The 252,916-nt window shown below is 48.4% G+C and overlaps 2 protein-coding genes and 2 non-coding genes across 7 annotated transcripts; all 4 read right to left on the bottom strand.

Annotated features, from left to right (window-relative positions):
* Window positions 1–478: 478 nt before the first annotated feature.
* ATG16L1 (autophagy related 16 like 1) lies at window positions 479–43,450 on the bottom strand. Of its 4 annotated transcripts, XM_043462017.1 has the most exons (19): window positions 43,164–43,450; window positions 39,135–39,228; window positions 32,937–33,042; window positions 32,168–32,241; window positions 31,060–31,311; window positions 27,866–27,931; window positions 25,208–25,294; window positions 24,490–24,546; window positions 24,216–24,263; window positions 23,487–23,589; window positions 20,764–20,869; window positions 14,683–14,753; window positions 13,977–14,048; window positions 6,240–6,360; window positions 5,886–5,991; window positions 3,843–3,992; window positions 3,698–3,745; window positions 2,824–2,925; window positions 479–2,031 (listed from the first exon to the last, which is right to left on the bottom strand). In XM_043462017.1, exons 1-19 carry the CDS (start codon window positions 43,276–43,278, stop codon window positions 1,938–1,940), a joined length of 1,872 nt encoding a protein of 623 aa, XP_043317952.1. In that variant the 5' UTR covers window positions 43,279–43,450; the 3' UTR covers window positions 479–1,937. The 4 variants fall into 4 exon arrangements, with proteins under 4 accessions (XP_043317952.1, XP_043317953.1, XP_043317954.1 ...); XM_043462018.1 differs by lacking the exon at window positions 24,216–24,263; XM_043462019.1 differs by lacking the exons at window positions 24,216–24,263; window positions 24,490–24,546.
* On the bottom strand, window positions 7,929–8,190 carry LOC122437524. The gene has a single exon (XR_006268336.1).
* LOC122437523 lies at window positions 22,247–22,522 on the bottom strand. The gene has a single exon (XR_006268335.1).
* A 32,299-nt stretch (window positions 43,451–75,749) lies between the features above and the next one.
* Window positions 75,750–224,584, bottom strand: INPP5D (inositol polyphosphate-5-phosphatase D). Its single transcript, XM_043462016.1, has 27 exons — window positions 224,212–224,584; window positions 205,839–205,902; window positions 168,591–168,741; window positions 166,088–166,262; window positions 162,047–162,187; window positions 139,023–139,110; window positions 132,973–133,053; window positions 132,743–132,814; window positions 131,208–131,331; window positions 119,640–119,746; window positions 117,621–117,723; window positions 115,101–115,297; window positions 114,574–114,691; window positions 109,326–109,422; window positions 108,666–108,804; window positions 106,722–106,830; window positions 106,461–106,549; window positions 100,037–100,118; window positions 97,381–97,470; window positions 95,046–95,159; window positions 93,650–93,732; window positions 90,462–90,549; window positions 86,179–86,328; window positions 83,783–83,879; window positions 82,920–83,186; window positions 78,247–78,847; window positions 75,750–76,960 (listed from the first exon to the last, which is right to left on the bottom strand). Exons 1-27 carry the CDS (start codon window positions 224,343–224,345, stop codon window positions 76,958–76,960), a joined length of 3,564 nt encoding a protein of 1,187 aa, XP_043317951.1. The 5' UTR covers window positions 224,346–224,584; the 3' UTR covers window positions 75,750–76,957.
* Window positions 224,585–252,916: the final 28,332 nt, after the last annotated feature.

Genomic DNA, 252,916 nt, shown 5'->3' with positions numbered 1-252,916 from the left:
GATGGGCTGGACAGAGGTCCTCAGGAGCAGGGGGGATACTCCAGGGTGACCCTAATTTGTTACGGCACAAGGCTGCTTCTAGATATCTTGAGCTGCTCTGAATAAATCACTCCTCAGTGAGGAAATTTATGCCCCTTCAGCACAGAAGAGGCCTGGAGGCTGAGAGACTCATACAGTTCACGACCTAGTCTACGAACAGCGTCTCTAGTGCGGGGACCCGGGCTCCTGCGGCCACAACGCGGAGCACACCACACAGCTACCAAAATCCCCAAGAGAGCCTTCTCTAGATTCAGTTAAGATCTTGTGAAACTGGAACACTGACGTTTATAGACAGCAGTAACAATGAACCATGAGGAAAGGCACTGGGAAAGTGTTAAACCATTATTTACAAACGAATGAGTACCAGGAAAATAAATGAAAGAAATAGCTTTTGCCCTTAGGATGAAGAGGAATAAAATAACCACCAAGAGGCATGGAGTTTTGAAAAGTATATAACAGATTTCTTCTTTTATTTACAATCAAGTTCTGTTGGGCAACATAATTAAATAAATAAAAGATGTGCCCTGGCCTGTGAACTTCAACTCCTCTCAACGCAAGTCCTCTGGACAGCAAATGAGGGAGGCGAGGGCCGGGGAAATGGGGCGTGTGAACCCTCCGCTCCTCGCCCTGCCCTAGCACTCGCCCCCAACAAGTGTCTGGAGAACGAGTATGGAAGGAAAAAAATAAAGTGCAAATGAGTAACTGATAAAAATTAATGGTGTTTCAGCCGCTCAAGAAACTAAAATTTTATAAACAAGTAAGATGGTAAAGATACATGTGTTTGTTTTCTAAAAAAAAAGAAAAAAAAACTGCACAGGCCAGTTTTTCCCTGGCCTAGTCACATGTCCTGAAATCTAAAGATGGCATTCCCATGCTTCCTGGAACGGGCTTCCTGCAATAAAGCACCGAGGGGGTATTGCACGTAGGCCTGGCAAAGGGGCGTGACCCGGAACCGCTGGCTCGGGGATAATACACCCGAGGCTCCCGATCCCACCCACCAGCCACCCTCACCCCCGTGTGGCGGGAAGAAGGTGGCGGGCTGACGGCTGGGAAGTTCCAGGTGATTCGGGAAATCAGTCTTCGCTGATTGACAGCACACCCGCTTTTCTGGAAAAAGTGTTTTGCACTTCCTCTCCTACCCCTACCCCCATTTTTTTTTTTTTTTTTAATGAAACAGATTTATTTCTTAGTCAAGAAATAGATATGTAGAACTGTTGGCAGCAGGGGTGGGGAGAGGCAGTTTTGAAGAACAGTTGCTTTCCAAGAACACTTCGGGAGAGCTAGGGAAATTCCAACAGTGATCAGATGAGACCAGAGTAAGAGCCCCTAATACAGACACAGAGCAGCAAGGAGGACCCCAGGCCCGCGTCTCCTCAGAGACCAGGGCAGCCCCCATGGGCTACCTGAGGGCAGGGGGTCCTGTTCAGGTTTCTGTTGATCCTGATTAAAGCAGGTCCCCTGGGAAAACGACCCAAGGGGACAGGACATGCGTCAGGCCAGGCCCGACCCTGGAGGACGGGAGGAAGCACAGGGGAGAACCAACGCCCTGGCGTGGGGGCGCCTTTGGCACTGCCGCCCAGGGGAGAGCACGGGCGCCCGCGCGCCCTCACTGAGGTACGCGAGGCGGGTGCCGGTAGTGTTGTTCTCGCCCCTCGATCAGGGCAGGACCCGAGCCCCTGGCTGAGGGCCGCAGCGTCAGTGTTTGCAGTGTTAGCTCTTCCAGGCTGGCAGGGGCCTCAGCCGCGACCCTCGGGGACCCTGCTCGCAGGCAGGCCCCGGCTCGCCTCGCGCTCTTCTCGGGAGGTCAAAGCCACACCCAACACGGCCCCTGCCAGGACAGAGCCGTGGGGCCGCCTGCTCCTCCAGCTCCAGCTCTGCTCTCTCCCGACGAGGGGCTGTCAGTACTCCGACCACAGCACGGCCTTACTTCCTTTGTCCACAGTGACCACGTGGGAGCCGGCGGGGGACCAGGCCACCGCGTTGATGGACGAGCTTCAAAGGGAGAGGTGGGGACACGGGTGAGACCTCAGTGAGCTGAGCGCCAGGCTCCCTCGCCATCAGGGGGTCAGTCAGGCCTGTCCCAGCACCCGGTTTACTCGCCAGTGTGGCCCCCCACGCGCAGACAGGCGCTCGCAGAGCAAAAGAACTTGGAGGAAGCCTGCCGTGATTCTAGGGGGCAGTTTAGGAAGGAAGGGAGCCGGGCCTCATCACGTTTGCCCTCAGGGAGTAGCTCTGAGTGAGTTAAGAACGACACTGCAGCCAGGAGCGCCGCAGGGCGCCCGGCTGGGGAGCAGGAGACGCGCCACCCTGAGCGGCAGCCCCGGCCAGGCCTGCCTTCTCAGCAGCAGCTGAGCTTGCGGGGACAGGACGAAGCTGAGAAAAAAGGGCGCTTGGGGCAAAGTATGTGAAAACCAGTGGTCACAAGCAGTCACTTTCCTGAGGAAAGGGACTAGAAGGGAGATGGGGCCGCAGAGGAGGAGGGCAGTGAAGGGGCAGGAGGACGCGGGGGTGCGCACACGATGAAGAGGCAGAACACAGGGCTCCAAGCCTTTCTCCAGTGGCCGCCCTAACTGGAACGTCCTGGAACATAAAGGAGCAGGAGCCGGCGGTCTGCGGTCCGCTGAGAACGGCCCCAGCTTCTCTCCACTGACCTTGCCCGCGGCAGAGAGCCCGAGTGGACATGGCCCTCATGGGGTCGACCTTGGGTCCAAGCCCGGGAGAGCACCAGGCCCTGGGAGCACCACGCTCAGAGCACCAGGCACCTCAGAGGGGCCACCGTCTTACCTGTGATACTTTGAGAGGACCTTCTCCACTTTCCCGGACAGCACGTTCCAGATGTACAGCGAGCCCTCGGCTGCACCCGCTGCCACGTAACTGCCGTCAGGGCTGGAGGACACACAGAGAAACGGCGTTCGTCACCCACTCTCAAGGCAGCGTCCTCACGGACCTCTCCCCAGGAAGTCAGGTTTGGTCTTCGCTTATGAGTCAAACTCATGACCACTCCTGGGTACCCAGAAACCCCAGGACGCTATTCACAGCCGTTTTGGCTGAAAGCTGCTAGACCGTTATCTGGCCTCACCAGCTGATGAGAGACGGTGCCAGCGCAGCACCGTTCCTTCCTGGGGGCACACGTCCCCAGTCTTCTCAAGCACACAGGGAGGCCAAAGGCAACCCCAAGTGGTGAAGGGCTCCCATCAGCTGGTGAACTGCCCGGTCACACGGTTCAGCGAAAGCAGAAAAGGAAGGACATGAGGACTGTGGAGGACCTTCTCCACAGTGTTGGCCCTGACCGTGGCAGTGTGTCTGTGAGAACGGAAAGGGAGGGAGCCCATTCCATTCCGCTGTGCTCCAGGAAACTCCCCACGCTGCCCGAAAAGCTCTCAGGGCTCTACTGTAACGAGCAGACAGAGGTGAACAAACCCGTTTATCACTGAAGCTTCCAGGAGGGCACACATTCTCAGTCACGGAAGGGACACTTTAGAAAGAGGGAGAGACAGCAACATCCAGGACTGAATGTGCAGGTACGCTCTGGTACCTGCTCGCGTGGAGACACTGTACAGATTCAGCTCATTTCCCAGTGGGAGGAGGCCCCTGCTCTACCCTGAGATGAGCCGTGTTGGGGCGGGCGGGCTGGGGCGGGCGGCGCCCCCCAACTGACCTGAACACAGCTCTCGTCCAGTCGGAGCCACACTTGAAGCCTGGCGCACTGAAACAGACAAGGCACCGTTACCCTGGAGTCCATGCCACTCAGGGTGTGAGCGCAGGCAGGCCTCTGGAAACCCAACCAGAGTGTCTTCAGTTACCTGAATGTCTGCCTGACAGCATTTATTCGTAGGTCAATAATTTTCAGCAGGTCATCTCGAGAGCAGCTGAGGAGTTCAGTTCTCTCTGGGTTTAAGTCCAGGGCAGTGATCTTTCCCAAGAGCTCCATCTCTCGGACGATACTCTCTGATCTACGAAAAAGATGGAAAATCTGAGAAAATGTAACAGAAAGGTCAGAACTTCCCCATTCCAAGCATGGTGGCATGCCATGGAGCGGGAAGGGTAGTCAATTCAACAAGAACGCAGTAGTCTTCAAGGACAGCAGAAGTGCTCCCAACCCCACACAAACCACCTCAGCCTCGGCTTTTATTATTTTGCCATCAACAGATTCTATTAAGTAGCTGTGAGTATCAGAACTCTGAAACTGGTAAGAATTAATTTCCTTGCTCATTTCTGAAATACAGTAATTGCCAATCAGAGCTTCTGATCAGTATGAACTAAGCAGGGCTACTGTTTAATTTGTTTTACTTCAATTTTATCATTTCAGCTTATCCAAAGAGATGTAAATTTGCTTTAGTGGGTCTGGGCTGCCTTCTACGGACAAGTGTGGACTCTCCTGGGAATCCTGCCATACAAAGTTCAGCTCCCAGGCCCTCCAACCCATCCTGGCGACTCTAGACGTGGAGCCCGGACACCCTGGCCACCTCTTCTTCCTTTTTTTCTCCCAGTTCTCCTCTGGGCCGCAGTCCACGCCAGGTCTGTGAGTAGCAATCCTCCACTGGGCCCTGCTGGTGATATAGCCAAAGGAGCTGCAAACCCTCCTGTGGTCATTCTGTTGTAAACTTTTGATGAAAAGATTTCCTATCCCAAACCATAATGAAGGCAGAGAGTTTACTTTATTGTTGCCACTCCACCTCCTGGGACTCAGGGCCTTCATCTGTTAAATTAGGGGATGGACCAGGAGCCTTCTAACATCCAGCTTAGCTCTATAATTCCGTACTTCAGTTCAACTGTCAGCCAACCAGTACACCTGAAACTAATCACAGTCACCCACGTCTAACCAACCCAACCTCACCCCGACTAGATGCCTCCCCTTTTACCCCCCACACCTGGCCCATCACCGAGACCCTGGCTCTCTTTCCATTTCCAGACACTCAGCCCTCCTGACGGCTCCCTGAGGGCTGCCCTCCTGCCACTCCACACACCAGCTCTGATGAATCCACTCTCATGTCTTCAAAGTCCTCCTGTGAGGATGTCTCAATTTTTCTCCCATCCAACTTCTCAGAAATTCTGTTTTCCCAAATACTCTATTAGAAGCTGCCAATCAATGCTCTTTTCTGAACATGTTCACAGCATCCTCTCCCTAAATCTGTCATTTATTCTCCATCTTGCTTTACTTCTTTCTCCCCTTCCTCACCCTCCACATCTAACCTGTAATGAGCGCCGTCCAAACTCTCCCAGGAACCGACTCCAGCTCCACATCGCCCTCTACTGCCCTGAGTTCAGCTCCTCAAGGCTTCAGTGACTTCCCTGCTCCTCACACACCCTCTAAAACGGCCGATGTAATCTACCCGACTCTCGTGAAGGAATCTCTTGCTAAACACCTGACAGCTTATGAGATCAAGTCACTCATCAATGGCGTGCAGAGCCTGCGGCAATCCGATCCCACCCACCCCGCTATCTGCTCTCGCCTGACCCCTGCCAGCTGCCCTCTGGGGCTCTTCTCTAGGCTCATCTTGAGAGACAGTCTTTAACATCCTTGGACAGCGGTGCCTAGCCCTACTTCAGCACACCCTGCAGACTGGTATGTCGGTCTCCCCAGTTACGCTTGAATCTACCTGACAACCTAGTTGTTCCACTGTTTACCTGGCAGAAAGTACAGTGACCAGTGAGGACACAGGGCATGCTCAGAGGTGACAACTCTGACATTCTACTTCAGGGTGAAGAATATCCAACCGGGAAGATAATGTCGGCTGCAGCCCATTTCTGCCATTTCCAGGCAGCAGCACAACCCACACACAAGACACCATCACAGTTCTAGCGCCCTCTCATCCGCCTCCCCACCAAGCTTGTGGGTGTTTTACCGGATGTCCCAGAAACGAATCTTCTTGTCAAAATGCCCACTCATCACACACTGCTCTGTGCAGACAATGTCATTGCAGCTGGATCCCGCAAATACCGTCTTTATGCCTAGAAGAACACCGAACACAAGCAGTCAGGCAGAGGCCCCTCCGTGCTGTGCACCCTTGCTTAAGGCGTCGGAACTGTTTATTTAAATGAAGCTTCAAACTTGAAAAACAGCCCCTACACGATCGCCACCCGACTTGAGACCACACTTGAAAAAGTGTTATCACACTAAATGCAGGCTTTAACGCAGAAACAAACAGCTCCACTGTTAGTTATCAAATCTTTCAGACACAGAGACTGAATTTCCTCACAGACTTTGCTGCGTAGATCCCAGAGTTTGAGGGTCCGGTCGTGACTTCCAGAAACGATACGTGCGTTGTCCAGCAGGAACTTGGCAGACAGCACTTTGCCACTGTGTCCCGTGAGCGTGTGCTAGGAGACAGAACATGGCCAGGGTGAGCCTCCGGGCGCGACGCTGGGAGTCAGGGGCCAACTGCCCGGGAGCCAGCGCCTCCAAACACCCTGAGGTCCAGTCAGGGGAACTCAGAGACGGAAGGATGAGCGGCTAGGGAAACACCCAGAAAGCCTGTCTCTGGGTACTGCCCACCGGTGAGGTATCAAGATGAAGAGAATAATCTCCCATCATAAATTTAAAAAAAAAAGGCTATAGAAAAATAAAAAATCCAACACCACTAGAACAAAGTTCACATGACCACATCCTCAGAATAAAGGAAGAGCAGGCAGAGGATCCAAACAGACATTTTTCCAAAAAAACAGATACAGATGGCCAATAGATACATGAGAAATGTAAACTGGTGTAGCCATTAAGAAAACTGTATGAAAAGCCCTCCAAAAATTAAAAAAAAACTGAAACCCCGTATGATCCACCAATTCTATTTCTGGGTAATTTTTCCAAAGAAAACAAAACCACTAATTTGAAAAGATATATGCACCCCTATTTTCACTGTAGCATTAATCACAACAGTTAAGATACGGAAGCAAGCTAAGTGCCCGATGGTAGACAAATGGATAAAGACATGGTAAATATATACAATGGAGTATCAAGTCATAAAAAAAGAATGAAATTTTGCCATCTGTGACAACATGGAGGAACCTAGATGATATGCTAAGTGAAATGAGTCAGACAGAGACGAGTATCACACAATTTTACTTATATGTGGGATCTAAAAACCAAATTTAACACCATACAAGACAGAAACAGACTCAGATATAGAGAACATACTGATGGTTGTGGGGGGAGTGGGGGGTATGAGAGAAAAGATGAGCAAGATTAAGAAGTACAAACTCCCAGTTACAAAAGGATTCACAGGGATGGGATTTGCAGCCACAGAGTACACTTAATAATACTGCAATGACTTCGCTGACAGATGATAGCTGGATGTATGGTGATGATCATTTGGCAATGTATAGGAATAATGAACCACTATTTTGTGCATCTGGGACTAACAGTGTGGTAGGTCAATATGAAAAAAAAAAGGACGCATAAAAACAGTATAATGAAGTACTCAGTAAAGGCTCTACCAAAGACAGCATACAGAACGAAAACAAAAATAGGATATCTGCATTTAGTCTTATTAGCCAACGAAATGGAAAAGAACAAGGCATACACTAATGGCATCTATTTAATATTATTAGATTTATGCTGCCTCTTTAATCTTGTGTGTTACAGAAAAATAACGTTTGTCTTCTCCCAAGCGTAAAAAAAAAAACACATGTAGAAACTTCCTGAATCTGCGTCCTCTACTGAGGCTAATTACACAACTTAAAAAGGGGGGAGGGGATGAGCACCTGCTTGGAATTAGAGCTATTACAGATACCTGTCTGCACTGTTCTTGCCATTTTCTGGAAGTCGGAATTATAAAAAGTCAGTTTCCTATTTAAAGCAGACCAGGCAGGATCACTGGAGGCATAATTTATAAAAGGAAACATCAGGACTCTTTAAATAAACAATTAAGACTTCCAGGCGTTTTTCAATCAGAGGTCTCAGCTTGAAACGTCAGACCACAGCCAGAGTCCAGCATTCCCAACAATCACATCTTTTTGTGACCAGCTGTCGGATGCCAGCCATGGCGTCTCCCCGGGTGGCCAAGGAACGTAGCACTGGGTTGTAACAGAGGGTCGCTGCCCTCTGCCCATCACTGCACTACTGGAGCCCAAGGGGAGAGCCGGCTGGGGGTGGCAGGGGTGCCAGGAAAGGATTTGGGGAGTCAGCCAAGTCTCTCCTATTTCTCAACATGGATCAACATATTTATGTGTGGAAATCTCAGAGGCTCAGAGGGCATTCAGGTATTCACCAGTGTTTTTTATAATTTTTTTTTAAAGGGGCTTTTTTTTGGGTGGTTGTTGTTTCGAGGCTTGTGGGATGATGGATTTTAGTTCCCCAACCAGGAACTGAACCTGGGCCCTTGGCAATGAAAAGTGTGGCACAGTAACCACTGGTTCGCCAGGGAATACCATCCTCACCACCCCAAAAAGCAGCTTCTAAAAGACCCTAATATATTTACTATAACTGCTACCTTCCTGGGTTTCACTCCAAACCCCTGAGCTGAGATCTCAAAGTTGAGTTATCATTTTAGAAACCAATCTTCCCTCTCTGCCCAGTAGAACAACTCCACATTATCACAGGAACAGAAAGCTCAGGGCCGCATGCACTTCCCCTCTTAGAAAGGGAAGTCTGCCCAGACTCCAAGACTCCTTCCTCTCACGTTTAAACCTCTCTGAAGCTGGACCAGCATCCTACAATCATGGCCAGCCAGGTGGCAGCCGTGCCAAGGCTGTGTGACAACCCCCTAGCAAAAAAGCTTATGTTAAATACAGTATATTTAACCTGTTCTACTGAAAAATGCTCAGTAGAAGTCATCTAATCTGCACAAACCCTGGGGAGAGACCAAAAGCTCGTGCAGGTACTTCTCATGCTATGTAAGCTATCAGTAGAAAACTATTTCACCAAAAAATTAAAATCGCGTTATCACACACACCAGGAGGGAAAAACACTGCTCGTTAAGTGGACAATGCCAATGCACTCATTGTGCTGACCCTAACTGCATGTTAATATGGAAATATCCCTGCATATTTATCCACTACATTTTTATTTCTTTCTGTACACATTTTTCCCCCAGTTGGAGTATAACTGTTTTACAATGTTGTGTTAGTTTTGTAACCCACTGCATTCAAAACTGCATAGCCTGGGCATCCACTTTTAATTTCATGGCACAAGCAATTTTCCATGTGACAGCTGAAAATACAGTTTGGGGGTCTCGCTGTTTGGCCAGAATACCCTGGGTCTCTAAGTCTGTAAAAGACTAATCTCTTCCTCATGCTGCTTAGAAGGGTGACCCATGCACATGGCACACAGTTGACCCTCTAGAGTTTCTGTAATGTAATTAATATAGGCAAACAGTCCATAATAGGTAAACAGGCTTCAAGTAATAAGATTATAATCTAATTGAAACTTCCTTGGCCAGCAGATACCTAGATTCCTTTAAAAGTTTCACAATCAGAAATGATACTGCAATGAATATCTATGAGTATAAGGCTTCCTTGTGACTTATTTCCTAGCTCTTCACATGTGTTACTTCTAAAAACTCTGGATTTCTGCTTATCTTCTTCTTGTCCAATTGGACAAAACCTGAATGAAGCTAGCTAGTTCCATCTCCATGCTCTCAATGGTATTGAATTTAGCTCCTGCAAGGAGATCCAACCAGTCCATCCTAAAGGAAATCAGTCCTGAATATTCATTGGAAGGACTGATGTTGAAGTTGAAACTCCTGATGCGAAGAGCTGACTCATTTGAAAAGACCTTGATGCTGGGAAAGACTGAAGGCAGGAGGAGAAGGAAACGACAGAGGATGAGGTGGTTGGGTGGCATCACTGACTCAATGGACATGAGTCTGAGTAAACTCCGGTAGTGGTGATGGACAGGGAAGCCTGGCCTGCTGAAGTCTTCACTCATCTTTTGAGGGTTTTTTTTCTGGCTTTCCTGGTGGCTCAGATGGTAAAGTGTTTGCCTGTAATGCGGGAGACCCAGGTTCGATCCCTAGGTCGGGAAGATCCCCTGGAGTAGCAAATGGCAACCCACTCCAGTGTTCTTGCCTGGAGAACTCCCGTGGACAGAGGAGCCTGGTGGGCCACAGTCCACGGGGTTGCAAAGAGTTGCACACAACTGAGTGACCCCACTGTAAGATTGTTTAGGCAGAGTTGAAAACACCCCACCTTGAAAGGCGTCTTCTGGAACGGACCCCTTTCAGCACCAGGCTGTTTCTAGGACACCTTTCCCGAAAGAATTTTAAAGCAAGCACTTGACCAGCCGCTCTGGCCTTCTGGTCTCACCCGACACTGCCCCCTCAGCATACGAGCTGAGAAGACACTGACCAGGGCTTGCATCTCGTGTTTCAGAACACAGATGCCCATTCAAGCCTACTAACACCCTCTGCAAAATACAGCAGCCAGAGCCTCCTGGACAGGGAGCCTACTCACTTCCTGGGCCCTGGTAAGGGTTTCATGTGGTTTCTGTGGGTATGTGAACCTGCTAAAAAGGCCTTCTGACCTCCTTCACACATTTACCAAGTGAGAGGGCACGGCTGTGAGCCCTGGTCCAGCACAGGAGGCTACAAGCCCTGGCACCAGCCCCCAGCTCGTCAGCACCCAGCTTGGGGCTCCAGCAGCTCCTCCAGCGAGACTCGCCCACCTCTGCAAACCAGCTCACTCTACCTCCAGGTCTCCTCCTAATTTCAGACCCAAAAGCTGACACCTATCTGTTCAGAACTCTTCTACCAGGTACAAATACCATCCGGCACCCAACTCCTTGTTTCACTCATCTAAGGGCCTAAAACGTAAGGAAGGCTGTATGTCCCTTTGCACTCTTTTGACAGTTTTGCTATATCTCAGGTGAAAATGATTCAGGCCAACAGAACACAGGAAACAGCACAGGCCTCAGTCCCAAGTCCCATCTTTTCATCTGTTCACTGGTGACCCCAGGCAACTCTGCGGGCTTAGCGAAGCCTCGGTTTTCCCATCTACCCACCTCCCCTGGATTCCTGAGAATTAAAAGCAGTAACGTATTAACATAATACAGCTAGTGGATGCAATGAAATTCTAGCAGAATTATTTAAATCCCTAAAGGATGATGCCATCAAGATTTTGCACTCATTATGTCAAATCTTGAAGACCCAGCAGTGGCCACAGGCCTGGAGAAGGTCAATCCTCAACCCAATTCCCAAGAAGGGTAGTACCAAAGAATGTGCTAACCATTGGACAACTGCACTCACCTCCCATGCTAGTAAGGTCATACTTAAAATCTTGCATGCTAGGCTTCAGCCAGATGTCCAAGCTAGGTTCAGAAAAGGAACAGGAACTACAGATCACACCGTCAACATTTGCTAAATTATACAGAAAGCAAGGAAATTTCAGAAAAACATCTATCTGTTTCATTGACTACACTAAAGCCTTTGACTATGTAGATCATGACAAACTATAGACAGCTCTTAAGAGGGATGGGAATACCAGACCATCTTACCTGTCTCCTGAGAAACCCGTATGTGGGTCAAGAAGCAACCGTTAGAACCCTGTATGGAACAACTGATTGGTTCAAGATCGAGAAAGGAGTAGGACAGGGCTGTCTGCTGTCACCCTGTTTGTTTAACCTATACGCTGAGCACATCATGAGAAATGCTGGGCTGGGTGAGTTACAAGCCGGAATCAAGGCACGTGGGAAAAACATCAAACTCAGATATGCAGATGACAGCACTCTAATGGCAGAAAGCAAAGGAACTAAAGAGCCTCTTGATCAGGGTGAAGGAGGAAAGTGAAATATTAAAAAAACTAAGATCATCGCATCCAGTCCCATTACTGCATGACAAACAGAAGGGGAAAAGGTAGTGACAGATTGCCTCTTCTCAGGCTCCAAAATCACTGAGGACTGTGACTGCAGCCATGAAATCAGAAGACTGCCTCTTGGCAGGAAAGCAATGACAAACCTAGACAGTGCGCTGAAAAGCAGAGATACTACTCTGTCGATAAAGGTCTGTATAGTCAAGGCTATGGTCTTCCCAGTGGTCACGTACAGTTTTGACAGCTGGACCCTAAAGAAGGCAGAACACCAGAGAATTGATGCCTCCAAACTGTGGTGCTAGAGGAGACTCCTGAGAGTCCCTTGGACAGCAAGGAGATCAAACCAGTCAATCTTAAGGGAGATCAACCCTGATTCACTGGAAGGACTGATGCTGAAGCTGAAGCTCCAGTATTTTGGTCATCTGATGCGAACAGATGACTCACTGGAAAAGGCTCTGATGCTGGGAAAGACTGAGGGCAGAAGGAGAAGAGGGCATCAGAGGATGAGATGGCTGGACAGCATCACCGACCAAATGAACATGAACTTGGGAAAACTCTGGGAGATGGTGAGGGACAGGGAGGCCTGGAGTGCTACAGTCCATGGGGTTGCAAAGAGTTGGACACGACTGGGCGACTGAACAACAACAACAACAATATACGTAACACACTCGACTACTGGGTCTGTTTTAAGGTCTGCAAGAGTAATCCAACCCCACCACAAATTTCCACCGAGTGAGTGATGGTTACCTAGAGAAGGCATGCCCAGGACGGACTGTGATGCTACCAGAACAGGCTAGACCACCTTTCCCAGCTGAGGATGCGGGACCATCAGGCCCCGACTGGAAACTCATCCGAGCATGTGCACAGATGTGAACCGGGACTTGAGAGGCGTCCAGCCCTGCCCACAAGCATCCAGCAGTCCCCCTCCCTGTTCCTCCAAGAACACGAAACAGGCCCTTCAGCTGTCATTAGATAGCCGTCTCTGTCGTCCTCACGTCTCATGCTTTGCACGTGGATGGTCTTTCGGCTGAGAATCAGGAACTGCAACCCTTTGTGTGCGAGCTAGCGCCTGTGCTGTGCCGTGTTTTAGTTGCTCGGTCATGTCTGATCCGTGCGACCCCATGGACTGCAGCCCGCCAGGCTCCTCTGTCCATGCGGATTCTCCAGGCAAGAATACTGGAGTGGATTGCCGTGCCCTCCTCCAGGGGATCTTCCCAGCTAGCACCTAACACTGGCTATCTTCCATACAGTTCCTTGAAGGAAATGGAAAGCCCGGTGGTGAGTGAGCGGTGGGTTTCTAGCCATTCTTCTGGCTCCGTCCCTGCACCACAGCCTCAGGCCATTGGAAATGACCTCCTAGACCACTGTATTGCAGCCCCCCAATTCCCTGTAGATTATCTCTAGGAAGTTCATCTTCACATCATACATTCTGCTTGTCATGTGAGTTGACGCACAGGTTTGTATCAAGTGTTTTCTGGGGGTAAAATGCCTATCAATGTCAAGTAAATCCTCCACCTCATCTTTCAGTAGCCTTCATTTAATAAGCTCATGCGAAGGCTGCTTCAAGCTTAAGGAGAAAAACGTGTCTTTAAATTAATCTATATCTTCTAACTAGAACAAAAGTGATATAACCATCAAATTTCTGTCTTTGTATAGAATCCAAGAGACTTCTTGGCGAGTGTGGGTTTAGACTGCAGATTTCTTCAACATCTGAACCCACGGTTCTTACTTTCCTGTACACCTGTCTCCTGGCTTTGTGTGAGGTGTTTTATCTGTATCATAACTGCACCCACAAGAACTTCTCCATAGCCTACTTTCCAGCTCTACTTTGAGAGGTGATTAAGTCTTGGGGTCCTTAAGAAACACAGCTTACACGCTGGTGCTAAAATAGCTGAAGTTAAGCTAAGACTGACCTACCTAAAAACCTTAGCTCTTATGAACGGGAGTATCCGAAGTCTTTCATGGAAATGTGATGGTTTCCTACGGCGAATATTTCAGAGCTGGATATTGGACAAAGAACGTGAAGTGGAAACATCAATTTTCCTAAGGAGGAAAGGGCAGGGGGAATCAAGTCTGATCTGCAGGACAACACACAATTCTCCTAACACATCACCCTGCCATTTCCTACATGTTGTGACTGATACCCAACCACAGGAGTCTGTAGGTTGTACTGACTTTCCTTCTTAACTGGGTCTTACCCGTAACCGGTAGTCATCCACGGTCCAGATGCGGCTTGCAAAATCATTTGAGGCTGCTAAGAGGTAAGATCCCTACAGGAAAGCAGGGGAGAAGGAAAAACAGATAACTTCAGTTCACATGATACAAATTTCCTCATATCAAACCCAAGAAGGTTTAGATGACAAAAACCATATACCTGATCTGAATACCGTTAAAACCAGAATTCTGTTAACTTATCAATCCCTGTTAACTTCAGACCTCTCTCCTGAGCCTGCTCAACCTTGCCTGAAGGCTGTAGATATTACACCTCCAACTCAAAATGGAACTCATCCCCCTGTGCTCACTTCCACCCCACTTTGGTAAGTGCAAGTACTAATTCTCTACACCCGCCCAAGTCCACGAGCCCAGAGGCGCCAACTCCCCAGCCTCACCTCCCAGCTGTCCCCCAGCTGTAGACCCTCTCCTTTCCACCTACATTGACTCAGCCCAAACTAGAGCCTTTATCAAGTCTGGCGAGATGCTGACTAACTGGGTTCCCACAGACCCATCTTCAACCTACTCACGATCAGCACTGACTTCTTACCCTATTGGCATCCTTTTCTAACATTAAGATAGAAAACAGCAGAGAAACCAGGTAGGTTATTTTTAAATTTCAAGAACCAGAGGTCGAAAACGGTTTCTAAATACCTCTCAACTCACCCATCTCCGTGGATATCAGGTACTTACAGCACTATCAAATTCAATGCTTGTAACGCCTGCATTACTGCCGGACAGGGAGCCCCTGAGCTCACATCTGTCTGCATAAAAACAAAGATGCCAACATAGCAATTAAAATGAGGCACTTGGAACACAATGGAAGCTAATTACATGGTCAAAAACAACTTCCCCGCATCTTTACAGAATCAAGTAGTAGGACAAACAGCATAATGAGACCAAAATTTTCAGCTGACCAGTTCGCAAAGCGATGAATGCACTAGAGGGTGCAGAGCCCAGCATTTTCCAGTTGGCTCCTACACTGCTCTTTTTAAGAAATTTAGTGTCATCAACTCCCTTTACAAAAGTGCAGGAATTTAAAAACATGTCAATTGACCTACAGTTTATTTAGTTATTTGACTTACACAAACACATCTTCGTCAACTTAACTATCACTTTCATAGAAACTGACCGTTAAAATTTCAGAACCCAAGTACGAAAAGAAAGTTTTACTTATAGTTATGTAAACTGGCTAGTCATTAGATTTCCAGTAAAGCTATTCTGGAGTTCCTGGGATTTATTTGTTCACTCTACCTATGTGAACCTAAGGTTCTGGTGAACCAGTCGCCTGCCAGCGCTCCCCTGAAGCCCACCTCACCCCCAGGCTCTCACCGACAGGCCCGGCCACTCACCCCTGGACTCTGCTTGCAGACTCTGGCCACCCTGAGGGCAACTTTTATTTTACAGATAAAAGGACAAATCTCAATGATGCTGTGATTAAATTCCTTTTTTAAAGGGTATCTTAAGGATAACCTAGATAGACAAGCTAGGGAAATAGTTAGGGAACCATTCAAATCAAATTCATAAGACAGGAGCACAGAACAGTATACATTTCAACGGAGAGCCTTTTCTTTCAGGACTTCTGAATGCTAATAAAAATGACATAAATATGGATTTGGAGCTGTCAAATACATTTATGGCCAGGACTATTAAGCTGGTGAGCAAATCCCTGAATTAATTTGCAAAATACAGCACATTTAATGCCTTTTCCTGGATCCTAGCTTTCAAAAGATTTTCAAGAGTCTAAAAAAGGTCGACACCTACTAATTAAGGACTTTATTTAGATTAGATCTTTATACAGACAAAAATACTATAGCAAATTCTAAAAAAAATCTCTGTGCTAAGTCACTTCAGTCGTGTCCGACTCTGTGCGACCCCATCCCTGGGATTCTCCAGGCAAGAACACTGGAGTGGGTTGCCATTTCCTTCTCTCTGTGGCTCATGCCTAAAACATTACTCTGTCTGGCAGGTGACAAAGTGCCAAAACCTCAGCAATGATCACTGAGCGCCAGTTTGCACAGGAGACGGAGCCCAAAAGACCAAAGATCCTCCTGTTTCATGAAAGGCCTTTTGGACTTGGTCTCTTCCAAGATTCAGTAAATATTAGCCAAGGCGGGGGGCGGAAATTATACACCAAGTAAGCCATCTGTGGAGGAAAAGTCCTATAATTAGTTAGAACATGACTGATATTTGTTCCTGAAAACTATTAAAAAAAATGCTGCCAGATGTTCTATGTTATTTCTGTAGATTTAGTAGAAATTTTTCATTTTACTAACACAGTTTATGCTCTGGCACAAATAATGTCAGTATTAATTCTGATTAGTGTTCACTTCCTCTTTGACAGCAAAAAGCTAATACTTCTACTAGTGGCTGGATCTCTAACTTTCTCACAGGTATTTTTACTGACCAAGGAGTAAAAGGAAAGTATTTCTAGAGCTATTTGTATTTATTTGCAAGGTATAATCAAAATAGACTATCTGTGTAGATATTTTTTTAAGTCGCCAAATCTCTGTTCTTATCATTTTATGATTAAGTTTCAGCAATTCACCCAAGCTCAGGCCCTAGCTCACCACTTTGTCCACATAAATCACCCACATAGATCAAGAAGCGTCTGTGAGTTTTCGTCTCTCAAACAGGGGTGATACCCACCTGTCTAACAGCACAGGGCTACGGTGAGGCTCAGAGGAGATAAAACAGACAAAGGCATGACAGCGCTACCTCTTGTTGGACAGTGAGCACACATGTGCTCCCACTAAGGAAAGCTGACAAAGGGGTTCCTACAGAATCCTTCAGCCTGTCCTTTGACCTTGTCTTGTTAAAAGTACATGTATATTTAACCAAGTATCAAAATGTGGAAAGTGGGCTATGCCTAAGCTCAGACATCTGGGAGAGGGTTTCACTAACTCCCCTTTCTTGTTTCAATGCCATCCCATTTTGAGTACTCCGAGGTCACTCCTAAAACAAAACGTAATCAAAGAGACTCAGTCTTGATCTTGGAAGAACAAGCCCCCCAGGTAGGAAGGTCTCCAATTTGCTACTGCGGAAGAGTAGAGGGCAATTACCAATAGCTCCAGAAAGAATGAAATGGCTGGGCCAAAGTGGAAATGACGCTCAGTCTTGGATGGGTCTGGTGGTGAAAGTAAAGTCCGATATTCTAAAGAACATTATTGTATAGGAACCTGGAATGTCAGGTCAATGAGTCAAGGTGAATTGGACATGGTCAAGCAGGAGATAGCAAGAGTAAACATCAACATTCTTATGAATCAGTGAAGTAAAAAGGACGGGAATGGGTGAATTTAATTCAGATGACCATTATATCTACTACTGTGGGCAAGAATCTCTTAGAAGAAATGCAATAGCCTGACATTCAACAAGAGTCCGAAATGCAGTACTTGAGTGCAATCTCAAAATTGACAGAATGAACTCAGCTCATTTCCAAGACAAACCATTCAGTATCACAGTAATCCAAGTCTATCTCCCATCGTAATGCCAAAGAACCTGAAGTTGAACAGTTCTACAAAGACCTCCAAGATCTTCTACAACTAACACCAAAAAGAGATGTTCTTTTCATCATAGGGGACTAGAATGCAAAAGAAGGAAGTCAAGAGGATACCTGGAGTAACAGGCAAGATGGCCTTGGAGTAAAAAATGAAGCAGGTCAAAGGCTAATAGAGTTTTGCCAAGAGAACGCACTGGTCATAGCAAACACCCTCTTCCAACAACACAAGAGAAGACTCTACACATGGACATCACCAGATGGTCAACACTGAAATCAGATTGATTATATTCTTTGCAGCCAAAGATAGAGAATCTCTATAAAGTCAACAAAGCAAGACCTGGAACTGACTGTCGCTCAGATCATGAACTCCTCATTGCAAAACTCAGGCTTAAATTGAAGAAAGTAGGGAAAACCACTAGGTCATTCGGATATGACCTAAATCAAATTTCTCATGAATTTACAGTGGAGGTGATGAATAGATTCAAGGCATTAGGTCTGGTAGACAGAGTGCCTGAAGAACTATGGACGGAGGTTTCTAACACTCTACAGGAGGCAGTAACCAAAATCACCTCAAAGAAAAAGAAACGCAAGAAGGCACAGTGGTTGTCTGAGGAGGCCTTACAAATAGCTGAGAAAAGAGAAGCAAAAGGCAAAGGAGAAAAGGAAAGATATACCCAAATGAATGCAAAGTTCCAGAGAATAGCAAGGAGACACAAGGCCTTCTTAAGTGAACACTGCAAAGAAATAAAGGAAAACCACAGAATGAGAAAGACTAGAGATCTCTTCAAGAAAACTGGAGACATCAAGAGAACATTTCGTGTGAGGATGGGCACGATAAAGGACAGAAACAGTAAGGACCTAACAGAAGCAGAAGAGATTAAGCAGAGGTGCCAAGAATACAAAAACGGTCTTAATGACCAAGCCACGATGGTGTGGTCATCACCTAGAGCCAGACGCCCTGGAGTGTGAAGTCAAGTGGGCCTTGGCAAGCACCACTACAAACAAAGCTAGTGGGGGTGATGGAATTCCAGCTGAGCTGTTTCAAATCCTGAAAGACGATGCTACTAAAGTGCTGCACTTACTATGTCAGGAAATGTGCAAAACTCAGCAGTGGCCACAGGATTGGAAAAGGCCAGTTTTCATTCCAATCCCAAAGAGGGACAATGCCAAAGACTGTTCAAACTACCAGACATGTTAGCAAGGTAATGCTCAAAATTCTTCAAACTAGGTTGTAGCAGTATGTGAACCAAGAATTTCCAGATGTGCAAGCTGGATTTAGAAAAGGCAGAGGAACCAGAGATCAAATTGACAACATTCACTGGATCCTAGAGAAAGCAAAGGAATTCCAGGAAAACATCTACTTCTGCTTCATTGACTATGTGAAATTCTTTGTGAGGATCACAAAAAATTGTGGAAAATTCTAAAGAGATGGGAATACCAGACCACTAAAGACCTCTAAAGAGATAGGAATACTTACCTGCCTCCTGAAAAATCTTTATGCAGGCTAAGAAGCAATAGTTAGAACCAGACATTGAACAACTAACTGGTTCAAAACTGGGAAAGGAGTAATACAAGGCTGTATATTGTCACTTTTCTTATTTAACTTCTATGCAGAGTAAGTACATCATGCAAAATGCCAGGCCGGATGAATCATAAGCTGAAATCAAGATTGCAGAGAGAAATATAAACCACCACAGATATGCAGATGACACCACTCTAATGGCAGAAGGTGAAGAGGAACAAGAGCCTCTTGATGAGGTGAAAAAGAGTGAAAAACCTGGCTTAAAAATCAACATTCAGAAAACTAAGATCATGGCTTCTAGTTCCATCACTTCATGGCAAACAGAAGGGGGAAAAAGTGGAAACAGTGACAGATTTTATTTTTTTGGGTTCCAAAATCACTGTGGATGGAGACTGCAGTGAAGAAATTAAAAGACACTTGCTCCTTGGAAGGAAAACTATGACAAACTTAGATAGTACATTAAAAAGCAGAGACATCACTTTGCTGACAAAGGTCTGTCTGCTCTAAACTATGGTTTTTCCAGTAGTCATGTAGGATGTGACAGCTGGACCAGAAAGAAGGCTGAGCACTGAAGAATTGATGCTTTCGAATTGTGGTGTTGGAAGAGACTCCTCAGAGTCCCTTGGACTGCAAGGAGACCAAACCAGTCCATCCTAAAGGAAATTAACCCTGAATACTCACTGGGAGGACTGATGCTGAAGCTTCAATACTTTGGCCACTTGATGCAAAGAGCCTGCTCATTTGGAAAAGTCCCTGATGAAGGCTGGAGAAGGAAATGGCAACCCACTCCAGTTTTCTCTACTGGAGAATCCATGGACAGAGGAGCCTGGCAGACTACAGTCCATGGGGTCGCAAGAGTTGGACACAACTTAGTGACTAAACCACCACCACTGATGGAGGCAAAAGGAGAAAGGACGGCAGAGGATGTGATGGTTGGATGGCATCACCGACTCCAACTCAGACGTGAATTTGAGCAAAATCTGGGAGACAGTGAAGAACAGAGGAGCCTGGTGCAAAGAGTGCACCAATCCATGGGGTCGCAAAGAGTTGGACATGACTTAGCCACTGAAAAACAACAAGATGATACACCCTCCTTTTAAACTAATTAATGGTTGTGCTGCGTCTTCGCTGCAGTGCTCGGGCTGTCTCCAGCTGTGGAGCATGGGCTCGAGGGTGGGCAGGCCCAAGCAGTTGCAATCCACAGGCTTAGTTGCTCCTCGGCCTGTGGGATCTTCCTGGACCAAGGATCGAACCTATGTCACCTGCACTGGCCAGATCTTTAACCACTGGACAACGAGGGAAGTCCCATACTCGTCTCTTTAGTCTCAAGCTTAGATACAATGTCATTTTTTCCCCCAGGTGATGGCCATTGGCATAATTAAATACACAGCTTGATGTGTAATTTTATTACTAATTTTTATGTGCAATTTTACTAGTCCATGACTAAGACTTTTTTATTTCAAATCTAAAACCTGCCCTATCTTAGAAGATGCTCTGACTGGCATACACTTGAGAAAACACGAACGCTAAAGTATCTGGAATTTAGTAGCATTCTCTCGCCACTACTTGGAAACCCAGAGCACACACAGACGCGGCTGTGTCAGCTGTAAAGGGTAACTGGGAGTTAACAATGCTTTGGTCAGATGATTCCTTACACAAAATACCGCACATTTCAAGAAGATGAACAATTCAGACTGCCAACCAGACGTCACCAGCACGCTTCTTTCTGTGTCTCACTCTGGAGAGACCTTACCTCCAAACACTTCCCAGAGCTTCACCCTGCGATCCATGCCTCCCGTGGCCAGGAGCCGGGAGCCCGGGCTGAACTGCACGGCATTGACCTCCCCGTCGTGCGCGTCCTGCAAAACAGACGCCAGCTTCAACCTGGGGTAACCGCCACTCCCAAGAAGGGGGCCAAGACAGATCAACGCTCTGGACGCTTAACCAGACGTTAAACACTGCTCAAAAAGTCATAAATGTGGGTTCCTGGCCCACAGTCTCCAAGGATTCTATTGTCATTAAATTCTTATTTTTTTTTCCTATTTATTAAAATACTGTGCAATATTCTTAAAAAACATTCAAAACCTGTAGAGACTAACTGCCTAAAGTTTGTCTTTGAGTTAATTTTGTTTCTTCTAAGAATAATGTAATGTCAATCTATACTATGATCTTCACAGCTTAAAAGTAAATCTGTGGTTAACTGCCTCTCTTCTGGTCCAGACTGCATTAAAACACATATTAAACTATGTATCAAATTAGTGAAAAAAAATCCTTTTTTTAAAAAAGGCTTTCATTTTGATTGTCCAAGGGAGGGTGCACCTAACATGGAGAGTCCTAACAAGAGCAGCTGCCGGTCCTACCACGAGTCAGCGTTGGAGAGGATCCAGGAGTTCGTCCTGGAGAAAACACGGCACTAATATTCACTGTTACAGCAGCCGGACCTCCGCCAGGTTTCTTAACTTTCTGAAGCCTCAGTTTGCCCATCTATAAAAATAAGGACTTCTGCAAGCCCTATAGGCTTGGATCGCGTCTGACCAAGACGAAGCCTTCAATAAAAGTAACAGGTGTTATTTTGGGAGAACTTAATTCTTCACAGAGAAATGTCTTGAGACTGGCATCCACACTGGACACATCTGAAAAGACGGCATCTGTGTTCAAGCTGAGAAGGGAAACCAGACAGGAAGCTCCCCAGCCTAGAATGGGGTGAGAGAATAGTGGACGTCACTATCATCTCCTCTCTGAAAAGACCATGGATTTCAAAATATCCATGAGTAAAATCATTATGAGATCTACTTTAAATTGCTCCAGCTAAAAGTTTGTGTATGTGTGTGGTCGTAAGACTGGCTAATGTGGCTAACTGAAGCTGCCCAACAGCAGTTTTTAATCCCTATTTCTGCTTACATTTGAAGATTTTCATAATAAAAAGGCTGGGGGAGGTGAAGGCTGCAACACATGGATTATAAATATTAAATCACTAAAAAGGTCACTCACTTGCCTAAAAAGGTCACTTTAGGAATACAAAATCTCATCTTTGCCTTTGCTTGGGACTGAAAAAGGTACCTCAACTGCTGAGAAAGTGACTCATAAAGCTGACTGGACTATAAATAGCACTTATGATTGCTTTGCCTTCTCGCCATCCTCTCGAGTCCCAGTGCCGAAAAGCCATCTGACAGGCGGTCCAACTTTCCACCTCCATACGATTCGTTTTCTTTCCAGTGCTCCCTTTCCACCCTGGAGGTCTCAGATTGAAAACTTGAGATCATGCACCATCACACCCATGGCTGCCGCTCATCAAGCTCCAGCGTGGCTGGTTTTGTTGGATACTGGTCAGCTGTGCACTGTCGACTCTTCAGAAGCACGCACTGACAGAATCCCATGCTATCAGCTGCTCCATTAGCCCACACACATGACTCAAATGTGATGGGAGGGGAAAATGGGCTGCTGGGAGCTGAGGGCAGGGCGGGGACTGTGACCTTATGTGCAATCAGACCTTTTACCAATCATCACTGACCTCCGAGGGGCCCGGCCCGTTAAAGAATCACAGTTAGGAGCACAGTGGGAAGGGGCTGGAACGGTTCCCCATCCACCTCCTCCTCCAGAGCAGGACTCTCTTTACAATGACCAAGGTGGCCACTCAGCCAGTTCACTGTACAGAAGTAACTATTAAAAGTTTCCCTTTATGCCTGAAACTGAAAGCTCCTGCCACGTAAACTCCACCCCATTCTAACAGCAAGTCTTTCTCTCCCCAAAGCTGGCTCTCCCTGTGCAATCAAAGCATCAGCCCAACTAACTGGGCTCTGCTCTCCTCCCCAGCCCCCGGCCCCCTCTGGTAGCCCTGAGCCAGGGACTCTGTTTCCCTGGGCGGGTCTCATGCCTGCTCAATCACACCAGCAGGGACCTGGATCAACCTTTAGTTCTAGGACCCAGCTTCTCACACCAGTGTTGGCTGTGACATCACAGCAGCTTCTGCCCAGGCCTGTCTCCTGCTTCCAACCAGGTGTTCCTGATGGTTAGAAGTCACAGGGACGTGGGCATAATTAACGAAGCCAAGAGCTGCCCAATCGACCTTCCAGAACAGATCGCTGACTAAAAACTCTTAACTGGAGCCAAGCAGTGATGCCAAATGCGAGAGTTATTCTCTCGCGTTTCACTATCCCGAGTCAGTGTCCTCCTGTCTCACCCCTCCTGTCCTTTCTCTCACCCAGGCCTATATCTCAGAGGGCGGCTGGAAACCAACTCTGTTCTCTGAAGACGAGCAAAACTAATGGATTTTGCTTTATTTTACCCAAGCAATCTTGCTTTGCTTATCAAAATATAATCAACCCTTTCTATCAGAGAGCCAACAGGTGTAAAAGCTCCACGTAAATGAAACCGGAATGGAAAGCTTAGCTGCAGCAGGAGAAAGGATCCCTCAATGGTCAGGCTCTGTTTCCGCGAGAAGCTTGGTGAGGCTTGGGGATGATAAACCACACTTACAAAGACAGACACTGCAGTCGTCGGCACCCTCACTTCTTTACTAGCACCGGGATGAGGATCCACGTTATCCTGGGGAACTGGAAAGGAAGAGACAGAGCGCCTCCTAAGAAGTAACATAAAGGACAGTGTTAGGACTATATGGACTCACGGTCCGCCCGCCTCTCAGCAGGGACTCAAAGACGCCGCTTATCAGTAGCTTCTTTTCCCTTCGAAACCCTCCAAACCACAGAACGAGCCCCCCGAACTGGAAGCCCCCTGACACAGTGACAACTGGAAAGACAGCACTTACCTTCGCTCTCCTTCTCGCTAACTCACAGACCCCGAAACAACACTGAAAAGCAAGCCTGAACAACCCTGGCCCCATCAAATAAACGCTAGACACGTCCTCAACTTAGCGTGACCACGAGCTCCAGGGGGCTCGTGGGTATTTTCACAAAACCATTTCAGGATGATTCCTAAGCCTGGTTACCATCATCCTCGGGGTACACTTGTGGTCAGGGCGGAGCTGAACACATGCCAAAAGGAAGCGCGGCCAGAGCTTGAGTTAACTGTACAAAGAGCTCAGCCTATCTGCCCCGCTCTGAGGGCGGACGGCGTGCCTGGGCACATGCAAAGCGTCCTGGTTATTGGCACACGGACACGTGATGACTGGGGCAGTGAAGCGGTGATGAACGTGGTTATCAACGACCCACACTCGCATGCTGGGCTAGGAGAGGATAACGTTTTCACCTGGCAGCATCGGAAGAGTGATGTCCCAAAAGGGGAGACTCGGACAGACTAAAGGGTAAGGCCAGAGGTCAGCACGCAGCGGGATTGAGAGAGAGGAAGTTGAGGGAAAAAAGGAAGAAGCTAAATGAAAAGCTGAAATTAAGGCATCTGCATATACTCTGCACTGAGATTCTGGTGCACGTTTAAAAAACACTAACAAATCATGTACATGTACTTAGGTATATTTATACACATATATATACACACAAGGAAAGGTGAAGGTTTTCTAACCTACCCAAAGATATTAGTGATAGAATCCAGAAGGCCTCCAGCAGGCTGCGAGAGTCGCTTACTAAAGAGGAGGGGAGGATAGGTTTAGCCTTAGAAACATTCTGCCCAAACAATCAATCAAAAACAGTCCACAAAAATAAGTTCCTGGGAGTAATGTTTCCCACCGAGCTCCCAAACCCCAGCAGAGAACCCCTCCCAGGACTGAACCACCAGAAAACAGAGGGAGGGCAGGAGGGAACACCCAGCCTCGAAACCTCAAAAGGAGTAAGATTCCCGAGCCTTAAATTAACTTCCCTGGAAATGATGCTTTGGCCAATAAATCGTCTAACTGACCTAACAACTTTTAGTAGGGTTAAGGACAAACCCCATTCTTTTGGTCCTGCTTTGGCAAATTAAAAAAAAAAAATCCTGGAGCCCTGGTAAGAATTAAACAGTATGCTCTAAACAATCACCCAGCCTAACAAGGTCCCTCCTTCAGGAAGCCGCTATACTTCTTTCTGCTTCTCCTCACGGCTGGAGGCACCACTGAGGGAGGGCTCCCTCCTAGTTACGGAGGGGCGAACACAGAAAGATGGGGCCGCTCTGAAGCCCACGCCCCCCACGGTTGAGTGAGGGGGCTGCACGCTCCAGCCGGGGCCCCCGAACTGCTCTCTGGTCCTGCCCACGGCGGCTGCCAGGGTGCCCCCCGAGCGCTCCACTCCTGGCACAACCCGTCTACCTACGTGGCCGCTCTGCTGATGGCTCGCACGGGAGAGGTCTCCTCAGGGTGCTCAGAGGTTTCATCCATGAGGACTTCAATGTCATCATCCCTGGAAAGAAGGGCGAGAGGCCGAGTCTTTGCTTCTGCTGAACAGAAGCTCTGTGATGAGCCTGCTCTGCTAAGGCCAACAGGCAACACCACTTCCTAATCACACACGGCCCAGGAGACTTGGTTGGGACAGAGCCAGTTTCAGCTTCTCTCGAGAAAAAGGAGCTTCCATCAGAGCAACATGAAAAGAAACAATCTAAGTCAGATCCAGAACTCCAGCTGAAAATAACCTGAGAAGGGAGCTCTGGATCTCTTCAGGTCTAAACACAGCTCCCACTTGAAAAGCACTGAAATAGTGGCTTATTAAGTCCATAACCACATAACCAGGAGCAGGGAAGATTTTCCTCATCAGAAGTCTCCTGCACACCAACCACCAGACTGCAGCACTCAGCAAGAAACAGTTCCCAGGAGGCGGGCTGAGCAACACATGGAGGACAGCTAGGGGCAGCTACGGTATACAAGAATACGCCAGGACAAGGGGACGGTCCAAGGCAATAAGAAGATGGACTGCTAAAAGGGCAATGAGATCAACGGGCACATAAACAACCCGGGTCTAAGTATTACTTTAAGAATAAAAGACAGGAAAGCAGAATCTAAACACATTTCATCTTTGACTCTGGCTGTTCAATGCTTATGTTTAAGTACTTGGTGTTTCTGACATTTGGTGAGTTCATCACATTACATGTGAAATAAGTCACAAGAATGTGTTCCTGGGGCTTCCCTGTTGGGCCAGTGGCTAAAACTCTGTGCTCCCAACATAGGGGGCCTGGGTTTGATCTCCGGTCAGGGAACTTTATCCCACGTGCCACAATTAAGAGTTTACATGCCTCAACTAAAGATCCCACAGGTCACAAGAAAGGACAAAGATCTTGCATGCTGCAACTTGACACGACCAAATAAATATTAAAAAAAAAAAAAAAAGTGCTTCTCTGCTGTTTATCCCATCAGATGCAAAGCCCCTCTGGAATTCCCCTTCCTCTCCATTTTCCTGGTTGGAGGAAAGGCAAGTAATTAGTTTGGTCTTAACAACCTCCTACCAAGTTGCAATCTTCATGGAGAAGTAAACTGATAAAAACTAATAACCCGAGACTTTATTACCAAATGTTTGGATTCACAGGAACTTGGAAGAGATTCTCCCATGATTAATTCTCTGGATTATGTAAATATAATCTATACTTCAGAACCTGTTACCAAGCAAGTCAAACCAAGTTCAAGTAAATTTATTTTCCTTGGCTACTGATTCCAGGATCCCGTGTAACTGACCCCCTTGGCCAAGGCTTAGAGGAGAACAATGGTGGGGCCTGAAGACAAGAACAGGCTGGGCTTTCTTCTCCTCTCGCTGGTGGTTTGGGAAGAGTCATCTCTGTTCACACAAGGGTAACACAGAACAGCAGAGATGGCAAGAGTGATAAACATGAGCTAAGCCTACGTAAATGGTTTGTTTAAGACAGAACTGTACAGTTACAGGTACTTGAAATTGCACAAAGACCTAGAACCATGAGAAAATACCAGCATCTGGTAACTTATCAAAACCCTTCAAAGATGAAAGCATTCTTTGACCCGGAAACTCTACTTTTAGGGAAGCACAGGAGAGTAAGAACAGGACTTTACAGTCAGACACGCTGAGGTTTCCAGCCTGCCCCTGCCACTTGCTGTGTGTTTGGGGCAGGACGCTTTACCTTTCTACACCTACTCACCTGTTCACATTGGCCAATAGCAGGCAGACAAATGATGCTTTCATCAGATGTTACTTTTAAGGAGAACCAAATCTCATTTCTAGATCAACTATTTATCTACTTTGCAGCTCTGGGCAAAAATACCTGACATTCACTTTCCCCATGTGGGAAGACAGAAGATACATACACATGCTACATCTAAAGCAAAGGCTTGGTATGAGATTTGTTATCTTATAAATCAAGACCTTTGGCCAATGACTCCTAGATGAAATGAAACCACTCCCCTTCATTTATAAGGAAGCAACCAACATTTTCAAAGAGAGGATCATAACTTATAATATTATATTTCACAATTTATTTCAATGGGGGGGAACAAATTCTGAACCAGAGCAAAAGGAATTTAGTCACTAAAATACCCACCACTCTCAAAACAAAGCCTCAAATCTCAGGGAAGACCCTCCACCTGACTCCAGATTAGGGAAAACTCCATCTTGATTCATTTCCTTGTGTTCCAGGAGATCCCAGTTTTTACTCAGGCTTCAAAGGTTTGCCCAAACTCCACATGAAGTCACAAACCAAGCAGAGAGCAGGAGACACAACCCGAGCCCAGCATCACAGTGCAACGGCTCCAACTAGAGGCAGAAAATGGGTCAGGGTGTCAACAGGAAGACAGCAAGGCTGTCGCTGGTTAAGGGTGAAGGAAGTCAGAACTCAGCCTTCCTGGAAGCCAACAACTTCCTGGAAAGTAACGAGTGTTTTTTATTTTCTCTCCTAAGTCTTTTACTTTTCTTCCTACAATCTATAAAATGGTTTTACAAAAACAAAACATTACAAAGCTATTCCAGAGCAAACCAAACGACTAAGAGCACAGGTTTAACGGGCAGCTCTCTACTCACTGCTCAACGGGCAGCGGCTCCTTCGCTGCTTCTGCGAGCTCCTTCTGCAGCCGGGCTTGCCGCCTCCTATTAAAAAAAAAAAAAAGCCCACTATTTATGCCTACTTAAAGCAAACAAGGGGTCTTGGCTCGTAAAAAACTACTAGCTCTAATAATATATTTTAAGCGCATATTTTAAGTGCACTGAATATTCAAATAACTATTGCCCTGGGCAAACATACCCAGAGGCCCAAACCCACACTTGTACCATCAGAAAGGACCCCATTATAATGGATTTCAGAACAAAGCCCTAGGAGGTATTATGTTATTAGAGAAAGCAATGAACCAGCAGAGAAGCCTGTCCACAGAACCCAGGGCCTCTCAGGACAGAAACGTTCCCCAGGTTTATCCAGGGTTAGTCATGATGGAGACTTAGTTTTCTGCAGTAAACAGTCTCACACTAACAGATCAAGAGCACAGATAATCATAAAAATGTATGTATTCCTGGCACGGTTTTATTATGTTACAGGTTTTAACTCATTAAACACTTATAACAAGCTTCGAGGGTGAATACTACAAGTCCATTTTACAAACGCGGAAACCGAGGTACAGTGAGATTCTTCAGCTGTCAAAATGCATGCAGCTTCAATTTACTAGGGCTGAACACCCAAGTCTCGGCTGTGGCGGAAGTTTCACATGGTCTGCAGTTGCTTCCACTCTCTCCCCGCTCTCAGAACCATTTTTGGCTTTCCTTCCCAAGTCCTAAATTCAGGGGCTTCTTAACCTTTAAGCCTTGGCCTCCCTCTCTTTTCCATGGCGATTTCACTTGTATCTGTGGTTTTGCCTTTGAGGTGGAGGGACCCCCCCCCAACCTACAACTCCAGCCCTGCTCCTGAGCTCAGGTCAAGAATTCTGGAAATTTTTTTTCTAAAATGCTTCTACCATAGGGAACTTTCAAAAAGGGCAGGTCCTGCAGGTGACACAGCAGAATTTGCAACAGGACAAGGCTGTAGCTTAAAAAAAATGCTTCACACTCTTAATCCCATACCTGACCTGGAAGATGAAAAGTCGGTTTTAGTTTACAGAATAAGTGACAAACAACACAAATTAACAGATTTTCTGTAGGTGGAATTAAGAGGTGACCTCTAAACCATCTCTGAGGGAAGAGCAGAGTCTCGGGGTGGGGTGTGTAACGCTCCCCTATAGGAGAGGCAGTTGCCTGGTAGGGGCGGCTAAGGCACACAACTTGAGGCACAGGGAGAAGAAAACGGCCGCAGCCCAGCTTTCATCAGAAAGGCCGACAGGAAACCTTCTCTGAGAGCTGACGGCTTCCCCAGAGCGTCCCACACATCGGCCACTGTGCCGGCCTGCGGGGACACACCCAGATGAGCAAGGGAGGCAGCACAGGAGCAGCTATTTCAAAACAGCGCTCCCCTGCGACTCAGGTAAACGGAAGCTGCCAGAAGAGGAAGGATACCTAATCTGGGAAACTGGTAGGAAGGGGGGCGGGGGGAGGCTTCTGACAAGGAGGAACTAGCTGAGTCACGTGATGAAAAGGACGCCCAGGCCCCACACATGCACTCAGAGGGTAATTCGTGCAAGGGCACATTCCCAGGAAAACATAGCATGGGACGCAACCGGGGCAGGTGTGCCACGTGCCTCACGCCCCACTGTCACCACAGAGTCTGGGTTGTTCTCGTCCATGTGACATTCCAGCACTCTCCCTCCACGTAACGGCACGCCGGCTTCTCCTTCAGGCAGCTTCTCACCCTCAGCGGATCGACTTCCAGGGAACCCCCCATGTCCTCACCACTCCCCAGCTGCCTAAGAGCTCCACATACAAGCCACACAGGGAAGCCCAAGAACGCTGGAGTGGGTAGCCTCTCCCTTCTCCAGCAGATCTTCCCAACCCAGGAATCACACGGGGTCTCCTGCATTGCAGGCGGATTCTTCACCAGCTGAGCTACCAGGGAAGCCCTTATAAGCCACACAATTTAACTTAAACGTGAGACAGAAAGAAAATGAAAATGATAGTTCACTTTTTCTTAATATTAACTTCAGTATGTCTGTTTTTAAATGACTTCATAAAATCCCACTGTATGAAAATATCAGTTTCTTTTCCTCCCAAGGTAGATACCGCTTCTGACTTTTCACTTCTGTGAATAACGGACAATCATGGAATTGTATTTGTGAGCCAGTCTCATGACTCACTTATGATGAATTTCAACAAGAGGAACACTTCTCAGGCGCCCGCCATCTCCAGAGCCCTCCAGGGGGTTGAAGAAACAGCCCCCCTCCCCCATCAGAAATGTCCCACCTTCCTTCCTACCAACAACCCTTTTAACCAAATTCACTGAGCCCGTCCACTTCTTTTACAATCTATGCTTTACATCCATCTGTCTGAATGCTCATCTGTTTCTTAATAGACTCTGTACTAAGGACATGCATTTTATAGCTGCATACCCTCATTGGTTGTTTTACAGTGTTCTTCAATGTTAAGAAACCTATGATTTTTATACAGTCCATTTTTTATTACCATTACCTTTCATGTTTATAAAGTCTTCCCATACTCCTATTTAGGAACTTATCACAAAACAACAGAGTAACATTTTTTCCTTCTACCTTTTGCTTTCTGTTTTCACACAGATTTCAAAATCTTTCTGCATACAGTATTTGGTAGGACTAGGGCTCATCGTTATTAACGTTCTTTCCTATTCCATGTATTCATTCTTTTAGATTTTAACTACGATAATCTTTTCAAATTCTAAACTACTGACGTGGGGATTTAAAATCAAATGTTCTAAATCTTTTAGACTCTTATTACTAGTGACGTTGGCCCACAGTCATTCTGTACACTGGCAAGATCAGAATTTTTAGTTGGGGCAATTTTATAAAAGGAGGGGAAGGATTTTAATCTTTTTCTAATTCCGGTTTAATTTATAAGGTTCAAGAATTAGCTTTTCTTCTTGAAACATGGAAAGAATTCACTGGCAAATACAGAAATGGGCCAAAGCCCCTCAGGGAGGTAATGCTCTGCTCAGCTATAAAAGTGTTCTCATAAATCCACGTCTCTTTTTTACCCACTACTGCCCCTTCTCCTTCTGGCAGTGTTTCCTGATGCCCCCTCCCCGTGGTTAGAGCTGCCAGGTGTGTCCTGCTTTTCTAGCTTCTACTGCACCAACGATGAGACTCACTGACTGCGGGGTCACCTCCCACCTTGAGTCCTTTTCATTCTCCGCGTTTAGGCGGTTGGCCTCCTGGGCTTTCTCGGCCATCCACCGCGTGACCAGCTCCTGGTTCTCCTCGGAAGTCTTCCGCAGCTTCTCCTCTAGGGCGGTGAAGGTGATCTGCAGGGCGTCGTACTCATCCTTCAGGGTCTGGTTGGCTCTTTCAAGGTCCTGAAGCTTAGTGCGCAGCTCCTGGCACTCGGCCTCCAAGTCAGAGATGGTCTGCAGGTATTCTGCAATTCTGAAAGAACGAGGAGAGCTGCGTGAGCCTGGGCCCTGCAGTGACCGCAGCCACCAGCGCGGGCACCTCACCTGGCCAAGCCCAGCCCCGGGGGTTTAGGGGCAATCCCGTTAGCAGAGGCAACACCTCGGGCAAAGTTCACCAGACTGAGTGAACAGTTCAGGTTCAGAGAAGCAGGGTGGGAAGGAAGAGGGAAATTCTGATGCTGAACTGAGCGTGGTGATGGCAGCTCAGCAGGAGGCCAGGGATCCGTGCATTCCATCCCCTCCTCGCTGAGACTAAGCAAGCTCCCCACCTTTCACTCTAAGGATCCGTGCATTCCATCCCCTCCTCGCTGAGACTAAGCAAGCTCCCCACCTTTCACTCTAAGCCTCCGAGAGCCCTCGCGGCAGACTCGGAGAACAGGCCCAGAGGGAACCCAGGCTCCCCTCCAGCTCAAAGGTCCCAGATCTGGAGGCTCTGTTTATCGGGTCTGGCAGGCTTCTCCCAGATGAAGAATAACCTGCTCATAGCGCACCCCTGTTCCCGTGCCCACACAGGAGATGCCGCTCCCACCGGTGGCGGTGGCTGTGGGGAGAACTCGGGCTGCCTCGTGTTCGCTTCCCAGAGCCAAGCTTACTTCTCAGGGGGTGTGTCTCAGGGGAGCATGTGTGTGCTGGGATCCCAGAGGCCTGAGGGCACTGTCCTTGCCTTTCACATTCTCAGAGGGTAGAAAAGGACCCCGTGCTATGCTTGCACAGAAATGAAACTGGTGCCGAGTCCAGCGTGGGGGCTACTGGCCCCACACACAAGAGGACAGTACAACAGGAAGTGTGACCCCACGCCCGGTCCTGAAGGAGGCCTGGTCTCTACTCACTTGGCTTCGTTCATCTGCATTTCCTTGTCCTTCTGCTGCATTTGGTTATTCAGGTCAATCACCAACTGGGCTAACTTCGGGGGTAAAGAACACGTTCATCATTAACAAGAGAGTTTAGGACCTCAGTTGGAAATTAGTAAGAGTGACTTATTTGAAAGAAAAAAAAATAGGTGCCTGTGGGGTTGGGCCACGGCAGGAAGAAGAAACGAGCTGTGTGGAAGAGAGAAGGGCCGACAGGGAAGCTCGCAAGCTCAGCGTGTGCCTCCCGTGCTGCAGGCAGCCTGGGGCAGACCTGTGATGTTCTAGGTTGACTACTGGGCTCCTGCTGAGAGCGTCTGTCTACCCCCCACCCCGGCGACCTTTCCAGATTCTTTAGCTGATGAAACCATCAACTCAGCTGAAGACCTTTATAACCTGCCATTAGACCACCATCCAGGGTAAACAGAGCCCAGAAGGTGCTTCGTCCCAATGAATTTTTCTGAAACTGCAGGGTTCACACTTCATGATGGTTATCAGTAAACTTTCAGTTGACTGAGGAGTAGGGTTCTTTCTACGTTTTCTCCACTTGTACCTTTCATGCCTCCTGGAAGTTATCTCGAGGGTTGCTGATGTTGGGGGGGGCGGTGTCTCACCTTTCCTGTTGCTTCATTCCCACAGAGAGAGCTGGCGATGCTGTATGTAGCCCGAATGGCTGCAAATGCCAGTGGAAGTATCTGCCCCCCGCCGCCCCCACCCTCAGGGAGAGATGAGAAAGGCTATCTTTCTTTACCTCCCCACGTTTCTTGTGCAATTCAGTCAGTTCTTCTTGGTGTTTAATTCTCAGCTGGGCCATTTCTTGCAGCTGACTATCATTCCATGAACCATCATGTCCAGGACTAAATGCCCCAACCAGGCAGATGAAGAGAACATGCAAAAAAGAGGGAAAAAGAAAAAATCAGACCCTAGACCCCTTCAATCAGACACTGGAACAGTAACTTTGGAATCTGAAGCCTGCAGATGACAGCACAGCCAATAAAGCAGTTCAGGTCTCCAGGCCAGCGGAGTCACGAGTCACTACAAACCTGAAGCAGAGAGGAGGGGCCGTGAGACACGGATAAAACCAACCAGTCACAACCCAACCGCCAGCCGGGCCAGGAATAAAGGATGGCTTCCGGAATGAAGTTCAGGTGAACGGGGAGGAGACAACGCAGTTCCCTCAGTCGACAAGTATCTGAGAGCCAGCTCTGAGCTGGGGCTGCTCTGGGAGTGGGCAGAAGGCAGGGACACTGCTCTGCCCGCGTGACGCTGCAATCGGCCGAGAGCACAGACCACAAGCGAGAGGATGGACGGAGGCTGGTGGTCAGATGTGCTGTGAAGAAAAACTTAGCAGTGTAAATAAAGAAGGGAACAGAACGATAGGGCTCCTGTTCCATGTGGAGTAACCAAAGGCAGCCCGAGAGGTGACGCAAGACTGGAGACACGACAGAAGTGAAGAACTAGCCGTGTGGGCCTGGGGACAGGGCTGTGTGAGCGGAGGGAACAGCAAGTGTCACAGAGGCTGGAGGCGGGCAACTCGAGGCAGGGGTGCAGGGGGTCAGGGAGGAGCAGGGAGGTCATGCAGTCTCCCAGAACCCTGAGGACTGTGGCTTTTCCTCTGCGTGATCGGAAGCCACTGAGGGTGTTGAGCAGAGGAATGACTTACGTGTCAAAGGATCGCTATAGCTGCTGGGTGCAGAGCGGGCTGCAGGGGGGCAAGGGCAGAACAGGGAGATTGGTTAGCAAGTTATTTTACAGTCTGGACTCGAGGAAGTGCAGATCAGGACAGGACAGGGCAGGGGATGTGGTGAGACGTGGTCAGATCCGAGCTAGGTCCACTGCGGAGAGAGACTGCAGGACTTGCCTCTGAACTGGCCGTGGGGAACGACAGAAAGACAGGAGTCGGGGATGACTTCAAGGCTTTTGGCCTGAGTGGCTGATCAAAGGCAGACATTACCACCTCAGGAGAAAGGGCTGTGGGAGAAGGCGGAGGCAGGGGGCGGCTGAAGAACAAGGTCACCTCGGACATCCATGGGGGTACGCCGAGTGGGAAAAGGCACATTTATTAGAGCCTGACTTCAAGTAAAGAAGTCCAAGCTGGAGGCTGACACAGAGACACTGTCAGCAGACAAACGCATCTGAAGCCGTGGACTAAGTTCAGGCCACCTTGAGAGCCAATGGAGTTTGGGAAAGTCTGCAGATGTGTGCACACTACCTCAGAACCCGCAGTAGGTGACCAGACTGTGGATGGGTGACTCAGGAGACCGGTCTCAGCTGGAGCTCCAGATGTAAACCATCAGACCATAGTGAGCAGCTGAAACCACCATCCGGGGGAAAGACGGCTGGCAAACTAGGGTATCACCACCTGAAGGGAGGATGGGGGAACCATCTCCTCCCAATGACTAGTAAGAGATAAAGAGGGAAAGGGGAGCAGAGTGATGCTCCCTCCGTCTCTAAAAGCATTTTTATCACAGGTGCTAAGACACCCTAATGCTGCGTTCTCTGAGGCAACACAGTGCTTCCTCAATCTTGGCCCAAGAGGTCGAAGTCTGGAGACTAGAAAGTGACCCATGCCTTATAAGAAACCACCCTAAGCGAGGCAATAAAAGCAACAGGCTTACTAAAAAAAAAAAAAGCAACAGGCTTGGGTAACTGACTCTGTATGAGAATTAGGAAGATAAGAAATAACTGCTATCAGATTCTCATTTTAATGTGAAGCAAAGTGAAATATGCAAAACATCAAACTAGTCCCTTCTTCCAAGCTGGCATTGTAGAGAAAAGATCCCTGAGACAAAGGCAAGGACCCAGGGCGCTCATTTCTCTGCTCACAGCCTTTTCATTGCTTCCAATTTTACTCACCAAAGAAGCCAAACTTCTTATAAAAGCCCAGTGCTCCACTAGACAGAGAAAAGGATCATCCAGACAGCAGGTTTTAAGAGATTCTTGGGCCTCATCCCAGATGGACTCATCAGGTCTAACAAAAGGGCCGATAATCTGCGTTGATAGTCTACGTCTCTAATGCTCTCGGGACCTTCGGGTGGCTCACAAGGGCTGAGCAGCCACCAAGGCAGGGGGTCCTCAATGTCAGAGGTCGTCAGAATCACCTAAAAGGCTTCTTCATACAAGACGACTGGGCCCTACCCCGAGAGCTTCTGAAACAGGAGGTCTGGGGTGAGGCCCAACATTCCGCATTTCTAACAGATTTCTAAGGCTGCCGTCCAGGGAGCATACTTAGAAAACGGTTGGAGTCAACTATTTCCCAGGAAAGAGTTTAATCTCTTCTGTTAGCAAAGGGATTAAAACACTGAAGAGGGGAGCCAGAAAATCGATGAGAGAAAGCTGTTTAAGCAAAGTGCATTTTAGAATTAACTAGAATGGGATGGGCAGGGCAGGACTTAAGGACAGCTGGGAAAACAGAGAAAGCAGCCAATCAGACCCCATCTCCTGGGAACACGCGCATCCCGCCAAACCTCTTTGAGTTGGTTTCCCCACGCGGCTCAGGTCCTTGAGAACAAGGACTCTGGCTTGTTCATCTTCGTATCCCAGCGCCTGGCCCACAATGGTGTCTCAGTGAACGAGACCCCTGCCACAGTCCGGGAACGGAAGCACAGGTAGGCAATGAAGGGGAAGGCACACAAGTGCAAACCAAGGGACAGACGCAGAGGATGCTGTGGGCAAAGAATCAACTGGCCGGGTGACTGCAGAGGGGAAGGGTTGGACACTGAAGGAGAAAGGGAACCGCAGCTGACTTGTGGAAAATAAGGATAGGAATGAGGCAGTCAGGAGGAGGCCTGGTTAGGAACACAAGTTTACAGGAAAGCAAGGACCTCCATTTACATTACCACCCCAGTGCTGTGCTTAATCGCTCGGTCGTGTCCGACTCTGTGTGACCCCAGGGACTGTAGCCCGCCAGGCTCCTCTGTCCATGGGATTTCCCAGACAAGAATACTGGAGTGGGTAGCCTATCTCTTCTCCAGGGGAACAACCTGACCCAGGAATAGAACCGGGGTCTCCTGCATTGCAGGCAGATTCTTTACCAGCTGAGCTATCCGGGAAGCCCAACCACCCCAGTGATACTCAGTTAAAAGAATGTTGTATATTTATTTATAGTACCTTTCCAAGCAAATGAGTTTGGCTGATAGATAAAGGATGGAGGACTTTAGTCACCAAGAGTCTTATTGTTGTTTAGTCGCTCAGTCGTGTCCGACTCTTTTCGATCCCATGGACTGAAGCACAGCAGGGTTCCCTATTGTTCACTATCTCCGGGACCTTGTTCAAACTCATGTTCATTGAGTCAATGATGCCACCCAACCATCTCATCCTCTGCCACCCTCTTCTCCTGCCTTCAATTTTCCCCAGCATCAGGGTCTTTTCCAATGAGTCGGCTCTTTGCATCAAGTACTGGAGCCTGAATATTCATTTGAAGGCCTGACACTGAAGCTCCACTACCTTGGAAACGAAGAGTCTAACCAAATAGAAATAAAATGTTCCAGGATTTCAGCTGACTGAATTTAGGTGAAAAACGGTCACATGGCTTCTCTACACCTAAGCTGACCAGAACACAGCAACTACTATTTTAAACACTGAGGAGGCTTCCCAGGGCCACAGCTTAGGCACGCTCTCCTGAATTGTGCTTAGACAGAAATGCAGCCGAGGCTGGGCCATCTGTCCCTCTGTCCACTCCAGTCTGTCTGGAGACCATCTCGCCAATGAGGAAACATGGACGGCAGGTACTGAGCAGATATGGAGACAGGAATAAATGAAATAAGCTACATCAAGCATTTCTGTTTTTCTTCTAAAACCCCAAATTACCATCAACTTTGCTTTTACAATGGGGAAAATGTAATTGACATACCAAAAAACATGTAGATTTTAGAGCAAGAATGGGTATGGTTACCATGTAAGTTGTATGCATGCATGGTCATGTCTGACCCTTTGCAACCCTTTGGACTGTAGCCCGCCAAGCTACTCTGTGCATGGGATTTTTTAGGCAAGAAGTGGGTGCCATTTCTTCCTCCAGGGGATCTTCCCAACCCAGGGATTGAACCTGTGTCTCCTACACTGCAGCCGGATTCTTCACCCACTGAGCTATTGAGCAAACATGGTGAACAAATGGAAAAGGAAGACAGTAATGAGAGGGTAACAGGCAGGAAGGCCAGGGGTCTCCAAACGGAAGAAATAGGCTGCAAGTGCCAGACATTTTTATCTCTCTTAAGCGGCAGGAAGAAACAAACTAGAGATATTTTTCTTCTTCTCTATACAAATTTAAAAGGAGGTTTCTCTTAAAATGCTGTGTTGCCATGACACCTGGTTTCACCTGAAGCTAACTATTCTCAAACCTTGAGTTAACCAATACATTTTTTCTTATGGAAATGTTTGTCTTAAGCTATGTTAATGTCAACCCACTCCAGTACTCTTGCCTGGGAAACCCATGGACAGAGGAGCCTGGTAGGCTACAGTCCATGGGGTCGCTAAGAGTCGGGTAGGACTGAGCGACTTCACTTTCAGTTTTCACTGTCATGCACTGGAGAAGGAAATGGCAACCCACTCCAGTGTTCTTGCCTGGAGAGTCCCAGGGATGGGAGCCTGGTGGGCTACCATTTTTGGGGTCACACAGAGTCGGACACAACTGACGTGACTTAGCAGCAGCAGCATGTTAATGTACCCCAGACTCTGTCTTCAAGTTGGTTCCGCCAAATGGCTCAACCTACTTGACAAACCAGTATGTTATCCTCAGATATTGTTCCCCTAATCTATGTAAATGAAACTATTTGCATGGTAATCTGCCCTTCTGCAAGATTCAAAGTCAATTGTTTTATGGCCTGGGATGAATTATCTGGCGCCATTCTAAATTTTAAGACATTCCTTCCTTTTCATTAACAGACTGCGAGTGACTATATAGCATACAGCTAAAGACTAGCAGGGGGGCACTCTTTCTGCCCCCTTCTGATGCCTATGTCAGAAGCTTTCTCTATCTCCTTTATACTTTAATAAAACTTTATTACACAAAAGCTCTGAGCGATCCAGCCTCGTCTCTGGCCCTGGATTGAATTCGTCTCCTCCGGAGGCCAAGAATCCTGGCATCTTATTGTTCAGCAACAACCTTTCAGTAAGACTCTAGAATGATTCCATTTAAGCTGCTTAGGACCCTCAGAAAGAGACAGTGAAGGACCCAAGTAAACATACCAAACTCCCAGCATGAACATACACTCACAGGTTTAATGAAGCAATACCTACCCTTCCTATTAAAATGCAGGTTTTCCCCTAGTCTTTCTTTAAAAAAAAAAAGAAAGCTTTTTGAAACTCACTGGTGTGACCACATACTAAAATATGCTGCAACACACTGAACTAAAAAAGATTAAACAGACCTGTACTGCTTATGTTTACAGGCCTTTGAATCCTGTACCAGCAAGATCTATGTAAATCTGTTCAAGAGTGCTTATACCTTATTATTTAGAAAAAGTGAGGCTTTGTAGGCTAGAGAAGCTGGCCTGGCCACTCGTCTGAAGCAGTTTCTCAAGCTCACATCATACTGATGATGAGCCTTCTAGTGGGGAAGTACCTACATGCCTTCAAAAAAAAAGATTTTAGCTATGTGGCTTCAGAAGCTTTGATTTGAAAGGAACTGACAAAACCTAAAAACTGTAAACTGAAAGTTGCTCTGACTCTTTGTGACCCCATGGACTATACAGTTCATGGAATTCTCCAGGCCAGAATACTGGAGTGGGTAGCCTTTCCCTTCTCCAGGGAATCTTTCCAACCCAGGGATCGAACCCTGGTCTCCTGCATTGCAGGCGGATTCTTTACCAGCTGAGCCACAAGGGAGGCCCAAACAAAACTGGAGCACAAACACAGTACTTGGTTTGCTTCAAAAGTGGAGAAGTGACAATTGAACTGAGACAAATTTCAATTAAAAGGGGGACATAAATAACAGAGGATAGTTTCCAAATACCTTATCTCATGTCTGTTTGGTACGTCATGCTTTTCGGCTTGTAGCTTATGGGCCAGCACTGAATGAAGATCTGACTTTTCCAGCAACTTGTTATCTATCAAAGAAAAAAAAGGTTAATATAACCTATGTACACTTAATTACTACTTAATGTCTCATAAAGATCTGGACCAAAAAAAATAATCAGAAGATGATGGGGCTGGTTTCACTTTTATGAGGTATCAAAGTACTAGGTATACTGCACTTTGTCACCAACTGTAGCAGCTGTCCAAACTCCAAGAACATACACTCCTTAGATGCTTCCTGGCCTAAGCATAGGCAGCCAGACAAAGGAATCTGAAAACTCCCCCCAAAAACATCCCCTCTCCATTCTTTCTACTCCCACAGCTTCCTACCTGGGGAAGAAGAAACAAACAATATACCAAAACACAATGGAAAAATGAAGTGCTATGCACCACTAAGTAAAAGAGGAAAACTGCCTTAAATTCAGATCAGAGCACTAGGGATACAAATACAAACCAGAGTCCCTGACCACAAGGAGTAAAACATACATGGGTGGGGAGGGGTGGAGGTCAAGTATAAAAAGGAAGAGAAAAAGTGAGCTTTTATTCATTTTCTCAGATGGTTTCACATGTGAAGAAGACAGACAATCCAGGCAAAAGGTTTAGAGCTGCCTAGTAAGTGGCTAGAAATAAAAGTCACTCCAACACATGAGAGGGCAGGATGGGAAAATTCAGACCTCTTCTTACTGGCAATGGTGAAACAACAGACTTTAAAAGCAAGCAGTCACTGGAAGGACTGATGCTGATGCTCCAATCCTTTGGCCACGTGATGCGAAGAGCCAACTCACTGGAAAAGACCCCGATGCTGGCAAAGATTGACGGCAAAAGGAGAAGGGAGCGGCAGAGGATGAGATGGTTGGATAGCATCACCGACTCAATGGATATGAACTTGAGCAAACTCCAGGAGATACTGAAGGACAGGGAAGTCTGGTGTGCTGTAGTCTGTGGGTTGCAAAGAGTCGGACATGACTTAGCGACTCAACAAGTGACATTAACAGATAGTAATGAGTAAGAAGTCAAAGGTTATCCTGAGGTTCCCTGCCTGACCAACTAGGTACAAGATCCTACCATGCTGAAGAATACAGGCACAGAGAGTTCAAAAAAGAGAGTTCTAGAACCATAATAAATGTGACGGGAACACAATAAGGAAGTCAAAAGTCAAGTCAGGGCTAGAAATGACAGGCACCCAGGGGGCCAGTGAGATCAGAAGTGGAACGGGTGCACGGAGCAGAAGAAGAAAAGTGGCCCTGGGAAACTTACAGAAAACCCACATCTGATGTGGGCCTTCACTAACCCCACACGTCTGAGATGACAGCTGCTTCATGACAAAAACGCGACAGGGTTTACGCCAGTGACCATTCCTGTTAGAAGGGCTAGTCTTTCCTCTTAGAGTGGAGCCCCATTTTTTTCATCTCTGAAGATGGAAAGCCTGAGCAGAAACAGAAACACTGTCTTCATCTATATTAATTTAATAAACTAGCTCAGAAGAGGAAAGGGATTCCAACCTTGAATGTTCACCTGTGTCAAAGGGTCTTGATAAAGATCTTCAAAAATGTTACAGATGGATGCCTGGTGATAGTGGGTCTTTCAAAGGACAGGAGGTATTCAAGAGGGATCCTTCCTAAAAGCTCCTCTCACTCAAGAGAAGGATGGAGAGGGAGGGGAGCCGCCTGCAGTCCCCAGGGCCTCTTCTCATCTTCCTCTTCAGGCCCAGAGGCAGGACTGACAGCAAACTCTGTCCCCCTCTTTGAGAAGCAGGGCAATGAAGAGTGGGACCGTTTCATAGTCAAACCAGAGGTGATCTCCCAAACATCAACCCCTGCCTAAACTGGAGATCTGCACAGGCCAGGGTAGCCACGTCCTATTGCTCCTCACCCCGTCTCCTCTCCAACTGCTCCCCCGCCCCGGGCTTGTACTCCTCACTAGGCTGTTTGAAGACATGTTCCCTCTAAAGACAGGACCGACCTGTCTTTCTGACTAGCCTTTGACATCCTCCACTCCCTTCAAGATGTCCATTTTCAAAGTGCAGAAAAACATTCAATTGTGTCAATGCGATGACAAGCAAGCACCTTCCATTCATAGACAATTACGGAGATGGCATTTAAAGCACTTGCCCAGCACTGTATTTATGAAGCAGGCAAGGCAAGCTTCACCCCGATTTTATAGATGCAGGTAAGTGAGGCTGGTAAGGGGACTGTGGTCAGACGGCCAACTCGATGTGACAGCTTTTAAAGAATAAGCATGTGATGAAATACCTACTCACCTGAATTTATGTAACCCATGAGGAGTCATGTTTGAATAAGGAGTCTCCTGTGCTTCCGGCTTTCTGAAATAGCACCAGGCTGCCAGTCTCTTAAGAGTGTAAAGAATTAGTGCAACAGTGGCACACCCATCATCTCCCTTTTCTTCCATTTTAGTTAAGAGGATGAGCTCAGCTAGGACCATTTCTTGGGGAACCCAGTGAGAAAAGCAAAAATGCAAAAAAGTTAGGAGCCATCAAGTCTGGGTCCAAATCTAGACCCTATCTACTCTGCTGTGCTTCCCGGAGAAATTACCTAACCTCTCTTGGTCTCAGATTCCTCATTTGTATAAAGGGCAACAGGACCTGTTTCAGGAATTTTCAGAAAGAAAGTGAAACAATACATGCCAAATACTGCAGCACAAAAGCTTGTCTATACATCAGATTTACTTGGGGAGCACCAAGAAATACTGACCCCCATGTCCCACTGCATTCCTGTGGTGTAGTTGGTCTGGGGTATGGCGTGGACTTTGTAATTTTTGAAAAGATCCCCATCTAATTCTAACCTGCAGTACGTGTAGGAACCACAAATTTAGCATGATCAGAATTCAATGAAGAGTATTAACTACTATTACATTGAATCTCATAATCAACAGAATTTGAGACCTAAAGGCATACTTCAAGGGGCAGACCTGGAACCAGAGGTTCCAACAGTGCCGGTTTCTTCCCCCAAATGTGTCATCAGTTAGGGTAAAATGGGGGGCGAGGTAAGGAAATGCTCATTAGAAGGCATCTAAGGGCACAAATCCAACCAGTCCATCCTAAAGGAAATCAGTCTTGAATAGTCATTGGAAGGACTGATGCTGAAGCTGAAACTCCAATACTCTGGCCACCTGATGCGAAGAACTGACTCACTGGAAAAGACCCTGATGCTGGGAAAGATTGAAAGCGGGAGAAAAAGGGGACGACAGAGGATGAGATGGTCGGATGGCACCACCGACTCGATGGACATGAGTTTGAGCAAGCTCCGGGAGATGGGGATGGACAGGGAAGCCTGGCCTGCTGCAATCCATGGGGTTACAAAGAGTCGGATGTGACTGAGCGACTGAACTGAACTGAAGGGCACAAACATTTTTGTACTCAAATTGCTGCAGCGGCGGTGGGTGTGGCCCACTTCTTTCATATCCAAGTTTTCAGTAACAGTAAAGCCTACGATGTCCCGACTAAAAAGTGAGTTAAGACTCAAGATGTGTCACAAAGAACACGAAGGCGGAGTGTAAGGACAGGTCTTGAGAAATGCAAGGCAAACATTTCGTGATACTCAGAGCACTACGCTAATGCCGCGAGTTAATGCTTCAAGTCAGTGCCCATTGCAGTAACACGATGCCCAAAACAGCCCGTTTCTGGAAGCTACCTATTTAATTACACAAGCATTGGGTACGGAGCAGCTGGGATTTACACATACAAACGTGTACGGCGCCTGCCCATGAAGAAAATCCAAGGCTTGCAGAGAAACCCTCCACAGTCACACTCAAGGATAAACGGAAAAGAGGAAAAGATACAAAAAGGCATGGGGCTGCGCCAGGCGTTGGGAACCCGGGGCGGCAGTGAGACGCGCGAGAGGCGCCGGGGCCCGGCCTGGGGTTCCTGCTGGCGGCCCCGCATGCCTCGGAGGGGTCCGCCCGCCCGCCCCCTGGGCCCGCCCGCCCTCCGGGCCCGCCCGCCGCTCACATTGCAGGATAATCTCCTCGAACGCTTGCCTCTGCAGCCGGTCCCGGCGTCTCAGCTCCTCTGAGATGTGGCGCTTCCAACGCGGGAAGACGGCGGTGCGGAGGCCCGACGACATGTCGCGTGCTGCCCCGGCGCCTCAGCGCCGCCGATCCGAGCGCAGACTGGCGGCCGCGGCCCGCACCATGAGGGAACCAGAGGGAGCGGGAAGGCCAGTGGCCCCTGCGATCAGCTCCACGCAGAGGCCGCCCCCAAAGCCATCCAGGACGGACTTCCGGCTCCTGGCGGAAATGGCTTTGAATCGAGCCGGAAAGCCCGCCTTCTCATCCTACGTCTCGCGCCACGCGCAAGCCGGCGTCCGGCGCCGACTTGCGGCGCTGGGTGATGACATCATCCCGATACCGGAAGTGCCATTGGTAGAGATGTGGCCGCTGGGAGGCGTGCGGGCTACGTTGGAGGCTTGGTCCGTAAGTTGGGGAAGGAAACGGTGAAAGGGCAGCTTCCGCTCACTTGCTGTCCCCTTTGCTTGCTTTTCCGCGTTTTATACTTCCTTTTCTAGCCTACCTCTGTTTTCTTCAGGTCAGTTTACTGAGTAGAAGTAAACTCCCCATATGGTAACTGTGTGATCAAGGATATGTGACAACCTTCCTAAGCCTCAGCTTCCTAATCTGTAAAATTGCGCGCGCTTTAAATCGCTTCAGTTGTGTTCCAGTCTCTGCGACCCCATGGACTATGGCCCACCAGGCTCCTCTGTCCATGGGATTCTCCAGGCAAGAATACTGGAGTGGGTTGCCATTTCCTCCTCCAGGGCATCTTCCAAACCCAGGGATCAAACCTGCATCTCTTACATCTGCTGCATTGGCAGGCGGGTTCTTTACCACTAGAGCCACGTGGGAAGCCCAGGTGAAACGGGGAGGGCCTCTAAATGGGGAAGGAATGGTACCTACTTCACAGGATTGCCGTGAGGGTTAAAATAATACCTATATAATGCAAATCACACTGTGCTTATGCGTGGTAAGCTTAACTTTACCTAGATGCTCCGTTTCCTTCTAAGTCTTAATCAAAGTTTGGTTGCTTTAGCAAGAGCATCCCATTAGTCTTAGAAAAGACTTTTTATTTTGCAATGAAGAAATAGATTGCAAAGAACAGGTAAAGAAAATGTGAATATATTAGCTACGTGAATCGTTAGAAACCTAGAAATTGTCTACTACCTAAAAGTAAGTGGGTCCTTAGAAGGTATTTTAAGGGTGGGGATACAAACAGGATTTTGAAAGAAAGAAAAAAAAAAAGGACAGTTTGCCGGTAGACAAAAATGGGAGATGGAAGTCTTGGGAGAAAATGGCACGTGTCAACTAAGTAGAATGGAAAACCTAGTCTGTAGTAGAATCACCTGAGCTCCATCTGCCTTTAACAAGTCAGTGAATTTATTACCTGGAACTGGAACTGGACGAAGTAGGAGGCAGAGGAGAAGAAAGGAATGTCAGAAACTGCCTTTTCTTTCTCTGTCTAAAGTTCAGAGGAAGATCCTTCACAAGCAAATGAGAAAGCCTTTGATCTCCTGTGGCGCTCAGGAGTAGGGCAGTTAAGCTTCTAGAGCCACAAAGATATTTCATTGGCAGCCAGTACTGAGTGATCTGGATGTGTGGGAAAAATCCATGGGGATCAGAAATAGCAGGGACTTCCTAACACTGAAGCAAATGAAGAAGCAGGTTCTGAAAGTCACCAAAAATGCCTCTACATGTAATAGTGGTACCAATCTCAGAAGAGCCTAGCCTCAGCTCTATAGACAGCTGGGTATGCTGATTTCCACCAACCCCCCCAACACACAAGATTGTGATTAAAACACATTAACGAATTTGCAGGAACAGCAATTCCGCTTACAGAAATGTATCCAACAGATACTTGGACAAATGACGACAAAGAGGAAGCCATCAGCATTGTTAATAAGAATGGAAAGTTGGGGGGAAAAAACCTGTATTTCCACCAGAAAGAAAGAAAGAAAGTGAAGTCGCTCAGTTGTGTCCAACTCTTTGGGACCCCATGGACTGTAGCCTACCATGCTCCTCCATCCATGGGATTTTCCAGGCAGGAGCTGGAGTGGGTTGCCATTTCCTTCTCCAGGGAATCTTCCTGACCCAGGGATCGAACCCAGGTCTCCCGCATTGTAGGCAGATGTTTTACCACCTGAGCCACCAGGGAAGTCCTAATTTCCACCAATGAGAGTTAAATTACTGTATATTTATTGTTCAAAAAAAGTTTATAATAAAAGCATTAATAAGTTCCCTACATACAAACCTTCACGTTTCGAACTTTCAAAGATGAGAATGTGTGTTCTGTCATCATCAGTCATGACAATGCAGCTTGCCCTCCGTCTCCTGTTGCTGGTGATCCTTCAGTTCTACCATCTTCCCTCCTCTAGTCAGTAACTCCTCTTGCCTGGTCCCTCGGTGCCAGCCCCTGTATGCCAGCTGTTGTGCTGTACTACCGTGCTTTTTATGTTACTGTAAGATTAAAACTATTTTCTTTATTTTTGTGCTTGTTTTTTAAGTACTATTTGTGTGAAATGTATTATAAGCCTATTACAGTACAGTACTATGTAGCTGGTAGTGTTATTTTGACTTTGTTGGACGACCAAATTGGACTCACGAACCCACTCTTGGAATGGAACTCGTTTGTACGTAGGGGACTTATGGTGTATGATATAAATCTAACTGATGTAAATGTCCCTGGATCCTCATAGGCAACGTTTGTTGAATGAATAGAGAATACAATGATTAAGTTAAGGTTATAAAGCTCTGCAGGTCCGCCCTCTCCCTAACCAGCCGAGTCTAGTGCGCGCTGCAGCCTCAGTGGTGGTGCTTCCTCTCTCCTGCTCCCTCTTGCTGCATCACCTTTGGATTTACTGTGCCTCTGTTGGACAAACTCTTCCCTTCTGACTTCTCTGAGTTGATTCCTATGAGTTCATTCTCAGCTCAGTAGTCTCTTCCTCACAACCTTCAAATAACAGACCTTCACATCTAGGTCAGATCTTCCCATGACACGTGTGCCTCTCCAGTCTAGCACTTAACACAACTGTGGCTTCACATGTATTTTATCATTCATTACTTGATTAAGGCGTGTCTCCCCCTACCCCCCACCCACCAGACTAACCTCCATGGCAAGAGCCGCGTCTGTCTTTGTTCATCACTTTATCTCCAGTAAGAGTGCAAAGCCTTTCTTTTTTTTTTTTTTTCACCTTGGCCTTGTGGTGTGGCTTGTGGCATCTTAACTCCCCCACCAAGGATCAAACTGGGACCCTTGGCAGTGAAAACACAGAATCCTAACCATTGGACTGCCAAGGAATTCCCCTGAAGCCTTTCATAGATTAAGTACTCAGTAACTGTTGTTTAAACAATGAGTGGAGTATAAAAAAAAATTGGGGCGGTAGCATTGCTGGTGTTGTTCTGTTGTATGTATTTTCTATATTTTATATGCATTTCCTAATTGTTGTGCATTAGTGTACAGAGGGGTGGTAGAGGATGAGATGGTTGGATGGCATCACTGACTCAATGGACATGAGCTTGAGCAAACTCCGGGAGATAGTGAAGGACAGGGAAGCCTGTCCTTTGTATGGGGTTGCAAAGAGTTGGATATGACTTCTTGACTGAACAACATACATGTACTAAATACACAAGAAAAGTTATAGAAACAAACTGTGGTTGTTCAGTTGCCAAGTCATGTCCAACTCTTTGCGACCCCATGGGCTGCAGCACGCCAGGCTTCCCTGTCCTTCACTATCTCACGGAGTTTGCTCAAGCTCATGTCCATGGAGTCGGTGATGCCATCCAACCATCTCATCCTCTGTCATCCCCTTCTCCTGTTGCCCTCAATCTTTCCCAGCATCAGAGTCTTTCCTAGAATCAGAAATGAACACAGATTTATTGATAAAATCATTTCTTCAGCTCTGTGGGAGATAACTAATAAGCAGGAACCCTTCTACAATATTATGGGCCTTGCACTCTTCTGAAAATTTCATGTATTGTAATTCTTTTAACCCTCTCAACAATCATGCTCAGTAAGATTGTTATTGGCTACTGTTAGCATCTTTAGCCTTATTTACATACGAAGAATCTGAGGCATGCAGGAGTTAAGTCACCAGCCTGGGCATGCCTGGGTTCAAATGCAGGCAATTTGACCCTAGCCTCTGTGCCTGAACTACTGCACTCCATTGTGCAGTCTCTGAGTCTGCTGACATTGCAATTTTGGCTCCAGAATACTTAAAACCAAGAATAATTTGAAATGATGAAATCAGTGCCCAAAAGGGAAGGTAACCTGGCAAGGAGCAGGTGTGTTCCCAGGGTTCCGAGGGAATGGCTAGAGGAGGATGAGTAATAGGAAGGAGGAGGAAGTGGCTTGTCTGAATATTCCAGAGATAAATTATGGATCTTAAGAGTGTTTTGTTGTTGTTCTGGTAAATACTGAGTGTCTAAAGGATTCAGCATGCTTTTCTGGAGAGCGTCATCTATAAAATGGATTCTGACGGTCTGGAATGGATGTAAGATAAATGTGAAATGATGCTCTGGTTCTGAGGAACTCAAGTCCAACCTTCCAAGGATGGTCCTATTGACTCCAGTCCTTTCCCATTTGGTCCTCTTGCTTTCCTTTAATTTTCAATCAGCAAATGGTCAAACAATCAAGTCCTAGTGTGGGTCAGGCATAGGGTTAGCTCTGCCTGGAAACAAAGATGGTCCAGGCTTGGATCCTGACCTTAAGGAGCTCACTGTGCAAGAAGGAGGATCTGAATGTGATTATTTATGAATGTAAGGACTTACAAAGTGAAAAAGAGCCAGCCTGAAGGCAGTGCCCAGGGGTTTTGATTCTCTTCTGTTCTTCTTTTCTCTTTTCTTCTTTTTTAAAAATATAATTTCCTGATTTAAAAAAATATGGCTCTTGATCTTTATTCTCTATTTCCACTCCTTTTTAGCTCTTCTCAAAAGTAGATCACTTAAAGTGAAAGTAAGCCAACTAATGGAGAAGGAAATGGCATCTCACTCCAGGATTCCTGCCTGGAGAATCCCATGGACAGAGGAGCCTGGCAGGCTGCTATCCATGGGGTCGCAAGGAGTCGGACACGGCTGAAGCAACTTAGCACGCTAACACACAAGATAAGTTAACCATGTTCCTGTGTAACCTGTTTATTGTAGCCTAGTAAACCTAGTGATTGCTAGAGTGAACCAAGGATAGCCAAGAATACAGCTGACATGGGTTTTCAGACATGCTGATGATTCCTCCAAATGTTTTTTGGATGGTTATCATGTCCCCTTCAGGCATGTGTCCTCAACATTTTTACCCCTTGACTTTTTCTGTTCTCCCTTTTCTTAGTGTTACTGTGTTTGCATACACACAAGTAAATACCACAGGACATTTTCATTATAAACACTCTCTTTCATTTGAATCAGTTCTAATGAGATGGATGAAACTGGAGCCCATTATACAGAGTGAAGTAAGCCAGAAAGATAAAGAACGTTACAGCATACTAACACATATATATGGAATTTAGAAAGATGGTAACGATAACCCTATATGCAAAACAGAAAAAGAGACACAGATGTACAGAACAGACTTTTGAACTCTGTGGGAGAAGGTGAGGGTGGGATGTTTTGAAAGAACAGCATGTATATTATCTATGGTGAAACAGGTGGGATGCATGAGACAAGTGCTCGGGCCTGGTGCACTGGGAAGACCCAGAGGAGTCGGGTGGAGAGGGAGGTGGGAGGGGGGATCGGGATGGGGAATACGTGTAAATCTATGGCTGATTCATATCAATGTATGACAAAACCCACTGAAATGTTGTGAAGTAATTAGCCTCCAACTAATAAAAGAAAAAAAAAAAGACTGTCTGTGTCCATGGACTAAACCCCATGCCGTTCTCCTCATCCACTCCCTTATATATTGACATGTAGATTTCATATTTTAAAAATGACTGTCTGACATGGGTGTTATCCCTATACCCCAATACAAGCATTATAGTAAAGTTTAACTTTTTAAGAGAAAGTCCTTGTTATCCCTTCTATACATTAACAGTCAAGTGTTTGAAATTGTGGCTGGAGGATTCAAATTGGCACACCTAACCAGCTGGGACAACGGCTAGAGAGGGTGTGTGTCTCTGGGAATGTTCCCCCTTGGTTTGCCTCTTTACTCTTTGAAGACATGATAAAATCTCTTCCTCACCCAGGGATGGAACCTGCGTCTTTTGCATCTCCTGCATTGGCAGGCATGTTCTTTACCACGAGTGCCACCTGGGAAGTCCTATGTTTGTCAACTATTCTCTGATGCATCCCAGTTAGGGATGTGTGTGTATATTTGTATGTGTGTTTGTTTCCAACAAAATTAGTCCCTTTGTTTAAAAAAAAATTACAAATAAGTGTGCAAAATTAAATTTCATGATTAAATACACATAAAGTAAAATGCATACTTCACATTGAAACTCATAGACAAAGTTAGTTGGTTACACGACATTAAAAGAATTGGCAAAACTGAGAACTTGCTGCTGCAGATATTAATGTTTGCAACCTGAAATCAAAATATAAAATTAAGTTTTAAAGGGAGTTTAAGAAAATTAAATATATGCCTCAAGAAATACTAACAACATAGAACCAATAGCCTATTTTAGTTACCAAATGTTAAAAAAAAAAAGATGTTCCTCTCATTCCCAGAATGTCAGTGTGTAGCTATTTTTAAAAACCGGCAGAGAAGATGAGGAGAAAGCAAAGTGGAGCTGGCCAGCCAGGGAGGCAAGGATGAATGACCTTTCTGTTCTGGTTGGGAAGGGGGAGTGGTAGGGATGTATCTAGAAGACAATCAGATCTTGGATTCCTGCTAGTGGCTCTCTGGTGCCTTATTAAACTGTAAGCTTGTTGGGACTTCCCTGGTGGTCTAGTGGTTAGGAATCTGGTGGTTAGGAGCCCTGCAGGGGGCACAGGTTTGATCCCTGGTCAGAGAACCAGGATCCCGTGTGTCAGGCATCATGGCCAAAACAAACAAACAAAAAAAGCTTAAGATCATCTTTCTCTTCTCAAGTCTTGAATTCTGTTACGGAAACCCTGCACCTACCCCACACCCGTTACCGAAACCTTAAATGTTTCCTGCTTCAGGAGGTGTGAGGAGTGGACAGGAGGAAAAGAAAAACCACTCATTGTCTCACTCAAGCAAGAACTTAAATAAGATGTGGTAAGTCTGAGTGTGGGTGGACTAATTTACTAGGGGAATTAGAATGACAAGCAGACTGAAGTCAGCATTCCTAATGTCAGCAGTACTCACCCCTTGTGGAAGTTAGGAGGATTTCAGCTGCAAACAGAAATCTTTAACTTGTAATTTAAACCAGGGGTTAGCAAAATACAGCCAGTAGCTCAAATCCAGTCCGCTTGCTTTTGTGTGGCCTTCAGACTAAGGAGAGTTTTTGCATTTTTAAAGTAAAGAAGGGACTGAGTGTTGGCCATCCCTCCCTTGGGCTTCCCTCCCTTGGGCTTCCCTGGTGGTTCAGACGGTAAAGAATCTGCCTGCAAAGCAGGAGACCTGGGTTCAATCCCTAGGTCAGGAAGATCCCCTGGAGAAGGAAATGGCAACCCACTCCAGTATTCTTGCCTAGAGAATTCCATGGACAGAGGAGCCTGGCAGGCTATAGTCCATGGGGTTGCAAAGAATCGGACATGACTGAGCAACTAACATAAATACATATGCTTCTGATGGAAGCTCAAACATGATGGAGCAAGGCCGGGAAATCGAGGCGGGGCCTTTGGGAGGTGATTAGGTCAGGAGGGTGGAGCCTCACTGAATGGGATTAGGGCCCTGAATGGAATTAGTGCCCCCATAGGAAGACATCTGACAGATTAAGAAAGAGGGCTTTCCTTGGCTACAGAAACTTCTGGCACCTAGATCTTGGACTCCGTGGCCTCCACCCTGTGAAAAATAAATATCTGTATTTAACCCCTTGGGCTGTGGTGTCTTCTTAAAGCAGCCAGAGCTGATGAAGACAGATGCCCCGGCCGTGTTTCTGAAACATCACTAGAACTCATTGCAGGCTGAGAGCCTTGCTTTGTAACTTTCGCTCCTCTGGGGTCTGGCCCGCATGTGGTCTGACAACTCCCCCAGCCTCATCTGGTGACCCTCGTCTCCCTGCTTTCCTCCCAGGCGTCTCCCTGTGTAGTAGATCTGGTGCATCTAATCCTGCCTTGGCATGTGCTTCTCAGGGAAGCAGAGGAGGTGGTGATGAAACCCAAGTACCAGGGGGATGGAGAAGAAAGGCGCTGCCAGCCCTGCTATAGACATTTTGGGGGTCCTGTCCCCACAAGTCCATTCTCTTTCCCTCTAACAACATCATGGGTCTAGGGGCCTAAGTTTCCATCACAGGACTGGACCTTTCTGACCCATTGCTCTTTGGAGCAACCATGGACACTTGACGCAAGATGGGCCAGCTTCCTTCTCCAGGGGTCCAGGCGTGGGGAGCAGGACTTTAGGGTTGGAGCAGCTAGGCAGAGCCAGGGCAAAGCCAGAGAGACCAGGAATGAGAGGGGAGCTGACTGTGAACAGGAGCAAGGAACACGGGCAGAGGAAAAGTCCAGGGAAGACTGGGGTCAAGGAGGAGCCCTGCTCTCCCTGCCACGCGCTGGAGCCTGTGAGTCACCAGCACTTCCTGGCCTCTCGCTGCCCCGTCTCCACCTGTAGCTCTTTCCTCTTCCTTGTAAGCAGAGAGCCTTGACTAATATGGAAATCTAGAGCCTCACAGCTGGAAAGCCCCTTAAACATAGCTTTATGGCAGAGACCCAAAGCGGGGAGTTCCCTCCTGTCCTGCCTTTGCCAGGATCTAGGGAAGTGAACCAAGTGTGGCTTTAGCTCCTGGGTCTGGAGTAGGGGCTCCTAGCAGGCAGAGGACGGCCTCACGGTGTCCGTTCTCAGGTCCGGGCTCATAACTGGGGAGGTGACAGCTCCTCATGCTGCCACGCTGTCTGCCAGGCCCCAGGGTGACTTCTCACATGAGGGCTAGGAAGGCAGATCTCGTGCAGGGCAAGGAGGGGGCGAATGGGATCTTCTCGACTCCTCCCCAGCAATCCTGCACTTCCGGTCTGTCATAAGTCACAGCATCTCTAAGATCCATGGATATGAATTTGCTTTACCTTTGGGTAACTAAATAGCCCATTTCTCTGAGTTCTTCCAAAGTAAACGCAGTCTGGGCAGATCTTTTAAAGGAAAAGAAAATCAGGGAATGCCTCTGCTACAGAGGTTCCACCTCCAGAAACTGGGACCTGTTAGCAACCTTTCAAACAGCTTTTCTGCTAAAATTTAAGAAACAAAAACTTAAATCCCATTGTGGGTGAGCACTTGTTTTATGGGCTGATACTCCTTAAAAACAAACGAAAAATGAATGCCTTTACTGAAAGATAAAATATCCATTGTTGCTGAGTCTATTCTGGCTGAGATTAAAAAAAAAAAAACCTCTATAATTTCAGCTGATATTTAGTGAGTGAGGTTCAAAGAGAAAATATTAAGAAAATTCAGAATTTTTTAAGTGGCTGTTTTGAATTCTGAATTTTTGAATTTTGGGAAAAGTTATCAACATGGCACCAGGTTAATAAGAGTCACACGCAGGGGAAGTTTTGGGGACTGTTGGAAATGTGATGCAACTGTCAAGACCACATGACAGCAGCAAATCCAACTATGAAACTAAGTATCAGTGGTATATTTGCTGGGCCACAGGGTAAATGTGACAAAAGCTGTCCTTGCGCGCGCCTGCACACACACACACACACACACACACACGCACGCACACACACACACACACACACACACGATGTTTTCTGGAGTCTGTCTCTGTGTATTTGACATCTGTATCCCAGGTGCAGTGATTTGCATATTCTGATGCTGGGTTCAGATCCATTATTCAACTCATGGGCAGAGTCAAGTTAAATGTAGAAAATGCAAGCAAGTGACATTTCAGCCTGAATTAATAGAATTTATTTTTGACAGAGCAAATGACCTTTCATCACACAATTATCTGGGGATTTATAAAATGTCTTAGGGACCTGAAAACACACTTGTGATCAGAAGCACTTTTTATTGACAGATTTGTTTTTTAAAAAATGTGTCCTAGCAACGGAAAGTTAAACCAAGAGAAAATTTGAAGGAATCTATCGGCACTTTACCCAAGTAGGCTACTTCTCTCCTTCTCTCTTGCTGGTATTTTAGTCCTGGTGAAAACACTTATGGCTGGTTTCGCTTATTTATTTATGTATTTTTGATGTGAACCATTTTTATAAAGTCTTTATTGAATTCGTTGCAATATGCTTCCGCTTTATGTTTTGTTTTTTTGGCCTCGATGTATGTGGGATTTTAACTCACTGACCAGGGGTCAAACCCCCTGCACTGGAAGGCAAAGTCTTAACCATTGGACCACCAGGGAAGGCCCTCTCAGGCTGGTTTCAAAAGGCTCTACTCTCCTTGAATATCTGATCATTTTGGTAGGATTGGGTTCCACTAAGGTTCTGACTCTAGTGGGTTATAAAAACAGAGAAGTCTAAATACATCTGGCCATGTAACTTTCCATATTTTTTTTACCACTTTATACTTCCATCCCTGTGTAGAATCACTTCTTTGCCAGTTTTGGTAGTACAATTAACAAAGAAAATCTTTGCTATTTGATAGACGACAATTGTGCCTGACTATTGTTTTAATTTGGTAAAATTGAACATTTCCCCATCTATTTGTTTATTCATGATTCATTCTCTTTAGGGTAATCTCTATCTAAATCTTTTGCTCATTTTGTCTAGTCAAGAAATAGACAATTTCCTGTGAATTGCTTTGGGGGAAGACCAGGAAGAGATGATTAAAAAGATTTTTTTTTCCCAATTTGTCCAAGGTCCTTTCTTTATAAGGCAGATAGGATGTGCTCAAAGTGGTTGCTGAACTAGAGAGTGAGCACATTAGCAAACATCTTCTAAGGAAGCTGTGAAAGTTCCTCACTTGGAATTTTACTTTTTTGAGGTGTTGTCTTATCTGAGTGTTTCCATAGCTTAGCATTTCTATGGGCTTCCCTGGGAGCTCAGCTGGTAAAGAATCCACCTACAATGCAAGAGATCCCAGTTCTATTCCTGGGTTGGGAAGATTCCTTGGAGAAGGGATAAGGTACCCACACCGTGTTCTTGGGCTTCCCCGGTGGCTCAGATGGCAAAGAATCCTCCTGCAATGCGAAAGACCTGGGTTTGATCCCTGGGTTGGGAAGATCCCCTGGAGGAGGGCACGGCAACCCACGGCAGTATTCTTGCCTGGAGAATCCCGTGGACAGAGGAGGCTGCAAAGAGTCAAATGAGACTGAGTGACTAAAGCACAGCACAGCATTTCTGGATCTTTAGATGAAAATTTCTGCTAAGTTATCATTATCAGGGTGGTCTTCTGAGGGAGAATTAGACAAATCTATTTAAGAAGGACATGCAGTAGTCTAGTAAGTACTCCACCGTGGCAGCCGTCTTGGGCAGACAGCTCTGAGCGATCCACAGAGGACAAGGTGATGGCTGCTTTGCATTCATTTGGACCTAAAGATGGAGGTGGTGGTACCTCTCCTGTAGGACCTACTGGATTGGCTGGTGTGCTTTTTAGACTATCTTTTCTTTAGAGTCTTGACCTCTTTTCTTTTTTGGGTCTGGGTCCCTTTGTGACTTAAATAATGAACTCAACAAACATTTATTAAGTTCCTCATGTATGCGAAACACTACTCTAGGGGCTAAGGCTAGAGCAGTAATTTCTGCCATTAAAGAGTTCTAATGGGAGATGTGAAAACTGAACATACTAATGGAGTAAGTTCTGTATATCTGAAGGTGATGAGAGCTGTGGCCAAAAGAGAGGGTGGAGTCGAGCATGGGCAATGGTAAGGGGTGGGGGCGCAGTTTGTCTATCAGTAGCGTGGTCAGGATGGCCAGCATGGTGGACTTCATTGAGAAGGTGAGGCTTCAGTAAAGACCTGAAGGAGGGGAGGGAATCAGTTAAGAGGTTATCTGGGGGAAGAGCAGCCAGGCAGAGGGCTCAGCGAGAGCAGGCTCGTAGCAGGTGCATCAGGAGCCCACCTAGTCCTTCGCGGCAGCCAGTGTATTCCACCCTGTGTTGAAGTGAGTGTTAAGCTGAAGGCTGTCCCTTCCCTGGAGGACTGCCCTTGGCTGACCAGGGCCGTCTCCCCTCCATGAGATGCCTGGGAGGTGGTCAGTGACTGGCCGATGGGAGGGGGCACAGGTGCCTGGTGTCCTTGGCTCTGAGATGCAGTGTGTGTTCTGGAGCACCGCAAGAACAGACTGAAGATAGACTTCTCTACATACCGAGGTTCTACCTAACTTCTTCCCCTGGTCTATCCTGCTTCCCTCAATGGCTGTCCTGCTGCCTGGAGTGAGAGTATTTCAATACATGGCCAGGCACAAGAAGCGCAGTCTCAGACTCTGCTTCTAGGGAGTCCAGCCTAAGACAACCCTAAGGCCAGAGCTTGTCTCAAATGTCCAAAAACCAGCAGGAAAGCCATTGTGGCTAGAGCACACCTCCCAGAGGAATGTACACATTCAAACACATTTGCATACAATTCTGCCTCGGACACTATGGAACTGGATTCAGCAGCCCAGGCGTGTTTCAGGGTTCCTGCCTAAGGGCTGGGAGCCCCACAAGTTGACTTCCTGATACACCATCCGTGCATGCATGCTTAGTCACTCAGTCATGTTCGACCCTTTTTGACCCTTCAGACTGTAGCCCTCCAGGCTCCTCTGTCCATGTGATTTCCCAGGCAAGAACACTGGAGTGGGTAGCCATTTCCTCCTCCAGGGTGTTATAGCCACGCTTTCCGGGAAACAAACTCACTCAGAAGGACAATGCAGATAGTGGAGTGCAGTTTATTACGCCGGCGGGCCCAAGGCAGAGTCTCCTCTTAGCCAAGGACCCCGACCAGCATTTGTGAAAATCTTTTATACCCCATGCATATGATGTGTACATGTCCAAACCCACTACCCCAATTCCCTTGAGACTTACATAAACAAAGGAAGGGTAAATACAACTACAATAACCCCATCATTCACGTGTTATGTGTTCAAACAGTCAATAATCAATAAGCCCGCAGTTACATTCCAAATAGTTAATAACCGATAAGCCTGTGCTTACATTCTGATAGATAGTGTCTGGAGGCAGGGGTGATTAGTGTCTGTTTTCTCTTAGGTGATGAGTAACCTGGATATGATCTTCAAGGTTCCCCCGTCCGGAGGGGTTCTTATCCTTCCATTGTCGTTCCCACAGGCACTAAGCAGAGTTCAGAGTCCACTGGAGAGGTGGCCAAGCACGATCAGCACAGACAGCCCTGAGATGGAGTCCAGGCCCTATGAATTCCTTCTTCAAGGGGATCTTTCCAACCCAGGGATCAAACCTGTGTCTCCTACATCAGAGGAAGCTTCTTCACCTGCTGAGCCATGGGGGAAGCCCCTGTATACCATCCATTCCTTCACCTAAGGGTTGGAAGTGTACCTTCTCAGACAGAACTTTCTGTCTTCAGTTAGGACAAGCTGCCTTTTGCATCTTTCCAAAGTTGCTTTCCTAGACAATTACAGAATCCATCTGCTACGAACCGAACTGTATCCCCCGCAAAATTCGTATTTTGAATCCCTAACTCAATGTGGATATAGAGCTTTCAGGAGATAAGGCTCGATGAGGTCATAAGGGTGGGGCCCTAATCCAATAAGATCAATGACTTTATAAGAAGAAGGGACAGAGAACTCTCTCTCTCTCTCTGTCTGCTGTGAGGACTCTGAGAAAATAGCTCTCTGTGAATCAGGAAGGAGTCTCTCACCAGCAACTAAATGATGTGGTATTTTGTTATAGAGTCTGAGCAGACCATCAAAACTGCAAAACCATCAGCAGAGCAAACATCAGCTTTGAAAATTCCAGCCTTAGGTTTGTGAAGATCACTTTTGTGATCCTGTTGGGAGACAGTTCCTGCAATGCCCCTCACCCAAGCCAGGATGTCCTTGGGCCACTGGTAGAGGGTTTACAAATGGGAGGCAAACCAGGACTTAATTTTCTATTTTCACACCTAACCATAAGATGGAAGCATTGTAAAAGGCCTGAAGCTAGAGACTGAGGGAGACATTTCTTAGAATTTTAATCATTTCCTGTGTAGCTGCTGTTCTGTGAATACACGGTAATCTCCTCTTGTACAGAAAATTAATTCTGAGAGGTAATTGGTTTATTTTTTGATGTAAAGTGCTTAACCCACCTCCACATATCCTGGCAACATAACCAAGCTCTTGACAAGGTAAGCACCAATTTGGAGCCTGACGCATGGCTCATAATTCTCCACTTTTCTTGTGTGAGCTTTGCCAAGTACCCTGAACCTCTCTGAACCTCAGTTTCTCCCTCTGTAAAGTACAAATAAGACCCACCCTGCAGAGTAATGAGGATCAAAAAATGAACGCATGTGACACTGCATTTTTTTCTTTGGCCAGAAGGCGTCCAGTATTAGAACTTCTCTGAGCATTCTCTGTGGGTAACCTGCTGGATCTCTGTGAATTTACCTTGTTAGTGATTAGATTGTCATGTGGGCAAGCCAAGAGTTGGAGATCTGGAAGAACATTCCATGATCCTAGATACACACCTGCCTCCAGGCCAGTGCTGAAAAGGATACCTGGGTTGGGAGTGGCCCTGGGAAGGAACAGAGGAGGGTCTTTAGGAAAAATGGACTAGTTAGTTCCCAACTAGCTACACCGCCTTACCTGGGGAGGAGATGTTTTAAATGCACATTCCCGGGTTTACCTCTCCCATGTCCTCAGAGCTACTGAGTCAATTTCTTTGTGGGTGGCCCCAGAACCTGTATTTTTATTTTTTAAAGACTTTATTTTGTGTTGGGGTGTAGTCAATTAATAATGTTGCGATAGTTACAGGTGGACAGCAAAGGGACTCAGCCATACATATACATGAATCCATTCTCCCCCAAAGCCCCCTCCCATCCAGGCTGCCACATAACACGGAGCAGAATTCCCTGTGCTGTACAGTAGGTGCTTGTTGGTTATCCATTTTAGATATAGCAGTGTGCACATGTCCATCCCAAACTCCCTAACTATCCTTTCTATCCATCCCCCCACCCCCTGCAACCATAACAGAATCTGTGTTTTTCTGCACCTCAGATGATTCTTATGCACATCTGAGTTTGAAGGCCCAGTAGAGCTACATCAGATTTTACAGTCGTTAACAGGTTACTGTAGATTCTGCACCTGTTACAAATAAATGTTTTGAATGGCTTGCTTAGAGCAGTTTGCAGCTTAAATTTATTCCCCATAACAAGCAGTATTCATAGGCAATTTATTGACCATAAAATTTGGAGCTTATTATATGTCATCTAGGATTAGTAATGATATTATGTAAAATATTCCTCAAGCTATGTATTATCACATGTGCATGCTAAGTCACTTCAGTCATGTCCAACTCTTTGCAACCCTGTGGACTGTAGCCCACCAAGCTCCTCTGTCCATGGGATTCTGCAGGCAACTATAACGATTTAATAGGAACAAACCCTTTTACATGTATTCACTGAAAGTCAGTTAAGATGAGGAAAGACGCACAGTGGTCCTTGGGGCTTCCCAGGTGGCGCTGTGGTAAAGAACCCCTCTGCCAATGCAGGAGATGTAAGAGACCCGGGCTTGATTCCTGGGTGGGGAAGATCCCCTGGAGGAGGGCGTGGCTACCCACTCCAGTATTCTTGCCTGGACAATCCTATGGGAAGAGGAGCCTGGCGGGCTACAGCCCATAGGACTGCACAGAGACACGGCATACAGGTACATGCAGTGGTCCTAGAACCTGGGCATCATCAAGACCATTGCATCATGAGATCTGAGCTTTGTTTTGCTGCTTGAGGGTCTGATGCCAAGATGCACAGTCAATTAAATGGCAACAAAATGCATTTGCAATGAACGGAGAGCAAAGGTTCACTTAAATTTAGCATTCTGACTTCATTAAAAATCTTTATCCCCGCGCATAGAACACGCTGTGAAAAAGAAATGAACAGAATGACATGAAACAACCCCTCTGTCATCTGGAAGTCTATATTTAGAAACATTTCTAAATGTTGCCGCACCACTGGGATTGTGCAAAAGATTTTCCTTTTCATTTTGCTACACTATGAACCAGAACCAAAAATTTAAGACGCTAGTTTTAATATTTTTTGTTAACACCACATTGTTGAATGGTGTTATATGCCAACGACGAGAGAGAATGGGTAAAAAAAACCTGTTGTCCATATGTTGCAGCATGAATAATAATTGCGTGAGTGGAAACAAAGAAAGAGTGAGCCTCAAAATTCTATGCACTGTATCAATTACCGTGTCTCAGGATGCAGCTCAGTGGGCTCAAGGACACAGTTCTGGGTGTCAGAGGTGCCGTCCTCATAGGTCTTTGGAGGTAGGACCCCCCCAGAGCCTGATCATCTTGAGGAAGCCTTACTTGAGGATCTTCTGGGTACAGTGAGTGCCACTGAGTATTTATTATGATTCTCAGTTTTCATTTATTACCTTCAAGTGTGCACATGTGCCAAGTCGCTTCATTTATATCCAATTCTTTGCGACCCTATGGACTGTAGCCCACCAGGCTCCATTGTCCATAGGATTCTCCAGGCAAGAATACTGGAGTGGGTTGCCATGCCCTCCTCCAGGAGATTTTCCCAACCCAGGGATTGAACCTTCGTGTCGTATGTGCATACTCAGTTTTTTAGTCTTCTTGCAAATGGCAGAGAAGGTAACTAGCCTCAACTAGTCAAGGGTGAAGTAGGGATCTGAACCCAGCTCTGGGCTCAAGTTCTTCCCCCTCTTCTATTACACCTCTTTGTCTCCTTGGCATATGAATCATGTGTTCAGCCTTTGGAACAGTGTTTCTCAAAATGTGATGCCCTGACCTGGCACCAGCATCAGAATGCTCTGGAATAGGTGTTGAAATTCAGATTCCTGGGCACCATGGAGACCAGGGGAATCCTTCCTTCTGGTGGGTCCAGGAATCTGCACCCTCACAAGTTCCTCCGGTGACTCTCATGCATAATGATCTTTGAGTACCATTATTTTTGAGGCATGCAGACAGGCCAGTGGGAGACAGCAGCCGCCATGAAACCAAAGCAAAAACTTCCACTTACTTTTGCATCGTCTGCAGCAAATTGCAAAATCCCAGCCTGGTTTCCACCTGGTGCTCAGTGTGTGCTTTTGAGTCATCTTGCTTTGTGATCAGGTGGTATTTACTTGAGGAATCAAATCCTCGTATTAACATAAGCAAAACATAATTAGAAAAATCTGTTATAAAAACCATTCTGCTTTCCAAGCCAAATATAAATGACTTTGGAGTAAGTCATGCCAGGAATCCCACTTTGTTAGCTCATGTAATTAAGAATGACTCTCTTGCCAGTTGCTGTCAATGTCTATTTTTCTTAATTGCTTGGACATGTTCCCCCTCCTCCCCCACCTTCTATTCCCAGTGTATGCCTAGTTTGAAAGAGTTGCCATCAAAAGATAATCTTAAAAAAAAAAAAAAAAACCCAAAGATGATCTTACTCATTTTTGTAACAAGTTGTGCTGGGTTTTGCCCGCCATCCCTTCACCCACCCCCCACTTCACGCACTCTCTGACCTTCTCAGTTTGTTCCTTGTCTGGAGGCTGACCCCAGTGGATAATATCACCATGAAAGCTCCCTTGCCCTCTGGTCTCTGGTTGAGTTTGGCCAATGGGAAGGACCAGCAGGAAATAAAAAGGCAGGAGAAGAGGGAAGTCAAAGTGTCCTAACCCCATGCACCTCGCTACTGTTATTCTTATTTTTTAATGGCTATAGCTTCTTGTGGGGGTGGGGGCCCTCTTCCTGTCTTCAGCTCTCACTGCCTGGGGTAATATCACACCACTTCAGATCTCTGGGGAGTGATGGCTTTCTGCTGTTGCACCATCCTCAGATGCCTGTATCCCCAAAATAGTCTCCTCGTTAATGTCCCTCTTGGGTGTGCCGTATCTTATACATTCATGTGCATCTATTTACCATCTTGGGTTATGTGCATACAAAGATGTCCAGTCTACCCAAATTCCTGAATTAATTTGCAAATATAATTATTGAGTTAAAATTATTGGGTTTATTTTCAAATATATATATGTGAAAAATATTAAAGAGTGATAGCCTACAACCTCCCACCTTCCTAAGGAGGAAAGAGTGTTGGTTCCTTGAGGAAATGCTGAGATGGACGGCGGGGAATGGAAAGAAGTGAGAGTCTAAATTGAGCTTGATAAAAAAGGGATTGCATGAGCTAGGACAAAGAGAGGAGACTGAAGAAGAATGGGTGTAGAGGTGGGTGGTGGAAGGGGAAGGAAGGAGGGAAGACAGAGGAGACTGGGCTGCCAGGAGGTGGAGAGAACGGGGGAGGATGGGTTTGAAGATTTTAAAGCAGCTTTCTGCGGATTACACAGTAGATTCCCTGATGCCCAGCAAGAAAACTTTTGGTTATGATGCACATTGCTCTACAAGGCTGTGGTTTTTTTTTTTAATTAATTCTTATTGAAATATAGTTGCTTTATAATGTGTGTTAGTTTCTGTTGTACAGCGAAGTGAGTCAGCTATTGTTTCATTCAGTTGCTAAGTCAGGTCTGACTCTTTGTGACCCCATGGACTGCAGCCGGCCAGGCTCTTCTGTCCATGGGATTCTCCAGGCAAGAATACTGGAGTGGGTTGCCATTCCCTTCTCCAGGGTGTCTTCCCCCCCGGGGATCGAACGCTAGTTCTCCTGCATCTCCTGCATTGGCAGGTGGATTCTTTACCGTCTGAGCGACCAGGGAATGGTATCAGTAGTGTATATATGACAATCCCAATCCCCCAATTCCTCCCACCCTCCCCTTTGCCCCTTGGTATCTATATATTTGGCTGAGGGGATTTTGAAACATAAGAGTTCTTGGACATTTCTCCCATGAAAAGGTGGAATCTATTTCTTGTCCCTTGGAACATGGATTTACTTCGACTAGACTGGTTCTGCGTGAAGGCAGAAGATAGGCCAGCAGTGTTCCATCTGCAACTGAGGTCCCAGCTGATGGCCAGACCTGCCATCAGGCGAATGTATGGTTCCAGCTCCCAGCCTTCAAACCCACTGTCTGACAGTGAATGGAGCTGGGACAGGCTGTCCCTGAAAAACTCTGCCTGAATTGCAGATTTGTGAACCAAAAGAAGTGGAGTGGTTAGTTATATGACAATGGATGACTGGGATGGTTAGACTTGGGTTTCTTCAATTGGCCTAAAGGTGGACTAGTGTTTGTCAGAAACAAGGAGATGATATGGAAAGAAGGTTTTTTATACTCTTACCAGCCTCCTGAAAAATGCTTTTTAGGGAAGAGTTAAATAGCTAATATTAAAACAAGCTCTGTATGTCTAGTATGTGGGAGGTACTTAATATATTTACATATTAGATGAGCAAATAAGCCATGTGGGGTGGGGAGTGGGACCCTTGGAAGGTTGCTTCAGTACAATAGCTACTGAGGGTGGGTTTCTTTGACTCAGAATCTGGCTAAGTGGATGACACAAGTTTGGATTGGAGCTCATTCATTCTAGTTAATAAAGAAGGGAGGTCCAGTGGCTAAAACCCTGCACTCCCGAGGCAGGGGGCCCAGGTTCAATCCCCAGTCAGGAAACTAGGTCCCACAAGCTGCAAGTAAGATCTCGAGTGCTAAAACTAAGAGTTCACCTGCTGCAACTAAAGATCTTGTACACCACTGAGACCCAGCACAGCCGAATAAGTAAATTTCTAAAAATATTAAAAAATAAGAGAGAAGGGAGCCAGGAGACAGCTCAGTGATGCATCTATATGTAAAAAGAAGGGAAAATGCAGTTCAGTTCATGACGTTAGTCATGTCAGACTCTGCGACCCATGGACTGCAGCACGCCAGGCCTCCCTGTCCAATACCAACTCTCAGAGTTTGCTCAAACTCATGTCCATCAAGTCAGTGAGCCCATCCAACCATCCCATCCTCTGTTGACCCCTTCTCCTCTCTCCTTCAATCTTTCCCAGCATCAGGGTCTTTTCCAATGAGTCAGTTCTTCGAATCAGGTGGCCAAAGTATTGGAGTTTCAGCTTCAGCCTCAATCCTTCCAATGAATATTCAGGACTGATCTCCTTTAGGATGGACTGGTTTGATATCCTTTCAGTCCAAGGAACTCTCAAGAGTCTTCTCCAACACCGCAGTTCAAAAGCATCAGTTCTTCGGCGCTCAGGTTTCTTTATAGTCCAACTCTCACATCCATACGTGACTACTGGAAAAACCATAGCTTTGACTAGATGGACCTTTGTTGGCAAAGTAATTTCTCTGCTTTTTAATATGCTGTCTAGGTTGGTCATAGCTTTTCTTCCAAGGAGCAAGCATCTTTTTATTTCATGGCTGCAGTCACCATCTGCAGTGATTTTGGAGCCCCCCAAAATAAAGTCTGTCACTATTTCCATTGTTTCCCCAACTATTTGCCCTGAAGTGATGGGACCAGATGTCATGATCTTAGTTTTCTGAATGTTGAGTTTTAAGCTCTCCTCTTTCACGTTCATCAAGAGGCTCTTTAGTTCTTCTTCACCTTCTGCCACAAGAAAACATGGGTCTAAAAGTTAGTAATGGAGTTTTTCAGAGAGAATACCATCTTCTTGCAGCAGACCAACTTGGAGAGTAATGGCTATAGTAAAGTGACGACACCCAGACATGGCAAGGATGGGCTTTGCATGCAATGGAGAGCCATGTTATTCCACAGCACAAAGTTAGAAGATTGTGGGGAGCTCTAAGCAGAGGGGGGGCCAGCACAGGGGGTGGGACATCCCAGAGAAAGTAGCTCAGAGAGAAATTTCTGCTGGCCAGGTGACGTTAGAATTTTCAGAACAAAGACATCTACTAGTTATTTGTGAATTGTTGGCTGCAATATTTTGTGATGAGGCAACCAAATCTTGACCCCAAATTTCAGCGAAGTCTGTCTTCCACATGAGCTTTCCCTCATGGACCAGAATGGGGGCAGAAAAGGGTCAAAACCCAGAAATACGGAAGAAATATGGAAGTGGAACTGGAGACCACTGGACGACACATAGCTCCTTAGGAATCCCCTTCTTTGATGTTTGCTCTGGGAATTAAAATACATATCTTCAACACATCACAGTTTACTTAGAATTAATATTGTACCACTTCATGCTTCCCAGGGCTTCCCCGGTGGCTCAGACAGTAGAGTCTGCCTCCAAGGCAGGAGACCTGGGTTTGATCTCTGGGTCGGGAAGATCCCCTGGAGAAGGAAATGGCTACCCACTCCAGTATTCTTGCCCGAGAATTCCATGGACAGAGGAGCCTGGCGGGCTACAGGCCATGGGGTTACAAAGAGTCATACACGACTGAAGCGACTTAGCATGCACACACCATTTCAAGTGAAATGTTTAAGCCTGACAGTCATGTAACTTCACTTCCCACCCTCCTCTATCTTTTTTGTTACAATTATCATAAGTATTTCATTTACATACTCTACAAAATCTATAATTAAAGTGTTATAATTACTTTATACAATCATATTTTTAAGAAATTAAGATAAAAAGTCTTTTCTATTTATCCACATATTTTACCATTTCCAATGCTTATCATTCTTTCCTGAAGAACCTTGTTTCTATCTATTGTCATATACCATCAGCCTAAAAGAATTCCTTTAGTTTTTTTTTTTTTTTTGGTAGTTGATCTGTTAGCAATGAATTTTCTGTTTTCTTTGATCTGAAAATGTCTTGATTTCATGTTCATTCTTGAAGGATATTTTTACTCTGACTAGAATTCTGGGTAGATTTTTTAAAATGTCTTTCTCTGCTGAGATTTCCTATCTTTTGCTCCAGGAATATTTTCCTTTATGTCCCTGGGTGTAATCATGATAACTGCTATAACATCTTTATCTGCTAATTTCAGTGTCTGGAATGGGATTGATCTCTGTTGCTTAACTCTAAGATGGGTCACGTTTTGCAGATTCTTTCTATATAAAACAATTTTGGATTATATCCTGGATATGGTGAATGATATTGTATCCTGGATACCATGAATGATAATTGCAGATCATCAGAATTCTGTTATGTTCCTCTGAAGAATGTTGACTGATTTTTTTTTTAAGTAGTTCATGTGGCTGCAGTCAAATTGCAAAACCTGTCTCTCCTGAGATGTTAAGTAGCTTCTCTGAAGTCGGGCAGCTAATAGGTAATAAACATTAGCTAACTTACGAGTTAAATGCATCTTTGACAAGGAAGCCAGGGACATAAAGGAAGCCTGGCGTGCTGCAGTCCATGGAGTGTCGCAAAGAGTCGGACACGACTGAGCGACTGGGCTGAACTGACTTGACAAGGAATATTTACTTCTCGAAGTTTTCATTTGTGTTTTAAAATGCATCCCTAAAACACACACTCCCTTGGCTTCCTCTTGGTTCTCTTTGATGGGAACCCTGCAGTTGGTGGAGTCACTCCCTTCACTCTTTGTTTTCTCTAGGCATGTACCTTACAGCAGCGGTCCCCAACCCTTCTTGGCACCAGGGACAGGTTTTTGTAGAAGACAATTTTTCCACGGACCAGGGGTGGGGGATGGTTTAGAGATGATTCAAGTGCATTACATTTATTGTGCACTTTATTTCTATTGTTATTACATTGTGATAGAGAGTGAAATAATTACGCAACTCACCATCAGTTGCCCCTTACTGAGAGTTCTCATATGCGTCTGCAAGCAACTGATTCATCACGGTCTCTGTGCAGTCACGCCTCTCTGCTAATGATAATCTGTATTTGCAGCCACTCCCCAGCATTAGCACCACCGCCTCAGCTCCACGTCGGATCATCAGACGTTAGATTGTCATGAGAAGTGGGCAACCTGACCCCTTGCATGCACAGTTCACTGTAGGGTCTGAGTTCCTATGAAAATCTAAAGCAGGCGCTGATCAACAGGAGGGTTTGCTCAGGAGGTAATGTGAGCCGTGAGCAGTGCTCAGTCGTTTAGTCACGTCTGACTCTCTGCGACCCACGGGCTGTAGCCCGCCAGGCTCTGCTGTCCAGGGAATTTTCCAGGCAAGAAATACTGGAGCAGGTTGCCATTTCCTAGTCTGCGGGATCTTCCTGACCCAGGGATTGAACCCGTCCACATCTCTTGCTTTGGCAGACAGATTCTTTACCACTGAGCCACCTGGGAAGTCCATGAGTGATGAGTAGCAGCCATAAATATAGATAAAACTTCCGGAAAAAAAAAAAACAACTTCCGGACTCACCTGCTACTCACCTCCTGCTGTGTGACCTAGTTCCTAACAGGCCACTGATAGGTACCAGTCCATGGCCCAGGGTTGGGGACCCCTGCCTTATAGATCCGAAGTGCTTCCTTCCGGATGCAGAAACACAGCGGTCCTTTGGCTTCAGGCAGTAGAGCCTTGACCTGGATCCTCATATCCAATAAATGAAGCAGTGTTAGGGATGCCAGATAAAACTCAGGACACTCAGTTAAATTTTAATATCAGATAAAACCCTATATGTTTTTAGTGTAAATTATTTGAGACATACTTATTATGGAAATTAATAAAGACCAATCAAGTGAGAAAAGTCACGGCTATCTATTCAGAGCTGCAAAGGGGTCAGCCATCTTCACTTGTGTTTCAGGAGCAACTCACAGGCAGGCAGAGGCATGGGAAAGCTTTCTGGTAGAAAAAGGGAGGACCAATGGGGAGCGGGCATCTGGTCCCACCAGTTCATGGCAAATAGGTGGGGAAACAATGGAAATAATGATAGACTTTCTTTTCTTGGACTCCAAAATTACTACAGATGGTGACTATAGCCATGAAATTAAAAGACGCTTGCTCCTTGGAAGAAAAGCTATGACAAACCTAGACAGTGTATTAAAAAGCAGAGACATTCCTTTACCAACAAATGTCTAGTCGAAGCTATGGTTTTACCAGTAGTCACATATGGATGTGAGAGTTGGAACATAAAAAAAGCCGAGTGCTGAAGAATTGATGCTTTTGAACTGTGGTGTTGGAGAAGACTCTTGAGAGTCCCTTAGCCAGCAAGGATATCAAATCAATCAATCCTAAAGGAAATCAGTCCTAAATATTCATTGACAGGACTGATGGTGAAGCTGAAGCTCCAATACTTTGGTCACCTGATGCAAAGAACTAACTCATCAGAAAAGACCCTGATGCTAGGAAAGATTGAAGGCAGGAGGAGAAGGGGACGACAGAGGATGAGATGGGAGGATGGCATCACTGACTCGATGGACATGAGTTTGAGCAAGCTCTGGGAGTTGGTGATGGACAGGGAAGCCTGGCGTGCTGCAGTGCATGGGGTCACAAACAGTCAGACATGACTGAGTGACTGAACTGAACTGACAGGGGACCCTGGGCCTGGGGGAGCTGGAGGTGACCAACAACAAGTGAGGTGTCCTGCGTGGCTGGTTTGGGGTCCGTACTTGGCTTCCTCTGGTTGTTCCTAAGTTGGAAATGGGGACAAACATTTGAGAAGCTGTCTGTTATTAATCAAATCATGGCCATTTGGGGCCAGGAGCTGTTAAACAACAGCTGACTTTCTGGACTGTCAGCAGAGACAGTGGTCTCATTTCCTCCAAGTCTGACTTAGAGTATGCTACCTTCCTGGGCCAGTTACTCGGGATGAAGGCTTGGTTTCCTGGGCAGGTTTCTGCAGGTTGTGGGTCAGAGATCTATTTTTATAGATGCTCTGGACACCATCTTTGTGTATATTCAGTCTCTTATTGTATTATTTGGGACATAATGACACTAAATATCCCTTCAGAGAAGTTCCTCTGAGCACAGAATAGAAACAGCAGAGGCCACTGCTGGGGGGCTGATGTGGTTCTAGAACTGACAGCACTGGTTCTATCAGGTGGCAGAGCAGACGTGTTGGGACCCCACCCACGTCACACCTGTCAAGTCCCACCACCCACGTGTGACTCTTCAGGCCTGAGGGTGGTCTCTGGCCATCAGAGTTGGCTTTGTTGTAGAGGCTTGTGTTATCAGCTGAGGAATTAACATCCTCCCCATTTTGTTGTTCAATCTCTAAGTCGCCTCTGACTCTGTGACCTCATGGACTGCAGCATGCCAGGCTTCCCCGTACTTCACTATGTCCAGGATTTTGCTCAGATTCATGTCCATTGAGTCCGTGATGCTATATCTAAACATCTCATCCTTTGCCGCCCCCTTCTCCTTTTGCCTTCAATATTCCCCAACATCAAGGTCTCTTCCAGTGAAAAGACATCAACAATTGGCTGAGGAATTAACAACCCCAGGGGCAGCCCTTAACCGTGGCTCCTGAGAGCAGGTGTGCAAGCACCCAGCTCTCTCATGACACAGGCGTGTTCCACGCTGGCGTCCGCACATTAAGTCCCATTTGGCCACAGTGGCTACCAGCTTCAGGAGCATTCTTTCCTGGCCTCCTTCCCTTCTTGGTCTCAATCCCTTACTCCCTTTCTAGTGCTTCCTGGAGTTACTCCCAAATACTTCCCTTGCACTTGGAAGTTTTGTCTCAGGGTCTGTTTCTGGGAAACCCAAACTCATAAGACAGCTAATGGAGGTTAGCTGACCCCAAATTGGCCTCCCTGAAACTTTTATATGTTGGATATACAAGGTTTCCCAGGTGGCTCAGTGGTAAAGAATCTGCCTGCCAAGTAGGAGACAAGGGTTTGATAAGGTCGAGAAGATCCCCTGGAGAAGGAAATGGCAACCCACTCCAGTATTCTTGCCTGGGAAATCTCATGGACAGAGGAGCCTGGTGGGCTACAGTCCACGGGGTCGCAAATAGTCAAACACGACTGAGTGACTAAACAAACAACAAAAGATACCAAGTGAAGGCTGTGGACCCAGCAGAGGCAAAAGGCAGCAGAGTGATGATCACCCATCAGAGGGGCCCCAGGGCCAAGCCTGGGCTCACAGTCTTCCGTACCCTGCCCGCTCAGGGGCTGCTATTGTCCCCAGTCCCCTGAGGCAAGTCTGTGCAACTTCCTCCCCTCCACGTGCCCTGGTGACAGACCCCAGCCCCTGAGGTGACCTCCACATGTCTGTCTCTTGAAATGGAAGGAGCCTAACAGCCTGGCAATGTGTCAGTGAATTCATGGGAAGTGCCTCCTTTCTCCTAGTCTCCAGCTTTTAGTAGTTGTGGTTAGATGTCAGAATGAGTGCCTTTCAGTTCAGTCGCCCAGTCATGTCTGACTCTGTGACCCCATGGACTGCAGAACGCCAGGCTTCCCTGTCCATCACCAACTCCCAGACTTTACTCAAACTCATGTCCATCGCATCGGTGAGGCCATCCAACCATCTCATCCGCTGTCATCCCCTTCTCCTCCTGCCTTCATTCACTCTTTCCCAGCATCAGGGTCTCTTCCAATGAGTCGGTTCTTAGCATCAGGTGGCCAAAGTATTGGAGTTTCAGCTTCAGCCTCAGTCCTGCCAATGAATATTCAGGACTGATTTCCTTTAGGATGGACTGTTTGGATCTCCTTGCAGTCCAAGGGACTCTTAAGAGTCTTCTCCAACACCATAGTTCAAAAGCATCAATTCTTCAGTGCTCAGCTTTCTTTATAGTCCAACTGTCACATCCATACATGACTACTGGAAAAATCATAGCTTTGACTAGATGGACCTTTGTTGGCAAAGTAACGTCTCTGCTTTTTAATATGCAGTCTAGGTTGTCATAGCTTTTCTACCAAGGAGCAAGCGTCTTTTAATTTCATGGCTGCAGTCACCATCTGTAGTGATTTTAGAGCCCCAAAAAAGAAAGTCTGTCACTGTTTCCATTGATTCTCCATTTGCCATGACCTGATGGGACCAGATGCCATGATCTTAGTTTTCTGAATGTTGAGAGTCTTTACCTCCAAAAAATACTTCTCAGGGGATGCGTAGTGTGGCGGTTATCCACTTCCAGGTGACGTGCCCCTCCCCTCCCTTGGGGACACTTGGCGATGTCTGGTGGGGAGTGTGCTGGCGTCTGGTGGGCAGAGGCCAGGGGTGCTGTTGGATGCCCTACAGAGCACAGACAGCCCCCACGAAGAGTGATTTGGCCCCTGGCATCAACAGTGCCAAGGTCAAGGGCCTGACCCCATGATGAGCACCCCTTGTCTCTATTTTTAGTTCCAGAAGGATTAATTCCTCAGGTTAACTCCTGCAAATGAAGGCTCGTATGTGCCAGGCCTGTTGCTGCTTTGTTCTAGTCCATCCACAGCTGTGATAGGGACAGAGTAAAGGGAAAAAGTAGGTGATTAAGTAGTTAATCCCATGAGGGGATTGCAAGTAGAGAAAATATGGGAGACCCCTGTAAGTGAATGATTACTCCAGAAAGTAGGTTTGCTTCACCATAAAACCAAGCAGGCTTGCTTAGCAACAAAACCATGCCGCAGAAGCACAAGGCATGCCCCCCATACAGTAAAACGGTGGTGGCAGGAGACCACATTTTGCCCAGTGAGCTCAGTAAGTTAGTGATCCCTAGGACATGCTCTGAGCACACAGAAAAAATGAAAATTTGTGTGCCTAGCCTTACCATGTAGAAACAAGAAAACTCCTTTGCATCAGGAGGAGCTGATGATGAAAGCATGCCATCTACTCAAGAAAGACAAAGAAAGTCTTCTCCCCCTCCCCATTTTTCCTTTGTTTATAAAACTGGAGCCCAGTAAGTTCCTGGGGCACAGAACTTCTCGCCTGCCTGCTTGTAAACCTCACACGCATCTTGTTCTAATCACTTATCTATCACTTTGCCCCTCACTGAATCCTTTTCTGCACTGAGACATAAAGAACTGTTTGTACCAGAGCTCTTTGGGGCCCCCAGAAACAACACCCAATGGTCTTAGCTGGACAGGATGGATTCCTGGTGACAAACTGGAGAAAATATAGGAGGACCAGAAGAAATCTCGAGGAGACCCAGCCCTGCTGTTGATGGAGCCCTGCTGACACTGGGCGTTGGAGCCAAGGCTGAGTCACACCTGCCAGGTCCAAGGCTTGGGTTCTCCTATCCCAAGGGTCATGAGTGTGACCCAAGGAAGTGATCTGTCAGATCTGGAACCAGGACCTGGCCCTAGAAGCCAGGAGTGAGGGAGTCACTCAGGAGGAGGGGTTCTGAGATGTTCGTGGCAGCTTCTACATCAGTGACCTTTGAAGCATCTAAGGCTAAGACAGAAACATGAAGAATTACGTGGTTCTGTCAGATCATCAAATTGATTACAACTGACATTTGCTCAGGGTAGACATGCAGCCAGGGTTATTTATTTATCTTTTTAATAAGAATTTTTTCTAAAGAATGCATTTAAGGCTTCTCTTCTTTACCTTCAGGGTCATTGACTTTTTTGGTTACAATTTTTTTTTTCATCTTCATCTTCAGAGTGAATTTTATTTTTAAGATGACATCTCTTTAATTATTTTGGCTACACCATGGGACATGTGGGATCTTAGTTTCCTGACCAGGAACTGAATCGATGACCCTTGCATTGGGAAAATCTCCAGGGAAGTCCCCTGTTGAAAAAAATCTTTTTGGCTCCACTGCACTCGACATGTAAGATCTGGAATCTTAGTCCTGTGACTAGGGATCAAACCGATGTCCTCGGCAATGGAAGCTCCGAGTCTTAACCACTAGACCACCAGGGAAGTCCCCGCAGCCAGAATGATTTATCTCAAGTAGATCTCATCTTCACAAGGACCCCGTGAGGTTGATGTTACTATTCCCTTGTTTGTACAGATGGAGAAGGGAGGCCAGGTTAAGTACTTAGACAAGGTCGTACACTGGGTGGGCAGTGGGGCTGGGGGTGCCCCGGACTCCAAGATCAAGATCTACGATCACACCACAGGGGCAATCATTCTAAATACTTAATCCTAAATCGTTCTCCCGGCAAACCCTGGAGGAAATCATCGCATGGCCTTTTGTCCACACACGGCAATGTAACTTCTGGTTTGTGCATCTGCCTCTTCTGGAAGCCGGGGCCATCGTCTTATTCCTCTCGGGTCCTCCAGGCCTGCATGGAGCCTGACACGCTTCAGCACATTTAGGCAGTCCAGCTCCAGAGTTTGCTCTCAGGCACTACGTACACGGAATGCTCTTTTAAAATAACTGAAGCGAGACGAACAACTTCTGGGGATGTGCTCAACATGAAGTATGAAAATTCAACTTGCATCCCGTGCACTAAAGCCTGATTCCACGCAGTGCAGAGGATGGCCTTGGCCTCAGCCCTGCCCCCTCCTTCTCAGGGGCCCCGCCAGCGTGTCCCCCGGTCACTCCTCCTGGCGCCCTGCCTCTGCTCTGCACACCAGGTGGAGGTGAGGCATGTGAGATGCTGAGGTCCCCACTGGGGTGCTGAGATTCAGGTGAAGCAGGCTCGGGGAAGCCCCTGAGAGGGACCTCCTCTGACCTCTCCGGGGGGGCGCCTCCTCACCCTTGACTTTCCTACCCACGTGAGCAGCCACCTGTCATCGCTCGAGCCCCTGCAGGGTGAAGCTGTGGCTGTGAGTCATTTCCTCGGCAGCGCGGGAAGCAGGAAGAAGCCGATGGAGGGAGGAGCAGACACGTCAGAGCCAAGTCTCACAGGGGACAGAGCGGCCCAGGACCGTGCGGGTCACGGAGCTGCTGTGGGATGACTGAGATGATGGCCAGCTGGTCCCAAATGGCCAGGAGCACCGACCGGCACTGCTGTGGTGTCCGGCCAAGCACCAGTTCAGGGGCTCCCTATGAGTCCCCAAGTCTGCTCCCCTTGGCTCAGGTCCTCAGAGCTGCTCCATCTGTGTAGGTAAAGTGACCCAGCTGGTCCCCTTGGCCTCAACTTGCCCATCTGCCTCATCCAGTCCCCGGGCCTCAGCTAGCCCATCTGGCCTCAAGGCTGCTTGTCTTCTAGGCTTGCCCAGACTCACCCTGCCCCTTGGGTCCCTACCTTCTTTGTTAGTGACATCCTTGCCCACACGGGGGAGGCCTCTACCCACCTCTGTTGGTGACCCCCCTGCAGTCCCCAGCTCAGCGGCCTCCCTCATTGCTGCCTGAGCCTTTTCCTCCTGCTCCTCAAGGAGAACCCTTGAGAGGCCTCCCACACCATCTTGTCTCCTAGGAAGTGGAACTAATGAGCTCACCGGGCACCTATGACATGCCAGGAGCAGATGCGTGGTCACTGAATCCGCACACCCACACCACGCCCAAGGCTCCCTTCTGCCCATTCTACAGATGAGGAGGCTGAGGTTCAGAAACGCTCTTTGGTACAAGATCACATATTTAGGAAACAAAAGATATTTAAACCTCATTCCTCCTGACTCCGCAGCCCACGGTACATACCAGCCCTCCTTGAGGTGGACCCCTCGATCAGCGCGCTGACCCTAAGGCCCAGCACACGCCTTTAACGTGTGGTTAAGGGAAGACCGCAAGCCTTCACCCCTAGTATAGAATCACTCCCAGCCCTGCCCAGTGACGGTGGAACGCTGGGAGCTGAGGGGAAAGGAGACTGTGCCTGGACTCTACCTGCCGGGGCTGTTCCCCCACAGTGTGGGTTTCCCAGAAAGGAAGCTGAAAGGCGGGGGCTGGAGAGGGGTGGTGTCTGGGGTGGGGGGTGGTGAGACCACACATTTGCATCACAAAGGCTCTTCTTCTGCTGGAGTGAAGGCTTCGAGCTGGGCTTGCTGCCTTGCAGAATGCTTCTAGGCCTTCAGATCGTTGGATCTCCATGGAAATTAGTCTGCCAGAGAGAGAAGCTATTTTAAGGACATGCGATGAGAGACCCTGTAGGCTGGGGTAGAGAAGCTAGCTGTGGGGGAGAGCTTTTCTGAATGACTCACTCATTTCCCTCCTATGGGGTGGGGGGTGGGGGAAATGGCATGGAAAAAGACCTGCAGCCCAGGGTGGAGGAGCGGCACAGCCGACCCCGACACTAGGAGCCACGGCCGCCATATCGCGGGTGGAGACGCCAGGCGCAAGCCGCTGAGAGAGGCCTGCAGGATCTCAGCACCTCCTGTGGCCATCAGATCCGCGGTTTCCAACCAGCTTTCCTATCATGCAATGAAGCAAAAAATTGCTTCTTAAAAACATTTTAAAAAGTGAGTGCAGCAGCTTCAGTAACCTCAGGGAACACAGAATTCACCATAGGGGCAGAGGACGCCATTGTGAGGCTGCTGCTGCTAAGTCGCTTCAGTCTTGTCTGGCTCTGTGCGACCCCATAGATGGCAGCCCACCAGGCTCTCCTGTCCCTGGGATTCTCCAGGCAAGAACACTGGAGGGGGTTGCCATTTCCTTCTCCAGAGCATGAAAGCGAAAAGTGAAAGTGAAGTCGCTCAGTCGTGTCCGACTCTTAGCGACCCCATGGACTGCAGCCTACCAGGCTCCTCTGTCCATGGGATTTTCCAGGCAAGAGTACTGGAGTGGGGTGCCATTGCCTTCTCCGCCTTTGTGAGGAAAGCTTGTTTAATCCACCTCCTTGGTTAGGGAGCTTGGTGAAGAATAGCTAAAACCACACAGAGGTAAATCACTTTAGGTGATAAAGTGGTGGGAATCTCTGGGTTCCCCTCTCATCCTGCTGTTTATTGAACAGGGACTCTGGTGTTTGGGAGGCCCAGGGTGGGAAGCAAGCAGACATGGGGGAGAGATCTGGCCCTTAGAGATGGTGGTGGACCCAAGCCTGGGGAGAAAGGTGGTCAGGGACCTTGAGGGGTGGGTGGGTGCAGGGCTGAGCAGCTGAAAGGACGAGAGCGAAAAGCCTTTAATTTCACAGTGTGCAGTTTCAGGCATCAGGGAGGGCCCCACCGTCCGTCAGCTTACAGTCAAAGTCCTGCTTGGTGCTGAGGCAGCTGGTATTGGCGCTTGGGGCAGTGGTGGGGGGAACACTGAACCTGCTCAGGGTGCCAGAACTCAGACCACAGCTGCTCCTGGAGTCACTTCTTTTGGGAGCCCTCAGAAATGGTGAGGCGGGCCTGGATGTCCATTCCAGGCAGGGGTGGGTCCAGGCAACATCCATGCTGGCCCTCTGAGCTGGGCGCTGCTCCCTGACCCATGAACAGTGCAAGCTGCTCCTGCAGGTGGGAGCGCTCAACCTGGCAGATTGTTTACACGTGTTTACTGTCTCTGGAGCTCAGCAATGAACACTTACAAAAGCCAGGAGGAACTGGTGGCTGCAGGGCATCCCTGGAGTCCCGCAAAGACATGTGCCATCTCCAGCGAATCCTGGTCCTTTTTGTTGTTCAGTCACTCAGTCGTGTCCGACTCTTTGCGACCCTATGGACTGTAGCTGGCCAGGCTCCTCTGTCCGTGGAATTCTCCAGGCAAGAATACTCGAGTGAGTTGCTGTGCGCTCCTCCAAGAGACCTTCCAGACGCAGGGATCAAACCTGCATCTCCTGCATTGGCAGGCACATTTTTTTTTTTTACCACTTAGCCTCCAGGGGAAGCCTCCTGGTCCTTGGCCAACTTCAAATCCATTCTACAGAGTCCCTTCTGTCGGGACAATGCTGGCCCATCTCCACTGCAAACCTCCATAACCACCCCTCCCTGGGCGGCTGCTCAGCAGCCCCGACAGCCTAGAAGCACATCTGTAGCTGAACATCAGGAAAAAATGCCACACAGATGGGAGCTGAGAAAAGCACAATTTATTGGTCACACGGACTGATAGACATGGGGATGTGAGATGCGTACCCATCCTCTTGAACTCACACACACTTCTGGATTTGGTTTCCTACATTAATTTCGTTAGGTCAAAAAGCAACAGACACACAAAAATGTCACCAGTCCATTCTCCTAGTAACCAAGGAAGCAGGGCCAAAAGCCACAGAGTTCAGAAAGAAAAGACTGCTTTGAGGGCCAGGAACCAAGAGGCCCACCCTCCCCAGCAGCCGAGTGGGAAAGCTGGTTTTCTGTAGCAACTAAGGAACAGCAAAGACTTTTCCTTCAGCTCGATAAGATACGGCTTGTGGCGCGGCTCATTCCATGGCCTAGCGGTACCTGCCCACCTGGAGGAGGGCACAGGGGACTTGGTACAAGCCTGGCATCACCAGTCTGGGCTGAAGCCAGATCTCTTTACTGGAGAGCAGGAATTTATTTTCCTTCTACTTCTGACTGAAGAACTCGGGTGACCCAGAGAGATCCCTGTTCACACGGGCTCAGCTGGATCCCAGCGGCTTTAGCTATAGCAGTTTGCATCACTGAAGCTAGACAAGGCCAGGTTCACTGTACCCTAAATTAACCACACACTCAGAGCTCCCTAAAGGTCAAGCCCTGCCTCATTCCAGGAGGGCACTGGCCTTAATTTTTAATGCTTTGTCCAAACCACTCAGGACATACTGTTTTGAACTGGAAGGGGGTGGGGCGGTCTGGGAATGTGGTTTTAGTTGACTGAAGACTCAACTTGTAATGTTCATAAAGCACTTAGCACAGTACCTGGCAGGTGCTGAGTGCTCCACACGTGTAGCCATTATTATTATTAATATTATTATTACTTGTATCTCCACCCAGGAATCAGCACTCTAGTTCCTTTCTTCAAAATGCGAGCCGCAACAAGGCTCTTGGGTCCCAAGTACCAAGATCAAGCTGGGGGCCCAGGTGTGCGGGTTGTTGGGTGCCCATCCGGTGTGCTGCTTCTTCCAACTTCAGCACTGACGGTCAGGTTTCACAGCCAGTGCGCCCTGCTGACCACACAGAAGTTAGGCCCTCTCCGGAAAAACATGAAGCCCTGCGCAGGAAGCTGGGTAGGAGGAGTGAACAGGGGTCCTGGGAGAGGGTCCTAGTGGCTTCGCATTGCTCTTCTGGGCTCCTGTCTCACTGGTGGCTCACCAAGGGCTTCACTGCAGGACAAGAACAGAAGACTCAGCACTGCATCATTGCCAGGCCACAGCTAACTCAAGGTCCCCATGTCTTTGCACTCCCCAAGCTAGAGCAGGCTTCCCCTGACATAGTGTTGAAGAGAGTCAGCACACTGTTCTCAGAACTTACACATATTCTAATACATGTGTATATGTGTTATGTGCATACACAGTAATATGTAATATATATGAAATAATATGTAATAGATAATACATACTTTACATGTAAATTGTAACATACAGTAGTGATATATAACAAAATTTAGTCCTCCCTGTAAACCTATGAGGCAGGTTCCACTGATTGTTCATCCACTGACTGATGAGCAAACTGGGGCTCAAGGCCCAGAGTCAGAGACTGGGGTGGGGTAGAGAGCTGGAATTCAAACCCAGGACAGTCTGGCTCCAGAATCTGCTCTTAACCAGTATTTGTTTTGCTCAAAAAGAAATGTTTTATAAGAAGGAAGGGGACATTGAGTATGAAGTCTCTAAAACACTGGGCAATTTTAAAGAACTAACACTAATGATGATGATGAAATAGAAATGATCTGGGCTCTTTTATATTTATGAAGCCTTATTCTTCTGTGGTATTGGAGAAGACTCTTGGGAGTCCCTTGGACTGCAAGGAGATCCAACCAGTCCATCCTAAAGGAAATCAGTCCTGAATATTCATTGGAAGGACTGATGCTGAAGCTGAAACTCCCATACTTTGGCCACCTGATGCAAAGAACTAACTCATTGGAAAAGACCCTGATGCTGGGAAAGAGTGAAGGCAGGAGGAGGAGGGGATGACAGAGGATGACATGGTTGGATGGCATCACCAACTCGATGAACATGAATTTGAGCAAGCTCCAGGAGTTGGTGATGCACAGGGAAGCCTGGCGTGCTGCAGTTCATGGGGTTGCAAAGAGTCAGACAGGACTGAGCGACTGAACTGATTCTTATAGGCCTGACATAGAGGACTCAGTTTACCCACAGCCTCTCCTTTAACCCTTCAATTGTAGGAGCAGGGATTTTTGGGTCCAGGCTGGGTTCAAATCCTGTCTTCACCTCCTTTCTCCTTTGCAGTTCCCAGGGCAGGGTTTCTTGGAACCCACTCCTGGGTCGGTTTGGTCTATGGCATACATGGCCGTGGATGAGAGCCCACGCGCACCAGAGCACGTTCCTAGCCTGGTGGGTTGCAGCAGACGCATGCACTCACAGGCACCCCCCGACCACGCAGGCATACTCCCGCGCATGCGCACCCGCCTGCCCACGCGCCCGGAGCGCACCTGCATGGCGGTCCGACTGAGCGGCGCGTCCTCCGGCCGGTGCTTGGCGTGGTGGGGCAGCTCGGCGTTATCGCGGTAGTCGCGGCCCTTGGAGTGCTGCAGGTGCAGGACGGCCGGGCTCTTGACCGGGAGGGGCGGCCGCTGTCCCTGGGCGGGCAGGGGCTGCTGGCTGAGTTCCGACCTGGAAGGCTTGATGGGCCTCTTGACCGGCACCGGGACCTGCGGGCCGGCCGGGGCCTTGGGCTTCCCTTGGCTCTTGTCCCCGCCCGGCGGGCGGCCCTCGGAGGAGCAGGTGAAGGAGCGGACCCGGGGCGTGGGGCTGAGGAAGGGGGCGGGCGGGGGCGCCGGCTTGCCGGTCCCCTTGCCGCCCTCGGCTTCCTGGGCTTTGGAGAGCAGGATGCTGGGTGACATGATTCCTGGGTCCGGGCAGGGCGGGGGCTCCTTTCTCAGCATCTTTGGGGACTCCTGCTCTTTCCTGGGAGCCGGCTTCGGGAATGTGCTCACAGACCCGTACAGGGGGTTCTCAAACATCTCGGGCTTGGTCAGCTGCGGCTCCTCCGGAGGCAAAGGTTCCCCTACACTCTTTGCCACATCGCCGGGCCTGGAGCGTGAGAAAGAAGACGCACAGGGGAAAAAACACAGATGAGGAGTGACTGCTGAATGCCTGCAGGGTTTCCTTTGGGGGTGATAAAGACCTTTTGAACTAGATCCAGGTGGTGGTTGCCTTAACACAGTGAAGGCACTCAATGCCACCTAGTTGTTCACTGGGAAAATGTTAGGCTTCATTTTATGTTATGTGAATTCCACTATGACTAAAGAGAGGAGAGAAGGAAGTGTTACTCTTACTCTTACGCTGATGGTCTCACAGGTAACCTCAACTCTTTCCTTGGACATTTTCCATCATAGAAACTGTCCACACCAGAGCATCACTAAGCAAGGGGGACTAGCGAATTCTGCTCTGAGCCACAGAGGAACAGAAGCCTGTGCTACTGGAGGGTCCCAAGTTCAGAAGCTCCATTTAACAGAAGCGTAGAAGCACCCCCAAGTGTGAGATGCTGCCCCCGGCACAGGCGGTGGATGTGAACCAGACGAAATCGGTGCTCACGGGACCCATAGTCCCTATTAACCCAGTGTTCTTTCCTCTGCATAAAGCCCTTTCCCTGGAGAGCTCCTGGTGAGCGTGGTTTCCTTTTTACCCTCCGTCAGAGTGAGAAGGAAACAATGGTGTTCATGCTGAAATTAGAAGCCACCTAGAGAGATGCGTCAGGAAACAAGCCAGTAGCAAGAAAACAGGCCTGTCTGATTTAAAGCTAGAGAAGGAGGTCCACGCTGTCCCCAGGGTAGGTAAGAGCTTCCTTTGTTTATGTTTCCTGATTTACTTCTGCTCTTGCTGGAGGTGGTTTCCTGCTGAGCGAACTAGGAGAACCAGGAATGGGGACACATTTTGCTTTCTGGCCAGTGGCGTGATCTCCCTGGGGCGTGTTCTGTGTTCTGCAAAAATGAGGAAGCTGTTGAGAAGAAAATGTGGGTCCCTGGGAAAACGCACCGAACCGTTCAGGCCGTGACGCCTCGTATTGATGGAGCATGTGCTGCGGTGCTGCTCAGATGTTGCTGAACAGCCATGGCGAATGGACTCTGGGGAGGAGGTGTGGGCAGGGGACAGAGCTGAGATGTCATCCTCCCACTGGGGCCAACGAGACAAGAAGATGTGGGGTTTCAGGACACAGAGAATTGGGCTGTCGCTCATTACTCTTTGGAAAGACCTGGAAGCTGTTGCCTTAGCAGAAGGCTACCGCTCCCCTCCAGGCCATCCTTGGCACCCGCTCTGGATCCCCAAAGACCTCTGCTCTGAGTTAGCCTGGAGAGGAAGGGGCAAAAGGGTGAAAGCAACATTGGGTGAAACTTCATTCGAAGTTTTGGATGAAGAGGCCAGAAGGAGAAAAGAAAGGTGCATGGCCTGCTGCCTGAAGCTCGCTCTCAGTGATGAGATAGGAAGGATCCTGCTTGCAGAGAATTAGGGGCAGGGCCAGGAAGATGACCCTGGATGCAATCATTTTGCTGATTTCAAAGATGGGTAGGCAAGCAAACTTCCCTCAAGGAGGGGGCTTCTGTCACTGTCAGAGAGTGGGAGGCTTGGTGGGGGCGGGGAGACTGGGGAAGACCGCTTTCAAAAAGTCTTATTTCCTTGATGGGAAGTCACAAGGAACCAGCTCCCATAGTAGCCACGGCTGTGGAATCAGCCAGCCCATCCCCAGGGTACAGAGTGGATTCCTGGGGCCAAATGACTTCACTCCTCAGATCCGGAGTCTATTCTTTTCTAAAGGAGCAAAGCACCAAGCAGGGTCTGAGAAGAGCCCTCTTTCTCTTTTTCCTTTTTTTCTGTTTAAACTTTATTTTGTATTGGGATATAGCCGATTAACAATGCTGTCATAGTTTCAGGTGGACAGCAAAGGGACTTAGCTATACATATACACATATCCATTCTCCCCAAAACCCCTTTCCCAACCAGGCTGCCACATAACATTGAGCAGAGTTCCCTGTGCTATACAGTAGGTCCTTGTTGGTTATCCGTTTTGAATATAGCAGTGTGTTCGTGTCCATCCCAAACTCTAACTGTCCCTTCCCTCTGGCAACCATAAGTTCATTTTCTAAGTCTGGGAGTCTCAAGGAGAGCCCCCTTTCTAACCACATGACTTCAGCCCAGGGTGACCAGTTGTTCCGGTTTGCCCAGGATTTAAGGGTTTCCTGGGATGTGGGATTCCTGGTGCAGAAAAAGGGGACAGTGTTGGGCAAATTGGGATAGCTGGTCACTCTGCTTGGTGGTTGTGCAGTGTCAGGAGGACTGGGACACCCGCTTTCCATAACCTTCTCTCAGGCTGAGTAGGGGCTCAGGAGCAGCAGAGGACTGCAGGCATTCATGGGAGCCCCCAGCTTCTTGCCTCCAATCACTTCCTTGCTGAGAAGCAAGCTGAGTACCCACCCCACCCTGTGTCTATAGATGTCCCCTTTCTGAAGCTGTCATCTGTAAAACAGGAGGGAACTGCTGGCCACCGTGTTCCCAGCTGTGTGCTTGAACTTGTGCTGTGTTTAGGTTAGCACAAAGAGACATTTACTTTGGGAACTTAACAACATTTCACTTGAACAATCCCCCTGTTCGCTGTGGTTGTTTCTAACTCTGTTTCCCGGGGTTGCCAAAGAGAGGACCTTTGCCAAAGAGGCACCTCAGGACCCAACATACGGTGGCTTTTGTTCTCATTTTTCCAGGAGAGGAAGCTAGGCTGCTTCTCCTTCTGGGTTTCTTACGGAAAGACCAGAGTCCATGATGTTATCAACAAAGTCTGAAAACTAGAGGTACAGAGACAGACAAGACTGAGCCTGCGCTGTCTGGTCCCATCCTCCTTCCTTCTGTCCCTTCCATCCTTCCATCTGTCCAGTTGTCTTTTTTAAAGAGAACAAAACTTGAGAGAATTATAAACTGCTCTTCAAGCCAGAGGACTCCAGCCAGGCCCAGTGAGAGTGTTGGGAGTGGCAGGAGATGAGGGGAAACATGTTCTATAGTACGATCTTCCCTGACTCTGAATTCACGACAGAAAGTGCCAAGAGGGATGTGAGACCTCAAGAGAGGAGAAGACAGACCCAGAGTGGTCCCCTCGAAGTCATCATAAACGGTACCAGCCACCCCCAAAGGAAGCCTATGCTGACGATACTTTGCGCATCATCAGTCATTGTTAATTAAGGTCTGCACTTTTAATTTCCGACACCCTGTGGTTATGGGACGCCTGGAGGGCTCTGGAGCCTGCGTTTTCAGGAGGCGCACTGGTGGGTTTGGGCAGCAGCTGTGCAGGCTTCTCCCAGGCTCCCAGCCTCTGGGCACGTGCTACCTGGACCAATTCTAGATGCAGGCCAGCCTTGTCTAACCACTGGGGTTTTTTCCGAAGTTTCACAGCCAAACCCCCTCCCTCTGTGGGCTGACTGCTCGCCTCCCCTTGGGAATTCCCAGTCCCAGCTGCTGCTTGTTCGAATTGGTCTCAACAGGACAGAAGGGAAAGTTGCACCTGAGAGCAGGAACCACCGTGGTTGAGAGGAGACCGGGGAACCGGGAGCTGGGGAGGGACTCCTATGTGGAAATTCCCGTCTCTGTTCTGCAGGGCCCTCCCGGGAGTGGGAGGTTGATGGGCGTTTACTGTTTATAGAAACGTGTTTTTCAATGAAGGTTGTTTTTACAGGACCGTGTTTTTCCTTGGCAGTATGTTTAATTTTTTTTTTTCTACATGTTTTTTAAAAAACCTTTCAAAGGACTTCCCCAGTTGTCCAGTGGCCAAGACTCCACACTCCCAGTATAGAGAGCTGAGGTTCGATCCCAGGTCAGGGAACTAGATTCCACTAAGAGTCTGCGTGCCACAACCAAAGATCCAGTGTGGCGCAACTAAGACCTGGCACAGCCAAATAAATGAATATTAAAAAATGAACCTTTGCAATTTACACCAATAGGGTAGGAATTGGAGGTTCCACATGCATTTCTCAAGAACCTCCTGTGTTCTAGGCCGTGAGGGTGAGTCAGTGACCAAAGTGGGACACACGTCCCCACCCTCAGGTGGCTTCTATTCAAGGCCCAGGCTTCCTGGCGGTGAAAAGCCAGGGAAGGGTGAGGTCACGGTGAAGAGGACACTCACCTTGACTCCTGCGTCCTGAGGCAGGGGCCCCGGGTTGCTGTTGACGATGTAAACTTCTTGGGTGATACGGGTGGTTGGGAGGGTGGCGTTGGGGGGCTGTCTCCCCTTCCAGGTCCCAGGGCAGAGTCTTTGAGCGGCTGGTCATAGCTCCAGGCGGTGGGCTGCTGGTCAGGGGACAGGGTCTGCTTCAAGTGCCCAAAGGCCCCCACCCCCATGTAGCTGGGGTTGATGATTTCTGTGATGCCGGAGCTGCTGCATGGAGGGACCCTGTGAGGGGAAGGGGGACACACAGTCATACCTCACGCTCCTCCGGGGCAGCGCTGGTCTGAAGACAGTGTCCTTTGGTGTCCGTCAGGGCTCCTCAGGCTCTCCCTAACCCCAGTGACTTTCCCCCTTGGAACAGGCTGGGGCTTTTAGCTCTGGAGCTGTGACTACTAATGTCCTTGGTCTTCAGGAAATACGACACCAGTCCTGTGTGATTGTCTCTCTAGCGGCTTCCTCCTGGAGTGGGCGCCTTTCTAGTAGTCTGTCTTCCCAAGGCAGGGACTGCACCTAGCGTGCCTTGGTTTCTCTAGAACCTGACACATGGAGGTACTCAGTGTTGGTTGAACTGAACTTTGCAATGCAGGAGAGTCTCCTTGGCCTTGTTGCATTCACACCAACCTCCCCTGAGCCTGGGGTTTGTGGTCAGAAGCCTTGGAGCTGGAAGCAGGACAGGCCTCTTGTGGCTGGCGCTTTCTTTCCCTCTGAGTCCTTGCCTTCTCTCTCTTCCACTTCCCCACTCCCCGTTCTGGGTCTGTAAAGCCAGGCTAGTTTGCAGTGAAGCCCTGGCTCTTAGCCACCCTCCAGGCCCCCCAAGCTACCTGTTGGCAGGTTCCCACTGCTTCATGGGGTCATGGCTGGTAAGGCTTTTCAGGGACTTGGGTCCACTGGGTTCATCCCGCTCCGTCTTCACAAAGTCTGCAAGAAAGGGGCCAGGAAAGAGCACGTGAGAGTGTGTGAGGGTGCAGCCCCCAGGGTTTGGGCCAGGATGGCTCAGAGGTTTCCACTGGCGTGCTGAAGCTGGAGAGTGAGTACTGGCTGCCTGAGGGCAGAGATTCTGAGACCTCGTGTGTGTTTGGTGGTTGATTGGTTATGCCTGCACGGCTCCAGGGCTGGGAGAGTGGGCACGTATGACCCAGAGTTGTCATTTCCTACGGCATCTTCAACTCGGTGGTGTCAGCAAGGGACAAAGCCGGCAGCTATTTTTTGGCAGATCCGAATAAAAGAAATACAGCAAGGTAGCACTGCAAGAGCACCCAGTGCCCAAAGCCAACCTGTTCACGAGCTTAATGGGGAACTGGGACCCCATCTTCATAACGGACTCTGGTTCTGGCTGCAGGGGTACCAGGTCCCCCTCAGGTCTAGATCCTGCAAGAGAAACCAGCTCCCAAGGGCAGAGCCAGGAGGCACACTCACGGGAGGTGGCGCCCTGCATGCCCCCAGCCTTCCACAACCAGGGGCTGCCAGACTGTCCACAGGCACGAGTCCTGCTGCCTTGGTGTTCATGGGAGCGGCAGGACCCCGTCACGTTTACAAACTTACGGATGCTTAGCAGGGGCTGAACCTACACTTTCACCTTGGACCAGCCACTTGGCTTGGTGTGTGACCTTCAGCCAATCACTTAGCCTCTCTGTGCCTTAGTTTCCCTATCTACCAACCAAGGACAAGACCTGGCTCTCGGAGCTACTGTGACAAGAGAAATGAGGTGGCATTTAATGGACGATCGTTTCATGCATCAAGTATAAAATGAAAGCCTGACTCCTTTTAGACACTGTTATTTGAGCACTTTTGAGGAAGAATTAAGGCGAAGCAGAAAAGGAAAAAAAAATGATCTATTGTCTGAGAAGGAAGACAGGCTTGATTAACATATTTTGAGAAGCTCTGTGCCTCTCAAATCATTTATTTCAAAAGCAGGGACGTTTTAATGGGATGGATACTATTGAGAAGGACACATGTTAATTTCCAGGTTTCAAAAAATGTGTGCAGGGTTCAGAGAAAATTACAAATTCGCATCTTCCTTGTGTTCTCTGTGTTACTAGGTCTCTGGACCACATTTCAGTAGTCTCACAGTGAAGCTGTGACAGTTCTCATCTCAGAGATGCGACGTCTGAACTTGCCTAACGCAGCAGCCCCCAGCCTTTTTGGCACTAGGGACTGGTTTCATGGAAGATAGTTTTTCTACAGACTGAGGCGGGGGAGGGGGGTGGTGGCTTCGAGATGAATCAGGTACACACTTACTGTGCACTTTATTTCTAATATTAATACCTCAGCTCCACCTCAGATCGTCATGCATTAGGTCCCAGAGGTTGGAGACCCCTGGCCTAATGGGAATCAGCAGAATCTTCTTTGGGGACCAGTAGGGAATGACTCTCTGATGCTGGCATTTCACATGGGGCGAGCAAACACCCATGATGAGCATTTGCATTTGCTCTCACGCTTGTCTGCATTGGTGTCCTTTCTGAGCCACAAGAAACACATCCTCCTGATGGCCAACCAAAGTAAGCAAGTGGCAAATAGTGGGGAGAGAAAGATTGAGTTCAGGTTCAAAGAGGTTGCTAGGGGACTCTGCCAGAGAAGAGAAGGCCTTGGAGGGTGGCTGGGATTAGGATCAGGAAGGGCCAAAGAAATGTGCTCAGGATGAGAGTGGAGCTTCCAGGTGCATATGGTGCGTGAAGGCGATACAGAAAGTGCAGAAGCCCAGGGTGGGTACCAGGAGGGCAGGCTGTAGACACATACGAGGGCATATGTGTATATATGGGTGCGCACCACGTGGCCACGAGGAAGAACAGGAACCATGTGGGAAATCCTAATCTCAACTGCAGCTGTGGTTTCAATCTCCCTCGCCCCTCAGCCAGGAAAGAGATTGTGATTAATCGGCAGGTCTGTGTGCAACCCCGGTCCTCCTGGTGGAGGTGTTCACAGGCGGTGCCAAGGCCCGGAAGGCTCACGTGAGGGCAGAGGACCTGGGAAACCCACACGCTTCACCTCCTTAGAGATGTGAGTTGACTGGGGTCAGGGAAGGGTGATCTGGGGCTGTGGACTGTTGCGGTTCTGTAGGGAAATTCTCGAATCTACAGAGGGTTCAGCCAGATTGTCCCTGAGGCCCTCCCCAAGGCTGGATTTTCGTCTTGAGGCCTCAGCAGACAGGATATTCCATGCCTGTTCCCCGCCCAGTGGCCGCTGAGGAGGGAGCACGGCAGGGGGCATGTCCACTTACCGTAGAGCTTCTCCCTCATCTTGCCCTGGGAGGTCTGCAGCTTAATGTCCCCCCGGAAGTGACCCGTCATCTCTCCGTGGTGGGTGAGAGGCGTGTAGATGGGGAGCTGAGTTTCCGTGGCTTCTAACCGAAGAGCAATGCAGCCCTCGCCTGGGGAGGTGGGGGGCACAGTAGTCAGGTCAAGAGCCCCTCATTTCACCGGAGAAACACCACGCATTTGTCCTGGAGATTTAGCCCCCCTCCCAGAACTGCAGTGGCCAAGGCAGGGATTATGGGACTAACCTTTCAGAACAACTCCTCAGCAATTTGGGGAAAACAGCTCAAACCTTCAGTGAACTCCACGCAGATAAGTGGATGCAAGAAATTAAATTATAGAAAATCCAGCAGAAAACCAGAATTAAATACTAATCTGATTGCTGGAGAGAAGAAGAACCTCCCAAGGTTTGAAGCAGTGTGAGAAATGACAAGACAAGACTGACAGATAAGAAGATATAAGAGTTTAAAACTTCTGCATAGAGGAATTTTAGAAAAATGGAAAGAGGACTGACTGAGGCCATTCGCTGCAGCTAGCTTCAGAGGGGGTATGTTATCTGAACGCCTCAAAAATCAAATCTCCAGCAGAGTAATGGGCAGACTACCTCACAGACATTTTCTACAAAAAGAGAAATGTAGCTGGTTAATTTCATTACACTAAATGGAAACCAGTTCAGTCTTCTGAGTCATCAAAAATGCAAATTAAGGCAGCACTTAAGGGACTCTCGCAGACATGAAACTAGCAAAAAGAAGAAGGAAGCAAAGAACACTCAGTGCTAGTAAGGATCTGGGAAGACCTGTACACTTGTACATGAGAAGGTCAACAAGGCAAGATGGAGCCTTCACAGCCATCAGTTTGATGATGAGGGCCAAGAATCACAAGTACACACTGCTTTAGCCAGGAAACATGGGAGCTTGTCCTAAAGAGATGATCCAAAAGAATAAATGTAGCCGAAGGAGACTGAAAACTGTCCACAAAGAAGAAAAGGCAACCCTCGTCCACTGTTGGTGGGAATGTGAATAGGTGCAGCCACTGTGGAAAACAGTATGGCATCTCATTACCAAAAAAAAAAAAAAACCCAACTAAAAATAGAATTGCCTTATGATCCAGCAGTCTGACTCCTGCTCATGTATCTGGAGAAAAGGAGAAAACTCTAATTCAAAAAGATACATTCGCCTCTATGTTCATAGTAGCGCTGTTTACAGTAGCCACGACATAGAAGCAACCTAAATGTCCATTAACAGATGAATGTGGTGTACACACACACAATGGAATATTAGCCGTAAGAAAAAGAAATAAGGCCATTTGAGGCAACAGGAATGGACCTAGAGCTTCTCATACTGAGTGAAGCAAGTCAGACAGAGACAAATACCATACGATATCACTTACATATGGAATCTAAAGTATTGTTCAGCATATTTACAAAACAGACTCGCAGACATAGAAGACAAACCCATGATTACCAAAGTGGAAAGGGAGCGTGGGGGGATAAACTAGGAGTTTGAGATTAGCAGATAAAACCACTACATATAAAATAAATAGCAGAGTCCTACTGTGTAACATAGGGAGATATATTCAATAGGCTATAATAAACCATAATGGAAAACAATATATAATATATATCTGCATCAATTTGCTGTACACCAGAAACTAATACATTGTAAATCAACTGTAATTTAATTTAAAGAGCTCCATTTCCGCATTATTGATAATACTAACAAAAATAATTGGCAGAGCCTCAACAGTGGTAGTAAGGAATACTTTTAAAAATGAGGATATAAAAAGATTGAAAGATGGCAAAAAAAAAAGATACAGTAAATTCATGGAATATTATGAAATCATCATGAAGGCTGGATTGGAGGATCATGGAAAATGTGTCTTATCTAATACTAGGTGAGGAAAGCAGACTATAACTGGTGTCTCTGTGGTAATTATTCATGTAGAAATCTATGTGCCTATGGATGAACACTGGAGTGTGAAAGCAAATAAATATGAGACTGCTGGATGATGATTTTTCCTAGTTATTAGTATGATGGGTCTTCCAGGTGGCGCTAGTGGTAAAGAATCCACCTACCAATGCAGGAGACAGACATGGGTTCAAACCCTGGGTGGGGAAGATCCCCTGGAGGGGGAAATGGCAGCCCACTCCAGTATCCTTGCCTGGAGAATCCCATGGACAGAGGAACCTGGCGGGCTACAGTCCACGGGGTCGGAAAGAGTCGGACGCGACTGAGCGTCTGAGCACATCAGTATGATGTGCTAACTGTCAGCATGAACACCAAGAGAAGGAAACAAACGAGGACCTCAGTGTTTGAAAGGAAGCTGGAGCCTCAGACCCACATGCCCGTTTCCTGCCAGCAAACCTCCTGACACTCAGGCACCATGTGGATCCTTTTTCTTTGCTCCATCAGACTCCTCGGGCTCTGCCCGCCCCTGCCCTGGCTCAGGGACCCTCTTTTCCAGTGCTGTGGTGGGAGGGAGTGGAGGGCACGATTCTGTAGCTGCGCTATCTGGGTTCAAGTCCAAGGTCACGCAGCAGTGGCTGGGTGACCTTGGACAAGTCACTTCATTTCCTTACCTCTGCAACAAGGGTGGTGATGGCACCTAGATCCCAGGGCTCTGGGCAGAGCCTGCAGAGCGGGCGACAGACGCACGTGGGCACCCTTCCTGTCTGCAGCCTTTTTCTGCCTCCCGGCTTCCACTGATCAGCATTAACCACCGTAGATTCTTTCCATTGGAAGCAGACGCCCACCCTGGACCTCACTGCTCATGCTGGTGGGCCTCACGCCCTCCGCCTCCTCTCCCCACTCACTCCCTCACTGCACACATTTCTCCGAAGTCCAGAGATAATCTGCAGGCTCTCAGTCTGCAGGACGCGGTTCTCTACTTGGCCCGATCTCTTGGCCACGTTTGCTATCATGACCACCCGCCCCTCTCAAGCAGCTCTGATGGCGTCCATGACCCCAGTCTTCCATTTTCCTCCCACTTCTCTAAGTCTCCTTCCCCTGCTCCTCCCCACAGCTGACCCCAGTTCAGGAAATGGAAACATTAGCTCAGCTACTCAAACCACGAGTGCAGGGCCATCCTCCACCCTCTTCCCCAGATTCCCGTGTCAAACAATGTCCCTTTGCAGTACCTCTCAGTTTTAAACTTTTTTTTTTTTACTGTCACCACTTTCATTCTGGCTCCCTCATCCATCATGTGGTCATGTGGTGATGTTGTTCAGTTGCTCAGTCATGTCCGACTCTGCGATCCCGTGGACTGCAGCTCACTAGGCTTCCCTGTCCTTCACTATCTCCCAGAGTTTGCCCAGACTCATGTCCATTGAGTCAGTGATGCCATCCAACCATCTCATTGTCTGTCACCCCCTTTTCCTCCTGCCCTCAATCTTCCCCAGCATCAGGGTCTTTTCCAGTGAGTCGGCTCTTCCCATCTGGTGGCCAAAGTATAGGAGTTTCAGCTCAGCATCAGTCCTTCCAATGAATATTCAGGGTTGATTTCCTTTAGGATTGACATCCATCATGTGATCACCGCAAACCCTTAAGTTTCTAACTTGCAAAGCTGACCATGTTATCATCTTGCTTGACTCTTCAGTGGCTTCCTCCCATCCCCAGGATGTGGTATGTACCCCTAACCTGGCTTGTATGGAGCTGCCAATCTGGCTCCTTGCCTCCAGCCTCTGTCTGACTACCTGTCCCCTCACTCCATGCTCTAGCTGCACTATTCATACCAAGTTCAAGGGCAAAGCTAACACCTCGCTGGAGCCAGGGGCAGGCTGAAGATCTTAACAGAAGATGGTGTCTCTCTAGGAGGACAGTTGTTGGGTCCTCAGGCCTGCTCAAACCAGTCTGGGCTGGGCATTGAGCAGTGCCAGGTGGACCTGGGCTCAGATGAGGACTCAGCCAGTTACCACCCTGTGACTCACTTTCTCTCTCTGAAGCTGTTTGCTCATCGATTAACGGAGAGGATAGTGTCTGCTTCACAAGGTCGTGTCAAGAGCAGTCAAGTAGGATTTCAAGTGCCTGGCATGGAATCCGACACGGGATTCCATCTGCCCCTCCATGGATGGGAGGGGCTGTGCGTCCTTCTCCGGAGCCTGATGGGTCAGCAGGATGACTTCCTGGTAACCGTCCCTCTGGCAGGACCAGGATGGGCAGCAGGTGGTTTTTTTCTGAAGGAGATAGCTCCCCTCCCTGACATGGGTGGCCTCGATCGCAGGTACCTATAGCACCTCTCCCGGGACCCTTACCATAGGATTCGTCGCTGTCGGAGGACTTGATGCTGATCAGGATATGCTGGTCCAGCAGGTACTCGGGGTCAGAGATGATGGGCTTCAGCTACAGAGAGAACGGCACGGATTAGCATGGACAGGTGGGGGACAGGCTCGGGGGAGCCAGCCCAGAGAGAGGGGAATGTACGGGGAAAGGGACATAGATGTTCTTTTTAAATTGGAATCTCTGCTTTTCCTGTCCAAGAGAGCAGGAAGGTACTGTATGTCCACCCTGCCCAGCATGATGGGGTTAACTTCCTTTCTGAGCCCCCAACCCCGTCACACTGCACCCGGGGCCCTGGGGAGAGAGCCTGACCCCAAACATGCCTTCACCCACACCACCTCCCTTCCCTTCCCACACCCGCACACCCCACGATCAAGGCGGGGAGGACGGGGCCAGGCTGATACTCAGATGTCTGAACGCACCCCACTCCCAACAAGAGTGCAGCCCTCCCCTTGGCCCCCCGTCCTGGGATGGAGGCTGCATTGAAGGGGGCACCACAGGGCCTGCCCTCTGTCTGGGAAGGAGGAAAGCTGTGTCCACCCGCAGGAGAGCTTCCCGGGTGGGCCTGCAGGGTCCTGTGGGTTGTTGAAGGGAGGCTCAGCAAGTGGCAGGCACAGACCCCAAGTTCCAGCCCATCCCTGAGCTCCTGCTGGTGTGGCCGGGGACACGGGGCAGAGCCGGGGGCACGGGGCAGGGCTGGTCCGCTGGCACAGGGAGGGGCTTTACGAGGCTGCCTGCTCCTGCGTGCCGGCTACTGCTTGTGACTTCCTCCCAGCTGAGGGCTGTTCCTCGTGTGGACCCCAACACAGAAGGCCTAATAAAATGCTCGCAGGCTGCCCCCTTCCCTCCCCTCCACAGACACCGAGAGACCCCTAGTGCGGGCCTCTCGGTCCATGCCAACTGACGGGATGGACTCTATTCAGAAAGCTCTAGAACAGGTGACTGGACATGGCGGTGGGAGCTCTGGGCCATTCTTGAGGCTCCAGCACTGCCCCCAGAACTCGGTTCACTGACGTGCTCAAAGTCAGCCCCGGGGCTGGGGTGCTGCTGAGGCAGGAAGAGGAGCCCGCCCCCCCCATCACCAGGCAGCAGGGGCAGCGGGAGGTGGAATCTGAACACAGAAGGTCTGCGAGGGACACGGCACCTTGTGGGGGGCGGGGAGCCTCGTCAGGTGCCTCGGCGGGGTGCAGAAGGTGAGATGGGGGGGTGACAGAGGGGCGCCCCTGAGATGCTGGGGGAGCAGAAGAGACCGAGAGCGAAGAGAGGGCTGGGAGCCAGGCCGAGGAGCTGACGTCAGGGACCCCACCGGATGCAGGAAGCGGGGCCAGGAGCAGATGGGCGCTCCAGAAAGACCACTCAGTCAGGAGGGAGGGATGGAGCCCCATGGGAGGTGGCAATGGGGTGGGGAGGGTGGGCCAGAGGCCGGAGGGGCGGGAGCGGGGACGTGGGGACCGGGATGCTGTCATCGTTCCCGACTTCACGGAAGTAAGAAACACGCTGTCCGGGTGCTTCCAGGGGGCAGCGGGAGAGGGTGAGGTGGGGCGGGGTGGGGGCTGAGCTGGGACATCGCCTTGGAGCCCAGGGCCACCAGGACTTGGGTCCTGAACACAGCACCAGATGGGGACTTCTGTCAGCTCCGCTCCAGCCTCTTTCATGCAGCGTGCAAGTGTGCTGGCTGTTTGCGACCCCATGGACTGTAGCCTGCCAGGCTCCTCTGTCCATGGGATTTGCCAGGCAAGAATACTGGAGTGGTTTGTCATTTCCTCCTCCAGGGGATCTTCCGGAACCAGGGATCAAACCCAGGTCTCTTGCGTCCCCTGCATTGGCAGGTGGATTCTTTACCACTAGGGCCACATAGGAAGCCCCAGCCTCTTGGAGGACCCCAATCTGAAGTATACCCAGACTAGAAGGCTTTGGGACTCGGACATAGGTCTTTTCATGTGTGGTCCACAGGTAGGTTCCAATCAACAGTTAAGGCCAGGCCCCTGAGACCTGTTTGCCTACACTAGCCTGAGGCTGTCCTTTAAAACTCACTTGGGGCATCACATTCCAGGGAATCTTCCAGGGGGCCCTGAGACCCCTGCCCTGTGTGAAAAACCTGCCTGGCCCTGGACACCCCCTCTTTGTCCCTCTCCCTTGCTAACTGATAAAGAAGCAGGGCCCTATTCCACGTGTCTCCAGAGTGAACACCAGACATGTCCATCATCAACGTAACGTCACAAAAGCCGTGCTGGGTCCCAGTTTTCTGTAATAAAGACAAATGTGTTCCCACTAAGGTTGCCTGCAATTCCACCCTCTGCCTGCTGGGGGCCGAGGACAGGTCAGGTTCTCTGTGCATCCAGAGCCAACAGTTTTCTCTACTCCTTCGTGTGATCTTCTGAGCCAGGGCTGAACAGAAGCACACTGCAGGGGAACTGGGGCTTTGGGTTGTGGGTCCTGGGTCTGTCACTGCAGCCGGGTGACCATGAACAAGCCTCTCTGGGACCTGCCTCCTTTCCTCTCTCTGTAAAATCACATGGTCAGACGGCACACCCTCTAGACCCCTTCCATGATCTATCAGGGGACTGAAATCCATCTAGGAATATTGGGGCCACCAGCTGCGGGTGAGAGTTGGGCCATAAAGGAGGCTGAGCACCGCAGAATTGATGCTTTTGAACTGTGGTGTTGGAGAAGACCCTTGAGAGTCCCTTGGACTGCAAGGAGATCCAACCAGTCCATCCTAAAGGAAATCAGTCCTGAATATTCATTGGAAGGACTGATGCTGAAGCTGAAGCTCCGATACTTTGGCCACCTGATACGAAGAAATGACTCATTAGAAAAGACCCTGATGCTGGGAAAGATTGAAGGCGGGAGGAGAAAGGGACGACAGAGGATGAGATGGCTGGATGGCATCACCAACTCAATGGACATGGGTTTGAGCAAACTCTGGGAGATAGTGAAGGGTAGGGAAGCCTGGCGTGTTGCAGTTCATGGGGTTGCAAAGAGTCAGACAGGACTGAGCAACTGAACAACAACAAAAGATGCAGCCCATGTTTCACCTCTGCTGGGAAGAGTGTCATAAACCACCATGAAAGAGAGGCAGCTGCTTCTGCCTGGCCGGAGCTCTGCCACTGGCCAGCGCCTCTGGCTGATGAACACAAAATCATCTCTGTTCTTGAGTTACCTTCGGGAGGGTCTCGCCAAACTTCACCACCAACTCCCCTTCGCTTCCTTCTTCGTTTTCTCCTTCCTGACTCTTGACAAAACCTGTCAGGGGGAGAAGAAGGCAGGTTTTCAGAACAACAGTACAAGAACCAGACAGAGAAGACTCCTGGGGTCACTCCACCAGGACAGTGAGGACACCCACCCTCCTCTTTTATCTGTTGGGGCCACAGCATTGTTGAGGAGCCAAGCTCGCTGGAGATTCTGTTTTGGTTCAGCGGATGGTCATTTGCCGACACGGTATAATTATTTTTAGGAGACTCAGAGATTCCCCTCCCTCTCGGCTCCTCTTTGCCACAAACCAGGCTAAGGAGGAATCATCACATCATAGGCGAGGAGATTAGGAAACATGGCTCTGGCTCATCCCACGCCACTCAAGATAACAGCCTTTTGAAATGCTAATTTAAGCTTCCTAACTTGCTGTTTCCATAGAAATGTATGCAAATGTCTCGATAGTTTATTAAAAACACCCGCACAAAAATCCTCGTCATTTTTGGAAGTGCTATGCCCTTGCTCGGTGAACTGGGACCCGGGGAGACTTCAGGGAGAAGGCAGATCTGTCACCAGGAGGGGAGCCCAGGCAGAGTCGGCGGGCGAAAGGTGGGACGGCACTGCAGCAGGTGGCCCACGTCTTGTTCCCAGTTTCTGGAAGCATCTGTCATCCTGTCACACAGGGCCTGCTATTGTGGGGTTGACTCCCCACTTCCCACTCCGGGCCATCTCCGCGAGGAGAGCTAGAGACCGCACAGGCCGCCTCACCATGGAGCGGCTTTAGACAACATGCCTAGAAATGTCACCTAGAAAGACTGTTGCCTAAACCCAGTTGTTTGCGAACCGCTCCTGCCTGATGGGAGGCGGTCCATCTCCAGCTTGCTTTCAGATGCTCAGACCAGCTGAGAAAGATGTCTGAGAGGCAGAAAAGAGGAGGGGACCCTGGGAAGAACAGGTGATGACCAGCAGCTGCTCCCTCCCGGCGCTGGCCTCCACGAGCTCTGGACCTTTGCCCAGGACTCTCTGGTCACGCCAGAGCCCCGGCTTGGGGGATCCACGAGTGGGCCAAACTCTGCCCGGAGGGGCAGGCAGAGGATGCAGTTGCCCCGCTGCCCACCTGGTGCATCTGTGCCCCAGGGACCACCCGACCCTGGGGCAGCAGCATCACAGGTCACTGGGGGCCCCGCAGTACCCGGGTGTCCTCTTGTAACATCCATCCACAGCCCCACTCTCTGACCCTGTCCCCACTGAGGCCCACCAGGAAGGCCTTCCCAGAGACAGAAGGGAAGTGCCACCAAGGACCAGGCGTTGGTGAAGGGGCCCTGCCCGCGTCCCCCCAGAAGGCAGTTAGTTGAGCAAGCACGTACTCTCCAAGCAGCTGGAGTGGAACTCCAGGTAGAATTTGGTCTGGGACTTGGTCTTCAGTGTGGCGTAGCACCCGAGAAACTCGATCTGCCCTTGGCTGTCGGTAGTCCCGGGGCCTGGAACGGGGGAGAGCAGAGGTTCGGTTCCACAGTGTCCGGAGATGGAGCGCTTCGATCCAGCCCCCCTCCTCCCCTGCAACACTGAGCTCCCTCCTCGCATCCAGGGTCTAAGCGGAGGGAGGGTGTCCCCTGAAATCCCACCACCCACGCGGGTAACAGCCTCTCCGATGAGTCCAAGCTGGTGCAGGGCAGAGAGGGAAGAGTTCTACGCCCAGCTTTGCCACCGAAGCTGTGCGGGCCCTGGATGACGCCCTTAGCGCCGCGGCCTCCCCAGGGGTTCTGGCAAAGAGGGCTGGTAGATGCCCAAATCGATCTTGTTTCTAAGTTCACATAGTGAAGCAGGCCAGCTCTTCCTTCCAGGCCCGGTTCCTCCTGTTCCTTACTAGGAGCTCCCTATGCTCACTGGTACCCAGGTAACTTGCAGGTGTGGTTTTCCTTTAGATGATGCTTTTGTGAGTGTCCTGAGACTGACTGTGAACAGTGTCCTGTCCTTCTGTAGAAACTCTGGGCCACCTGAGAGCAAGGACACACGCCGCCCCCGCCATCCTTCCCCTCCTTCCTGCTTTCCTTTCTTTCTCCCCTTGATTGAAGACAAACTGACAAATATAATTTAAAGTGAACAACAGGCTGAGTTGATACACACAAACACTGAAGTGATTTCCGAGATCAAGATAATAACATCCATCATCTCACATCATTAATTGTTCATTCACGTGTTTTGGTAAAAACACTTAGGACCTACTCTCAGCAGATTTTAAGTGTACAATGCTGAATTATTATCTATAGTCATCATGTGGAATATTAGAGCCCTGGAACTTCATTCATCTTATAACTGGAAATCTGTGACCTTTGACTTACCTCTCCTCCCCCTCAACCTCACCAGCTCCTGGCAACCACCACTGTACTCTATATGAAATTGGCATTTTTTAATAAAGACCCCACATATAATTGATACCATACGTATATCTTCTACTTGTTTCTCTGTCTTATTTCACTTAGCTTTCCTCTCTTTTTTTTTTAAACACCCAGCACCAAGGCCATGCTCCCCTTAGGTAGATGTTAATCCTGGTCATTGGCGTTTGTGAACATCTACTGTGTGCTCAGTTGCAGTGGATGGAGGACAAGGCTGACTCTGGGGATGGGATGAGGGTCCTCACTGAGGGTGTGATGCATGGGCTGCTTTATCAATGCTTCAGGAACTCAGAGAACAGAGAGAGGGGTGGGAGCCAGCAAGGGGTGGAAGATTCTGGAAACGCACAGTGGCCAGAGCTAGGAAGGAGACAGGATGGTGGGTCAAGGCTCGTGTAGAGAGCGAAGGTCACATAGCTGGGGCCATGGATGTCAGACCAACCGCCCACGGGCAAGAGTGTCTCAGGAAGACAGGGTTCCAGCCTTGTTGACATGAAGGACGAGGAGCAAACCAGGCTTTTCCAACCTGTGTTAGGCCTTGCACTCAGCCCTCCTATATAAGCCCTTACTGTCTGCTGACTGTGGAAGTGGGCAGAGGAGGTGACAACATGGCTTTCTTGTCACCCAGGCCCAGGGCTGGCCATGCTGCAGACGACATCCAGACCTCTGCTCTGATGAGGCTGGCCCGGCAACCACGGCTGAGCTGGATTATTTGCAAAATTACCTGCAGATCTATAGAGTACTATTTACTCCAGTATTTCCTCAAACGCAATCATCTGCATCCTATCTTCACAATTTTTACTGCCTACCACGCACCTGTCCTAATATTGACTTAACATTTCCTTTAAATAGACTCACTTTAAAACCTTAAGTAAATGTATATACATATAAGAGTGCATCACAAGACTAAATGGAAAACCAGTGTTGCTTGCCTTACATAGAAGCATCACATTTAAAGCATGTTAAAATAAATGCATTACTAATAAGTGTTCATCCATGTCCCACCCAGAATCGTGACACCTATGCTGCACCTTGGGAATCACTTATTTTTCCCAATTTTAAAGACTGTATTAAAACTGAGGCTTTAAGAAGCTGGCACGCTTGCCAAAGAGAGAAAGAACACGCTCTGGACTGAAATAATGGTGCGTGCGGTTTGGACATGAAGGGACCTGACGGGCGGACCATGGGCTTGCCTGGAAGGATGAGCCTTTATCTAATGCAGACAATTGATTGCTGCAACCAGAAGACAAGTGCCCAGCCGTCCTGTCTGCATGAAGAAGAGAGGGACAGACACTGCCCCATAACTTACCGTTCTTGGAGACAAACTGGGAGGTGACTCCTGCCTCAAATGTGGCAAAAACAGGGCTGTGGTCACTGGTCATGATGTCACTGGTGCTGCCTGCAGGGGAGGGAAGGAATTTCTGAGCAGGGGAGGAGAGATTCTTCTGGTCGAGCCAAGGATGGTGAACGCACGGCAGAAATCAACTGATGCTTATGGAACAAATTTCATGGTTTCATATGGTTGTTCCATTACCTTTCACAACCATGCTTGACAGTCTCCATGAAAGCCTGTGACCCTCTCCTCCGTGGCTAAATATCCCTGTAGTAGTTTTTTTTCTTTTTTCCTAAAGACTCATGAGTTTTTAAATATATAGATCATTGTGTGTATGAACTGTGGGTTTTTTTTTTTCTGGTTTAACCACTTTTTTGCCTTGATGAGGAGCTCATGGCACAGAGTGGGATGGGAATTTCGGGTTCCTGAACCCATCACTGTCCCCCAACCCACAATGCCTCGGGAGAGCGTGGAGGTGATGGAAGAGTAGACACTGAGTATAGATGATTCTTTTAAGGAGCCTGGCACTCAGATGAGAAGGGAAGCCAGTGGAGCTTGTTTAGAGGGGATAACAGAAAGAGCAGAGGGTCTAGAAGTCTAGAGTTCTGAGTGCTTGTGATAGTTAGGTGGAGACGTTTGGCTGAGTACTCAGGGCTGGAGATTTTATCTTCTGCTCTGGAGTCAGGATGTTAGGTGGTAGCAGAAGCCACAAGGATGCATGGGCTTCAGAGGGAAGACGTGAAGGCTGAGAAAAGATGAGGGTGACAGGCCAATGACGGACACGCCCAACATTACTGGGCAAAAGGACACACAGCATAGGAGACTGAGAAGACGGTGAACAGAGATATATCCTTCTCAGTAAGGCAGGTACAAATCAGCCAAAAAAAAGAGATAAACATACCACCCCTCCAACTACCAAAGGGAATGGGCAGAAAATTCACAAGGGAAATATGATAGATGTCCAATAAACAAGAAAAAAAAAAGCTCACTTGCAAACAACCACCAGAAAGACAACTTTTGAGAACTTCCCTGGAGGTACAGTGGATAGGCATCTACCTGCCAATGCAGGGTACACGGGTTCGAGCCCTGGTCCGGGAAGATGCCACATGCCTCAGGCAACTAAAGGCCAAGGGCCACAACTACTGAAGCCTGTGCGTCGAGAGCCAGCGCTCCATGGCAAGAGAAGCCACTGTAATGAGAAGCCCAAGGACCACAATGAAGACTAACTTCTGCTCACAGCAACTAGAGAAAGCCCATGCATGGCAACCAAGACCCAGGACAGCCAAATATAAATTTAAAAAATAAATAAATAGTGAAATCATTTTTTTTTTTCCCCAAAAGACAACTTGAAACAACAAGGAGATGGATGGAGAAAGAGAAGCAAGGAGAAGCAAGATGGTGGGGAGGCTGGGACTAGGGGAGAAGGAGGGCATGCAACAAAAGGTGAGAAGCTTAGCTAGGCCAGGAGGAGGGCACCCCGTTATACTGAGACAGAACGGAAGGGGGAGGCGGGACCCCATCTCAAACATGCTTGGCCATTGGCAGGAAGAAGTCAGTGAGGGTCTCGTGTTGTGTGAAGCAGGAGATGAGGGAAGGGGGGCAGTCAGGCCAAGTGTGGGGCCACTGATTTGTAGTGGAAACAGAAGAGCAGTTAAAGGGTGGGCAAGCAGGTTTTTGAAAATTGTTCTTTAAAATATTTTAGATGTGGGGGACTTCCCTGGTAATTCAGTGCCTAAGACTCTGAGCTCCCAATGCTGGGGGCCCAGGTTAGATCCCGGGTCAGGGAACTAGATCCCACAGGCTGAGACTAAAAGTCTGGCATACAGCAAACCACTTCAGAGAGCCTGTGTGTTGCAACTGAGACCCAGCACAAATAAATAAATATTAAAACATATCTTAGATGTGTATTGAGCATGATAGCATTAGCACTAGAAGAACTGCTTGAAACCTGGGAGGTGGCCTTCCCTGTGACTGTATTTGTCCTGTGGGTCCTGCCTCCCACAGTCAGTCTGGGCTTGGCCACGTGACTTCTTTGGGCCAAGAGCACATCAGTGAATGTGAAGCAAGCAGAGAGGGCAAGCGCTTCCACAGCTGGGACTGGCTGCCAGGAATCCCCGGACCCAGGCAGCAGCAGCCTGAACCAGCCTGCGGGCTGGGAGTGGATTTTCAGATAGATGTTACGCAGCCAGAGATAACTGATACATACTATTGATGTCACAACCTGGAGACCCAAGCTCAAGGTTTACCCCCACTTCCTTGAGTCCGGACATTCACCCCCTTTGTTTTCCCAATTTCCTCCCCGCTAACTACTCACTAAACCCTCTTCAGCATGCCATGAAATATCTTCAGCAAAACGCCCGACCTCTTCACCTTCCCCTTCATGTGCAAACCTGGCCCTTCCTGGAAGACCCTGCAGCCTCCTAGGCGAGGCCTGGCTTTCCTCCCCTTCCCTACACGGCCCAGACCCCGGGCAAGACGGGGAAGGCAGCTGTGTCCTCCCAGCTCCTCCATGCCGCTTCCAGACCAGTCTCCCTCCTTCTTTCTAAAGACCCCCATGATAGGCTCGCTTTGAATGCCAAATAAAGGCAGCCCTTTAACCTAGGGAAGTGAAACCTCTTAACTTGCTACTCACCATAAGACTGACATACCACGTGTACCAGGGGGTAAGACTTCCAGAGGACTCGGTCACACCAGGAGGGCAGATTGTACTTCATCTGCAAGTCAAATTCAAGGTTTCGTAAAATGCTACCTAATAGATAGCTAGTTAGCTAGCTAGCTAGATACAGATATAGATAGATAGATTTAATGCTAGCATGCTACTGCTGCTGCTAAGTCGCTTCAGTCATGTCCGACTCTGCGACCCCATAGAAGGCAGCCCACCAGGCTCTGCCGTCCCTGGGATTCTCCAGGCAAGAACACTGGAGTTTGCCTTCTCCAAATGCTAGCATAGCCTGGAGGTAAAAAAATTGACAAGACCATTATGCTATAAGATATAAAAATTCAGGCCAATCTCTCTCATGAACATAAATACAAAATATTTATAGTATTAGCAAATCGAATAATATAGATAAAGATAAAATAAAGATAATATACCTTTACCAACTGGATTTATTCCAGAACTGCAAAGGTATTTTAATATGGAAAATCATTCAATGTAATTCACTGTATTAACAGAGTAAAGGAAGAAAAGCACATTGCATCCATAAATAAAGAGAACTTGACAAAATCTCATATCCATTCAAGATTAAGTATATATATTAAAGAATAGAAGGGAATGGCCGTAATCTGATATAGTATTTGCAAAACAAAGCAAAAACTAAACTACCCCTTACAATATTTGAGGCTTTTACTCTGAGATTAAGAATGAATCATGAATGTCTGCTATTTCTGTTTTTAGTCAGCATTACAGGTCAAAAGCAAAGATCAGAAGAAAGAGCATATAGCAACACCTCTAGAATCATGAGTGACATAACCATTTTCCATCCCTATTTTATGCCCCCAACATTATTCCACACCCACTGCTATCACAGCACCTATAAAGCATTTGATTATATTTGCTTGCAAGTTGTTTTCATTAAGTGATTTAGAAACTTTTTTAAAAACAGGAATCTTGTTGACTCTGCTATAATCCAGAATGTGACCCATGGACTATTAATATTTGAATATTTTATTAAATAGCAGTGTCCCCTAAAAAAAATAAATAGCAGTGTCCCCTAAAAATAAATAAATAAATGAATGAATAGCAGTATCCCCTAAAAATAAATAAATAAATAAATAAATAGCAGTGTCCCCTAAAGCCCCTTGTCCAGGTTACTATTGTAAAAAAAAAAAAAGCATACTACTATTAAAAGAAATCATAAAAGAAGAGATTAACTCATGGCATCTGTAATCCTTGAGTTCACCTGCTACTGGTTCTTAATAGAATTTCCCCAGAAGTGGTTTTCAACTCTTTCCACCTGCCTTAAGTCGTGGCTCCATGGTCACATCCCATAGTTTCAGACACCTACACCCCTCCTTTAATGAGGTTCACCTGGCCATGCTCCCTTACCTATCCTCCTCACTACTTCAGAATGTCTTGTTGCTTTATATTCTCTTACTTTTTTTGGACTCAAATGAACCCCTCTACCTGATTTTCAACCCAATCTCTGCTTATTTTCTCCAACAATTTACTTTAATAAAACACTCTAGCTACTCATCCCCCGCGAACTCATTCATCCATCATCCAACCAGGTCAAAGGCACTCATCCACACATCCATCCATTCACTTACCTACCCATCCATTTACACATCCATCCCTCACCTACTTATCCATCCAGCCATTCAGCCATCCCGCCATTCATCCATCCATCCATCTACCTACATATCTAATCATTCAAACAGTATGTACTATGACAAGCCCTCTCCAAGATACACGAAGAGCAGGATGTCTGTTGGGTGTCAAAGATAAGGCAAACTGGCAATAACAACCCTCCTTAATGAATATCCCCTTTCCTTTTAAGTTCTAGCTCTTTCTCCTCTGCATGCTAAGTCACTTCAGTCATGTCCGACTTTTTGTGACCCTATGTACCATAGCCCACCAGGCTTCTCTATCCATGGGATTCTCCAGGCAAGAATCCTGGAGTGGGTTGCCATTTCCTTCTCCAGGGGATCTTCCTGACTGAGCGATCAAACCCACATCTCTTATATCTCCTGCATTGGCAGGTTGGTTCTTTACCACTAGTGCCATGCCTGCAAACATAATATTTCTCATCCTAAAAGAGCCTATCCCTGACACCTCCTTCAATTACTCTTTTCTTCTTTTTGCCATTTTTCTTTCAAGAATGTTCTCTTTTCACTGCCTCTATTTCTGGACTGCCCATTACTCTTTCCTAACTAGAGGTATATACATCCTGGTCTTCCAAGGTGGCACAGATGGTAAAGAATCTCCCTTCGAGTGCAGTGGACGCAAGGGACTTGTTTGATCCCTGAGTTGGGAAGATTCCCCAAGAGGAGGAAATGGCAACCCACTTCAGTATTCTTGCCTGGAAAAATTCCATGAACAAAGGAGCCTGGTGGGCTACAGTCCATGGGGTCACAACTGAGCGACTGAGCACACACACATATACAACCTACGTATAGTAAAGTGCGGTAATCTATGCCGTACAACTTGAGGATTTTTTTTACATTTGTATGTGCCCATTTAACCACTACCTAGATCAAGCTGTAAAAAATGTCTATCATCCCGAAAGGTCCATTTGTGTCCCTTCCTTGTCAATGCTACCGCCTCTGAGACGTAAACACGACCGTGACTAAGGTTTCTCCGTTGATTAATTTTGCCCACCCTTGAACCTATCAGTGGACTCATTCAGTACATATTCTTTTGTGTCTGGCTTCTTTCAACTTTCTTCATCCTATTTCTTGAATAAATGTGTTTTCATTTTATTGCTGCAGTTGTAATCCATTGTATGTATAAATCACATTCATCAATTCTACTGTTGCTAGAAATAGGGTTGTTCCCAGTTTTTGGACATTATAAACAAAGGTGCTGTAAACGTCCTTGTATCTGTCATTGGGTGAACAAATGCACTACTTTCGGGTGTACACCAAAGCAGAACTGCTGAATAGGGTAGGTACATGTTCAGACTTCAGAGATGCTGCCAAACTGTTACTTCTTAACACGGCAGTTCTCAGCACTGGCTGCTTTGCAGAATTATTGGTGGAGCTTTACAAAGACCCAGAGAACAGGGCCCCACCCCCGATCTGTTGCATCAGAACCTCTGGCGAGGAGGTGGAGACATCTGTATTTCTGAAAAGACTCACCGGTGATTCATCTGCACATTCTGAGTGAAGAGCCACTCTGACCCCCTTGCAGTCTGGATATCACCCCCAAGACTCTAAGTCAAGGGACGTCCCTGGGGGTCCCGTGGTTAAGAATCTACCTGCTAATGCAGGGGACATGAATTCAATCCCTGGTCTGGGAAGATTCCACATGCCTCGCAGCAGCTAAGCCAGGATGCCACAACTACTGAGACTGTACTCTAGAGCCCGTGATCCACAGCAAGAGAAGCCACCACAAGGAGAAGACTGCACGCCACAAGTAGAGAGGAGCCCCCACGTGCCCCAACTAGAGAACGTCCACTAGCAGCAATGAAGCCCCAGCGTAGCCAAAAAACAAAACAACCTCTATGGCAACTGTTCTTTCAGTGTCCACCCAAACCCCTGAACCTGAGTCCGGCTGCTTGCTCAGGGCTCCTGTGAATGTACCTGTTCTCCTTGGCTCACACACTCCATGCTGGTAACCACCGACCCTGGCAAGTTGCTCAGCCTGGCTTCTGTGATGCTTTGAGCTATCTGCTTGGTCCTCTAACCACCTACATCCATTCTTTTTCTGTCTCCTTTGTCATCTCTGCTTCTCCCTCCCCTCTCTGAATGGAGATGACCCCAAATCTGTCCATAGCTCTTCTACGATCATCGTCCACACACTCTTTGGCGACCTCACCTATTCCCATGGATCTGACCATCTTCTCTGTGCAGGCAGCTCCCAGATCTACGACCCAGCCCTGGCATCTCACTTTAGCATCAGTCTAGCATTCTTAACTGCCCTCTGGATGTTTTCTTTGGGATTTTCCACTCATATTACACAGTGAGGCTTAAACAAGCTCTACTTTCCCCTTTGGAGCCAGCTCTGCCTTCTGATCTCACAGTTTATATTAATATCAGTCAGATGGATCAATATATCCTGCTTTTCTTCTTTCATTTTCACTGTTTCCCCTCCGGCTTCAGGCCCAGTTATCTCTCAGCAGGAGCCTCCTTGTTGGTCCCCTGCGTCACCCTCATCCTTTATACTGATGCAGACCAGTCTTCTCTGTGTATCACCGTGATGCTGCCAGCCCTTCAGGGGATCTTGTAGTGGCTTCCTGAAGCAGGTGCCCATCTAACAGGTGAGAACGCTTCGCCTGGCATCAAGGAACTTCCTCTCTGCCATCTCAGGCCCCCGCCTCCTCCTCCTCATACTCAAGTCCAACTAGACCATTCCCTCACCACCTCCAAATGTACCCCTACCCCCGTGGGCCTGCCCCAGTGGTGCCTTTAAACCAGACGAGCCCAGCCACACGGCAGCCAGTGAGAACCTCGTGAGGTGTCCTGCCCCAGGTCTCAGCCTCCTCCTGGTAGGAGTCCTGGGTCTGCCCTCCTCCTCTCTGCTTTTTCCCCTTCTCTAACTCCTGCCTTATTCAGGCATCTCCCCAACTCCTGGCCTTTCTCTTCCACTTCCATCCAGTCTTCTACCTGCCCCTGAGCCCAGCTGTTGCCCAGAACTCTCTCCTTTTCCCCAGGCCTCTAGTGGCTGGGGTAGCTCCCCACTATAGCACCCCTGTCCCCCAGGACCCAGCACAGGGCTGGTCCTCCTGGACTTCTGGACCAGCCCCCAGAAGGTGATGGGTGCCAGATTTCCTGCCTTGGCATCTGCTCCGGCAGTCCTTTCAACCTGAAGTGGACCAGCCCCCCTCAGCCCTTGTCCTGCCTCTTTGTTGAAATCCAAGTGCCCTTCAGGCACCTCAAAGCCCCTCTTCAAGAAGCCTCCCGGATTCTTCCCTGCCCCGGTGGTCATTTCCCTCGGTGAGTACTCCACATAGAATTGGGCATCGCATTGTATTCTATCTCTGGTTAGGGCTTCCCTGGTGGCTCAGATGGTAAAGAATCTGCCTGCAGTGCAAGAAGGAAGATACCCTGGAAAAAGGAATGGCTACCCACTCCAGTATTTTTTTTTTCTTTTTTTTCCCACTCCAGTATTCTTGACTGGAAAAGCCCATGGACAGAGGAGTCTGCCAGGCTACAGTCCATGGGATCAGAAAGAGTCAGACATGACTGAGTGACTAACACTTTCACTTTCTGATTAGTTGTGTCTTTATCTTGTCTTTCCTACTATAAACTCTTTGAGGGCAGACATCTAACTCATCTTTGATCTCCCACCACCTAGGACAGTGCCTAACCCATCACAGGTCATCGGTAAATACCTGTTACACAAGAATGAATGAGTGCTTTATAACAGTTTCCTCACTGTTCCATGGAACACAAGTGGTCTCATAAGATATTAACTGATATTTCATGACCACCTGAATTTGGCACATGAATTTTCCCATAGAGAACCCTGTGCTCATAAACCTGTAAAGGCACTGATAAGTCCTGAAGCAAAGAAGCTAGTATAATGATGATTCACTTGGCAGATTAGAAAATATATTTATAGGACTTTAAAAAGAGACAGAAAATATACAAACAGCTCATACAGCTTAATATAAAAAAACCCAAATAACCCAATCAAAAAACGAGAAGACCTAAACAAACACTTCTCCAAAGAAGATATATAAATGCCCAACAGGTACATGAAAAGATACTCAATATCGCTAATTATTAGAAAAACACAAACCAAAACTACAACGAGGTATCACCTCACACTGGTCAGAATGGCCATCTTTATTTTTAAAAGTCTACAAATAAATGCTGGAGAGACTGTGGAGAAAAAGGAATCCTCCTACACTCTTGGTGGGAATGTAAATTGGTGCAACCACTATGGAGAACAGTAGGGAGTTTCCTTAAAAAAACTAAATATAGAGCTGCCATATCATTCTGCAATCCCACTCCTGGGCATATATCTGGAGAAAATTCTAATTTGAAAAGTTACATGCCTTTCAATGTTCACTGCAGCACAACTTACAGGAGCCAAGATGTGGAAACAACCCAAATGTCCATCAACAGATGGACGGATAAAGAAGACGTGGTGTACAGTCACATGCACACACACAGGCACCTGCACGTGCACACACACACACATGCATGCACACACGTGAACAGAAGCATCATGAGCCAGCTCCTCACAGGGGCCATGTCTGCTTGCCCAGCCTCTCCCTAGGTGAGGGTTTTCTCTGTGACACGATCAACATAGCATTTCTAATGCCATTTCTTTTTTGTTACCTAGTGGATGAGGGTTCTCTTCATTTCCTATTCGCCGTTATGGGAATGGACAAAGGAGGGCTGAGATGTGCAAGGCAGGTGGAGACGGAGGACAGGAAAGGACTCACCCCTGTGGCTTTCTGCTTAGTGTAGGCGTATTTGTCCCGAGTCATTCTTTCAAAACGATAGGTGGGTGCGAATGTGATTTCTTCCTCCTCTGAAATCAAACAAAACGGTGGTTTCAGTTTTGACTTCCCATGTTTCACATCTGGGCAAGTTTCTCTCTTTTCCAGGTATCACTCTCCCCCACCCAGTGAGGATGTTTGGGGAAAAGGGAGACAGGATGATGGAGGGAGGGGGCCCACGAGAGAAACGACGGTGGTTCTCACCAAAGTGCAGGAAAACCTTCTGCTCCTTCCTCTCCATGAGAAGCTGGTCGTGGGACAGGAGGTCTGCATACTGCTGCTGCTTGATCTTCTGAATGATGGTTTCTGCCTCCTGGAGCAAAGACATGGCCGGGCCACTGGTGAGACGAGCCCTTCACCACATGACAAGGGGCATATCACCTACCTGCCTGCCTGTCACACCGGGACTCCAAGCCCCCGAAGTTCCTCCAGACCCTGTTCTAGAGATGTCAAGTTGGTGCTTATTTACACTCAACCATTTAATAAGGAAAACCTTGCAAGTGTAGTGAAATATCAACTCAATAACAGAAGTTTCTGCCTGTTCTAAATTTGCAGAGGGACACTATTTTTGCACATGGACTTCTAGCATCCTTTTTATAAGACTTCCTTGGTAGGTATGTCTCCCTTGCTCTCTCATTGTGTCTGTGAGACAGCTTGTTCATAAGGCTATGAAAGGATCTGAGACCCAAGTCCCTAAATCTGTGGGCACCAGGCCTCTGTGATCTGGTCTCAGACTCCGAGAGTCGCCATGACATTGGTGGGCTGTGCTAGCCTCGGGATCCAGCTGTCCTCTCTCCCAGGACTTATGATACATCCACTCTGGCAGATGCACTGGGCCGACCCTCTGGGGAGTGAATGGTTGGGATGGCCCCTAGTTGGGAAGGGTCAGGATCTATGTGGCCCCTGTCTACCCCATCCCCTCTGCCTGCTCAGTCAGGGGGGAGAGGAGGAATTCTCTAGAAGCATCTTGGGATGGACTGAGGGGTTGGGGAGGGTGAGGAGGGCACAGATGGGCCAAGAGCCGCTGTGGTAGTGGGAGGCCCAGAAGGTGCGGGATGTGGAATGCCTGGGAAAGCATCCGGGAGCAGAGCCCCAAGGCCCAGGTTCAATCCCACTGTCAGAGATCTGTGGCCAACCCAAGGCCATCCTCTCAGGCTGCTTGTGCTCTCAACTGTAAAATCAGGTCTGTCTCCACCGTCCCCTCCCCCTGCACAGACACCAGCGCAAAGGACCCCTGTTACACAGGGAGCAGACAGGCGTGGTTCTGCTCCCAGGCCTGGCCCCTGCCCCCTCTTTCAGGAGCACAAAAGTGACCGCATCTCGTTCTTATCATGTCCAGGGGCCACGCCAGTCCACCCCTTCCCAGGGAATCCTTTGCCTTCCCCAAGGAAGCAAGGCCGTCTGTGCCAGGGGGCCCCTGCTGACTGCTGCTCGTTGGATGGGCGTCCAGCTTCAGGAATGTCTTCCTCAGGCTGCCTGGTGACCCATGATGTGGGGAGAAAATTGAGCTGGTCCCCATAGACTTCAGCCTTTCCTCGGGATTTGGGACCGGTGAGTTGAGAGGCTGCTGCTGGTCAGCTAGGGCACTGGAGTGGCAGAGAGGTGGTAGGGAGGGGTGGCCAGAACAGGAGTGTGGGAAGTAGGTGTGAGCAGAAAGTGAAAGTCGCTCAGTCGTGTCCGGCTCTTTGCAACCCCATGGACTTTACAGTCCATGGAATTCTCCAGGTCAGAATACTGGAGTGGGCAGCCATTCCCTTCTCCAGGGGATCTTCCCAACCCAGGGATCAAACCCATGTCTCCCGCATTGCAGGCAGATTCTTTACCAGTTGAGCCACCAGTGAAGACCAAGAATACTGGAGTTGGTAGCCTATCCCTTCTCCAGTAGATCTTCCCGGCCCAGGAATCAAACTGGGGTCTCCTGCATTGCAGGCGGATTCTTTATCAGCTGAGCTATCAGGGAAGCCCGGGTTGAGCAGAGGCCAATGGGGAAGAAAGGCACTGGCTCCATAGTTGGAACAGTGTCGAGTCCCAGAGGAGTGGCCACTCTGGCCCAGCTCAGTCTGTGTGTCCGCACGACCCTCCACCCTGAGCCAGCTCAAGGGAGCCTCTGTCCCGTGCAGCCCCGGCCCTGGGCAGGCAGCCCCTCACCCAGGTGGGCAGCTCCACGCGGTAGTTGAGATCCCCGAGCCAGAAGAGGTGGGTGAAGCGGTGAGTGATGTTAAAGGAGCTCAGCTTCTTGTCTCCCAGGGCCAGAAACCGGAGAATATTCATGTAGTTTTGGTTTCGCCTAGTGAAACAAAAAAGCAGCCAGCTTAGCACAGGATTGTGGGTTCCCTACACCACGGGCCAGGAAGTCAGAGCGAGACATGTGGGGAAGTGAGACTTCAGTTTCCTGCAACTACCAATCTGATGTGGTCCCTGGGCTGAACTGGGAATGCAGGGCAGGGCCCTGGGAGCATCCGCTCTGCAGGGACTCAGAGTCATCAACCTTCTCGATGACTCTGCATGACTGGGCCACCATAGGCAATTCGGGCTTTCACCTGTGACAGTGCCCCGAGGAGGCTTTCCTCTTGAGAAGCGGAGTGGTGTTTGGACGTCTCTGGTTAGTGACATAAGGAAGTGTCTGCTCTGTCCCCTAGGCAAGATTCACCCACACCCCTGTGCCGCAGGTGCCTTTGATGAGACCACAGGAAAAGCCCTTAGAGGCCAACAGGACAGGACTCGGCCGAGGGCTTACGGGGTCTAGGCATTGAGGTCTGTCTGGGCAAATAACCCCAATAGCTGCTCTCGGGGAGTGAGCTCCATTACCTGAGTTTCTTTTCGCTTCCTGAAGTCAGGTGGCTGTTAACAAATCCCAAGGAGGTTCCATTGAACATGAACGACACCCCCACGGCTCCCTTGTTCCCTAAAGGGAGGGGAGAAGGGAGAAGTCAGAACAACCGACAGGCAAAGCTGCCAAGTGGTGGGAAATCAGGGTGAAGCCACGCCACTCATCAGGAGAGAGCAGCCGTGGGAAAAAGTGGAGGCCAAGAAAAAAGAGCAGCTTCATCTAGGGTGAGATATGGCAGGGGATAGGAACTGGGGTCGGGGGTAAGATTCCTCCAGGACAACAAGAAAACGGGGTGAACAACCGGCAGCCTTGGGGTTCTCGGCAGGTCCAAGGGAGGAAGCTGCTGGTGTAAGTCATCCTGGCATCGCCCTCTAAGCAGGTGTGTGTGTGTGTGTGTGTGTGTGTGTGTGTGTGTGTGTGTGTGTGTGTGTGTGTGTGTGTGTGTGTGTGTGTGTGTGTGTGTGTGTGTGTGTGTGTGAGTTTCCCCACAGGCCCAAGCAGGGCCATCAGAAATACTCCAAAACCTTGAGAAGAAGAGGTAGGAGGAGGAGCCGGCGGTTGGGGTGGGGCTGACCTTGCACCAGCAAACCCCAGCCTCCTGGAGGGGCTAAAACCTGCACTGAGACCTGGGGTTCTGAGTGCGTTCCCCCGAGCACCAGCAGCAGCACCACCTGGGAACTTGTTGCAAGTGCACGTCGCAGGCCCTGCCCTAGATCTGCTGAATCAGAGCTTCGGGAGTTGTTGTTCAGTTGCAAAGTCGTTTCTGACTCTTGCGACCCCATGGGCTGGGCTATAGCCCTTCAGGCTCCTCTGTCCATGGGCTTTCCCAGGCAAGAATATCAGAATGGATTGCCATTTCCTTCTCCAGTGGATCTTCCCGACTCAGGGATCAAACCTGCATGTCTTGCATTGGCAGGTGGATTCTTTACCACTGAGCCACTAGGGAAGCCCTAAATATATTACATGTTTGTTGTTGTTTAGTCACCAAGTCATGTCCAACTCTGGGCGACCCCATGGACTGCAGCACTGCAGGCTTCCCTGTCCATCACCATCTCCCAGGGTTTGCTCCCAGGGTCCACTCACTTAGAGAGTGGGAGCCAGTAATACCTGTCTAACAAGTCCTTTTGGTCAGGAGTTAGGCCAACACTGTCCCTCCACCAGCTAAGGACGGTTTTTGCATTTTTAAATAGTTGGGGGAAAATCAAAAGAAGAATATTTTGATTAAATTGATATGACATTAAAATGATATAAAATTCAGAGTCTATAAACAACATTTTATTGGAACACAGCTATGCTGTTAGATAGAGTCCAGTAGTTATGACACAGACAGCATGACCTGCAGAGTCTGAAATATTTACTATTTAGCCTTTTAGACTGTGAAGAAAGCTGAGCGTGGAAAAATTGATGTTTTTGAACTGTGGTGTTGGAGAAGACTCTTGAGAGTCCCTTGGACTGCAAGAAGATCCAACCAGTCCATCCTAAAGGAGATCCGTCCTGGGTGTTCATTGGAAGGACTGATGCTGAAGCTGAAACTTCAGTACTTTGGCCACCTCATGCAAAGAGTTAACTCATTGGAAAAGACCCTGATGCTGGGAGGGATTGGGGGCAGGAGGAGAAGGGGATGACAGAGGATGAGATGGCTGGATGGCATCACTGACTCGATGGACATGAGTTTGAGTAAACTCTGGGAGTTGGTGATGGACAGGGAGGCCTGGCGTGCTGTGATTCATGGGGTCGCAAAGAGTAGGACACGACTGAGCGACTGAACTGAACTGAACTGAACTGAGCCTTTTAGAGAACAAGTCTGCCAGCCCTGCTCTAGGTGGTTCTGACACATGCTAAAGTCTGGGAACCTTCTCTGCCCATCATGGCAGCTGTGAGATGTGTTGGTCTTGACTGAGATGGGCTGTGAGTATGAGACACAACAGAATTTTAAGCCTCAGTAGAAGAATGGACTGTAAAATATTTAATAAACCTTTAAACTGAATATTCATTGAAATGGTAATATTTTTAATATATGAGCCCTGGTGGCTCAGACGGTAGAGAATCTGCCTGCAATGCAGGAGACCCAGGTTCAATCCCTGGGTCAGGAAGATCCCCTAGAGAAGTGCATGGCAACCCACTCCAGTATTCTTGCCTGGAGAATTCCATGGACAGAGGAGCTTGTCGGGCTACAGTCCATGGGGTCGACTTTCACTTTCATGATATGATATATTGATATGATTTTTGTATATGTTATATTGTTAAGATTGACTTTCCTTGTTTCCTTTTCCTTTAATTTAGTACTCAAAATGTAAAACCACCCAGCTGGTTAACATTCTGTCTGGGCTGGACAATGAGAGGGCCCTGGGGGCAAGCCAGGCTGGGCCTCCTAACCCACGGCTCTCTCCCCTCTGCCCTGGCGATGATTCCCCTGCCCCCAGGAGGCCCCTCCTGTCAGATTTCTCCCCAGCCTGGGGCCTAGGTTTAAGTCCTTGCCCACCATTTCCCTGTCACAGGGCCTTGGGCAGGTTTGGGAACATCACTGTAGCCTCCAGAGCCCTGTCTGTGAGTGGGGCTCACGATAGTCCCTGCCCCCAAAGGGTGTTTGTATTAAATGACACACAGCCTTGCCCCGGGTCCACCCTCTAGGAGGTCTCAGCTCTTCCACCCATCAGCCAGCACCCACTGAACTCCTGCCCTGTGCTAACCATGGCTGGGAGCCATTTCAGGGGAGGGAAATGGGGGTAGATTGGCCCCAGAGGAGAAGAGGAGGGGAGGGAAGCAGAGACTGGCGCATGGGAAATCCCCTGCCTCCAAGCTGCCCTCTGAGAACCATGAAACTCAAGACTGCCCGGGCCTGCTGGCCCCCTCTCTGGCCTTGTCCCGTCACCCTGGAAGGCTGAGCCCAGTGACCACAAGGCCTTTGCTTTGCTGCTCCTGCCGCATGGAATGCTTCTCCCTTACAAGGACACTTCCTCAGCTCTCTGACTTTTCAGAGAGGCCCCTAGACCCCCATCCACCTCAAGTAGCCCCTGGAGCCCCCCACCCCCTGCCATGTCTCTTTGCCGGCATGCTCACTCCCCACCAACCCGCTGGCAGTCTGTCTGCCCAGCTGTGGGAGCACCCCTGTGTGCGGCAGACAGGAGCCTGGGGGCCCAGCACCGTGCTGGGTGGGGCTGGGGGCACAGTCAGCTCCGTCCCGCTGAGGGTGGTCCTGTCTTGTGATGGGAGGTCTGAGCAGGCTGTGGCCAGCGGCTGGTGGAGGGGGTGGGCAGCCCCGCAGAGGGGCTCGAGGGCTAGAAGCAGGTTCCTGGGCAGCAGAGGGCGTGGGCGGCAGGGCAGGGCAGCTGCTGCCACAGGAAGGAAGGCGGACAAGTGGGTGTGGTCGCGGGCAGCTTGCGGTTTGTCAGCAGAAAGGCTGAGGGAGATTTTCACGTTCAGTGGCGGCAGTTCTATTTCCTGTCACCTCTGGGGCTCTGTCCTGTCCCTGACGCCAAGCACCAGAAATCGCTGGCCTCACCCTCACTGCCACCCACAGCCCCCGTGTGGGTGCACCTGCCCCCATGCACTCCCCGCCACTCACACACAGACTGACAGGCTCACACTCACACACACAGGCTGACAGGCTCACTCACAGACACACACACAGACTGACAGACTCACGTTCAGACTGACAGACTTACGTTCACAGACTGACAGACTCAACCTCACAGGCTGACAGACTCACATTCACATACACAGACTGACAGACTCACACGCACAGACTGACAGCCATATTCACCCACAGACTGACGCACACACACAGACTGACACACTCACACACACAGACTGACAGCCATATTCACCCACAGACTGACGCATACACACAGATAGACTCACATACACAGACTGACAGACTCACACGCACAGACTGACAGCCATATTCACCCACAGACTGACGCATACACACAGATAGACTCACACGCACAGACTGCAGCCATATTCACCCACAGACTGACGCACACACACAGATAGACTCACACGCAGACTGACAGCCATATTCACCCAGACTGACGCATACACACAGACAGACTCACACACAGACTGACAGACTCACACTCACACACACAGACTGACAGTCCTATTCACCCATAGACTGATGCATACACAGACAGACTCATACAGACTGACAGACTCACACACAGACTGACAGACTCACACTCACACACACAGATCGACAGAGTCATATTCTCCCACAGACTGATGCACACACACAGACAGACTCACACACACAGACTGACAGACACACACACACTCACAGATTCACACTCACAGACACACTCATACACACATACTGACAGAGTCATATTCACCCACAGACTAATGCACACACACAGGCTGACTCACACTCACAGACTGACAGACTCACATTCATACACACAGAGGGACAGATTCATATTCGCACACAGACTGACACACACACACAGACTGACAGACACACTGACACAGACAGACTCACACACACACTCACTCACTCACTGACTGACAAATTCACAAATACACACTCACGGACAGACTGAAAAGACACAGAAAACTCACACACACATTCACATTCAGACTCCACATACTCTCTTACACACACACAGACTCAGACACACACACACTCACACACACATACATATGCAGCCTTCCGCACTCGTGTCAGTTCTCTGAAGCAGCCTGACTGATCCTACTGGTCCTACTGATACCAGCGTTTCCACCTCCACCTGAGTCTGTCTAGATCTAGACCAGGGGTCACAACCTAGAACCTGTGGCTGAATCAAGCCCCCGCCTTGTTTGTAGATACAGTTTTCTAGAACATGGCCATGCTCTTCCAAGTTCTTGCTGTCTACAATTGCTCTCGTGTGATGGCAGCAGGGCTGAGAAGTTGCACATGGACTGAAAAGTCTAACATATTTACTACCCGACCCTTCAGAGCACGGCTGTTGAACCATCCTTGATCCCTGACACTCAAGGTGGGGCCCGTGGGCCAGCAGCGCTGACACCACTGTGAGATCATCGGAAACACAGGAGTGTCAGGCTCCTCCTGAGAGGTGCTGAGTCAGAACCGTGTTCTGCCAGATCCTCAGAAGCACTGGGGTAGACCCCGCATGCACGCGGCCTGGGAGGACCATCCAGAGCACTGGAGGCCGGGAGTGCCACCCATCCCAGACAGGATGGACACACACGTGTGGCAGAAGCGCGCTCACTCCCGCCCTGGCTCACCCAGTGTGTTGGCGATGCCCGTCTTCACGTTGTCGGTGCAGATGTGGCTGATCCGGTTCTCGTGCTCCGGCTTGGCCAGCACCACGATGCGGATGTTCCAGAGGGTGTGGATGGCGATCTGGCGGGGAGGACAGTGCTGTGACTCTGGGCCAGGACTCAGTGCTTGACCCCAGACCAAGAGTTGCACACCCAGCCCTCACCCTCAGGTGTTGGGCAGCCTGCTGGTCATTCCTACACTTTAGGGGACCCCTAAGGATGCTTCACAAATGATGCAAAATGTCTTAAAGATAGGGCCAGCACTGACGAGATTTCAAGGAAGTAAAGGTTACCTACAAGCTTGAGCAAGGGAGAGGGATGACCCCAGTGATCAGCAATGCCCAGGGACACCATTAATTATTGGATACAGGTGACCCTCTCTGGCCCTGGATGGCAGGGGGACCACTGAGCACACTCTTGCCCCCGAGATGCTCCCGACTTGCCAAGCCCACTGCCCTGGCGTCCCACCCAGGGCCGTGGCCACTGCTCACTGTTTTAAAGGTCATGCTGGTGATCTCTTGCAGGGAGTGTTTGAGTATCTCCAGCCACTCCTTCTCTCCCAGGGGGTCCTCCTGGGTCCCGATCACGTAGATGTCATGGGGGATGTAATCAGCTGAGTCGTCCCGTGTCTTTCCCTGCCCCTTGGAGAGAAACCAGGACGTGATCTTCTTGGGAGGGGGGGCGTTACCTTCAACAGCAAAACCCAACACCGAGTGAGTCAAAGGTACATCAGGAGAAGTCAGAACAGACGTGGGGGAAACATGGGGAGGGGGCAGGGGGGTCACATAGTCACTGAAAACCCGTCAGGCCACCCAATGAAATACCTTTGATACAGAGCTATGTACTATCGTGTCCCAGGATGTTACACTGCTTTGTAAAGACAACATTAAGCTTCAAAGGCTAGAAACACCCAAAGATTCCATGTAGCAACTTGAACTCATAGCACAGACGTCAGCCACTGTCCTAGTCTTTGGGGTTATAGTGGTCACTGGGACACAGGCCTTGAGATTACTCTCCATTGTCTCCATTGAGACATCGCTGTCAGTTGACAGGTTTAGGATGGAGCCTTCTAACCCACAGTTAGGAGACAGCAACGCCCTCATTGCACAAGAGAGCTCTCAGCCGAAGACCGAGAGAGGCCATGCAGGAGTCAGCCAGAGGAATTGAAGAGCCTGGACCCCTACGCCCCAGCCATGTCCACTGTCATTGCAAAAACTGAGCCGAAACAGCTCAATAAAGAAACAATGATAAAGATTTATTTCCCCCAAAATCTTCTTGGAGGTTGAGTCAACTTTTTTTCCCCCCAGAGAGATAACCATCCTGGCTCACAACTGCCAAGAAGCCAAGAACTGGAGTGACCTGACCTTTGCTCCCGCTGTGGCTCAGGGTGGGAACATAAGCCCTGGGGCCTGGTGGTCTCTGCCCGGGGAGACCCTCCCACGCTGCCCCAGTCAGCTCCTTCCACGGTGTGTGAAGGGCATGCCTGCAGCTCTTCACCTGGATGGTGCACCGCCAAATCAAAGACTTCCATGCTTGCAGAAGGAAACAGGGGAAAGGGCTGGGCGCCCGTGTGCATGAAACCCCAGGTGTGAGAGCTGAGGGACTCAGGTGGCCAGTAAGAAACAACTGACAGGGAGTGAGGGACACAGGAACTAGGCCAGCATTCTGATGGGTTGACCAAAAAGTTTGTTCCGGTAAAACCCAAATGAGAGTTTTGACCAACCCAATACTTCAGCGCGGCTGAACCTTCTTCGGGTTTCTGGGCCTGAAGACCTGGGGAGGCTGAGGCTAGTGCAAGGACGGGGGCAGCTCTTCTGAGTTCCCTGAGTCCAGCCCATCTTCCACCCAGTGACGGGCCAGGGGTCCCATGTAGCTTTTTCATTCAGATTCTCACTCCTGCTGCTCAGCCACTTCCTCCCAGGCGACTGGTCTACTGCATAGGGAGCGGGGTGGCCCTGATTCTGCTCCAGACCACAGTGGGGGAGACACACCCAATTAAATTCAAATTTCAGATAAACAATGGATAGCTTTTAGAACAAGTATGTCCCGTGTAGTAACTATCTAAAATTTAAATTGACTGGAACTTCTGTATCTACTTAATTTTTAAAAATTTCTAACTGAATATTTAAACTAAGTAATAACTTTCTATAATTCATATTAGTATAAAAATGTGTATTAGCACCTGAGTATATACTATGTATGTTTAGTACAATGGATATTTGGTGTATATTTGCACTGCTAACTGAACTGTTATACTAAATAATTATTTAGAGTAATTATATTCAGTATAACATAGTATATTAATGTACTTAGGATATTATATTTGGAATATATTAATATATAAATATATATAGCATAATATATATTTAGTATGTATTTCTGCTTCCCAGGTGGTTCAGTGGTAAAGAATCTGCCTGCCAGGAGACATGGGTTCAATCCCTGGGTCGAGAAGATTGCTGGAGTAGGAAATGGCAACCCACTCCAGTATTCTTGCCTGGAAAATCCCGACAGAAGAGCCTGGTCAGCTACAGTCCATGGGGCAGCAAAAGAGTCGAACAGACTGAGCAATTGAGCACACACAGGTATGTATTTCTAGCTAAATTCTTATACTAAAAAATAATTTGTTGTTTACAGGAAATTCAAAGTCAGCTGGGCATCATCTTTTTTTCTCTTTCTCGCTCAATAAATCTGGCAGCCCAAATCAAAGAGGAGGTTTCTTCTTCCAGGCCTAAAGCCCCTTGGTGAGCTGCCCAAGGCTGGCAGGTGCCCAAGGGCCCCTTCACCTATATATTCACACTCTTTACCTAAAACTTTCCATTTCTGACAACTACGTAACCGCTTTCAGCTGCACTCGGCAGCTGAGAATCCCAGCGCCCCTTTCTTTTGCCCCTGGTCTCAGGATGGGTACCCGCATCTAGGGGCTGGGGGTGGGGCGGACAGACGAGGATGCCCAAGGCAGCAAAGCAGAGCCTGGGGGCAGAGCCAGGAGGCAGGGCGGCAGGCAGACCCACCCATGTTCCAGGTGCCAATGAAGATGGTGATCATGTCGGGCTCCGGCTGCTCCGAGTGCTTGTTCTTCATCTGCTGGAGGAGCTGGCAGAAGCCTTCCCTCTTCTAGGAATTGAAGGGCAGACAGACTCAGAAAGGCCTCCGCCTCCCTGCACATGACACTTTCAAAGGACTGGTCAGCTTCGAGAAAACTGGGGGGAGCGCGGATCAGTGCCGACTTCCAGCAGAGCCATCTGGAAATACGTGCCCGAGGTCTTAAGAGAGCGGCTTCTCTCTGACCCCACCCTTCCTCTGCAAGACCCGACTAAGGAAAGAACCAGGGAAGCTGCGAAGACCCGACCACCTCGTGGGTGCTGCTGCATGTGTTTCAACATAGAAAATCCTAGAGGCCTTCCTGTCCAGCCTTAGGAGGTAAATTACTGTCTCATGGGTCATCCATAGGCTAGAAGACCATAGATTTAAAAAATGTGGGTGCAAAAACACTTCATCAACAAGGGTAGATGGTCAAGATACATTGTTTAGCATGAAAAGCCAATTGATGAAAGCTACGAACAGCACCACTGCGTTTGTATTGAAAAAAACAAACAAAAACCATCCTGAAAGATAGAATCCAAGGATAACTAATGTATATGAGTGTTTCTATTTTAAACTTTTTATTTGTATCAGTTATTTTTTACCAATAAGAATTAGATTACTTATGCAATGAAAGAAAATTTAAACTAAAGAAACTAATGAGAAAGAAAAGACCCCATGAAGGCTGTCTTTCCCTGTAGCCTTCACTTTGTTGTTCTGGTACATAGCAGGGCACAAAGTGGATGTGGCCCTCTCATGGCTTATAGTTCAATAGCAGAGGCAGAGGAACCAAGTGCACTCCAGAGTTTTAGGCTGCACCATGTGAAATTAGCCACATTTGACTGTCTCAGACCTCTGTAGGTGGCAATCTCCTATCATTCAATCTAATTTAATTGCAAATCTAAGTTTCCGCTGAAGAAAGCAGCTCACTGAGAATTGTGATGCTGTCTTTATGGGAAATCTGCGTTTGGCTACGGGCAGCTCAGAACTATGTGCCTCGGTTTACCCTTGTGCCTCATCTTCTGAGCACATGACCATGAGCAGAAGTGGGTTTTGGACCTCTGCCCATGTGCCCAGTATGTTGCTTCCCCCACCTGTCTGGCCCCCACTTCCTTGTTTCTCCCCAGTTCCTTCTCTGTCATTCCTCCCTTTTCAAACCTCCTTCCAGCCCTTTTCACCCTCTCAGCCAATTCTGGGACCCCCAGAGCCCCCACTTCCCTCCTACCAGCTCACCCCTGCCACACAGGTAGACAGAGCCGGGTCCCAGCACTTGATGGGGCAGTCCCCGTGGGCCCGTGCCAGGAGCCCTGTCCCTCCGCCGCGGGGCTGACACAGTCAGCCACCCTTGACGTGCTGGGAGCCCCGTGCCTGGCTCAGTGGAGCCGGACACTGCAGGATAAACAGCAGGGCTGCAAGGCTGGGTTTCTGCACCTGGTTGGGACATGTGAGGTGGGAGCTCGGGTCACAGAGACCGTCTGTACAGATGCCCCCACAACGCCCAGATCCCAGGTTTCTCCATCAGCCCACCCCTCTCTCATTCCAGCAGCCAGACCTGGTAGGGAATCTCACTTCTGCTTGGGGGCAAGTGTAGAAATGGAGGGGGTGCTGGTTGACACTCAGATTTAAATCTGGGGTGTCTCTGAGGGCCTCCGGGCACATCCCAGGGAAGTTCAAAGCCTCCCAAGGGGGCTCAGGGCTGGTAAGACGTGGATGATAAAGGAGGCACTCTTTCATAGGCCGGCGTGGTGGCAGAGGGAGAGGATGGGGCTACTAGCTGGCCTGGAATGCATCCCCCCACCTTTCTGGGCTTGGCTTCAGGTGGGAAGTGGGTGTGAGAGCTGAGCGAGCTGACGGTACCCAGTACCCACTTCCTGGCACACAGCAAGCCTCAGAAACTGTGCCTCCGTCACTCCCCTCCTGGTTTGTCCTAGGGCTTTGTGGTCACTTACTTTGGAGTCAGCAAAAACGTACTCCTTCCGCAGGGTCTTCTCCTTCTCCGTTTCCACCAGGATCACCAACTTGTTCAGAAACTTCTGAGACTTGATGAGCTGCAGGACTTAAGAGGGATGGAAGTTTATTTTTCTCATCATCCTCCAACATGTGCAGAGTCTCCAGGGCACTCTGGCACCTGACTTCAGCAGTCCTGACTTTTCTGGACCCAGGCTAAGCACCAAATCTGTGCCTGGTCTCCCAGATTCTTGCTCCTCGCTGCTCTTCCAGGGAGGAGCTCAGGGTTGGGAAGGGTGGAGCCTGGACTGGGAAGAGGTGGCCCGACGAAGGCAGAGACAGTGTGCCGGTCCATCTTTTCAGCTCTCTCCCTCTAGCCCTTCCTTCTCTCTCTCTCGTCCTCCTACCTCCTTTCCTTCCTCTCTCTTCCTCCCTTCCTTCTTGTGCTTGTTTGCAGTTTATATCTAAATGAAAAATTAAATATTTGTATTTCTGTCAATGATTAAAAGAGGCTCAAATCATTATCAACAATAGTACTTCCCAACTTCACCTCCCTCCAGTGTCCTGCTCCCTAGAGGCACTCACTTTCAATTCCCCGAATGGATTTTTTGTTGTGAATTTTATTAATACTTTGTGTCTTTCAATAAGACGCTTATATTGCTACTTCCTGGAGTTCCAGTCTTACGTACTTCCTACTACATATGGACTTCCCACCATAGAGGATGAAGATTTAGCTCTCTTTCACATTTACAGCCTCTTTCCCTACCTCACCATTCCCCTCCCCCTGCCAGTGTATAATTTCAGTGCCTCCACCATCCCTCTAATAATTACATCATCATTTTGGCCGGATAAGCATTCCATGTTTGTTATTATGGGAATGCTCTTGACAGACAAGCCTCGATTGCTTTCTTTTTCCCACACAACTTTCTGTTTTTTTCCTGGAGTTAATTGCCATATTTTTCCACTGGTCCAAACTCTCTCCCTCTGTAATTCTCTTTTCCATGAGGCCAAGCGCTTTCATCAGTTTTATTGCCCTGAGGGTTTCTCTCCCAGGGCCTCTGGGTCTTCTCCTCTCCCGACCGGTCACCTCAAGGTCTGATGCAGAGCCATGACTTAGGGCCTGCCCTCTCCATCATCCAGGAAATCCATTCACCTCTGCCTCACTCATATTGGACCCCACATCTTCCTCTTCCTCAGTTTATGCCTTCATTTTGGTAGAGCAACATCTCTAGCAGCTTCCCAAGAAAGAGGGGATGGGGCAAGTCACTTTTGGAGGCTTCGAATGTCTGAAAACGCTATACTCACACTTCCCTGACACAGCTCTAAGTTGGGAATAATTTTCCTCAGGGCTCTCGAGACCCTGCTCCATCATTTCTGGTTCACAGCATTGCTACTGAGACATAAAATGTCATTCCGATTCACCTACATGCAGAAGAGTTCACAGGCATGCCTGACTGCTGTCCCGGGAGAGTCTGCTTGAAGGTGGCCCTTGGTTGGCATCTAGGACCTTGGATTTGGGGAGTGTATCCAGCACGCCTGGAACTAAGAGCAACTCACTGCACCTGTGCTACCTGTATGAACAGTGCTTGTGGTTTATGCTGATACTAGTTGTCCTCCTGGGCTACAGTCCATGGGGTCACAAAGAGTCGGACATGACTGAGCAACTAACACTAACTGGGTTTCCCCCTGAGAGTCTCGACTATAGGTGTGAAGGAGCCCAGGAGACCAGTTCAGTTCAGTTCAGTCGCCCAGTCGTGTCCGACTCTTTGTGACCCCATGGACTGCACTACTCCAGGCCTCCCTGTCCATCACCAACTCACAGAGTTTCCCCAAACTCATGTCCATCATGTCGGTGATGCCATCCAACCATCTCATCCTCTGTCGTCCCCTTCTCCTCCCGCCTTCAATCTTTCCCAGCATCAGGGTCTTTTCAAATAAGTCAGCTCTTCTCATCAGGTGGCCAAAGTATTGGAGTTTCAGCTTCAACATCAGTCCTTCCAATGAATATTCAGGACTGATTTCCTTTAGGATGGACTGGTTGGATCTCCTTGCAGTCCAAGGGACTCTCAAGAGTCTTCTCCAACATCACAGTTCAAATTCTTCGGTGTTCAACTTTCTTTATAGTCCAACTCTCACATCCTTACATGACTACTGGAAAAACCATATCCTTGACTAGACGGACCTTTGTTGGCAAAGTAATAATGTCTCTGCTTTTTTTTTTTTTTCCCCAATGTAACATGTCATATTTATTACTGGTCTCAGATTGATAGTGAGGAAATAAGAAACATCAGGAGCCAAGCATTACAGTAGTGATGTTCTCACTGTGATTTGTCTCTGCTTTTTAATATTCTGTCTAGGTTGGTCATAACTTTCCTTCCAAGGAGTAAGCGTCTTTTAATTTCACTGCAGTCACCATCTGCAGTGATTCTGGAGCCCCCAAAAATAAAGTCTGCCACTGTTTCCACTGTTTCCCCATCTATTTATTCCCCTGTGTGACCAGCCCCCAGTGAAATCCTGGGATGATGAGTCTCTAACAAGCACCCCTGGTAGATGGCATTTCACACGTGTTGTCACAACTCAGCGAGGGAGGAATTCTGCTCATCCGTGTGACTCCGAGGGGAGGGGCTCCTGGAAGCTTGTGCCTGGTCTCTCCTGGACTTCACCCCAGGTACCTTTTCCTTTTGCTGACTGTACTCTGTCCTTTCAACTGCAGTGAATCACAGCAACATGACTCCATGCTAAGTCCTGGGAATTTTCCTGGAGACTCAGTTAACCTATATATGATCTTGGGGACCCATGCTGCTGTTTAGTCACTAAGCCACATCCAATTCCTTTGCCACCCCATGGACTGTAGCCCGCCAGGCTCCTCTGCTCATGGGATTTTCCAGGCAAGAATATTAGAGTGGGTTGCCATTTCCTTCTCCAGGGGATCTTCCTGACCCAGGGCTCAAACCCAAGTCTCCTAACATCTCCTGCATTGGCAGGTGGATTCTGTACCACTGAGCCACCTGGGAAGCACTGGGGACCCATGACACAATCTGTAATCTATCTTTTGCTTTGAAGTTTTTGGGATCTTTTCTTAGAATCCAGTGTTGGGAGACTTTTCAACGTTGCATGTGCCTCAGGCTATGTTGGAATATGGTGGGCTGTTTTTAGTCTGGAAACTGGTGTTGTTCAGTCCTGAGAACTTTTCTCGAATTGTTTCTTTAATGAAATTTCTCACCGTTTCCTTGTTTTCTCTTACTGACTCTGATTATGTTGGTACTGGATCTCCTGGACTGATCTTCTAATTTTCAAAAACCTCTTTTCTCCTATTTCTCTTCCCCTTATCCTTTTGTTCTACCTTCTGGGAGTTTTCCTCAATTTTATCTTTCCACCCTTCCTTTGAGTTTTTATTTTAAAACTTTCTGGAAAAAATTCTGCTATAATGTTTTATTTCTTCTTACCAATGTCCTTCCGCTCCCTCCCTCCTCCTCCTTTTTCTTCATTTTTATTTTGTTCTCTGAATGTTCCTTGAATAACATTCTGTTCTGGTTTCATGGCCCAGTTTCTTTAAAACCATCATAATTTATTTCCTCCAAGTTTGTCTTTTTGCTTATTTCTGCCTTGAGTCTTCTCCTATTATAGGCTTCCCTCCAATGACTGGGGGTCCTTGGGTCCCAACAGTGACAGTGGGGGACTGTCCAGCAAGGCTTCTGCACGGGGTGATCTCACGGGGAACCTCTTCATGGCAGTATCTTTTGATTTTTGTTTCTGGGTTGGTTATCTTCCTGCCTGCAGGTAGTGAGCCTGGCTGGCAGCATCCCAACCTGGGCAAGGATAAAGGCTGGCATCTCGGCATTCAGAAATACCTGTTATCGAGTCCTCTGTGTCTGGTAGATTCCTCTGCCTTCACTGTGCCCGCAGCCTCCCAGTCCCTTACCTTCTCGAAAATAAACTTTAGGTCTTCTGCCTAACGTGTGAGGGGAAGCCACTGGCTGTGTGGAATGGGTGGGGATTTGGTGGGTCTAAGTCTTTAAAAAGATTTTTATCCAGTCCTGCTGTTTATAACCCCAGCTTCACCCTCACTCCAGGCGCCCCTGATACTATCTGTTCCTCTGCCCTTTGTGGTTCTGTGGTGTGAGTCAGGCGTCTCAGCTTTTCCTATGATACATTTAAAATTTAGCTTTTTTGGTTCCTATAGCACAGTTATCATGATCCATCGCTTTTCAGAATTGTGTTGCCGTCATTTTCTTTCCTGTTTTCTTTGTCCCTCTGAGTTTTGCCTTTAGGAAGGGAAAAGACAGTCCTGTGTGTGTTCAGCTACCCTCTTGAGCTGAAGTCTCACTCAAGGGAAATCGTGGGGGTTCCGTTCTCAGAAATCCCATTGGCCTTATCAGCAGTGGTAAATGTACCATGGCATGGGTCTTAACCGCAACTGGAATGCCCCAACTCTTCCAAATCTGCTGCTATTAGGCTGTGTCTCCTTCCGTCTGAACGTCTGGTTTCCTTCACATCTACTTGCAGGACTGTGTGGCTTCCCTGGGATGTGAGGTCTTGATGGCTCAGAATTATATTAAAGTGAAAGTCGCTCAGTCCTGTCTGACTCTTTGTGACCCCATGGACTATACAGTCCACGGAATTCTCCAGGCCAGAATACTGGAGTGGGTAGCCTTTCCCTTCTCCAGGAAATCTTCCCAACCCAGGGATAAAACCCAGGTCTCCCACATTGCAGGTAGATTCTTTACCAGCTAAACCACAAGGGAAGCCCAAGAATACTGGAGTGGGTACCCCATCCCTTCTCCAGTGGGTCTTCCTGACCCAGGAATCGAACCAGGGTCTCCTGCATTGCAGGCAGATTCTTTACCAACTGAGCTATCAGGGAAGTCCCAATTAGTATTATTAATACTAATATGAGTGTTAGCAGATTCAGTAAGTGGCCCACTTGTTCCCACACCTAGTTAAAGAGAATCTTGTTGGTTCTTCCTCCCCTTGTCCCTCTCCATCTCATCCATTAGTAGGTATGGGCAGGTCTACCTCCAGAACCTGTAGATCACAGGCTTCCCTGGTAGCTCAGACAGTGAAGAATTGGCCTGCAATGTAGGAGACCCAGGTTCAATCCCTGGGTTGGGAAGATCCCCTGGAGAAGGAATGGTTACCCACTCTAGTATTCTTGCCTGGAGAATTCCATGGACAGAGGAGCCTGGTGGGCTACAATCTTTGGGGTCACAAAGAGTTGGACAGGACTGAGCGACTAACACTTTCACTTTTGGGTTTCCCTGGTGGTAAAGAATGGTGGCAAAGAATGGTAAAGAATCTGCCTGCAATGTAGAAGGCCCGGGTTCTATTCCTGGATTGGGAAGATCCTCTTGAGAAGGAATGACTACCTACTCCAGTATTCTTGCCTGGAGAATTCCATGGACAGATGCAGGCCACAGTCCATGGGGTGGACACGGCTGAGTGGCTGAGCACACCTCCAGAACATTCCCAGTCTGTCCATTTTTCCCCATCTCAAACCACCACCACTTCTTGCCTGGCTACTGTCACAGCCCTTTAATTGGTCTCTGCATGTCTGCCTGCCTCCTGCCATCACTTATTCTCAGCACAGCAGCTAGAGTTCCTTTTAAAGGCAGATCACACCATGCTCCTGCTTAAAACTTCTTTAATGCCTGCAATGCGGGAGACTTGTGTTTGATCCCAGGGTCAGAGAGATCCCCTAGAGTAGGACACGGCAACCCACTCCAGTACTTCTGCCTGGAGAATCCCCATGGACAGAAGCCTGGCGGGCTGCACTCCATGGGGTTGCAGAGAGTTGGCCACAACTGAGTGACTAAGCCCTGGTGGCTCACTGCACTTAGAGAACGTTCTGGGCCGCCAAGGCCCCGGGACTGTTGCCCCATCTCTGCACACCTGTGCTCCAGCCTCCCCGCCTCCTCACACCTTGAAACCTCTGCCCAAGGGCCTCTGCCCCTGGTTTTTGCATAGCCAGCATCTTCTTGATGCTCAACGTCAACTCCAACGGCATTTTGTCATTTCCTCCATGACTGTCATGTCCTCCCATTTAAGTTCCCAGATGAGAGCTTACCACTCCCTGATGCCTTCCTGGTTTGTGCACTCCCGTTTCTTTCTCTCCCTGACCCTTCCTTGGATGTCACCTCTCTCGGGGCTAAGAGCACACCTGGTGAGCTCAGCTACACATCCCCAGCACTCAGCAGGTTGTAGCTGCTCAGTGAGTGAGAACATGATTTCCTTACATGGCAGCTGCCCTTTCCTAGGTATGAGAGACCTTGATGCCAAAGCTACTAATGAACATGGTGACCAGAACAAGGCAAGGAAGCTCCAACACCTGCAGCCAAAGATTTCCTCCAAGAGGGCAGCACTTTACAATAATAACCACGATTGGAATCTGACTGTGTGTCAGAACTGCTAAGGACACGCCTGATCCCACCGGCCCTCACAGTAGCCCTATAGGAATCCATTTCACAGATGTGAACATGGAGGCGTGGAGTAGTTCAGTCACTCGCTCAGGGTCACACCATTATTAGCCGTGGACGTGAATGTGGTTTCTCCAGAACCCCTAGACCCTGAGGCACCCTGCCTCGCCACTACCAGCTGCAAAGAAGCCACCTAAACACACAGCCACGTGAGCTGCGTCCTTTCACTGACCTCCAGTCATTCATTCACTCGTGCACTCGGTATGTGTTTATTGATCACGTATTCTGTGCCAAGCACTGTTCTAGACTATGGGAATTCAGCAGTGGACAAAGACCACCCACCCCTGCCCTCCTGGGCCCTGTGGAGCCCACACTGACGGTGGAGGGGGGTCAGGAATTTATAAGTGACATTACAAGTGCTCAATCCGCAACCACCGAGCTCACACCTGCTGAGAACCAGGTCCTGTGCGAGGACTTGTGGATTCCAGGGCAAGTGAGGGGAAGACCCCAATCTTTGGGGCAGGGGACTTGTGAACAGGTAATTGTGTTCTGACATGACAGGTGCCATGACAGAGGATGAGCCAAGCCCCACTGACCCTGAGGGAAGACAGGAGCCAGGCTGGTGAGGCCCCAGAGAACTGGCTGGCAAGCCCTGGGCATTTGTGCTTCCCTTTTAAGGGCTCACAGACCCATACCACAGTAATTCATTCTGGACTCCAGCTGGGTTTTCTCAGGGCCACTCATCTTCAGCTCAGCTCTATCCCCCTCCAGGATCTCATGGCACCTCCCACTGTCCATAACTCACAAAAGTGTACACTCACCCCCCAGATGGTAAACCCGTCCATGCTCCCCAGCCTCCAAGAGAACATCTCCAACTCTTACTCCGCATTCAAGGCCCTGCCCACACCTGGGACGCCATGCCCTGCTGGTCTTCCCTCCAGGGCCACAAGTGACATTTGATTTCCCTAACACCCTGCTGCATTCCTTGCACATGCCTTTCTCTGAGTTCAAGTCCCCTCCCTTACCACATACTTGAACTCCTATTCAGCCTTCAAAGCCCCAGACAGAGCCACCTCTGTGGTATGAGGCTTCCCTGCACCACCTTACAACAGAGCTAATCAATCCTTCTCCAGGGCTAAGCTCACATCTGACACATGTTGTAATACATGCTCACGTCAGCTTTCCCTCCTAAACCACAGATTCTTGGAGGGAGGGCTAACCTCAGGGCTGGCTCACAGGAGATGTTCAAAAGAAAAAGGTCCATTGAATTAACTGACAAGAATTCACAGGGCTTCTCAGAATCCTAACAGGCATTTCTTTCAGTTCAGAAACCTCAAGTGTTTCAGAGCAAGCGGGCACTCTCTGACAATCTCCTTACTCATCTGAGGCTTCCGTTTCCTCTTATCAAAATTGGGCCCACCTCTTTCAGTTGTAAGTCAGTCTCCATGACAGTGAAGAGGAACTTAGTGTTCTAAGCTGACCTCTCAGGAGTCCTCCCTGCTCACACCTTCAGTAAGTCCCCAGTTCTCCCGCCCAACTTGGCAGTGGACGGAGCGGTCCCACCCCTGCCCTGTGACCCCAACTCTGTGAGTATGACAGCCTGTCACACTCCAGTGTCTCGGGGCTTCACTTCCTGCTCTGCCCTCCTCACCGATCAGCTCTGCCGTCCTCAAAGCTTTCCTGGAGGGATAATTATACCATGATGATGGTGCTCATGCTCAGTCGCTTCTGTCATGTCCGACTCTTTTCAACCCTGCCAGGCTCCTCTGTCCATGGGATTCTCCAGGCAAGGATACCGGAGTGGATGGCCGTGTTCTCCTCCAGGGGATGGTGGTAGCAGTCAATTTTATTGAGCATCTGCTAGATGCTAGGCAGTGTGTGCTTTGATGTTTACTTAAGACTCATGGCCGCCCTACAGGATGCTACTATACCCATTTGACAGAACAGCAAGCTGAGGACACTGCTCTGTCTCCACTCCAGGAGGAGCTTCTACCATGACCACAGAGTCAGGCTCACAGGGCACACTGTAGTTCTTGGCAATTTCAATCAGGTATCTCTCCACCAGGATTTGGGGTGGGGCCTCCACACTTCTTTTGTGCAGTAGCCCATTATTCATAGTTCCAATCTGGTTGGTCCTAGATAACCTGCACATTCCTTGCTAGAGAGGGCTCTAGATGAAGCTCACAAGCAGCTGACCTGAGACTGCAGGCTGGGCTTCTGACACCTCCCTGCTCTATCTACCCACTTCTCCAGGCTGTATCCCACCTTCTGCACAGGGCTGGTCCCCAGACTTCCATCCCCTTGCGGCCCTGAGAGCATCCCTTGCACGTTGGTGCCTCAGCCCAGGTGGGACTCAGGAGCAGGTTGCAGGACAGGGCAGATGCACACAGGGCAACCCCCATCCCCTGGCCCTGGACACTCTGCTGTGGGGTCAGTGCTGCTGTTAGGCACAGGGAGGGACCCTCACAAGCATTAGCTCGTCTACTCATGACAAGCCTATGAGACATTACTATTACTCCCATTTTACAGATGAGAAAATGGAGGTACAGAGCGGTTAAGCCGCTAGGCCAACAGAATTCAGCAAGCAAGTGGCAGAGCCTAGATTTGAATCCGTGCAGTCTAGCCTTGGAGCCCATGCAAGTTCTTATCCTCTGTCCTACTGTTCCCAGCACAGTGTCTGGCATCAAGTTTTTGCTGAACATACAATCTCCCCACCCACGGAGGTCCAGCTCTAGGGTTTCTTGGGGGCAATGGGAGGAATCTGCAGGACTTGGCTGTCAGGTCAAATATCTGCCCTCTGAATACTCAGCTCAGGCCAGTTTTCTCAACGGGGTGAGGCTGTGGCTTGTGTTATGTTCCCCAGAGACCCGTGTGGGACATGCCGTGACCTGCTCCCATCTGCTATCTCTGCTGGCGAGAGCTTCAGGGCAGGTGGTGCTGACCCAGGACAATCTCTCAAGGCCACTCCAGCTCACAGGGCTAAATAGCAGAGGGCAGACAGCATGGAGCCCACGCTCCCAATAGGCACCTGCTCCGCAAGGCTAGTGAGGCGGGATTTCCCCAGCTTCTCAACTCTGGCCATCAGTCATGGTCTCCAACTAGAACCTGTCTCCAGAACATTCTATCTATCCCACAAGCCAGGCCTCTAGCAGAACCAGATGAGAATTCCCCACTTCCAGACAGCAAGAAAAGGGTTTTCATGTAACCCCATGTATACAATGTCTATGTATATGTGCATGTGTGTATAACTACAACACAAGTTTAATGAAAAAATATTTACCTTTAACTCTTTGCAAGGGCTTCCCTGGTAGCTCAGACGGTAAAGAATCCGCCTGTAACATGGGAGACCTGGGTTCAATCCCTGGGTTGGGAAGATCCCCTGGAGAAGGAAATGGCTACCCACTCCAGTATTTTTGCCTGGAGAAACCCCATGGGCAGAGGAGCCTGGTGGGGTGCAGTCCATAGGGTCTCCAAGAGTTGGACATGACTGAGCAACTAAGCACAATTACTCTTTACAAAACTCCTGTGACGTTTTCTGCTTTCTTGTCTGTTCTTTCTCTTCTCATACCACTTTATTAACAACAAAAGATGCTGATCATGCCTGGGATTGCCAGATAAAATACAGGATGTCTGGGATTCCTTTTCAGAAAAAGGCATACCTTTATAAGTATGCTCCAAGTATTGCAGGGGACATACTTGTACTAAAATTTTTCATTGTTTATCTGAAATTTAAGTTTAACTGGGTATCCTGTATTTTTATTTGCTAAATCTGGCACCCCTAGTTATATGCTACTAAACAGATTTTGAATCCCTGAAGGGTTAAAAAAATACTGTTTATGGACCAGAGGGACTTTGTCTTCAGGGGTTTGAAAACCTGAACTAGAACACAAACTGTTGTGTTAGGGGGGAAATTTATTTAAGGGATGAGTCTGCGGCGATTATTACTGTCTCGGGGAATCTGTCAGTCTTGTGAGGATAAACCAATATCAAGTAAGGAAATGGGGCTCAGAAAGTATCATGCTATGATGATACATGGACTCCCCCCCATTGTACAGATGGAGAAACTGAGGCTTGGAGCTGCCCCCTCCCCGGCAGGCAGGGCTCTGAGCCCAAGCAGTGATGTCAGGGCCACATCAGAGCATTTTCCACCATTCTGCTCTGTTGCCCCTCAAAGCCCACTTGCCCTTCAGGGGTCCCACCCCCCAGAGCCTCTCTCTAGCATTTCTCTTTGCCTGACCTTGGCCACACTGCTGGCTTTCACTTTCCATCCTCACTGACAAGGCTGCCAACTCCAAACTCTGCCCCTCAAATTGCCTCCTACCCCCAGTTATTCTCCATCCATCACCTGTGGCTTCCAGCATGCAGTAATAGCTGAAATCATCCTACTGATATACTTATTGGCCACTCAGTGCAATGGGATGTAAATTCCACGTGGGCAGAGTCTTTGACTATCCTGCTTGCCTAGGATCCCCAGTGCTTGGCCCATAGCAGCTTCTCCATAAGCCTTTGGTGTGGGAACATTTTCCATTTTACTGATGAGACTGTTTGAAATGCAAAGCCTCGGCTGCCCAGAGTTGACTCCTATGTGCTAGGCTTTCCTAAGGAGGCTTACCTGTAGATTAATTCATGGGGACCTTATGATCCCCATTTTACAGATGAGGAAACTGAGGCCCAGGAAGGCTAAGGGTCGTGTGCAAGGTCACACAGGTGCTAATTGGCGGAGCTGGGAATGTCCAGTTTGAATTTAGAGCCCATGACATTAATGCCAGGCTGGACTGTGTCTGTGCTACCCTAGGGCTGTGCTACCCTGATTTGGTCAGCAAGGCCTGAACCAAGCACAAGGATGACCACACACATCAGCCCACCTCCTAGTGGGAAGAGCACGTACGGAGGCAGAACTGCCCCCCAGGGCCAAGGGTTTCCCCAGAGTGGGAGGAAGCAGGCGGAGTGTCTGGAGCAGGTCCCAAGGTGCAGGGGGCACAAGAAGGGAGCCCGAGAGCTGGAAGGTCACCACAGGCAGGGTGGGGGCTGGGAGGGATCCCAGCAGAGGGTGGAAGGCTCCCGGCAAGACTGGCTTTCCCGACAGCCTGCTCCTCACAGCCGACCACAGTAAGGATATTAGCAGAACGAGGATTTTACGAACGTGAGGGGCCTTACTTTTCTTGTGGGTGTAGAACTTGTCCTCAGAGCTGTCCTTGGACTTCTTAATGATCAGTTTCCCAGTCTCGACATCAACTTTGAGCTGCAGTTTCTGAGGAATCCCCAGAGATTCTGCCTTCACCTGTGGAAAGAAGGAAGAGGAGGGAAGGGGAAGAAGAGACGCTGGTCATCCCCTCTCGGTGCTTTCTCAGTGCCGCCCATGAGCCCCTCGTCCGTGTGACCGGGAGGCCCTTGGCCGCCGTGTGTCCCTCCCGTGCGGGATCTCTGGCTTCTATTTCTGAGCCTCCTTTGCCCCAGAGGGAGTTTTCGCTGGCAGCTCCTGAGAATCGCTGAAATGTGGAAGGAGCCCAGCTTGTCTGCTGTGTGCACATCAGCTGTTCTGCCAACAGGTCTGGTGGAGGAGACAGATGAGCTACTAGAAGATGCTTTATTCGCTGTTTAATCTGACAACACTCAGAAATCTGATGAGTCATCTCCTTCCACAGAGGATTTTATAATAGGTTGAAGCTCCCAGGCCTTGTTACAACCAATATGTGAACTTATTACTGATAACAATTAGGAAGAAAATTGTCTAGGCACTCAGAAGATGGACATGTACCTTCTTTTTTCCCTTTCAACTATAAGCAGCATCCCTTGTCTCTGTACATTTTGCTTTTATTTTATTATTATTATTTTTACCATGAGGTATGTGGATCTGGGCTTCCCTGGTAGTTCAGACAGTAAAGAATCTTCCTGCAATGCAGGAGACCTGGGTTTGATCCCTGGGTCGGGAAGATCCCCTGGAGAAGGGAATGGCAACCCACTCCAGTATTCTTGCCTGGGAAATGTCATGGACACAGGAGCCTGGTGGGCTACAGTCCACGGGGTCCCAAAGCATCAGATAGCACCAAGCAGACATGTGTACACACACATGTGGAATCTTAGCTCCCCAACCAGGAGTGGAAGCCTCACCCCTTCCGTATAAGCGCAGAGTCTTAACCACAGGACCACTAGGAAAGTCCCAGAAATACATCTTAATACAGAATTTTCATCAGGGCTCAGAAGGACATGGGGGTGGGCATCCCATCCTGTTTCTGAACATGAAACCAGGGCAGGAGGAGACTCTCCACAATGTCGGGGGAATACAAGAAAAGCAAATTTCTGGGCCCAGAGAGTCTAACTCAGTCACTTTCAGGGAAATCATAGGAATCCCTTTTCTTCCCCTAACCCCCACCTCGAGGCACTATTTTGCAGCCTGTCCAGGGGCCCGCCTGTTTGATGACTCTCACTGCCCCCACTTGGAGAAGGATGAAGTTTTGGTATCTTGGATCAATGAGAAGCTCTTCCCATGGGATCTGCCCCATTTAGAAGGCTCTACAGATTCACCGGGGTACCCATCCTAACGTTTCCTCATCTTTCCAGGGAGTTGGTTCTGCTGAATTCCAATCTCAGTCAGCCATCGGGCTCCCTGCTGAACCTGGAATCCTCCTTCCACTGGGACCAGAAGGCCGGCCAACCCCCCACATGTGAAGTGCAAGTCCACGGACACGAACCTCAAAGGTGACCGGCGGGATGAGCGAGCGCCGGTGGGGAGACTCCGGACCCTCGTGCAGCAAGGCCTTGACCTGTGGGCAGAAACGCGTGGGGTCTCAGGTTGGGAGGCGATGAGAAGGCAGCCCGGGCTGGGACAGGGTCACGGGGACACCTGGGCATTCTCCAAGGGAAGAGGGGGCCACAGAGAAGCCCAGGGAAGCAGCAGGATTCCACACCCCCACACACACACCTTATCTTCAATAGAGGACAGAAGACTTGTCAGCTGACTGAGCTTGGCCACCATGTTGATGGGACTGGCCTCGCCAGGAACCTGGGACGCGAGAAAAAGAGCAGATAAGGACGGGATGCTGAGGGCCAGCTGTGAGAGGCATCAGGCTGAGCCTAAAAATACACTTCCAAAGCATCTCTGGGCCGAGGGACAGGCTAGGGGAGGAACTGCTGGGGTCAGAGGTTACGAGGTGATGCCAAACGTGTTCCCAAATGGCTGGACTGTACATCCTTGCTGAAGCGGGTGCTGTCAGATGAGCTTGCGTGTTTTTGTTAAAGAGGCAACCATTTGGTACCTTTCACCAAAATGAGTTGAACCAGGAAACAAAGACAGGCATGCTACTGGACAAGAGATTAGCCTGAAATTATTTTCAGGTTCCGATTTTAGGCTTCATCCTGGTTTCCCCACCAACAACCCCACAAGTAGGATTACTATCCCTCTTTGCAGGTAAGGAAATCAGGGATATGATATGTACAGTCATCTCAAAATTATCATGACCAAAAAGCACGCCTTCCTTTCCTCTTCCCTCGAAACCTGCTACTTTCCCAGGGCTTCTCACCACCTCTATTCGGTTGCAGAAACAAAACTCAAGGTCTGTCCCGGATCACAACATTTCCACCCTCCTATGTGTACTACATCTATCAGCGCCGCTGCAGGACTTCCAAAACAGCCAGGCCCTGCTCCAAACCCCCTCAACCACCACCAGGAGAAAACAATGATCCAAACCCTTAAGGACTCGGTGTGACCCCCTCCTGAGCCACAGCCACACCCCTCTGACCTTCTGATCTGCCCATGGCCTGGAGCCACACTTCCTAAGGAATCCTAGAAACATAAATGTTACCAGGGGAGGCCACTGCCTTGCCATTCAGGTCTCAGAGTCACAGAGAGGTCTTCCCTGACCACCCGAGCCAAAGACATCTCTGCTAGATCACCATCATATTGATTGTCAGTTTGTTTGTTGTCTGTTTCCCCTGCTAGCACGTAACCTCTGTGAGGACTGGGGCCGGGAGAACCGTGTCCAGTGCTGTGACCTGGGGCCTTGGCCAGCAGAGATGCTCAGTCAAGTTGTTCACTGCATGCGTGAGGCTCAGAGAGCTGACATTACATGTCGGAAGTCACACAGCTAGTAAAGGCACGGCAGGATGTGAAACCATGTCTTCTTGGCACCACGACCACAGTCTCGAACATTTACTCATTGAAGAAATATTTACAAAGCCTCAATTCTGTGCCAGACACGGTGCCAAGGTGCTGGAGGTATAGAGCTGAAAGGGCACCATCCCCACCCTCCAGAAGGACAAGAAAACCAGACTGGACTATTCCAAACACTAAGCAGGGTAGAATGAGGGTGATCACCAACCAGGCGCTGCCCCTTTACCACGCCCCACCCCCCAATAAGTCAGCCAGGTCACACAGACATCTGACCTCAATTTCCCCCGGAGAAGGGAATGGCTACCCACTCCAGTATTCTTGCCTGGAGAACCCCATGGACAGAGGAGCCTGGCGGGTTACAGTCCCTAGGGTCACAAAGAATCAGACACGACTGAGCAACTAACACTTTCACTTTTTTCCATTGACCACTTTATCTTTTAAAACTATTTTTATTTATTTATTTGGCTGCACTGGGTATTAGTTGCGGTATGTGGGATCTTTAGTTGCAGCCTGCGGGATATTTTAGTTGCAGCATGAGAATGCTTAGTTGCGGCAGGCAGGATCTAGTTCCGGGACCAGGGATTGACATTGGGAATAGGAGTGTGGAGTCTTAGCCATTGGACTACCAGGGAAGTCGCCCACCAGCCACTTCAGAACACGCCTTCTGCCATCACTGACCGTTATCACCGCTAACATCAGCAGCATGGCCACGACAACCACCCCCCACCACAACCATCACCACCATCATCGTGGCAGTTAATATTTGTCAAAACTTTCTGTAATTCTTTCTGGTTTGGCCCTTGCTCCTTGATAAAGCTCCCAATCAGTCTACAGTTATTATTGATCGAGGGAAGGGCTTGCTGGAGTGGAGCTGGGATGCAGGTAAGGATGGAGCAGGAGAGCAGGTGAGACAGTACAGGATCCCTTGTTTTAGGGGTGTTTTTCTCGAAAAGAGTCGAGAAGATAAGCAGATTCAAGCCCCCTCCTCCCCCGCCCCAGACACTCTGGATCTTTACCATGGTCTTCATCACCTGGTGGTAGGATGGTGTCTTCCCCACTCTCTTTTGGAATCTGTGTCTTTTGGGGCAAAGATGTACAAAGTAGAAATATAGCTACTGACAAAGTGGGGTCAGTTCTTGGAACAAAAGGTATTCAAGAAAGCTGGAGTTTTCCTGTACTACCTTGCTAGGTAGAAGACTGCACAACAGTACGTGAACTGTGAACTTCCAGATGTTCAAACTGGATTTAGAAAAGGCAGAGGAACCAGGGATCAAATTGCCAACATCCACTGGATCACTGAAAAAGCAAGAGAGTTCCAGAAAAACATCTACTTCTACTTTATTGACTATGCTAAAGCCTTTGACTGTGTGGATTACAACAAACTGGAAGATTCTTCAAGAGAGAGGAATACCAGGCAACCTGACCTGCCTCCTGAGAAATCTGTATGCAGGTCAAGAAGCAACAGTTAGAACTGGACATAGAACAACAGACTGGTTCCAAATCTGGAAAGGAGTACGTCAAGGCTGTATATTGTCACCCTGCTTATTTAACTTATGTACAGAGTACATCGTGTGAAATGCTGGGCTGGAGGAAGCACAAGCACTGCCGGGAGAATATCAATAATCTCAGATATGCAGATGACACCACCCTTATGGCAGAAAGCGAAGAACTAAAGAGCCTCTTGATGAAAGTGAAAGAGAAGAGTGAAAAAATTGGCTTAAAACTCAACATTCAGAAAACTAAGATCATGGCATCTGGTCCCATCACTTCATGGCAAATAGATGGGGAAACAATGGAAACAGTGACAGACTTTATTTTGGGGGGCTCCAAAATCAGTGCAGATGGTGACTGTAGCCATGAAATCAAAAGACATAAACCTCCTTAGAAGAAAAGTTATGACCAACCTAGACAGCATATTAAAAAGCAGAGACATTACTTTGCCAACAAAATTTCATCTAGTCAAAGCTATGGTTTTTCCAGTGGTCATGTATGGATGTGAGAGTTGAACTATAAAGAAAACTGAGTGGAGAAGAATTGATGCTTTTGAACTGTGGTGTTGGAGAAGACTCGAGAGTCCCTTGGACTGCAAGGAGATCCAACCAGTCCATCCTAATGGAAATCAGTCCTGAACTTTCATTGAAAGGACTGATGCTGAAACTGAAACTCCAATACTTTGGCCACCTGATGTGAAGAGCTGACTCATTGGAAAAGACCCTGATGCTGGGAAAGATTGAAGGCAGGAGAAGAAGGGGACGACAGAGGATGAGATGGCTGGATGGCATCACCAACTCAATGGATATGAGTCTGAGCGAGCTCTGGGAGTTGATGATGGACAGGGAAGCCTGGCATGCTGCAGTTCATGGAGTTGCAAAGAGTCGGACACTACTGAGCAAGTGAACTGAACTGAATGCACATGACCATGAGATGGTGGGTACACTCTGCCTGGCATGTTTAAGATATTTGTGCTCATCTATCGACTTTTCCAGTCCTTGGTTTTCAGATGGGGACATTGAGTCAGAGTGGTGAGTCAGTTGTCCAAGGTCACACTGCTGGTGTTGACCTGAGATTTGGGTCACTGGGTCTCAGCTAGTGGGGCTCTTGACCTCTGGGGACATCTGACAAGGTCTGGAACATTTTGGGGTTGCCAAAATTGGGGGATGCTAAGGACATCTAGTGGGTAGAGGCCAGGATGTGTTAACATCCTACACTGCACAGAACAGTCCCCCACGACAGAAAATGACCTGCCCCAAACGTCACTAGCGTTGAGGTTGAGGTCAAAATTCACAACTCAGCCTCAATGTGGGTGAACTGGTCTGAGTGCCACCCCTGGCTTTATGGAAGTTGACCCAGTTATTTCACTGAGCTTTTCAGTTGCACTTCAGAGGATGTGGGTTCCAAGGTTAACAAGTCTCCATTCTCACATAGGGCAGACCCAGGGCTCTCCCTAAACCTCACATTTTGCTAATGCTGCACTTTGCACCTCCCAGCAGTTTCTCAGATACACTCCATGCAGGGGTCCCCATCTTGTCTTGCCGACCTAAGGGAAAGGGCCCCATGCTGGTGAGAGGCTGCCACCTCCAGATGTGCCACCCAGGCAGTTTCACTTACTCCCTCACATAACCCTGCAGTGGCAGATATAACTATGCCCATTTCACAGATGAGGAAAGTAAGGGTGGGAGCAGAGTCATCTATGGAACTTGGATGTTTCTGATGCACAGGTCAGGGTTCTTTCCTCTACCCTGGGTGGCCTCGGAACTCCCTTTTCCATTTGTGAAACTTCTGAAGGCATCAACACAGTCTCTGCTTTTTCAAGTCAGGGTCTCAGACAGAAGGGTGGTAACCAGAACCCTTTCTCTACATCCTGATGTCACCCCCATCCTGTCGCTACTCTGACCTCTGCCGCCGAATGCAAACACGCTGGTCGTGGCATGCAGCGCAGATGCTGGGGCATGACTGCTCTTAGGTTATCTGGAAACTTCTCCCTCTTCTAATCGACTTCAAAGGTTTGGGTGTATGTTCTTAGAGTCAAACTATTTAAATTTTAGTGTCTGGTAGGGCTCCTGTTTTGTCTAGATTCGCTTTTACTTTCCCGGAAACGAACCCATCATTCACTTGATGAAAGCAAAATTACATTTGCTTGTTCCCCTCCCTCCCCACCTTGAATTTTTAAGTTGTACAAACAGAATAAAAAAACAGTTTCTCAGTAAAAAAAAAAAAAAGAAAAAACTCCAAAAAACCTTCTGGGCAAACGTAACCCAGGTCGCTTCGACTCCATTCCATCCCCTCCTTGCGGTGACCAGAGTAGCCTTTTGGGTATAAACACACTTGGTACAGTTTTCATGTGTAGACTTACACCCTAGTTTATTTATGGTTCAAACGTTTGCTTTTTCCACCCAACGGTATACCTTGAAGATCTTTCTATATCAATGCATCCACCTTAGTTCAGAATTCTGCATCCCACTTCTTGCTTTTAGAGACAAAGCTACACTAAACACCTTTGCCAACATCTGTGCAAATGTGTAGGCCCTAAGGCAGCTGCCTAGAGGTAGCTGGCTTGATTGCAAGATGCTGGGCATTTAACATTTTCATGCAAACGGCTAAATTGCATTTCAAAAACCCATTTGCACTCACAACTGTAAGCGATGAACCCGTGAGTCCTGACCCCCGTGTTGGAGCCAAGTCCTGACTTCACCAATCAAATTTGCCCATTGGAAAGGCAAGCAGAGGTCTCCCTGCTTTCCAACTCATTTTTGGCTACTAATGAGGTGTTACTAACATCTCTTCAAGGGTATCCTGGCGATTCCCAGTCCCTCTTTAGTAAAACAGCCTTTTAAAATCCTCTCCCCATTTAAAAATTTGGTTGCTTTTACATAATCATGTGTGGCAGGGTTTGCTTTTTAAAACACATTAATTCTGTTTTTAGCTTTGTTGGGGACACTTTCTGTGACACAGACAACTTCGCAGGCTTTGGCTCCCAGTGTGTGTGTGTATGTGTATGTGTGTGTGGGTCTGTGTCTGTGTCTCAGGGGGCCCACCTTCACCTGCTCTTCCTGGGGGTAAGAGGCGGGACCAAACCATTAGGTACCTCCAGTTTTTGTCAGTTTCTGATGAGAAAAGGCCTTGCCTTGTCTCCTTTATTCAGCACTAATAAGGAGTTTTGCTGGCAGTTCCTCAAACCAAAATTCAGTGGGGGCAGGAGGCATAAACCTTACTGAGGGGCCGGATCCTGAAGTTCCTTCGCCTTAGAGGTGGGGGTCCAACAAAGTCCCTGGGACATTGGTTACCTCTTCTCCCCACCTCCCCATCCACCGTCCCTCCCAGCCCCCTCCCGCACCTGTTTCATCAGCTCCCACCGTCTTTACCTGAGGCCGCGGACGCAGGCCGGGGGAGAGCTGCTGGTCAAACAGCCTCTGCAGAGATTCCAGGGTAGGGAGGGTCCGGATGACTTCTCTGGGGGCAGGAGAAAGGGTGAAGGCCAAACATTAGTGAGGACCAGCGTGGCATCGTGCACACAGGCTCCAGCTGGAGACGCGGTGTGGTCACACCCACTCTGGCAAAGGCAGGGATCCTTCGCAGAAGGACAAGCCCAGGCAAAGATCCAGGCTTGCCAGAGCCCCCCCACTCCTGCCTGTCCCCCAGAGGGACCACACTGGAGCCGTGATGCAGAAATCTGATTCACCTCTGTTTAGCCACACTTGACTGTGTAAGCCTGTAGAAACTCTGAATCTAGCAACCCAAAACTACTTGGAAATAATTTAGTAATCCATGTCCCCAACTTGAGTGTTTATAAGAATCACACCCTCACGGAGTGTTAAAAATGCAAATGTCTGGGCCCCAACCTGATTTGGTCTAGAACCTGCATTTTAATTTTGTGCCCCAGGGGCTTCCGGTGGGGGCCATCTGTGCTTTCTGGTTCAAATCCCCACCTAGCAGCTGAGGTGGACACCCGGGGGAGGTCTGTCATTGTCTGATTCACTGACAATACCAGGACTTGATTGATTGTTTGTTCCCATCTCATCTTCCATTTTCCCATTGCTTTGGACAGGGTGGGCAGACAATTTTGAGTTCTATTTTTTCATCTATTATTTCATCAAAAACTGTTCATGTTTTTTACACATTTAACATTCTTAGTGGCTTCCAAATATTCTATTAAGTAAATGTGCCCAAATCGATTGCTAGATATTTGGGTTACTTTGAGATTTTGATAACTATAAGTAAAGGCTGCTGTGAACAGCTTTGTTCATATAGCTTTTATTTTCTTTTTTAACTTAAAAAATTATTTTTAATTGGAGGATAATTGCTTTACAATATTGTGTTGGTTTCTGCCACATATCAACACGGATCAGTTATTGGGATGTGTATATTCCCTCCCTCTTGAACCTCTGTCCCACCTCCCACTCCACCGCACCCCTCTAAGTTGTCCCAGAGCCCTGGATTTGAGCTCCCGGTGTCACACAGCAAATTTCCACGGGCTATCTCATTTTACTCATGGGAACATATATGCCTCAGTGCTCTCTCCATTCGCCCCAACCTCTCCTTCCCATCCTGTGTCCACAAGTCTGTTCTCTATGTCTGCATCTCCACTGCTGCCCTGCAGATAGGTTCGTCAGCACCATCTTTCTAGATTCCATATATATGTGTACATATTTGTCTTTCTCTTTCTGACTTAACCTCACTCTGTACAATAGGGTCTCAGTTCAGTTCAGTTCAGTTCAGTCGCTCAGTCGTGTCCGACTCTTTGCGACCCCATGAATCACAGCATGCCAGGCCTCCCTGTCCATCACCAACTCCCGGAGTTTACTCAAACTCATGTTCATCGAGGCAGTGATGCCATCTAACCGTCTCATCCTCTATCATCCCCTTCTCCTCCTGCCCCCAACCCCTCCCAGCATCAGGGTCTTTTCCAATGAGTCAACTCTTTGCATGAGGTGGCCAAAGTATTAGAGTTTCAGCTTCAGCATCAGTCCTTCCAATGAACACCCAGGACTGATCTCCTTTAGGATGGACTGGTTGGATCTCCTTGCAGTCCAAGGGACTCTCAAGAGTTTTCCAACACCACAGTTCAAAAGCATCAATTCTTCGGTGCTCAGCTTTCTTTATGGTCCAACTGTCACACCCATACATGACCATGGAAAAACCATAGGGTCTAAGTTTATCCAACTCATTAGAACTGAGTCAAATGTGTTCCTTTTTATGGCGGAGTAATATTCCACTGTATATGTACCACAACTTTTTTATCCATTCATCTGTCTATGGATGTCTAGGTTGCTTCCATGTCCTAGCTATTTCTTCTTTACTTATTTTCAATTACAGTTTCAAGGCAACCAGAGATGATGGCTCTTGATTAATATTGCTAAGCCCTTGAGTGATGGTGGTCTTGGGCACTAGTCCAGCCTGCTCATCATCTGTGCTTTCTGAATTCTGTAGTTCTCTACTCTCTCTCTCACTGGATATAACTGCATTTTAAAACTGATGGACTGATTTGCATTGAAGGAGGAAACAGAGAGAAGAGGCTCCATCTTGAAAGCAGGACTCCACGTTGGGCCAGACTGTGGACTTTGAGCTCTATGCCCAGTATCTATGGAAACGACATACCAGCTGGAAAACCAGGTCCCCTGGAGAGAAGAGCCCCAGGGATCGTAACTAGACTCTCTGTTGCCCAAAAGAATACCCTAGTTATCTGTGTGACCAAATAGAATCATAAATTCTATTATGCTTGTTGGCTATGACCACAGGCCCATTGATAATTGTCCACTGTTAAATACCTAGGCTTGAAGCGTATGAATCATGAGTTAACTTTGATTGTATCTTTCTTTACCTTTGTTCAGACTAGTTTCAGGGAATTTGGGGAGGTGGGTTTGGGCACGTACACTTAAGGTATATAAGGTTTTCAGAAAAACTGGTCAGGGTCCGTAGCTAAGAGGAGACTGGCTTGGGCCCACCAGTGTAATCAACTGCACCCCTCTATCTGCATTGTCCTTCTGAGTGAGTTTGTTTCCCAGAACGCGTGGCTATAACATTTGGTGCATTGGCCGGGAAACTCCTCACTTTGAGGAGACAAGTCCCATTTGGGACTACTCCGAGGCCTTGCAGCTCGAATCTTCTAGAAGGGGAAAGGCGCTTCGCCCTTCTGGAAGGATTCTGTTCTCAATGCCTGGACCTTTCACGTTAGCAGGTAGTGGACGGCAGCAGGGGAACTGAGCGCTCAGGTGAGGAGGAACCCACCCGGTAGGGTGGAAGAGGGGGCCTGATCACCCCCCTGGGAGGGATTAGAAGGGGCACAGACCCACAGGAGCCTGGAATAGGCAGGTGGCAACGATTGCTTGGTACACAGGTCGATGAGCATGCTAGGGCTTAGGAAGGGAATCTGTGAAGGTCATTTAGGAGGTGTGTCCACACCGTCTCAGGGAAAATTATTACCAGCGATCACCAGGGGATTTTTAAGATAGGAAACTGGTCCTTGTATGCTCGTATTCTGTCCTCCCCAAGGAGGTGTCCCATCTGCTATGAAATACTTGACCCCCTCGGAATTGTTAGGCTAGAAGGAGGGGGACACAGAAGTGAGCATGAATTGGCTTCTCCGGAGATGGCCTGGGACATGGGATATTCAACCCATCTATATTTTCATCTGCACCTGATCAAGCCCACCAAGGCAGAACGGACTTTAAGGGAGAAAGAGTCTTGGACCATGTGGTATTCTGGTTCAGCTGTGCTGACCAGCAGGTGAAGACATGCCAATCCCCCTTCTCCCTCTGGGATCTGGCAGGTAAGGCTCTTCTCACCCCAATTAGGAAGGAGGCAGAATGGCAATTTAAGTGTCATTGAGTGGAAATATCAGAAGTACATAGGGTACTGAGAACTTCGTAGACAGAACAAAAAGAAAAAGTAGAAGGTCCGAGAAGGTAAGCAAGATGGGGGGAAGTGAAGCTAAGGCAACTGTATTGGAGTGCATGATTAAAAATTTAAAGAAGGGATTAGGAGGAGACTATGGGGTGAAGATGAAGCCTAAGTGCCTCCACATACTCTGTGAGGTCGAACGGCCCCCTGTGGGAGTAGGATGGCCACCAGAGAACACCATGAACTCAAACATAGTGGAAGCAGTCTATACAGTAGTCACAGGAGAGCCAGGACACCTGGATCAATATCCATATATTGACTCATGGCTCGGGTTAGCTCGACACCCTCCTACTTGGACAAGGTTTTGTATCCAGAAGGGACAGGGAAAAATATTAATGGCACAAAAATTGACTGATGATAAAACAGGAAATTCTACAGGATTTGGACGGGGATGACCTGACCCCTCCCCCATACTGGATAATGACGCGCCTGCCTCCCAGTGCTCCACCAGGAACGGAGCCCGCCTTAATGCCCGATCCAGGGCCAGGTGAAGTTCCTGCAGCAGCCGCTGCTCTTCCACCAGCTCTCCCGGAGCTTGTAGAGCCGCCGTTTCGGCAGGCTCCAATTCCAGCAATGGAGACCTCTGGTCAACGCCCCCAGAATTCCACCTCAGCTGGACCTCTTAGATCGTACCCACCTCTCCCGGTGAGTACCGATGGGAAGGGGGAAGAAAACACAGCAATTAGACAGAAGCTGTGCTCCACCAAGGAACAGGGGGAAAGAACCCCACTACAGATGCCCCTCAGAGAGCTACAGCAGCCTCCGGGTCAGGACGCATGTGGGCACTACCATCAGCTCCTGTAGCCTGTTATCATCAGCCATTTTCCTCTACGGATATATTAAACTGGCAGAGACACGCTCCACCGTACTCTGGGGAGCCACAGCCAGGATTAGGCTAGTGGAGACTATTGTTTGAACCCACTGCCCTACATAGGATGACATAATCCAACTGCTGGTCTCCCTTTTCACGCTTTGGAAAGACACAGGCTCCTAACTGAGGCCAGAAAACGGTTCAGAGAAATGGCACCAGAGGGTACTGCAAAGCCACAGCAGCGGACAGAAATAGCCACCCCCCGATGAGAGGCCCGATTGAGACTGTAACGCAGAGGAAGGGAGGAGCCACCTGGAGAGATATCGGGTGGCTGTTTTACAAGGCCTCAAGAAGGGGCCCGAAAAACCGATGGGTATGGCAAAACCCTCCGAAGTGATCAAAGGGAACGCGAATCACTGTCAGAGTTCTGCGAAAGACTGTGCGGGGCCTGCAGACTTTATACGCCAGTAGACCCAGCCAGAGGCTGCTGGGTCTCAGATGGTGATAAATGCAGCCTTTGTGTCTCTAGCCTACCCTGAAAATGTCAGATGGGGGGACGCAAGTGACTCATGAAATTTTATACATCCCTGAACGCCCAGTACCTTTGTTAGGAAGAGACTTGCTGTCTAAATTGGGGGCACAAGTGACCTTTCTCCCCACGAAAGACCCACTGTTCTAGTGGGCTCAACCACTCTTCCTCTCGGTAACCCCTCAAGATGAATGGAGGTTGCACAATCTTCCGGCAAGGAAACTGGAAGGGCTAAACAGTCAAGAGAGAGAGTTAACTCAACAATTCCCTGAGGTCTGGGCGGAAGCGCCCCCCACCCCCACCCCCAGGCTTGCAAAACAAGCCCCACTGGTAGTAGAACTCAAACCCGGTGCAATTATGTCAGCACCCGCCTTAGGCCTGCCAGACCTTGCTAAGCCGTTTACTCTTTACGTGAAAGGACACGTATGTGACTCTTTACGTGAGAAGGACAAGGAGGCGATGGGAGTGTTGTCCCAGATTATGGGGACATTGGACAGACCAGCGACTTAGCTCTAATCAGCTGGACAATGTTGCCACTGGGTGGCTGGGATGCTTACGGGCAGTTGCTGCAGTTGCCTTACTGGTCCGGGAGGCAACCAAGCTGACTTTGGGCCAAGATTTGTTCGTAAAAGTCCCACATGAGGTCAACACTCTCCTGCGAGGGGACCCCCATAAATGGCTGTCAACATCCCGGATTACTCAACACAGGGACTGTTATGTGAGAACCCCCTTGTCAGGCCCTGAATCTGGCCACTCTCTTTCTTGTGGGAGAAGGCGGGCCCTCACAGGATTGCAAGGAAATATGCCAGCAGACCTGACTTGAGAGACCAGCCAATCCCGGACCCAGATTCGGTCCCATACACCAATGGCACCAGCCTGGTGAAACGAGGACAATCACTGTCGGGATGCGCAGTAGTCATGGAAGAAACCATCGTTGAGGCTAGCTCTCTGCCATCACACTGGTCCGCTAAACAGGCCGAACTATATGCTCTAATCCAGGCCCTCCAGGTGTCAGAAGGTAAGAAGACAAACACTTACACAGACTCCAGGTATGCTTCTGCCACACTACAGGGCTCTGTATAAGGAGAGAGGCCTTTGACAGCTAGTGAAAAAGATATTAAAAATAAGGAAGAAATTAAGACCCTAACAGATGCTGCCTGGAAACCAGAAAGGGTTGCTGTCATACACTGCTGAGGACATCAAAAAGAGGATACCCCCCGGGCTCAGGGAACAGACTGGCAGATAAGACCACTAAGCAAGCAGCCGAGGGCTTGGGGGTGACAAGTGAAGCCCCTATTAAAGCTCTCCTATTGGCTGAGCTCCCTGAGCTAATGCTAGACTCTCCAAAATACACTGAAGCCCAAAACCAACTAGCCAAAGTGGAAGGGGCCATCAAGACTGAAAAGGGATGGTGGGAATTGCCAAGTGGCAAATTATTGGTACCGGAGGAGATGGCACCCACTCTGGTAAGCCAAACACACCAAGCGACCCATCTAGGCCATGATAAACTGGAAGAACTAATCAAAAATATTTCTTGGTTCCCCACCTCTCTTCCCTAGGCAGGACAGAATCTCAGAACTGCACTGCCTGCTCACAGGTCAATGCTGCCTCTCGGCACAGACAGAAACCTCCAGGGATTCAGGTAAAAGGCACGCTGCCCTTTGAACACCTGGAAGTGGACTTCACTGAAAGGAAACCTCACCGACACTACTGTTCATATGTCAGGGTATGTACATTCTTGGGATGGGTGGAAGCTTTTCCTACCTGGATGGAAAGAGCATCAAAATTGGCCTGGTGCCTGCTTAGGGAGATAGTTCCCAGATTTGGATTTCCTACCAGCACTGGATCGGACAATGGCCCGGCTTTTGTAGCTGATTTAGTATAACAAGTAAGCAAAATTTTAAACATCAAGTGGAAATTACAGACAGCATATAGGCCCCCGAGTTCTAGGATGGTGGAAGGAACCAACCGGGCACATAAAGAGACTCTCCAAGAGGATCACAGAGACTGGCTGTGGGGGGGACGGGTTTCCGACAGCCCTGCTCAGACTCAGGATGACCCCACAGACCCATGGCTCTTCTCCAAACAAAATTGTGTATGGGAGGCCCCCTCCCATAATAAAACAGGTGTCAACAAATTTGCCTCAGGTAAGGGGAGATGAGATTTCATAGCAGATGGAACAACTGGGTCAGGGAGTAAATCAGGTAACTAAGTTTGTACAAGAAAGGGTGCCATTCCCCCTTGGGGAACAGATTCACGAGTTTGTGCCCGGGGATCAGGTATGGTCAAGGACTGGACACACGACTCCTTGGCCCCACACTGGAAGGGCCCATACACTGTTGTTCTAAGCAGCCCTACTGCAGTTAAAGTTGCGGGTGTCACCCCCTGGATCGACCACATGAGGGTGGAGAGAGCATACCACACAGACCCAGAGGACGCCGAGTGGACTGCACAAAGGACTCCACTGATCCCGGTGAAACCAAGATCATCTTAAAGAAGAAAAAGAGATGAAGCTCTACAATCAACTGCTGCTACAAGGACTCGCTGGTATCATCCTGAGACTAACCATAGTTTCAGTACAAAGAGGGACCTGTGCTATAATTAAAGTTGAAAGTTGAACGTTGTGTATATATTCCTGATTTATCTGGCTATATATCAGCCACCCTAGATGACATGAAAGGTCAGGTAAAAGTTATGTCTGATGATAATCTTCCTTTATGGACTTCAGTCCAAAAAGGGTGAAGGGTGATTGGTGGAAAACTATATTTACCATTGTTATAGTTGCCTTGATCTGCTTTGTGGACCCTCTATTTTACAACATATTATGAACTTCGTAACCCAAAGGTTGATGTCATTCTCCCAAATTGGAGGTCGGAGAGTCAGGGTGCAATATATCCCTATGAATGATGCTCATACTATGAGTTAAGAGCATCAGGAGCGGGGAATGAAGGAGGAAACAGACAGAAGAGGCTCCATCTTGAAAGCAGGACTCCACGTTGGGCCAGACTGTGGACTTTGAGCTCTATGCCCAATATCTATGAAAACGACATACCAGCTGGAAAACCAGGCCCCCGGAAGGAAGAGCCCCAGGGCTCGTATCTAGACTCTCTGTTGCCTAAAAGAATACCCTAATTATCTGTGTAACTGAATAGAATCATAAATTTTATTATGCTTATTGGGGTATGACCACAGGCCCATTGATAATTGTCCACTGTTAACTACCTAGGCTTGAAGCGTATGAATCATGAGTTAACTTTGATTGTATCTTTCTTTACCTTTGTTCAGACTAGTTTCAGGGAATTTGGGGAGGTGGGTTTGGGCACGTACACTTAAGGTATATAAGGTTTTCAGAAAAACTGGTCAGGGTCCGTAGCTAAGAGGAGACTGGCTTGGGCCCACCAGTGTAATCAACTGCACCCCTCTATCTGCATTGTCCTTCTGAGTGAGTTTGTTTCCCAGAACGCGTGGCTATAACATTTGGTGCATTGGCCGGGAAACTCCTCACTTTGAGGAGACAAGTCCCATTTGGGACTACTCCGAGGCCTTGCAGCTCGAATCTTCTAGAGGGGGGAAGGTGCTTCGCCCTTCTGGAAGGATTCTGCTTCTCAATGCCTGGACCTTTCACATTAGCAGGTAGTGGACGGCAGCAGGGGAACTGAGCGCTCAGGTGAGGAGGAACCCACCCGGTAGGGTGGAAGAGGGGGCCTGATCACCCCCCTGGGAGGGATTAGAAGGGGCACAGACCCACAGGAGCCTGGAATAGGCAGGTGGCAATGATTGCTTGGTACACAGGTTGATGAGCATGCTAGGGCTTAGGAAGGGAATCTGTGAAGGTCATTTAGGAGGTGTGTCCACACCGTCTCAGGGAAAATTATTACCAGCGATCACCAGGGGATTTTTAAGATAGGAAACTGGTCCTTGTATGCTCGTATTCTGTCCTCCCCCAGGAGGTGTCCCATCTGCTATGAAATTCTTGACCCCCTCGGAATTGTTAGGCTAGAAGGAGGGGGACACAGAAGTGAGCATGAATTGGCTTTTCCGGAGATGGCCTGGGACATGGGATATTCAACCCATCTGTATTTTCATCTGCACCTGATCAAGCCCACCAAGGCAGAACGGACTTTAAGGGAGAAAGAGTCTTGGACCATGTGGTATTTTGGTTCAGCTGTGCTGACCAGCAGGTGAAGACACGCCAATCCCCCTTCTCCCTCTGGGATCTGGCAGGTAAGGCTCTTCTCACCCCAATTAGGAAGGAGGCAGAATGGCAATTTAAGTGTCATTGAGTGGAAATATCAGAAGTACATAGGGTACTGAGAACTTCGTAGACAGAACAAAAAGAAAAAGTAGAAGGTCCGAGAAGGTAAGCAAGATGGGGGGAAGTGAAGCTAAGGCAACTGTATTGGAGTGCATGATTAAAAATGTAAAGAAGGGATTAGGAGGAGACTATGGGGTGAAGATGAAGCCTAAGTGCCTCCACATACTCTGTGAGGTCGAACGGCCCCCTGTGGGAGTAGGATGGCCACCAGAGAACACCATGAACTCAAACATAGTGGAAGCAGTCTATACAGTAGTCACAGGAGAGCCAGGACACCTGGATCAATATCCATATATTGACTCATGGCTCGGGTTAGCTCGACACCCTCCTACTTGGACAAGGTTTTGTATCCAGAAGGGACAGGGAAAAATATTAATGGCACAAAAATTGACTGATGATAAAACAGGAAATTCTACAGGATTTGGACGGGGATGACTTGACCCCTCCCCCATACTGGATAATGACGCGCCTGCCTCCCAGTGCTCCACCAGGAACGGAGCCCGCCTTAATGCCCGATCCAGGGCCAGGTGAAGTTCCTGCAGCAGCCGCTGCTCTTCCACCAGCTCTCCCGGAGCTTGTAGAGCCGCCGTTTTGGCAGGCTCCAATTCCAGCAATGGAGACCTCTGGTCAACGCCCCCAGAATTCCACCTCAGCTGGACCTCTTAGATTGTACCCACCTCTCCTGGTGAGTACCGATGGGAAGGGGGAAGAAAACACAGCAATTAGACAGAAGCTGTGCTCCACCAAGGAACAGGGGGAAAGAACCCCACTACAGATGCCCCTCAGAGAGCTATAGCAGCCTCCGGGTCAGGACGCATGTGGGCACTACCATCAGCTCCTGTAGCCTGTTATCATCAGCCATTTTCCTCTACGGATACATTAAACTGGCAGAGACACGCTCCACCGTACTCGGGGGAGCCACAGCCAGGATTAGGCTAGTGGAGACTATTGTTTGAACCCACTGCCCTACATAGGATGACATAATCCAACTGCTGGTCTCCCTTTTCACGCTTTGGAAAGACAGAGGATCCTAACTGAGGCCAGGAAACGGTTCAGAGAAATGGCACCCGAGGGTACTGCAAACCCGCAGCTTGGGCAGAACTAGCCACCCCCCGATGAGAGGCCAGATAGGGACTCTAACAAAGAGGAAGGGAGGAGCCACCTGGAGAGATATCGGGTGGCTGTTTTACAAGGCCTCAAGACGGGGCCCGAAAAACCGATGGGTATGGCAAAACCCTCCGAAGTGATCAAAGGGAAGGCGAATCACTGTCAGAGTTCTGCGAAAGACTGTGCGGGGCCTGCAGACTTTATACGCCAGTAGACCCAGCCAGAGGCTGCTGGGTCTCAGATGGTGATAAATGCAGCCTTTGTGTCTCTAGCCTACCCTGAAAATGTCAGATGGGGGGACGCAAGTGACTCATGAAATTTTATACATCCCTGAACGCCCAGTACCTTTGTTAGGAAGAGACTTGCTGTCTAAATTGGGGGCACAAGTGACGTTTCTCCCCACGAAAGACCCACTGTTCGAGTGGGCTCAACCACTCTTCCTCTCGGTAACCCCTCAAGATGAATGGAGGTTGCACAATCTTCCGGCAAGGAAACCGGAAGGGCTAAACAGTCAAGAGAGAGAGTTAACTCAACAATTCCCTGAGGTCTGGGCGGAAGCGCCCCCCACCCCCACCCCCAGGCTTGCAAAACAAGCCCCACTGGTAGTAGAACTCAAACCCGGTGCAATTATGTCAGCACCCGCCTTAGGCCTGCCAGACCTTGCTAAGCCGTTTACTCTTTACGTGAAAGGACACGTATGTGACTCTTTACGTGAGAAGGACAAGGAGGCGATGGGAGTGTTGTCCCAGGTTATGGGGACATTGGACAGACCAGCGACTTAGCTCTAATCAGCTGGACAATGTTGCCACTGGGTGGCTGGGATGCTTACGGGCAGTTGCTGCAGTTGCCTTACTGGTCCGGGAGACAACCAAGCTGACTTTGGGCCAAGATTTGTTCGTAAAAGTCCCACATGAGGTCAACACTCTCCTGCGAGGGGACCCCCATAAATGGCTGTCAACATCCTGGATTACTCAACACAGGGACTGTTATGTGAGAACCCCCTTGTCAGGCCCTGAATCTGGCCACTCTCTTTCTTGTGGGAGAAGGCGGGCCCTCACAGGATTGCAAGGAAATATGCCAGCAGACCTGACTTGAGAGACCAGCCAATCCCGGACCCAGATTCGGTCCCATACACCAATGGCACCAGCCTGGTGAAACGAGGACAATCACTGTCAGGATGCGCAGTAGTCATGGAAGAAACCATCGTTGAGGCTAGCTCTCTGCCATCACACTGGTCCGCTAAACAGGCCGAACTATATGCTCTAATCCAGGCCCTCCAGGTGTCAGAAGGTAAGAAGACAAACACTTACACAGACTCCAGGTATGCTTCTGCCACACTACAGGGCTCTGTATAAGGAGAGAGGCCTTTGACAGCTAGTGAAAAAGATATTAAAAATAAGGAAGAAATTAAGACCCTAACAGATGCTGCCTGGAAACCAGAAAGGGTTGCTGTCATACACTGCTGAGGACATCAAAAAGAGGATACCCCCCGGGCTCAGGGAACAGACTGGCAGATAAGACCGCTAAGCAAGCAGCCGAGGGCTTGGGGGTGACAAGTGAAGCCCCTATTAAAGCTCTCCTATTGGCTGAGCTCCCTGAGCTAATGCTAGACTCTCCAAAATACACTGAAGCCCAAAACCAACTAGCCAAAGTGGAAGGGGCCATCAAGACTGAAAAGGGATGGTGGGAATTGCCAAGTGGCAAATTATTGGTACCAGAGGAGATGGCACCCACTCTGGTAAGCCAAACACACCAAGCGACCCATCTAGGCCATGATAAACTGGAAGAACTAATCAAAAATATTTCTTGGTTCCCCACCTCTCTTCCCTAGGCAGGACAGAATCTCAGAACTGCACTGCCTGCTCACAGGTCAATGCTGCCTCTCGGCACAGACAGAAACCTCCAGGGATTCAGGTAAAAGGCACGCTGCCCTTTGAACACCTGGAAGTGGACTTCACTGAAAGGAAACCTCACCGACACTACTGTACATATGTCAGGGTATGTACATTCTTGGGATGGGTGGAAGCTTTTCCTACCTGGATGGAAAGAGCATCAAAATTGGCCTGGTGCCTGCTTAGGGAGATAGTTCCCAGATTTGGATTTCCTACCAGCACTGGATCGGACAATGGCCCGGCTTTTGTAGCTGATTTAGTATAACAAGTAAGCAAAATTTTAAACATCAAGTGGAAATTACAGACAGCATATAGGCCCCCGAGTTCTAGGATGGTGGAAGGAACCAACCGGGCACATAAAGAGACTCTCCAAGAGGATCACAGAGACTGGCTGTGGGGGGAATTGGTTTCCGACGGCTCTGCTCAGACTCAGATGACCCCACAGTCCCATGGCTCTTCTCCATACAAAATTGTGTATGGGAGGCCCCCTCCCATAATAAAACAAGTGTCAACAAATTTGCCTCAGGTAAGGGGAGATGAGATTTCATAGCAGATGGAACAACTGGGTCAGGGAGTAAATCAGGTAACTAAGTTTGTACAAGAAAGGGTGCCATTCCCCCTTGGGGAACAGATTCACGAGTTTGTGCCCGGGGATCAGGTATGGTCAAGGACTGGACACACGACTCCTTGGCCCCACACTGGAAGGGCCCATACACTGTTGTTCTAAGCAGCCCTACTGCAGTTAAAGTTGCGGGTGTCACCCCCTGGATCGACCACATGAGGGTGGAGAGAGCATACCACACAGACCCAGAGGACGCCGAGTGGACTGCACAAAGGACTCCACTGATCCCGGTGAAACCAAGATCATCTTAAAGAAGAAAAAGAGATGAAGCTCTACAATCAACTGCTGCTACAAGGACTCGCTGGTATCATCCTGAGACTAACCATAGTTTCAGTACAAAGAGGGACCTGTGCTATAATTAAAGTTGAAAGTTGAACGTTGTGTATATATTCCTGATTTATCTGGCTATATATCAGCCACCCTAGATGACATGAAAGGTCAGGTAAAAGTTATGTCTGATGATAATCTTCCTTTATGGACTTCAGTCCAAAAAGGGTGAAGGGTGATTGGTGGAAAACTATATTTACCATTGTTATAGTTGCCTTGATCTGCTTTGTGGACCCTCTATTTTACAACGTATTATGAACTTCGTAACCCAAAGGTTGATGTCATTCTCCCAAATTGGAGGTCGGAGAGTCAGGGTGCAATATATCCCTATGAATGATGCTCATACTATGAGTTAAGAGCATCAGGAGCGGGGAATGAAGGAGGAAACAGACAGAAGAGGCTCCATCTTGAAAGCAGGACTCCACGTTGGGCCAGACTGTGGACTTTGAGCTCTATGCCCAATATCTATGAAAACGACATACCAGCTGGAAAACCAGGCCCCCGGAAGGAAGAGCCCCAGGGCTCGTATCTAGACTCTCTGTTGCCTAAAAGAATACCCTAATTATCTGTGTAACTGAATAGAATCATAAATTTTATTATGCTTATTGGGGTATGACCACAGGCCCATTGATAATTGTCCACTGTTAACTACCTAGGCTTGAAGCGTATGAATCATGAGTTAACTTTGATTGTATCTTTCTTTACCTTTGTTCAGACTAGTTTCAGGGAATTTGGGGAGGTGGGTTTGGGCACGTACACTTAAGGTATATAAGGTTTTCAGAAAAACTGGTCAGGGTCCGTAGCTAAGAGGAGACTGGCTTGGCCCCACCAGTGTAATCAACTGCACCCCTCTATCTGCATTGTCCTTCTGAGTGAGTTTGTTTCCCAGAACGCGTGGCTATAACATTTGGTGCATTGGCCGGGAAACTCCTCACTTTGAGGAGACAAGTCCCATTTGGGACTACTCCGAGGCCTTGCAGCTCGAATCTTCTAGAGGGGGGAAGGTGCTTCGCCCTTCTGGAAGGATTCTGCTTCTCAATGCCTGGACCTTTCACGTTAGCAGGTAGTGGACGGCAGCAGGGGAACTGAGCGCTCAGGTGAGGAGGAACCCACCCGGTAGGGTGGAAGAGGGGGCCTGATCACCCCCCTGGGAGGGATTAGAAGGGGCCACAGACCCACAGGAGCCTGGAATAGGCAGGTGGCAACGATTGCTTGGTACACAGGTCGATGAGCATGCTAGGGCTTAGGAACGGAATCTGTGAAGGTCATTTAGGAGGTGTGTCCATGCCGTCTCAGGGAAAATTATTACCAAGCGATCACCAGGGGATTTTTAGGATAGGAAACTGGTCCTTGTATGCTCGTATTCTGCCCTCCCCCAGGAGGTGTCCCATCTGCTATGAAATTCTTGACCCCCTCGGAATTGTCAGGCTAGAAGCAGGGGGATACATTAGTGAGTATGAATTGGCTTTTCTGGAGATGGCCTGCGACGTGGGATATGTACATTCTCGAGATGGGTAAAAACTTCTCCTACCTGGACTGAAAGAGCATCAGAAGTAGCCTGGTGCCTGCTTAGGGAAATAGTTCCCAGATTTGGATTTCCTACCAGCATTGGATCAGGCAATGGCCCGGCTTTTGTAGCTGATTTAGTACAAGTAAGGAAAACTTTAAACATCAAATGGAAACTGCACACTGCATATAGGTCCAGAGTTCTGAGATGGTGGAATGAACTAACCGGACACTTAAAGAATCTCTCCAAGTGGATCATAGAGACTGACTGATCCTGGGTGGACTTGCTTCCGACGGCTCTGCTCAGACTCAGGATGTCCCCACAGTCCCAAGGCTATTCTCCATACGAAATTGTGTATGGGAAGCCTCCTCCCATAATAAAACAGGTGTCAACAAATTTGCCTCACGTAAGGGGGGATAGGATTTCACAGCAGATGGAACTGGGTAAGGTGATAAATCGGGTAACTAAGTTTGTACAAGAAAGGGTGCCATTCCCCCTTGAGGAAGAGATTCATGAGTTTACGCTTGGTGACCAAGTATGGATAAAAGATCGGAAACATGATTTGCTAGCCCCTTGGTGAAAGGGCCCTTATGTTATTCTAACTACCCCTACTGCAGTTACAGTTGCAGGTATTGTCCCTTGATCCATCATACGAGGGTGAAGAGAATATACCACGCAAACCCAGAAAATGCTGAGTGGACTGCACAGAGGGACCCCGCTGACCCGAGAGAGACTAAGACCATCCTTAAGAAGAAGGAAAAGAAGATCCCGAACGAGCCCCTTCAGGATGAAGCCGCACAATCAACTCCTGCTCCTTGGCCTCATCAACATGATTTTGAATTTAACTTCTGTTTCAACTCAGGACAATGTTTTCATCTCATGGGCACATTCCTACGCAGACTTCCACAACACCTACAACTGCTGGGTATGTGGGACTATGCCTCTGTCTGTGATGGATGGGCTTCCTTGGTGGGCGTCACCACTCCACCAACGAGATTTTAAACCACTCTGCTCTTCTGGGATGACAAATAGAGACTTTCCTCTCTCTTGTCAATCATAACCTCTCCTTGCTCTCTTGGTGTAAGACCTACAGTCAATAGACTCGGGTCATGGGGTTACATTTGATATAAATGCCAGTGTAACAAAAGCCTAACCTACAACAAGCCCCAGTAAATCTACCTTATTTACATGCTAGGTGGACAAGATCTGTGTTTCAATGGTATGAGTATATTGCTGCCTTATTCGTACCCTCTATAGGGACAACAGATATTATGATTAAAGCAGAGGCCTTGACTAATTTCACAAAACAGGCCCTCCTAGATAGAACAAAAGCCATCCAAGCCTTAAATGAAGAGCAAATCCAAATGAGAAAAGCAGTAATTCATAATAAAATGGCTTTGGACATACTCACAGCTGCTCAAAGAGGGACCTGTGCTAAAATTAAGGTTGAATGTTGTGTATACATTCCTGACGTATCTGACAATGTATCGACTGCTTTAGACGACAAGAAAAACCAGGTAAAAGCAATGTCAAATGAAAACATTCCTTTCTAGACTTCAGTCCTATCTTGGGTGAAGGGCGATTGGTGGAAAACTATATTTACCACTGTTATAGTTGCCTTGATAGTTCTGTTTTGTAAACCCTGAATTTTACAATGTATTATGAACTTTGTAACCGGAAGGTTGATGTCATTCTCTCAAACTGGCAGTCGGAGAACCAGGGTGCAATATTTCCCTATGAATGATGCTCATAATATGAGCTAAGAGCATCAATGGGGGCGGAATGAAGAAGGAATTCATAGGGCCTGGACTCCACCTTAGGCCTGTTCATGCTGGTCATGCTCGGCCACCTCTCCAATGGACTCTGAACTCTGGGCTTAGTTCCTATGGAAGCTACAACAGAAGGATAAGACCCCCTCTGGACAGGGGAATCTTGAAGATCATATCCAGGTTACTCATCACCTAAGAGAAAACATACCCTAATCACCCCTGCCTCCGGACAGTATCTATCGGAGTGTAACCACAGGCTTATCGGTTATTAACTGGTTGGAACGTAACCGCAGGCTTATTGATTATTAACTGTTTGAACACATAACACATGAACGATGGGGTTATCGGGATTGTATTTACCCTTCCTTTGTAAGTCTCAAGGAATTTGGGGTGGTGGGTTCGGACACGTACACGTGGGGTATAAAAGATTTTCACAAATGCTGGTCAGGGTCCTTGGCTAAGAGGAGACTCTGCCTTGGGCCCGCCAATGTAATAAATTGCACTCCATTATCTGCATTGTCCTTCTGAGTGAGTTTGTTTCCTGGAACTCATGGCTATAACACTATCACTTCATTAAAGAATTCTAGGCCAAAAAAATTCTAAAGCACTAATTCGGAACATGTTATGACATCAAATAGATCCCCCTCACTGTTCTCCTTTTTTAAAATGACATTTTAAAAGCACAAGTACATATACACAAACTGAATCTTTAGAATTTTCTAAGAATGATGCTGTTATTCTCTGTATTTCCAACTTGGGTAAAATTTTGAGAAATCTGGCTTTCAGTCATGCCTGGAGATGTTGGTTAGGGTTAGAATGACCAATGACACATAGGGACTTGAGTTGAAAGACCTGAGCACTGGTCTTATGATACAGAAAGGATTTGTCCAAGGAAGTTCCCATCAGCAGCGTCCCCGGGAAGCTTGTCTCAGCTTTAGGTCACCAGCTCAAGGGAAAACGAGGAGTAAAGATTGGGCCCACCTTGGTCTCAGTGAAAGTGAAAGTCACTCAGTACTGTCTGACTCTTTGCGACCCCATGGACTATACAGTCCATGGAATTCTCCAGGCCAGAATACTGGAGTGGGTAGGCTTTCCCTTCTCTTGCGGATCTTCCCAACCCAGGAATTGAACCAGGGTCTCCTGCATTGCAGGCTGATTCTTTACCAGCTGAGCTACCAGGGAAGCCCACTTGGTCTCGGATAGATGGTCAATTTTCCCAAGATTTCCATTCAGTTTCCAGCTGGAACATCCAACATCTCTCAATCCAGATCTGCAGACTCAGAAGGAATATTCTGATCCTTTGTTTTCTTAATTTTTCTATTCCAATTTTTTGCTTTTTTTTGCTTTAGCAAAAATTTCTCATGCAATTTCTTTTCCTTTTGTTAAATGTTTAACGGAACGATTTTAATGTTTGCCTGTCAAGTGTAATTGGTTTTACATTTGACACATATTGCATTATTAAGGAGATATCCTTCTATTCCTTTTTAAAAAATTATTTTTAAAAATTAGAAATTACTTTTATCAGGTCTATTAGGACATCTATGCAAATGATTTCTTTATTTTTAACCTACTGCTAAATTACAGTGTTTTATGTTGACACATTTTTGGAATGATTTCTTAGATAAAACCTACATTTTTCATACCACTAAATTATATTTGCTAGAATATTACTGAAATATTATATACTTATATTAATAAATGAAACCAGATATAGTTTATTATTTTAGGCTATTATCTTGATTAGGTTTCTGGGTTGGAATTGTACCTTTCTTGAATATTGAATTAGGTGATTTTTGTCATTCCTGAATAATTTATAAATTATGGTTATATTATTCCTTGTTCAAAGTTCAAAGTAGGGCATGTACAGTAATTTTTATGTTTCATATTTCACATTAAATATTTATTACATTTAATTATAATTTGAAGATTTGCAGCTATGTAATTGTATTCTTTATGGCTTGTAAATCTTTAATGCAAATTATTAAATCTCCTACATTTCTAATTTTAAAAATTTCCTTGACTTTTTCCCTAATTTATTTTTGTTTTTAATTATTTCCCCCTTGCTCTTTTCCTTTCCAGCTGTTTTTACTATTCATTCACTTAACAGAGATTTCTTAAAGACTTTGGTTCACTACTGTATCTCTAGCCCCTGGAACAGTATCTGGCTTTTGGTAGCGTGTGTCAATTCGCTCATATCTGACTCTTTGCGACCCTATCGACTGTAGCCCGCCAGGCTCCTCTGTCCATGGGATTCTCCAAGCATGAATACTGGAGTAGGCTGCCAATACTCTCCTCCAGGGGATCTTACCAACCCAGGAATCGAATCCACGTCTCAATGTCTCCGGCATTGGCAGGTGAGTTCTTTACCTGGGAAGCCTTGGCTCATAGTTGGCACACATCCAATCTTTATTCACAAATACTGAACAGATGACTGTTTCCAGTACCTTGCTTGACTGGCAGTATCTACGCCACAGGCAGGGCATGGCCCATGATGCCTTCAGGAGACTGAGAGCCTGGATTAAGCTTGTGTGTTTCACTTATTATTCTGGCCCCGCCCCCTTTCTGTAACAGAGCATTTACATCTTTGGCTTTTCCTCCAAGTAGGGTTTTGGCTACATCACCTAGAGTTCTGATATACAGAGGCTTGATTTCTCTAGGTTCCCAAATCTATCCCAGGCAGGCTATCATTGCATCAAGTGCCTTCCTTAATTCAACTGTGATTTAGGAGATGGTCTAAAAGCACCCAGATGGTGGTGGCTAGTTTTGTTATCTCTATTTTCATCACCATTCTGTGTTCTGGGAACGCAGAACGGACACTTCTGCTTCGGGTGTATTCATATCCAGCTGCTCAGGAGGCTGCTGGGTTCTTATTTTTAGGATCACCAGCACCCTAACATTTCTGGAAAAAATTCTTGGAAACTTTCTGAAGGGAAGGCATGTGATTAGTACATTTTTACCACTTTTTTTAAATCGGCAAAGACTCCTTAGGCTTTTGAAGGATATCTATGTTAAGTTAATCCCAAGGAGAAATCAGTAGTCTTCTTGGAGATGCTGCTTCAGTCTTTTTATCATGTCATCAAAGAGTATGAATAATATTAACTATCGTAATTTTGAAAAGTAATGGTGCTATTCATAATTAATTACTTTCTGAATTCATCTTTGCTTGTGGCTTAGAAGACTGTAAAGAGAGGTTTCAGTACTCCTGTTTGGTTGTTCTGTGACTGGATCATTATAAGGCTTCTTAATATCTGGATTTAGCTCCTTTATGAGCCTGAAAACTTTTAAAATATATATATATTTAGTTATCAAATAAGCATCATTTTTTCCCTGCTTCTTGGAGAGCCCACCCTACCAGCTATAAGTTGAATCTCTATGCCCTATTTCCAAAGACTATTGTTTTTTTAACCACACATTCTTTGCAGGTGCTTATCTAGTCCTCTCTTGTTTTATATATATATAAAGGCTTTATATATATATATATATATATATATAGGCTTTCCTGACACTGCTCTGTTTTGTGATTTGTTTTATAAATCTGCTTTGAAAACTGTGGGTTTATTTTATGGCCTCCAAAGAAGCAGTTATAATGATGATGAGGTATTTTTGTTTGTTTGGTTGGTTGGTTTCTTTATTAAAATCCTTACTTAATTGATAAAACACCCTCTCCCATACCTTGAACTGTTATTTTAAAATCCTACTTATTAAGAAAGAAATCCTACTTATAATTCTTCTTATTTCTTCATTTCAGGAGTTATCAAGTATTTCCAGACTCTGGAGACTTAACTTTTTGTTCTCTTTCTCTGCAGATGATCTAACTTAGGGTTACAAATCTTCCTAGAGCCTTTGTGTTGCTGAGGCTCTTTTAGTTGCAGGCAATGACATTGCAATGACATTTTTGCGGGAGAGGCTCTTTGCACTGTTTCTTACTCCTTAGTTCTCTGTGACTTTCCCATCCTCACCCTGGTGTCTGTGTTGGGCCAGCTGGTCTGAGTGGACAAACCTGCTACCTTTGGCTTCATCCTCAGCCAGGTCCTTCTCTTCCACCCACCTCTCAGCATCTACCCCTGCCCTCTTCCCCTCCATATGTACTCCCCGCTATGAGGACCTACCCCACGTGTCTCCCAGCTTCAAGTGCCCACTACATGCCGATGACTCCCAGATGTATATACCCTTACTCCTGAGGTCTCCTGGGATCTAATTTCTAGAACTAAATCCTTGATTGATGGCTCCGCTCACAGGATGTCTAACAACGCCTCAAGCCAGTGGCAGATCAGACAAAGATGATCCTCCTCCACCCTTTCCTCCTTGACGTCCCCCATCTGAGTAACTGGCGCCACCCACCACTCAGCTTCTTGCACCAAAAATCTAGGGATCACCCTTGATTTGCCTTCCCCTGACCCTACATCCATCTGCCAGCTCCACCAATCCACACCCGCCCAGGGCACACCAGCTCTCAGCACCCACATCCTCCCAACCATTGGGTCAATTAACTAATATCTATCAGCTGTTCCTGTATGCCAGGCACTGTCCAAAGCCAGGACTCAGCAGAATGTAAAGCAAATCCCTGTCTCCTCTGACTTCTTTTCTTGTGGGCCAGCCTCACATCACGGCAGCTCCCAGCTGTCTGCTGCTTTCGGTCTGCCTCCTATGGTCCAATCTCCAGAGTCCTGACTCAGATTTCAGCGCCATACTGAAAATCTCCACCTGGCCTTGGGAGGCCTGCGTGATGTGGTTCCTGCCAGTGTTGCCAGATAGCACACAGGTTGTTGTTTAATCGCTCCGTCGTGTCTGACTCTTTTGCGACACCATGGATTGTAGTCCTCCAGGCTCCTCTGTCCATGGGATTTCCCAGGCAAGGATACTGGAATGGGTTGCTATTTCTTCCTCCAGAGGATATTCTCCAACCAGGGATTGAACCCGCACCTCTTGTGTCTCCTGCATTGGCAGGTGGATTCTTACCACAGTGCCACCTGGTTCCTCAGGTTTTCTAAAATGCCATCCCTAACTGCATCTCCAAGCCTGACTATCACTTTGCCTATGAAGCGAAGACAAACAAGTGGAGGTACAGGATTTAGAACATCACAGTGTCTCTGCTTCTAACTTGAAGATAACCATCCAGTAAATAAAGGCATGGAAACCTAGAGAGCTAGCTGCGCTGAGGAAGCTGCTGGCACACAAGGGTGAGGTGACCTAGATTCTAGGAAAGTCCAGGGAGCACAGCAGTGTTGGGCAAAGTTGCTGGGTGGCTACATGAAGCTTATGGAGACAGAGACACGGAAAGGTACAGCTCCTCCAGGACAAGGAAGCAGCAAAGGGCAGGACCTCCACTGGAGCAGAAATAAAAACGTGCTACCGGCCATCATGAAATCATGCTTCTTAAAAAGGAAGTGCCGTGTGTGTGTGTTTCCTAGTAGTAAATGATTTATAACAACAGCATCATATGGAGAAATAGCTTTCCCTGGAAATCTACAAAAATGATGGCTCTGGGCTCAAAGGCTGAAACTGCATTAGTTGCAAGCCAATTCATTGAAATGAAACCTGACTGGGCAATTTGATGAGTGCTCAATTTGTCAAAGAAATTATTTGCTGAATTTACCAAATGTACTGATTGTGCTTTTAAGAGCCTTTAAAAGGAAGGTTCAATTTGATTACTGATGATGAAAGACTCTTTTTTGCATATCAACTAAGTGAAGATAGATAGGGCACCAGAGAAACTGACAAAAGAATTTTGAAACTGATGTTTATGTAATAAAACACAAAGTAGAGGCTGATAAAACCTCACCCCCATGAAATGCTATTTTTCCAACCAAAATGCTGACCTTTCATTTGCCATGGGATTGTTTTGGGTCTTTGTAATTTCTTTCAGATGCTTTAAAATGTGATTGTCAATTTTTTCAAGCATTTAAAGTAATATTTTTGTCAATTCTTCAGATAGCATATCAGTCTTAATTTTGTTTCTAATAATCAAAATATTTTTGTTTTTGTTGTTCAGTTCCTAATTTGTGTCTGACTCTTTGTGACCCCCACGGACGGCAGCATGCCAGGCTTCCCTGTCCTTCACTGTTAATTTTAATGGTAATGAAATTAAAACACGGAAAGGAATTGGAATTTTTACCAATCCGTCCTTCAGTGAATTCACTCGCAGAACACTGACATTTTGGTGAATCGGCTCATTTTAAAAACCTGCCACCACTGCAATCTCGGGCCATCCCTACCCACACAGTAAAGGGCTGACTTTAATTTATCTCCCCTTGGTGACCTTATGTGCTTATCAAATGTGCTGGCTGCAGCAAGAAGGACAAGAAGCAGTGAAAGCCTTAACCACCGCATCCTGAGCAAGTGTGGAAGGGCTGGCAGTGTACTTCCGCCCACCCCTTCCCATGGCAACTGGCCTCAAATTAACTTTCTTTCTCTTTTTTTTTTTTTAAACGCAGCCACCACCAAGTTCAAATACCATGAAAACAAAACCTCCAGCAACCACAGATTTCCAAGTCCTACCGACTGCTCAATTATCCCAAGTGACAGCTGGGCCAAGTGCAGGGATCACCCTAATGAGCTGATTCCTGGTCCGCTGTCCGCCCCCCTCCCACCCCCACTGGGCAGCCATTACCCATAGAGCTCCTTGCAGAGGAGTGTGGTCAGTTTCTTCAGGTGAGGGAGACTGCTGGAGCCCGACTTCACAAAATCAGAGTCCAGGGAGAGCTGAGTGCTTAAATAATCTTGGATGGCTTTCAGATGCTCTTCTGGAATCCTGAGGGGAAAAAAGTGGAAATGACAACATGTTTATTTGGTTCCTTTATCCATAGACACCAACAGTAACAGGTAGAAGAAGAAATCTGTATTCTCAGAGCCTGCAGCTGAGACACCAGCCTCCAGGGGAACGTTTCCTGCACCTGGACAGGCTCCCCGGGTCTCACTGAAGGGATGGAGAACAGGTCAGACCAGCACAAAGGGCCCAAAAGGCAGACTCCCTCTTAACCCACCCATAAAGGCTTTTCTGGTACGTAACGTGGAAGGGAGCCATACTCTACTGGCTGGGGATAGGAATCTTTATCCTTTGACAAGGAGACAGAAGAGCTCTGAAAATGTACAGAGGACTTGCTTTCCTGCTTCATCTATTCCTAAAGACAGAATCTAAGGGCTGAGGGATGCTCTAGTCTAGAGAAGGCAAATAGCTCCAGCTCACAGACCAACTTCCAAGTTCACGGCCAAAGGCCACCTGGAGCTCCATGTCAAGGAGGTTCCCGGTCATCTGAGGCTCTGAGGGGAAGTCTCAGTGATGAGTGACGGGGCTGGGGGTATGGAGCCTTCACAGCTCCAACCCCTGCTCCCAGTCTGGTCCAGTCCCTTTCAGCTTCTGGATGAAGCACATGGGCCTGAGTCAGGACCTGTCCTTGCCCAGGACAGCCCAGCAGAGGCAGAGCCCAGGCCACCCCTGAGGCTGATCACACTTCTACATTCTATCCCCCAGCACTGGTTTTTTCTGGCTAATTTTAAAAAATTGAATTTTTGTTCCTATAATAATGAACATTGTAATTAGAGCAAGTATGTCCTGAACATACTATACTAGTCACTCTGCTTACCATTTTATGTTCATTTTCCTTTTTTAAAAAGAATATTTATATATTTATCTGGCTATGCCAGGCCTTAGTGGCAGCACTCGGGATCTTTACTTTTGGCATGTGGGCTCTTAGTTGTAGTATGTGGGATCTAGTTCCCTGACCAGGGATCGAACCTGGGCCCTCTGCAATGGTAGCACATAGTCTTAGCCACTGGAGCACCAGGGAAGTCCCTCATTTTCTCCTTTAATACTTAAATCAATGTTATGAGGCAGATATTACTATTATTCCTATTCCACAAACAAAGAACCCGGGCAGGGAGGCTTGAGGATGTTGATTTACATGTGTGAAAAAATTCGTACAAGCCTTAAATAGCTGTGCTCCAGCCCTGACATGCAATCAAGGTGAAACTAGAGATCACAGCTTTTCTCTGTAGGATCCTGGAAAGAATGAAAGGTTGTTGCTCTTAAGGTTGAAAAGACATGGATTAGCCATTTTGACTTATTTAGCTTAAGTTAGTAACCATTCACATACCGGTTTTCATAATATTTAAGTTTAATGTATACTCATTCTGGATCTTGATCCAGTTTCTGCCTCAGTCTGGTTTACTAAAAAGGACAAATCTCTCCTATAGCATTAAGATACGTACTTTTAACAGTTTTCATGCCTGTTGACTTGTAACTTTGAGATCATCAGTATTTGCTTTAGGAAGTTATGTCTGTTAAAAATGTTTGTTGCCAAAAAGTGTTGACATAAAGATGTAGACTCTGTTTATCAGAGCAAGTTGATTTTATTCAGTAGTCTTGTATTAACTATGATCTAACTGATTAGATCTAATTAGCTTGCACAAAAGACTGTGCAGTGTGTCTTATAATTAAGAATAATATAAAGGCAGTCCTCGGTGTACAAAGGTATTTCACAAGCAACATAGATTAACTTGCAAACACAAGGCAGAATCTTAGTTTTTCGTGCCCAGAAGAGAACTGAGGGCAGGCACCATGGTCCCTCTTGTGTGTTCCACCTGCACACGCCCATCTCTAAGCAGAAGTTTTAGGCAAGTTTCAGGGCTGTCTGTTAGCTGATAAGTCACACCAAAGAGGGCTTCCCAGCTGGTTCAGTGGTAAAGAATCTGCCTGCAATGCAGGAGACATGAGATCGATCCCTGGTCCGGGAAGATCCCCTGGAGAAGGAAATGGCAACCCACTCCAGTATCTTTGCCTGGGAAATCCCAAGGACAGAGGAGCCTGACGGTCTACAGCCTACAGGGGTCACAAAAGAGTCGAACATGACTTAGCAACTGAACAACAACAACGTATCAAAGAGGGCCACCTCCTGGGCTCACTAGTCCTCAGCTGCCCCCACCACCCCACCTTAGGAGCCGCGTGGAGGCTTGGCTGAACACCTCGTCCAGCCTCACAAGGCCCTGAGTCCCTTAAGAAGACATGTCCCTAGAGAGGAGGGACTGATAAGGAGATAGAGCCAAGAGAACGCGTGGGAGAGTTGGGAGGAGCTGGGCAGCAGGGCCACTATTGAGCATCTTTGCCTATTTCCTCAGGGACTGCACTGCATTCAGCACCTAAACCCTCCAAGACATAGAGCCGCAAGGAAACTAAAAACAATGGGCCCTGCATGGACTCTTAATAAGTATTTGTTATGCAGACACATATATCAGGATGATCATGATAATGAATCAACATATTTAAAGCATATTTAGCTTCTTGGTAAACAGAACGAGGAATTCCAGGAGGGTGCAGAGAATATAGTCTGGTAAGCCTGGAGAAGAACTAGAGGATATGTCAAGGTGGAAATAGGAAAACACCAGGTATCTTAGCAACCGGCAGTTTTTGTGTTCCTTCAGGCCTTTCCTTTGTATTTTGCCAAATCCGATGGCAGGGGAGCAGCCCTGGGTGTCATAAATGACGCTTTCAACTTGGAGATGTTGTTGCATGAGCCCTGCCAATAGGATATTCTTTGGGGGCCTTTTTCTCATAAAGAAACAAAAAAATGTTTTGAAATGATTAACACGTGGAAATGACTATGTGCTAATTCATTCACTGAACACAGATCTAGGAGTTCTGACTCAAAGCAGGTGACATACTGGGTGCTGGGGACACAGTTCCCCTCATGGAGCATCTTCCCTGTGGAAGCCATCCCTTGACCTGTGCTAAAGTCAGGGCCTCTGATTGGCAAAATAGCCAACACCCTCCCAGGCAATACTGCCACCTCGCATCACGCAGCCTGCTAAGGGGGCAAAGGAGCTGCGGGACCTCACTGACATGGACCAGTCTGGTGCCACCCATGGGACCAGATCCTGAGAATCCTGGGTCAGGGCAAGTGAAACAAACCGGGAAAAGGATTGCATCTCACACCTTCCACCACACAGGCTTCCCTGGTGGCTCAGACGGTAGAGAATCTGACTGCAATGCAGGAGACCTGGATTTGATCCCTGGGTCAGGAAGATCCCCTGGAGGAGGGCATGGCAACCCACTCCAGTACTCTTGCCTGGAGAATCCCATGGACAGAGGAGCCTGGTGGGCTACAGTCCATGGGGTTGCAAAGAGTCGGACACGACTGAACGACTAACACTTTCCACCACAAAGAAAGGAGCGGTACGCTGTGCAGACCTCACAGTTCACACCACCCATGGACTGTTGCTCTGGCCTATCTCCTGGTGACAAGGATGGTGGCCGCCTTTGCACGAGGCCCAGAGCAGGTCCAGTCTGCAGTGCAGGCATCTCCTCTGCTGGGGCCATCTGAATCAGGGAGAGGTGTTTGGGATGGGAATAGATGTCATGTGAGTTCATGGGAGGCCCCAGCCAGGGAATTACAGCCTAGGCCCCTGAGTCTGGAGCAGGCCCATGCCATTTGCAGCAGAGAATCATCCATCATTCCAGAATTAGCTCCTGCCCTGGGGCCTGGTGGACACGGAGCCTCTGGGCAGGGCCATTCAGTGCCCATTCGGTCAGAGCCACCCTGAGAACTAGAGACACACCATCAGGAAGCCAGGGGCTCCATGACACCCTGTCCTGGGGTGGAGGGAAGCACAGGGTGAGCTGCGTGGATATCGTGGGGCCCGCCAGGTGGAGACTCACCCACTGGTGTCCATGGTCTGCAGTCGCTGGAACAATGTTTCCGAGAGGCTCGGCCGGCTGACCTCGGCTGCTCGAGGGTTCTCCATGGAAGCAGGGGCCTCCTTAGCCTCGCATGGCCCCGAAGGTAACGGGATGATGTTTCTGGGTGGCAGCTCGGGTGGAGACAGGGCCCCTTCTACCCAAGATAAGAGCAGGAGAGCTGTCTGGGCCGAATGCACCCTCCCTCAGCATCTCCACCCTCCCACTCCCTTTGTTGGTGATCTCCCTGCCCTCCTGTCACGTGAGGTACAGGCCAGGCGCCCAGCCACAGACCCACCTATGCCCACTCTATCCCTTCCCATCCTTGCTCCTTTGCCAGCTGACTCTGGGGGAGCTGGCCAAGGGCAGGGACCTGGTCTTGGTGGTCTCTGGCCTGGGGCCCAGCATAGAGTTTGTCCCATTGAGACGCTCTGCAAACACCTGCTGGGATAAGATGGCCGCGCTGGGCTGGGCTGCTGGCCTTGGAGGGGTGGAATCAGCCGCCTCACAGCTCAGCAGGACAGCCGGCTGTGGGGCAGGGCAGGGGCCCTGGACCAGCTGACGCTGGGTGCCCATCACGGGAGGAGAGGGGCAGGGAGCAGGCAGGCCCCAGCCACACTCCCACCCAGGCCCCCTTTTCTCTGGACTTTCCAGTCTCCATCCTTCCTTCTCTTTCCCTCCAGACGCTCAGAGACAATGGAAGAGAGTGAGGGGCTCCCTCCACCCAAGTGACCAGACTCGGCTTGGGAGATGGGGCTCCTGCCCACTCACTGGGGAAAACTTCCATCCTGCATGTAGCAGAGATTGGGGTGGGGGGGATGAGTCCTGAGCCCCTGGGGCCTGTGACATCTTGTCCCAGCCTCTCCCCACACAGAATGGCCATCCCCACGGGCCTGGCCACAGACCTCCCCCGGGGACATCCTCTTTGAAGGATGAGCCCTGTCTTCCTCACCTGGCCTGGGTTCTTTCAATGGTCATGAGTCTGTTTAGAGCCCCACGGGGGCACGCAGCACCTTGAGGAGACCTGAGCCAAATCTGACATCTTGGACTGGACCGGTGGGGGCGGGGGAGGGGGTGAGAGTTGGGGAGGCATGGGGTGGGGGAGGGGGAGGGTGGGGTGAGGGTGGGGGGCTCCACCTCAAGCCAACAACAGGGCCTTGCTTGGGGAAGGGAAGCTGGCCATTGTGAGATTGTGCTTCTCTTTCCAGTTCTTTCAGGGAGGACTTTTTCAAGTGTTGGGGTCTTTTTCTAGATCATCATGCCCAGGGGGGAAGAAATGAGGGGCGGTGTGTGTGAGACGGAGTGCAGAGGGCATTTCAGCAGGATGGCGTCTCAGTGTCGAGGCCAGCCTGGACTCCTGGGGACCGCTGGGTGACACGCGGCCCCAGGCACAGCCCTGGCCAGTGCCCCAGACTCACGGTGGATGTGTCAGCTCTGGCTATGTCACAGCTGAGGGCACCTCTTTTTGGGCCAGGGGAAGCGAGAAGGGGCACAGCTGCCTCAGCCTGTGAGCAGTGCCCCTCAGCCCCTGCAAACCTGAGCACCTTTGAACACACTCTGGCTGGGCCTCACCTCCAGGAGCAGGTGGCTATTCAAAGCTGACCCTCTGGCAAGGCCGCTGAGGCGTTGTGCAATCGCTTGATGTGGGTCTTCAGGGAGGTAATGGAAAGGGGGCCCGCAGAGGTGGGGGAAAGGGCGCCCTGTGGACAGCTGGGAGCAGCCGGGGACAGGAGGAGCCAGGCCGGGGACCTCAGCACCTCTGGTCTAGTCTGTCCTTGCAGGGAGACCCTCAGGGGTCTTGTTGGTTCCAGGCCCTGGGACCTGGGACTTAGGGGGATCCCTGACTGGTTGAGAGTCTCAGTTACGTATCTCAGGGGTTTCTTTTAGGACATGAACATTAAGGGGAAGAGAAGGGGCGCTCCCTGTCCGACTCTTGCCTGTGTGTCTGTCCCTCCACTGTTAAAGCAGCAGGACTTACTCTCAGATACCTTTCAGGGGCTGTACCTTTTTGGTTGGTTGTTTTAATGATACTCTCACGAAACACCTTTCTAATCCTTCCAGTTTGGTGCAATGATCTCTTCCTCCCTCCACTTTACAGCAAAATTCATCTAATTATTTTGACAATGATTTTAATAGCATCGAGTGTTTACTGTGTACTATGCTCTGGGATCTACATTGACTCATTTGATGACACTGAGAGGTAGACCTGATTTTTAGTGTCTCTCTAGGAGAGGTCTGTGGTTCGGAGAGGTTAAGTAATTCATCCGAGGTCACACAGCTAAGAAGATGGGGAGCAGGAAGTTTGACCTAGGCCTGCCTGACCCCAGAGCCTGTGTTCCCAACAGGTCTTTAACCACCATGTCACCCCCTCTGTTAACCGGACCCACCTAATCTACAAGCACTTGAAGTGAGAGAAATACCCCAGCACTTAACGACAGGACTCAGATGGCAGGGACCCAAGGCACTTTCCCTCTGCCTTTCCTACCTGTCTCCTCTTCTGGTTCATCTCCAGTGTCCTCTTCCTCCAGGGGCACAGGATACTGCAGGTGGGTCACCAGACCCATGTTTTCCTTCTTGTAAAACTCGATGAGCTGGTCCAGCTTGGTGAAGAATCTCATGGGGACGCCTTCGGACGCCTGAGGACAAATCCCAAACAGAAGCACATTGAACTGACTGGGACACCACCCAACCACAAAGGCCACCTGCAGCGGAGACCGACGAGACCGAGGGAGCACCACAATCCAGAAAAAGTCCTGGGCTCCCACACAGGGCCTGGCCACCATGCCCACACCCTCACAGCCCGTAACCAGCGGCCCCTAACAGCCAGTCTGCAAAAGGCACAAATAGAACAGTAAAAAAAAATTTTTTTTCTTTTGGTTTAAAAAAACACTTTTCTTTTAAAAAGTATTATGTTGCAGAAATAATGCATTTTCGTTATGGAAAAAAATCTTAAATACATAATTAAAAAAAATCATCTGTAGTCCCACAACCCCAAGAGACATATTTTCAATAGTTTAGAATATTTTTTCTAGACTGTTATGTATTTGTGTGTGTGTGTGTGTGTGTGTGTGTTTGGTAGGGCGAGTTATTACCCCTCCTCCCCCAAGAGCATCAATTTTTAAATACGGGAAAAATCTATTCTAGCAATTGTTTTATTTTTATGTTTTTCATTCGACATGATTCTGTTTTACCAAAACTCAGAAAATGGTCAAGGCAGCACAAAAATCTTCCCTGATTTGTATCTCTGTTGCTAATGACAGGGCCAAGGGAGGTTAATTCTGGGTTGTTCAAATGCCCTGGGGCCAGGTCTCCTTATCTCTTGCTCAATGGCTTCAGCTGGAAACTCAAGTTCGGCTGCAGATGGTGTCACCCACAGAGGCCCCGCCCCTGCGGAGGCTCCCCCACTGCTGAGGCCCCGCCCACACGAAGGTGCCACCTCTGTGATTACTCTTCCTGGGTCATCAGGCAGCAGGGCAGGATGAAGAACTGCAAGCAGGATATTTAGGGCCTCCTGGATGCTGTACCCTACGGCTCCTAACCCAGCATGCCCCAGCATCCTGCCCATCCTCCCTGTCCAGTTCCCTGATCCACCTCCCCTTGGTGTTCCATCCCAAGGAACACTTGCACCACTGTCTCCCCATTGGTCCAGCCAAAAACCCAGAAGACTGCCTCCCCCCACCAACACACAGAGGGCAAAGCGGACAGTGTAAGGGAGGGAAGATATCCGGAAACAGACCAGGACCCAGAACTTGTCCTTGAGCCCTGTTCCTGGTGGTAACCCCAAGTCGTGATGAGGATGTGTTCGCCTTCAGAGATTCTGCTTCTGTCTCTTCCCTTTACTCAGGCTCCACACTGGCCTCTCCATCTCTCTCGCCACATGTATTTGTGTGTGTAGTACAATGCACACATGTATATAAATTATACATGAGGGCACATTTGTGTGTTTAAGTATGTGGCTTAAGCTATTGAGTAGACTAGTAAAGAGTTTAACAAAAGAGTGTTTTGATTATTTTCAATAAATTCCCTTGTTTTCACAAAGCTCCACATTAAAGCAATTTCTTTTGAGCATTATCAAACCAGAGAGATCTCAGCAGCAGCAGCCAGGCTACCTAAAAAGTAACCTAAATAGGTTCAAAACCCAAAATGAGAGGCATAACAAAAATAATTTGACACGACATAGGGTCAATGAACTCGATTCACTTAGAGCAGTCCTGACAGGTGTCATCCTGTTAAAGAATTTACAGCTAATGGATGACAAGCCATTAGGCATATGGAAAAAGGATGTGAAATATCAAAGAAAGTCAAGGTGAAATGACTCATGTGTGAGTCTGGAAAAGGGCTCTTAGCTGGAGGATGTCTGGGGAATGTGTGTCTGAGACAGCACATGAACTGTGGGAGTTAGATGCCCCGATGCTAAGACACATATTATTTTATGTACTGCTAACAGCTAAAGCATAAAACAAGATACACTATCATTCTGTGGGCACAGCTGACTTCAGAGATGTTTACATGACAAGCACCTTAGAGATGATGAAATATGCTGGATATTAAGCATGCAGAAGAACACTTCTGTGTGTGTGTGTGTGTGTGTGTGTGTGTGTGTGTGTATGTGTGTGTGGTGTTAGTCTCTTAGTCATGTCTGACTCTTTGTGACCCCATGGACTATAACTTGCTAGGCTCCTCTGTCCATGCGATTTTCCAGGCAAGTATACTGTAGTGGGTAGTCATTTCCTTCTCCAGGGGATCTTCCCAACCAGAGATTGAACCCCAGTCTCCCACATTGCAAACAGACTCTTTACTGTTTCGACCACCAGGGGAGCCTGCAGAAGAACAGAAGACTCTAAAATTCACCTAAACGCTATGGATCCAGTGAGTGGGGAGTGCCGTTGGTGAGAGAGAGACACGGGGTCCCTGCCCATGCTAGGACTGAACACAGAGGCCAGGGAACCACGGTCTGGTAAACATGGGCTGCGGGCCATCCAGGTGGCCCAGGTTCCCAGGAAGGTAGAGAATGAGTCCGATCTCCAGGAAGGCGGAGCTAACCGAGGAGTGGGCGCTTGGTGGCCCTGTGTGTGGAGGGTCACCCTCCTGTACATGCTGTATCACAGCTCCCAGGAGGGGAGCAGCGAGGGCCAGCCTCAGGCACCTAAGGGACAGGTCTGCAGGCAGCAGATGACCCCAAAGCACACACTTGCTGTGAGTCGGTGGGGAGGGAGCAGGCTGTCTGAGCAGGTGGACACAGACACACGGACACAGAGAAAATGGGGAAGGCAGGACGCCAGCGGGGCCACAGGGCTCCGTGGGGGAGATGTCCCTGAGAAAGTGTCCTCATAAGTCTCTGTCATTGGCTCTGAGCTTGAAGGGCTTCTCAGACACTCCTTGAGAGCTGAGGTTCAAAGCACATTCAAGAGGGGCAGGAGGAGAGAAAGGTCAGGGTGCCCAGAGTTGTGGCGGCTCCTGAGCTGACCAGCCTCATTTGAGGGGGTCCGGACATGGGGGTCAGAGGCTCCGTGTACCCAGGAAGGAGCAGCCCCGCCACGGCCTTCTCACGCCTGTGCTGGGTTGAGAAAGGCCCTCCATCGAGGCAGGAGGACGGCCAAATCAAAGCCGACATTGTGAGTCGGGGCTTCCAAGAGGACAGTGCCTTGACCGTGGGGAACCGACGCCTGGTCAAGTCCATATGTGCCTGCCCGTGGTGCAGCCCATTGTCGGGGGCAGGATCTGCTTGCTGTCATGTCCCCGGATGGAGCTGCAGGGCCGGACTGCTGGGGCAGGGGTGCTTGGCAATTAGTGCTTGGACACTCGGGGGGAGAGAGGGGCAGAGAAGGCCCTCAATGGGCCTGGGAGGGGGTACAGAGAAATGGCTGGGGGAGCGGAGGTAGCAGGGGAGCACTCCCCCCTTTACACTGCTCCCCCAAACTGATCTCCCCAAAGTGATGACTTTTCAACAATTTAATGTAAAACGTCTGACTTTGAGGTTGTCAGATCCAGGCAGGAAACAGATGCCATGTTCAGCTGGGGGGTTTTGGGAAGAATTTTAGTGGATGGGGTGTAGGAATACCAATAAGAGGGGCTGTGGTCCTCCACTGCCAGCGAAGTGGGGCATCAGTGTCCACTTTGGACCGACCACGGGGGAGGGTGGACTCGGGACCCAAAGAGGCTGCTGGAGCAGGAGCTGAAGCCTCTGTGAAGCCAACCCCCAGACCCTACAGGAGGGAATGGGGGCGGAAGGCCCCCCACCCTCCATCACCCAGCTGTGCTTCGAATTTGCCCAACCCAACAGGAAACCAGGAGACTCGAGGGCGTCTGGGGTTGAACGCAGCCAGCAGCCACACACGGAGCCTGGGTAAGAAGACGCCCAGGAAGCGGCGGAAAGGGGAGTCCTGCAGGCAAGGGCAGCCCCCGCGGTGGGGCGGGGACCGGACAGGCTTCTGGGGCAGGGGCCGCCCTGGGTTCCTAACAGCCGCCAGACTGCCTTCCTCATTCCACAGCTGCTGCCTTCCTGAAGAGATCCCCCAAGTCATTTTGAAACAGAGAAGGAAATCCTGAAGGCCCACGCTAGCCAAGCACTGTGGACGCTGCTCTGCGAAGTTAAAGATAGAGGATTTCTGCTCCGTGACAGCCCTCGCTCCACGAACAAATACACATGCCTTCTCTCTGGAGCAGACGCCTAGCACACAGATCAGACAGCGTGATCTGAAAAAGCCCAGAGCAGCAATTCCTGTGGTAAGTTGGCTTTTCATTCATGATGTGCTGAGCAAAGAGCAGGCAGCCCTCAGGGACTGACTGAATGGACACGACTTTATGTTCATCACCAAAGGTGATACAGAAGGGAAAAAAAAAAAAAAAACACACCACACAGTTAGTTCAGATCCTGAGACAAAACAGCTGACTGATTTCTTGCCTCCCCTTTCCAGGTCTATGGAAATTTCCAGGTGATTTCCAGCAAGATCGTTTCAGGATCTGCAGACAGTGACTCATCAAACCCAGCCGGGCCTGCTCCCTCTACAACCTGACAAGTTTTTGAAAGAGAGGGACTCTGCTTGGTTCAGCCTCACATGGTCGCCCAAGTGCCTTGCAAGGGTAATGACAGGCCCTAGTCCTGTTCAGAGAGATGTGTGCCTTGCCTAAAACCAACCTCACCATTGAAAAGCTCTAGCTGGAGACACAGTAGTGTGGCTTATTGAGCTGGGCCTGGCCGTGAGAGGTCCCTTCACTCTAGGGCTTGGCACCTGTGTGTACCCACGTACAATACTCCTGGGAAGATGCAGAGCACGGGAGGTGGGTGGGGGAGGAAGCCCCCACACCACCCAGGCCACCAGGGTCTTTAAAACAAAGGACAGCGGATGTCCAGACTGTGGGTGGCTTGGGGCTGCGGCCTCTGAGAAAGGCTTTGTCCCCAGAACCAGTTCTTGGGCTCTGACTTTCGGGCGTGGTCCAGATGGAGGGGAAGCAGGGCAGGGAGGCCAGAGCGCTGGGCAGGCTGAACTTTCCCAGAAGATAATTTTAACTTCACACTGTCTGCTGCTAAGTGGGGAACTGAAAGGAGGCAAGCCCCACCAACCCCTCCCAACCCCAGGAGGAAGCCAACTAGGGGGTCAGGAAGAGTCTGCTGCCTTCATTGTAAAATGAAAAGTATATAGAAGCATTGTGGAAATTTTACAAATAATGGGCAAGCGTTAAGAAGTGGGGTGGGGGAGGGGATTTGCTCATTACCTCACTACAGCAAAGTGTTTCTTTTAAGTCCATAGGAAAGTCTCTGAGCTCTGCCGTACTCAATAGTATCCGACTCTTTGCGACTCTATGGACTGTATTACGCCAGGCTCCCCTGTCCATGGGATTCTCCGGGCAAGAATCCTGGAGTGGGTTGCCGTGTCCTCCTCTAGGGGATCTTCCCAATCCAGGGATCGAACCTGTGTCTTTTAAGTCTCCGGCATTGGCAGGCAGGTTCTTTACCACTAGCGCCACGTGGGAAGCCCAGGAGAGTCTCTAGAAAGATCTTAAGTGGGGAAACAGCACCATTTGTCTGCTGTGAGGAGAATGGCAGGGAGGTGTGTGAGTGGCGGGTGTCAAGACCATTTCTGTTTTCCTGGTGCAGAGACCCCCGGCCCGAGGAGGCTGGAAGGGTGATGGAGGCCTCAGAGGCAGTAGTGGGGGAGAGCTGGATTCAGCCCAGGCCTCCGAGTTGCCAGACCTGGGGCTCCCACCCATCCAGGGAGGCAACTGCCATGATGGAGCGGAGCGAGAGGGAGTGTGGAATTTGGCTGTCTGGGCCCAGCATCCCAGTCCCACCTCCGCCCCCCAGTATCAGAGATCAGCCCTGCTGGGGCTGGACTCCCACCCCACCCTGTCCTGCCCGCCTCTCACAGTTTGGAAGCCATTTCCTCTAGCCCTGTCTCTGCCCTCCCCGTCTCTGCCAGCCCCTCAAAGGCTTTCCTGGGTCTTCCTTCTGCCCTCAGGACTGGTCTGAATCTTTAATCGCCTCCTCTCCCCACAAACCTCCAAGTTGGGGAAAGGAGGGAGAGACAGAGGGACCAGGTCATGGGTCTTGTGGTTCTGTTTGGCCCTGCAGAGTTTGGGTTTTGTTTTAAGAGCGGTGTAAGTGGGCGCTGCCCCGCTCCTGCTCCCCACCCCCCACAACCCCAGTCTGAACTGGGAAGGTACCGTGGAGGGGGAGGGCGTCAGGGTGGAGATGGACCTGGAGGAGCCTTGTTAATACCTGGGAGGGGATGGTATCTGACCCGGAATGGACAACAGAGGTGTCTCCTTAAAAGCCGATCAGCCCTTCCTCTTTCCCTGCACATCCCCTCCTTTTTTAAAGACACGTGCGATGATCTGTCTGCTTCCTTTCCCTGCTCTTCCTTTGAAGTGGCCGGAGCCCCTGGGGCACTGGGGCCAGGGCTGAGGAAGTGGTCAGCAGGCAGAGGATGTAGGTGGGGCAGGGAAGGTCAGGGCCTGGCCGGGGCCGGGGCCGCCGAGCAGGAGACTGGCAAATGATGAAAGAAAAGGGGAGATGGGAGCTGGGCTTCTTGCTGCCAGAGAAGGGAGTGGGGATAGACTGAACTGTGTCTGCAGTATCGGGCTGGAAGGGGAAGCATCAGTGTGAGTGCAGGTTAATATTTTTTATGAATGCAAGTAAATACTGATGCAGGTGTGTGAGTGTGTATGTTTGTCCACACACATTTCCTAGTTCTGTCTTCTAGGAGGATCCAGAAGCAATAACTCTCCAGTTGCAACGAGCCTACCTAAATACTGTAGTGCTAAGTCTAGTGCTAAGTCGCTTCAGTTGTTGTCTGACTCTTTGGGACCCCGTGGACTGTAGCCCGCCAGGCTCCTTGTCCATGGGATTTTCAGGGCAAGAATACTGGAGTGGGTTGCCATCTCCTTCTCCAGGGAATGTTCCCAACCCAGGGATAGAACCTGCATTGGCAGGCAGGTTCTTTATCACTAGCGCTACCTGGGAAGCCCAGGTGTAAATACTGTTAAGTCCCTACATGTGAATGAGTTCCATTCTGAGAACAGGTTCATAAATCCAATTTGTTTGTAAGTCCAATAAAGTTAGCCTAGGTACCCAACTGACACAATTGGCCATATAGTACTCTACTGCAGTAAGTTTATAATACTTTTTACACAAACAATATATAACAAACAAACAATAGTAGGTCACCTCGAAAAGCTCAGTAGTACAGTACAACAGCTGGTATACAGGGGCTGGCATCAAGCGAACAGGCAAGAAGAGTTACTCAGAGGAGGAGGGAGAGGAGGTACAGCTAAAGGGTCACCAGAAACAGGAGACGGAGGGCAAGCTGCAATGCCGCTCATGCCTGACGCTGATGGAATGCACGTTCGCATCCTTGAAAGTTCACAACTTGAAGGTCTGTATGTAGGGGACTTACTGTACCACCCTCCACCAAGAAGAACCAGCTCCTTGGATGGCTGAACTTAGAGTCGGAACAGGAAAGATATAAGGTGAGCCTGGAACATCTCTTACCCCAGAAAGTAAATGTTCAAAAAATGATGCAGATTTGTCAAAAGGATACAGGAGTCAGGAAATGACGGAAAGGATGGTTGAAAGGACCATCTGGCACAATCTGAGCATCAAAATGAATACTAAAAATAGTGATCATTTATTGAATAAAATAGGAGTTCATGAGTCTATACAGATGTAAACAAATGAGAGGAAAGCTCTTTTCCCAGTAGAATGCCAACTAGTAACTGTCACAGGGATGATGGGAACAGTCACTGTTTGGCAACCATCATAGTAATAGTGGATTCGGGAAAGAATCAACAGACGCCAAAGATGCCAAGACTAGTGGGTGAGACTTTGAGGAGGAGTGGGCTCTCTAGATTGTCCCAATGTGTCTTCTCACAAAAGACTGCATCCTTTAAAAGGGGAAGATAGTACCTTTTCAAAGAGGAAACTTGGCTAACCCCACTTTAACCAAGTGGCAAAGTTAACTTCCCCAGTAATGGGACAAAGTGACACGGTGCTCTCCTGGGCCCGGTACACGGAGGACACAGCAGTGCTTCTGTGGTACCTGCCGAAATGCAGCCCCTGGACCCAGTTGCATGGAGACACCTAAAAACCCCACTCTGACGGATAGTCTACAAAATTACCAGCCCATTCTCTGCAAAAATGCCAAGTTTCATCAATCTAGTCAATCTTAAAGGAAATCGACCCTGAACTGATGCTGAAGCTGAAGCTCCAATACTTTGGCACCTGATGCCTCACTGGGAAAGACCCTGATGCTGGGAAAGCTTGAGGGCAAAAGGAGAACGGGGCAGCAGAGGATGAGATGATTGGATGGCATCACTGACTCAATGGACATGAGTTTGAGCAAACTCTGGGAGATGGTGAAGGACAGGGAAGCCTGGCAGGCTGCAGTTCATGGGGTCGCAAAGAGTCAGACTGAGTAAGAAAGTGAAAGTGTTAGCCACTCAGTCATGTTCAGCTCTTTGCAACCCCATGGACTGTAGCCTGCCTGCCAGGCTCCTCTGTCCATGGAATTCTCCAGGCAAGAGTACTGGAGTGGATTGCCAGTCCCTTCTCCAGGGGATCTTCCCAACCCAGGGATGGAATCAGGGTCTCCTGCATGGCAGGCAGATTCTTGACCATCTGAGTGACCAGGGAAGTCCCTAACGACAAGGGATGTGATATTTACAAGCAACAAGGGATCCTGAATTAAACTTTGGTCCAGAGGGGCAGGTATAAATAAATAAATATTTGTTTACATATATAAATATTTGTTTATATATGAGTATATATATAGCTTATATTTTATAAATATGTATAGTGAAAGTAAAAGTCGCTTTGTTTGTCAGACTCTTTGTGACTCCATAGATTATACAGTCCACGGAATTCTTTAGGCCAGAATACTGGAGTGGGTAGCCTATCCCTTCTCCCATGGATCTTCCTGACCCAGGAATCAAACCAGGGTCTCCTGCAATGCAGGTGGATTCTTTACCAGCTGAGCTACTAGGGAAGGGCTTAAATATGTATATGTAAAACATAAACAAATATTTATTTATAATATAAATATTAAATAATATCTATATATTGCTATAAAGGGCATTATTAAGACAACTGGAGAAATTTGAATGGGATCTGAAGACACTATGTTAAGTTCCTGATTCTGATGGTTGAACAATGGTTATGTAAGAGAGAGTACCTATAATTTAGGAAAAACACATTGAAATATTTAGGAGTAATGGGTTATTGTCAGCAACTGACTCTCCAATAATTAAAAAGATAATAATAGCACGAGAGCAAGAGAATGAGAAACTTATTATGCTAAAATGTTGACTGGGGAAAGTGAATGAAGGGCATACGAGAAATTTTTGTACTATTATTGAAACATTTCTGTAAATCTGATGTTATTTTCAAAATAAAAAGTGAAAAAGATAATCAGGGTGGAAAAGATCTATATCCTAGTCAGGATAGTGGTTCTATATAAACACTCCTTTGAAATATACATTGTAATAAAAAGTTTTTAAAAAATTAGAGTGTATAACCTAGCTCATTTGATTAATGTTCACACAAGAACAGACACACACCCAAACAGGGAGGGGTTTAAAAGATCTTGTCCAACTCCTTTCAGAATAACGAGGAGATTTTTCTCAAAACTAGAACAAATCCAAAATGTACACAGAACTGCAAAAGAGCCAGAATTGCCAAAGCAATCCTGAGGAAAAAGAACAAAACTAGAGGTATAACCGTCCCAGACTTCAGACTATACTGCAAAGTTACAGTAATCAAAACAGTCTGATACTGGCACAAAAACAGACACATAGATCAATGGAACAGACTAGAGAGCCCAGAAGTAAACCCACATATCTATCGTCAATTAATCTGTTACAAAAGGGCAAGAATATATATAGAGAAAAGAGTCTCTTCAATAAGTGTGTGCATGCTAAGTCACTTCAGTTGTGTCCAGCTCTTTACAGCTCAGGCTCCTCTGTCCACAGGACTCTCAAGGCAAGAACACTGGAGTGGGTTGCCATTCCCTTCTCCAGGGCATCTTCCCGACTGAAGGATCAAACCCACAGTGTCTTATATCACCTCCTTCGGCAAGGTGGTTTCTTTATTATTAGCACCACCTGGGAAACCCCTTCAACAAGTAGTGGTGGGAAACTTGAACAGACACTCTTGGACTAGAATATTCCCTCACACTTTATACAAAAATAAACTCAAAATGGTTTCAAGATATAAATGCAAGACATAAAACCATAAAACTAAAGAGAGCATAGGTGGAACACTCTTTGACATAAATTGTAGCAATATGTTCTTGGATCAGTCTCCTAAGGCAAAAGAAATATAAACAAAAATAAACAAATGGGACCTAATTAAACTGAAAATCTTTGCACACAAAAAAGGAATCCATCAACAAAATGGATCAATAAAACCTATAGAATGGAAGAAAATATTTGCAAATTATGAGACCAAAACCAGGTTAATATTTAATATACAAATAGCCCATACAGTTCAATAAAAAATACAATAAAAAATGATCAGAAGATTTGAATAGACATTTTTCCAAAGAAGACATACAGACGGCTAACAAGCACATGAAAAGATGCTCAACATTGCTATTAGGGAAATATAAATGAAAATCACAGTGAGGAATCACCTTGCAGCTGTCAGAATGCCTGTCCTCAAAAAGCCTGCAAATAACAAGTGCTGATGAGGTTGTGAAGAGCAAAGAATCCTTGTACATTGTTGATGGGAATGTAAATTGGTGTGGCCACTTATGGAAAGCAATATGGAGGTTGCTTTAAAAACTAAAAATAGAACCAGACTGTGATCCAGCAATTCCACTCCTGGATTTAAACCTAGAAAAAATGAAAACACTAATTCGAAATGATACATACACTCCCTATGTTCATAGCACCACAATTTACAATAGCCAAGACGTGGAAGCCACCTCAGTGTCCCTCAACAGATGGCTGGATTATAAAGATGTGGTATGCCCACAGAACGGAATATTAGCCATAAAAAAGAACGAAATGAGACCATCTGCAGCAACATGGACGGACCTCGAGAATACTATGCTTAGTGAAATAAGTCAGATAGAGAAAGAGAAACACTGTATGACATCACTTTTAAGTGAAATCTAAAAAATAATACAAATGAATGAATATATAAAACAGAAACAGGCTCACAGATATAGTTATCATACTTGTTATCAAGTGGGAGAAGCAAGAGGTGAAGGACAAATTAGTAGCATGAGATTAAGAGATACGAACTACTACACATAAAATAGATAAGCAACAAGGATGTACTATATATACAGCATAGGGAATTACACCCTATAATGATACATAATGTGCAAAAATGCTGAATCACTCTGCCGTACTCCTGAAATTAGCACAGTGTGGTAAATCAACTATACTTCATTTTGTTAAAAATGTGTCTTGTCTAAAAATGTCTATTTATTTTAATTGCAAGAAAGCTTTTCCCGTCTATATATTTCTGGAAGTCTCTGTACAAAAACTACATCCTGGAAACATCTTGGATGCTCAGATAATCGTAATAATACTGGTATATGAAGAATAAAAGACAATCACTGAACCGCTTAGCCTAAGTGGATGGAGGTGAGATAGCAGGTGGCCCTAGTGGTCATGGTAACCGCCCGCTAATGCAGGTAGACGTGGGGGTTTGATCCCTGGGTCGGGAAGACCCCCTGGAGTAGGAAATGGCAACCCGCTCCAGTATTCTTGCCTGAAGAATCCATGGACAGAGGAGCCTGGTGGGCTGCAGTCCATGGGGTTGAAAAGAGTCAGACACGACTGAAGTGACTCAGCACGCACGCGTGCACAATAGGTGTGCATGCTGTCACCTGACCCGGGGGAGGGGCAGCACTCAGTCACTCACACTTTTCGGGCTGGGGCTGAAAGCCAGTGCTGAGCAGGGCAGGTTTTGATTTGATTTGTGACCAGGAGTCGGGAATGGGGGGTGGGGCGGGGGCAGCCTGGCGGGACAGGAAGGGCAGGGGGCTGGGGTAGGTACTGACGTAGTTTCTTTCTCTCCTAGGCCCCACGGGCTTGGTTTAGCTTCTAGGAAAAAATAAGAGAGAGATGAGACTGAAGCCAGGTTTTGGGCGAGCAGAACCTGACGGACTGCTAGATGGGCCTTGGCACAGAGCCAGGCAGGGAAGGATGAGGACCCTGGTGCTCTTTGGTGCACAGGGCCGCGTGCAACGTCTTCGCGTGTCCAGCCTGCCACGGCCCCGCACCAGCAGGAGACGGGACGGATGCCCTGTGTGCAGCCGCCACTGGACGGTCAGAACGCGGCAGCTCCACTCGCCGGACAATTTGAAGAGGCCACCGTCTGGCAGTCAGGCTGCAGGGAGCCGGAGCTGCCCTGTCTCAGAAAAGGCCTGGTGGCGTGGGTTCTTGTGCCGGAAGGCTGTGAGTGGCACCCGGAGGATGGAAGAGTTGGGTGGAGAAGGTGAGTCCTCCAGGTCTGGGTCCAGGTCCCAGGGAGGGGAGTCCTCCTTTCCCTGGGTCTTGTTTTGAACTGGACAATCCTGAGTATCAGTCCCTCCGGAAAAAGTTGGTCACGGTGATAAGGACACAGTTTCCTGCTGTGTGTCCTGGGTCAGGGGCAGGGGAGGGAGCCCTCTCAGGTCTCCTGGAGCCTCTCTGGCCCTTTGCAGGTGACGGTCCCTCTTCCCAGAATGAAGAAGCTGGAACAGGGCGAGGCGCGTGAGCTGTGTTATCTAATTCCCAGTCTCTCTAGTATCACATGTGGGAGCCACTGCCCCATCCTACAGACGAGAAAACTGAGTCTCGGAGAGGTAGGGCCACTTGCCTGGTGATCAGAGACATGGTCAGGAGAGCAGTCAGTGCTGAGGGGACATTTCGAGAAGAGGAAGGGGATGGGAGGTGGGGGATGGGGGGACTTTCTAGCTAGACACAAGGGCAGGGTCTGGACACGGGGCCCCGCTGACTCGGGGTGCAACCAGGTGACGGGAGATCCTCCCACAGACTCCAGCTTCCAGCAGCTCAGCGGGCAGCTGGTGGTGAGAAAGCTGGCATGTGGGCGAAGCGCTCATCCAGGGTGGCAGCGGGCCCCTTCCACAGGGTGGTGGGTGGTATCAGGAGGGGAGTGGCTGACACTTGCTATCTGTGAACACAGTCCTGTCTCCACTACCTGCCTCGTGGGTAGGGTCCTAAAGCCACTTGTCTGGGGGTTTGAAGAGGGTAAGAGCCAACACCAGGCTTGTTCTGAGCCTTCTGCGGGCAGAAGGGAGGGATGTGGCAGCTCTGGGCGGAGGCATGAGGCTTAAAGGAAGAAACGGGGAGATTGGGTGTCAGGCCAGCCCAACCCCACCCGTCAGCAGCAGCCAGAGGGACATCGCTGCTCCAAGTTCACACCGGGGAGCCCCCGGGCCCCCTTCTGCCCAGATCCAGAGGTCCCGGCACTGGTGGGAGTGGGCTGTGTCTCGTGCCCAGCCAGCAGGCTGGGGTCTCCCATCTACCTTGTTCCTCCAGCCCCCGTCGCCTGAGGCTGGGTTCTTCAGCTTTGCTCTCTCCTCGTTTTGGGCAGACTTCCCAGAACTGCTTGGCATGGGCTCTGCTCGCCTGCCAGTCTCCACGCTCACTTCTACACCTACATCCTTCCCTGAGTTTCAGGGCTGACACCCCCACTTCCCCACCCGCGCCCCCTCCTCGGGCCTGCAGCCCCCCACCACTTGCTTCCTATAGCCATTCCGCCCGGGTTGCCCCTGACCGGCCACGTACCCAACACAGCCAGTGACTGGCAGGCCTGCCTCCTGCAGCCTCCCACTGGCAGAGCCCCGGGTGCCAGGTCAACTCCCAGACATGTGTGTCCCGTAGGCTCGTTCAGTTTTTTTGTCCGTGAGTGGGATCGCCACTGGGATGTTGAGATCATAAGGCCCCAAATCTCTGCCTTTCACTTTCTGATATTTGAGCCCTGGGAGTAAGTCCTGCACTCCTTGCAGACTGAGCAGCTGACAAAGTGCTTTGAACCACTCACATCAAAGGAGCTACAGGCAGGGGGACTGGGATGCTTACACCTCTAGCAGGTACTGAAATGACAGCTCCCAGATGCATCGTCTGAGGTTGGTGTCATCGCAGTCGGAGTAAGAGGGCAGAGGACCACAGCACTGCCTGCTAGCACCCAGTCTGTGTGCTTCAACAGTGGAACCCTCATCTGGGGGCCCGCAGTGAAGACCCTGGGAGAGGATGTGCCTCTCTTTGTCAGGAGAGGATGTGCCTCTCTTTGTCAGGAGAGGCACAGCTGACAGCTTAGAAATCGAATCACACCCAGCATCACAGAGAGGTTGTCAGCTAACTATGGAAAAGGTCTCTCTGCTTTCTCTAAGCACTCACATGAACAGACGCCTGGAGGATGAAGAAGGGGTGCCCTGCTGTAGAATTTTGCAGCCACAGCCTCCATCATGGTACCTAGGGTGCTGTCACTGCACCAGAGCACAAAGAACTTACATCCTTGTCCCATCGATGTTGGGCTTGGCCATGCCGCTTGCTTTGATCAATGCAATGTAGGCCAAAGTGTCAGTTCCCAGCTCAGAGCTTCATGGACATTGTGGGTTTCTGTTTGCCACTCCTGGGCCTCGGTGATCTGATGAGAAGAGGTACCCCAGCAAGCTGCCAGCCCCCCAGCATGGGCCAAGAATAAAGATGTGAGGAGCAGGAGCAGGCCCATATCTAACTGGAAACCTGGAATCCAGCTGAGTTCAGGAGAGCCCCGCCTAGCTCAACCAACAGCCCCAGGAGAGGAAAATAAATGTTTGTTGTTGTAAACTCCTGAGATTTTTTGAGTGTTTGTTACACAGCAAATGCTGACAAATACAAGTTTGAAGAGAAGAATGAATTTTTCCTGAAATGCTACCTCCTCTTATTGAACGTTCATGACATAATTTCTCCATTTACCAGTGAGAAAGCTGAAGCTCTAGGAGGTTAGGTAACGAGTTCAATGTCACACAGCTTGTATGATCACCAGGACCTGCCACAAGGGACACACCCACATTCTCTGCACACCTGCTCTCCAGAGGCCACTGTCCTGCTACCTCATCCTTCCTGTAGACCTCCAGGCCTCTCAGGGCCCTATCATCTTTCTGATGAGTCTGAACCCCACTGTAGCACCAGAGATCCTGTCCCCACATCTCCCTCTACTCCCTAGACGTCTGTAGGCCCTGCTTCTCAAAGCCACTCTCTGGGCTCAGCTTGTCAGCCCACCTTCTGCACCTGGGTGGGGCTGGAGTAGACCAGAGCTGGTGGCTCCTCAAGCCAGCAGGCAGACCACCCACCTGTGCTAACCTCTTACCATGTGCCCCACCCAGGGCTGGGCCAGGGGCATTCGACAGGGATCAACAGAGACCCAGGCCCTGCCCACAGCCTAGCAGAGAAGCAAGATGTGAGACAATAAACAAGTGAATGATGATAAGCTGCAGAGGCTGAAAGATGTCAGTGCCTTGGGAGAGTACTGCAAGTGGACTAAGCCTGGTGGGTCAGGGAATTATTCTTTAACAAGAAAACACTTAGGCTGAGATGCAAAGGCTGGAGAGTGGTTGCCCAGGTCACAAGACCAGGAGAGGAAATGCTGACGAAGGCAAGTCTGAAGGGAAGGAGGAAGGAGGCATCACGGCAGGTAGTTACCGAGCAGCACGTGCTCAGTACTGGGGCTGATATAAATGTGTGGTTTCTCACCACACTCAGGTCCTGATCTGGAATGTGGTAGGTGTCTTATCTAGTCCCCAGATCCCCTTACCATCTATGCCCCGCCGCCTCTCTCCTGGGGGCTCTGTGCTTTGGTGCTCAAGGCTTGAAACTGCAAACTTAAGTGATTCTGCTTGCAAGCTGGAGCCACCTCATTCATGTGAGACCCAGGAGAAGCCAGGCAGTCTGATTCTCTGTGCCCGAACCAGCTAACTCATGCCCGGATGCAGCCCAGTGCTTCGCCTTGGTGCAGGACAAACCCAGATGTGTAATTCTTACCCCAGAGCTCCCTGTAGGGTCAGGCTGGCTCTGAGACTTCACCTGAAATTGTACCTTTACTTGGCTTCTCTTCTTCACCCATCCTGTGTCCCCCACTCTCTCACTGGGTTCTCCGGGGACCCTCTCTTTAATCAATCATTGATACCCAAGCTGGGGGTCTGCTTCTGAAAGAACTTGACTTTTGACAGTCAGCTCCCCAAATCAGTCCTTTCACTTGTCTGTCTCAAACCCTCCGTCAACAGCTTGATCCAAGGATTTACCCTCAACCCAAGCCCCTCACCAAAAGCATAGAATTTGGACCCTCACTTGATGGAAGACTTGATCAGACTTAAAGTCCTTAGCTTCCTCTTCCTCCCCTAAATGTGACTGCCCATGAGGACCACCACTCCCTGCTCCCTCCTTCTCTCCCTGCTGGGCTCAGCAGACTCTCAGCTCATATCCTACCTCACTCTGCACAGACCAGTTGAAAATCTAACTCTGTGATGGGGCCTCTGGTCCTGTGAGTCCCTAAGCTGCCAAGAGGGAATATAGGGTGTCAAGTGAGACTGGACATGCTCGGAAACTCAGCACTGAGGTGACAAAATGAATCATGTGTTTACTTCCACATTGAGAATGAATGAACAAATAGATGAATATTGTTTTGAGAAGCCAATCAAACTTACTTAAGTTTCTGTCAGTCTTACCATTTTACAGATGAAGAAACTGAGGCTCAGAAAGGCCAGACGACTTGTAAGTAGCAGCACCAGGACCCCAACTCAGGTCTCAGGGCCCTTACTCTCACTTCTGTGCTCCTGGACTCTGAAAGGCTGTTGTCTCAGCCTGCAGTGTTCTGAAACCTTTGGTATGAGGAAGCCTACTTTGAACTCCACCCAAAGGACCTTATTTACTAATGGATATTACATAATTAAAAGCCTCTCTCCCTTCCTTACTCCCTCAACATCTTGTGTTGTATAAAGAATTCTGGGAGTGTAGACCAGTGCAGCCATTCCAGAGAGCAATCAGATACAATTTAGACAAATTAAATATGTGAATATCCCATGACCCAGCAATTTCACCCCTGGGCCCATTCTCCAGGGCTTACCTTGGACCACCTATGTGGATGGTCATCGCAGGTTTGTTTGTGGTGGAGAGACCTTGGGGGAACTGAGTGCTCATCATGGGGAGAGTGGATGGGTAGAGTGTGGCCAAGGTGTACAAGGGAGTGTTATGCAGCAGCTAGAAGCAGACTAGATGGGTATGTAGCAACATGCAAGGGTCCTTTGGTGGAGAAAGCAGAAAAGAGAATGAGGACTCGGGTATCACTCAGCACATTAAAAATGCATGCGTGCCAAACAACAGTATGTATTTTGTAAGAACCTATTCGGATACAAAGACACCCACTCACTGGTTGCCTGTTAAAGGGAGGGTTATGCAAGTGCAATGTGGGGCTAGGAGGGGTTAAAACAGCTTGTGAAGACTCGGCTTTATAGTGAGAAGGCGCTGCGGCTTTGATCACGTAATCTGATTGCAAAAGTTGGGTACTTTGTTGTGGCCTTTCTGATTTGACCTGAACTAATTACCAAAATCTTCTGGGTCTCAGTTTCCTCCTTGGTCAAATGGGAAGGGAAAAGTGGGTAAGGGGAAGTAATATTCAGTTAGAAAGCAGTGTGGCCCAAAAGAAAAGGCACAAAATCTGAAGTCCGATGTGTCAGTGAAGTAGGCAGGGTGCGAGACACTAGGGTGAGGTGGGGACTACAGCACATTGGAGAAATGTCCGCTGAAAGGGACCAGCTTCTGCTCAGCTCCAGTTATATTCCCGTAGGGTAACTCAAGCCAAGAGTTGCCAAAAATTCAAAACATTCAGGGAAAGATAAAAATATAGATTCTTAGATAAAAAATCTCATATTTTTAATTCTTGCAGCTAATCTTTTAAAAACAGACCGCAGCAGTCACAAACTCAGACCTTAGCTCCAACATTCAGTACTTGTATGGCCTGGAGAATGGCATGCAGCTATCTAAGGCTGAGCCAGTTTTCTGGTTCCTGAATGAGGATTCTCAGATCTACTCAGCCAGGTATTAAAATGGGCTTGTATAATAAGTCCAGAACATGGCTCCACTATCATCAAGGGAGTATCTGCTCTGTGTTGAATACGCTAATTAATACTGTATCAACTCCTGCTTTTCAGATGAGTAAGCTGAAGCTCAGAGGAATGAAAAATTAACAAGAGTCAGGTAGAAAAAAAAATGTCTTCTCCAAATGTGATGAAAAGGAATGAGTAAAACTGAATTGAAATAATGTATAAATGAGGGTCTGGGGATTAAATGGGCTCTACGTAAAGTGGAAGTGATTATTAATCTGTCTGAGCCCTAACAAGTTACAGGAGCCTCTAATTAAGACATCTATGGTTCCAGGGGAACTTCCCCAGTGGCTCCGTGGGTGAAGAATCCGCCCGCAAGGCAGAAGACACAGGAAACGTGGGTTTGATCCCTGTGTGGAGAAAATCCCCTGGAGGAGGAAATGGCAACCCTCTCCAATATTCTTGCCTGGAGAATCCCATGGACAGAGAAGCCTGATGGGCTACAGTCCAAATGGTCACAAAGAGTAAGAGACTGAGCATTCCGCTTGGTCGCAGGGACTTCCCTTGTGGTTCAGTGGTTAAGACTCTGTGCTCCCAGTGCGGGGGGCCCAAGTTCTATCCTTGGTCAAGGAACTAGATCCCGCATGCCACAGCTGAAAATCCTGCATGCCACAACTAAAGATCCTGCATGTTGCAACTAAGACCTGGTGTAGTAAAAAAAAAAAGAAGAAAGAAAAAAAAAAAAAGACATCTGTGGTCCCAGAGGCAGCAGACCTCACTGGGCAGTAGCCAGCATGAGTTTCTCATGGACCAGGGGTGTGCTGAGGCCCACCTGTGCCTATTTGTTCTGGCTCAAAAGCCAATTTTTCCAGAATCCCAAGAGCTTGTTGTTAAATGATGCCACTATGGTGGAGGCGCTGGTGAGAGCATTCACGGCACAGAAACCGGCCAACATTGCAGACCAGAGCTTTGTTTTCTTCCCTGGAGAACCGACTGTCAAAATGTCTGCCAATGCAGGGGGCCCTGTGCCATTTATCACCAGCAAAATCATTGTCTCAGTTCTTAGAGGCCTGGCTTCCTGTGCACACATGCATGCCTCACCCTCTGCGTGGCCTGATCTCTGGAAGCAACACTGGATCAGGAAGAAATACCGTAGACACCAGATGGTTAACGTTTCATGGTGGGAAAGCAGAGGGGATTACTGTTCAGTGAGGGAAAAAAACACTTTGTAATGAAGATGGCAAAGGCACAGATCAAAACAGGAAGCTTTTAGCCTGCCTTGCTGGGGAGGTGGGATCGTCTGAAGCTAAGAGACGCTGAAAAGGAAGAAGAGCAAAGCGTTGTGGTTGGCAGGGTACAGTGACACGTGTGGGTTGTCCAGGCCCCCAGCGGGGCTCAACCTCGACCTCTGGGGGACAGCGGCTCAGGGCAGGCAGACAGGAGTGGATGGGCAGCTTGGGGTAAACATCTGCCCTGCAGAGGAACCGAAAGTCACTGTTTGCAGGCTCCTGCTGCTCTGAGGAAGTGACAAAGGCACCCTTCCACCGTGAGACTGAAGCCCCGGACAGAAAGGGGGATTGCAACGATACCTGCTTCTACAGAATCCAAGCCTCATCCCGGGGAAGGAAGAGATGAGAGAGCTCCACGGTGGAGAAGGACAAAGAGGCAGGGACCGGAAGCTGTGATGCGCACAAGGCAGTTGAGTGAGCTTTGCATCCACCCCAGGCGAGATGCTAGATCAGCTTACTGACAGCATGGTTTGTAAGATGCGCTAAAGCAAGGGGTGGCCCTTGGAGCCAGCAGGGGTTCACTGGGATGAGACCAAGCTGGCTACTGTTAAGATAGTAGAAGGTCAATTATGTTTGCTAGCCTGATAAACTAGATCATTTGTTGCATCTGACAGAGATCATGGCTCAATTGCCTACAGAGGCAGAGCAGGTGATATAAACAAGAGGAGTTGGCTGGGAGTGAGACAGTAGGAAGAGGTGGGGACTGTGACACATCAGAGTGAAATGCCTCCATGAAAGGCGGGAGCTTCCACTGGGCTCCAGGTACATCACATGGGATCATGTGCGTCTCAGGTTACCAGCTTCCAAATTTTCTAGGGAAGCTAAAAATTCAGTACTATGTAAAATCTCTGAATTTCCATATTTTAAAATTATTATTTTTTATTTATTTTTTGCCCACCCTGTGTGACTCACGGGATCTTAGTTCCCCAACCAGGGATTGAACCCAGGCCCTGGCAGTGAAAGCGCTAAATCCTAACCACCAGACCTCCAGGGAATTTCCAAAATCTCTGAATTTTTAAAAAAATACCTTTAATTGGTTCATAATTTTTTAAAAAATGTCAGGCAAATAGAGCACCAAATCCAATGCAGGGGCTGCCAGTTTGTGCTCTCTGGTATAATCTATATAGATTTCAATAAAGCATTTTGTGATCTTCATCGGTGACCTTTGTTGAGAACCACATGGAGGAATATTGGCTCGGTGGAGAAGATATCAGCGTCAGTCTGGACGTAGGTTTCTGCTGCTATTGGGGTCTCCCTCTCATTTACATCAGCAATTCCAATTAGGATCCAGGAAGTGGACTTGTAACTGTGAGGCTACCACCAAGCTAGGAGGCATCTCAGATATGCTGGATGACAGACAGAACCAGGTCAAAGCAGGGCTTAGTGATCTAGAGTGAGGGACTGGTTACAGAGAAGACCCTCCTGGACACCGACCCCATGGCGACGCTTATCAGTATCCCGTCCCCTCTGCCATTCTAGTTTGAGCATTGTTTGGTAGGTCCCTTCTTGACACTACCATTTTTGGCCTTTTTTTCCTTTAATGAAAATTTTTATTTCCTTGTCTTTGTTATGCATCCTCCTTCCAGAGCAGAAACATCCTCCAAAATCAGGAGCCAGACAAACAGGGAATGTCATTGCCACTAACGCACATCACTTCACCGCAGGTTCCAGGCAGCATGAAACAAGCCAAAACAACTTCCCTCCCTGCAAAAGACTCGTATTGAGAAGAAAAGACAAATCTATCAGCATTTGCAGACAACAAGATCATGTACCCAGAGATGTCAAAAGAATGCGTTCAAAAATGATTAAAACTCATAATCATGAATTCAGAATTGCTGAATTACTGAATTCAGCAACTCAGAAAGATTATGCAAGCCCATCCTACAAAAGTCATAAGACAGACGCCAACAAAACCTAATCAGAAAATGCCATGGAAAAGACAGATTCTGTTTGCCAAGGTAGCTAAAATGACATCACATCCAGTAACAGTGAAGATGTAAGAACTCTGTGGAAAAAATAAAAAAGACAGTACAAGAGAGATAGAAAAGAAAATCTGAATAAATGGGAGAGATGCTCCATTCTCTGACAGGACTTGACAGTATGAGGATATGAGCTATCGTCTAATTAATCTATAAATTCATTGCAATTATATAAAAATTCAAACTGGATTTTTTTAGGGCCCTTTAAAGCTGATTGTAAAATTGATCTGGAGAAGAAAATGCACGGAAACCACCAAAGAATAAAGAAAACAATAAACAGAGCTCGGTCTCTGGGATACACACAATAAAGTCACAGCAACAAAAACATTACGGAACTGAAGCAAGACTAGATTCATCAGTCAGCGAAAGAGAAGGAAGATTCCCTAGATTAGGACTATGTGAATTTGGCACGTGATAAGTGGCATGGTGAATCAATGGGAAAAGGGTGGGTTATTTAATCTATGGTGTAGCTTTCCCTAGAAGATGGCGATAGACTCTACTTTTTTTACCAAATGCAAAAATAAAGAGCTGAATATGAAAGATTATTATGAAAGTGTAGGAGAAAATAATATTTTCCCTGGATAAATAATTTTGAGATGAGTGATTCACAAACTCAGAATCCATAAATGAAAACATTAGATTACAAAAACTTATAAACTTCCACATGACAAACGAACCATAAACAAAGTTTTTTAAAAAATGACAGGCTGGGAGAAAATATTTACATTGGAACTAACAAAAATTAATATGCAAAACATATGAAGAGCTTTTTATAGTCAGAAAGATTTTTTAAAAGGAAAAAACTGACAAAGAATATAAATAGCTAATTCCCAGGAAAAGAAATACACATAGCCAGTGCATATGTGAAAATACAGTTATCCTCATTTCTTTATATTTATATTTATTTATTTGGCTACACTGGGTCTACGTTGTAGCATGCAGGATCTTTGCAGATTCGAAGTCTTAGTTGCAGCCTGTGGAATCTAGTTCCCTGACAAGGGATTGAACCCCATGCTCCTGGCATTGGGAGTGCAGAGTCTTAGCCACTGGACCATCAGGAAGTCCCTGCTGATTCCCATTTCTAACGAGGAAAATGCAAAATAAAATATTGAGATTGCATTCTCCCCCACTGTTTGATGAAAGTAACAGATGCTGATAATGTCCGGTATTGAGATAATGTCCAGTACTGAGAAGACAGGGGACATGGTGGGTGCAGAGTGGTATCAGGTGTGAGATGACTCACCGGAAGAGGTTTTGGCAGCTTGTTTTGGCTGTATCTACAATATACAGATTGTAGATTGCATTCCTTCAACCTGGCAATAGTTCATCCCAAAGGGAACCTCCACACGTGCACAGCACAGACAAACCTACCGCTTATTGCAGTATTGGTTTTTCTTTTGTAGTAATAACCGAAAAAAAAAAAAAAAAAAAGAAAATTGTCTAAAAGGAGGAGGACGAAGTATATTGTATGACAGTTGAAAAGCACAAAGGTATATGAACAAACTAGGCTGGATCTCAAAGACAGATTGCTAGGGGAAGAAACCAAATTGCAGTACAATATGAACAGCATGATCCCATTTATAAAAGAAAAAACAAAAACCCTGTACATTTGTACAGGCTCAAGTTTCTATGTAAATGCACCCAAAGTGGCAAATGCTGAATTGCTGGCAGTGGTTCCCCTTGCAGAGGAGGGGGGAGGCGGGGGGAGGGGATGGGGAGGGCAGACTTTCACTTTCTACTCTGTGCTTCTGTTTTGTTTGAATGCTTGTAAAAAAATATATTCATGTTTCTCTTGAACTGAAAAAGAAAGCAAAAAAAGTATATATATAGAAAGAAAGAGAAAGAATACAGCAGCAACTGTTGTAAGTAGACCTGCCATCCTCAGACAAGATCTTGATGCCGGGGTCTCTCCACCTGCCCCTGACCTGGGAGAGCTCTACCTGAGAACAAGTACGGGGCTTTGGGGGCCTTGCCTTGGGGGCTCAGTCCCCGTTCACACAACCCGGCCATCTCTAGTAGAGTTTCACACGACAACGGCAACACGTTTTTCAAGAAATTACCCCACCACCCAGTTTATGTGTTGAGTGGTTCAAATTCATCACATGTTTTTCCTAGAGCAGTTGAAGGAATAAAAGGTAATTTTTAAAAAATTTTTGTTTTTTTTCCCGAAACATTGTGAATGTACTAAGTGCTGCGAAATTGTTCATGTTAAAATGATTAATTTTGTGTTATGTGAATTTCATCTCAATTTGTACAAAAAAACCACAAAAACATGCAACCACCACCTCCCCACCCCCGGGGCACCCTGTTGTCTACAGAACTGACTCTAAACTCCCAGCCCAGTGCTCAAACCCTTCATATCAACCTGATCTCAACCTTTTCACCCCCAGTTTTCTCTACTGGGAGTCCTATTTGGGACCCCACATGACAGCAACCCTACCCCCAAGATTTCTGGGACAATCCTGTTTCCTGTAATAAAATTTTTAAAAAAATAAAGACAAGAAGTGAAAAGTTTTAAAAAGTATTACTATAAAAGTTATATCTTGGCCATGGTTAAAAAGAATCAAAATAGTATGAAAGTTATGAATTGCAAAGTAGAAGCCCTTCTCCCGTTGGTAACCCCAAATGGTAACCCCTATTCTTGTTAACATTTTTCAGATACCTCTTCTGCCAACTCTGATGTTTGTGCAGTACTGTGTATATATTCTACCCCTTAGCAAACAAAACCCCAAACTCTCAAATGATAATATCATCTTGCACCTTCTTTTTTTAAATTTTGGGGATATTGCCAACCTATTACATGCAGGTCTACCTTAACTTTTTAAGCAACTGGTCAGACTTCACTTTATGTAGCAGTTCCCTGCTCCTCACAGTTACGTGGTTTGCCAATTCTTCTTGGTCCCCATTTTGAAGTGATCCTGCAGTGAATGTCCTTGTAAGAGTGTCTTTGCCCACGTGACCTGTTGGACACATTCCTATGGGGAGAGGGTCATTCCTTATGTGGACCAGGCGCCATAGATGTTCATGGATGTTGACAACTTGCCCTCCAGGGTGTTAGCCCTGGTGTGCGTTCTTCTTCATCCCACGTGACACTTACTGCCATCTCCCCCACCTCAGACTTTAACACTGATCTTCACAAACCACTTGAGGATCTTGCTTAAATGCTGATTCTGAACCAGTATGTCTGGGCCTGATTCTCTGTGTTTCTAACACGCTCTAGGATGATCAACAGTTGTTGCTGGTCTGAGGACCACACTTTGAGTAGCAAGGTTCTAGAGCAATGCTAGTTAATTAAAAAAAAAAAAAAAAGTGAGCCTTACATGTGATTTCAAATTTTCTTGTGGCCTTATTAAAAAGAATTTTAAAAAATCAGGTGAAACTAATTTGATGGTTAAATTTTATTTAACTCACTACATCCTAAACATTAGGATTTCAATGGGCAAAATTATTATGAGATATATTACATATTTTCTTTATTTTTTTTAAAGTCTTTGAAATCTGGTGTATACTTTACATTTTGCAAAGTATTTGGACCAGTCACGTTTCACATGCTCAATGGCCACATGAGGCCAGTGGCTGCCACATTCCCCAGTTCTAGAGAATCTCCCGGGCTCTATGGGGCTGAGGAACAATGTCTGTTTCTCAGACCCCAGGGAGTGGCTCAGGGCGAATAGAGTGGGAGACAAAAGAGGGGCACCAGGAGGAACAAGTGAGAACAGATTCAGCAGCCAAAGGATGTGTGGCCCAAAGTCGCCGTGAGAGGAGGGGGCAGTAGGAGGCAACTCTGGGTGGCAAGAGGACTCTAAGCAATGTGGCTATTACTACTATTATTATTACTATCTGTTCCTAGGTCACATTCCCAAGAGCTTTCTTTACGTAAAAAAAAAAATTGAGATATGATTGCCATATAATATTATATTCGCTTCAGGTGTACACAATTGTATATATTGAAAAATGATTGCCACAATATGTCTATTGCTGCACATAGCTACATTTTCTTTTCTTATGATACAAACTTTTAAGATATACTCTCTTAGCAACTTTCAAACATACAATTCATTATTTTAAGCTATACTTTCTCAGCGATTTTCAAACATACAGTTATTAACCATAGTCACCATGTTGTACATTGCATCCACAGGACTTATGTATCTTTTTTTTTTTTTTTTTTGAGTGCACTGGCCCTTTTTTGTGGCCCAGGTCTTAGCTGCCCCCACGGCATGTGGGATCTTAGTCGCCTGACCAGGGATTGAACCTTCATCCCCTGCACTGGAAGGTGGATTCTTAACCACTGGACCACCAGGGAAGTCCCCTTATTTGTCTTATAACTGGAGGTTTGTACATTTTGATTACCTTCATTTTAAGATTCACAGCACGCTTAAAATTGTGTAGCATTCACTCTAGCTGACCAGGCTTGATACTGTTATTGCCAAATTTTTGCAAATTTTTTCTCCCCCAAATATCATAGGACCGTTGACATTTAAAGATTGCTTCAGTGAGTGCTCAAAGCACTTCACATAAGGTCCTTAAGACTATTTTTGAGATACCAAATATATTACAGTTTCTAAAGTTAAATTTCAGAGAAACACATTTACAGTGACAGTTTCCCAGAAGAAGCAAGGCCACGTTTCAACGTCAGGGGATTTTATTTCTGTTTCATATTTCAGTTTGAACTTCCTTACCCTTCTTGTGACTTTCCTAAGAGAAAAAGCAGAGGCAACAAATGTTGATCTGCAAGAATCCTTAATACAGAAAAAAGAAGACTTAGTCCAGAGAATAATTTTGTGGTTCCTGCCTGGCCGGGTGAAAACCACCCGAACTTCAAGCTGCACTCACGTTGGAAATCTACTTATATCTCCATTTCTTTCAGGACATGCTGCTTTATTTATTTTTCTGCTTCTTGCTGTGTAACCATTTTCATCATGGGGTCCAAATCCGTTCACCCATACCAGCAGGAATAAACACTTTGAGGTGCAAAGTATGGGGTGGGGCTCAGGGGTGCCGAGGGCTGGGTGTGTGGTGGGGATGTGTCCTGGGCCATCTGGGGGCCAGAGACTGTCCCAGGCCTGGGGCTCTGTGATTGGCTCAGTCCATCTCAAGATTGAGGAGGGGGTGCGCAACGGGGAAAGAAGGGGCGCCATGGGTGTCTGAGCCCTCCTCCAGTATGCAAAGTTCACCTTCAAAATAGCCATTTCCCTCTGACACACACAGTGCAGGAAGCTCATCTTCTTCACTGTTTCCATTTCCCCTTTTCTCTCACCCTCAGCAAAGGTCCTGTATTTAAGAGACTGCCAGACTGAAACTCCCCTCCTGCAGGAACTGAGCCGCTCATCTCTTGGCACTGCTTGGATACAGGTGTAATTATAGCTGTACAAACTCATCGATACACAAAGAACCTGGACTAAACATTATCTTTCAAAAGCTGTCATGGTCCCAGTGGTCCTGGGTACATGCGCATCCTCCGTTTCCCCACTGCCAGGAGCTTAGGAGGGATATTTTTAGCCTTAATTACATATCCCCGAGATGCTCTCCTTTCCAGCTTGCTTTTCTTTGTGTGAAACTCTCGAGGTACTCTGAGGGAGACAGAAATGACAGCTGGCAGACAAGCTCTGCGTCCTTAGCCTGGGAGTCAGCTTGTAGAGGAGCTGCCTCGGGGCAGATGAAGCCTGGGGCAGCTCCTGATTAACTCTGCAGCCCGCCCCCAGACTCCCCCACTGCCTTTACTTCTTCCCAGACCCGTCCTGGTGTGCCCACTGCACCCCTGCATGTAGGCAGAGCAGATTATGAAACAGCGGTCCCCATCACTCCCTTCTCCTCTCTGTGAATGTCCTTGTTATAGGAGGAATCATAGAATTCTAGAGCTCGCAGGCACTTGGAGGTCTCTAGTCCATGCCCTTCCTTTTACAGGTGAAGAAATGGAAGACATTCCTCTCTCACTCATATATTTATGCCTTGTTCAAGCTTTTAGCAAATACTTAGGAGGCTCAGATGGTAAAGAATCTGCCTGCAATGCAGGAGACCCAGGTTCCATCCCTGGCTTGGGAAGATCTCCTGGAGAAGGGAATGGCTACCCACTCCAGTATTCTTGCCTGGAGAATCCCATGGACAAAGTAGCCTGGCGGGCTGTGGCCCATGAGGTCACAAAGAGTCAGACACCACTGACTAACACTACTGAGCCCTACTCTGTGCCAGCCGCTCTCCTAGAGGTTACAGATACAGGTGTGAGCCAGACAGACAAGGTCTTAGCTCCCCTGGGTCTTCCATCCTCATGGTGGAGACAGATGAGAGGCAAGTGGGTCAATAAATCACAAAGACCGTCACTGAGGGAGCTAGAACCACAGCCCCTCAAAGATGCCCATGTTGCAAGGCCTGGAACCTATGATAGTGTTTTATTACGTGTTGTTGGGGAATTAAGATGCAGAGGGAATTAAGGTTATCTTGAATTATTTAGGTGGTCCAATCCAATCCCAAGGGTCTTCATAAGGTAAAGAGGGAGGATGGAGAGTCGGACCCAGAGAGGTGGCATGGTGGCAAACCGTGACCGGCCATCCCTGGCTTTGACAGTGGAGAAATGGGCCATGAGCCAAGGATCACAGCCCTGCTAACTCCTTGACTGTAGCCCAGTGAGACCCATTTCAGACTTCCAATCCTCAGAACTGTGAGATCATACATCTGTATGGTTTTTAAACCACTACATTTATGGTAATTTGTTACAACAGCAATAGGAACTAATCCCGTTGAAGACAATGATAAGGGTTATAAAGAAAAACAAAACAGAAGTATAATGAGGGCATGACTTTAGATGAGGAGACCTGGGAGTAACATTGGGGCAGTCAGCTATGTGGTGATGTCGGGGGACAGAGTCTGAGGCAGAGGCCAGGGCAAGTGCAAAGATCCTGGGGCAGGGAAGAGCTTTGGCAGGATTGCCTATCTGCTCAATGCCTTTCCAGGTGAGAGAGTCATTTTATTGTCTGGTTTCCAGAGCAGCCACTGGTCTTTCTTGCAGACTTCTGAGTAACCTTCAGTTCTGTTCGTTTAAATGACTGGCCTCCCTCTTTAAGGACTGGCACTGTGTCTTTTCCTTGTCCCAATATGAGGTGCTAAGGCCTCATTTGCCAGAGTCATTGGATTTGGGGAAACACATGTCTCCAAGACTTTAGAGCTTTCCCCCCAAATCATGAGGTAGCACAAATATTATGGAAAGACGGGGGGACACTCTGATCACCATCAGCCTCCTGGAATTTTTTTACTTGGCCAGGCAAGGGAGTTAAGGTTAACCTCAAAAGTTTTCTTGAGCACTGAGAGGGAAATTGGGGCACCGTCTTTCAAACTAGGTGCAGCTGGGCCTTTCATTTGGCCAGTGGTCATGAAGACTGCCCTGGGCCGGGCTCCAGGGCAGACACAGAGATGAATGAGACCCTCACTCTGTTCCGGAGGCACCCATTGTCGCCTGTGGGAGACTGCTGCAGGGCTGAGTGCCACCCCACATGGCAAGGGCGTGGTAGTGGGAGGATCCAAGTGCTGGGGGAACAGAGGGAGGTGATCTGGGGGAAGGACTGGCTGGGCCATTTGCTTCCTCCAATTTAAGGGGAGCTCCTTTTGCTGTAGAAGTTTCCCCAAACACCTCTACTTCAAGCTCTACAAACCTGGGGTTTAGGGTGTCATCTTGCTAAGTGCCAGGGATCTCTAGACTGAATGTTCTGTGCAGGCAGAGACTGGGTCTGTGAGGCTGACTGTTGGACTTCTTGTGCCCAACTAATATTTGTTGAATGAATGAGTGGATGAATGAATAGCTGTGCAGAGCTTCAGCTAAGTCATTCTGGAACATAACCACTCAGCTTAAGAACAGGGTCATCTTGAACCTCATTCAAGAAGGTTAATGGCTCAAACGCTATAGCACTCACAGCTGGTTGCATAGCTGGGGCCAACTTTCTGTGGTTGGGAAAGAAAAAGCCAGTAGATAAAAATGGCGGCAACATGCGATTTAATTTGGTGCTCACCTTCCAGCCGGGGAGCCCGACTGAAACAGAGAACCTGCCCAAGATGCAGAGGCCATTGACCAAGTCATGAAAAATCAGTGCCAAGTCAGTAGATACAGTGGATAGTGTGGACCCAATTAAGAATGACAACAGCAAGGTCAAAAAAAGTCCTAATTTTAAATGAAACACATAGGCTTTCTATATATTTAAGGGTGACAGCAGAATTAATTCATTCAGTAAATATCTACTGGGGGTTCCCCTGGTGGCTCAGCAGTGAAGAATCTGCCTGCAATGCAGGGATGCGGGTTCAGTCCCTGGGTTAGGAAGATCCCCTGGAGAAGGAAACAGCAAACGGTATTCTTGCCTGGGAAATCCCATGGACAGAAGAGCCTGGTGGGCCATAGCCCATGGGGTTGCAAAAGAGTCAGACACGCCTCAGCAACTAAACAACAACAACAAATATCTACTGAATGCCCACTATATGCCAGGAACAGTTCTAAGAGAAACAATGAATAAATCAAGCAATAAGTATATAAAGTTAGATACTTACAAGTGCCATGAAGAAGATAAAGCAGGGTAAAGGGTTCAAGAGCCATAGGTGGGGGGCAGGAGGCAGGTAGATCTTCTTATGGAGTAATCAGTGATTATTTTCTTAGAGGAAAGACTCTTTTCTGTTGGGTAGCTCTAAGTAGCCTCTTACATGTACTAAGGTTAGACCCAGAATCTGATCTTGACAGTGAAGTTGGAGAAGACACTAAACCATTCTACAAGAAGCAAGTAGTTGCTAAGATATTGATTGGGTTTTGTGCTTTTTCTGGTTAGAGTTGGAGGAAGGGATATCAAACCCCCTAGGATGTGGGGCATGGAGAAAAGAGGCACGAGAGTCTGGGGGGCGGGAGTGGTCCTAGCAACGCGGCACAGGCCACGGCTGAAAACAGGAGAGACGGAGGGGACACACACGTCAGACCACGGTCTGTGAGCTGCTGGGGCAGTGAAACCTGACACTCAATTTAAATGTCTCTTTCTCTCCTTTGAAATTCCCCCAGAATAGTGCAAATGTTTGCATATTAAGGTACTTATAGCTGCACGTAACAGAAAACCTGATTTAACTACTATACTTGAACAAAAAGGAATTAACTATCTCACAAACAGGAAGTCCAGAGGCCAAGCAATAACCAGGCTGCTTAATCCATTCAGTTAATTTAATGGCATCATTGAGGACCTAGGTTCATTTCATCTTTCTGGTCTGTCCTCGGCATACTGGTCTCACTTTCCAGTTATTTCCCCTCTTGGATGCAAGATGGCAGCAGCACCTCCAGCAATCACATCCGACAACAGCTTCCAAAGGTAGAAAATGGACACTTTCATCCTGTGTCCCCTTCTAAGACAAAAAACCTTTACCAGAAGCCCTGTGGAACACTTCCCATCACATCTCATTGATTACTATTGCATCATATTCCTATCAATTACATTACATTACAATATTTCTGAATATTCATTGGAAGGACTGATGCTGAAGCTGAAGCTCCAATACTTTGGCCCCCTGATGCAAAGAAATGACCCATTAGAAAAGACCATGATGCTGGGAAAGATTGAAGGCAGGAGAAGACAGAGGACGAGATGCTGGGTGATATCAATGACTCAGTGGACATGAGTTTGGGCAAGCTCCAGAACATGGTGAAGGACAGCGAAGCCTGGTGTGTTGAAGTCCTTGCAGTTGCAAAGAGTCGGACACAACTGAGCAATTGAACAACAAAAACAACATTCCTGTGCTTAAACCCACCAACCACAGCTAGTGTTTGCTCCCGTGTGGGCTCTGCTTTGGGCGACAAATAAAAAACGGCCCACATGGGGCAAGGTGGACCGGAAGGCTTGAGAAGCAGGGACAAGATGGCCAGAGCGGGGAGGGGGAAAGGGTAGAGACAGTCATTTGGAGGTAGAGAGGGTGGATAGAAACCAGAAGAGCTGGAGTCAACACTCACTAAAGATCCAACAGAAGAAAAGTCTTCTGAGCCAAAGAAAGACCCAGATTTGCAAGGCGAACAGACTGAGCACATTCCAGGAACTACTGATGCGAGGAAAATGACAAGGGTAGTAAAGAATTCCCACCAGCTTCAAAGTAGAAAATGAAAAATACTGGTTCCCTGTAACGGGACTGGTACCAGCGTGGCCTTGGATTTTTGTATCTTAGTACACTTTGTATACCAAGTGTTTTTAAAAAATTTTTTTTTTCTTTTAATTTTTGGCCACACCATACTGCATGTGGGATCTTAGTTCCTTGACCGGGGATCAAAACTGTGCCCCCTGCCTTGGAAGTATGGAGTCTTAACCACTGGACTACCAGGGAAGTCAGGTATACCAAGTTTCTGGAGACAGTAGAACACCGCCTCTGTAGAATTTTGAGGGAAAATTTGGTCCCCAAGAATTTCATCTTCATCAAGATTTCCTTTTAAATCTGATGGCAACTAGAAAATGTTTTGAGATATTCAGAAGCTTGGGAAACAGACCTGTCCTTGTTCTACAGCAGATTACACTAAAATGCAACGAAATAAAATTACATTAAAATGCAGGCTTCTAGAATGTGGCCGTCACCACCTAGAGGGACTGCTTGGTTGCTGTGGACCCCACCGTGGGCCCCGCCGTGGACCACACGGCCGCTGAGTCCTGCAAGGTGGCCGCCATGCATGGCTTCTGTCGCCAGCGCATCTTCCGCTCCTCTTGTGCAATGTCAGGAAGTCTGTGTTCGAGCCACATCCTTCGCCCAGCGGCTCAGACGGAATCTTTTACTTCACTTGGTGACCACTCAGAACAATAACAGCTGCCACCCTCTTCCTGAGCTAAACAACAATGGCTCAACCGTCAACCCTCCCGGACACTTGTGACGGAACGGCTTTTAGAAAGTTGTTTTGTTTTTTTCTCTCTCTGCAAAAAGCCACACGGACCAGAGCAACATGAGGGCCACTGTCAGGGACCAGAAACTGAGTCATGAGTCTGTCGCCCGAATGGCTCAAGCCACAGGGGTTTTCTTCCAAATGGGGAAAGAAGACCTAGAGACTACGAGGCAGATGGTTTCAAATTCCCTCTTCACCCAAAGTTGCCTTAAAACCGAGTCTGTGTTCCTGTCTTGACTTCGACACTCACCAGCCAGCGTAGAGTCTCAACCACGAGAAGAGACAGGAGGTTTGCAGTAAACGTCACCTTTATGGGGGACCAGGGGAGGCTTTTATTTTCTCCTTTATTCTTCTGGGTAGGAAGGATGTCAGAAAAGCAGCAAGGGTGGGAGGGTCGCAGGGTGGAGCTGTAGGGCCCCATGCGCTTGGATGGTGGCTTCGGGCTGCGTACGTGCCAGCCTTGGGGCCTCCCCTCAGTGCAGTTCCAGCTGACCCATCGGGACTGCTAGCCCTGCCTTGACGCCCCCGGGAGGAGGGTCATTGCAAAAGGCCTCGGGAACCTCACAGCTCACTCTGGAGTCACCGCTCCTCCTGGGAGGGCCACTTCCCTTTCCATGTCGGGGCGGGAGCCGGGGCCTTACGAGAAACCCACTCTCTTGGTGTGGGAAATGGGGCTGAGGGGCCGGCCCTCAGAGCCCTGCCCACCCCCGGCACCAGCAGCTCCGCCTCCAGTCTGGAAGGTTCCCAGGCTCAACAGCAGCTGTTGAAGGACGGCTTAAATCCCCGGGCTGCTGGGGACGCTGTGGAAACCCGCAGCCCGAGGAGCCGAGCTGAGGGCGCCTGATCACCACAAACTGGCCCCCTTCCCACCACCCCTGAGCACTGCCTAGAACCTTCTAGAACACAGCCAGTCTCCCTTCCCCTCCCCCTCTACGCTGCCTCTGTGCCTCACACCTGTTTCCCTCTTTTTTTTGTTCTATCAGAACTGCCCCCCTGTCACTCATCTCTACCCCTCCCTCTTTCTTCTTTCACTTTTTCTTCCTCCCTCTTATTTATTTTATGTTTTCTTTTCCTTTTTTGGCAAGCATCTGGGGCCCTCATCCCTAGCCAGGGATCGAATCCACAACCCCTCCATTGGAAGTAGAGTCCTAACCACTGGACCACCAGGGACATCCCTTCCTCCCTCTTATCTTTCTCTTTCCCTGTCTCCCTTTTTCCTCTTTCACTTGTTCCTTCTTTCCTCTCTCTTCATTTCTCCTCTCTCCATCCCATTTCCTGCCCTTCTTCCCTCCTCCCTCATCTGAGCTCGAGGTACCACTGACTTGACGCTGGTTCACAGGTGTCCTCGTCTTGTTTGAGGTCTGTTTCTCTCAAAGCAAATCAAGACTTTAAAGCCAGGCTGGCAGCTCCCCTTCCCCCACAACCCCCCCCCACTCCGCCACTGACCACTCCCTCCGGCTGGGTATTTTACCTGCAGTCTGGGAGGGCTGGGTTTGAGCCCCACTTTACAGCAGAGTCACACCCACGCCCGAGACCACACAGCTGGCACAAGCTTGACTTGACCCAGCTGGCAACTGGGTGGTTGGCTTGCCTTCCAGGTGCCTCAACTGATTTACTGCAAAGGCCAAATGTCATCTCTGATGAATTATCTGCAACCGTGGAAGGAAAGGCGGCCTCTCCCTCTGAGAGGTTCCATCTCCCTGCCTTCCTGTCCTCCTGGGACAGAATCCATCCTTCTCTAAGGCGCTTAACGCCCAGCTGGGTTTGGACACACTTTCTGGGGTCGAGAAATAGAAGGCTTAGCCAGGCAGGTCTGGAGCCTGGGCGTGATGCCCCACTTTTGCGGGGCTCAGCGACCTCCATGTTTAAATCACGGGGGTTGAATGAAGTTACGGCTTACACGCTTCCCTCCCATCTCTGATTTTTCCTAAGTCTGGGAACGGTAGAGTGACAATAGAGTCACCGAGGGTCAGGCTCGCTCCTCCACCTGAGCTATCTGGGGACCGTCACTCGACCGACTTCACGGGGTTGGCAAGAAACGGAGACGGAGTGGCTCCTTTGGTTTTGACAAAGAGCGGGAGGCCCCGGGTGAGAAGAGCTAAGGTGATTAGAATAAGATGAAAGTCTTTGCTGCTTCATTTGGCAATGTTTCAGGCCAGATCTTATTTGGGGAGCCTTCTATTCTGGGGGCACCCAACAGACTCAGGTGTAAGGAATGAGTTATTTAGAAACTGTGGCTAAGCTCAGAAAAGAATATGAGGTTTTTGCCTCAACATGAAAAGAGGAACTGGAGTTAAAATAAGCCCTGATCGGTGAGCACTGAAGCTCCGACAGCCCCGGGACTTGTTCTGACTGTGCGCGTGGTTTAACCAGCTCCTCATGAACAGCTTCTCTGATCGTCTTGTGTGCTGCTGTGTTTTGCAGGAAGGTGTATCCTCTGGAGGGGAAATGGCCCAGGCTGCCTCGGCCCCCCAGCTCCCCGTACCCTGGTTACCTGGTCTTGGCCACCAGGAGGGTCCCAGGCCCAGTGCCCGGGCTGGGGACAGATGCGTCCAGCAGGGCCCAGTTCTTCTACAAGATCTGCCTGGCTATCACCCTGGCTGAGCATAGGCCTCAGGTAATGATGCCTCATTCCCACACCACAACTCTACCTGTTGTCCGAGCCGTGGGTGGGCCCCTGCTCCAAGACAGAGGATTGTAGAGAAAGCTGTTGATGGCCAAGCCGACCAGGTTCCCTTTCGGGACTGGCAACTCAGTAGTGAGCCTGTTGGTGGGAGCAGGGCAGACCCCCCAAGAGGGGCTGAGTCCTGGCAGGTAGCGCCTGGACTGCAGGGCCCCAAGCCCTTCTGGTCCAGGCCCCAGCCTTCTCCCTCCTTGCACTGTGCATCTCCCCCAGGGCTGCCCACACTGCTTGTACGTGTTAGCCAAACTGAGTCTGTTCTTTTTGACCCCCGCAGCCTGGTGAGGCCCCAGGTTTGGAAGCTGCTGCAGGATCGGCAGCTGTTCCCTGGAAAACGCGATGTCACAGCAGCAAGGAGTGACGGCGAGAGGGTCCAGACCTGGGTGCAACTTAAGATGGTTACAAGCCGTGAGTGCAAACTCTGTACAAGAAGCCACAGTCAGGCCTTTTCCAGCTTACGACCTAGTCATACTTAAAGTCTTCTTCCCTTTGAAGGAATAAAAGAAACCACAAGGGGAAAAAAGATCAAAAGCCCCAACTAACTTTTAACTCGAGAGTTTAAACTCCTTTCAGCAAACCACCAATCAAGGATACCAACCTCTGTGGGAAAGTTCACACAGTCCTAGACTTGGGGAAAATTCAAGGCCGTTGAGCCCCACCGGCCCCCCGGGCAGGCCTCCCCTCGGGCAGTCTTGTCCCTGACAGGTGAGGAGCCCACAAGAAGACCACCATCCCAGTGGTGGGTGGCTGCCAAGTCTTGAAAAGACCGTCTATAGTATTAGGGTACCAACATGTGTTCCTAGTGACAAGGCTGAGACATGGGGGCATCCCAGACTATCCAAAAACATTCAAAAGGGTGTTCTTTAGATACCATTGCAGATGCCCGTGTGTGAAGGACCAAGAAGCCAGAAGCTACGCTCAGCCTGACCAGTGTGTGTGCGCACAAGTGCACTCAGTTGTGTCCGACTCTTTGCAGCCCCATGTGCCCCAGGGACCTGCCTGTTGTCCAGTTCTGTCTGTCCCACTTCCTCCTGAGTGTGTGTTGAGTCACTTCAGCCGTGTCCGACTTTGTGCGATCCCATGCACTGGAGCCCACCAGGCTCCTCTGTCCATGGGGATTCTCCAGGCAAGAATACTGGAGTGGGTTGCCATGCCCTTCTCCAGGGTATCTTCCCGACACAGGGATTGAACCCAGGTTTCCTGCATTGCAGGCAGTTTCTTTACCGTCTGAGCCACCAGGGAAGCCCATTGCATCCTTCTGCACAAAATGCATCGTTGCCTTTATCTCCGGAATCAGTGATTGCACGCCACCTCGCCCGTTCCACTTCTACTTTCTTTTCAACTAGACCCCGCAGATCCTGTCATGGCTCCCCCGTGACGTGGTGTCCTGACCCTCGTCTATCCTGGCCGCTCTGCTCGGCTTGCAGGTGGGGCACTCCTCCTGTTGGTGTCCCTCCCCAGGGGCCGGAGAGCTGAGCGTCACTCCTTTGCCCCCACCGGCGAGAGCATGGCCTCCTTTATTCGGCCCACCGCCCTGCTGGCTTGGGGCAACCAGATAAAAAGAGCTCCCCTGGCCTCTGCATCTCCGTGGTCGTGCACTGTGATCACACAACACCCGTGGGGCTTGTCACACAAACCGTACAGAGGGTAGTTTTCCAGGACTTGCCACACCTGGTATGTCCTTCTTTAACCTTTTTTACCCCTTCTCTCTCTCCTTTTTTTTTTGGCCAAGTTGCACAGCTTGTGCTTTCAGGATCTTAGTTCCCTGACCAAGTATAGAACTCGGGTCTGCAGCAATGAAAGTGCCAAGTCCCAACCACTGGACCACGAGGGAACTCCCTCTTTAACCTTTATTATGCGGGTTTTACGTGTTCGGACTTTCCATGGGGAAATCAGATGTCATGATGCCTTTGACAGAACAGGTCTCTATGAGTTGAAAGGTATTATTTCCTGTTCATCCTTAGGGCCATCTTCTAGCCCTTCAAAACCTACGGTCTACTGTCCTGCAAGCTCCCTCTCTTCTCTTCTTCATGGCCCACTTACTCTCACCCATTCGAACACATCAAAGAAAAGAATCAACAACCACAGTCACTTTTCCTTTGCATCTGAGCATCCTTCTTCCCGATATTTCCCCTTCACACCCACGAACACAGACAGCGTCTGTGGCACCTGCTCCATCATGGCCCGGAGCAGGTCCCTTTGCAGGGTCACGCTTTGCCTGCTGAGCAACCCCAGCCAGGGTCCTCTAGGAGAAAGACAGACTCAGGCAAGCCCCACATCTAGGCTGCCTGGGACATCTGGTTTCTTCCCTTCTTTCTCTTTTGCTGCCAGTATAGGCTCCAGTCAAGGTCACATTTCGAGGTTTCTGAAAGACTTACCTGAACAGTGAATTTATCGTCTTCATTGGGCAGAATCCTGTAAGTGTAAACACAGTTCCGGTACCTGAAACAGACCAAGTGCTGAGTTAGAACCTATACATTCCTTTTTCTGGACTTCTAGTGGTCTTGCACAGAGGCACTGCCTGCCCCCTCCCGCCTCACCCCCCAGCACTCAAGGAGCCTCAGGGGAAGGGGGTGAGTCCCTCGGATGTGGTTTACTTTGGTGCTTGACAGCTGTGTGGGTTGATCTAAAGGGGCCCTCCATCTGCTGTCCTGTTGGCCAAACAAAATGGAGCCAGAGTGGGTGTTTCAAGAAGGAATGAGACCCCAGTGGGGTTGATCACAGTCGGAGATGCCAAGTGGGAGGTGGGCACAGCCATAGAGGGGTAGTGCTGGCCAGGGTGAGGCTCACGCAGCTGTGGGTGGAAGTCCCCCACCCTCTGTGGCTGCTTCCCCAGGAGACTTTGCCCCATGGGTTCATTGTCCCGAAGGCTGGCCATGATTCCTTCAGAAACCTGGATTTTCCCAGATGCCTTAGGGTGAGCCTCAGGGTAGCTTCTAACACAGAAGTGCAAGGAATCCCAGATTCTCTTTCTAGTGGCTCAGCCCTCCTCTGGTCCAGAGGACTGCGATGTGGGAAGGCAGGAGAGTCACTTTTTACTTTCCTAAAAGCATTGAGAGGAAGGGGGGCTGTCAGGTCTGAGCATGTGGGAAAGGGGCCCTTGGTGGGTGGCTCAGCTGGGGCAGCCAGCCTGCAGACAGCCTGGTGGCAGCAGGCATCCGTGGAGTTCCCCTGGCTTGGTTGCTGAGGCCATAGGCATAAGGAATTTGGGGGCCACCAGTTGGGTCTTACACTTTCAGTTGAAATGGCTGTTCTATCCTCCCACCCATAATCTCCCACCCCCTTTTCCCCCACATGGGATTCTCATGGACCCTGAAAACTTGCCCACCCCTCTAGACCCCCAGGCGGCTCCACACTGGCTCACAGAGGCTCATGTTGTTTCTATGATCAAAGTGATGCTTCAGTACAAAGCGGTCATTCATTTAACCCCTCCTGTGTGCCCAGAACACAACACTTATGTGTTATTGTTTAACTAGATTTTGAAGTTATACACTGGTTAAAAAAAAGTAAGACCACTCAGAAAGATACAAAATGAAAAAAAATAAATACATCCTTCCCCAGTACTCTGAATTCTTTGGAGTTCCTACTCCTTGTTGTAAATCATTCCAGAACTTTGAAACATACATGTAAATTGATATATATCTTTTAAATGCAAATAGTATCATATTATATACCTTGTTCTGGAATTTTCTGCTTTTCACCAAAAGAAAAAAAAAATTAGCCATCTGTCCAAGTCATGTTCCAGCCCGTGACCAGCTCATCATTTATTTGACTAGACTGTGATGATGAACAGGTAGGTTGTATGTGTGTGTGTGTGTGTGTGTGTGTGTGTGAGAGAGAGACAGAGAGTCACTCAGTTGTGTCCAACTCTTGTGACCCTATGGACTGTAGCCTACCAGGCTCCTCTATCCATGGAATTCTCCAGGCAAGAATATTGGGATGGGTAGCCATTCCCCTCTGCAGGCGATTTTCCCCTACCCAGGGATCAAACCTGGGGCTCCTGCACTGCAGGCAGATTCTTCACTGTCTAAGCCACCAAGGAAGCCTGGACAGGTAGTTATTTGGGGCTTTTCACTACTATAAATAGTGCTGCAGTGAACACCTCTATTCTGACCTCTTGTGTACACTGGTGAATCCTCAGTAAAATCCTTGTTTCCCCCTCAGTAAAAAAGGGAGAATAATAACACAGCATCAACTTTTTGTGTAAATTGAGCATTTAGACTAGTGCTCAAAACACACTAAACTACAAGTGCTGCCATCCGTGAGTGGTTGTGGATACATCTCTAGAAGGAGGACGGCCAGGCTGAAGGTTGCAGGCACTTTATGTTTTGATAGAGACTAACACTGCCTTCCAATGAAGTCATCACATTGTGTCTCCTACTAACCTGTCTCCTACCAACTGGATATGAAAGTGTATATTTACCTGCACCCTGCCAACTGGATGTTATCAGACATTTTAATCTTTTGCAAATTTGAGAGATGATGGCTGGCTTTAATTTGCCTTCCTTTATGAGCAAGGTTGAACGTGTTCTCATAAGTTTTGCTATTTGTGCTTCTTTTTCTGTGAATTCCTTTTCATGTCTTTGGCTCGCTTTTTTTTTAATTCATCTTTTGCTTATTTATTCATAAGATTTTGATATATGCTACAATATATTTTGGAGTTATTTATTTTTAACACTGTTTATTGATGTTTTTCTTCTTAGCTGTATAGAGGTTTTATAATTTTATGTGGTCCATCTTACAATGTTTAATGCCTTTTGAAACAATGAATGCTAAAAGAAAGTTTTGGAGAATGTTTCGGGTGATTTCACTTCCATGTATCTCTTCATTTCGCATAGGAAAATTTCCTCTCTTCCTCTGATCCCTTTTATTCCAATCTCTCCCATTCCTGTCCTGTCTCCAGATCCTGAACTGACACCACAATTGGCTTATTTCAGAGATGGCCAGGATGAAGCTCTAATTCAGCATCACCCCACCTCCCAGAGATGTCCCCAGGGAAATGGGGAACCATCCCAGACCCCCACCTCACTCCCCCCATGCCCACCTGCTGCAGCCTCAACCCCATTTGTAGAGCCAACCAGGCACACGCCCCAGACAGTTGGAAGCCTGTTCTGCTCTTATCTTTCACAGCGTGTTCTCATGACACTTCCTCCTGTAGATATGCAAATAGGGCCAGGGCAGAGAACCGCCTCTTATTTGGCTGAGGGCAGCTAATTTATGGAAGAGGTGGAACAGGCCCCAAATATCAGCTTGAAGAAGAAAGAAAGAACACAGAGTCACCAAGAGGGGTACACATTAAGAGCGCAGAAGAGAACTTGATTCAGTGAATCAAGTGTGGCAGACAAGCCTCCATGGCTTTTTCAAAGGTGTTCTAGAAACACTGAAACGGCTCCGTGTTACTCAAATGGATCAGAATCAAAAGCTATTACAGCAGAAGATACTTTGCCCTTAGATAGTTAACATTCAGCATCTCCTATGCATGGGGGTAGCGGGGGAGCATACGTCATCCCTGGGACTGAATCAGTGGTCTTCAAGGAAAAGCATGAGCATCACCACCACCACCAACCCTCTGCCATGCACACCCCCTGGAGAGCAGTTGGTCCAAACCGGCTGCCACTGGGGGCTCTGCAGAGAGGTGGAAGGGGCCACTCCTCAGCCTCCCATACTCACCAGCAGCTGCACTTCACCCTGGTCCCATACACTTGGCATGTACATATACGTGCATGTGCACACGCATAGACAGATACATAACATACTAATATACATATGTTGTTGTTTAGTTGCTAAGTCGTCTCTGACTCTTTGTGACCCTATGGTCTGATCCTGTCAAGCTCCTCTGTCCACAGGATTCTCCAGGCAAGAATACTGGAGTGGGTTGCCATGCTCTCCTCCAGGGGATCTTCCTGACCCAGGGATTGAACCCATGTCTCCTGCAGCTGCTGCATTGCAGGTGGATTCTTTACTGCTGAGCCACCAGGGAAGCCCACACAAACACATATACATCCACAGAATCTTACATACAGAGTGTTTACAGTGAAGATTCCACAAGTAAATCTCCTTTGACAACCACTGCCCTGGAACATAATCCAGACAACGTGCTCATTGGGGACCATGGGTCCTATTTAGCCCTTTCTCACCTCTCTATAGTGATCTAGTAACAATTTAGGGGAAGGGAGAGTTAGCTCAAATGGTAAAGTACTCACTTGGCCCATGAGGGGTACCGGGATTGATGTAGTTACAATTTAGGACGCTAACCCTGGTCTTCAGTTGCTACTCCTTCCAGGGTCTGGGCCACATTTCAAAGCAAGCGTGTTAGGAATATTCCCATCAGAGACCCAGGCTGGGAGGACGCTGGACTGGCCCAGCCTCCTGCATATGGGATCACTCTATTCTCGGAGGCGGTGGTGCTCACAGCAAATTTTCCATGCAACTCCCAACAGTCGTTGGGTGACTACAGGTGCCTACACTGTTCTCAGCAGGAGATGCTTCCCCCCGGGAAGGCATTTTCAGGTCACAGTTTGGGAAGTTTAACTCAAATGTAAGAGGATAAGCAAGTGGCAATAGGAAGAAACTACTTCGTGGCATTTTATTTATTCTTTCAGATTAATGTTACTATTTCTGTGTGACTATTCCTAGCTAAATAACCACTGAGAACATGCCCAGAAGCATCTTTAACTGTGGTGAGAGAGAGAGAAATCAAATTCTGAAATTTGAGAACCTCATTAGTGTCTGTCTCACTGGGCCGATCAGCTTAGCATGTTCCCGAGTTGTTTAAAAAACTCCTTTGTAACTCAATATCCTTCAGTTCTAATTTCTAATTGTATGTGTTTTCTCTTTTTTTCCTTGCTTGAGTGTTGCAGACATCTGGACGAGAGAGGATGGGAGAACAAGGATTGGAAGCTCTACATTCAAAAAAGCCACTTGAGTCCAATGTAGAAATTAGAGAAAATGTGTGTACACCCTACGAACCAAGGATGCTCACTGTCCATTACCCAAAGCTCAAAGAATCCCAGTCAAAGAGAGTGAGGAAAAGAGGACATCGGTTCAGAAGAGAGACAGCAGGAGGAGGCACCCGAGGTGGCCAGGAGAGAGGTGAGGTGAGTGTAGCTGGGGGCCTGCAGCACACCCTACCCCAGCATTCTGGGGGGAGGCCTTGCCTGAGACCCCCAGGAGGAAGCCCACCTATCCGTGCACCACACCACCCCTGCATCACTCAACCTAATCAGGTGAATCTCAGATCAGGGGACTCCCTCTCCCATCCCTGCTGATGCTTTATCTTTGGGAAGAAGAGTTGGGCAGAACCCAACCCAGTGTCTAAAAAAAATAATCGGATCCAGTTTTTTCCTGACAGTTCTTTGCTGGAAAAGAAAAATCACCGGATCTATCAAAAACAGCGCCAGTCAAAAGGAGGGAGTACCATTTGTCTAAGAACTCAAAGGTGATGTCTCCATGTTACATAGAAGCACTGCAAAAAGATAAAAAGAAAATACACTCTGGAGAAGTCTGACCTGTGAGCTCAGTATGATTTAAGAGACAATTGCTTCTCTGAAACTGGAGAAATCCACTGTGAAAACTGAGCAACAGGAAATAAAAAACTGGTCAGAAGTGAAAAACCTAGAGTTCTACAGTCAGCATTAAACACCAAGAGAGAGGCAGTGAATAGCAGCTTTGTGTTCTGGAGAACTTTAACAAGGAAGAAGATAAATCTGAGAAAGTCAGTCAGTACAGGAGGAGAAGGAAGATGAGAAATCCAGAGGACACAGTTCTGTCCTCCAACATAAATACAGTAAGGGTTCCTGAACTCACAAGTAGCTTTCTTTTTTTAATTTTTTTTTTTTAGCTTTCTAATATAAAAAGAAAAAGCAGAACAGGTAAGTAAATCTAAGCACATATGACTTTAAATTCAGAAAACTCAATGGACGACCCTCTTTTTATAAAGTATTTTTTTATGTGAACCATTGTTTAATTTTTTATTGAATTTGTGACAATATTGTTTCTGTTTTATGCTTTGGTATTTTGGCTGCAAGACATGTGGGATCTTAGCTACCCGAACAGGGATTGAACCTGCACCCCCTGCTTTGGGAGGAGAAGTCTTAGCCATTGCACTTCCAGGGAAGTCCCAGAACAGCCTTCTGACAAACAGAATAGCAAAAAGAAAACAATGCAGATGACCTGGACATGGTTCTTGCACCCTCTCCTCCATCCCTCAACAGACCCACTCTCTCCTTCACCCACCCTGTGTCCAGCAGGCTGGCCTGTCGTGGGCAACGTCACCAATGTTAAGCGAATGGGAGGCGCGGGCAGGGTGAGAGGACGGTGAGATAGGGGCATCTGTCCCCCTGACCCAGCCCCTCGACCTGCAGCAGACCAGCAGTGGCTGAATTCCTCCACAGGAGGCCCTGAGCCTCAGGACCAGCAGTGGGAATGTCTTCCCAGGGTTGCCCGCCCAGGTTACTCCACCATCTTTATGCCTAGCACCCCTTTGATTATGCCATCTATTTCCTGTTGGGATCCTGGCCAACACAACTAGTAAGCAAAACCAGTAGTGAGTAACAGAGGATAGCAACAGCAATAAAATGGGAACCTTAAAATTACAGAAAACCATGCATAATTGTATGCCAGGAAATTTGAAAATGTCAACAAATTTTTTTTACTAAAAGACATATATAACTTAGCAGAAGTAACACGAAAACAACAAGGTCCAGTTGCAGAGGATGGGGAACCATAGTCAATATCCTGTGATAAACCGTAACGGAAAAGAATATGGATTTATGTATAACTGAATCACTTTGCTGTACTGCAGAAATTAACACATTTCTTTTTTTTTTTTTTTTCACTTTTTTTTTTTTTTATTAGTTGGAGGCTAATTACTTCACAACATTTCAGTGGGTTTGTCATACATGATATGAATCAGCCATAGATTTTACACGTATTCCCCATCCGATCCCCCCTCCCACCTCCCTCTCCACCCGATTCCTCTGGGTCTTCCCAGTGCACCAGGCCCGAGCACTTGTCTCATGCATCCCACCTGGGCTGGTGATCTGTTTCACCATAGATAATATACATGCTGTTCTTTTGAAATATCCCACCCTCACATTCTCCCACAGAGTTCAAAAGTCTGTTCTGTATTTCTGTGTCTCTTTTTCTGTTTTGCATATAGGGTTATCGTTACCATCTTTCTAAATTCCATATATATGTGTTAGTATGCTGTAATGTTCTTTATCTTTCTGGCTTACTTCACTCTGTATAATGGGCTCCAGTTTCATCCATCTCATTAGAACTGGTTCAAATGAATTTTTTTAATGGCTGAGTAATATTCCATGGTGTATATGTACCACAGCTTCCTTATCCATTCATCTGCTGATGGGCATCTAGGTTGCTTCCATGTCCTGGCTATTATAAACAGTGCTGTGATGAACATTGGGGTGTACGTGTCTCTTTCAGATCTGGTTTCCTCAGTGTGTATGCCCAGAAGTGGGATTGCTGGGTCATATGGCAGTTCTATTTCCAGTTTTTTAAGAAATCTCCACACTGTTTTCCATAGCGGCTGTACTAGTTTGCATTCCCATTAACACAACATTTAAATCAACTACAATAAAGTAAACTTTTTAAAAAAGTTGCATGAGAAGAAATAGAAATCAAGAAAGAATCAATACCAAAAAAAAAGAAAATGAACTATCTCTATAGATGGCTCTGAGGAAAAGCACCTTTGCCAATTTTTTTTTCTATTTGAAAAAATCAGGTAATGATTATGCTTCATAAATGTTTCTGTGGTCAAAATCATATAAAATCAATTTCACTTATGAACAAAGATGCAAAAGTTCTAAATGAAATTCTGAGTATAATAAAGTCATCCATCGTAATCAAGAACAGTCCATTCTAATCATGCCAAAAAAAAAATGGTTCATATTAGGAAATCTATAAAATCAAACTCTTTACCAGTTAATGAAATACAAGACACAGCTTAATCATCTCAATATATATTAAAAGGCATTTGATAAAAGTTAATACTCAGTTCTTCAAAACTCTTCATAAAACTAGGAAAAGACAGCTGCTTCTTTGACATGCCAAAAAAAAAAAAAAAAAAACCTCACAACTAGCTATTATCCACGGCTAACTACGTGCCCGATACTGCATTAAGTCCTTCCCAGGTAGCACCAGGTTTGATACTCATAGTACTTCTGTTTGAGGTAGATATTTTCTCTTCTCAATATCCTCCACTGTAATATCTTAGAAATATCAGCCACTGCAATAAAATATGAACTCTGAATAAGAGTTACAAGTATTTGGAAAGTAGGCCACAAAATGATTATAATTCATGTATGCTTTGATTATTTAGCAAGAAAATCCAAGAGCAGCAAATGAAAATAATTTTTAACAACGAGGAGTAAAGTGATAGAATAAAAGTGAATTTATAAAATCGACTTCTCTGTGGGTTACCAGTTATTCCAAAAGGGTAACTGCAGAAGAAAAGGTATTCACAACAGTAGCAAAGTAATAAAATAATCAAAAGTAATCATACTAACAAATATGTAGGACCTGTGAAGAAAATTACCAAGTTAAAAATAATAGCAATAGCTGTATTTATTATTAAGACTGAAAAATACTAAAATGTCCACTTGTACAAGTTGTATTATGGATTTCATGAAATTACAATCAAAGTGCCAATAGTGGACTTCCGTGGTGGACCAGGGAAGTGGTTAAGAATCCGTCTGCCAATGCAGGGCACATAGTTCGATCCCTGGGTTGGGAAGATTCCGCATGCTGTGGGGCCACTAAGCTGCAAGTACTGAGCTCACATGCCCTAGAACTCACACTCCTCAACAAGAGAAAGCAATGAGAAGTCTGCACACCGCAACTATAGGGGACCCCCACTCACTGCAACTAGAGAAAGCCCGCATGCAGCAGCGAAAGCCCTCTGCGCAGCCAAAAATAAATAAATTTTTTTTAAAGTCACACTAGTATTTTTTCCAATTTGTCAAAATTATTATCTGGTTCATCTGGAAGAATACTTAAAAAGAACAGATATGCAAATCCTAAAGTAAAATAGTTTATAAAACAGTGGTAAGGCATTCAGTGTGAACTTGGTGTGAGAAAAGCAGACAGACATGGACCAGGCTAAACAGGCAAAAAAGAGATATGGAAGACTTAATACATGGTAAGAGAGAAGCCACGAAGAGCAAGGAATAAGTTATTCAGTGAGAGGTTTCAAGAAAGATGGTTACTTGAGAAAAATACCTATAAATCTTTGTCTTACACCATTCATTAATTTCAAAGAGATTAAAGTGTTCAGTGTAAAACAGTAACAGCAAAACAGAAAAGCCTACATTTTCTCCATATGCTTTTGCCAAATACTGTGCTAAGCACGTGATACACACTTTTCATCCAGTCCATCCAACAACACTACATGGGTATTCTTATCCCTGATTTTCAGAGGAGGAAACCGAGGCCCCATAGCATTAGACAATCTACCAGAGCTTGGAAAGGCAGAGTGACCTCTTAGCCTGAGCCTATTAGCTCTAAAGGCCCTGCCCCCCACAGGAAGAAAAAGAAACAAAATTCCTGGGTGCAGAAGGACTCTACATTGGAAAACAAAGGGAAAAAAGTCACAAAAGAGCAAGATTGATAGACTTTACAAAAACTTACAGTCTCTGAATGTGGTGGTGGGGGGGGGGGGATGTCATGAAGTTTAAAGGCAACTACAGCCGAAAATATTTGCAACAAATGTGATATAAGGAATTCATGCAAAGAGGTGCTAACAGAAAAACTACAGTTTCAAAGGAAAAAAGGCAAAGAGAGAATGAAGCAGACCATCCACAAGAGAGAAATGATGAAAGTCAATAATCCAAACAAGTTTATCCCGACTGTAATCAAGCAATGCAAATCAAAATGAATGGAAATTAGCTACCTTTCACCTTGTAATTCAATATATTTTAAAAATGAAAATATTCAGTAAAGGGAGGCTGGAATGAGGTGGGTGCTCTTTGGCACTGCTTACCAGAACATAAATTATAACAAGATTTCTGGAAAGTAATTTGTCTTTTCCATTAAGAGCCTTAAAAATATTATCCTTTGATCCAGTAATTCCTCTGGAAATCTATCATCAGAAATATCAGATATTTGCACAAAGACCTTCATCACTGTCATATTTAAAATAGCAAAACACTGTTAGTAACTTAAATGTCTGACAATAGAAGAGTATTCCATAAATTATGGTGCATTGTGTAATAGAATTTGTGCATCTATTAAATATGATATTTAGGAAGAAATGTTAACTAAATGAGAAAATGCTAATGTTGCTAGAAAATGCAGACTAAAATTACATGGTATTAGGCATATATTAATATAATATAGAGCTTATGGAACTTAAAGAGGTATGTATGTATCTACCTATGTATAGACATATCTATCTATCTATCTAAATATATATAGAGAGAATATAAATGAGAAAATACAGCAACAAATTAACGGTATTTGTGTTAGTCTCTCATCTCAGTGATTGGGTAATTATTTTCTTCCTTAACACCTTGAATGCTATATGTTTTACTTAATACTGTATTTTTTAAGTTAACTTGAAAAAACGTGGGAGGAGAAGGGGACGACAGAGGATGAGATGGTTGGATGGCATCACTGACTTAATGGACATGAGTTTGAGCAAACTTGGGAGATGGTGATGGACAGGGAGGCCTGGCATGTTGTGGTCCATGGGGTGGCAAAGAGTCGGACACAACTGAGTGACTGAACTGAACTGAACTGCAAAATCACCGCCCTGTTTATCAGAGGGTCTATTTCTACACTGGCCCTGACACACAGGATGCCCAGCAAGACTCCCCCCTCCGGAGGACAGGTTTCTAGTTGGCAAGGGAAGGGCTGGACCAGCTGATCCTTTGGTGTCATTTACAGTAAGTAATCGAACCCAAATAGTCTGGGTCCTGGTACTTGGAAACACAACACTTTTCTCAATAATGGGACAAAGGGACTGTGATATCAGCAGGAGAGAGAGGAGGGAGCCGGTCCATAGAGCTGCCCGGGGGCCTGGCCTGCAGGGCTGTGGACACTCAGGCCTCCTCATCCGCTGCTGGGCTTCCTTGGAGCCTTCGGACTCTAGATCCCTCAGTCTCTCCCTCCCGTGTTGGCAGTTAATCACTCTTAAGGTGGCCTCTGCGTCTCGCCTTTCTCTTCCTTCTCCCAGCTTCATTCAGCGCTTCTTCCCGGGCCCCGGGGCCCCAGACCTCTCTCTCTCAGCCCTCCAGGCGCTCACCGGGCCCCCCGCCCCACAGCCGCCGGCCAGTCGTGCGTCACCCGCCGCGTCCTCTTCCTGCCTCATCTCTCTGAGCGCTTCCTCTGAGGAGGCCCCACACGACAGCCCAGTGTCTCCCGGAGGCTCCCGCGGCCTCCAGGAAGCCCCAGGAGTGACGCTCAGCCACCGCCCCCCTCTCTCCTCCTGCCGCGGAGCGCTCCTCACAGAGGGGCCTCCCCGCTCTGCCTCTGAGACGTCGCTCCTCACTCGGCCGCTCTGAAAACTCACGGCCAAGAGCCTCTCATACAGAGCGAAGTTACGTCCGAAGAAGAAAGATACAGTACGTCAATGGCGTATAGCCGGCGTCTAGAAAACCAGGAAGGATGAACCTACTGACAGAGAAGAAATGGAGACGCAGGTGTGGAGACTGGGCTGGTAGCCACGGCGTGGGGGAGGAGAGGGTGGGACCAGCGGAGAAAGGTGCATTGACACACGTACACCATCGTGTGTAAAGTAGATAACCAGCAGGAAGCCGCTGCACAACGCAGGGAGGCCCGCCTGGCACTCCGTGACGACCTAGAGGCGTGGAGAGGGGAGGGGAGGGAGACTCGAGAGGAAGGGGATATATGTATATAATTATGACTCATTCCCGTTGGTGTACGGCGGAGACCACAACAGCGTTTCACAGCAATTATCCTCCAATTCAAAAAAAAAAAAGGAACAGCCCGTGTTCAGCGGGTGCTGACTATGTATGCTTGTCGTCCACAATCTCCCGTTTTATCCTCTCGATAATCCAGCGACAACAACGGAAAGACAAATCGCCCCATTTTTTACATGGGCAAAAGATACAAACAGACATTTCTTCAGAGAAGGTATGCAGGTGGCCAAGGAGCAGAGGAGAAGAGGCTCAACAACATTCATCCTTAGAGAGATGCCAACCCAAGTCACAATAAGAGGCTACTTCACACCTACTAGGACGGCCATTACCAAAACGATAATAACAAGTGTACTTGAGGGTGTGGAAAAATTAGACCCTGCTGATGGGAATGAAACAGTACCACTACTGTAGAAAAGGTGGACAGTTCCACAAAAAGTAAAACGAAATTACCACATGACCCAGCAGTTCCACCCAAGACAGTTGAAAACACATGTGCATAAAAAAGCTTGAACTTAAATGACCACAGCAGCATCATTTGTAATAGCACAAAAGGAAGAGCAACCCAAATGCCTGTCAACTGATGAACAGCTAAATAAAATGTGACCTTTTGATAAAATGGACTATTATTTTTCCATGAAAAGGAATGATTCATACTACAACATGGATAAACCTTGGAAGCATTATGCCAGGTGAGAAAAGTCAGATACGAAAGGCCACATATTGTGTGATTCTATTCCTATGAAATTATCCAAAACAGGCAAATGGTCAGAGACAGAAATTAAGTCAATCAGTAGTTGCCACAGTTTGTGAGGGATGGAAACGGGAAGTGACTCCTAAGAGGTTCAGGTTTTTTAGGAAGGGGAGGGGTGATGAAAATGTTCTGGTGTTAGATGGTGGCGATAGCATCACTGACTCGATGGACATGTGTTTGAGCAAGGTCGGGGAGTTGGTGATGGACAGGGAGGCCTGGCATGCTGCAGTCCATGGGTTTGCAAAGAGTTGGACAGGACTGAGCGACTGAACTGAACTGAACTGAACTGATGGTTTTACAACATTATGAATGCACTACACACCACTGAATGGTACACTGATTCTACAGGGTGTGTTTTACTGCAATAAAAAAATTAAGCCAATGAGTGGGCATTTCCCCAGGGAGGACGCTGGGTGGGTACAGGGAGGTTAGCATCTCGCAAGGCTAGAACTCACATGGGGCCCAGCCAACCGCAGAGGGCTTGCCCCTAAGGACTTCATCACATGACCTGAATTATCGAGGGAAGAGCCTCCATCGCTGGGGCAGGGAGGAAGCCCTAGAGCACCACCTCTCCTGGCCATGCTGGGGTTCACAGTCCAGGAGATGGGACCACTCAACGGAGAAGCTCCGAAGTCTGTGCACAGGTGACTCTCACCTGTCAGGTAGACAGGTGCTCAGTCTCCTCAGTCGTGTTTGACTCTTTGAGACCCTACAGACTGTAGCCCACCAGGCTCTGTCCATGGGATTCTCCAGGCAAGAATACTGGAGTGGGTTGCCATGCCCTCCTCCGGGGGATCTTCCAGACCCAGGGATCGAACTTGGGTCACCTGCACTGCAGGCTGATTCTTTACTGCCAAGCCACTAGGGAAAAACACACCAAAGCCAAGCCTCCCCTGGTTCTGGAAAAATTGTTCCAGGGCGGTAGGCTAGGGCACAGAGAATCTGGAGACACTCGACTTGACTATGGGTTTTCCAAATCACTGCACAAAGAAAGTACCAGGAACCTGTTAGGTGGAGAGGCCTCCCCAGGCACATCACTCCCTCTTGGTCCTGCTCGCAGAAGGACTGCTCAGAATAGTGGTCCCCGGACAACTAGTCAGCAAGCTGGACAGTCTCTTACACAAACCAGCTTTTAGGAGCCATGGTCCTCTGGCTCTGACTACTGTCTGTGCCAGCATCTCTCACCCTTTGTCAATACCAGATAGGAAAAACATTCTTTTCCTTTGCATGTACACAAAAGTAATTCATGAGCAGTATTTGTCATTGTTGTTGTTTAGCTGCTAAGTTGTGTCCGACTCTTTGTGACCCCACGAACTGCAGCACGCAAGACTTCCCTGTCCTTCAATATCTCCTTCACTCATGTTCATGGAGTCGGTGATGGCATCCAACCATCTCATCTGCTGTTGCCCCCTTCCCCTCCTGCCCTCAGTCTTTCCCAGCATCTGGGAGCAGCATAAACTTTCCTAAACTTTGAAAGTGGGTTGGAGGAAGGAGGATTACATCAGACCCATTCACACCTTAGTAAATGGCTTTACACCTGTCCAGGACAGTCCTGCCCCACGCCCCTGCCAAGTCCCTTCTCTGCGCTACATCACGAGGGGTCTGCCTTCCAGGCCTCCTCTGACTCTACACACACCCAGACTTGCTGGCGTCTCTCTCTTTCTCTCTCCGAGGAACAGTAAGTTCAAGTCCTGGTCCTGCCATCATTAGTACTGTGAACATACAGCATGTTACCTAACTTCTCTGGGTCTCAGTTTCCGCATCTGTAAAGTGGGGATAATAACCATACTTCCTCCGAAGGCCAATATGGACAGTGAGTGAGATAGTGTGTGCAAAGAGCTTAGCATGACAGAACCTGACATGCAGGTTGTCTTCTGCTATTAATTTTAGACAGAATGCATCAGTATCCACCTTCAGTTTGCAGAGCAAGGCTGCAATGGTATGGCCTGCCGTACCTCAAGGAGACATAACCTTCTTACTAATAAGTAGAATGCTTTGTCAGAGGGCACTTTTGGTGACAAAATGTCCTTCTAGGGCTTCTTTGTCTTTCTGGCTGTGCTTACAAGGCTACCAAGTCCAGGCTACCTTGTACTGTCCCTGGGAAGGCAGCTGTGACCTTTGCCTGGGCAGCTTGTGGTTGGCCAGGTGCTGAGGGAAACCCAGACCATGTCCTCGCCACGGCTGGTCAGGCCAGACATCGGTTTCAGAGTCACGGGTAGCACATGCCTGCCCCTGCCCCTGGGAGGAAAGCCAACTCTCTCCCGTGTGGTTTAGTGGGAACACCACTGGACCAGGCAGCTCCATCCTGCATGGTGGCTGATGGACCCAGAATATATAGGCTTCCTCCTGGGGGCTGGGCTGCTCTTACAGAGACGGCAGTGTATCTCTGACTCTTCTGGGCCATTGTTCTAGTTCAACCCGCCCAGCCAGGGCAAGGAGAGCCTAGCCCCAGCTGACCCGTGACCCCACACGTTGACAGACCCGAATCCCCAAAGGTGTACCTCTTCTCTGCAGCAGAAGGCACGTGGCAGGAGTGCTGGCCCCACGTGGAAGCACAGTCCTGGCAGGAGAGGAGGGCACAAGCTTGACAGGCCCTTAGCATCCTTTGTACAACAGGGGCAGGACGGTCCCCTCAGGGAGCTCCCCCTGACCTCCCTAGTCTGCTGGTGGGTTCGAGTGGGGCCAGGGGAGTGTGACATAGGCCCTACCCAGAAGACCCACTGCCCCTTGCCATCTCAAGCCCCTTGCTGCAAGAAGGCAGAGCTGGAGTTTGTCCATGGGGTCAGCTGCCTGGGGTCCTCCCCTCCAGCTCTCTGCACCCTGAAATGGGCCTCAGGGTCCCCCTAAAGCAAGGTTTTCTGAGTTGTGGAGGAGCAGGAGGTAGGGCTGACCTCCCGAGAGGAAGTGCAGGTTTGCTAGGCCCGGGGGCGAACGGGCACCTGTGGGTCACATGGGCCACTGTCAATCGCAGCCTTGTCTTCTGGCGTCTCCCTCACCCCCTCCTTAGTTCCATTTAAATAGGCAAATCCTGTCCTCTTTCTCCAGCAAGCAGCCCACTCCCGAGGTAGCTGCCCTCAGGTCCTGGAGCTCCAAGCATCTCAGTCTAAACCGGTGTAGGAAGCCAACTGCCGCCCCCTTCTCTCAACTGGAGGGGCCGGGAATATGCTCGAGCCACTGGAGTCCAGGCAGGGCAGGTCTGGGCACCTGGGGCCCGAGGTCTTTTCCCGTATAGATTTTTCCAGCGTAGGAGGGCCAGTCTTGAAGGCTTCCTTCTGCTTCCTTGCTCAGTTTGGAGCAGGGTCACTAAAAGGCCTTGACCCCATGGCTGGCTTACCTGGGGTCCTGCTCTCTCAGCAACTCCCAGAGAGAAGCAGAGGGTATCGCCTGATGCCTGGGAAAGTCAGGCTTGTGGAACCCCACTGGGGTGCCCCTCACTGGCCGAGGACCAAGAGCACAAGGTTTTCACCGGTCCCAGGAAGAGAGAAAGCTAAGGATGGGGTGGGAGGGTGGGGGGCTGTTTTTCAGGAAGTCAAACCTGTGTGATTTAAAGGACTGGCTTTTTGATTTTTTCTGTTTTGTTTTTTAAGAGCACGTTCTTCTTGCCTTTTCGGTGGCATTAAAGGATACTTCCATGAAATCAGCAGCTGAGAGGCGGCAGTTAGATATCACTTAGCTAGGTTTTCGTTTTTAAATCTCCTTAATTGGCAACACTAAAGGTGGTGGCAAAAGGAGGTCTCCCAGGGTTTTGGAAAGTTTGGGGTTCCTGCCCCTGCAGGAAGCGTGACTCCCCCCGCCGCCGACAGAGCCAAGGGGAGAAGGGAGCCCTGGGCCTGGGGTTAGTGCCTGGCCTCACCGCTGGGCTCCCTGGGGAGGGCTCCAAGCCCTGCTGTCTGGAGCTAAAGGGGCCTTGGGGCTGGGAGACTGACAAGAAGCCCAGCCCTGGACTTAGAGGATGGTGGATATGGGGTGGGGTGTGGGCCACGGGTACCCTCCCGAAGAGGCAGACCCTGTTCAGTTGCCAAGGCTCCAAGAGTAACTCAGCACCGGGGGGGCGGAGGGGAGGGAAGGAGACGCAAGAGAGAGGAACGAATACTGCAAACCCTCTGGGATCTCAGTTTGGCCCCAGCCAGCCCGGTAGTGTGGGGGCTCCCCTGTGGCTCCGACGGTTAAGAATCCGCCTGCAAAGCAGGAGACCCGGGTTCGATCCCTAGGTCAGAAGGATCCCCTGGAAAAGGGCATGGCAACCCACTCCAGTTTTCTTGCCTGGGAAATCCCAGAGGAGCCTGACGGGCTATCCAGTCCATGGGGTTGCAAACAGTCAGATACCACTGAGCAACTAACACACACACACACAGCGGGGCAGTGTGGACAAAGGCCTCAAGCTCTCTGAGGTTGCCCACTTGCCAAGTCAGGGGCGGCGGGACTAGAGGTTTCATGGCTTCTCCCAGCTCTGGCTCTGGCTGTCACAAGGCTCCCAGTTTGGAGTCAGAGACCCACCTTCCAGTCTGTAGCCTAAGCCTGACCACAGCTCCTGGTCAAGGGGCTGCTGTGAAGGTTAGTGAGCTGGAGCCTGGAAGCTCCCGAGATCTCCCGGGGAGGGGAAGAGCTCCACGTGGGCTGAGGGGAGGCAGATGAGGATGTCCCCACTGTTTCTCCGCCTGGGTTGATGGGTCCCCACAGGGGCTGTGCCTGTGGGGAAGACTGGGTCTGCTTCCCTTCCTCCCAGGTGTGAGAACTGGGGGCTCAGGAAGCCGGCCTTGGGAGGGCAAGGCTCTGATGCAGTCAGACCTCAGGCCGGGAGGCCAGCTGAAAGCCTGGGTTACTTTCTAAACACTCCCAGTTCACCCTGGTAAACACCCTGCCTTCTCTCGCTGCCACTGGAACCCAGGCTCACACCGGCTTGACAGGCACAGGACTAGGGTGGCAGCAGTCTGTCTGGGTGCAGCCCCTGGGGACGGACAGTGTTGACTTTGTCCTTACTCGGTTAACCCGTCTGAGCCTCAATTTCCTCATCTGCAAAAGCGGCCAGCAAAAGGACCTGCACTTCAGATTGTCGCGAGGTTGAAATAGGTTGACGCACAGACAAATGCTCAAACTCAACAAGCTCCAAATAAGGACCGTGGTCCATGACCCATTTCCCCTCCTGCATGGATAGCGGTAGGGTCTGCCTGCTCAGAGGGACCCTTCTGCAAGCCCAGGGGTGCTACCTGAGAGGTGCAGGTGAACACGCCCTTCCCCCATCACACCCGAGGCCCCAGCGGGCATGGTTAGACCGCAGGGCGGCAGAGTGCAGGGCCACGGGCCTCCCTCAGACATTGGTGGAGAAGGGTGTTTCAAAAAGGAACCTTCAGCAAGTGGCTGGTTCCCCAGTTTGGGGACAACTGGCTCATTCAGCAACATCCCAGAGCCAGGGGCGGGGGGGCAGTCGATGGTGGCCGAGAGGCCTCAAAAGGTGGGGACACAGCTGAGGGCCAAGGACGGGTGAGAAGCGGCTCCTGCTCTTGGTAACGTGACTTCCTCTGCTCCCAGGGCCCCAGATACAGCTTCTGATCCTTTCTTGAGTGACTCCCCATGTTCACGGCTCCCCAGACAACAGCTTCCTCCAAAGACCCATACCCTGGCACAGGAAGGGTTCCCTCTTGCCACTTCCGTTCTTCCAGGAGGGTTTCCCAGCTGGGCATCTTTGACCAACACCTAAACTGACCCAGCTGCTTTCTAACACTCCCACCACCACGGAGCCCAGAGTTTCTACCCAGCTCTCAGGGCCTGGATACCCCCTCCTCCTCTTGGCCCCTGGAACCTCTAGGAAGCCCCTGATCCTGCTGCTTGCTGGTCGCTGGGGTGTGCGGCCCAGGCCCCAGGCTAGTCCATGGGGGGTCCTGCTCTCAAAACCCCAACTCCAAGGCTGAGCAGGTCCCCCAGCGGGCCTCAGCCAGACCCACCAACAAACCAGGGGAGCGTGCACGGTCGCTGGACACAAAAACAACCCCATCCCAGGGCAGGGGCCCTGACACGCCCCGAGCCAGCTTGCCCTGTGCCCAAGTGGCACCTCCATCACCTCCATAGCCAGGCCGGGCCGGGGTGGGCAGGTCGGGTACTCACAGCACACAGAGCGCGTAGGCCCGGGAGATGGACTCGCTGGCACGCACGAGGAAGCTCCCGTCCTTGCCCGTCCTGGAGAGCAGCTCTTCTGCCTTGGAGCGGGTGATGTTGCCATGGTTCCAGCAGGGGACCATGGTGGGTGCGGGTCTCCCCGGGGCCGGGCCTGGCGGCCTCACCACTGGACCGGACACCGAGCTGACAGGGGAGCTGGGCCCTCCTGTGCCGTGACCCCCCGTGGGTTCCCTCTCAGTCGCCCCAGCTGCTGCTGCTGCTGCCACCCGCTCACTGACTGACTTCCTGTTTCAGGCACTCGGCGAGGGAAAGGAAGCTGAGCTGCAGAGAACTTCCTCATTGCAGAGCTCAAGCAAGACAGTCCTCCACCTCCCCCCTCACGGCCTGCTGCCCCTCCCTCTCACCACCCCCCGCCCCGCACCCCGCCCGCGCCCCCCACCCCCGGCTCCTTCCTTTAATGGGTCTCGGTCCCTGGCATGGAGAATATCAGCTCGAGTCCTCCTGGGGGAATCTCTCAGCTCCTCTGGCGTCAGGAGGCTCAGGGCCAGCCTCTGAAGGAGTGAGGCCCAAGCATTGTCCATTCTGAGGCCCGTGACCCAATGCCACGCGTGGGGTGGCCATGCTCTGGACATCCACCCCAGCCCTCTGCCCTACCCTGAGCTTTCCACCTTCCTGTCTACTCCCTCTGACATGCCCATGGGCCAGAGGCTCACAGGGCTGGGCTTCTCAACTGGGGCTGAGGCCTGCACCCCCACCCCCTGCCGAGGGGGGTACCAGCCGAGCCCCCCTACTCATACCGAGACACACAGGGCCACCTGGGCACCATTCAGCTCCTGGGGGCTGGGAAGACCTTGGGCAACACCACCCGTGGGCTCCCTGGGGACAGCTCTGTGACACTTTATATCCATCATGGGGGCCGGCAGTTATATGGGAGCCCATGGCAACCCTTTTCCAGGGCAGCACATCCTGATCCCAGCGGCCCAGCGGCCCAGCTTAGGGACGGAGCTGGGAGGGCTCTTGGGACATGGACCTTTTGCAGGGTGACACCTCTGGATCTTTCTGGGACACTTGGGACACTCACACATGCCCCCACCACCCCCGGGGAAAGTTGGCCACCTGGCAAGGATGGCGTTCCTTCCTGAGTCCCACGTCTCAGGTAGAGTTGGAGTTGGAGGTGGAGGTGGCCGGGCATGGTTGCCTTGGTCCACAGCTCAAAGGTGGGGGGGTGGGCACTGCCTTTGAGGAGGTGGGGCCCACCACCCAGGATCAGTAGGTACCCTGCTTGGACCCCAGACAGGGAGCCCTCAGTGCTCAGGTCAGTGCCCCAGGGTGAAGGGGCAGGTGCCGGCCTGTTGCACAAGACCCCCGGTCCTGTCTCGGCCCTCAGCCAGCCCCCCAACATTGACAGAAGAAGCCGTGTCCAGGCAGCTGGGCCAGGCAAGCCTCCACTCAAATCCGGTCCTCTGCGTCCAAGCTACAGGAGCTGGCTGGTTCCTTCTCCCTCTCGGCCTCGGTTTCCTCTTCTCTGCCTGAAGGAGAGCAGCCCCAGAGGAGCTCACATGTGCCCTGCAACAGTTGATTCTGAAAAGCAAAACTAACTGCTCTGATTCTTGAATCCTGAATCCTGGACCCGGCTCGCCTCCTGCCTGAGGGAAGAGTGGAGGGGTGCGGGGGGCGGGGAGGAGATGGTCAACTCAGGCCTGAGGTGGGGGAAACTGGGCCCATTAAAGGGGCCCCACGGGGTGGGCTGCTCCCCCTGTGGGGTCATCTCCGGGGTCCTCTCCAGCAGGGGTATGGTCAAGGCGTGGCTGTCCTCCGGCAGGCCTTCTTGGCTTCTAAGGGCAGTTCCTTTTGGAAACCTAGCCCAGCGAACTCCCTGGTCCCCGCATTCACCTTCTCAAAGCCAGTTCCTCCTCGAAGCCAGTTCCTCCCCCAGCTGCTCTGAGCTTCCCCTTCCCTACCACTGCCCCCTCCCTCCCCTCCACCAAAGCCCCCTCCCTGCTCCTCTGTCTGAACCCAGGGAAGAAACTCCCAAGCCTTCAGAAAGCCCGTATCAAGGCTGAGCTAGGTATGGGGCCACCGAGTTGGGGCTAAGAGACTTGCTCCTGGGATGCTCCCACCATACACTTCCCAGCCTTCTCCTCGTTCCCCTGCTGAGCTCCATCAGCTTCCTTCCTCGAAGCCCCCAGGTCACTTCAGGGTCCTTCAGGAGGATCCACCCACAGTGCTGGCCCCATAGCACCTTGACCAGCTTATCCACAGAGACCCACCCTCTAGCACATCCAAGACCCTTCCACTTACATCGATCTCCCCTAACACTCCTTCCGACCTGCCATGCCTCACCTCTGTTCCCACTGAGTCCCATCGTTCAGCAGGGTCGGGGTGGCCAGTGGGACTGTCCCTGCCATTTGGTCCAGTGTGGTTTCCCTTTGACACACACCACGCATTTAAGACAGACACAACATATACAAGACACACACAACACATACAGGACACACACAGCACACACAAGACACACACATGTCATCCATGTTCCCCTAATTTTTAAAGTCCATCCTATCCTGTCATGTCCTCCTGAGAAACCTGTATGCAGGCCAAGAAGCAACAGTTAGAACTGGACATGGAAGAACAGACTGGTTCCAAACTGGGAAAGGAGTATGTCAAAGCTGAATATTATCACGCTGTTTATTTAACTTGTATGCAGAGTACATCACGTGAAATGTCGTGCGGGATGAAGCACAAGCTGGAATCAAGATTGCCAGGAGAAATATCAATAACCTCAGATATGCAGATGATACCACCCTTATGGCAGAAAGTGAAGAAGAACTAAAGAGCATCTTGATGAAAGTGAAAGAGGAGAGTGAAAAAGTTGGCTTAAAACTCAACATTCAGAAAACTAAGATCATGGCATCTGGTCCCATCACTTCATGGCAAATAGATGGGGAAACAATGGAAACGGTGAGAGACTTTATTTTTTTGAGCTCCAAAATCACTGCAGATGGTGACTGCAGCCATGAAATTAAAAGACACTTTCTCCTTGGAAGAAAAGCTCTGACCAACCTAGACAGTATATTACAAAGCAGAGACATTACTTTGCCAACAAAGGTGTGTCTGGCAAAGCTATGGTTTTTCCATGAGTCATGTATGGATATGAAAGTTGGACTATAAAGAAGGCTGAGCACCGAAGAATTGATGCTTTTGAACTGTGGTGCTGGAGAAGACTCTTGAGAGTCCCTTGGACAGTGAGGAGATCCAACCAGTCCATCGTAAAGGAAATCAGTCCTGAATATTCATTGGAAGGGCTGGTGCTGAAGCTGAAGCTCTAATACTTTGGCCACCTGATGCGAAGAACCAACTCATTGGAAAAGACCCTGATGCTGGGAAAGATTGAAGGTGGGAGGAGAAGGGGAGGACAGAGGATGAGATGGTTGAATGGCATCACCGACTTGATGGACATGAGTTTGAGTAAACTCCAGGAGTTGGTGATGGACAGAGAAGCCTGTTGTGCTGCAGTCCATGGGGTCGCAAAGAATTGGACACAGCTGAGCTACTGAACTGAACTGAACTGATCCTGTCATGGCAGTCTGAAGGCAGGTTGGAAAAGAATTTCCTGACATAGAGCATTTCAGAAGGGAGTGAGTTTATTATGAACAGAGAGCAGAGACAATGTGGGCGCTGTGAGCACAGCAGGCCAACCTGCTGACAGACCAGGGAGAGCTGACAATTTTCGTGGGTTAGTAGCCAATTTTTATAGCCTCAAGACAAAGAAAATTCCTGCTGGAAGGTTGGCGTTAGGTGATTGGTTAGGGCATTCTATGGTGATCACTGAGGTGGGCGTTTTTGCCTAATTTGGAGTGAGGAAGCCTGCTGGTGATGATCAGGTGGGGGTGGTGGGGGGGGGCTTTGGGGAACATTTACAAAGGAACTCAGTCATTTTCAGAGGGGATCTTGGTTCTGGGCTCCACTTCTGTGGCCTTGGGGCAGGGCTCCACACATCCCGTCTTCACTTCCTTCCCAACCCAATTACCTAAACTGTCTCACACTGTCAGCTTCCTTGTCCGCCAGCCCTTCTGCCCCTGACGTTCAGAAAACCCCAGCTTCTAGATCAGAAATGCCCTTATGGTGAATGGGGCTTCAGTAAATATTTTCTTCTGCAGGACCCCTGTCTACATATAAACAATTTCATTAAAACTTGTCTTTTAAAATTCAGGGGCCCATGTAAGGTAGGGATTTCTCAATGACAGTTTAGAATAATGGACAGAGAGGAGATAATTATGTATGTTCCGGGTCCAATTGGCACCCTAGAAGAGTCTTTGTGATGTCTTTCTCTTCCTGCTCAGGTGCTGTTTTTTATTGTCAAATGCATCTGGCTGATTTTATATCCCCTCCAGCAAGAGGAGGGGAGCAGGGCTGCTATTTTTCACAGTCTGGTGGCATTCAGAACCTGTTCATAAAAACATAGGCAGAACACTCTCTGACATAAACCACAGCAGGATCTTCTATGACCCACCTCCCAGAATATTGGAAATAAAAGCAAGAATAAACAAATGGGACCTAATTAAAATTAAAAGCTTCTGCACAACAAAGGAAACTATAAGCAAAGTGAAAAGACAACCTTCAGAATGGGAGAAAATAATAGCAAATGAAGCAACAGACAAAGAATTAGTCTAAAAAATATACAAGCAACTCCTGCAGCTCAATTCCAGAAAAATAAAAGACCCAATCAAAAAGTGGGCCAAAGAACTAAAGAGACATTTCTCCAAAGAAGACATACAGATGGCTAACAAACATATGAAAAGATGCTCAACATCACTCATTATCAGAGAAATGCAAATCAAAACCACATGAGGTACCATTACACGCCAGTCAGAATGGCTGCTATCAAAAAGTCTACAAGCAATAAATGCTGGAAAGGATGTGGAGAAAAGGGAACCCTCTTACACTGTTGGTGGGAATGCAAACTAGTACAGCCACTATGGAGAACAGTGTGGAGGTTCCCTAAAAAACTGGAAATAGAACTGCCATATGACCCAGAAATCCCACTGCTGGGCATACACATCGAGGAAACCAGAACTGAAAGAGACACATGTACCCCAATGTTCATCGCAGCACTGTTTATAATAGCCAGGACATGGAAGAAACCTAGATGCCCATCAGCAGACAAATGGATAAGAAAGCTGTGGTACATATACACCATGGAATATTACTCAGCCATTAAAAAAGAATACATTTGAATCAGTACTAATGAGGTGGATGAAACTGGAGCCTGTTATACAGAGTGAAGTAAACCAGAAAGAAAAACACCAATACAGTATACTAACGCATATATATGGAATTTAGAAAGATGGTAACGATAACCCTGTATGTGAGACAGCAAGAGAGACACAGATGTATTGAACAGTCTTTTGGACTCTGTGGGAGAGGGCGAGGGCGGGATGATATGGGAGAATGGCATTGAAACATGTAAATTATCATATGTGAAATGAATTGCCAGTCCAGGTTCGACGCATGATACAGGATGCTCGGGGCTGGTGCACTGGGATGACCCAGAGGGATGGGATGGGGAGGGAGTTGGGAGGGGGTTCAGGATGGGGAACACATGTACACCCATGGCGGATTCAAGTCAATGTATGGCAAAACCAATACAATGTTGTAAAGTAAAATAAATAAATAATTTTAAAAAAAAAGAACCTGTTCATTTTGAGACATCACTCTGCCTCTGCATTTTCTAACCCTGTTCTTTTATGTCATTACTCGTGGCACTGCTTCATCCATTGTGCCGCCTGTGAATACTGGCTTCCAGGGGTCCCCTCTGAGGTTGTTCTTTTGCTTGCTTGGTACCCACAGATCTTACCTAGAGCATGCCAGGAAATGCTAACAAGAAAGGAGGCAAGATGGCAGAGTAGGAAGCCTCTGCCTCTCTCTCTCTCACTTTCTGTGTGTCCCTGTCTCTCTCTTTCTCCTTCCTTCCTTCCTCATCATCCCTCTCCCCTTCCCTTCCTCCCTCCCTCTCCCTCCACTCCCTTCCTTCCTCCCCTCTCCTCTCCCCACTTCCCCACCTCCCCCCTCCCTCCCTCCACCCATGAACCCTGAGCCCACCTCCACCCGTGGTCACACCAAAATTAACCTTCTTACAGAGCAACTATCTAAAGAGTAGCAGGACAGATTTCCCACAGCTGAAGATGTAAAGAAGGGACCACGATGAGATGAGCAGGAAGGGCAGAGACGCAACAGAGTTGAGATCCACACCTCCTGGGGTTGGCAGCCCCAAATGGGATGACTATCACAACCACAGGCATCCTCCCCAAGGAGTAAGGCGTCTGACCCTTACATCAGTCTCCTCAGCCCAAGGGTCCTACACCAGGATGACAAGCCCCTAGCATGTCCAGTTTTGAAAGCCAAGCAGGGCTTATGTTCAGGACAGCCAGAGGGCTTTAGGAACCAGAGACTCTGCTCTTCAAAGACACACACAAGATGATGTAACAACAACATCTTACACATTCTGAGACCCAGTACAGAGGCGGTAGTTTGAAAGGAACCTGATAGATCAGACGTATTTGCTGACCTTGGAGAGGCTCCCAGAGAGGGTGCAAGGCAATTGGGACTCCCCTGGGGACAGGGACACAGGTAGTGTCCATTTGGGGGAGCTTGTTCTACCCCAATAACACTGGCACTGGCAGGTGCCATTTTGGAGTCTTCCCTCTAGCGTATCAGTGTTGGGGACTCACACCCACTGACCAGTGAGCTGGTACCAGGTCCCCGCTAACCCTACCCTGGGCCACAGAGACAACCATGCAGGGATCCAACCCCACTCACGAGAGGGCCAGCAGAGGCCCCAGTCCCCTCTGGGCTGCACAGCCAACCATGGAATAAGCCTACCCTGTCCTCCAGTGGGCCCACATCACTGCATAAGGCATGGCCTTGCAGTTATCTGGGCTGGGGTCCAGCCTCATCTACCACTGTGCCCACAGTACCTGACCTCACCACAACAGAAGGCACACGCCGCCATACAGGGCCACTTCTAGAGCCTAAAGCTCTGGTGACCAAACAGGAGTTCGCTGTTGGACCCCATAGGACATCTCCTATGTAGGGCCACTTCTCCAAGATTGGGAAAGGTAACCAACTTAACCTAACACAGATAAATAAACACAGAAAGTTGAGGAAAATAAGGAGACAGAGGACTAAGTGCCAAATGAAGGAACAAGATATAACCTTAGAAAAAGAACTGAACCAAGAGGAGATAAACAATCTACCCCATAACAGGTTCAAGGTAATGATCATAAAGATGTTTACCAAACTCAGGAGAGGAATTGATGAACACAGAATTTCAATAGTGTTAGAAGACATAAAAAAGAATCGAAAAGAACTGAAGAATACAATAACTGAAACAAAAAGACACTAAGAGAAATCAACAGTATATTAAATGATACAGAGGAACAGATCAGTGATCCGAAAGACAAAGTAGTGGAAATCACCCAAGCTAAACGGAAGACAGAAAAAGAATTTTTTAAAGTGAAGATAGTTTGGGACTTCCCTGGGGGTCCAGTGGCTAAGGCTCCATGCTCCCAATGCAGGGGTCACTGGGTTTGATCCCTGATCACGGAACTAAGATCCCATATGCCACAACTAAGACCAGTACAGCCAAATAAATTCATCAAATAAATTTTTTAAAAGAATTTTTAAAAAATGAAGATAGTTTAAGAGACCTCTAGAAGAACATCAAGCATACTAACAGCTGCACTATAAGGGCCTCAGAAGAAGAAGAAGAGAGAGAAAGGGTCAAAGGACATATTTGAAAAAAATAACAATTGAAAACAGTCCTAACCTGGGGAAGGAAACAGGTTCAGGAAGCACACAGAGTCCCTAATAAGATGGACCTGAAGAAATCCGTGCTAAGATGCATCATAATTAAATGGAAAAGATGAAAGATAAAGAGACGATCTTAAAAGCAGCAAGAGAAAGCAACCAGTTAGATACAAGGGAACTCCCTTTAGACAATCAGCAGACTTTCAGCAGAAACTGTGTAGGCCAGAAGCAAGCAGCACAACGTATTTGAAGTGATGAAAGACAACCTCTTCAGTGAATGGTTTGGGGAAAGCTGGATAGCTACATGCAAAAGAATCAAACTGGACTACTCTCTCACATCATGCACACACACAAAAATTGTTTGCTGGGTTAAAGACTTAAATGTACGACCTGAAACCATGAAACTTCTGGAAGAAAATGTAGGCACTATGCCATCTAACATCAGTACTAGTAATAATTTTTGGCACTATATCCTCAGGCAAGGGAAACAAAACCAAAAATAAACAAATGATACTACATCAAACTAAGAAGCATTTGCATAGTGAAGGAAGCTATCAACAAAATGAAAAGGCCACCTACTGAACGAGAGAAGATATTTGCAAATGATATATCCTACAAGGAGTTAACGTCCAAAATACCCAAAGCACTCATACAGCTCAACGTCCAAAAGCCAAACGACTCGATTAAAGGTGGACAGAGCGTCTGAATAGAGCATCTCTAGAAGTTCTGGAAAAAACAGACAAAACTTCAGTGTTGAAGAAATGAACTTCCATGGCAGGTGCCAAGGCATAGGAGGGACTCTGCTTCTGAAATTTCCGGAGGTGGAAAGTGACAGAGACAGGAGCCAAGAGAGAAGTGTGATGATCCCGTGGGACCATGAAGCTACTTGTCCAGGGGTCTTTCCACCATGGACAGGAAGCAGAGTGGGTTTCAAGGTCTGGGAAGGGGGTCAGACGAGGAGAAGGATTATGGAGTCCCAGGTGTCAGGATGAGGGTTGGGGAGGAGGAGGTAGAGATGTAGATCACTTCACACATGGTGGACAATATTTCTAAGTATTAATCACCATGTTTCCCCTTCGCTCCTTTGCTCACCAAAGCACTTTACTGTACCCCAGGGCTCCGCAGTCCCCACCAGCCTTGGCAGAATTGGTGTCAACCATACAATCTTATGGGAAGGAAGTGGGGGAGTGAAAGTGGTTACTGAGTCATCAAGAACAAAAGGAGCTGAGATAGTTTTAAGTGTCAATGTGTCTGGGCCAGCGTACCCAGATATTTGGCCAAACATTATTCTAGATGTCCCTGTGAAGATATTCATAGAAGTGATCAGCCTTTGAATCAGCAGACTCTGAGTCCATTGCTCTCCAAAGCACAGGTGGGCCTCATTCAATCAGTGGAAGGCCCTAATAGAAAAAGACGGAGGTTCCCCAGGGAAGAGGGAATTCAGTGAGCAAACCGCCTTCAGACTCAAACCACAGCCTCAGCTCCTCCCTGCAGTCCCCAGCCTCTGCAATCACATGAGCCAATTCCCGAAAATAAATCTGTGTACATGCATTGCACTGGCATTGTTTCTCTGGAGAACCTAATACAGAAGGAAATACGTGACAATGAAGTTTGAAAGCTGCTCACTCAGCCGCGTAATGAGGAGTGAATTTCCCTCACCCCAGACCTGCCGTCTATGGGGTCGCACAGAGTCGGACACGACTGAAGCGACTTAGCAGCAGCAGCAGCAGACGTGATACAAAGGCATCTTGGGGTTGTAGAAGGGGGTGGAGTACCGCTCACAGAGAACCAGGTAGGATGGGAGGCCCGAGCCTTTGGTGACCAAGCACCACCCCTCTCGGTGCCAGGGGTCCAGGTCCAGGGGGTCAGGCCCCCCGTCCCAGAAGGAGCGACACCCTCCTCTGTCCTGATTAACTTACCTCCCCCCGTGTTTATTTGTTGTTTTAGTCATTCAGTCCTGTCCAACTCTTGGCGACCCCATGGACTGCAGCATTCCAGGCTCCTCTGTTCAGGGGATGTTTTTCAGGCAAAGATACCGGAGTGGGTTTCCACTTCCTTCTCCAACCGCCCCCCATGGGCCCCTCTCAAATCAAAGGCCAGAGACGACTATTACAGAGGGATCATACCTTTGACCCTCTGCTGGGAAGGAAGTCTTCCTCCCCGCTCAGCCCTCTCTGTCCCAGCCCCGCTCCCAGCTTGTTCTGGGGGTCTGTCGGACCCCCGGCTCCCCCACCTGCTGACTCCTCCACTTCTGCGGCTGGCATCTTTGAGAGGACCTTTCCACATCCTCTCCCCAGGCTCCTGAAGACACCGATTGGCTTCCCTTTGGGTCCAGCAGTCCTCAGAACACTTGGCTGGGCCTCTCCCAGGCCCCTAAGCCTCAGGCCCCTGAAGAGCAGGAAGGTGTTGCCTGGTTCACGCACCGCCCAGCCCCCCACCTTCACCCCACCCGCACCACCCCACCCCTCACAAACCAGGCCCAGAGGAGGAGGCCAGGGCGGCAAATCTCACTCAGTCATAAATGCCTGGGGTCTGTGGCGTCAGGTAAGGTGCCTGGCGAGGTGGGTGCTGTCAACCCGGCCAGAGTCTCAGAGGGGACCCTCTTGACTGGTGTCTGGAGGGCCAGAGTAGTTGCGGGGGCGCTCCAGTCTGCAGACGGCGTCCGTGACGCTCGCTGTTGGTTTATCAAGACGGCAGGACTCTGGTCATTTCTGGAAATAACCTGAAGGGGTCAGATTCCAAGCCTTATCATTCCCTGCCACCAGGGGGAGCCTCGAACTCCGCCCTCCACCCAGGAGTCGTGTGTGACCTGCTGCCCGGCTTGTCGCTTTCCAAGAGTCTCAGTTCACAGATTCCTGTCCTAACGAGTTCAGCAGGAACGGATGCAATTTCCCCAGGGATCCGTGGGCTCACAGAGTCCATGAACTCTGCTCCAGGACGTCCCTGGAGTACCACAGGCCTGGCAGTGAGTCACTCTCCCCTTCCGCCAGAGATGAAACAGACGAGAAAATCAAATGGACTTGAACTGCCACTGGGAATAATGAAGCTCGACTTTGGGGAGAATTGGGTGATGGACACTCACAACCATGAAAACAATGAGGGTCCTTCACTAAGATTGTTAAGGACACCGGAAAATATTCATAATACAGTGTTAAGTAAAAAGACAGAGAGAGAGAGAGAGACAGAGAAAATCTCAGGAAACTGGAAATGCTGATTCTAGCTATGGAAAAAGCTTTATCTTGAGAAATCACCAAATACGAAGATTGCAGAGTTTGGCGGCAAATCTTCTTTCTACTTTATCCTATATGACCACATACTACTTTTATGAGAATAAAGATTAAGTAAATTAAAAAGACAACGCTGGCTCTGGATGGTGTGTGTGAAATCCCATGGGGCAGCTTGGCTTTATGTGGATGGCTGGTGGTATTCCAGGTGACACCTCCCCCAGCTCTCCTCCCTCGGGATTCGTGAGGAAGAGACGGATTTTTTTTCTTTAACTGAGAAGTAATACATTCACAGAGTAAAAAGTCAGCCAGCACAATGCGAAATAAGTTTCCCTGCCATGGCAGACTCACCCACATACCCCACCCACTGTCACAGTGTATAGTATAAGTTGCTCAGTCATGTCCGACTCTTTGTGACCCCATGAACTGTAGCCCTCCATGCTCCTCTGTCCACGGGATTCTCTAGGCAAGAATACTGGAGTGGGTTGCCATTCCCTTCTCCAGGGGATCTTCCCAACCCAGGGATCGAACCTGCATCTAACTGCACTGCAGGTGGTCTCTTGCATTGCAGGTGGATCCTTTACTATCTAAGCCACCAGGGAAGTCCCCCCACTGGTCCAGGGCCAGCATCTTATGTCTTCTCGCAAAACTTTCTGCACACATGCAAGCATATTTTTGTAGATCTTTTCTTTTTACCCTGTTGTACACCTGGCTTTTTTCACTTAGCGATGTTTCTGAACATTTCATGGAGCTTTTTCTTTGTATCTACCATATTCTTTTTAAAGCCAGCATACTATGCCTATAGCCCAGCACAGTGCATTGGACCAGTCACCTGTTGACAACATGACAACCTGTACAATGGCCATTTGTCTTTGGGCTCTATGCAGTCAGGTATCCATAAGATATATACCTTAATATTAAGAGAAACTTTAGGGTAAGGGGTCAGTAAGCATTACCCAGTGGCTCAGCAATTAAGAAGCTGCCTGTCGATGTAGGAGACACAGGTCCGATTCCTGGGTTAGGAAGATCCCCTGGAGGAGGAAGCGGCAACCCACTCCAGTATTCTTGCCTGGAGAATCCCATGGACGGAGGAGCCTGGTGGGCTACAGTCCATGGAGTCGCACACCCACACACACACACACACCAGTAAGTAGCTTGAGTTTCTGCAGATGTTCTGAATGATTTTGTCAGGTCAAAAGATCAGATTCCATCCAGGCTGGGATGTAATTGCACTCATCTCACACTCTAGCAAAGTAATGCTCAAAATTCTCCAAGTCAGGCTTCAACAGTACGTGAACCGTAAACTGCCAGATGTTGAAGCTGGATTTAGAAAAGGCACAGGAACCAGAGATCAAATTGCCAACATCCACTGGATTATAGAAAAAGCAAGAGAGCTCCAGAAAAACATCTACTTCTGCTTTATTGACTACGCCAAAGCCTTTGACTGTGTGGATCACAACAAAGTGTAGAAAACTCTTCAAGAGATGGACTACCAGACCACCTGACCTGCCTCTTGAGAAACCTGTATGCAGGTCAGGAAGCAACAGTTAGAACTGGACTTGGAACAACAGACTGTTTCCAAATTGGGAAAGGAGATCGTCAAGGCTGTATATTGTCACCCTGCTTATTTAACTTATATGCAGAGTACATCATGAGAAACATTGGGCTGGATGAAGCACAAGCTGGAATCAAGATTGCTGGGAGAAATATCAATAACCTCAGATATGCAGATAATACCACCCTTATGGCAGAAAGTGAAGAAGAACTAAAGAGCGTCTTGATGAAAGTGAAAGAGGAGAGTGAAAAAGTTGGCTTAAAGCTCAACATTCAGAAAACTAAGATCATGGCATCTGGTCCCATCACTTCATGGCAAATAGATGGGGAAACAGTGGAAACAGTGGCTGACTTTATTTTGGGGGGCTCCAAAATTACCTCAGATGGTGACTACAGCCATGAAATTAAAAGACTCTTGCTCCTTGGAAGGAAATCTATGACAAACCTAGACAGCATATTAAAAAGCAGAGGCATTACTTTGCCAACAAAGGTCCATCTAGTCAAAGTTATGGTTTTTCCAGTAGTCATGTATGGATGTGAGAATTGGACTATAAAGAAAGCTGAGCACTGAAGAATTGATGGTTTTGAACTGTGGTGTTGGAGAAGACTCTTGAGAGTCCCTTGGACTGCAAGAAGATCCAACCAGTCATCCTAAAGGAAATCAGTCCTGAATATTCATTGGAATATTCACTGATGCTGAAGCTGAAGCTCCAATACTTTGGCCACCTGATGCAAAGAGCTGACTCATTGGAAAAGACCCTGATGCTGGGAAAGATTGAAGGTGGGAGGAGAAGGGGACGACAGAGGATGAGATGGCTAGATGGCATCACTAATGCGATGGACATGAGTTTGAGCAAGCTCCGGGAGTTGGTGAAGAACAGGGAGGCCTGGCATGCTGCAGTCCACAGGGTCGCAAAGAGTTGGACATGGCTGAGTGACTGAACTATTGGCCCCCTGGCACCACTTTCATTTCATTTTATTTTACTAACTGTGCCGTGCAGCTTGCAGGACCGCAGTTCCCTGACCAGGGATTGAACCTGGGCCACAGCTGTGACAGCGCTGAGTCCTAACCACTGAACTGCCAGGGAGTTCCCTGCGGTAGGATTTTTATGTGACTTTTACCCTCTTATTTTTAAAAAATCCTTTCTGCTATCAGTTTTCTAGATGTCCAGGGCATAATATGTATAGAATAGTTGACAGGGAAAATACTGGAAGAAGAGACCAATCAAATTTCTGTTTCAGTAGCTCAGAATTACATGATGAGTCAAGTGAAGAAAAAGGTAAGAGAGGAACAAGATCAAGATGGTTAAGAAATTCCCCAGCTAGGCCACCAGGGGATTGTCCTGGCTCCATTTTAGACAGCTCTCTTAGCGATACCGACTCCATCTTTACTTTCCTTTACAGGCGGCTCAACACCTTCCTTGTACGAAGCCCACACCGAGGGTGCGAAAGTTAGGCAGTCAGTGCCCGAGGTAACTGAATTGCCAGAACAACTGCCACCCTCTGCAGGCTCCCTGACCCCTAGGGTCAGATTTGCCAAACTCTGGAGACGGTAACTCTGACCCTCAGACTTGGGTACACCTGCCTGGACCAACTGCCACTGACCTGTCCTAGGGCAGCTGTGCCGCCCTGGGCCCCTTTTCCACCACACCCTCTGTCATGGTACCGGGCACTTCCCAAGCCTGAGTCGTGATCATCCTCCCTTGGCAGAGCCTGTTGCCATGTCCCCTAAATGCGTCTTCTGCCCACGGCTGTGGGGATTACATGCCAGCCCCTTTCCAGCTTCCTATTCTGTTCCTCTGCCTCTCGGCCCTGGCAGCCAGCAGTTCTCTTAGCTGATGCGCCAAAACCCAAACACCCAGTGGATTCCAGTGTTATTCCCATCAGAATCTTCTGCCCAGTGTCCTCAGATGCACTTCCTCCTCCTGTGTGGGTGCCCAGGGTCTCCGGAAACCCTGGGTGTCCCGACTACATCCTTGCCCATCATTCGGCTCCCAGAACTGCCTGGAAGTCCTCTCTGGATCGCCACGCTGCCCCCTCTCCCACCATCGCCCCATGGCACCCTCTCTTCCCTGATGCTCCAGACCCCCAGGCTGCCGGAAGCAAGGGCTTTTTTCTGACACATGTGCTAAATAGCATCGCTTCTCTTGGAGCCCAAGACCGGAGCCTTCACAACTTTGCTTGCTCAGAGCGTTTCCTATCACGACTCACACTTGCATTGTTTCGTGTGCACCTCTCCTGTGTGCTGTGTGGAGTCGCTTAGTCGTGTCCAACTCTCTGCGATCCTATGGACCATCCAGCTCTCTGAGATCCTATGGACCGTAGCCCGCCAGGCTCCGCTCCTCTGTCCATGGAGTTCTCCAGGCGAGGATACTAGAGTGGGCTTCCATTTCCTTCTCCAGGGGAATCTTCCCGACCCAGGGAATCCCCTCCTTATCACCTCCTCAAGAATCCACATTTGTCTTTGAATCCCTCAGGGCTGTAGTATCCGGCCCAGAGTGCCAGGTAGGAGGTATCGTAGCACAAGCTGCCATAGCAAAACATCACAGACCAGAGGCCTTCAACACTAGACATTTGTCAATATTTTCTCACAGTTTTGGAGGCTGGAAGCCTGAGATCATGACACAGATGGCTGCTTCTCGCTGTGTCCTCATTTGGCTTCCCTTCAGTACCTATATATATAGAGAGATAGACAGAGACAGACAGACAGACAGACAGACACACACACACACACACACACACACACAGAGGTATCTCTCTTCCTCTTATAAGGTCCCCAACCCAATAGGATTAGGACCCCATCCTTATGAACTCATTTAATCTTTTTTTTTAATTAAAAATTTTTTTTAATTGAGGTATAGTTAGTTGATGTATAATATTATATGTTTCAGGTGTTACAACACAGTGATTCACAATTTTTAAAGGTTATACATCCAATATAAAATATTGGCTATATTCCTCGTGCTGTACAATATATCCCTGTAGCTTACTTATTTTTATTTTTTTTAGATCTGTTTTTTTTTTTTTTGATGTGGACCATTTTTAAAGTCTAAAATTTGTTACAGTGTCATTTCTATTTTATATTTTGTTTCTTTGGCCACAAGGCATGTGGGATCTTAGCTTCCAGACCAGGAATCAAACCCACGCCCCCTACCTTGGAAGTTCATTTCAGTTCAGTTCGGTCGCTCAGTCATGTCTGACTCTTTGCAACCCCATGAACTGCAGCACACCAGGCCTCCCTGTCCATCACCAACTCCCAGAGTCCACCCAAACCCATGTCCGTTGAGTCGGTGATGCCATCCAACCATCTCATCCTCTGTTGTCCACTTCTCCTCCCACCTTCAATCTCTCCCAGCATCAGGGTCTTTTCCAATGAGTCAGCTCTTCACATCAGGTGGCCAAAGTATTGCAGTTTCAGCTTCAATATCAGTCCTTCCAATGAACAACCAGGACTGATCTCCTTTAGGATGGACTGGTTGGATCTCCTTGCAGTCCAAGGGACTCTCAAGAGTCTTCTCCAACACCACAGTTCAAAAGCATCAATTCTTTGGCACTCAACTTTCTTTATAGTCCAGCTCTCATATCCATACATGACCACTGGAAAAACCATAGCCTTGACTAGACAGACCTATGTTGACAAAGTAATATCTCTGCTTTTTAATATGCTGTCTAGGTTGGTCATAACTTTCCTTCCAAGGAGCAAGCATCTTTTAATTTCATGGCTGCAATCACTATCTGCAGTGATTTTGGAGCCCCAAAAAATAAAGTCAGCCACTGTTTCCATTGTTTCCCCATCTATTTGCCATGAAGTGATGGGACCAGATGCCATGATCTTAGTTTTCTGAATGTTGAGCTTTAAGCCAACTTTTTCACTCTCCTCTTTCACTTTCATCAAGAGGCTCTTTAGTTCTTCTTCACTTTCTGCCGTAAGGGTGATGTCATCTGCATATCTGAGGTTATTGATATTTCTCCCGGCAATCTTGATTTCAGCTTGCCCAGCGTTTCTCATGATGTACTCTGCATATAAGTTAAATAAGTAAAGTGATAATATACGGCCTTGATGTACTCCTTTTCCTATTTGGAACCAGTCTGTTGTTCCAAGTCCAGTTCTAACTGCTGCTTCCTGACCTGCATACAGATTTCTCAAGAGGCTGGTCAGGTGGTCTGGTATTCCCATCTCTTTCAGAATTTTCCACAGTTTTCTGTGATCCACACAGTCAATCTTAATCACCTGTTAAAAACCCCATTTTGAAATAGTCACTTTAGGGGGGTCAGGGTCTCAATATGTGAATTTGGAGGGAAAACAATTCAGTCCATAGCAGGACCCACTAAATATTTATTGAATTATAACAGCAAGGAGAGCACACCAGTCAATCCTAAACGAAATCAACCGTGAATATTCACTAGAAGGACTGACGCTGAAGCTGAAGCTCCAATACTTTGGCCACCTGATGTGAAGAGCTGACTCATTGGTAAAGACCCTGATGCTGGGCAAGGTTGAAGGCAGGAGGAGAAGAGGACAAGAGAGGATGAGATGGTTGGATGGCATCATCGACACAATGGACATGAGTTTGAACAAACTTTGGGAGATGGTGAAGGACAGGGAAGCCTCGTGTGCTGCAGTCCATGGGATTGCAAAGAGTCAGACATGACTGAGTGAACAACAAGGACAACATCAGTTAGTGAATGTCTTTCTACCAGCACCCACGTGTAAGACCCTGAGCAAAGCTCTTGGCGTGAACTACCGCATTCAATCCTCATGAAACCTCATAAGGGAGGTCCTGTCATTATCTCCATTTTACTAGTAGGGAAACTGGGAATGAGAGAGGTAAAATAATCCACCAGCAAGTGAGTGGCAGGTCGGAGATTCTAGCTCATGTCTGCTGAATCATATAACCGCTATGCATGCTCCACACTTTGAGTTAGGTGGGCCCAGAATTCTGCGCTTGACTCTGAAATTCTCAGGGCAGAACCTTTGCTCCGTTCACCTAAATCCTCTTGGAAGCCCCTGAGGCCCCCATCACTGCAGTCACCCAGACCATTGTTAGAGGTGGCGCAGATGCAGGAGTAGCTAGGTTCCAGGCCTGGGGGATGGACCCCTGCATAAGGTTTCAGAGGATCATTTTAAGGTCCTTGGAGATGTGTATGGACCCCAGAATCAGAACAGGTTCCTGGTAGAAGAAAACCTGGTGGAATAGTCTACCCAGTCCTCTAGGCTTTGTGTGGTGTGCTCAGAAATGACTTGATGAGCACCCGGTAGACTGTGGTAGAATAGCCTGGGCTGGCTATCAAACCATCAGACGGCAAATCCCTTCCCACCAGAAGGGGCTTGTTCAAATTATAACTGTGACCTCTTTCATGTCCCAAACCTAAAGTTCCAAGCCCCGGTTTGCAAAGAACATCCAGGTGCATCTTCTTACAAGACTTGCTTGTAAGAAGCACCCATCACTCCCCTGCTGACAATCTTTGAGTAGCTCTTACAGCCTACAGAACAAAGTTCAAAATCTCTTCCTTGTAAAGACTCTCTAATCTGGCCAGTACCCATTCCTCTCCTTATTTCCCATCCTGCTCCTGGGTGCCTGACAAGAGTCCTCCTTACCCCCATGTCTGGATTGGCCTCTACTCCCACCTCTGCCCATGGTAGCTGCCGCCCTTGAAATGTTTGTAACCCAAACCTTGACCTCTGGACCTAGCTCCACCCCTCAGACCCAGTTCTCCTTCCCTTCCATCTCTCATAAGCCCCAGTCTTTGCCCCAAACCTGCCTTTTTCCCTGCCCACGTCCACACATTCAGCCCCTATCACACACAGCATCCACACCCTGGACTCCTCTCCTTGGGGCTTCCAGTCACCTCATCACCCCCCTCCTCCTTCCATAGCTCCCTGAAAACCTCCAGCTAGACTGCCTCCTGATGGGATTACTGACCCTCACCAGAGAAGTCCCCCTGCCAGGCAGCTTAGCACCGAACAAACCCACAGCTCCAACCAGAATGGTGGCCAGGGTTTTCCAGACATCAGTTTTGCCTTCCTTATTGGCTGACCTATCAAAACCTGTGTTTTTCTAGTTCATCTTGCTTTCCTATTTCAACCCTCCACACTCTTCAGAGCAGCTCATTAAAAAAAAAACAACTCATTTTTCTGCCCACAAACAGTAGATGGGTCTCCCAGACCACTCACGAATGCATCGTCAGCCTCTAGCCCCATGGTCCTCTAGTATCTCTCCATGGTTCCCTTGGCACCTGCTGGGATAGCTCCCAAACCACCCTGACCCTTCTGGATATTCTCCTCTCCCCCATCTCACTCCTCCCCCCTCCCTATAAGCAAGTTCAGTGTTCTTCCATCTTTAAAAAACCACAGCAATCTCCCCTGCTAATGGTTCTCAGCCTTGACTGTGTATTTGAAAGGCTCCACCCCAGGCCAATTAAATAGACATGTCTCTGCTGGGGTGCACACATCCTCTGGCTTGGCCCATGGGCAGTCACGACTGAGAATCAGGCATCCACTTGCCTCCTCCTTGCCTGCTCTTTTTCCCATTACCTGATGACTTTGGCCACCTGCCTGATGCAAAGAACCGACTCATTGGAAAAGACCCTGATACTGGGAAAGATTGAAGGTGGGAGGAGAAGAGGACAACAGAGGATGAGACGGTTGGATGGCATCACCTACATGATGGACATGAGTTTGAGTAAACTCCAGGAGTCAGTGATGGAGAGGGAAGCCTGGTGTGGTGCAGTCCATGGGGTCACAGAGAGTCAGATACGACTGAGCTACTGAGCTTACTGACTGACTGATGACTTTGGGGAATGATTTGCCCTCACTCACTGTCACATTTCATCGCCTCCCGTTGAAAGCGTCTCATCTGGATCTCCACGGACTTCCTGCTCCCGAGTCCTCATCACAGCACGTGACCCTGGAGGCCTCTCCTGCCCCCGCTGCAGTGCCTCAGGTTTCTTCTCCAGTTCCCCATCTTCCTCTCTGACCACCCATCTCATCTCCACCCTCTAAGACCCTGGCATCTCCCCAGCTTGTGTTATTGAACTTCTCTCTGTCTGTCCCATGATCTCAGGGTGTTACCCCACTTCACAGCTTCCAAACCTGCACTTCCCACCCTGACCTCCTTCCTAGGCTCCCACCCACACTTCCGCTGCCTTCGTGCATATCCAACGGACACGTGAGCCCCGCCTCGTCTGAGTTTTCCATCCGTACATCATAAACCTGCTCTGCCACATGCATCACCTGTCTAGATTACCCAGTCTCCCAAGCCGGAGTCTGAATGGCATCTTCATCCCCACCCACATCTGCTGGATCACCGACGGAGCCCTCTGGGATCCACTCCCTTCAATGCACTTGGTTTCACTCCACTCTTCTGTGGTTTGTCCCCTGCATTTTCAGGAGGACCTTCTCCAGCCCATCCTCCTTCAGGCTCCTTACCAGCCCACCCACACCTCTCACTCTGTCCTCCACATTTCTACCAGGGCTCTCTAAAATGCAAATCTGAGCCTGCCCTTCCTCCAGGTGAAATTCCCTGATCGTGCATGCTAAGTCGCTTCAGTTGTGTCCGACTCTGTGTGACCCTAGAGACTGCAGCCTGCCAGGCTCCTCTGTCCATGGGATTCTCCAGGCAAGAATACTGGAGTGGGCTGCCATGCCCTCCTCCAGGGGATCTTCCTGACCCAGGGATCAAACCCACATCTCTTATGTCTCCTGCATTGGCAGGCGGGTCCTTTACTAACATGACCTATACTGATCCTCTAATGTTGGATGGAATTCTAGCTCCCTGGCAGCTCATACCAAGCCCTTCAAGGTCCATACCTCACCCACCTTTCCTGGTCTTTTTGACCCTCTCCCATGCTCACTCCAGCTCTGCTGTGACCACCTCGGATCCTCACATGTGTCCATTCATCCCTTCATCCTTCACTTAATAGATATTGACTGAGAGCCTGCCCTGTGCCCACATGCTGCCCCGGACCCTAGGGCACAAGGCCTCTGCCGCCCTGAAGTTCCCACCCTATGCTGTGCTGTGACACGCCCACCACCTCACTCCTCCCGAGTCAGGCAGGAAAAGGGCAGACTAAGAGATCTGACCTCCTGGTGTGGCCGCTTCCCAGCTTGTACTAAAATCATGGTTAAGAGGCTTCGTTCTGCTCTGCCTCAGTTTTCTCCTCTGTAAAATGGGGGTGATAATAGTGACCTGCCCCACAGTGCGGTTGGAAGGGCTGAATGAGCGAGTGCCTGCAAAGAGCCTGGGATGATGCCTGCGGCACAGTCAGGCCTCAATAAGCAATCACTTTTTTAAAGACTTTTTTGATGTGTACTGTTTTAAAGCCTTTACTGAATTTGTTACAGTATCACTTCTGTTTTTATTTTGGTTTTTTGGCCTCAAGTCATGTGGGCTCTGAGCTCCCCAACCAGGATTTGAAGCTGCATCCCCTGCATTGGAAGGCAAAGTCTTAACGACTGGGCCACCAGGGAAATCCCCAATAGATGTTCACTTTTGTTTTATACACTCAGCTTAGTGTCTAACACACAGTGAGGATGCAATACATGCTTTCTTCATGGATTAAAGAAAAAAAGAAAGCATTTAGCACACTGAAAGTTAGGTTCTCACTGAAAATCAGTGGCCCTGTGGTTATAAAACCACACTCAGAATGTCACCCTGAAAGTTCTAGAAAGAAGGAAAATGCTCCACGTGTGGATGGAATATGAGTCAGATGACAAGGGCTAACTGAGCGCCCTCTGACCCAGAGCCTCCTTGGGTGGAAGAGAGGGTCTGACGGAATGAAGGAAAAGGAAGGGAGGTGACAGTGGTCGGGAGGCCACATTTTTTTCCTGGGACCCTTGAACTTCCGGTCCAGGGAAGGGTGAGAGTCGGGATACCTGCAGGGGCCTGATACAGTCCAGGCCCGGGCTGTGTGGCTCTGAGCAGTCACTCATCTCCCCAGACCGCTGTTCTCATATTGTCAGATTGTGAGCCAAGTTCGAACAGGTGATATGCAGGGCCATTTTGACCTTTTTGATTCTAGAAAAGTGAAAGTTAAAGTCGCTCAGTCGTGTACAACTCTTTGCGATCCCATGGATTCCAGGCCGGAATACTGGAGTGGGTAGCCTTTCACTTCTCCAGGGGATCTTCCCAACCCAGGGATCAAACCCAGGTCTCCCGAATTGCAGGTGGATTCTTTACCAGCTGAGCCACAACGATTCTAGATGTCTTATATGCTCAGTCACTCAGTTATGTCTAACTCTTTGCGACCCCATGGACTGTAACCTGCCAGGCTCCTCTGTCCATGGAATTTTCCAAGCAAGAATACTGGAGTGGGTTGCCATTTCCTACTCCAGGGGATCTTCCCCACCCAGGGCTCAAACCCATGTCTCCTGTGTCTTCTCTATTGCATGCAGACTTTTTTTTTTAAACCACTGTGTCACCTGTGTCTACCTCTGGTATTTAACCAGGTTATAAACCACATCAGAGAGAAAGCAGGGGCCATGATTAATGAATTAAAGGACAAATGCATGATATTCATCTTTTCTGGGAGCTCAGCTGTGTTACAGTATAAAAGGAGAAAGCTATTTCAGGGCATTTTAAACTCATAATAGGGAGTTGGGCCTTCCATTTACAAACTACACATTTCAAGAAAATTCAACTGCTCATCTTTGACTCAGCAATTCTTTTCAGGGGATTAAATTTACAGAAATAACCACAGATAAGGACTAAAAGGTACTCACATAGTTTTTCACCTCAGTGTATTTATAACAGAAAAAAATGTAAGTAACTTCAATTTCTTATATTCAGGGAATAGTTAAATAATTTGAGGTACATCTCTTGATGTCTTATCTTTTGCAAGAAAATGGTGTGGAGGAAATGCTTATGATATAACCTCAAGTGGGGGTAAAAAGCGTGATTCATTGTGCAGCATATTCTCAATTTTTGGGAAAAAAGAAAAGTTCACAGATTAAAAACCCAGAAGAAAATGTGCCTCTGGTTAGTGGGATTATGGGTGGTTTTTTTTTTTTTTTTTTTTTGCTTCTTTGTACTTCGAAATATTTGGCACCTGTTACTCTGAAACCCTCCCCTAAAAAGAGTACAGAAAAGGAATTTGAAAAAGCAGCACCTTGCCAAAAGTACAATCAGCTTTCTCACTTCTGCTTGGAGCAGCATGATTTAAGCATCACATTTCAGTGTTGGATTCTTTCCTTTCGTCTGCACGTGGTGGGATGAGACGCGGGTGGCAGTGTGGCCTGAAATCTCACGACACAGCACAGGAGCCTTGAGCCCTGAGCTCTCTGGCTCCTCCTGGCTCTGCATGAATCGCCACTTTCTCAGGCACACCAGGCTGGCAAGACCACACACTGGGGCTGACATCCTGGCTCCCTCTCCACCCACTTTGGTGAGGCTAGGAGGGAATGCCCAGGAAGGCGGCACAGTGCCTGGAGTTAAGGACACAGGCTCTGGAGATGGGCCAAGCAGAACTCCATGTTCCAGAACCCACAAGCATGAATCTCTTTGAACTTCTTGGATGTTCAAGACGAGATGAAGGAGACAACTTGGAACAGATGTACGAACATTGGTTTGGGCTCAGAAAACCCAATGCTCCGCTGGCCCTATCTCCAACTGGCTGTCTGTGTGGTCTTGAGGAAGTCACCATGGTCCCTGGGGGAGGGGAGGAGAGGATAGGAGAGAAACTGTGTGAGTGTCTGCATGTGGGTGCATAAGTATGTGCACCTGTATGGGTGTGCATGGGTGTGTGTGCATGTTTGCATGTATGTGTGCATGCATGGGTGCATGTGTGTGCACACAGGTGTGTGTGCATATGTGCATGCATGGGTGTGTCTGTGCACGGGTGCATGTGTGTGCGCAGGTATGTGTGCATGGGTGCATTGTGTGTGCACGGGTACGTGTGTGTGTGCATGGGTGCATGTGTGTGGCTTTGGCATGATTAAAACTCTAGGGAGGAGACAGATTCTACCATGGCCATAGTGGACCACACCAAAAGATGACTCTCACAGCTTTTTCATTTTTGGTCTTAACAAATTTCAGACAGTGCCCACTGTCATGAGATAGGCTGTCCAGTGGACGACTTCATTAAACTCATGTCCCATGATCTTGTGCACCTGGCACATGCGTTAGTTAAAGGAACAAAGGCCAGTGGTAGACTTGTCAAGAGCAGGAGGACCCCCCACATGGAGAACCTGTGCACACAGAGGCTGCAGAAGCTCTCTGTGTAGCTTCATGGCTTTAGAATCTAGCAAAAATTCACTGTCAACCTTACTGTTAGGTTATGCTAATTAGAAATGTATACTTAAGCTACAGAATGGTCAAGGAGGGACCAGACTTACCTGCCAAATGCTCAGAGGTGTAGTTCAAGATTTGCAAAAGAAAAAAAAAAGAAAAAAAAAAAAAGATTTGCAAAAGAGGAAGGGCATTAGCTGAGCCAGGGTTGGGGTGGACCACAGCTGAGAGAGGAGGGCATAGTTGTAAGAGGTCAGCAGAACAAGAGTGGGCTGCAGACCCACTGGTCCCAAAGGAAGGCTCATTGAGACATCGTGGGCCTTTATTCCAGGCCCAAAGAATATCCTTTTCTGATCATTCTGACCAAGTTAGACAGGTATGCCCAGTCATACCTTCTCCTCTGGGGAGAAGGCAGGGTGGAAGCCCAGGGAAGGAGGAGCTTTGCCAACTTTCTTTCCCATCATCAACCACCCTCCTCTGGGGGCCATGCATTAAATCCCACCAGGGCTGTTTGTATCAGGAAGACCACCAGGGTGGCAAGAGAGGTTGTAGAACCGAGAGGCTCTTCCTGCATCTTGAACAAAGTCCTGAGCAGGTTGGGCCCTATACCAGGGTTTCTTTAAGTTGTCAAACTTCCGCACATGTCAGAATCATCTGGAGGGCTTGTTAAAAGCCAGCTTGCTGGGCACTCCCGGCTGCCCCTAGTGTTTCAGATTCAGAAGGTCTGTCGGATTCAGCAGGACCTAAGGATTTGCATTTCTCACGGCTCTTCAGGTGATGCTTTTTCTCTGGGGACCACATCATGGTAGCCTCTGCTCTATGTACATGGCAGATGGAAACCCATGATGTGGACCCCAAAGACAACACCGGGGCAAGGCCAGAGACTGAGGTCCTGGGGGCCAGCTGCCAGCTGGACGCTGGTGAGATGCTGGGTCCACGGCTATACCTCCTTGAGGGGAACAAAGTGTGTTGTTGTTTCTCCAGGGCCTCTGCTCGAGTGTCACCTCCTCTTATCTTCTTGCTGTTATTTAGTTGCTAAGTCGTGTCTGACTTTTTTATGACCCCGTGGATCATAGCCCACCAAGCTCCTCTGTTCATGGGATGTCTCAGGCAAGAATACTGGAGTGGGTTGCATCTCCATCTCCAGGTGCTCTCCCTGACCCAGGGATTGAACCCATGTCTCCTGCGTTGGCTGGCGAGCTCTTTATCAATGATCCATCAGGGAAGCTCTGAGCACATGTACATTCTCTTTATTGCTAACCTGGGTTGCAATTCACTCTAAATTGCTTACATGTTTATCAACCACTTCCTCCCACGCGGTCCAGGTTTCTTGAGGATGGGGCTCTGTCTTGTCACTGTTGAATCCCCAGCTCCCAGAGCATCATCTACTCCATGGCTGACACTAAAAAACACTCCTCTGTGTAATGGTGGACTCAGCCATCCCAAGGAAGCAAACCAAACTCTTGGCACCTGGAGTGGGTGGTGTGGGAAAGGGTGCCTTGGCCATGTCGCTGACCGTGATGATCCATTCCTGCGTCCTTAGGGGACCCATTCTGCAAAGTTTCAGCAGTGCGTGTGGCCACAGGAGAGACCCGGCACGTAGTTCTCAGCTCTTCAATCAGTTCCCATGAGCTATCAGCTGTTTGGGCAGAACAAAGACAGTTCAGTCACTCAGTCGTGTCTGACTCTTGCAGACCTCTTGGACTGTGGCCCACCAGGCTCCTCTGTCCATGGGATTCTCCAGGCAAGAATACTAGAGTTTATTGCCATGCCCTTCCCCAGGGGATCTTCCCGACCCAGAGATCGAACCCAAGTCTCCTGCATTGCAGGCAGATTCTTTACTGACTAAGCCACCAAAGAAACTCCAGAACTTCCAGAACAAAGAGGGGAAATAAATGGGGACATTTTGGAAATGACGATCCTGTCCCAGGATTTCTAATAGTGACAAGAGCACCGACTCCTTGGCACTGATTGTGCTTCTGAGCTCTGGTCTCTGGATGACAGATATCTAGCAGGTCCCCGATCCTCAGGAAGCCTGCCCCCATCAGAGAGGCAGGGGCTGTAGAGATAGTGCATGTGTAATGGGGCTCCATCGATCCTATTTGACCACAAATAGAAGGACCCGGGTGGGGCTAAGGAGTCTCTGGATACCAGTACATTCAATATAGGCTTCCCACATGGTGTCGGTGGTAAAGAACCCACCTGCCAATGCAGGAGACATAAGAAATGCAGGTTCAATCTCTGGGCCGGGAAGATGCCCCTGGAGAAGGAAATGGCAAACCACTCCAGTATTCTTGCCTGGAGAATCCCAGGAACAAAGGAGCCTGGAAGGCTACAGTCAATTCCACATTTAACAGGTCAGGAAGGGTCCTGGACACTAACCCCTTGCCACAGACAGTACCTCTTGGGACATGGCCCAGGTCCCTGAGGGCTGACTGGTGGGAGTAGAAGGTTGCCATGGTAACATAGTCTACCTTCCCTCTCCTGAGGGTTTGGAAGATGGAGTCCTTTCAGAACAGGAAGGCCTGGGTTCCCCGGGATGGACGGGAGGATTCTGTCATCCCAGGAAAGGTTGTGACAACAGGGAAGTTAGACGTCAATACTCCCCTTTCTCCTCCCTCGAGTCATCAGATATCAGGACGGGCCAAAGAGAGGAATTACATGACATGACAGAAATGTGACAGAGGATGAGATGGTTGGATGGCATCACCGACTCAACGGACATGGGTTTGAGCAAACTGCGGGAGATAATGAAGGACAGGGAAGCCTGGCATGCTGCGGTCCGTGGGGCCGCAAGGAGTAGGGCGTGGCTTAGGGACTGAACAACAGCAAACATGATAGAAATGATCCCTTTCCTAGCTTCTCATTTTCTGTATGTTTTGGGGGGCACTGTGACCTCGAGGTGTCCCGGGATGCGCTTGTCACGCTCAAAGCTGAGCACAGAAGCAACCTCTCACCTCACCACACCCGGTCCCCCTTCTCAGCTGCTGAGGCAAGAAGACTAGGGTTGTACAAACCCCCACCCACTTGGTGGCTTAAAACTATACACGCTTATTCTCCTCTGGGATTGCCAGGTGGCTCAGTGGTAAAGGATCTGCCTGACAGTGCAAGAGACTCAGGAGATGTGGGCTTAATCCCTGGGTCAGGAAGATCCCTCGGAGGAGGAAATGGCAACCCACTCCAGTATTCCTGCCTGGAGAATCCCATGGACAGAGAAGCCTGGCAGGCTACAGTCCATAGCGTCACAAAGAATTGGACACGACTGAAGTGACTTAGCAGGCACACATTCACGTGTGTGTGTGTGTGTGTGTCTGAGGACACAAATTACAGTAAAAATTCAGTTTCACTGAATGTATCCTGGATTGAATCCCAGAACAGGAAAAGGACATCGGTGGAAAAACTAGAGAAATCTGAATGAAGCCCAGAGTTTAGTTAATAGTAAAGTACCAGCGAAACCTCTTTGTTTTGACAAATGTACCACAGTTACATAACATGATAATATTAGGGGAGACTGGGTGTGGGGTGTTCGGGAACACTCTGTACTAACTTTGTAACTTTTCTGTAAATCTAAAATTATTCCCCCCCAAAAGTTCATTAATAATATTCACCCCCTCCAATTTTTTAATTAAAAAGTCTTCCCTTCCAAAGTTTTACAACCCAACACAATATACTGATGTGGAGATTTAACTAACACATCTACTGTTCTGTTCAGTGTTTATTTTATTATTGAGGTATAACATGCATAGAGTGAGGTACACAAACCTTGTGCTCATAAGCTCATTCTTTTTAACACATGGAATCACTCACGTCACCAGCACTAGATCAAGCAAGAGAAGGTCCCCAGCACCCAGAAGTCTCCTTTTAGCCCATTTTTAGTCAACAGCTCTCCTCCATAGAGCTGGCCACTGCTGATTTATTTGGAAGACTGGTTTAGTCTGTTCTTGAATTTCATATAAATAAAATCATAAAGTGTGTCCTCTTTTGAGTCAGTCTTGTTTCACTCAACACAGTGTCTGAGCATGCTATTGTGTGTAGCAGTTCATTCTTTACCGTTGCGTTGTTGAGTTGTTGCATTGTTGAGTTGCGTTGTTGAGTCGCAAAGTCGAGTCTGAGCCTTTTCAACCCCGTGAACTGCAGCACGCCAGGCCTCCCTGTCCTTCACCATCTCCTGGAGTTTGCTCAAACTCATGTCAGACATGAGTAAAGCACTTAGCATGCAACCACACAACCTCTGCGAAAGGAGAATGTTTCAGATGTGATTTTTTCTTAAACTTGCATTGGGGTTTTTGTTGTTGTTTAGTTGCTAAGTTGTATCCTACTTTTTGTGACCCCTGGACTGCAGCACACCAGGCTCCTCTGTTCTCCAATATCTCCCAGAGTTGCTCAAACTCATGTACATTGAGTTGATGATGCCAGCCAACCATGTCATCCTCTGCTACCCCCTTCTCCTCTTGCCCTCAATCTTTCCCAGCATCAGAGTCTTTTCAAATGAGTCGGCTCTTCCCATTAGGTGGCCAAAGTATTAAAGCTTCAGCATCAGTCCTTGCAATGAGTATTCAGGGTTGATTTCCTTTAGGAATGACTGGTTTGATCTCCTTGCAGTCCAGGGGACTCTCAAGAGTCTTCTCCAGCACCACAATTTGAAAGCATCAGGGCTTCAGTGCTCAGCCTTCTTTATGGTCCAGCTCTCACATCCATACATGACTACTGGAAAAACCACAGCTGTGAATGTGACATTATTTGGAAAAGAGTCTTTGCAGATGTAGTTAAGTGCAGGGTCATCCTGGATTGTCCAGGTGGGCCCTCAGAAGAGAAAGCAGAGAGGAAGGAGGGAGCCATGGGAAGACGGAGGCAGACCTGAAAGTGATGCAGCCACGAGCCAAG

This window comes from Cervus canadensis, chromosome 2 (assembly GCF_019320065.1).
Source record: "Cervus canadensis isolate Bull #8, Minnesota chromosome 2, ASM1932006v1, whole genome shotgun sequence".
NCBI lineage: Eukaryota > Metazoa > Chordata > Mammalia > Artiodactyla > Cervidae > Cervus > Cervus canadensis.
The sequence above is the reverse complement of the archived record's forward strand: the minus strand, read 5'-3'. Positions and strand labels throughout refer to the sequence as shown.

What these genes read in the sequence shown, in the direction of transcription:
- INPP5D (XM_043462016.1), bottom strand. Translation starts at nt 224,345, where the DNA reads ATGGTCCCCTGCTGGAACCATGGCAACATCACCCGCTCCAAGGCAGAA. An exon ending in TGTCCTCTATTGAAGATAAG is followed by an intron (nt 132,815 to 132,972) that starts GTGTGTGTGTGG and finishes TTCTGCCCACAG; the next exon opens with GTCAAGGCCTTGCTGCACGA. An exon ending in GGAAGCGAAAAGAAACTCAG is followed by an intron (nt 108,805 to 109,325) that starts GTAATGGAGCTC and finishes TTGTTTCACTAG; the next exon opens with GCGAAACCAAAACTACATGA.
- ATG16L1 (XM_043462017.1), bottom strand. Translation starts at nt 43,278, where the DNA reads ATGTCGTCGGGCCTCCGCACCGCCGTCTTCCCGCGTTGGAAGCGCCAC. An exon ending in GAGCCGCTGCCCGTTGAGCA is followed by an intron (nt 25,295 to 27,865) that starts GTGAGTAGAGAG and finishes CCTTCTTTCCAG; the next exon opens with GGATGATGACATTGAAGTCC. An exon ending in TGGACGAGAGCTGTGTTCAG is followed by an intron (nt 2,926 to 3,697) that starts GTCAGTTGGGGG and finishes TGTGTCCTCCAG; the next exon opens with CCCTGACGGCAGTTACGTGG.